Raw genomic sequence first — 288,358 nt, 5'->3', positions numbered from 1 at the left:
GGCTGAAAGTTCTCCCAAGAAAAAGAGCTAAAGAATCTCAGTATGTGTTACAATAAGAGATAGGATACTATTAAACAGCTGTACCTCATTCACTCTGCTTGCAGTTTTCCCTCATTTAGAGTCACTGCAGAAGAGATGGTGCCTCATTTGCAGGGGGAAATGTGGTTAGCTTATTTGACATTATATTCAGAAAAAAGATGAGTGAATCAATCATATAAATTATTTTCATTTGCTTCTTTGATCTCTTCCCAACCTTCGTCTCCCTTGGGAACAGGATTCCTACAAATACTTAAAATCTTATGGATGTCTTTTTAATGGCAGCATAGTATGGACTTTGCCATTTGCTGATCCGTGCATTATAGCAGAGCATCACTTGCAGAGAGTTACAACAGCAGTAATGAAAAGCCAGTTTAACTGTCTTCACTCTTTCTGTTTATTAGGTTTCTTTTTTCTCTTCCTCTGTTTCATTCCTTCTTTATTTATTTTTATGCCAATGTAGTGTGCTGATAAAGAAGCCCTTCACAGCCAAAATTAATCCAAAGATGGATGGATCTTCATCACCAAAGATGGGATTTTCTACAGTCCTTCAGTTTTTCATCCTGAAGAGGTTAGGAGTGCCTGGCTCTTTTTCCCTGGTACATCTCCAAAAGCACACAACATCTTGAAACTAAATTTTTACCTTTCCTTTGTGATACTTCTTTCTCCCTCTGTCACACTTCAGGTATCTTTCTAGCTCCCTATACTCTTGGTAGGCTTTTTCCTGAAAGCACATTCTGGAGCTTTTATTAGATGGAAGTTTCGTGAGATGACTGCATACCATAAAAAGGTGCTGGGCCTGTATTCAGTGCCTCAGATGGACCAAGAAGTGACCAAGGGAGACTTACAGAAAGAGATGGTCATTATCTGCCACACTGACCCTTACAGAAAATGCAGGAAACATATTTTCTAGATCTTGAAATTTATTGTCTCTGGTAAGAGAACTATCCAAGGTGATATATGGAGCAGACTGGTGAATATCCTGCAGGAGACCCAGGAGTTCTGTAATGACCTCATATACCGTGGAGAGACTAGGCTGTGTCCATACTTGTTTTGCCAATCAGGATGGTTGTTATTCAAGAAACCCATCCTCCTGTCACTGGTGATGCATGGAGATGATTCCCTCTTCCTCAAATGCTCTGCTATTTTCACAATTTTTATTTCTTATGAAGAAATATGTTGTAGAAATGCACTCACCAGTGTACAGGAAAATTCACATGAAAAAGAGACTTCTACATTGCTGGGATGTAGAAATAGTGTCAGGGATCTGTTTCAGATTTTTACCTTGCACTGGAGTCTGAATGCTGCCACTGCACTTTTGAGTTTCTGCATTAATCAGGACTATAAAACCTAAAGAGAATGATGAGTGTCTATGAGAAAATTTCATTTCTGCTGCCACTTGTTAGCACCTATGGCACAGCAGCGTTGCTACATCGTCAAGAGGTGAATTTATACAGACACTCTACTGGGTACTGGTGGGCTTATTTTCTAAGCTCAGTAAAGCAAAGCAGAGGCTGCATATCAACAAATTTACCTTCCTTCACCTCACTACCTCTCTGAACTCATATTCCCACTTTTGGGGAAAGCACAGGAGAGTCTACTTCTTTCCAACCATAGCAAAGCTGGTGGCAATATCTGGGTCTTGCTCAGAGGCAGATGGCAGCTAATGCCTGGCTGGAGGGGACCCAGGGAGTGGAGGCTTGTTGGGGGTTGAATTTTTCCCTTTTCTTTCTGTGGAATTTTTCCCATTGTTGTGCTAAGTATTTTTTGGCTCCACCCTACTGAGAGGAATGTTGAATTTGTCTTTACAAATGAGTTGTGGATCAGCCTGTAGATAAGGCTAGCACTGAGAGATAAAAGAAACAATGGGATGGATTCCACTGATTGATGAATGGAAAGAGATATTTGCCTTTACAAACAAACTGTAGGGCTGCTGATAAATGAAATTGGATATCGAAAGATGAAAGAAGCAACGGGGGGAAAACTATGAATTCTATAAGAATTAAAAATTAAAAGGGAGGGTTATACATTAGAGGGGAATTTCAGGTATCAGGCGTTCCGGGAAGTCTGTGCCTCTCAAGTACCTCAGCCAATGGGGAAAGAGAGAGGGAAATGCGGCCGGGAAAATAGGATTAAAAGGAGGCTGCGTCCTCCAAAAATTTGAGAGATCCCAGGGGAATGTCCCATGGCCTCTCCCTTTATTCGAATAAAGCAAAAAGGACTCCTCTGTCTCCTTTTTGGACATAAACCTCTGGTGTTTGTGGATTAATTTTCCTGACACTACCTAGTAACAGTTTCTCTCAAAGTGGATGGGGGAAAAGGGAGAACATCGGAAAAGGAAGGGTGGGACAGGGCCTGCTCTCTGGGGCTCTGTCTCGCTCATCTGGCTGGGAGAAGGACGGTCGCTACAAACTCCGCTCTGCCATCCCGACGTGGAGGAGCTGCCTTCCTTGGCTGTGGGATCCCACAGCCTCCCTGCTCGGACGCTCTCTCTCTCTCCTGCATCTCCTGCTGACCTCAGACATCCTTTTAGAGCATCAGGATCCTTGAGCAGCGTCTCCCCTCTGCTCTTCCCATGTGGGACACAGACGCCATTCACCGCAGCGTCCCTCCAGCCCCGTGGGATCACCGCATCTCCTCCTTGCTCATCCAGAGCTGGCAGGCAGCGCCAGAACAGTAACTGCAACACAGAGGAAAGGTGTCCACAACCGGGAGAACTGCTCACTGGGTTTTCTGCTCTGTTGCTGTTGATCTCGCAGATGTTGTTGTTGTGTTTTGTTTACCTTGTTATATATATATGTATATATATATATGTCAGTAAAGAACTGTTATTCCTACCCCCATATCTTCGCCTGAGAGCACTTTAATTTCAAAATCATAGTAAAGTGAAGAGCGGGGGGGGGGGGGGGGGGGGGGTATACTCTCCCGTTCAAAAAAGAGGCCCCTGTCTCTTTTAGCAAATATGTGTCTTTCAAATCAAGACAAGGCTGCCCCTGTCTCTTTTAGCAAATACCTGTCTTTCAAACCAAGACAAAGCTGCTGGGGCATGACCAGAACCATGTTCGTGCTGGCAGCAGTCATGGTGTCATTTACTGGTCCCTAGAGTTTCTGGGCGATTCCCAACACAAATATGGCAGCACTTGTACCCCTTGTGTCATCTGAGCCTATTTGAATGGGGCTTTCCTGCTCTCACCTACCTTCATCTGCTGTAGATTTACTTTGAAGAACCCATGTGAGAGCTGTGATCAAAACAGCACATTTCAAAAGGCTTCCTTAAAAGCATGTGGCCTGTAGTGGCCATAGTTATTGCCCTGGAGACATTTTAGTTACATATCAAGGGCAAATTGTTTCGGTCAGTTGAAGTAGGCACAGCCATTCCCTTCTTTCTTTACCCTGTCTCTGACACTGTTGCTGTTTGGTTCTTCCCCAAAATGTTGCTGAAGTCTCTCTGTGCCACATAGGTCTATAAATTCTCCTTTCATTGTGACTTGTAAACATACAGCAATAGTGGGGAATTTTGATCATGTAGTTCAAATTTTGTATCTTGTATTACCATGATTTCACCATCTGGCTCATACAGTTGAAATGGCCATAGGCTGCACCTGAATGTCTGAGTGTCCCAGTGCCAGAGCATTTCTGCTTCTTGCTGCAGAATTTGGAGAATTTCATTCTTTCTGCTCATGGTGGGGACTGAGACCTATGGCACCTGAAGTATGATGCCAAGGGTTTCCCCTTATTAACCAGACCACAAACCATCTGTCAGACCTTTTCAGTCATTAATTTAAGGAACAGATGGATCACCCTGAAAATAGTTCCAGCTAATTGAACTTGTCAAATACAACTGGTCTAAACCTATCAGACCTTGCTGGAAAATATGCTGTAAACAATTCCTGAAAAAATAGTCTTTGGAATAGCTAGGATGTTTAAAAACAAATTAAAGCTATTCCATGTGAGAACACAGAATGCAAGATTGCTCCTTAAATTATCAGGTAGAACTAATTTGTTGGTCTTGGAGCCTTAAAAAACTGTTGAAAAGGACTTTTTTGAATCTTTGCTGATGATGCCTTGCTCATGTCCTGGCATCTAGGAAGTAATGGTTATCTTGTATTCAAATGAGATATTTCCTGCAGTTAAAGCACACCGTGAAGGAAATGGCAATTAGGTATTGAATCCCACAGCAGCAATAGCTGCGTGTAAAAGTTAGTCATGCTGTCACTGTGAAAATTGTTTACTTATTAATTTTTAAAATATGAGTCTTTCCACAATAGTGTAAATATTTAGCAAGACTTAATTTCCTGTAAATTGCTTGATGTAGGACAACAGTGATTTATACATGTGTATAATTTGTATATGCATATATAATTTTTTATGTGTGACTTCATGGCTACTGAATCAAAAGTCTTATGGGAATAAATTATTCATGAGAGTATATCTTCTTCAAATGCTGCACTCTTAAATAGATCACTTCCTACTTTTTAATCTTTGACCACTAATTGCAGAGGGCAGTTCTGAGTTAAATAACCTGCAGGGCAAGAATTATTTATAACAGATTACACACATAGGACTTTGATACATTTTTTAACACTGTGGATGAGAGCATTAAACCCTAAAGGAGACAGTTGCCTCTGTAATCCCAGTTTGAAATGCACTTGCTGTAACAGGTGACACCATGTACCACCGATATCAAGTGTGTAATATTCTTTTTGTACTTGGCTGAGAGCAATGAAATCTTTGGAAATGCCGTGAGGCACATCCGTTAAGAAATACATTTTCCCTGGAACTGCAAGTCTGCAGAGCTTCCCTGCACGCGTCTCGTGTGAGTGAGGTCCTTCTGTTACGAAAAGCGACTCCCGGGGTCTGTGCATAAGCTCAAGCGTGTGTCTGCGTGCATGTACTGGAGGAAAACGTCAGCTCAGACTTTTTATTACCTTTTGCATTGACTGAGATAAACTCTTGTGGTCTCCCGCTGTTTCCTGTTAGTAGACTGTCAGAAGAAAGATATTTTTTCAACGCCAAATATAATTTCATTTTTAAGTCTTAATGATGTGTTTGTTGTTAAATTTAAGGAGTGGTTTTATCATGTAAGAGTGCTAGAATTTTAACTAGTGTAAATTAGCCTAGAGCTGTGCAATATTTTCTCATCTTTTTTTCTCCATTTTGTGTGGATGCAATGAGGGAAAGCTTATATTACACCATATAAAAAGAGAAAGGGCAACAGAGGGGAAGAGAGAAGTGAGAAAGGGGAAGTTTTTTTCCTAAGAGGCAAAATCTAATTTCTCCAGTGTTAAAGATTTGGGGGAATAAGGAAATATTTGCATAATACTGACTACCTGATGGAAGAAAATATAGTTGAGGGAGCTCATCCTCACTAGGTAACTGGCTGAGAAGAACAGAGGCACAGCATTTGGAGCTGAAGGGAAGTTTCCCTTCAGATTAGTCAGAGCAGAAACAAAGTTCATTCTCCAGGTATGTCATCAGTTGCATAGCTTGTTAGAATCCCTCTCAATAGTGAATAACCTGTCACTCAGAAACCAGAAACAGTCAAGTTTTGTTACAGGGTGCAGCAGTAGGCACCACCAGTAGGCACCACCAGTATGCTTCTCTGGAGTTCAGTATTCCCATCACTTACCTGAAATCAAATTTTCAGGTATTATCCAAACAAATATAGGTGTTTTAGAAGAATTATAGAAAACTCAGTTTAATGTTGCTTCCTCCTAAAACTGGGAATTTTGTTTTGATATTTTATGTAGAGATGAGAAAAGTTTTTATGATATTTTATTTGGAAGGGCCAATCTGTAGTAACCAAAACCTACTATAAGGAGGCATCAACTGAAATAAATTTCCTATTAAAACTTTAAAACCCAATGAAATTAAACACCCTTGTATGTCCCACTACCTCATTGCTAAAATGTAAAAAATGCTGTTTTCCAAAGCAAAAAGTTTTCATCTTGAAAAGTAGGGTGCCACAAAAAGTGTCTAGAACTTGAAATCTGAAAAATTAAAAATTTTATCTGTTTCCCTATACTGTAATTTTTTGGGTTCTAAGTTCATTAGAGACTTAAGAGTTTCACTTGATTTTTGTTAAGAACATTTTTGTTCACTTAGACACTTGTGTAGAATGGGGTTACTTCTTCCCACTTGCTGTAATGATTACAGAAAATGAACTCATCTGTTTAAGTGAAGCTCAGGACTTGCTTCATCAATTGGAAATTTGTGAGGAAGCTCTCCAAATACTTTTTATGTATCCATCTTCTCTTGCAGGGGATTACAGAAAAGTAAAAGGTTCCATTATAACTACAAACAACGTATACCCTAGAACATTAAAGAAAAGGAGAAAGATTTAGAGTTGTTGGGCTGGTTTCACTCTTAGCTTACCCCTTTAGCTCTGTCAATTGTCAGGTCCTCTGAGTAGCAGGTGGCATTGGTAATACGTACTCTACATATGCTTTCCTGTAAACTGGACCCAGCAGAGCAATAGCTACATTTCTTTTGCCTTGATGTCCCACATCTGTTTCCAGGTAGTAATTTCATAAGTAATTATAAGGGGATGGTATTTAGCCTTGAGTTCCTTTTAGAGGAAGCAGCCTCGCTGTTCCTGTGGTGATGTGGCCAGTATTTGTACCCTTGGTTTGAAGCAATTATATTTTTACATTCTATTGCCCTGATGAGCCTTTCCTGTTGCCACTGTAGCCTTGGAAGCTGGAAATTCCAAGTACTGCAGGTGGTGAGCAGCAGGGTTTGATTAATCCAGATTCCCTTTTCACATTGTTGAAAAAGGATGGGGGAAAAGAGATGCTCTGCAGCTGAGTGTCAAACCTAGCTGGAAATACTGCTGCTATTGGGGGTGATGATGTGGGTCACACATTATTATTTTGAGCCAGGAATATACAGTGAAACCATATCAGAAAATCGGCAGAGAGCATTGCTTTAATTTGTAGTTATGTAACTGCTCAGTGAGAAGGCCAGACTGCAGGACAAGTACCTTTTCTTCTATTGTTACATTAAAAATGTGATTTTCACCAAAGCTAGGCTGAGCTACAGGCTGATAACATGAGGCATAGAAATGGTATGAATTTGGCACACAGATCTGTATCAGAGATCATGTGGTCTTCATTCAATCAGGAAAACCCTCAACTACTGTCCATGAAGTACAGCCTTGTAGCAAAAATAATAATAAAAATACCCAGAAAGGATGATGATTTTCATAAACAACAGTGGCAGCTTCATTACTTTCCTAATTCCCATTTACTACAGATTCACTGGTGTTTGAGGTTTTTGTTTGTGCTTTTTTGTTACATCATTTTATTAATGTTCTTCTAGATCATTCTCTGTTGCCAATAGTGTAGCATCACACTTCTTTCCCATGGTCATGAAAAATGAGGAGGCTTTTTGATGCCTGGTGGTATCATGCTAATCATAAAAAGTGGGGGGAGAAGAAAGAAAGGGTCACATTTGAAGTGATGACTTTTGTCTTCCCAAGTAACCTTTACTTGTGATGGAGCCCTGCTTTCTTGGAGCTGGCTGAACACCTGCTTGCCATGGGAAGTGGTGAATGAATTTCTTGTTCTACTTTGTTTGCATGTGCAGCTATTATTTGACCCATTAAACTGACCTAAATTAAATTCAACCTTAAATTCAACCTAAAAGTTTTCTCACTTTTAGTCTTCTGATTCTCACCCCAGCAGGGGTGTGATATTTAGCAGCAAGCTGGGGTTAAACCACAGCAGCCCTTCTTGGTGTCAAGTGTGGGGCTCAAAGGGTTCAAGACAACGACAGATTGGATTGGCATGTGCTAGATTGAATTTATAGCTGTTGTTACTCTGCGGCTATTAATCTGCAGGCTCTGTGCTTGCCATAGCCCTTGCTTGTCTTACTGCTACCATCTGCATTGACTGGGGCATGGAATGGCATTGGCTGAGTGCAGTTTCCTGTAGGGATTGTGTTCAGTTGCAGCTGCCCATCAGCTAAGTCAGGCATCATCTTGTGTGCTTGTGTGCAATCACAGCACAGAGCTGCACCCAGCTTGTGTCTCTTTAATAGCAGGATTTTTAAGCAGCTTATTTTCATGCTGTTGGTAGCTCCTTCTACTGTTAATTGGTTTTAGAGGCACATACTTTGCTTGAATGCGTACTGCAAGAAGGGGAATGAAGAAGTTTTTTAATAGGCACTACTATGCTTACTGAACAGTGTATTTTATGCACCTGTAATCCCTTCCTCTTGTTCTTCAGCCTGGGTCTAGTATTAAAGCCGCTGCTTATGTAAGACTGGAATGCTGAAGAGAGATCGCTGGCAAACAGAACATTCAAGCTCACATTGCTGTGCATGTGCTCAGAAGGATCCTGCCACACTTCTGCAGAGTAATAATGCATAATGTCTGTCTTTCTAGATATTTTCATGTAGACCTCTCAGCGACCCTAACAGGATTCACTTGCTGTCTTTTTTTCCTCCTCAGATACAGCACTTCATCAAGTCCTTAAAATCAAAACCAGTGTCAGCTCTGTGGGGACAGCAAGCACACACCTGCATCCATGAGTGTTCTCAACCTCCCTGTGGCTGGGCCAGTAGGACATGGTGCCTATCCATCCTGACTGATACCTGCTCTGCATCTCCATTGCTGCCAGAGTGCATCCCTTCCTTGGTCATTTGCTAAGTCTGAGCTGCTCCCTTTCCATCCAAACAGCTAATTTTTATCTCTCAGTGCTTGGTGGCCTGCAATGACTTGCAGCGACTCCTGGGTGAGATCATATGAATTGTTACTGGCAGGAAGGAAAAGATAAGTAGGCTAAGGAGGGCAGGGAGTAATCTCTTAGAGTTGTAACTGAGAGAGGAAGGTAAATCCTACCTTGGACAGTGGGTGTCAGGGAGCAAACCAGGGCTCCTAATTCCTACACATGAGCATGCATCAAATAGGAGTCCTGCCCATCTTCACTTGTAGCTTTCCCACAGAATATGGAAGGAGGGCAGGAATCAGTGAATGATGAATGCTTTTGGCAAGCTGCTGCACTAAAAGTGAACACCTCCACTCCCCTGTCTTACAGAAACTGGTATAAGCCGGGAAGAGTACTATGAAATTTCTTATTCAGTGGAATTTTCCACTTGGCTAATATACATATGCATGCTGTGTGCTGCTGGGATGCTGGCAGAGTGGATGCAGAAACTACAGAATGAGTGGCTTCTTTAGTGCTTCAAGTACAGGAAAAATATAAGTGGATAATGATAAGAAATGGCTTTTAAAAGCCAGCTCTTGAAAGTGCTGTAAAATAGCAGTTATTCAGGAAGTGAATGGCAGGGTTTCAAAAAAGGCTACTTATCAGAGACCCCACACATCAAGCTGAAATTGTGATTTTTGTATTTCTATTTATTTCAAGGTTTGCATTCATTAGGATTGATATAAGGTTAATAAAAAGCTTATTACATTTCATTACAATTATTACAACATTTCTGACAGTGCCAGCAAAGAGTGCCACTTACACCTTTCAATTTTCTCTGTGCTGAATCTCTGCAGATCTGTAACCGAGGGTAAGAAAAGGCACCTGTAGCTATCTGAATATACTGGAACACAACGTGCACTGTGGAAGGGGCTGATCCCAGGTCCCCCACTAACCAAGCTGAACTGTGTCACTTGAAATGCTAAGCTCCTAGAGAAAAAAAAAAAAGGCCAGTGCAGCTTCTTCTTACTGTTTTGGTTGTGTTCTATGAATCAGAACTGGCTGTGTTCCTGCCACCATGGTGGTGTAAAGAGCTGTGAAACCCAGGTAGCCAAGCATCTCCTTGATGCAGATGCACACCAGATGGGGTAAGACAGTACAACCCCTGTCCTTGATTTTTGCCTGAATAAAATTGCTTCCTGATTACATGCTGGCTCTGATAATCACCATTTACATTTTTTCTTAGGCATTGTATGGCAAATCTGGAACATAAATTTCAATGACAAAATAGGCATATATTGGAATACTGCAGAAGCTATGCTGTTTCTCCAGGCCCAGGACTTTCAGAATCAATTTGAATGAACAAATTAAGAAATTATTTTTATGAACTTATGGTGCATGTACATCTTTGTACTTTTTTTCCCAGATCCATGCAAAATTCTCATATATTTGTTGTATCATTAGGGCCCCACATACAGGCCCTCACTTGTGAAATTATGCATCTGCTTTTTTGAATCTAATATTTGGCACAGGAAGGCAATTTAAAACTTGAGTTTCTTAAGAGGAACCTGTAAAGCTACCTTGCACACAGGAAAGAAAGATGACGAAAGGGAGCTCATTCCTTCTATCCCCTACTGAAAGTTTCACCTTCCTTCCAAAGGTCAGATTACCTAGGAAAAGTGAAGTTTTAGTTTCTTAAAGGAAGTTTCTGGGCAGGACACTTCAAATAGTGTATTTTTCTGTTGTAGCCTGCGTCTCTGAGCACCAGCACCCCTTCCACTTTGCTCTAGATAAAAAAGCATGTTGTGCTTCTTCCTGTTACAGTTATCAGCATTATAATGCTTACTTTGAGTTTATCCCTCACTAAAAGCTGATGAGATGACACATTGTGAACAACAACATCTCTGCTGTGGAGACCAGTTTTGCATGCTGAGTTTTGTGTTTACAAAGACTTAAAAAGAAAGTGAGATCAATTTACAGATTATGAAATATGAAAAGGAAAATAAAGAAATTGTATTCTTTTATTTGTATTCTACTTTCCTTGGGGTTTTTTTTTTTAGGAAAAATAAAAAGTAAGAAGCAAAAACGAAAGAGGAAGAGCATGTCATTTTCCTGATATCAGGGGCCATTAATATATTTGATATGAAAACTGAGACGTTCATTCAAATCTCAGATGCCAAAGTAAGGCTTTAGGTAACATGTGCAACTACTATCTACACATATTTTTGTGAAATTTCTATGCAACCTACATAGGAATCTAAAAAAAAAAAAAATAATTTTATTATGCATCTATCTATCTGTCTGTCTATCTGTCTGTCTGTCTCATAAGACAGACTGTGAAAATGTTATTAATTGGCAATGCATGTTATTTATGCAGTGCTTAGAAATGTTAAAAAACCCAAGCCCAAAACTCCACAGATATTATTCTGGTCTACCAGAATCAGTCTGTTGCTAATACAGGACTACCTACATTTAATTACTTTGAAGAGGCTCTTAAACCATTTATTTCAGCAGTTCTTTAATTAATCTCTTTATATAATGAATGACAATAGACCCTTCATACCCCCTACAAAGGGTCTGTAATTCTAATGCCTCTTGCAAGGTTTATAGCTTATATAGATAATGTATGTTAGACAAGTATAATACATAACAATACAGAAAAGCAAGTAATACTGTAGGTGTTTTAGAAGCATAGATGAACCAAAGGAAGATTAATGGGATTTGACAACATGACAAAAATGCCACTGCATAAGGACATCCATCTCTAGGTCTTTGTTCTGTATTACTGCGAGGGGAACAATCAGTGAAGTAAAATACCCCTTTGATGAGTGTAATTTGGCAACAATTTGCAAACATTATAATGTGCCTTGTTAATTCAAGGGCATTCGACATAGCTATCTTGACATTTTCATTGCAGGAGCTGTCAAGACTAATCTGGAAGAGTAAAAGAGTTTTATTGGACAGTGCCTCCTCATCTTTACTAATATAATAATCTATAGTGGTAAGGACAAGTAATTTTTTTATGATATAACCTTTAATCCTCTATCAATTACTACTTTTAATTACAGCTGAGCTGCTGAAATGTTTAGAGATCTTCCTGGAGTTAAAATTAACAACTATAACTCTGCTCTGAATAGTCCGCTATTGCCAAAGAGACAGCAATTCCCTTTCTCCATCACCACCTCCCTGGAAATCAACTGGCTGCAAAAAAAAAAGGTGCTGAGCCCATTGCATATCATGCCAAAGATCTGATTGGGTCATAATTCATATCCATGACAAACTGAGCCAAGATTACTGAGGAAGTTTTTTGTGGCTTTTTCTAATCTACACCTACTTGACTTTGCTTTTCCATGCTTTTAACTAGCTAGCTACACTAACAGATAATTATGAGCATCTCTATGGGCCATGACTTTTTAAAATACCAATCAGTCCGACACTAAGTCCCTTCCCCAGGGAGAAAGTAACACCTTGCCTGGGAGCCATGAAGGCCTGCTCAGAGCAGGGCAATCCCAGTACTGAGCAACACAGTCCAGGCTGTAACATGCATACTGATCACTTGAAGTGTTTTGGGTAGATTAATAAAACTACACAACATTATTAAAGCCAAGGTACAAATTTCATAGCCCACCAGTCACCCTGAAAAGTTGCAGTTGTCCTTTGATGTGGTGGTTTGTGGTAGATTTCATATAACAAATTTGCTGAGTTACCTGAAGACCTCATAACTCCACTTTCCCATGATGGTGTAGCTTCAGAGGGGTTTTTTTGTAATGGCACAGTGATAGCTTTACTGATTCTGCAGGGCTGGACTGCAAGAGTCCAGCTGTTTACAAAAAACCAAGTAAATCCAAACCCAGTGTACTTCACATCAAATGAAGACTATATTTTACTCATTTCTCTATGTGTAGGACTCTCCAGAAGTCTAAAACTAAGATGCATATAATGACGTTGCAAATAAGGTCAGTGTAATTCAGAGAATGAAATTAATTCTTCAAGCCCTGGCTTTGTTTGTCACTTACCATCACTGTAGTTTCTTTTTATCCTTAATTTTTGCTCCTCTCCAGTACTTCCTATAAAGAGTTTTATTTAGAAGAAGAAATAAAAAGAGGGTTTTATGCATCCATTATTTAATGATGGACTTCTATCCTGGGGGAAAATAGGCAAGAAGGATTCTGATGGCAGAGTGAAGTGAATTAAAGATCAAAAAATTTCCTAAATTTAGCTGAAAGTTTAGGACTTAATTTGCATAACTCTGGTTTTAATGTCAGTGACTTCTTTCCTGATTCATTGTTGGGATTTTTTTTTGTTTTTAAATTTAATTGTTTGTGTATTAATTTTCACAATTCTGGAGCCAGCATCCCTGTGAGATCTAATTTAAGGACTGTATTTCCTCTTTGGAAAATAAGAGACAATTTCACAAAGAGAAGGAAAAATCAAGAACAATGCCATTTTTTATATAACATACTTTTATTTCTTTTCAGAATAGTGTTTCTTTTCTAGGACTTCTTAGGAGGGGTTGTTGTCTTTACATACTTGCCTGCATGCAGTTTTTGAACTCTGACCATCACAAAAGACAAGAAGAGGCACCACAGGCTCCTCAAACTTGCCTAAGTAGACCTGATGCACAAGGGATATACTTGGGCTGGGCAGAGGGAATTCTAGTTTGCTCCATCGCCTCGCTGGCTGATGTTTCCTGGAAAGAGCAAAGTAGCCTGCACATCAGGCTGCTGTAGGAGCAACAAAATTATACCTCATCAGAGGTGTCTTAACACAAGGTAATTCAAGGTATATGCAGAACTTTATTTTCCAAACAAGAATCATCATAGGGATAAGAATCGGGTGTCAAAAGTTGTCTAACCTGCTCTCTGTGATTTACTTTGTGCTCTGCTTCTCAGTGCTGATAGTGTGGTCCCACAAAATCTGCGCAGTCGGCAAAGCTGTTGAGCTCCGCGTGAAAGTGAGCCCGAGGGGACACAGGATCACGTCCCACAGGAGGGAGCTGCTTTAATTTCCCTCTGAAGCAACGTGGGCGTGCACAACTGGTGAGCAGCAGGGCAAACCACAGGACTGGGGTACGTGCTGCCAAGCCTTTGCCTCCTCAGTGCAGGAGGGCAAGTGGGATGAGCAAGCTGGGGGGCTCAGCTGAAGGATAAACATCCTCTTGCTTTCACCACAGTACAAGACAACAGTTTTTACACCACAGTTAACACCACATCCAAAATACATCTCTACAATGCCTTCCCTAACTTCCTCCTTATTTCTCACCATTTTAACTGATCAGGTTATGACATGCATTCCTGCTAAATGGCTCATATAAATCTCTGCCTTTATTTGCTCATGGTCCTTCCCTCTTCCGGAAGAAAAAAAAAAGGCAACAAAAAACTTCCAAAATAGACTATTTTAAAAGCTTTATTACTATAAAATGAAGCACAGAGTAGGATAAAATTGTAGAAAGTGCACATTGAAGATGAATGATTAATGAAATTATAAAAAGCTCATGGATGCTTAAGTGCTGGAGCTTTGTGGTTGCCTAGGACATCCCAGAAAACAAACAGAGGTGTCTGAAAAGGCAATAGGAGTTTTGTGTGATGAAGATCCTCCCCAAGGAGTAGCAAACACTCTGTAGATCTGATATAATAGAATTTGAAGTCTTATGATTTCCAGTTAAGCTGGTAAGAGCGGTGTGCCCCCACACAAACAGAGGTCTAAACCTGACTGTGTTACTGGTGAAACAGGAGTGATTACCTCCCATATGTCTTCTCCAAAGGCTGCTTTGTCCTTGGTTCCTAATTCCTTTACTGGTGTAAAACAGCCTGGTTCCATCACAGGTAACAAAGTGAGGCCCATTTTTACTGCATCTGGAAATTTCCTTTAGCCCAAAACTAGAATTTTTTTGAGGGCACATTTGTTCCTCCCATGGCACTGATGGGTAGCCATGAAGTGCTGCCCACCCTAAGCATGAGGTGTTCACACCATGGGAAAGCCTGCAAGTACAGAAAGAGCAGTACAGGCCATAGGAGCTGGAAGCCTAAAATATATTGTACCTGAGTCAGAGGAGCAAAAAATCACGATTCACAGTCCTAACTTTGATTAGTGATGCCTCTTCTGCTCTGCAGAGAAGAAGCCTCAAATAAATCACTTCTCTGTGCTATTTGGAATTAAATTAAAGAACTAATGTATGCTTCTGAAAAGTAAAAACACTACATCTCTGGAAAGAGAATGAAAGCAAATAAACTTTCAATCATGGTCTCTGTCACAGCCTCCTGTTACAGGAGCTTCTGTTCTACACTGTAAAAACCTGTGTAATTCTGCATTAAGGCTCCTCCTTAATCAAGACAGGAAACCATTCTGTCAAAATACTCAAAAAACTCACTGCAGAGTCATATTCTTACAAGGTCCTTTCTGACAAGGGAGAAAGCCACTGACAAAGACTTTCCTGACCTTCATGGGCATATTAGACTTTGGATGCTCCTGCTTCCATTTCTACTTCTATCTGTCCTGCTGATTGGACTAAAAGCCCTGAGGGTTTTGGCTCTGCTCTGTCACAGCTCTCGTTTTAGCATTGTAAACCCCAGCAAGATGTAGGAGACTGGAGACCATATGTGTGCGTGGGGATAGGTTGAGAGATGATTTATTTTAAGGCCAATATGCATTATTTCCTGACAGTAATTAACAGGAAAGTTACACTCAAAAGATATTCTGGAAAGACTGACTTTTTGCAGAGTTGGGAACACTGACTCACTCCTACCATTCTCTTAATTTCCAGTGCATGATGCAGAGGTGAAGGAGGAGAAGGATGGGAGTGATGTCTTCTTTTTCTGTGATAGAAATAAGGGCTGGTTTCTGACTTGGCTCCCTTCCTGAAAATTGCCAGCATGAAATTGGAGACTGCAAATAACAAGTCACAGATAGGTGGCTTCTGGTGCATAGAACAGATAGACAAATTTTTCAGTTGTCTCACTTTCAGACAATTGCCTAAAATACACCAAGACCATTCATTCCCCAAGAAAGAGAAAGAAAGACAAGATTAACTGGCTTTCATATGATCGTCTCATACTAAATCTAGAATAGGTAGAATTACAAATGTCACCAGAGAAAAGTTTACTTAAGAAACACATACAAAGATGCACCTTCTCCAAAGAAGAGGTCTGTTTAAATTTCTGTAAATTCCACATTTCACATCTGCTGCTAAATTAGTGCATTTGCTGATGGAAACGCTCCCATTTTCTCCTCATGTCTTGCAGTGCAAGTGCTGTCCTGTCATTGGGTTGCACCACATCAGAGTAATGCAGCTGAAATTAATGCAGTGACATTGGAATGCAGTGACACTGGAATGCAGCTTTATTTACAGTAATGAAAATCTGAGGAATTGCATTATTTGGGCAATGGAAGAAGGAAAATCGATTTAAAAGAGCTATTTGGAATGGCTGGTGCTTTACTCTTGCTTAGATAAATTATTATTTTTGTATCTGCATAAACAAGTTTTAACATAAACATAACATAACATAACATAAACAGAGCAGTTTTGCTCGCTCTGACTACAGGAAGATAATTTCATGGCAATATTTGGAAATACTTTTGATAACATTGGACGCAAAGAAAAAGCATTCTAACACAAATGAATAAGGTGCCAAATCTGTAAACGGTAGTGAATTCCTCACAAATACCTTCACTGATGCCTTATAAACGAAAACTAGTCTCCTGGAAAAACTTCCTTGAAAAAGTTGTGTAAAGTACAATCCAATTATTCACAAAGGTTGTTATGTAGTGCAAAATTTTCATAAGGTGTATTCTGTGAAAAGTATGATCTCCTCTTGAATAACAAAATCTAGCTGCGACATACTTTTGTGTATTTGTCTGAAAACTAAGACAATGCATTTGGAAGCATCATCCCAGATAGATGTACATTTAAGGGTGAAAATTCCAATTTGGCATTTTAAGTTGGGTCACATCACTGGACTAATTCTCACATTTAGAGCCCCCCCAAGACATAAGCTGGGAATGCAGGGAAGCTTAGCCAACCTGCCCCAGAAAACAAGTAAGTCAGTGTTGTCAGGATGTTTTTCTTTTCCTTAGAAATTAAATGAGTTGCACGCATGCAAATAGTTAAGTAAATGCAGAATAAGACCAACACAAGATATGATGCATGAAGACAAGTGATTGTATCTTCCAGCACTTCACATTATAAACTCAAGAAAAGGCAATGTCAGCCTTTACTACAAAGTCACCAGCCTAGGCAGGATTCTCCTCAGGTTCAAAAGGCAACTTCAAAGAGAATTTGGATACAACTCCAGATGGGAACCTTAGCATAAACAAGTAGTTGTATCTCTGATGATTGGAGCAAAGGCAACACAGAGGGGGGCTGTTATAGCAGTGTTACATCTAGGCACTAAAATATTGCTCAGTGTAGAAAAACATGTTAATCCAATTTCAGGGGAAAAATGTCAACTATATACCACTGGAAGAGAAAAACACTAACAGCAAGTCTTATTAGAAATAAATCAGGTGTAAACTGTCTGGCTGAAGACTTCAGGAGAAGAAAATAATACACATTATGAGTTTAGGTTTTCTACTGCTGCAAGGCCCTAGTAAGACAACCCCTAGGGTTTTATTTTAGGACATTTTATTAGTTACAGCTGTTAAACCCAAGGTTGGAGTGGCTGACAGATTTCAAAGGATTGATGACAATGATGAGTAAAAAGTCAGAAAAAATGAAGGTTGACTTCTATTTGAGAAATTGTAAATAGCTAACAAAAAAAAGAAAGCCTCCAGAATTAGTGGCAGACATATGCAGAAATTATTATATTCCCAGGATATTCCCTTTCACTAGCAAATACCTGCAAAAAGGCAAATGTCTCCATCTTCTTATGCTATTAGTAAACCATCTCAGCCCTACAGCTGCAGGCATCCTGGACAGCTGGTTCAAGGGTCACTCTGGCTTTAGCAGCCAGGCTGTTTCACTGGGCTGTGGAACAGACCTTTGCTGCCTCTGTCACCTCCTGAAAAAATACTTTTTCTAGTGGTAATACAACACCTTTGTCTATACATTATACTTCTTGAGCTAAACTCAGCAATGGTCTGACTATGTCGCATTTGTCCAAAGAGTGTTTAAAGAGAGGTTTCAAAATGCAAACAGAATCTAATAAAATCTAATAATCACTATTTGGTGGTGTGACTCAAAAATGTTGAACGAGAGAGAGACCCCATGGTCAGCAGAGAAATACTGTGAAAAATACAATCTGCATTATGCATTTAAAGTCAGATGCTGATGATGTACTGTATGACATGGTCCTAGGTGGGAAAAGAAATAAAAGCCTTCAGTCTCACAGTGCCAAGCTGCCTACTCACAAAAATAAGAAACTATGTGGAAAAAAAATGGAGAAAGTGGAGAAACATTCAGTCTCTTTTCCTATTGACAATACACACTCTTTCAAAAAAATCTGGCCAAGTGGCCTGAATGAAATTAATAACCACTTTCTATCAGAGGACTTTGCTGTATTATCTATTTATTTATGTGCATACTCACAACCAGCAATCAGGTAAGAGCCAATGTCTCTAATCCTTATGTGGCGTATTTTTTCCAGGTCATGAAATGCAGGTTAATATTTGATCTCCTATCAATAAATCTCCCTATACTAAGCATATAAAGGTTATTCCTGGAAAACACAACCTGGCACAGCCATAAAAACTTACTGTGATAGTTTGTAGGAGGAAAAGCTCACTGATTATTTGGAGAATTTCACTGCAATCATGTGAATATGCCAATCCCTGTTGCAGTTATTGTCCCAGGTGATGTTACAGATCAGTATTTGAAATATTTGACTTAGGAATTTAATATGATCTCCTATGGACTCTCTTTCACCATCATAGTAGCCGAATGGCATTGATTTCTTCTATATCCCCCGCTTATCTCAAGCTATTTCATTTTGCTTGTCTTATTGATTTTCATGTTCACTTCATACATTATCTTACTGGAAGCTGGTAATGAATCAATGTGGCCACCTAAATTCATGTTCTGTTGTAACCCCTGGGAAAGGGCCACTTACAACTATCTATATCAAAATGTACCAAATAGTTACTGTGCACATCCAAACAAGGGAAGACATATTTGTCTCAATGCAACTCACAGAGGGAAGGCCTCTGCAGTCTTTCTGTTGTGTGCATGTATTTTTAAATGCCTGCCATGCTAATATGGACTTTGAAGGAAAATACTGGAGCAAGTGAAAGAGACCTCAGTGCGAGCCCTTCATCCTAAGTAGTTCAGTTATTTGAGACTCATTGCATAACCTTCTGCCTGTAAGTTGTGTGCCTTTTTCTGAACCCCCTCTTTTCCTACCTTCAGACCAGGAACTAGCTCTTATTCTCTGCTTACATTGCCCCCAATGTGCAGCTGTTATCAGAAGAGTCTCATTAGCAGGAAAGGGACACCCAAAGTATTGATAAAAGTAATACTAATTGTGCAAAACAATACCAGGACAGCTGTGATAACACATTGTCATGTGTTATTTTGGTTCCTGCTGTTTTTACATCTTTTGGCAACATTAAAATTTAATGGTTACTTCATTCCCATAGATGCACTAATTTATCCAGCTGGCCTGCTGCAATACATAAGGATATTGATGCAGCTTTCTGCTGTACAGGGATAGGTGTGGATGAGAAAAGCAGATATGTAGTTAGAACTGCTGCTTGAAACTATTAACACAAAAAACTAATTTCTACTTAAATATGGTTTAAATGCATACTTGAGGGGAAAAAATAGAACATCACAAACACCTTAAGTTGACCATCAGCTGAATGACAGAAAACAGTATGTTAAATTTAAGGATTTCTCCTAAGAGATTTCATGTGAGCTAAAAGACTGCTAGGCTGCATAAAATTAGCAGACACATACGCTCATTTTAAAGCTCTCCAACATGAGAGCCAACACTTTATGTCTGTATAAATAATGTTGAGTGATTACTGACAGCGATTGAGTGCCTCATAAATATATAGACTCACACAAATCTCATCATGACCCTCACTGAAATAAGGTTCAAGCAGACAATTTTCACAGAGGCTTCTAGGACTTCACAGCACAGGGCAGTAGAACCTGCAGGTCCCTGTTTCCTGTCACCCACCCGTGTTTTCCATGGGCTATTGCACCAACTGTGTCACATCTGGTTGCTCTGGCTACCCACTACAGGACTCCTCAGATGGAATAAAAGTGAGTTTCCCTGAGTGCATTGTCTCAACAGTCTCCTGTGAAATGCCAGGCTCAGAGTGTTTGAAAAGACTTCAAGGTTTGAATTGCAGAGATTGAGAGTTCTCTCATTTCCATCTAATTCACTAAGGGGCAGAAAGCTAAGGGCTTTTCTCAGCCCTGAAGAATTATGAACAGATTATGAACGCATTGGTAACAAACTTCCAGGGATTACTTTGCTAGAAAATATCAGCACCACAGTGTTCCACTGCCTCTTCCACTTGTGCTGCTTACCAGCAAATGCTCTCCTAAACATGGGCAGACAGGTTGAAACTCATGCTGAAGAATTACAGAAAGCAAACTGCCAGAGATGGACGAATGAACAAAACCAGTGTGCAACCCCTTTGTATACAAAGAGCAGTGTAATCCATCTGCCAGGGGATGCTTGTAAGAGTGAAAAGGGTTCAGTCATATGAGGTACCTTTAAACATTCCATCCCCAAAAACAATCCTTAAATTAGCCTGCCCTGAGATTCTTATCAGGCACTTGGGAGAGTAGATTACATTGGCTGGGCAGCATAAAACTTTGTCCATTGTGGAGGCCCATGGGCCTGCCACTGCTCCACCTGCAACCTTGCCCTGGAGGGATGTCCCTTGAATGGGATGTCCTTTGAATGGGCTGTGATTAGCTTATCTCAACCCTCCTGGAAGGATGCTCCTTAGGTTTTCTTATCATGGTGAGCTATCCCAAAGCCTTCAGTGATCCCACCATGCCCTAGTACCCATGTCAATCCTTTGTAACCCATTGGTCTTTCTCCCTTGGTACCACCCTTGCTTTCCCCCATAAAAACCCCAGTTTTTCCCCCAGTTCTTAGGGGAGCTGTCATTCCTGGCTCCCTTCACAATGCTGCTGGATAATAAAGGAATCTCTGTGGCATTTGCCATACAACACTTCTGTCTCTCTGTCTCTGAGTCAGCCCAGGATAGCCTCACAAGCAGAGCTGGAATCACAGAGACCTGATATCACTGAGAGCTGATCACTTGTGGCCACAGGCCACAGCTTGCTGAGGTTTATCCAGTGGCTAGGAGACCTGCCAGAACACCCTCTAGAAGGCTGTCCCCTGTGGGACCCTCTCTCTGGGAAGGTTGGCAGCTTCCTGGGTCTGGAGCATCGGATCTCCATGGACCCCATAGCAGTCAACAATCCAACTCTACCTTTCAAATGCACTCTGTCAGGTTCTTGGGCAAAGAATTTACATTCATTCAAGAATTCATTCATTTAAGCAGAAGGAGTAAACCATTACTTAAAAGCAAAACCAGGTGAACAAAAGAATCAAAAGCCCTCATAACTGATTACCTTTATAAGCTGTTTTCACTTTAAAATACACCAAACAAACGAAACCCTAAGAGCTACCATGAAACTTACCAGCATTGCAATTAAAATGTGAGTTGACAACATTTGGTTTTGTTAGCTCTGATGTGGCTAAGTGAACAAACGCCTTATATGATATTAAAAGATTTGTTTTACCTACTCAGAAGGCCTTCCCCATTTACAAGGCAAAATGTACAATGAATACACCTTCCTCTTGGTTGGGTATTTCTATTTTAAAACTCTCAGTTAAGCTTTATCAGTGGGCCCTACAATAATGTCTCTGAACCAGCTACAATCATGATTCACAACCATGAGAGCAATTCAATAAGCATGTCTTTTATCCAGTGCCACAGGGACATTTCAAATCCCCTACAGTTCCAGAGCTGCCTTGCCATGTAAACTCTGAGGACATTCACAAGCTACACCACAAATCTGCAACAATTTACCACCAGTGGTCAGTGACCACTTGAACATACATTTACAGTTCTTCCAGATAGTTTTAACAGAGGCTTAACAAAAATGAACTTGTTTGAGCAAATAGTCTGTGAAGGTGTCTTAGGTAATTGGTTTTTAGGCTGTACTTATAATTTTCAGTTGTACAGGGTGCTTTCCCGGTGACATGCAGGAAGTGGCAGGTCTTAATCCTATTTCTGCTTGAATGAGCCCCTGAAAAAGGCAGGTTTTAGTGCCATCTAATGTCTGCCCAAGCTGCATAACCTCCTGCTGGTACAATGTATTAGATTAATTTCACTTGAGTATGGATTTTCCTGAACCTGCTTGCCTACAGCAGGAGTCCTTGTTCATTGCCTGTTGTCTGTCCCATTGCAGGAACTTCCCAGCTAAGTCCTTCCTAGCTCACCTTATGTCCTAGGGTGATGTTATGGTGTTTCTATCTCCAATCGTGTGTCCTGATTATGTTTGGTATTATGTCCTGTGCTTCCAGGACTGAGTCTGAGAGTGAAGCTTTGTTTTGTCTTGTTATCAGCCGGCTCACCTCCCCCATGGTCTATGTTTAGGAGAGGTTTTAGCTCGGCTTGCTTGCTTGCTTGCTTGCTTGCTTGCTTGCCTGCTTGCTTGCCTGCTTGCTTGCTTCTGCCTTTTTCTTTCCTTCGCTTTGCCCTTGCTTTCTGCTTATTAGTTAGTTCAGCTAGGCAGTCCAACTTTTTCCCTGGACTGTTTTCTCTTCCACCCCGTCCCCTCCCTCTCCTGGATACCATCTGAACGGACGGGGACCTGGGAACCCCAAGAAACACCGGGAGGCTACACTTTGTCACCTGCAGCAGTCATCCCCAGCGCCAGAGACTGATAACTGAGCGACCACTCGCCAGAGAGACTGAGTTTGTCATCCCTTCAGAACGGTGAAAGAGTTTTTTTTGTCAGCTGGTGTTGTCTTTTTTCCCTGTGCTGGGGAGTGTCTTGCTTGTTAAATAAACAGGTTTTTTCTCCCACTCTTCTCCGAGGAAATTCTTCCCGAACCCGGTGGGGTGGGGGGGGGGGGAGGAGTCGTGGGGTTTGCTGTCTGGGGGCTCCTTCTGGAGGTTTTCCCCCAAATTTGCCCAAAACCAGGACACCTTATCTCAGCATCACCCTGCAGCCCAAGGGTCCCACAAGTGCCAGTGTCCCCTGTGACTACTGGCTAGTGCTGCAGAGGTAAAAGGGCAGAAGTACTGACTGTGTTTGCTCAGACACTGGGGCCAGCACTCAGTTCTAATACTTTCTGGATCCAGCAGATGACACTGGCCATGGCACTTAGGAGAGGCTCAGCTCTAGGTTGAGTGGGTGTGAATAACTGTTTTGGGGGTCCAGCTGGTAGCAGCAAATTAACTCTGCTGCACTGTCCCAGGCCCTGGGGGAGGTCTCATACCAAAGGTCCTGCAGGAGAAGTTTGAGGAGTATTGCCATGGCTGTGTGGTATCTATTCCTTGATGGCTTGTGGACTACACAATCCACGGGGCAACATTAAGGAGTGATCCTGGCCTCCTCTCACCAGCCAGATTTGGAGTGACAGGAGAAAAGTCCATGTGGTACAAAGACAGTGGACCACAAATCCTTGGTCTTTAGCAAAAAGGAGAAATGGACTCAGGCACCCACATCCTGGCACACAGCAGGGAAGGCTTATGTCTATATCTTATATATGCTGAATTCAAACTGCCTGGAGGGGACTGCACAGGCACAGGAGTGTCCTTTCATTTGAGATTCCAATTTCTTATTTCAGCATTGCTTTCTACTGTAATGGATTTGCACAGCACTTAACTGCATTCTAATTGACCAGAACTGCTAATTGTATTATAAGTAAATTGCAATCTAATTTTACTTAGCTATAACTAATAGAACACAAAACTACAGAAATTACACTACATCAAAAGGAAACAGCACTAAACATTGGTATGAATATTAGACAGAACAAATGTGGCAACAGACCACTACCACTGCCAACATTGTTTACAGAAATTAGTATTTAGGGCCCAAGTGAATCTAAAATAGTTTTTTAATGTGTGTTTTTGCCACAGCCATCACTCTAAAATAGAATTTGGATTTCAGTTAAAAGCTGAGGTTTTCAGATGACACTCCTTGCAAGCACATTGACTGGATATTTACTGTTGGGTTTACTGGTGGAGCTGAAGCCCACACTTCTAATGGCCATATTTCTACCATATTTCTTCCTTTTTGCCAGACCAACTATTTTATTTAGTGTGTTGTAGAAAAGTCCGCCTGTTGTGCAGATAAAAGACCAAGGGTGTTCATTGTGAAGGCCTAGAACTAGGTCATTCAGTTCCCCTTCCAGATTTAATCTTCTCTCTCTTTTGTACTAATGAACCTGCAATGGAGGTGGCTTTTTACATTCTTTGGGCATTGAAATGAAAGCTGCCAGCATTTCAGCCCAAGCCAAAGTATGAGAAAAAGCTCTGTTTAATGCTGGAGAGAAAACATATGGAGATCCCCGTTGTCATGCCAGGTTCTTTGTAGGGATTCTGCTTTTCTAAAGCAATTGTTCACTCACATTTTTCCAAGAGCTACATTTCAGGAGGGGAGCTGAAAATTATATCAACCTCTCCCAATATATAACCGGGACCACATACTGCACCAGCAGCATTAATATCAGGGAATACTCCCTTTGGGTCCATCCCTTCTGCAATCTCCCCCATTAGCCAGTAAACCAAATATCATCTGGGGGTGTAAACTTTTACACTCACCAATGCCTGATCTTATTCTCTTTGGCACAGCAGTGGTGACAAGGAACTATGGCTTTTACCTGGAAATAACCTCATAATGGTAACTTCATCAGCTTCAGCCATGCTAGTTTACCCTGTGGTAAAATGCCTCTGGTCTCCTCCAGGATTTTGCTTTTAAGGGGAGGGTAACTTCAAAAGCACTTGTTTTCCCTGGGATTAAACATACAATTTTCAATAATGAAGCTAAAATCCCAGGTATGCAGTAACTTCCATGGCTAGGCATTCTCAGGAGAGCTAAAAAGTACAGTAATGCTTTAATACTCAGACAGAGAACCCACTGAGAAGGAACTTGGTTTTGTTATTAGCCTGACAGACACAGGCAATATTTCTTTGAAAGCCTGGCTTGGCTATGGTAGGAGTGACTTCATCCCAGGAGCTGAAGACTGAAAGCTGCAGGTCCATGCCATAGTATATTTTCTTTTCTCACTAACCAGTTTACGAGGTTAATATGCAGAGAGTTACTACTCCTGATACAAGCAGATAATTTCTCAGTTCATTAAACATTATTGCTAAACTACCAGTAGCTCTTCAATTACTCACCTCTGGGAAAAGTAGCTTACAACTAAGTAAGAGCAGAAATAGATATTAAACACTTTATTCCAAGGAAATTTCATGCTCTGCAAGATGATTTCAGTTATTTGGTTTCTTTGGTGAGGGTGGACAGAGACACTGGATTTGTTTAGAATGAAGTACTTTGTTAATGCTGAAGAGGGGTGCATTTATTCATTCAGCAAGCATTCCTTTTGCTTCCAGAATTTTTATAATGGACAGAACTGACCAGCCTCTTCTCTCCCACCTCTTCCATCACCTTGCTTGATTGCTGGAGGGATTCCAGCAATATGAAAACATCAACTCTGCACCTTTTTTCCTAACTCCATGGCTCCTTAGGAGAGGTCTGCAGACATGTGGGGCCATCCTGTTCCTGAATCCATAAGTCTGAATTTCAAATCTTGGCACAGCACCAAGGAACTATCAGGAAGTCACTTCTGCACTCTGCCTTACCTGCTGAAAAGGGGCTGGAGGCACAGGATCAAGGTTTGAAGAAGACAGCAAGCAGTCAGAGGAGCTGAAAAAGGTGACCAAATGAACACTGCATTTCAGCAGGAAAAATCCCCAACAACATTGCTGGTTTTGGTAAGAAGACATTGACAACATGCTGGGGAGGGTACCTCCTGCTGGTAAAGAAAGGAATGAAATCTTGGAAATTCAATAAAATGCAAAGGTGCTTTTAAAATCACTCCAGCCCCTGCCTATCTGGGTTATTAAACGTATCCAGTTTTACTTGTTAAAGGTATTTTCTCAAAAATATGAACAATTTATGACTTTCAGATCTAACCTCCAGCAGAACTCCATTCCATGTCTCCAGAACAGTTACCAGTCCCATGAAACCTCCATTTTTCATCCAAACAACAGCCAGACCTAATTTATTTTCTTACAAAAGAGCTGATCAAGGAATTAATTTCCAGCTGGGTCTCAATCATCAACATTTAATTAAAAGCAATGCCAGAAGTCCTCAGAACACCCCCTCTATTATGCAATACAAATCAATCCAGTTCTTCAGTTGCAAGCAAACAGCTTTAGTGCTACCTTTTCCCCACTTGTCAAAATTATTGTATGACTGCCAATTTGGAGACAGAAATAACATTGATTTAAATCTGTGTTCCCAGATGTGAATCCAAACCTGAAACCTTTACTCTATTTTGCATTCAAAAGAAATAACTGTAAAATGACTTATGGATGGCATCTTCAAGAATTCAATGAATAGACTCCAAAAGATCAATTGAGCCTGATATCTACGATTTTCAGCATTATAGCTTCTCCTAAAAATAGACTTCTTTTCAAGATACGTGTTCACCAGGTCTACTGGTCTCAAAGTCAGCCCTGGGCTGGGTTTCATCATGCAGCTCCTGACCTCAGGAGAGCTGCAGAGCCCAGGTTACAGCTGCTCTCTTTGGTGGGAGTCGCTGTTAACAAAGTTGAAACCAGACAGATCTTACCTAGCAGGTAAGAGATCCACACTTTCAGTGCATGACTAATCTCACCTCTTATAGGAAGCATTAAAATATCTTTCTGTCTTTAGCAAGGAGAGAGGAAGCTTACACAAAATGTTTATACTGATAAAGTAACTGACACTGAGCCCACACAACATTTAAAAGCGCAGTACTTCAATTAACCTGACGCAAGACAATCTGTTCGAATGTAATTCCAAATGGTTTTCTGATATCTAGACTGATGGGCTTGGTCTCTAAGTTTTATGAGGAGTTGTCTCTAGCAGTAGTTGCAACGCTCAAGTTATATTTACAGTTTCCATCTAGACCAGAAATGAAGTTGTTAAGGATTATACTCTAATCTAGCTGACCTGCAAACTATTTGGCTTGGGATTCTGTATCTTGTAACGAATATGTTCCAGAATTGAGTAACACTTCTGCATGTCCTTTCTTCCTAGGGAACATCTCTTCTTCCCAAAGAAGTTCTGAAATTCTGTTCCTCCACCACAAACAATGCTGACTGTTCAATCATTCAGAGGGGAGCAGGCACTATCTTGTAATGTCACACAGTGTCTCCTACCGTGGGCTTCTGTTCTGAGGGCAACTCCTAGTATTGTAACTAGCATGTTTATGCTTAGTAGAAGCAACTCATAGTTTAATTTCAGTGGTATGAGCATTAGGAGATCTTCCTCAGTCACAAAATCATAGCCTGTTTCCTGGCATCGTTGATAGACTACCTTTTTCTCTCTGATGTAGCTCAGCCAGACTCTTCCTCACATGTACATCTTTGTAAGGAGCAGCTAAACCTAAAGCTTTCTCTTCATGTGTTTTCATACAGAAAGTTAGAAAAGCCCTTTAGGCTTCATCTGAGCTCTGCAAAGTGAGAGGAGCCTTGGCTGCAGATGGCTTTGTAGACTTGGTTACACGTACGTGTCTGAGTTAGCCTGCCGTGCCTATACAGTAAGGTATGTGGACTGGATCACCATGGATTATATAAGACCATCTGACTCTTAAAGCTCTATCATATGTGACATACTTCAATTAATTTATATGCAGGTTAAATACTACTGTGAAGCCACTCACCTGAAATGACCACTGTTCCTCAAGACCCAGCTGAATGCAGCTGGTATCAGTATCTCTCTCAGAGGTGTCAGCTCAGTGCCAGTTTTCTGCTGTTGGCTGCTTTGTTCTCCTTTTTCTCCTTTCAAGTCATGGGATTTAGCACTTAGTGCTAGAGAGATCACTCTTCCTGCCCCAGGAACAATGAGGTGTTGCCTGCTGGCTTCGGCAGCTGTCATTATTCCACAGAACTAAGTGTCCATGGGATCACAGCATACGGTAGGCTACAGCCAAATCTGAGAGTGACAATGCAGAATGACCTGGCCCACTCTACAAGCTTCAAAAGAAAGAGGCAATAAGGCATCTCAAAAAGTCCCCTTACTTCAGGGCTAATATTTTCAGCAGCAGCTAGAACTTTCCACACAGCTGTCCTTAACAGAAACAGTATACCACAATACCAGGGAAAGAAAAAAAAAATCATTCAATACCTTCTTATATTGCTAGAAATACTATATATGTTTATTTATTTATTAATTTATAAGATTCCCCACAGAGTATCAGCAAGTCTCTCCACATGTGATTTGAACATATTAGGCTCCATTTTGGATTAGAGCTTGTTCTGTAATACAGCTGCAAGGATGGCAGCAGGGAGGCTGCTGGACCCAAGATATTTATGTGTGCTACTTGTGGTTTGAGGATCTCAGCAATGAGATCAGGCAGGGCCTTGGGCAGGAACGAGCCCTTGCAGCTGCATGGTAGGTACTCTTACAGAATGTACCCTCAGTTCTGTGGGGATGAAGCAACCAAGTTACTCTGGCAGGAGCTGATGAAAGGCCAATTTGTTTCCTTCCATCACTGAGCCTGGCTTATGCTCCTGTATATCCCTGCAAAGACAGGGAACACATCCCTGCTTTAATCAGAAATACATATATTATTTTAGGAAAATAGGTTCTAATTACCAACACATTTCTCTGGAGCTGTGTCTTGGCATTGACTGCAATCACATGCCCATGAACCAGATTCTCACTCGATGCAAGTAACTCAAATCATATATAACTGGCTCCAGAGTTTCAGAAACTCTGGCCTCATGGGCACTGCATACTTTCCAGTCACATAATCTTGTAAGTCATTGTACTGTAGCTGATTCTTTGCTCCTAATAATGATAAGAATAATAAAAAAGGTTAAAGTACAAAAGGAAGATTCCATTTTACAAAGCTCCCTTTATCTACCTGAATCCTGCTAAGGTCAAGAGAAAGTGCTTCTGACTCATAACAACATTTGAATCAAGTGCTGAATACACTTCACACTTTGTACAATTTCAGCTCAGGAAGGAATTGACTTCCTTAAAGATCATGTGGTTTTAGCAAAAGTCCTAGGAGTAGTCACCAAATCAGAGCATTTTCCCCTTCTATAAGAATTTTAATAAAAGTCAGTTATAGTTTTGATCCTATTAAAACTAGTTTCAGTCTCCTTTCAAGAAAAAATTTCCACTGAAATTCAAATGGCTGAAAGCATTTGAGGAGCCCATCTCTAATGGGCTGCTTCAAACTCTTACAGCTGTGGGAAGGGAGCAGATCCATACCCAGATCCACTCAAACACCCTTATGGGACCAGCCAGATTGGATTGGCACTGGAGAGGATAATTGTGTACATTCTGATTCCTAAAGGTTCTTTGAATTCTGCCATGTTTTTGAATGGCTTTGAATGGCTGGATTGTCACAACTCTTTCCTGTAGACAGCTGGGTCTGGCACGCAGTCACTCTCATTGCCTCCATGCACATGAGCACTGAGCTCTTCTCCACCTCATTCCACCAGACCCAAGACCATCTCTTCTCTCAGCCTTCAGAGAACTAAATGGAGAAGGAGTGACTGTTTAAGCCCCAGGAGAAGATAATTTACTGATGATTCACCCCCCAGCACTGGCTTGCTGTCTGAGGAGAGGCAGCACTAGTTGGTGGAAACTGGAGATGCACTAAGGCAGGTCTGCCTCTTTCTGTGACACTTTGCTATGAACTGACTTTCACCTGTTACAAAACCACAGCTGTTATTTCCTGCCTCTCCCAGCAGATTCCTTTCTTCTCTCTGAAGAGAGAAGACTCTGGGACTCTTCCTTACACCTCTTGCACAGGACTCTGTGGTACTCCTGCACTGAGCTAGGAGTCATCCATGATGTGCACCCATTGTATGGAAGGGATAGATCGAAGAACAAATTTTTGGATTCTCTACCTCTCGGGCAGAGGTAATTTGGGGAACAGTTGCACATAAGTCATGCCTGCAACCACCTAGGAATTTTACCAAATCTTGACTTCCACATTCTCCTATCTAGGCCCTTCAGTCATTTCTCCTGGCTTCAGTGTTACGATTTTCAGCATATGCTGTCTTCCAGTGACATCTAGGGATAGAGACTGGAAATCGCAAGCTGGATGCTTATGTAGGCATTGTTTAAAACATATTTCAAACTGATAAAACTTGCTTCTTTGGTAAACCAAAAGGTTTAAGGAACAATTGCAATTAAGATCAGGTGAAAAGAATATTGCATGTTTTGCAGGATTGAATTGATGCCCCAAGGCCCATTCCTAGACTCATGTGCATTAGCATTAATTTCATAAAGTGCCTACAGAGACATGGCACTAATTGCCATAACATTTTGCTCTGGTACAAAGAATACAAGCAAGATAAAAGTACATCAGTACTAACGAAAAAACACATGAAAGGGAAAATGTCATCAGGAGGACAAAAACACTTTGAGGTCAAAAGATCAAATAACTTGCTTTAGTAGCTGGATCCATTATTTACTCATTGCTACCACTACTAAATTACTCATTACATTTATGTATCAGTCCCTTGATCACAGAGAGTCATGGTGATTCACCTACACAGGACTAAGATATGGGCCCTGATCTGGAGATCATACCTGCAGGACAAGGCAGAACCAAAGGATGGAGGCAGTAGAGCAGAGGGAACAGTGTCTCGATCTACACTTTGCATCCTGGCTTCGTGTTAGGCTTCACTTCACAGTGTTCAACAGCTTATCCCTGCAGGATCAAAGCAGAAGCAACAGCAAGTCTTCCCACCGTGCTTTCATTTCTTCATGGAGCACAGGCAGGCTTCCTCCAGAGCATATCCAGGGACAACCAAGCAGGATTAGACAGAAACCCACTATGTGCTTGCATAACATAACACATGAAAGATGCAGAAATGTATAAGCTGACTCTTTCAAAACAGGCTTTGTACAATCTACATCTGCTCTGGGTTTTCCTCATAAATCTAGACTTCCTAAGTATTCACAGCCCAACAACAAAAAGAATTCTGTTGTAATTCATTGATTCAAAGGTCCTCCTTGGACCTTTGCAGGACCTAAAAAAATACATCTCTTTGATGGCAGAAGGAAATGTAGAACATAATATCATAAGAAGACATCAAGAGAAGTGCTTATACATGTATCAGAGGCCTGCATGTCCAAAACCAAAGTATTTAAATATGCTCACATAGACAAAAATGTGTGGAGAGAGGGGACAGAGGCAAGCTATTGGTTTTCCAAGAACATCTGGTCTGAGCAAATGAAGCTGTGCCACCTATGGCCCAAATACAGTGACCAAAAATATTCAGCTCAAAAGTAGAGGTTGAGAAAAATTTTGAAAAATAAAAGTCAGTGGATGCTTTGCCAGTATCAGCACAAGACACAATCCTGAGAATATGGTCTATTGAATGCTATTAAATCCAGGGCAATTTTGCTTGATAAGTGTACGCGAAATAACTGGAAAAAAAATCCATCCCTTTGCTCCCAGCAGCCACTTTGTCAGCTCACTAAACCACTAGAGAAAGCACTAACTCTTATTTCTGTTTTTGCCATGGCTGCTGTTTCTATCCGACAGCAGTGCTGCTCAGCAGCCAGAGCTGGTGGCCTGTCCTGGGGCAGTCACTGGCAACTTGCACTTTCCTAATGCCTGTCAGAGCACCACCAGTTGCAGTAGGTGCTCCAAAAGCTTCCACATTGGGAGAAAGCACTTCAGGGCTTCAGGGCTGATTTAGGGAACTGAAATAAATGCAGCAGGAACTCCTCTGGACCGGAAATACCTCTTAGAGGAATATAAGACAGGCATCAGTTTTAAAAGCCTCATTGCAGAAATGTAATAATTCACTAATTAACTTGGAAGATCCTTACATTGTCTCTTTATACTCAGTTTTTTAAGCTAAGCTTTCCTTTAAAACACTCCTAAGGCCTTCCTCCTAAAAACATACAATGTGAGTATTAGTAGCTGGAAATCAAGGTGAGACAGCTAAGAAAGTACTAGAAACTAATAGGAGACTAAAGATCTCCTATGATTTAGGTGAACGGTGGCCTTGATGATTTGTGGTTTTATTCCTGTAATCTCCACAGCCAACAAATGACAGCTTTCCCTCTTCAGAGGGTACTGCCCTGAAGTCAGAATGCTACTTGTATCAGACAGACAAAAAGTAATTAAATTACTAGAGAGACACAGCAATGTCCATTTCTGTAGCCAGGCCATATCCTTTGACCAAAATGCTCTGGTACTTTGAATTTACAGCTAGAGATTCAGCTGTGTATGTCTGAACCACTAGGAGAAGCAGCCAAGACTTGGAAATAGCACAGGTGCTTTTGCACAGTGTAAACACAAGGCAGCAAATGCTGCCACGTTCAAGCTTGGTTTCAGGTGGCAGCAGCCTGAAGGGCTCCGAGTTGCTCTGCATGGAAGCAGGATGCAAACCTTCTTCCCTCAACCTCTCCGTAACGGATTTTTATCTTCCACAGTTACCAAAGGATGAACTAGTTGCAGAGTGATTTAAATCAGTATTGGACCTGACTTCTACTACCAGGACAATGAAACAATTTGACGACTCCAAGAGATGTCCCTCCCCTCAGTGTCCCTATGAACAGCTTATCACAAATGGCAGTGACAGGTAAGACTCCAAGTACAGCTACTTTCAAGCAGAACAAAATCCACAATATTTTTAATGAAGACCACTACTTAATTTTTAATGAAGTACCGCTACCACTTGAAGACAATCAGAAAGTTTGTCCATGTCACTGCAACAACCTTAGTGAAAGGAAAGGCATTTAAGCATTAAGGAATTCATACTGAATTCTCACATAATTTATTTTAAATAATGTGTGGATTAATTTATGGGTTAGTACTTACTAAAGTGTCCTAGGGTGATGTTACGGTGTTTGTATCTCCAATCGTGTGTTCTGATTATGTTTGGTATTATGTCCTGTGCTTCCAGGACTGACTCTGAAAGTGAAGCTTTGTTTTGTCTTGTTATCAGCCGGCTCACCTCCCCCATGGTCTATGTTTAGGAGAGGTTTTAGCTCTGCTTGCCTGCTTGCTCGCTTCTGCCTCTTTTTCTTTCCTTCGCTTTGCCCTTGCTTTTGCTTATTAGTTAGTTCAGCTAGGCAGTCCAACTTTTTCCCTGGACTGTTTCCTTTTCCACCCCGTCCCCTCCCTCTCCTGGATACCATCTGAACCTGTTCTGGATGGGGACCTGGGAAACCCCAAGAAACACCGGGAGTCTACATTCTGTCACCTGCAGCAGTCATTCCCCAGTGCCAGAGACTGACAACTGGGCGACCACTCGCCAGAGGGACTGAGTTTGTCATCCCTTCAGAACGGTGAAAGAGTTTTTTTGTCAGCTGGTGTTGTTTTTTTCCCTGTGCTGGGAAGTGTCTTGCTTGTTAAATAAACAGTGTTTTTTTCCCACTCTTCTCTGAGGAAATTCTTCCCGAATCCGGTGGGGGGGGGGGGGGGGGGGGGGAAAGAGTCGTGGGGTTTGCTGTCAGGGGGCTCCTTCTGGAGGTTTTCCCCCAAATTTGCCCAAAACCAGGACATAAAGGAATCTGGACAGTATTTTTGTTCTATACCTTGAAATTCATCTCCAGATGCACACTCTGAGTTGCAGGTGAAGGTCACAGACACAGTGTCAGATAGTGACAGGTATCAGTTTGCAAGGCCATCTTTCTCCACTGTTACCGAGTACAGGTGTGCTCATGTCCATGTCACTCTGTTCAGTGGGGTGTAGCCAGGAGCCATCCCATCACAGAAATTTCTCTGGTAGAGAGTAGTTAGAGGCTGCTTCCTCTGTGACAGGGGTTACCCTTAAATAGATCTTTTCAACCCTTCTTACCCCAAAATTATTGTTCAATTACACATCAATGCATTTATGTAATTTGCTGGGTCCACCCAAAAGGGCAACCTTCTATTTGTGAGAGAACCATTGACACAGCCCTAGTACCACCCCTTCCCTGGGGTCAGCTGTCCTGTGACAGCCAAGGCCTGTCTGAGTGTACTGTAGGAACAGAGCTGTGCCCCTGTGATGGTGAGAGGGACTGCAAACACTGCTGAGAGCTAAATCCTCTCAGTGAGGAGCAGGACCATCCCACTTGGAACCACATTTGCTGAATTCAGCTACTCAGAACTTGGAGAACTGAGCCTGGATCATATATTGTGTGGATTTTCTGATTTGGGAGGTTTTGATTTTTTTTTAATCACAGCAAAAATGGGCTGTTAATAAAAATAAAGGGAATTTTAAAAAAGAAAAACACATGTATTGTATACACAAGTCCTTTTAATCAGGCCCCAAATTAATTTCAGAAATGTTCTGTCACATTTCACTGATACAAGATATTCTAAAAGAGCTGAAACCAAACTAGAGCACATTTCTGGCTTTATCCTAAAATACTGTGCATTTTATTTATCCAAGAAATTAGATGATCCTCTTCTACCCAAAGTTTTAGACTTCAAGCTAATACAAGCTAATCGTCTTGTTTTAGAGCCACAGTATTCCAGGGCAAGTCACAGTATTTTAAAGTTGGTTAATACAGATTATGTTAGAAATTTAAGGGAGGAAATAAAACATTTCTGTATGAAATCAAAGATAATTTTACAAGAGGATCACACACATCTCTATTATGTTACTTTTATCTTCCACCAAAAAAAAAACCCTCCTTAACAACAGCATAAAATTTGTTTTAGAAAAGCATTCATCAAATAACACTGGCACACTGTATTTGAAAAGACTTTGTTGTCTCAGTTCTGTAGCAATACTCCAATACAGGTTAAGACTTGTTCACTAAGAGATCAATGACAGGCATGTAGCAAACTTAAAAAAAAGGCAAGCCAAGTACAAATCTTCTTTTGAGATTATTTTTGTATTTTTAATCTAAATGGCAAACAGTAGGCATGAAACATCTATACAGAAAACATAAAACAACTACACCATTTTCCCCTTAATGATCTCAAGAGCTTTTGATCTGGCAACTGGAAAACAAACTTCATGCTGGTATGCTCAAGGGACAGTTTCCTGACTGAGTATGGATGTGCACAGTCATGGTACTTAACCACACACAACCCTCTAAGCCCACTTCCATCTCCCAGTGGCTGCAGCACATTAGTTAGAGGAATGCTCAGTGACACCAATCAACACTGCACAGATACAAAGGACAGTAACTCCTACTGTGTCTCAGAGTGAGCTGTAAAATAAACATTTCCCCCCTACTTTAACAGGCTAAATATTGATCTTGTATATATTTACACACAGTGTGAGGAACTACTGAGCCACTTAAAGATGTAACACATGGATCTTGTACACTAGAGCCTTGCAGAATTAATTGCTGTCTGGAACTCAAGGTACAACTGTCCTATACTGCAAAATTAGAGCAGTACAGCCTGCAAGACTGCAGCACATCAGATAAAATTTTAAAAACCTACAAACAGGGTATGGCATTACAGCAGGAATATCTGATTACTGCCCGACTGTAAATAACATGTGCATCTTCAGGGCAACTACATACCAACTATAAGCAGGATGGCAGTATAGGAAAAAATGAGGAGTTCTGCCTAATTGTTATTTCAAATATTTGAAACTTAAGCTTCAATGACTTTGCATTTTAGAGTTTTATAATGGCTTTAGATGTATTTAGAGCCTTAAATATCAAACTTTCAAGGACCTTTAACTAAGATTTTTAAAGAACAGAGAGAGAAAAAAACGTTACAGAGGTCTTGCAGTCCAGGAATCTAAGTTGATGAAAACAAACTTCAGATATAAACATATTTCCTAAGACAGTTTTTTTTTTTCACTAGTTCCCTCCTCCCCTCTCCAAAACAAAATGTTAATCATTTAGGCTGTGCAAAAATGGAGTTCAGGAATAAAGGTTCAAGCAAAGCCACCGAAGCAATGAATAGCATGCACACAGCCCAGGCATTCCTCTTTTCAGAGGTTACTCCACTCAAGAATTATCTGCCCAGCTGTGCTCCTCATGCTCATCTCTGAGACACAGTCAGATTTAGCAGACCATAGGTGACAGTCAAGGGCCTGAGAGTTTGCACAGTAAGAGGAAATGGGCATCTTACAGACTTAAATTACTAAACCTCATATTCTACAAACAAGAACTGCCAGCAGCAATGGCAAGCAAGGTTTGTGTTGCTCATAACTGCTCAGAACAGACAATTTAGTGAATTTATTTATGCAACACCTTACTCCAAGGTATCAGCTCAGAGTCAGCTAGAATAGCCTAATAAAACTATGCACAAGGCTGTGAATTCAAAACAAATTTCTACGTCCAATAACACCTTGAGATTAAGCCCAAGTATCACTAAGGTGGCAATCTTGATTGGTAGGTCTGAAGGACACAGACTTCACAACATTCCAACAAAAAGCCAGCATTCTTTGCAGTCTGAGCTTGGCCAGCCTCAGGTCCTACTAGTGGACTTCAAAAGAGTTTTCTATTGTAAGCTCCTTTTTAGTGCCCTGACAATTATGGGCCACATCCTTCAACATTTTTAACCTATTTCAGAATAGATAAAAAGATTGAAACCTGCCTTCATTCTGAAAACAGATTTATGTGGCAGCACTTTAAACAGTTCTTTTCCAAAGCCTTCATTTTCAGCATTTTTAGAACATAGATATGTATTCCAATTAAGTTTACCTTTGACAAAGAAGTTTCAGAATGACAAAACATGATATTGTTGAAGCTTTCGTCTAGAACATACAAAGAGTTTTGGGCTTTTAACAAGGCTAATTACAATCTTAGAAACACTGTCTTAGTTTAAAACACTCATGGACAAAAATTTCTGCTTTCCTTCTAGAAAGATCAAATGGTTTGTTGCCACAACAAATCTCACCTCTTTAAAAAACTTCAAATGTCTTATGTCTTATTCCATCTCCTTATAATTTTTCCCTTCAAAGGTCAAAACACAAGCATCTCCACCCAAGTCACCTATCAACTGCAAGGTTCCTGCTCTTAGAAAGGATTTTTAAATGAGGAGGAAGAAAATCAAAGATTTGTCTAATTTATTCCAAGTGGAATGACTACAGAGAAATGACTCAAGCTTAGGTAGTAAAAGTTAATGGAATGCCATCTGAAATGAAGACTGACTCAGTAACACGAGACCTTCTAGTCATTTGTTAATCTTCAATTCAAAGCCCACTAGAAGTACTTGTATAATACCAGCAAAAGAGAGGATACTGCTTAGTTTTCCTCTTGGGCAGGAGAACAAACTTTAAAAGAGAACATCAGTTTTTCTAGCATGTGATAAAATGAAAACCACTAATTGCTATGTACCCCCAAAAGACTGATTTCTTCAGCAGTTAAGAATCAGGACTACGTAAACTTGCAGTAGAATGACTTTATTCTGCTCATCTGCAAGACTTGCATAAGATTTATTTTTGGATTTCCATTTGGTATGTGGGTATTTTGCGCTTTGCATGAGGCATTTCCTCCTCCTGAACGTATTGCACCTTAACAGTATACAATCTTCTGGAGCATCCTTTCTCTGGAACAGTTAAGATCTGTAACACCAGACAGAATTTGTGGAGATTGAGAGACTGGATTTTTACAAGTGGAATTGTCTAGACCAGATGAAGAAAGAAATCGTCATATAAGGCTCCCCTAATTGTTGCTAGTGCCTTAAGGATTCATTTCTGAACTCAAAAATCTAAAAAAAGAAAAAAAAACAGTTCAAATGAGTTAAAATTTAAACATTTCTGTCTAGAAAGGCAAATATGAATAGCAAATAAAGTACAGGTACAGGTGATAGCAAATAATACAGTTTTGCCTCATTCTTTACTACTTAGGTAGTAAACAATTATATTTTTTTCTTGTCTAAGTTATTAGTAAGTCTTAGCAGTAAAGAAATGCCTCTTTCTTTCTTTCCAGGGAATACATGATATCACATGAAGTTTTTTAAACATTTCCCACTATTGTCACAGTTTTGCAGCTCAACATGTTCTGAATTGTTTCAGAAAAAAATTTCCACGTCTACCTCAAAAGGAAGACAACATCTGCTTGTTTCACTAAATGAATTAATTTCATTCATCACAAGACATATCCTACAAGCAGAATAGCAAATGCCTACAGCTAACTAAAACTAGTTTAAAAGCATGGTGGAACAAACCTATTGTAACCTTCAGTAATGCCGAAAGAATTGCCTTCTAGAAAAGTAAACCAAATCGGCTTTTTGTAGTAACACCCAAACACGATTACAAAACCCTCCGTGTGAACCATCAATCCCAGGAAAACTTTTCATAACAGGGAAAAGGTTAGTGTAGATCCTGTTCCCTTCTCTGCTTCTGCAGCTAACACTACCAGCTCAGTCGAGCACCCTGCTTGCCAACTTTCAATGCACACTCATGGCAGAAGCCAACACAATGTCTTTTCCCCTTACTCAGTGACAGAGGAGATACAATCTCATCAACTTCCTTCAAATTTGGGACTTTTGCCCAAATGTTCTGCCTTGGGGAGCTGAGCTTGCTTTACCCCTACTTTGCTTCATACTAATACCTCACAGTCACTGCAATACATTTTAGAGAAGATTTGGAGTTACTTACACAGCAAACAATTGATGTCTTATTATGCTGCTGCTAAGATACACCCACACTACAGGCTTTAAAGCTCTAGTCTTACAGCTACAGAGTAAGATCACATCAAGCTAATCTACTGATTAATCAGCTAGTACTTAATCATGTAGATTTTCCAATTTCTTCAATCAGCAGTGAGCTACACTTGCCACAAAACAGTTCAGCCATTCTTCAGCAAGGCTGCAGTGCTAGTTTAAAAGTTAAGCTAAAGCATTTCAAATATCCCAGAAATTATAGGAACAAACTTTTATTTTTAAGCAACAACACACACTATTTGAATAAAACTCACACATTTAACTCAGGTGGAGAGTACTAAACTGAACAATCATCACTAATACATTTCCATTGGAAATGTGTTAAAGTTCACAAGGGTCTTCATTACCATCTTACTGAAGTTTTCTTATGTGTTTCTAGTCTACACAACACCTGTTTCATGCAGTCATGCAAATCAAATTGTAAATGTTCAGGTAACAGGGAAGTCCATTCACTGCAAAGATTCATTTTTCACAGAAAAGCCAGGATAGGTAAGACCAATACTGCAGGGTTCTTCATAAGAGTACAAGTATGTTAGAAACCATGAACTTTCAGTTGTTCTTCCTTGACAATGCCAATCTAAAGGAGAGAAACAACATATTTTAGTAAAACTTACATATTCAGCCTATTGCAGTGATATCAAGTTACCACAATCTTACACTTTCATTAAAGAAACTGCTATGCAGTGTATACACTCAATGAAACATTTTTCTAGTTTACATAATGTTTCTGGGCCAAGCAGAAGAACTGACTGAACAAAAAGAAAATCTTATCAGACATCTGATTTATTCTGTAGCCCTAGGACTTATTCTTTCACAGTGTAACAACTCTGCATCACCATTTGCATCAGAATAAACCTCTTTCCTCTACAGTGTTTTCAGTCTCACGATTATGGTTTGCATTGAACACTTGATTTTACAAGCCCAGAGCTCAAGTTGCACTGCCAGAGAACAAGTGATATGTTGTAACAGTGCAAAGGCATTCTACAGTGCTTTGATTCTTACCAGAGGCTTACTCTCACTCTGCAAGTGTCATTTTACTTTCTGGCTGAAAATACAAAAGAACTACAGTGGCCATCTTCAGGTGGTTAATTAGCATCAGTACCACCACCTGTCACCCTACTGCTTCCAGAGAGGTTTAGATATTTATCTGCAGTTTCCTCACCTCCAAGAGGAATTGGCAAATGTTCTTCCTCTGGTCACCTTGCAGCTGGATAACTTCACCGTATTCAGGATGCTCAATCACAGTACCATTACAAGCAAATTTCTAAGAGAGAAACATCCATATTATAAGACATCTGATGTGCATCATGATTTTGCTTAGTCAGTCTTTTCAGAAGAACTTCGTCTCAGAAGCTGCTTACTATTTTGATGCCAAGCCAGGCAAAGGTTAATCAATTTTACTGGCTCTGAGAGCAAATGGAATATATCTGCCAATACGTACATACAAACTAAACTGCTGATGGTAAATTCAGACAGGATTAGCTACTGTGCAGAAGGAAATGGTCAACAGTCATTGCAAGAATGAAAAACAAAGTCATAAGATACAGCCTGTCAACTCCACACTATTTTAAAATAAGTGTTTTTATCCTGGCAAAACTAAAAGCCTCTATTTTGAGCAACAACCCAGCTGTAACAGAGGCAGGAATAAAAACCAGCTCTACTTTAAACTGATTTTATTCTTCACATCAAAAAAGTCATATATCTGTAAAATTTTGAAGAAACATTCTGAATATATTTTATTTACTTCTTTTTAAGATAGAAATGTTGACGTTTTTAGCAAAATCAGTGTCACTGGACACTGATAGGTGTTTTGAGAAAGGGAAAGGACTCAAATATGAAAGTGGTGTGCACTGGAAGTGAAGTGACATAAATATTTTGTTACTTAGCATTAAAAGCTATCTTACTCCTTTATATATAATCATTATCAAATCAAATCAGCAACTTTACCTTTTTGAAAGCTTTCACAAGTTTCTTCTTGTCATAATCATCTGCAATGCCCTGAACAGTTGTTAGTGTCTTTCTTCCGTTCCGTTGCTGGATCCTTATATGAATGTAATCCTCAGTCCCCGCCGGGAGTAAGTCGTCGCCCTTTGTTGCATCAGCAAAGGGGTCTGCAGGAGGAAAAAGATTCATGTAATTACCACAAAGGAAAACACCCATGTTCAAAATTAAGGAGGAAGATTCTCACTTCTCAAAAAATTACTATATTCAGGGTATTATCTTGATGTTTGATCCCTGTTTAAAAACTCACTGTTGAAACCAAAGTGCTCTTTCTACAGCTGCATTAAGTCATTACACTACACACTCAGAACAGCCTTCTCAACCACCATGCACTGCGCTGTTTCTTCCATGCCTTCCCAGGTACGAATGATTTCCTGCTACAGTATCAGTTTACTTCACTGTTTCTTGCAAACTGTAAATCCTGAACCTGAAAACACGGTTCTGACTGAACATCAAATGCACACAAGTTTTAGACAGCTGCATACATTTAAAGTGAACTAAAGCAACTGTATCTCTTATCAGATCAGCTGATAAGAACAGATAAACAGAAAAGCTCTAGAACAGACACTTCCTTACAGGTCCAGAACAGAAGTCTTAGACTGTGGTAACTACCACACTACCAGCGTGTTAAGGCATGGATATAACTCTTGGCTACAAACAGAAATACAAGAGAGATACACTCAGAAGCCACTTGTAAACCGGAACTCCTCTACCAGCTTTAGTCAAGAAATGTAACAAAATGAATTTAGGCTTAGACTAAAGAAAGGCCAGTTCTCAAACTCTTCCAAGCTTAGCATTTATCTAGCACAGACAAAACAGAAAAGCATTTAGAAAGAAGGGGGCTGCTGGGTTAACACTTCTTATACTCTATACTTCTGCGTATAGAAAAACAAATTAAAAAACCAAGAACATATTAACACTCAAAACCAAAACATATTCACACTCAATCAATAAATTTTACAACTCTACAAATCTTCTGATCAGTAGCTCCAAATAAATCTTGAAGCATGAAGTAATTTATTACTTATTAAGAACAATCACAAGCAATTTTTATACTAATCAGAACGATATTGAAGAGCCCATGGAAGTTCAATAGCCATGCAAGCTACAAGTTCCCAAACTTACACTCAAAACTCAGACCTAAAAACATCGGTAAAGTTTTGCCATCCACTAGAAACAAATGCCTCAAATTAGTAAAAATTCAGCAGAAACATAAAAAGAAGTAGTTCAGCTGCAGACTGACAGATCCTTATAAAAATAAGAATGACATGAACATTAAAGGCGCTGAAAGCATAATGAAGATTCAAGCACCACAGGAAACAAGTACAGCATAGGGAATCTTGACTAGCTCAACTTCTACTATGAAATTTGTTAAACCATGTTGAATTTTACCGTCTCCAACAGCTTGTGGCTCAAACACTAATAGAAAATCTTAGTCAAAGAAAAAGTGAAAGAAAAAGAGGACCTGAGGATCACTTAGCAAAGTTTAGGATTCTAGGTTGCAGATAGGCCAAGACAGCTCGGCAGAGTTTAGGGCTCTAGGCTGGAAATAAGCCAGCACTGTAGGTGTCAACACTGCATCCCTTCAAACAAATCCTCTGGGCGGCACCTTCTTTAAGCACAGGGTGGGCTCCCAAATCATGACTGAACATAACCTTCTCACATGGCTTATATGTGCAGAAGATCAGAGTCAAAACTGTGACGAAAAGCCTGATACTATTGTATAAAGTGCTAACTCGCTCACTTCTGCTGCTTATAGATAAGGCAGGAGGAGAACGCTGGCCCGGCATGGTTAAACTTCCCTGCTGATAGAGAAATCATCTGCCACCTTCGCAGCTCACTCTATAGAAATAATAACCTTTGCAGGGCTTGTATAGTGTTTAGGGACATTGCTGAGCATAAGATGCGGCATCAAACCAACTGTAACTGACGAAATTATTTCCTCAGCAGCGGATACCAGCCCTTGATACGGGGTGTCAGAGCTGAGACCATGTCAGCACCTCCTACGGGAGCAGCGAGGGGCTGAGCCTCCCACCCGAGCTCTCCTCGCCGAGCACAATGAGCACGTCCCAAGGCCAGCGACGCGGCAGGACAAGGACGAGCGGCAGGTGCTGCCGCACGGAGCACCGCGGCGGCGACACCGTTCAATGTCACCGCGGGGGCGGGGGGTCCGCTGCCCTCGGGAAGGCGGAGGCAGGACGGCGGGGACAGGGGCAGGATGAGGGGGCCGGGGGCGACGCTGGGTTTGCCGAGAGGGTGACTGCGGGGGTGGCGGAGTGCCGGCGGCTCTTACCGAAGGATTGGAGGTTCTGGATCGAGGACATGCGACTCTGCGGCGAGAGGCTGGAGCTGCGGGAAGCGAGTCCGCTCGGGTCACGTCTCCGGCTCCGCAGTGCCAGGCGGGGGCGGGGAGCGAGGGGAGGGGTAACAAAGCAGAGGGACGCAGAGAGGGAACCTGAGACGGAAGGCAAGAGCGAAAAGAAGGAGTAAGAAGAGGAGGAAGCGCGAAGGGAAATATAACGTGGAGGGAGATAGGCAGGGACCCCCCGCCCCTTGCCCGCACCGCCCCACGGCACCGCCAACGGGCGCCGCCCGCCTCGTTCCGCACAAAATGGCGTCCCGCACGTGACGGCCCCTCAGCCGCCCGCTGCTCAGAGCCACGGAATCTGTGAGTTTGGAAAACAGCGCTGAGGTCACCGAGTCCAGCCCGTGACGGAGCATCAGCATGTCAACCAGACCACGTCCAGATGGTGACACCACCACCTCCCTGGGCAGCCTATTCCACACCATTTCTGTGAAGAAATTCCTCCTGATGTCTCCCCTGCTGCAGGCTGAGGCTACATCCTCTTGCCCTGTTGTTGGTTCCCTGGGAGAAGAGACTGACCCCCACCTGGCTACACCCTCCTTTCAGGCAGCTGTAGAGAGCGATAAGGTCACCCCTGAGCCTTCTCCTTCCGGGCTAAACATCCCCAGCTCCCTCAGCTGCTCCTCATATGACTTGTGTGCAAAACCTTTCACCAGCTTCATTGCCCTTCTCTGGACCTGCTCCAGCTCCCCAACGTCCTTTCCTGTAACAATGTTCTCAGTGGATCCAACAGCAGTGCTGGCGTATTGCTGGAGCCCCTTGTTCTGCCTGCTGCTGGCCCTCAGGGACCCCTATGCCCCAGAAAGGGTGACCCCCATGGAGGCACTTCCATATTCACATTCCTTTGGCTTGGGTACTTTTCCAGCTGATCTGAAATTGGGAGAATGCTTCCCAATTCCCCATTAAAATACGTTGGCCCCACTCCCTCAGGCCCCCCTCACTGGACAAAATGCTGCTTTCAATGCTGAATGTGGTGAGGGAGGAAGTCAGCACCCCACAAACTGCCCGTGTTTCCACTTTGGGCATGACTTGGAGACACAAGAAGTTCCACCTCAGCATGAGAAAGGACTTCTTTACATTGAGGGAGGCAGAGCACTGGAACAGGGTGCTGAGGGTGGTCATGGAGTTTCCACCTCTGGAGACATTCCAAACCCACATGGACATGTTCCTGTGTCACCTGCTTGAGGTCAGAATGCCTTGGCAGGGGTCTTGGACCAGGTGATCTTGAGAGTCCTGTACTTAACTATCCAGTATGATAACCTTAACTATTCTGTGATTCTGAGAACTTTGCACCCTTTCAGGTGGGTGCAGCTGCTGTTTCCCAGTCCCTAGGGGCCACCATGGATGGCTGGCATGTGGCCTTACAGGGCTTCTATGTGACAGCTGCTCACTGTCCATCCCTGTTTTGGGAGGATATCAGCAGTGTAGGGGCTGTAATGGGAAAAGTTTGCCTTTAAAATGGTGTGCAGGTGTTGCAAAGCTTGCTGGTTCTTATGAGGTGATAAATGGCTTTGCAGATGTACAATAAGCTAATTTCACTGGCAGAAGTGACAAAACCTATATTTCTCTTTTATTTTTTCCCTTTTGGGCTTTTATGCTAAACTTCAGTCCTCTTATGTCAATGGGATATTTCTTTTATGTGATCCAAGGTCTGGATCAGCACTACAGTAGTTTTATGAATGCCAGTGTGCAATGATCTAAGAAAGTTTCTAGCCCTGGCACTTTGCAAGGAAGCTTTTTTTTTTCTCCCATGTGGAAAGCAAGGCCATTGGCCATGGCACAAAACCTCTGCTTACCCTTTGCTACCATCATTCATTAAACCTTTCACTGCACTATGGGCTGGTCAGGGTAGTTGTTTAACTCACCCCCAAGCAGCTGCAAAAGACACTATTGAGGCAGTAATGTGGCAAGAGCTTGAGACCACAATTTGGACAATGTCTGTGGGTTAAGAATGCAGAGCTAAACACTGAGAAACCTTCTGGGAAGGCTGAGGAAGCTCAGGAACCCATCTTCTGGGACATGACCCCAGGATATCAATAGCACCTCTCTCAGAAAACTTATACTACTACTAATGTGAAGAATTTTTTGCTTTGATATATTTTTGCTAATCCTGTGTCTCTCTGCAAGATTTTGTTGTATCTTTCGCTCTCCCATCATCATCCCATGAAACTTTTCCCAATGGCAAAGCAGGTCCATCACCCTTTTTTCCTCGCAGCCACTGCTTTTTGTTACCTTGGCTGCGCCAGTACCAGTGTCAGTGGGGCACTGGGATGAGCCAGAGCAGCAAACTGATTTGAGTTAAAACATAAACTCAAAGGTTAAAGCCTCAGATCTACTCCACTTGCATAATCCTGCAACAGTTGTGCTGAGACAACCGAGGAGGACAAGGCTGGCCATGGATGAGAGGAACAGTGGATCTTCAGACACAAACTCCAAGTATGAGTCTGCAGGTTTAGCTGAGTATACCGGTCATTGTGTCAGTTCTTCTGCTTACTCTGAATCTTCCTGCATTTAAAATAGTTTTACGCTTCTAATTCTCACTGCATAGTTAATCCAGTGGGCATCAGTGGAATTTACCCTACAGTTTACAGACCGATGAGATTGGATGTCTGGGAAGCAACAAAGCTCCTTTTATAAACTAAGAAGATGTGACTTTATTTTCCTTAAATTGAAACAACAATGAATAGTTCTGGCAACTGCAGAGGGAATGGAAACAACCCCCAACTGCACAGCTTGGCATGCACTGTGCAGCAATTAAAAGAAAGGTGGTGGCTAGCACCCTCATTGTTCTCTTGGCAGCCTTCCACAATGTCCATGTGAATTCGCAGGGCCTCTGTGGGGCTGTGTCAATGAAAAGAGCTCTCCGTTTGCTGTCCTACTCAGAGAGAGCTGCAGGTCTCCATGTCACATCTGTCACTAAGGTCCGACACAAATGCTGTCTGTGCCAGCACATTGCACCAAACTTTGGTGTCTGTGCGCAGAGGCAGGCAGCATCCTGCCAGAGACGTGTGGATCGTGCTATTGCCCCTCAGGAGGACAGTTGTCCTGAGGTCCTTTGACCTGACTGAGTCCTTCCCGTTGCTCTTGAGCAGTCCCTTGTGGCAATAGACCTGTGAAAGTCTGGTTGTGAGGGGTTTACAGTCACACCAGACTGAAGAAAGGTGGGCAAAGCAGACATGGACCTGAAGCAACCAAAGAAGTAGGAGCAATTAAAATAGTTTAAAACCTAAGTGAAAGTAAGAGGTGTTGTTGCTTAACTGTTAAATTTCAGATTTCAAAACCTGTTCAATTTCAGATCATCCTAGAGCTGAGGCTGGAGTAAATCTCGTTCACTAATATTAGACGTCAGGGTTTAAGCAATATTTTGGGAATGAGACTCTTGTCTTTCCATGACTAATGTATAACTTGCCAACTACAGTGCCAGAAAAGAACATCATCTCTAACTTGATTGCAGCTTCAAGCTATTTAAATGTAATAGTTGCAAGACCTGGTTATGAATAGCAATTAGAGATCCCCTTGCTTGCCTTTTATTGTATTTCAGTTCATCTGTCAAGCTGTATGTGAATCATTACAGGTTATTTATGACTGGATAAGCCTCAGGGATTAAAACCAGGGGCTCACTGGCATATAGATGATAAATATGACATACTGAAGCCATAAAGCACAATTTTGTAAAAAATGTCACCCTAGTGCAGAACCTCACCTTCACTGGGTATTCTCAGAAGCATTTGAGATGTGCTTGAGCAGCAATGGGTAACCCAGACCAGTGAGAAACACTTTGTTCTTCCAGAGAATTGCTGCGTTGGAAAAATGGGCTGGATATGGTACAAGAAAGCCTTGCATTGGGCAAAAAAACCTGAGCCATGCAGTAGGGCTAAACTTGTGCTTTAGTTTAGGACTCTTGTATGACATGTGTCTTTGGTTGTGTGCATGTAAAAGGCCACCCTTGTCTGCACCTGCCCCTCTGTAATAACCAGAATGAACAACATTGTTTTTCACTTCCTATGGACAAAGTTATAATATATACTACTATTATTTTCAAGTGCAGCACACCAATATTTTTAGTTTTATATCTTAGGAGCTTTTACAAAGCCAAAGTTTAATTTAATTAGGGCTTTCTCCAATAGGCAGATCTCCCGTACCTGGCCCTGCAGCCTGCCTTACCAGAAAATCTCAGACTAGCATGCTGAACTGTCCTCTGCAACTGCCTGGAGACCCAACTACTGCTTGAAGCACATGGTGTTCAAAGAGCACTGTAATTTGCCTGACAAAGCGAATGTGCAAGAAACATGCAAACGGGATGTAGCAGCACTAATTTCCATCCTACATACCAGCAGTGCAACTACTCTATACACAAATACTGCTCCATTCCAGCACCAGAAGCTGACATATGCTGGCCTAATATTGGCATTCTGAAAATAATGTCAAAGTGCTGGATCCCTGAGAGATATGCAAAAACATTTCCAACCTTGGTTCTTTTTCTTGAACTTTGATCTTCCCTGCTCTCACTATGTTACTCTACCTACCATATCCAGCTCAATTTGGAATCTGCACGTCCCAAATCTCTGTGAAGAAGGCTGCCCAGTAGCTTTTTTTATCAGGGAAGAAGAATAACAAAAGTGCCAGAAGAAATTCTCCCTTTTCCATCAACAGAATAGTTTTGAAGGTGCTGTAACTATGCCAAGCCTGACTTGTATTTTTCCATCTAAGCTCCAACTCTGATGCAAAAGCCTCCACAGTGTGCTAAGGAAGGGCTTGTGGAGAGTGGCTGAAGTCCTGAGCTGTAGCCTATGCTTGAGTTGCCCAGCTGCTAACAAGTTGTCCCAATAAGCATGTGCTACCTGGGAGACTGGGCTAACTGGAAATTATGCTGATGATAAACACCTGGATATCCAGCCTAACTCGAGAAAGACAGGTTTATGTTTAGTTTGGCTGACCTTGTGTACATGGTCAGATTTCAAGATACACATGCTTTCATTTGAAACGTGAGGGGTTCATTCCCTGCTCAATAATGATTTTGCAAACAAGATAATAATTTCGGCATTAACCACTAGATGGTCCTCTTTCTCAAATTAAAAAAAACAAACAAAACAGTAGCTCCAAAAATAAAGCTTGTCCTGGCTTTTATCTAAACCTGAATGTTAGTAGAGAACAGTTTCTTTGTAAAGGTAAATGTTAGATGTTATTCATCTAGTTGAGTGAATTGACATGGTTTTCTGAATAGGTTTGAATAAAATTTTTCATAATCTCTCTAAACTCATTTAGTGCAACTGGACCTCTACCCCACTACAGAAGGCTGGACAGATTCGTAGATGAGGCAGTAGTTCAAAGCATTTGGAAACTTCCCAGACTGGTATGTGAAACAGTAAGAGTGGTGGGCTGGGGGAGAAAACAGTTTATGTTTCTCCATCCGACTGCATCAAATGTCTTTGCTTTTGTGGTTTTTAACCTTCTGTTTGTGGAAGGTGCTAACCAGCAAAAGAATTGGAGAAAAAAGATATGGATTAGTTCCTTGAGAAAACTATATGAGAGGATTTGTCATCAAAACTAGTTCACTGTTAGCCTCTGATCTGGTACTGTCTTGTCAAAGAATATTTCTCTGCATCAGGCTCACTGGACCTCGTTCTCTTGGGTCACTCCAGCCTCCAGACAATCCCTTCCTATCATCTCCATTCATCCTCCTCAGCATTTCCTGCCCAGAAGCCTGACCTCTCCTTACCTGGGGAAGTTGCTTTCCTCCTCACAGCCCTTCACACCTGTGTATCTACTGCTGCTTTTTGATTTAGTTGCATCGTGGTGCATCCCTGGTCAGCCTTCCCACTGAGACACTGAGACACTCCAGCTAGCAGCTAGCCCAGCCCTATTCCTGCTCATAATTTAGGCAGGAATTTTATGTGCAGGAGTCTTTAATTTGTGCGAGGCAGGACTTGATTTCTTCTCAAGGATCTTCTACAAAGAAGACAGCATGTGCCCAGCCCCTCCCACAGAAATAGGAAAAGAAAAGAAGTTTTAGCACACAAACCTCTGCACCTTCACTGCAGACCAAGCTGTTATCTAGATGATCATCCCAGTTTGGTCTTTTACAGCCCTGGTTCCTCCCAGGTCTGAGTGGCTTTCACATTGCTGTGCTGCATGAGCTGACTTGCCTTTTCTCAGCCAAAGCATAAGCCCTGCTATAGATGGGGTAACAAAATAAAATCACAGCTGCCTGAAAAGACCCTGAGAAGCCAGGATGATTTCTCTGGAAGCTTGTGGATACTGCTTGTGGATGTAGCACTGTGGTGGTTCATCTGTAGTCTGGTGGATAGAAATGATGATGTCCAGTGGATGAAAATGGAGTAAAATTTACTTCAGTATGAGAAATGCCTGATGAGGCTCATTTAAACAGACTCACATAATTTATTACTCTTCATTGATGAGAACATTTTACAGTAGCCTTTTGTGAAGTCAGAATGATTGAAATTGAAAATATTTGAATGAAGGAGAAAATGAAAGCTCTTGAAACTGGCAAGTAAGCGTGTCCAGAACAGATGTATAGCCGTGATCTTTCTTGTGGTAGAGAAGGAGCTGTGAAGTCCTTGGCACACAGTTTTGTGGATGCTGAGAATTTACATGGGTTCAGGGAACAACAGTGAAAGAGAAGAAACTCATCAAGGACTACCTACCGCAAAGAAACATTTGGTTTGGGAAGTCTCTGGACCTCAGGGCTTGAGGGTCTGTGAGAAGAATATAGTGGGGAATGTGAAAATATGCTACCCAGCTTTTAGAGTTTTCCATAAATGTCCTTTGTTGTCCACTGTCAAAGCCAAAATACTGCACAATAGATCAACTCTGGGCCAGAATTAAGATAGATCATCATATTGGAGCATTTTAAATGCTGTCTGTCCTAATAATTATTTTTTGTGTGTGTGGTTGGGGTTTCTTTTATTTTTGCATGGCATATTATTTTGCAAGCATCCTTTACCAATAAGCAAACATTCTTAACATGAAGATATTGCATAATTTTGTTTTATGTAGTAACTTCCATGTACGTGACAATTGGTGAAAATTATCTGTGCTATGAAAAGGCTCACATTGTGGTGTCAGCAAGACTAGAAAAAGTAAATGGGATGAAAAAAACTTTTGCTTCTATTTTAAGATGACAGGATCACTAGCAAAACAACAAAGCAAGAAGGGGTCTTGTATATCCTGGAGAAAAGAAACCTTTACTCCAGCGATTGCCCACTAGAGATCATGAAAGGATACTCACATTTTCTGATCAAAATATATGCGAAAAGCAGTAAGGGAAAAGCTCTACTGTGAGAAGCCATGAAGAGTTTTACTTACTAAGAAGATATCCTTTGCACACATGCACACAAAATTAGCAGAGCAGAAGCACAGCCACTGCCTGTTTCTTGGATGCCGATTGATTTTTAGGTAGGGAGTGTTTGCAAGGTTCAAAGGGAACATGCTAAAAGGAGGTTTCTGAGAAAAGCATGTAATATCTATTATTGATTGTGATAGCTGTAGGAAGACGTTTTGTGCTACCATGGACTTGAAGTGCACTTTATATTTTGCAGTTGTGATCCTGAGTAGTCTGAGTAAACTCTTGAAAACTTGGATGAGGAAGACACTTCTTTCAGCTGTTGTTTGGTGGAAATTGGAGAATGGAAGAGTATTTCTCAGGCTTCTTTACAATTTTCGTTCATACATGTACCCATAAATCAAACTATGGAAAATCCCTGCAATTAGTGACTATACTGTTCCAGTGGTACTTGATGCTTGAATGGTGAATAGGAGTAGGGCCAGGCAACATTTCACCATGCTTCCTCATAGAAATACCTTACAAATTGCCCATAGCAAATACAATAATTTCATTTCTTTTGAGAGGTGCCTACAGTGAAATAGCATTATTTGTGCTTTGAGGTTTTCCCAACTTGAAGTGTCTTTATAGAAAAACTGCTATTTGCTATTGAATTTCATCTTCATCTTAATAGGATTGCAGTATTTCCTATGCAGTCTCAGTTTATGGATGGGGTCATGCCTCAGAGCCCCCTTTCAAAGCACAGCCTTAAAATTGTTCCTTTGGGTACCTCACCAGGAGCAGAACATGAACATGGGTCTATGAAGAGAGGGCCTGTGGCTCCCAGCCAGCCCAGTAACCCTTCACATCTCAGCCTCTCTGCAGGATGGTGCCCAAGGAATTAAGCACTTGCCAGTTCAGCTGCTCTCCCCTGCAAACCTCCAGAGTAAACAAGGTCTTAGCTTCCAGAGCAGCAAGATCCCTAACAGCAAGGCCAGGGTGACACATTAGTCAAGAGACAGAGTTAAAAATAATCACTCTGAAGAGACACCTATTGTGGAAATACAATATTGTTTGAGATGTTGGCTTCACGCACATGAAATTTTCTCTGCCACAAAACTGGTAAGGACCTGCTTAAGCACTGAATCACTACTTATTTCATCAGCTACTTGTGTGCTGTGTTGTGGTGTGACTTATGCATGGGTGGGTTGATCCCAGCTGCGGGTTGGGGCTGAATGAAACAAGAGCTGCCATCAAGTAAGATTCTAAGTAAAAAGCAAAGATGGGACAACAAGAAGAGGAACAAGGGTTAGGGAAGGAGTGTGTGTACTGACTGTTCCACCTTGCTGGCTCTGATAGCTCCCTACTGCACATCTGCTCTTTCTCCCCACAACTCATCCTCAACCACGAGTGTTTCCCCCTGCAGACATGCACTTCAGACAGAGCATCTCGGCTGGGCAGCACAGAGAGCTTGGCTCTCCTTTGCAGAAGGTGTAGTTGCTCCCGCTGTCTGTGCCCCCCCACCCAAAGGGACATGGCAACAGCCCCCTTCCCTCTACTCTCTTCCTGGTGGACCTGGGGGCCTCAGTCATGTGTCCTGCCATGCCCCCCCTAAAATCCCCTGGCGCCGCCCTCAACTCCTGCTCCCTGCCCTGATGAATGGCTTTCTAATAGAGCCTCCGTTCTCCTACCCTACTCCTCCTTTTTTAAATCCTGCTCACCAGTACTGCTGACGTCCGTTGGCCCACCTCTTGACTCCCCCTCCCTGCTTCAAGTCTACTTCCCTCCAGTATAAAAGGCACATGGCCCCATCAGCTGCCCTGCTTCTGCTTGGAGCAGCGACTAGCTTGGAAGCAGCTTTGGTGCACACAGGTGAGTGCCTTCCCCTGTCGGCTTCAGTGCTTGTCCAGGCTCTTTCTTACTGAATATCCTTTTTTTCTTTTTGAGCTTTAACTTACCTAGGTTAACATACACAGCTGTGCCCTGTGCTCAGTGACTTTTGCCCAGTTTTTGTTAGCGAAGCAGCCTGTGCCGCGGCAGGGTGGCTGACCCCGCGGGCAGTGCTGTGCCCTGCAGGGAGAGCACGGGCAGGACTCTGCAGCACCGCCCTGCACCTCTCCGGCCGCTCGGCCCCGAAACCAGCCTGGTCCTGCGCCCAGCCGGATCCCATCCCTCGGGTGTGCTTCCAGCGCTGCTTTCGAACAGGAAAGCTTTTCACATTTGTGTCGGAGGGGGTGTACACATTCGCTGATCTCAAGAAAGATGCTGGTTTAGGGTGTAAAAACTTAATAGCCCCTTGTCTTCTGAGAACACCTGTGGTAGGGGTATATCTGATGGATCTGCAGCAGAGCTTGAGTTTGGTGTGATAAGAGCCCCTGCGTACCCAGAGGGAGAGTCAGCCTGGTCTACTCCTTGTGAAACAGACCCATGGCAAGCTGTGATACTGCTGCTTCACCATAACTTTGTTTGTGGCTTTAATTTTCCCCTTTCATGTCGATGAAAGTTGCCAGACTTCTGTCACAGATGTTGCTCAGAATTTAAAGACATTGCTTGGGCACCAAGCAGAAGTGGCAAGTTGATAAAATGACAGTGGTACTGAATTTTGCTGAGCTCCAGAAGCAAAATTATTCCGGAAACTTTTAATCGTGTCAAGTTTTGTTGCAACTAGTCAGTTTTAAAATTTTTATGATTATTTAATGGCTGAAAAGGGAGGCACACAGCTTGACTATGTGAGGTCTTGTTCTTTTTCAATTTTCTTTTGGGAAGAAAGCTGCAGCTGTGGACCTGAGGAGATCACAGACCATCTCATCCACATGACTCTTGAAAGGACTGTGCATAGGTAACCAGGCTTTTTGCTTAAGGACAAGATGGAGCTGGGTGTCAGAAATGCTCAGGGTCAAGTTTATGGCACTACCTCAGTCTCTGTTTCTTTCCATATCAACAGTGGTGGGACAATTAGGTGTAGGAAAAATTAGGGAGGATTAGAGATGCTGAGCGCCCTGATTATTTAGGGTGGCATATTACTTACTGAGGAGTGGTGGAAGTGATGTGCTTCACAGAAACCCTAGCTAAAAGGGTATGAACAAAAAGTTAAATACATATCAGTGCCGTAGAAAGTGGCTGCAGTGGCACAGGACCAGCTGGTGGGGACTGAAGCACAGCAGTGCTTAGGAAAAAGTGTGTGCTAAAAGCTTTCCCCTGCATTTTTGTCTTTCATCAACAATGAGCTCAAGGCAAGCTCTTGTTTCTGTAACTCGGTTCAAAAAAAAAAAAAAATCAAGACACAAAACCAGGGAGCAAGTAACCTGGAAAACCTGTCAGCAGCCCTGTAAACATACCACAGAGATGCCTTCAAAACACTTTCTTTTTGTCTCACTAAACCTAAGGTTTTGCTAAAAATGGAGCAAAAGGAGAGGTATACCAGCTGAAACTGAAGGCAGAATTCACCCCGTGTGGGTGAATTCTACATGCTAAGATAATTTAGTCCTAATTGTCGTGAGATTGTCATGAGATATTCAAGTTAGAAAAAGTTAATTTGCAGTTCTGAAATAATGAGTTAAAATCACTTTCCTCTATGCTGCCTGGTAAGCATCTGGTAAGCATCAGTGTGGGAAAAAGCCCTTGAGAAACCTTCACTGAATACTAGGGGTGAAGGAGCTTTAGACTGCATTTTAGTGAAAGACACAACCAACTTCATCATGTGTTTTTGCTCTGTTGCCTGTTTGGTGTGATTGGGAGCATCTTGCATCAAAGCTTTTCATTCCTGCTCTGCCTGTACTGAAAGCAGGCTAAGATTTTGGCAGCAACTTGGGAAAAATTGCACATTTACACAAAGAAAAACTGCTGTGTAGGCACAGCTGAAAGGTTTTCCTACAGCCTCTGCGCCTGTATATCTACATTGCTTACATGATACTTAAGCAAATAGGCTCCTGCTCTATAGGCAGAGGCTTCAGGATGTCAAATGTAGAGACAGACCTTGCATATCACAAGACAGACTGTCCTGGTGTGACAGCTGGGAGAGCTGTCATGAGGAAGCTTGTACAAAATGCCAGAGACAGTGGTAACTGGAGCCTGGCTCCCTCCCCTTCCTGGATGCAATTTTCCCAGCTCAGCACCTTCTGTTCTGCCCATCCTATCCTATGGAAGCTGGGAGAGGTTTCTCATTCTGTTGCATCTGGGTGCGTTTACAGGACAGGGACATCTACCAGTGGAAACTATAACTGGAAATTTTAATTTTGCACATTGGAAAAAAAAAAAGATATGATGGAACAAGAGGAACATTGCCATTTATACTGAAATGCATTTAGTTGTAAAAAGAGTATGTAAACCACAAATGTTGGACACATTTTTTGGCCAATGCCCCGGGTCATACAGAGAGCTATACAGAATCCGCAGTGAATTCAGGATCAGGACTCGAGCATCCTGTGAAAGCTTTCACTGCTGGAGAGAAAACCTCTCCAGTGTTTATCTCAGTATATGGCCCATTTCATAGCCTTTGCCTTCAAACAGAAATGCCCAGGACATCCCCAGCATGAGTGTTCCACAGAACTCAGAGCCATGAAATGGCTCTGATGGATGGGAACATACTGTTAAAGTTGACACATTCTTTCACCTTGAGAACTTTTAACTCATATGTGTTCCCCATGTTCGCTCTTCTCCTTACAGCCTTCCCACCACTGCTCCGTCATGTGGCATCCAATCTCCTGGACACCACGTGCCCAGTGGTCACCAAACCACTTAAAGCTAGTCACTGTGTATGTTCTGATGCTCTTGGTGTCGCTCAGCTTTGTGTCGGGACAGAGCAGGCCATTTAAACATCAGATAGACAACAGAAGTAAGTATGAGTCTCACTTGACATGGTGACCACAGTGTGTCTCTGCTGCACTGAGGGATCAGGTCTGGGCTGTTAGGCAAAATTCAAGAGGAGATCACACAGGTGTTTCTGTGGTGTCACCTTAGTGTGAGGCCCTATACTTCTATTTGCACTTGTCAGTGCATATACAGAACCTCATGTCCTTCTCACAGTCTTTAATTAGCCAAGGCAAATAGCATTATTTTTGATAAATATCAGAGAAGACACTAATGTGCAAAGGACAGACAAGAAAATGTAAAGAGGTATACATCAAATATTTAAGCAACAAATTTTCAGCTGTGTTCTGCAGACCTACACAACTACTTCTATATAATAAAAAGAAAGCCATGGCCCAGAAGCTTAAGTTAGGTTCACTTTACAGAGAACTTCAATTCTGGCTGGGACTGTGAGTTATCTGAAAGTCCAAATACAAGTGGCTAATCTCCATTCAGAGATGCTGTGAAGAGCTGAGAGTATCCAGGTCAGGGATGATACCATGTATCTGAACTTTAAACTAGTACACAATCCAAAAGACCTTTGAGAAAATCAACAAGAAGTCTCATTTTCTCCCAGGGATCATAGACTGATACTGGTAGGTGGAGTGGGAGAGAGGGGTTATAGAGAGTAAGGTGTGTAGGCTCAGTACCACACCTCTCCCCATTAAAGAGAATGAGATGTTAGGAACCTCAGGTTTTAGGTACACAGGTGAAAGTTTCTTGGGTTTTGTTGAGTAGGAAGGCTGCTAACACTGTGATGAAAGACTTAAGAGATATATTTATGGAGAAATTTAAAGGCAAGGTGAATTTTTTCCTCTGTTCAAGAATCAGAATGCACAGGAGAATATCCTCCTACCTTAACTGAGAATTTCATGGACAAAGATGATATATAATGCACTTAAATTGTAATTTATTCGTGTTCCTGACAGTTGTCTGTCTCTGGGATTTGAGATTTCCTTAGGGTGGCATCATCTCCAGTGTATTTTAGAATTTCCCCGCTGCTATATCTTTTAATATATTGTCTTTAATACTTTTAGAATAATCTTAATTTTATAGTCTTTTAATAGAACCATAACCCTCAGCAGACCTGCCCCAAAACTGCACTAGACCACAAAAATAAGTAGTGTGTCAGAGCTTTAAAAGAAAAAAAAAGTCATCCGTGAAAACAACTTCCTAAGTGAGCAAGAATTAACTTTTCATGTTTACCTCTCATGTAGGAACCCCCTCTGCAATCCATTGGATTTGTTAGCCTGTAGAAATAGTGTGCCTACTGCAGAAAATTTGGAGGGACCCTTTGGCTCATGTTAGAAATGCGGGTTGCAGCCCAGGTGATTGAAGAGGTTGAATCCTCTTCCTTTGGGCTCTACACATGGAAAGTAACCCTCAAAGGCACCACTAAGCTGTGTCTGGCTGTGGTCTTTCCCTTTTTTTTTCCTCCTGGGCTCCAAATAAGTTGTCTAACATCCTCAAGATGTTCAGGAAACACTGCCTCCTAGTGCAGTGGTACATCCTCACTGCATGCTTTGAATTCCAGGCCCTGAGATCGACCCTTTTTGGTATGTAGGCCGTGGTGTTCGCCCCATCGGTCGCTTTGGGAAGAGGCAGCTGAGAAGCAGCCGTGGCAGCCTGAGGCCTGTGAGCAGACACCTGGATTTCATCTTGAATGCTTTGTGGGAGCAAAAATCATTGGACACAGAGGATGGTGATTGGTGATCTCTGTGCCCCAAGGTGGTGACCCAACCTCTGTGCTTTGAATTGTGCCCTCCCCTGCACCTCAGACCTACAGTTCTGCTTTGCCTAGCAATCCCACACTGCTCTTCTTTCTGCTCCTTATGCAACTACCTTCAAAAAGAAACATGTTCAGGGTGCAGGTAAAAGACAATGGACACCAGCACTGTGTGCCACCATTGCTTATAAGAATGTTTCCTCATTGTGCATCCCCATCAATCTCCTGATCCTGTTCACTGGGTTCACTGTTAGGTTTATCTAAAACCCATACAGCTTCTGGGCTGGGTTTTAAACTCTGCAGTATTAAATGTATCATGAAACCTTCCTGTCACATTTCAAAGTCAATGGCTGTTGATATGTAAAAATAAAAAGCAATGGCTGGAAGAAAGAAAAAAGGCTCTTCCCAATTTTTCATGTACCTGCATTAATGGCACAAAATGCTGGTTCTCTGTGTGTAGCTTTTATAGAGGTTGTTAACATCCACTCTTAAGAATGTCTCCCTGAAGTACCCACTGGCCTTCAGAATTCTTCCTGTACTGCTGAAGCGATATATTAATTAACAAAGAGGAGCTCCTATTGAAGATAAGTATTTTCTCCCTGCTGAAGAAAAAAAAATTGGCTAATTGAACTCCTTGAAGTAGTTTTGTGCCTACTGCATATAATCACACACCATAGTCCAAAAGGAGCAAGGGCCTGAATGAGCTGATCCCTTTTAAAAAAATGCCATTATTTCCAAGTACATTGTTTGAGCAAGCTAAAGTCACTCTTTGAGGATCACAAGCCATGTATCATCTATTCCATTAGTCCACATCAATAAGCCTGGAGATGCAGCTCAATATCCCTATTTACTCATGTTAATATAGCTTTGTTATATTACTTTTATAAGAAGTGTTCCTTACAATGTATTTAATCTTGATTAATAACTACTACCAGGAATAATACAGTTTAATCTATGGCTTATATCCAAAAAAGACAGTTTACAATTTAGGTAATAACTGATGGTTAAATTCAGGCCATGAATCATTCTGCAAAGGCTAAACTTGAATAGACTTCCACTTCTAGTTGTGCTTTGTGAGAATTACTACTAAAATTGAATAATGGTTGAATTAACCATTGTAGACATTTTAACCCTTCTTTCTCATTTTGCAAATGGCCTGTGAGCAGGGATGGGTTTTTATTATAATAAGGAAGTTACTTCCATTTATAATACAACAAAGCTGCTGACCCAAAGTGCTACTTAAAACACACTAATTTTACTGAATGCTTTCATGGTGGAGAAGATATGCTGATAAATATTTTGATCCGCATTCATTGCAAGGAACTTTGGAAGTACGAGACCAAGATTATTGGCAGGGTTCTTGCTCATTTTTTATAGTGATCCCAGAGAGAAATGAAGAAATTCTGCCTGAGAAACTGTGCTTGAGATGGCATTTCACCCAACAGAATCGATGGTTTAGGGAAGACTCATCAGCAAGTGTTCCTGACAGGATTCCTCCCACCCCAGCCCTAGAGGAGGAGGAGGTGTGAACCAAGAATGTGCCCTTGCCCTTGGTGAACCCTGGCACCCCTGTGGAGATGCCCATGTCCTGTGTGTGACGGTGTCATGTGTGTGGCTGTGGGTTCTGCACGCTTCTGGGCCAAACTGCACATAAATCCAAACAACAGAGAAGAGCTTTTTTGTTTTCTTTATGAATCAAGTCGTTGAAAAGGCATTCTTTTCATAAATCGCTTTTACTCTTTTATAATTTCTCTTGACAATAATTCTTGGTGAGTATGCAGATAACAACAACAAGGCAAGCTTAATATTCACTCAGACTTAATCAAATAGGTCATATAGTCTTAATTTTACCCATTAAAATATTTTCATTTATAAAAATTAATCTAAATATAAATATTAACACTAAAGATTGGAATCACCTGATGACAAAATAATTCTTTGTGTGCTATAACATATGTTTTTATGATTTTTTTAAAACAGTAAATTATATCTTTGCACGTATTTGGCACGATAAACATTTGTAAAAATTCAAATGCCTTAGAGCAGGTGGGATTTTTTTTAAGCTTTTTTTTTTTTTTTTGCAATGCCTACACAGTACACATTTGTCTGTCAAAGAAGACTGAATATTTTGACATTGTAACACTATAATAGTTGCTTTTCATGCCTCTTAAGGAAAACAACCTACTCCAAACTTTGTTGGCTTGTTTAAATCACACTAACAGAACAAAAGCCAAAGAGTTATTCTATTAAAATTAGTAATTTATGTATTGATATTACATACACAATATTAGTTATTATTTATTGGACGAATATGCAGACCAACCACCATTAATGACATTTCATAACACGCATACCTGCATAAACCAGAACCTGGGAATGTATTGTATACATACACAAGAACAGTCAATGGAGGAGGAGATTGAATAATAAAAAAATTGCTAGGCATCCTACTCTTTTTAATCTCCTTTACTGGACTGCATATATAAATAAAATCTATTTGTTTAATATATATATTTATATATTAAACAGAGTGGGCCAAATTCTTCCTTCACATGTGTGCAAACCAATTTCAGAGAATTAGTATTGTGAGAGTAAAAGAAGGCCTAATTTCAACCAGAATGAACACATTGGGCCAGATCTTGGGCAGATGGAAATTCCTTGAAGGAATGGAGTGACACTCGTGTATTTTAAGTGGGAAGATGGTTGTATTCATTCCAAGGATTCCTCACATGCAGCTGGACATCAGAGTACTGACAAGCTAGATGTCAAATGTAGATGGCAGATTTGCAACTGGCACTATTCTTCCAATCAACCCATCCAGCCATTCCTTGTCTTTCCCACTCACCCCCTTAAATCCAGCCTAGTCAGGAAATTTGCCCAGTTTTGCTTGTATTTGCCCAACCACAGATATTTCACAGCCTGGTGTCCCAGGGAATTGCTTTCCTGCTGCATGGCAGGTAACATGTGAGACTCTGCTCATAGGTGCTCACTGGGAGCCCAGGAAAAGAAGGAACTGTCTTCCTTCCTGATGCCCACAGCTCTTGGGAGAGCTCACCACTCCTTAATGCTGAGGGGAACGTACCAGCCCATGCGTTCTTTCATAGCACATTTCACATCAACCCCATCTGAACTTGGTTACCTGCTCTGCAACTGATGTGGAAGGTAGGGGATTCACTGGCTTATCACCTCCTCTGACTACCTTCTTTGTATTCTTCAGAGCAAAAAAAATTGGCAATGTTCTCCCACAAAACGGTGAGAGGGACACCCTGTAAGCAGCATCCTTCCTCCTGGGCATCTGCCAAAGGGCCTTCTAGTTTGACTCACCTGTTAAGGGTCTCAGGAAGTGAAAGAAGGAATATCACTATTCACAATCCAATTCAGAGTTGTCCAGTAGTAGTAGGGTGCATGTGGTGCAGCAACAGGGCCCAGCTACTCTGGTGGCTCCAGACTAGTACAGGAACTGATGTCTGGGCTACATTTGCCTCCTTTTCAGAAACACCAGTGAACATCAGAAAGGAATCTCTTGCAAGCTGCAGCTACCCCACAACCAGCATCAGTCAGCAGAGATCTCATCTGCAATGCTTTCACCTCCTTTTTCCAATCTAAAAGGTTTGGACAATTTATTCTGAACTACAGCACGGTTGGCAACCACCAAGTGGAAATGCCGCCAAGAACAAGACATATGAAGGTGTTGGTTTCTATAACAGTGTTCAGATGTTTCCAGACACTGGGATCGTAACTCAGCAGACATCTGGTCCACATGTGTGGCCACCAGTTCCTGGTTCAGCATGACAGCCTTGCTGCCTGGAGCAATATCCCTAGCTCTGGAGCTGGAACATTCAATCTGCGAGATGCACTCTCAGAGAACAGAGAAGTCTTCCTCCTCTCACCAACCCTCCCAAGACTTCCACTGACTCCCTGGGAGCAGAGTGAGGTACACAGATTCTCCTCTCCCTCCACGCAGCTGAAAAGTAGCACACACTGCACAGAGTTGTTCTTATTGCTCAACAAGACAGATGCCCACCTGAATAGTAAGAGGCCAGCAAATATGGATCACAGGTCTGCTTTGGCAGATTAATTGCCCTATAATTATGACTGATTGAGTGTACAAAAACATACTGCAGTTTAAAGACAACATACTTTAGTACAATCAATAGGGAGAAAAAGTGCATCTTAAAATGTGGAGCCTTGCTTTTGAGACATAGCATCCTGTCTAGAGTCCTCTGAGAACTTTAAGGCAGAGTTTCCTGTAGCAGACCACAATGCTGAAGACTTGGACAGCTTTCTCAGTGAGGTATCCAAATGAAGCCCTATAACTGAGGCTCTGTGGGTTCTTGAGCGTCCATTTTCAGCTGGACATACACAATGGCTGTTAAGAAAAGGCACTCTAGTGTACAGCCTTAGGCAGTGTGTTATTGGCAGTAGGGAAGTGTAGGTTTAGTACATCACAGCAGATCCTATAGCAGGTTCCTAGAACAGAGAAGGACAGGAAAGAAAAAAACATGAGTGAAGGACTAAACAAACCTGCTGAAGAACACAGCTGGGTCCTTTCCCTTCTCACCTCCCCAAGTATTTCCCACATATCCTGTGGCAGACTGCTTTGGGACAGTCAGCTTTTTCCCTTATCCCCCTATGGCTGCTGTAGAAGAAATGACTGACAGCTGTCGTGAGTGAAGCCTCTTTGTTCAAACCCTGCAGAGCCAATGTGTGACCTGTCTAGCCCTTAAATTCCATTTAGACAAGCTTTGACCATTTCTCAAAAATTAGTGAAATTCAAGGTGACTCTCACCTGCCAAGTTATAATGTACAGCTGGTTCTGGGGGGTCTGGTTCAGAAGTCTGAAATGCAGGGGATGACTAATTTATTTATTCTTTAAAAAGTATGGGTACACATTCCTGGAGACCTGGCAGCCAGGCTACACTATGACAGGCTGACATTCAGGAGCTGCTATTCTATGGCATATAGTCAGACATCTTCCAGGACACTAGTCATATTTGCTCATAGTTGCCTCAGTAGTCTCTATTATTTTTTTCTCAAACTATAAATAGAAGATTTTTGAAGATGCTGAAATACAGCTGCCTACACAGATACTGCTATCTCTCTATTTGACTGCTTTTAACAGAGTTTTAAAAACATTTGTTTACCATTAAGTCCTTGGCAGTGCTTTTCCTTTCTTTAGCTCTTTGTGTTAGAGATCCTTGAAGCATGAAGTTTCTGTTAAACGTTCTGACAGTGGTAACTGGAGAACCATCTATTTTTTCACCTGGGAAAAATACAGAAAGGGAGATTTTTCACATAAGAGATTGAAGGAGATACAAAAATACTTCTGAAGAGTCAGAGCTTCTAGAGAGATAAAACTTTCCCTACAATGTATGAGGAAAGATGGATTTAATTTAAATTGAAAACAGCAGGGTATGGTGCTCCAAATAAATTAAAGTTTGATGCCATGTCAATCAGTAGAATTACAAAAGAATAGTCATGGGAACCAAGCCCTAGAATCTTCAGAGATAATGCACTACAGAGTTTAAAAAAAACCCCAAAAATCCACAAAAAATCATGAAAGAAAAAACCCACTTGATTTTATAAAGACATTTCACAGTCATTCTCTGGCATTCCAGGAGCATTGCTGAGCCATTTCATACAGACTGAAATCAGCAAATGTAGACTTTAAGGAAGTGTTGGGTTGTGGAGGGTGGCAGCCACCCTGTGTGGTGCCCAGCCACGCTGCAGCAGAAGCACCCTTATTGTAGGGTAAGTATTCAGCATTCTTCATTTGCTTTTTCCAGCCTTCTGCCTCTGCTCTTGTTTACTTGTCACTGTCACAACTTTCATTGAAGAGAAAGTGGTGATGCTTTTAAATGTGACAAAGGAGTATTTTATACAATGCAAGTACATGGAAAATAAGGAGGATGGGACAGTCTATTAGGCTTTCTCTGTTCATTTCATAACTTAAGCTTTTCCCTACTTTGCTGACCTGTACATTATATTGAATCTTACAAATAGAGTCTCTTTCTCTCTCATTGACATAATACTTTAGGCGCACCTTTTATTGGTGGAGCTGGAAGTTTTCTCCTCTGCTGTCTTGATGTGTCTATTGTATGTATCTGTAAACAACATACATGCATTACTTAACTCCATTATAGAGAAAAAGGCAAGATTTCCCCAATGTATTTTTGAATACTACATAATGTTCTGGCACCTGGTTTGTTTGCTTTTGATCCCGTTTCCTTGTCAGGCGAACACAGGGAGCCACGTTCAAGCCTGCAACAGTGAGAGCTGATATTCTGCTCTCAATATCTGAAATCTTCAAAGAAAATAAAAGAGAGAGACAGACAGATGGGGAGGGGGGAAAAGAAGTTTTAAAATTACTGTGGATGCCACTACTGAAATATAACCCTCCCCCAGTAAAATCCTCTTTAATAAGAAAATATAAACAGATGGCTAACTTCTTCAGCAATTGACACTTTCCTGCATTCTTTAATCCTGACATTAAAAGGGGCTTAATTTGTTAGTAAAGATGGAGTAAAAGAACAATCCAACCTACCTCATGACTCCAAAGAAGAAGCATTTTACTCCTTTTGAGGATAAAAAGAAAGGAGGAGAGAAAAACCTGCATCTGCTATCTCCCAATTGCCTCTAGCTGCATAATCCCAAATTCATTCAAGCTGTTTTAAAAGGCTACATTCAAAGAATGACTTTGTGGGACACATTTTCTAACTCAAAATTAATTTCATACACATGCAAAGTACATCCTCTGTCACAAAATCTAAATTGATCTTAAATATATATAGTTCAAATGTATATATATATTAAACACAAGCATGCATAAATGCAGGCACACACTATATAAAAATACTGAATGGAAAACAAATTGCCAGGTGAAAGTTGTTTGTCTGATATTGAGAGTAGTGGAGACAAGTGTTGACAAAAGAGAAAGAAGAGTCAGAGAAGTCAGACATATAATCCAACAGCTGATTCACAATGACACTGGAAGTTGGCTTCACTCTGCAGATCTTCCATTGGCCTCCTTGCATAGCTTAGGCCTCTCTCCTCCTCCCTCTCACCCCCATTAACAGATTTACCCTAAAATAATGACCAAAGCCAAGAAAACACCACTGCCAGTTTGCCAAGTAGTGCACTTCTGACATCAGAAACATGTCAGCCTCTCAGATCTTTGCTCAGTCCTGAGTTGAGCATGCTTCCATTGAGTAAAATCATCAGGTACTTCCCATTAAACCCTGACACAGTCAGGTCAGGGCATCTTGCTGGGTACAGACTAGCAGTGAGCTGCAAGCAGTGTCAGCCCCTTGAGGTCAGGCAGCATTATCTTGTTCAGCTTTTAGCACCAGATCACAACGTGTTCTGAGCCCCGGACTTTCTGGAGCCTGCTAGAGTGGTGCTAGATCACAGTGTACAAGAGTTCTTGCCTTTGGCTGGGATGTGTGCTGCTTAGCACCTAAATCCCACAGCAAGCATGCAAGCCCTAGGCTCTGTCCTTGGCTCAGCCTCTGGCTGCCATTGGCCTTTGCTGGTAGAAAGCTGCTAAGAGTAGCATCTTTTGAAAAGTGCTTGACAAGCTGCTGATTAGATAAACTGCCTCAGACTCCATTTGCTGTTTCACTGGGGCCACGCACATGACACAGAGTGCAGCATGGGAGCTGCCTGGCAGCTAGGAGCAGTCCAGCATTAGTACTGCAATAAGAGGCTGCTGCAGTGCTATGTCCAAAACCAAGCTGAGGAAATAAACAAAGGGATACAGTACATCTGGCTGGGCTGAGTTATATAGCCCTGTTATGCTCTGCTCAGCTTGTGTAATGCAGTCAGCATCCTTAGATCATCAGACTACGGCAGTACAGAAGAATATTCAAGGTGTGTACGGTGAGGTGGATGTTAGGCAAGGCAGTGTGAAACCTGCAGATGGGAAGGAGCTGCTGTCCTCACCTGAAGCTCTGCATGATGAACCTGGGCAGCTGCTGTGGCCACCTGATCCTCCAGATCGGCCAGCTCGGATTCCTCTGTAACACTGTTGATCTTGCGTGCAGCATCTTCCAGGTTGGTCAGCTGCCCCTCCAGCCCATACACTGTGCTGGCTGTCAGGTACACCTGCAGGGCCAAGGCAGGGACAGGTGTCAGTGATTCATGGCTTGTGGGCATGCAGGTTTGAGCAGACTGCCTTTTCCATCGTACCTGCAAGCTTCCCTGCTTGCTAGCCCACCACAGGGAGATTTACCTGGCAGAGGAAATTCAGGGGGAAATTAGTCTGAAAAACACACATCCACAAAGAGAAGGGATGAACGAGGTGGCTGGATTACAGATTTCATAGGTGCTACAATGGTATTCCAAATCAGATTTGTTCCAGATTAATCAGCAAAGGAAAAAGTTGAAAAGTTTGCTTTTTTATTATTGATATTCAATTGCATAACAGGCTAAGTCTACAAAGGCAAGTCAACAGATCACTCCTCATATAAAGCTGTGTTTCTTTAAACCCAATTGATGCCTTCAGGCAGTAAAAACTGCATGAATAACTGTTCAGCAGCAAGTAGTTATTAACTTCCTATGGAGTAAAAGTACTTATATGTATAACGATTGTCAATCCCATCCTGCTCTCACCCTTTCAGCTCCTCAGAGCAGTAATTATTGATAGACTGTATTTTATTGTTTCTTTTATTCCACAAACCTCCTAAGGTACATGGAGGTCACTGGTTCATAGAAAAGAGTAATTTTCAAGATTAGTTTTTGACATCTGTGCTTAAAATTGTGCAGAACTACATGAAAATACTGCACTTTTTGCCCATTTACTCGTTAGCTAGGAGACTTGTTTCCACGAGGCTGGTAACAGCACAGTGGAAATGAAATATATATTTTGATATAACTGCAATAGCAGTAAATACCATGTTGTTACAAACCCAGCATAAATTAAACATGGCTGTGGCTGACTTCAGGGTACAAGGGGAAAGCAAATAGGATCTGAAGCAGATCCTTGAGCAATACCTTCATTTCATACATCTTCCATTCCGGTCATTGTATCTGCCCAAAATTCCTGGATTATTCAGTCCTTTGACATAAGAGATATTAAAATAATTTATGGCAATGCTGTGATTTCATGAATCAAAGTGGTGGAGAATGACCGGATTGAAATGTGTTTATTTTTTATTATTTTTCTATTTCGTTATTGTTTCTTAATTGCTTTAAATAGTTTTCTTTTTACTTTGTATCAGTTGTAGATAGGATTTTTTCATGCACGTGACTTTGCTAAGAAACAAAATCACTACATCTGTACAAACTGCATCTTGTAAGCACACTTTCTAACTGCAGGCATGAAATCTTTGAAAAACATACCCCAAAAAAATATGTGATCTGATATAACATTTTTACTGAAGTTCCTGGGGAGACAGGTAGTCCATAAAGTTAACATGATGATTTAAATAGAAATGCTACTGGTTTTGTGAGGTTTAGTTATTCTTACCATTCATTTAAATGATACATCTTTTAAGTATGACATACCACAGCCGGTTCAGATTAAAAGGTGATTTTTTAAAATTACCCTGTCATATCTAAAAGCTGAGAGAAAGAAGAAATAGAACATTTTGAACAGAAGCATCTTTAGAAAAAGAAAAGATGCATTTAAGTGCTGTGGCAATAATCTCTGGACAGTAAGATGCCCTTTTCAAGAGGGGGAAAAATCTAAAGAAAATGGGGCTGATATAAAAATGTGGGAAAGAAAGGTCATCAGTGTTTCTGTAACTCAATCAGCCCCTACATTTGTGAAATGTTAATGAACACTTTCCAGCTGAAAAGAAAATATTTTTCTGAAGAATGTTCTCTTTATATGGACAATTGTTACACTTTCAAACAGCAGTGGTGTCCTTGCAGGTCTCCCCTAGATGATGCCCTTATTCATACATTCATATTAAGACTGTGGAGACTTATTTTACCATCATTTAGGTATGTACAGTTTCCACAAAACCCCAACCTTTTGCTGGTACAGATGGCCCTACATTCTCCACACTAATGTGTGGACAATCCTCAAAAGGCTAGACAGAACAAAAATGAACAAAGTGTTTATAAAACATCCAGATCCTCTTGCAGAAGTTGCTGCAAAGAGGATGTGGTTCATGTAGATATGGCCTCAGCTGTAATGAGAAAAGTTATGGTTCCTGGATTTCTAAAGGCTGTTTACCATGGAGTGTAATGGTAAAATCCTCAAAATGAAGCTTTTGTCACCTACTTCATGTGCTGTGGGGCAACCCAGCAAGGCTGAGCCGGATACCTTGTGAATTCTGCAGGGAACTGGGAGAAGCTAAACCAGAGATGAAACCAGAGATGTGCAGCGAGGGCAAAGTCAAAGCAAGAAATGCTCTGCTTCTGTGTCCAGCATCTGCTCAGTGAGAAATACTTGGCCCAAATTAATTATTAGAGACCACAGCACCACAGGTGCCAAAGCTCCACATCGCTGGGAGGGATTATCCATGCACCTTAGATAGTTTACAACACAGTTCTCCACAGGAAAAAAACATGTGCAAGCAGATTTCCTCAAATTGCTCTCTATCCTACAGAATTTCTTAGTTCCTCGTTATGGTCCAGCCTGAACTTGGATTTTTATTCTATATTCACTCTCCTACCAGATGAATTGTGTGGTGTTTGAACCCTTAGGATACTTTACTATTTCATGAGAGACAGTCAAGTGCCAGGACTGGCTTTTAGTGCCATAGAATATCTTCTACTCAGTTTTTAGCCTGGGTCTGCTGTGGAAATGTGTTTCTGTGGAAGAAACTGATTTTACCCTCCAAGAGAAGATTCTGCCTGAAAATTTTCTTTGGCTAAAGAAAACCAGAATTTTTTTTCTTAAATTGATCAGGATGATAAAATGGGACTGCAGACTCCTATGAGATCTTTAAGAGTTCCTAATGAAGGGAAAGAGCACTGAAATGTAATCACTTAAATGCGGGAAGAAGAGAAAATCGAAAGTTAAAAGTGTACCAACTCCATTAAGTGGATTCACAAAAATTTCCAATGAGTAGTGACTTCCTTCTATGATTTGTCATTGTACTTTCTCCTGCACATGACAGGTATTCATGAAAAAGGATGGATGATTTGGACGTGGCCAAACAAATGTTTGTTTAATTCTGATTCTCCAGCCTGCTTTTTCTAATGGTGCAGGAGGCAGCTCCAGCCCCCTGGGTGCTCAGCATGGTGTGCTGGGGATGTAGAGCTTCTCCACTTCTTTGTGTAACTGGGGACATGCTTTCCCCACCTGTCCTTGGAGTGATGAGGTTGTGCTGAGACTGGGAGATGTGTGGTTTTCGCCAGGCGTGGCATAGCCACACTTCCATAGAGGAGTGGAGGGCATAAGTAAGCTTTTGAGATAGAATTCCTAAATTTATTTGTAAACCCCAAAGCATCCAACTCCCCCCCCCTCAATATTTAAAAGTATATATTAAAAAAACCTCATTGATACAGTTAAGCACTGTTGAAATAATTTTTTTCCCCTATTTATGTATTTGTTTAAGAATCCCAAATTAATTTTGAACATCCTCTGATGCTGCCCATGTGCTTTCCCTTTCGAGCTGGTGCACACAAACAGCACTCACTCACTCACTCACTCAATGTGATTCTTTCACATACTGATTCATCTTCTTACATTTTCCTCCAGTGTGGTGAGCTGCTCATCGAGTCTGACAGGATCTGTGCCCAGTGGGAGGGTTCCTCTTCCTCTGTCCTGAATGTCATCTGGGAAATCGCAGGGATCGGTGGATTCTGCTATTAGTTCTTCAGTGGCATTGATGACTTTCAGGACTTCTGTAGATATGTTGCAGAGAGAGACAGCAGAGTACTTCTATTTTGTTACAAGAACAGACAGAGAAAACAACAGCATTAAATTAGCACAGAGGGGTAAGATATAAATCACCTTCCACTAACCACAGCTTTAGCCGTGTTAAAACCATATCCATGGATCGCTGCTGCAGACACAAGAACCATGTAATGGAATTGGAATTTATTTACCTTCTCCTCCTTCCCTTTCTCACATACCCACACTACTACAGCATGCAAAATAACATACACATGCAATTCTTCTACAACACAATTCTACTGGAGGGATGGTCCAAATTTTATCCCAAAGGAGCAAACAAATATCCAGCTTTAAACTCTAAGTGAGCTACATAAAGCTGGTTTTGCAAAAGTGTTTTAAACAACTTTTAAAACACTATTTTCCTTTTTAGATACTGGCAAAGTAGATGTGCAATCATCTATGTCTGTATCCACAGGAACCATTTCAATGTGGATACAAACATGGAAAAGGAATCTTCAGCAGCCCTGTAAGGATAGCATTTTACTAAAATGCTTACTATGAATTCAATTATCCCCCCAAACAAATAAAGCTTGAGCTCTAAGTGTGCACTTAGACTTGTAACACACTTGTATACTTTTACTTTTTTTAAATTTCAATTTACCTATTTTTTTTATATGGAATAAATTATATCCGATACCAAGGCAAAGCACACAGTTTTATCGATTTTTAAATAACAATTGAAAACCTTTTTAACAGTATTTTTAACAGTATTCCTTACTTGTAATTTGTAACTAACTGTCCTGATTCTTATGATTCTCACATAGCTTTAAGCTTCAGGACAACTTCTCTGATGAAGGAATAAAATTTCACCTGATGTACCTTCAAGCACCAAGCTCAACATCCGAACTATACAGCTTGGAGATGGAGCCAAAGCTTGTTGAAGCCAATAAAAATACTATAACTGAATATATGTGCAAGACCTTTAGTGTTGCTTTGCCTAAAAGAAAGTGTGGAAAAATTTAACCCAAAATTTAATTCATTCCTCAAATACTTATGCATGTGAACTAGGGGCTCACCTGTCTCACAAAGTATTTGATGATCAGTACTGAGAAAATGGATAGTCTTGGGATTCTATACAGTAAATTTTATGGTACAGGAGAGTATAACTGATTAAAAATGTCTATGGGCAGAATACAGGAGAAATAATGTTCTTTTGATCCCACAATTTATGATGGGTTAAATTGGAACTTTCTTTATCTCTTTCATTATCTCTTTTCTTTAATCAGCTGTCTATTCTTATGTAAGATAAGACTTTTACTGAAAAGCTACATTTTTAGCAGTACATACTCAATGGTTGTTTATCAATACATTAAGGCATCTTTAGCACTATTACTCATCTGAATTACAAGAAATAATTAGAATGAGAGATTAAAGAGAAGAAGAACAAAGCAAATACAGTATGCTACAGCACTCAATCTTTAGCTTGTTAGGACAGCCAACACAGCCCCAAACAAGCAGCCCTGGGACTGTATTACTGAGAACAAATACTTGAACCCCATGAACAGCCTACTGGTTTTTTCCATTTATTTTCATAAGTGCCAATTAGGTTAAAAAAAGATCAATAATTTTATAGGAAAGAACAGAGAAATCAATGCTACTTTCTTTTATTATTTACTTCCACAAGTACCTAGTTCTTATATTCTGCGAGTAGTGAACAAAAAAGGATGAAGGCCAGACACTACATATTCTTCATCATATTCACTGATGTGTGTTCTCCATTTCAAGAACTCACTGTAGTGTTCATGATTTCTTAAATTTTTTTTCCTTTGTAGTTAATGATGAATTTAAAAAAAAATTAAATTAAATTAGAAAAAGCTATTTTTATACTACAATATGACGATCCATATTGGCATTTTTTGCAGACCAATTACTATAAAATAAGTTTTCTGTTTTCCAGGTAAAGTGGTCTGTGATAGAAATCTATGCAAAATCAAGATTTTGAGTGAAAAATACCCTGGCTTCTCAAGAGGTAATGGACAGGGGCAAAGAAGTTCAACAGGAAAGAATAGAATAGGATAGGATAGGATAGGATAGAATAGAATAGAATAGAATAGAATAGAATAGAATAGAATAGAATAGAATAGAATAGAATAGAATAGAATATTCTTTTCATTTGATGAAAGATGATGAATGATCACCCAGTCCAGCTACCTGACTACTTCAGGGCTGACCAAAAGTTAAAAGCATGTTGTTAAGGATATTTGCCAAATGCCTCTTAAACACTGACAGGGTTGGGCATTGACCACCTCTCTAGGAATCCAGTGTTTGAGCCCCTCAAAATGAAGGAATGCTTCCTAATGTCCAGTCTAAACCACCACAGGTACAGAAATGTGGTTTGCAAAAAACTGGATACTCAGTTAATGATTTCTGTATGTTTTACCCTCCTTTTCAGCATGTGTCAAATGCTGTTAAAGCAGGTCATGATCCAAAATGGTCAGTTTTCACATATTTTGAGGTACTTGTAATTATTCAATATTTGTAATGGGAAAAACCCAAAAGAAATTTAAAAAATAATAATAAAAAAAAAGAAAATGTGTCACAGGGTTTTAGTGCTTCACAAACATCTCCCTTCCCTGACCAGCCATGTCAAACTTAGGATTTACAAGATCATATAAAAATCACCTGAAATTCATAGACATACACACATCAAGATCATCCTGATAGGTAGATTTCAAATTGCTCCAAACACCTCTTTGTCATCTAATTTATCTTGCCCTTGCAGGAAAGGTAATTGTTTACACCTCTAAGTGACTCAGAGACAACTGTCATGCCATAACCCAAGCTCTGTCTTGTCAAGCAAGTCAGAGAACTAATATGGATGTGATAGATGTAGAAAGCAATCTCTGGTACAAATATCCAGCACAGGAAAGCTAAGTGAAACCATTCTTCTTGAAACTCTGGGATGCATTTGAATTTCAACTGTTAATTCAGAAGTATGGTGGCGCACCACCACTACCAAATCAAATCCATGCAGCAGACCAAGTATGAATGTTTCACTAGTTAAGAATTGGGGTTTTAAAAGTGAATTTGAGACTAAGCATCAAATGGAATGAGGAAAACATGCATTTATTCTTTTTATGATAATTAATGTCCAGCATGTTAAGGACACAGTCAAAAGAACATGCTTGATTTCTCTGAGTTCTTTGTGGCTGAGTCGTAAAACCAATGAAATGCTAAAAATGTGTATGTATGCAAACATACATACATACATACATGTTTGCCCTGAATATAAAAAATATCTTGTAAAACTTCTTTACTGTTATTTCTGTTTGTCAGATGGAAAGTATTCCTGTTTTGAGAAGATTATGTTTCAGTGGTCTAAAGATAAACTGTTAGCCACTTCCCTTTCTTTCTGCTGTCTCTTTCCTTTCCCTGTTGATGTTGACAATATTTTCTGTGTTGTTTAACTCAAACATGCTACATTGGAAGGTGCTTTATAGACCATTATTTGCATTATTGCACAAGTAACAAAAGGAAAACAGGATGATAAAACTGAAGCAATATTAAGTACCCAAATTGCTAAGAGAAGGTGAGCTTTAAGTGTTTGCATGCAACTCAGCAGCCTGTGACATTTTCACATCCTTTCCTTTGCATGAACAGTTTGGCTTTTATTTTGGATGCTCTTAAAATAGTTAAGTTCTCTATCACTAGCACTATGTTTTTCTGCCCATTGTATTCCGCCATTAGCGTTTTCTTTTTTCTGCCACTACAATGTCATCATCAGGCTCTTTCAAAGAGCATGGGAGGGGGTGACATGCAATTAAACAGAGAACAGTGACATGAACAGTTAGATCAAGAAGTAGAGCAAGAACACCTTTCCATCACTATCAGTCCTGGCAGTATTGACCACATCCTTGATGACTTGTGGCGCAATCATTTTTAGCTCCAGTGTCAAGGTGTTATATCATGCACTGAGTCACAGTCGATATCCCTCCTTTTATGTAGGGAGTTGAGGGGAGCTGGGGAGAAGATAAGTTTTGCTTTGCATGGATTAACTCATCCTTTCAGAGTAACCTGACTGAATCCAAGCTGGGTGAAAACAAAAGCAAACCCCAAACCTGTCTCACTCATTGCCCCACCCTATGGGAGTTCATTGCAGAGTTCTGAGAAGGCCCTGAAAAGCCCAATAAAATCCTTCACAGGCCTGAAAAATCTGGGACACAAGTCACAGTGTGGGAAGAAAAGAGCCATCGATGCCCAACTATCTGTGGCAGTCATCAGCCCTGACTTTCAAAAGATCTTTGGCACAAAAGTGAGCCCTAACTGCTCATTACCACAGAAACTGTGTGGGAAAAAAAAAAAAAGGCTAAATTTTTCCTGGCTGTTTGATGGCAGACAAGTATACCATGATAATCTGTGCTATCAAGGAATTACTCTTCCGTTCAAGTTTAAGACTTCCTGTCTTGACATTTAACATCAATATCTTCATTTATGGGCATTCCTTTAGAAAAAAAAGTGAAATTATCTTACAGGCTGAGAACTATTATTCTACTGATACTCTCCAAAGTATAACACAGAGAAATAAAGTTGCTCTTTTTGACTGTGCTAGGTAATTCTGAATATTACATTTTACTAATTCAATCCCCTGTCCTAGTATAGTTACATATGTTATGCCTATTAACTTTTAATGCCTTATTTCTAGAGACAAATTGCCTATAATCATGAGAAAGGAAGTTATTTTCCAGGAGGTGAAATATTATAGGCTAAGTTGGAAATTAAAATATTTACATCTTAAAATCCACACAGGGTTCTGATATACAGTGGACACAGACCGATGACATTACACAAATGGAAAAACACTTTTTCTCTAAGTTCACCACTGATGTTTTTACTAAATAAAGTCAAGATAATTGAAAGATGATTAACACTCATAGGGCAAAATTAAGAGCAAGGAAAAAAGAAAAAAACTGAGAGGAGAAATGTCTTGCTAAATTAAGCATCAACTTCTAACACAAAAAAAGTGATTCTTATTTTATGACTGAGAGAATGATGTATAACATACTAAAAATAGGAGGTATTTTAAAATATAAGATAAGCATATATTTGCTCAGGGAATATAATGAAAGTATTTTTTAATATGTGATCCTTGTAAGCTGAGATTCAAATAGCACAGAATATGAAGCCTCTTTCCACCTAGAAGAATGATAAGCAACAGTCACTAGCAGCAAAGTGAGAAAATATATACTTACTGTACAAAATCTACAATGAATTAAGGGTTTTGATTATTTTTTAAATTGAGAAGTTAGAAAGATTTTCGAAGACCACTATGGTCAGGTAACTTCCTTCCAAATTTCTTTATATAAGTGAGTACATGAGAATAGAAAGTTCATACACCTTATCTTTGTCTTCTGTTCTTCTTTACTGATAAAACCAAATTTTCATCACAAGACCAAACAAGGGAGCCAGTCTGCTCCACATGTTACCTGTGATTTTAAAATAATTTTCTGCAGTGATTATTGATTGTAGCCAAAAAGTATGGTTTTTCAGGCCTGATATTTCCAGGAAAACATTTTGAGTTTGAGAATGTTGATTGGGAAATGTGGAAACCCTCAATATCACGTTAAGGCATCTCTTACTACATCAGAAATGTAAGAAGACACAAACAAAACAAAGCTTTCTCACCTGCTGCAATACAGTGGATAAAAACTGCAGCTTTAAATGAAGATCAAAAGCCTTTTGTTTTTCCTAGATAGTGGGAAAGCAGTTAAATAAAAAGGCAGAAAAGTTATATTAACAGCTACAGAGGTTAACAACTATATAGGTTTAGACTTACAGGGAAGCTTAGGAGAAACAGAAAGGATAAAGAAACTACCACAATTTAAATAGCTTAAACTTTAGATTTTACATTTATTACTAAAATATTTAAAATAAAGCAATGCCTAATTTAATTTTATTTGTGAGACTTAGACTAACAGACCTCATTGAGACAGATATTGCAAATCACACACAATTGTTTATAAAATGAAACAGAGGGAAAAGACTATTTTTCCACCATCACAAGAACTATCACTAGGAATGGCAGAATCCTTTTGCAGCAGTGTTAAGAAGAAGAATAGCCAGCTATCTTCGCTTTTGGAATATACATGACAGCAATTTGGACAGTAGTTACCAAAGAGTCTGTACCTCACTTACGCCACACTCAGATGCCCATGTGGGAAACACCTTGGCTAAGTTAAGTAAGATGTCTTGTCCCAAATCACTTCCTACTGTTTGCTGCTGTCTCTCTCCTGGCCTCACTGTCCTAAAACAAACAAGTAAAACCCTTCATAGTACAAGTCTCCAGTGACGAGCCAGTAGGCTTACAGTAATCTCTCTAATTTCCTTAGGCCTGTTTTAACTGAACTGACTGGTTTTGCTTTGAAGTAATGACAAAACCACAGTTGCCCTGATGATTGTGCTGTGACAGAAGTATCTTCCAGCTGAGGAGCAGCATTTCCTTGCAACTCTTCCAGCTAGATCTGAAAGACCTCAGTTTTCACTGCCAAGTCTCAGGGCAGCTTACAAAAGAAGACAAAATATAGTAAAAAATAGCCTATTTTCCCACTATTTTGTTCCAGCAGCTTACACTCATGTTCACTGTTTTTCTGCAACTGTATCTGTAGAATGGCTTGGACATTTTCTCCCTAAGTAAATAAATCTTTGGCAAGGAGAGAACTGAAGGAGATTCCCCTCGCATGCACACTGGACAGAGCTGGCTTGGGTGTGCATCTACGCTAGTGTCAAAACTGAGACTATGAGAAAAAAGCTGCTTACAAAGACACTGCATTCCCATGTGAAGGCAGCTGAATTGTCACCTCTTCTGCCCTTCATCAGTAGATCCAACAGGGCTTTGATTCAGTTGCTTAAACACAGGTAGACAAAGCGCAATTTGAAAGAGCTTGACGTGTGTGAGGATTTTTTAACAACGCTGTCAGAAATGACATGGACCTGGGAAATTCGTGTTTCTTCTGAACTATCAGCTTAAGGCCCTGTGGGGCAGTCTAGGATATCTCAGATGTTCTATCTACATCCATATTTACGTGACTGTATTGAGCCCAGAAAGTGTCAAAATTGGAGGTACACAAACATCACTGCTCACTTTGAAAACTTTAAAAAATAAATGTTTATGGTCTCAATACATGAAAAGGAAGACTCAGATTTTGACAAAATAATCAGCTTGAAATTTCATACTGAAGACTGATTAATAGCAAATACATAGGAGAAACACCTTCAGTGGGAATTCTGTCCAGCAAACCACTTAAACCTCAGTTTAAAGCTGAACATATAATTGATTGCTTTATTTAATTGAGAACTTAAAACTTTGCATCCATTAGCCCAATGTGAAGATTATTGTCTCATACCTTTTTTCACCTTCTCTAACCAAAATCTTTTTTTCTCTGCTGTCATTTAAAATCCTGTGCATAGATTATTTGCAGCTCATAAACCTTAAAGATCACTTTTTACAATGCTGCCCACATTCAGTTTTCAATCCTGGACTTTGGGAGACTGCCCAGATAATTAACAAAATCTTAAAAGCAATGATCCATGAAAACACAAGAATTAGTCTGAGCATCTTGCACACAAAAATGTGAAACAACAGACACACAAATACCTTCCAAGCTGTTTACCCAGGAAGATAGCATTGCACTACACTGTACAGCATTGGTACTATAATAGCAGCAATGTAGTAAAGCTACTGTACTTACACTGTTGTGTTTTCTGGCCAAAGTGATCCACGTGGTTCTCATTTAGAAACTTTTACTCAGAGACTTCTAAAGCTTTTAGGCATATGAAGCTGGATACCAGTTTCCTATAAACCCCTGGCTGAACCAAGCCAGCCAAACATACCCAGGACAAAACACCAGCCAAAATACCCAGGAATTCAGGCAGTTGCAAGATAATGATCACAAAAACTATGACATCATGTTCTGTGAGGACAGTGCCTGCACCAGCACAAATGCCTAAAGAAACCCAGCCACCAGGAGACACACTCTCACTCTCAGAAACACAGCACTGATGTTTCAGCATCCCAACATCCCTGCTGTGATGCTTCCACAGGTGTGTGGTACACAGGAGGGATTCACTGGCATGTGCATGTCCAGTGCCATTCTCCAGCTCCGTCAAAGCTGTGAGCAGATGTCTCTCCACTGACAGAGTACAGTGAGCCCCATCCTAGCCCTGGCCACCCTCTCCAAAGCCAGCCCTGGGCACAGCCACCAGCATACACACCAGGGAGTTGGCTCTCTCTTCTGCAGTAACATGCATCCACATGCACAGCTACTGGATATTCTTCTTGCTAAAAAGAGAGAGGCAGGCAGATTTTCTAAGAAGTGCTCATCTCATTATACCAGTAGTTGAACAGTGCTAATTTACCTGGTGAAAAAAGTAAGATATCCTCTCCTGAAACAAAAGAAATAGGCCTCTGGCAAAAACCAACATGAAAATATTATTCATAGTTCATAACTTCCCCAAAATACAGCTTTTTAAAACCTAAGAAGAATAAAATGTTTCCAGAGAATGGAAGCATAAATATTTAATGAAAATATTATTTATGCTGTTATTCATACTGTCAAGACTTGGGAGCTTTCACTTAGGGAACAGGATCCCGCTGTGCTACTTAACAAACTCACTTAGAGGCTGTCATTCAGAAAAAAGAGCTGTTGTGTCATGTAGTAATGTCAACAGACAACAGCAGGATTTAAACAAAGTTACTGAGCCTTGGTTGTAAGATTCTCTGAGCAGAAGTAAATGCATAAAGGGACTTAAAGAAATACCTTAAGCACACAGAATGTTGCATCAAGCTAATGCAAAGAGGAGAGAAACTCCACGTTACTGTGGAAGTTTAACTCCCTTGCTCATTGGTATATCTTAAACAAGTTATAGTATTAAGTAGAAGGAGAAAAAAAGAAAAAAAACCATAAGCAAGGTTTTAACAACTATTTCAATGTTTATTCTATGTGGGCAATTTGAAAAAAATGGCAGGGCCTAATCTGTTGTTTAACATAATCTTTATAGTTTCTGATAAAGTGGTCACAGGGATGGACTGCATTCAAAATGCAGCCTGCCAAAATCGCCTGCTAGAATGTAATTCTGGCATATACCATGAAATAAAGACCCAGTCAATTTATGTTCATGAAAGCATTAAAAGAGAAGGAGAATGGATGGAGGAGAGTACAAACTGAATACATCCCATTTATCATGCTTGCCACTCTCAGGATCAGTACCATTAAAATACTTCAAAGGGAATTTACATTTTGCTTTTTTCTTCAGGCTTTCATTTAGGGTTTGGGGAAATAAAGCAAAAACTAACCAACCAATCAAAAAAAAAAAAGAAAGAAAAAAAAAGAGCAAGACAAAAAGAATTGTGCAAATCATTGTGTTAGTACAAGATGTTTCACTAAGACAAGAATTGCACAATTTGAATTTTGGTTTGTTCACACCTGAAGTTTAGAGTGGCTGAAGGCCAACTCTGCCCTAAGCATGGCTTTTGGTGAAAACCACAGCCTTTCACTGCAAAACTGAGACAAATAGACTTTTCAGGGCTCTGCATACCCCAGAAAGATCATGAACTACTTCTGTAGTCTAAGAAGCACAAAATATTTTCCATAAAAACAAGCGCTGCAGGATTATGTTTGTTTTAAAATGAGAGCGGTGAATCTCCAGAAGACCATTTTAGGTAATCACAACCTGGGGGATAATGAAAATGAGGGTGCTGAAAATCTAAGAAGATTTAAGTGTAAGTCCCAAAATTAACTTGTGTTAATTAATACCAACCTAAATCCTCAGGTATCCAGATGAACTAAATAATTAACTCAAAGGTCATCATATTCAAATTTGCATCTTAAAGGCAGACATACAACTCAAAAGCTCAATTTGAAGTGAGAACTGAGAATCCATAAATGCCAAACAACTTCAACTAACTTTCCATTAAAGAGAATTTTTACCACCACTTCAGATCACACTTTACTAAATACTCTTTTTAAAGCATCAGCTCAATGTGTGATTACATGAGATTCCCAGTTTCCATTAAAACAGAAGTCCAGGTTTTTAAAGGTGCAGACAAGTGAAGGTCAGATAATGCACCAGGTACTTAATTTCCAGTGATTCAAAAACAATACATGTTTTAAAGTCTTATCCTATGGTCAGAACTAAGAATTCCTGGTGATTTAAAGTTGCTGAAGTGTTCCAGAATAAGCTTATGAGAACAGAAGATTAACAAAGACAAGCAGCATGGCTAAAATATAAGCAAGATGGCTAAAGTACAGTATTTATGTTCAGGAACAAAAAGCCGAATCTAGGTACTCCAGCTCTCATTTTAATGGTGCAAAAATAATATTTCTGTACATTTAATTTGAAACCAGATGCCCAGGTCAGGAGGCTGTCTCTGACCAATAATGGTGAGTGCAAGCCTGAAAGATCTGTAAATCCCTACAAGTGCATTCTCCAACAATCAGGCTTTTTAAAGAGACAGCATATTGGGACTTCTGGCTTTGAAGGCATCTAAAATTACTGGTTGCCTGAAAATAGGTTTTCTATGCTTGTCTTTCAAATGACATCTACTCATCCTAAAGTTATTGCATCTTTTATGAGTTTAGTTATGTCTGTATTTTAGACTGCCACAGCCCCAACTGGTATTATACACTGCCATCTTCAGCATTTCCTTGTAAGATTTTGGCCAGCCAACTTTCCAGAGAGAAGGCACATCAGATTTTGAAGTACCTTTAAGGACAACTGCCAGCAATAAGAATGAAAGCAGTCTGCTTGTTTTCCTACACCTGGAGAAGTTTCTCCTGCCAATTCTGCTGAATTCCAGACCATGAAGAGTACTGGAGTATTCTGGTTTCTTTATTATAGACAAAAAGAACATATACTATGACCATTAATGAAGAGAACTTTTCAACTTTTTTATCCAAATCAAATAAAGGATTAGGAACTCCAAGCATTCCTTTTTTGCTGAACATGGTAAGCCTTTCTTTTTTAAAACTTAAGAAAATTTTATTGAGAAAAAAAATATTTGCTTTATTTTAAATAACTGACATACAAATTTTAAAGAAATAACAAAATTAGGAGAGAAAAAAAACCAACCAATGTTACTATGTAGATGCATGCAGATGAATAAATATACCAAAAATATACATTCACGATGTTCTGTGCTCAGTTCTCTCTACAGAAGCATTTCAGAAAGTCCTCTTTACCGCCTTTAATTCTGGAATTGATTTGCATCATGTTATAACCCAGCTAGCCCATATATGCTATTGAATAATGTGATATTGCAATTTTGTCTTTGCAAACCAAATAAAACCAAATTAAATGCTGCTAATAAGCTCTGACAATAAAGCCTTTATGTGATTTCTTTGGAAAGGTTGTGTGTATGTCATGGAGGTATTTTCACGCATGACAACAAAGGTACTTACACTCCTGTGTAGTCCATGGCTAAATAACTCAGAATCAGAGAGTTACACACTCCTTACATTTGGAATGTACAGGGATCACCAAGTCCAACTCTTCTACTCAAAACACATGCCCAGGGCCATGTCCAGTCAGGTTTTGATTATATCCAAGGACACAGACTCTACAATCTTTCTGGGAAATCTATTACAGTATTTAAACACCATTACAGTGAAAAAGTTTTTTATTTGGATGGCATTTTTTTGTGTTTCAGTCTGTACCCACTGGTTCCATTCCTGTCAGTGGAAAGAGTTCCATTTCCACTTTATCCCTGCAACAAACACTCCCCACTCTCCCCATCAGGTATTTAAACACACTGAAGAGATTCTTCCAAGCCTTCTCTTCTTTTCTTGGATAGACAATGGCAGCTCTCTCAGCCTCTCCTCATATGGGAGATGCCCCTGTTTTTAATCAATTCAGTGCCCTTCACAGGACACATTTCAGTGTGTCCATGTGTACCTTGTACCGGGAAGCCCAAAAGAGGACATGGCACTCCAGAAATGGACTCACCAATATTGCATAGAGCTAATCACTTCCCAGGTGCAAGACTTGCATTTCCCTTTGCATTTGATTACTAAAAGATTTGTTAAAGCCAAAATAAACCATATTCATAGCTCTGAATGTCTCAGATTGTCATGATCTTTCAAAGATGAAGCTCACAATGACGTGGACCAGTTCCCTCAGGTCTTAGAAGGGCATCCCTATCAGATACCACGCACATGTGCACATCCCTGGTTTTGAAATACTTGCTAACCCGATCCTCCTCTACCAAGGATAAGTCTTCAGTGCTCCAGGCCTTCCCATAGGTCTCAGGAGCCTGGGATTCTTGAGGGAAAATCTTACCTGTAAACTGAGGTGAACATAATGTTGTGTAACAGCTTTTTCCATGTTCTGTGTCACAGGATCACTGCAGTAGTGAGCCCAGCTTTACCTCATCTGCATTCTGCTGCTGATTGACCTGTAGAAGTCTTTTTTTCCCCTTTGACAGATTCAACTCCAGATGGGCACTGGCTTTTGTGACACCATTCCTGGATACTTGGACAGAATTTCTATCATCTGCCTGGATGACTCGATCTTGTTTTCACCTCCCAGTGTATTAGTTCTTTATATATTTTGAACAAAACACCTTTCAAATTATGATAAATAGATTTCCTTTAGAGAATTGTCCACATTCCTTGTCAAAGCTGAGCTGCTGTGCACACAATACCCCAAAAGGCAAGTCAAGATATGCAGCAGACTAGAATAAACCTAAGTGGGTCTAAGGAACAAGAATTCTTGACTGGCAAGGGGCAGCACTGGGCTCCTATAGCACCAAATTCAAGCATAGCACATGATCTGAAGAGAAATTTAGAGGTAGAAAGGGAAGAGAGGATGTGGTAAATCCTGTGAGTTAGATTGAAATCTGTTATCTCATTTTAAGGGTGAAATGGCACAAATGAAGGATCTCAGGCACCATCAGAACTAACACTGAACTTCAGTTTCATTAGAAAATGTTACTACTCTCAAAAGCATATTAGCTGACAGTGTAACAGAGTTAAAGAAACATTAAATATTTTGATAGAGATGCAAAAGAAGAATCTATGCCATCAGTGTGAACTAGATGATACTACAAAGAGAGGAGCAACTAAGGGATGGAAAAAACCACTTAAACGGTCTGGTTAGCAAGAACAAAAAAAGAAAATTGGATAGGTTTTTAAGTCAAAAAGTGTAAGTCGATTTTCAGTCACTATAAACTGACATAATTCCATTAATATTACCCAGTTAACAGTTTTGTTGCCTAAGCTAAGTTCCTTGGTTGTAACTGATGCTGTAGGCTGTCTGTTCCTCACAGAGAGGAAAACACACCTTAACTGAACTTTTAGCTGCACAAGGGGTTCAGGCTCAGAGCAGTATAAAGGACCTCAGAGTTGTTTTTAAGCAACTGGGTTGTTTTCTAGCCATAATTTTCTCTTTTTGGAATCTAACTCTTACAGTACTACTCCCAGTCCTTTGCCACTTACCTTCTTTAACTCTTCCTGAATACTTCTGCCATTTTCCTCTGAGGACAAGATCTCCTTCTGGTTTTCCAGGTCTACTCCAGGTTCTGACTCTTGTTCTTCACCAGATGATGTTTCCTTGTCACTCATTTTAGCAGCAAGCTGAAATAACCTGGATTTAAGCTCATTCTCCATAAGTTCAGGCTTGACATGATGCTGATCCTCATTGCTTATATCTGTTTCTGATAAATCATCAAAATCCTACAAAGACATTAGAAAAAAAACCCATATAATTCTTGTGTAGGCAGAGAAAATTTTCTAGAAAACGATTGGTATAATCACTCTGCAGGGAAGCTAGAAAAAAGCACACTAAGTGTTCTGTTAAAAAATGAATACCAGTAAACCAACACTTGCTGGATTGTATTCATCATTCCTTCTTACTCCTGTGTTATCTAAAAAGGAGCTATCAGTGTCCCAATGTATCTGTGTGCAACTAATAAAACATGCCTATATTTCCCATTCCCCAGCACTGCCAACCCTGCAGGCACAGTGCAGATAAACGTGCAGTCTGGGAATGAAAGAACCTTGCAGTTGTGTTCAGCTTTCAGTTGAAAGCTGTGCGTGCATTCCCTCACTGCTTGGTCTTGAGCACTATCCATGCTCTTAAAGACTGCTGGAAACAAGTTTTGAAAAACTTCTCTTTTGTTACATGATGTTGCTTAAGACTGTCAGCTTTCACAGGGATTATTTGCATAGATAGATCCTCTGAGATTATTTTTTTCCAAATGCCAACCTCCTTGGAAAAAGTTCAGTCTTCAGGAGCACCTTCTTTTCTGAGTCTTGTATCCTTAAAGCTGGGAAACACTTAAAGGGTCAGTTAAATACAGTGGGTGCTACAGACTCAGCCACAAGTTCCTTTGGAAGCTGAAGAGAAGCAAAGCAAAATCTTTTTGCAAATGTTTATCAGGGTGCCTGCCCAGCATTTAATAAAGTGGAAAAGGGGATAGTTTTGTCAGCCCTTGCTGAAAAAATATCTCACAGTTGTTCTAAAAACTAATCCCCAGGTATGTATCAATTCATTTTCTGGATCTGTGCTATCTGATTAGGACCCAATTTGTCCTGATTTCCACTACAGTCCCTGGAGAGAGAGAGGCACCTCCCAGAGCAACCTGTTCCACCTGCCTTCTGGAAATGTTCTCTCCCTGCTGATGGCAGAAAGTTTTGAATCACTAGCTTGTTTGGTGCCAAGTCCACGAAATAAGATGGTATTAGGTGAGTTTAAAAGTGACAAATATTTTGAAATTGAGCATAATTGTGCAAGACCACCCAGAAGGAGGCTATAAAGAATTCAGCCTGGGACCAGAGTGGTAGGCACATCTCAGCAGGTCTAGGAGGATGATTTCGAGAAATTCTCAGAGGAAATTATTCCTATCTGCCTCAGGTTCTCATACTGCGACAAGATCAGACACTGCTGGAAAGACTAAAATCCGTGTTCTCTCTTCCATTAATTTGGAAATACATAAACAGGAGCTGCTGTAGCAGCACTGTTCAGGGATGAACCAATTACCTCCAGTTCTCACAGGAAATGTTAACTCTGCCCACTCCTTCACAAACCCTACCCACCAAACTGCTTTTAATGGACTGACACACCGTGTTCATAATGTCAGTTCTCATCTTATAGTAAACTCTGCTGGAATGTTCAGCACTTTCACAGTGTTCTGGACAATTTTTGTCTGCAGTTATTTGCAATTCAATCAATTGCATAACTAAATTATTGCTTTATAGTTCACCTTCAGGATGCAGAAGGCCCTTTCAGAAAATCAGGATTTGAAGGAACAATAGACATTTGAGAGATACAATAAAAGGGGAATCATGGGTTTCTGCTGAAACTCTTTTCCCAAACAATCGGCTTCTGCACAATAAAAAGCTTTTTCTGCTAAAAAGCTGTTCAATGATCAAAAACAAGATTTCAAACCAGTTTTCAGTGTTTTCACTTCCGTTTTATAATATGACATGCACTTATATAAAGGCAAAAGACTGGTGTATTTCACCTCAAAAATTAAAAATATCATAATGATGCTTTCTGAAATTGCAAGAGAAGTTTTCTTCAGACATTTCTTGCACGTCACTCCACGACTCATTACAGGTATCAGTATTACACCCCCACCAACAATCTGCCAATGCCCAATACTCACAAATCACTAAATTACCATTAAAAAACCCCTGAAACCTGTTGCTGAATCAATCAGTCCATCAATTTGTACCTGGAAAAGAAACAATCATAATTTATATGATATATAGGATAGAAAGCACAGCTAAACTGTGCACTTGTATTTTATGAGAATACAGTTTAGTGAAGATATAGCTCATTAAACCTGAGCTATTTACAGCTAGATATCTAGTCTAAGCTTATTATGGGAACCCCTCTTCACTTGAATTACCTCCATTTATTTATTTGGTACCTCCAAAAACCTGTTCTCATCTACCAAAACATCTGGTTTAGGATTACAGCTCTGCACTAGGGGTGTGGGCTTACTCTAGCAGTGTTGATGAAGATTGGGCACAGTTTACCTTGAGGTCAAGTCTGCAAGGAAAAGAAAAAAAATCTCATTCTATGCAGACATTTGGGCAGATCAAGGTTGTAAAGACAAGAATTTGCTATTCTTGTTTAAATGAGATTACAGATATGTATATAAAATCTAGTGGAGCAGTGATGGAGGCTGACAGTCCAGAGTGGTGGATTTTCCCACACTTCCTCCTCACTGCCCCAGTGACAGACTTCACTGTGCAGCAGGACATGCATGAGTCCTCTGGGGGCTTCTTAAATAGATCTGCTTAGCTTTAACTGCTTAGCAGCTTTATTGGAGTAGAAATGCACATATACACCCATGGAAAGCACCACTAGCTAATCTAAAGAATCTGTATTGACAACAGCAATATGACAACTCCTCCCAGTCCTGAAGAAATACCAGTCTTCACATGGCAGCAACTTAAGACATCTTTTTGCTAAGTCCACCAGCACACATGAAAGCCATGAGATGCCTTGGCAACCCCAGGGTCTCACTCTGCATGCGCCAAATCTGTGTTTTGAATACACATTGTTTATTGGGGGAGGACTCCTCCTGAGAGTATTGACTGTATTACAGCTGAGCTCAGGTACTTCTATTATCCTTTTTTTAGCTTTCCAACCTCCTTTAAATGAGCGGTGGATTATCTATATTGGCTAGAGCTGTTACTTCCTGTGCACATGCAGAGATAATGGTACCTTACACTGCTGCACTTTGTGGTTTCTGTTAATAGCAGGCTGCTTGACTTGTGTGTTGGGCCTTTCTAGTGGCAGCAAACTATTTCTGAAGAGATTATACCTCTTTCATGGATTGACAAGTTAAAAAATGCATTAGCAGCCAAGAAAACTGTAAAATAAATAAATTGAAAGGTACTACTATTATTATTAAATAGATGCAGCATTAAATTTTGTTATTCTTTACTGTTCATGTTTTCACTCTTTCTGGTAAGTTTAATGACATTTTTGCGTCATTACACAAATCATTGTGTAAATTCCCATTTGCATCTATCAGCAATATATAATGCTAATAACTGCAAACAAGAATATCTGAAAACTGAGCTTCTGTCAGGGCCTGGCAGACTGACACAGCCACAAACTCAATTTCACTAAAAGAAAATCAAGCATTTCTATGCAAGCATAAGTCTTTTAGGAGACAATGAAAACAAGAAATACACCTTTGCTCATAAATAGTGTCCAAATCCTTGCACACAAATTGCTGATAACTCAATGTAATCAGTGGACAGAAACAAAATACAAAAAAGAGATGCTCCAGAACAAAATCCATGTTAAACTATAAATTCCTGAGAGAAAGTTCCCTTCATATAGGAAACCAAAAATTGAAAACTAGAATTTTTAGGAGAACATACAAATTGTGAGGTTTGCAGACAGTTTCTCAACAAGAGCCAGAGTGATTTCAGGGAGCTGTTTTCAAAGAATACATCCCAAGCGCCATCCCGTGGGATCAGGAAGTCTGACAGTGCTTACCCCTTACCTGGCTGCAGGGCAGCAGGGCTGTAATTAACAGGTGGGGTCTCCTGATCAAAGAAGCAAACTCAAAATGAGGGCATTTCTTTCACTTGAAGCAATTAAGCCCCTCCACTTTGCATCAGAAACATAAGAACTTCAGCTACATTAAGCAACAATCATATCCTTCTATCTTCTCTATGAGAGCCACCAATGTATCAATATTATTATTACTAGCAGTATCAACTATCATTATAATTATTAATCATAAAAGCAGATAATGATTGGTGGCTTGAATGTCCATTTTTTGTAAAAAGTTGCCATTTGAAAAATAATCATTAAAAGCCAGTTTCACTTTCCAGTTCAGTTCCCACAGAAATATAAGTCTTTCGTGGTACATAAGCAATCAGATGTTATTTATAGCAGGACTTTGGTTTTATCAGGACAATTTTCATATCTTGCTTCATCACTGTGTTTATGGTATCTCTACAGACAGCTCAGTGAAGGAGCTTGTTCTTTTACTTATCATTAAGCAAAAATTCCACAGATACAGCACATCTTGGTACCTGTTCTCAGGTTTCCTCTTCTAAGTCATCGAAGACTTTAAACAAAAAAAAAATTCACAAAGTCAGCATTCCACTGTTGTGTCTAAAATATATTTTAAAAAAAATGCCCCAGCATTACCCTAATCAAGGAACTCGATCCTGATTGAAAAAATACCTGATTTTAAATTGAAATTCAGTTGTGAGTTATGGACTGCAGTTTTTCCAAAACATAACTGCTTACAACTCTCTAGACTCAGAGTAAAGAAGAGCAAAGAAAAAGGGCTTGTTTTCATTTCACTGAGAAACTTGGAGAGTAGAACACAAGAAAGCAACCTTCACTATTTGAAAACTAAAAATGAAACCCCAGCTTTCAGACTGATAAACTGACATCCTGTTCTACAATGCTGATGAAACATAATGGTTAACAAATTATCATCTTATTATTACAATGCAGTAAAATAAGATTATATTCCAATGCAGTAAAGTACTGAAAAAGTGTATTTCTTTACTGCAATTAATATAATCGGTTATTCAGTATCTAGCACCTTGGTTCAACAAGAGTTTGGAAGAGTTTGTATGGTCTCTGCAAACTCTGTGCAATCTCATCATGTGAAAAGCTACGCCTGGTTTAAAACCCTGCAGTCAGTCTTTCTTAAGTCTATGCTGTCTGCAGTTCTTCACACACCTACACTGTAATTCTGTAGAACTGTTTATATGTGGGGCTCTCCCTGCTGCAGCCTCAATCATTTTACCAAGATCAAGACATTATTCCAGGGAATATATGAAACTCTGACATCCCCTTTATCTCATTTTCCTGAGCAATGTAAACGATGTCTGGCTAATTCACTTTCATACATTAAATCAGGTTCTTTAAATATATGACAATTCTACTTGCTTCCTAGAATTTTTCAACCATGCAACATCATTGCTCTAAACTGTTGTAGTCAGTGCATTCCTGCTGCCAGCACTTGTTTGCCAGAGGCTGGAGTAAAAGTTCTACAGATGTGAGCAGCAGCTGTCAAATCTGCCACCTCTGTGTGTGTCCAAATGCAAACTAAACACACGCAAACCCACCCATAATAAACTTCTTAGTGAGAATTTCATTGCTTTGAAAACAGTGACATGATCTGGAGGCAGTGTGCCTCTGCTTGCTCCACTGAGGCTGAGGGAGCAGGGGAGCAGGAACAGCCTTTTTTAGCCTTGAGGGCAAAATGAAGGGGAGAGTGGGTTAGAATCCCGAATCTTGCACTTTCAGCACAATAGACAGGTTACAAGAGACAAAGCAACTCACAAAAGACTTGGAAAGAAGAATAATTTTCCACACCAGCTTGCACTTTGTAGCATACACTAAGTTGTTAAAGGATGTCATCATGGATGTTTGGGAAGCACCCTGCCTTTTTGACCTCACCTGGATGAGCATGGGGGAGGTTTAGATTGGATATTATGAAAAATTTCTTCACAGAAAGGATTATCCAGCACTGGAACAGGCTGCCCTGTTGTTGATTCACCACCCATGGAGGTATTTAAATATGTGTGTAGTCATGGCACTTAGAGACAATATTTAGTGGTAGACCCTGCAGTGCTGGGTTAACAGCTGGACTTGATGATCTGAAAAGTGTTTCCAATCTAAATTATTATAGGATTTTATAATGTCTCCAGAACCTTCTCTGTGAGCTCTGATCTTCCATGCTCTGCATATTGTCTTTTGAGACGAGGAAGCCACAATATGAATACAGACACACAGAGATCATGCACAAATACACAAAGCCAGAAAGCTAAATGCAAAAGTCTGTGTACAAGATGTGGTCTTTGTGCAGTCCCTGTAAAGCCTTGTAATTCTGCCTGATGTTCTAAGAAGTCAATAATGTCCACCGATGTGTCATCACATCACATTACATCATACTCCCCTTCAACAGCTGATGATTTTAAATATATGAGGACACAAGTATAAACGCATCAGTACAGAACACCCCAAACACCCATACTCTGTCCTAAAAGCAGATGGAATAGGTCCAGAATTAATGACATCCAGCATGAAAGCCCTGCTGAAATCCTAGAATCCTAATATTGACTTACAATCAGCTGCACTGATGTTTTTCTATAAGAAATGGAGGCTAGTAGCACAAGGAAATAAAAAGTGTTCCAGTCATCCTAAATTCGGTCAGTTAGCTTTAAGACTGAATCAGGCTGCTCATAATCAGAAGCACAGGGAGAAGACATAGACAAGGAACCCTCAGCTCCTTGCTTCAGGCTTATTATTAGTCTGCTGCAGCAATGATGCAGCTTCAGGATTTAAGAGGAGTAGGATGTGTGAAATGGAGCTGGACAAAGGATCAGTATTCTCCTGGGGGACAAATGGATCCCTTAATGTCAGTCCCAGGTCTGGACAAACTCCAAATAGAGGAGTCTTCTTGGCTTTCTGGTTATCCAACACCTGTAATTTAAAATAAATATTTGCTGTTTTCAAGCTGCATGAACAGTTTTTCCAAGTCTGAGGTAGTACAGTTTGGGGTTTTTGCTTGCTTGTTTGGGTTTTGTTGGTTTTCTTAATGAATTGACAAATTACTTAAATGGAAGTAGTTTGCAAACACTCACCCTAACACATCAGAACTCATCTTAAGGTGACCAATTAAAAGCGGACATCACTTGGACTGGATTTCACAAAAAGCCCTTTTTGAATTTCTGCTGCTCATTAGCTTTATCCCTTACCAGAATATTTGTAGATACTGCAGAGCAGATTCCCAGGCATATGAGTTATTTCTTATACCAAGAAAACAGAAGTTAAAAAAAACCAACCAGCACAACAAAACAAGTGATTAATTAACATTTCTTAGCTGTTGACAAATCTTGAGGGTTTCTTTCTTAAGAGCACTGTATTTTACAACATTAACAAATGTCTTTGATTGGATAAAAGTGGCCTGTCTGAGAAAAAGGTAAAATCTGTCTAATACCCTACTTTTTCTTCTTCTTATTTAGGAGACATGGGGAACATAAAGCTTTCAAGAACACTCCACCTCCTACTCATGATTCACATGACATTGCCAGCATAGCTTAATTAGGTTTACCCAGCCCTTCTTGAAAATGCATTTGGTAAGTTCAAACACAATTACCTGACTTAAATTCATCTTGTTGGTTTTTGCCTGATTCTTTTCTTCACATAAGTCTTCAGAGATGGCTTTGTTCTTCTTCCACCTTCTTGATCTCTTTTCTAAATCATAATGGACTTCTTCAGTCTCACTGCTGTCTGAATACTCCAAGCTAGTTGCCTGTGGATTGAAATTTACGTCTAGTTCTCCATGGAAGTGCTTCTTTTCCATTCTGGGCATATCACTTTGAGTTCTGCTTTGCAACCAGAGAAGTTTGCTAGGTCCTTTAGCTTCCTGGGAAGAGTTTACTGAAGATGTTTCCGAATCGGAGAACAGTGTCTCAGTGTTGGTGTATAACCCAGAGGAGGGGGAGGTCACTGCCTGGTACTGATTGTTGCCATAAACCCACTCGGTGCCATATTGGGAATTGGAGTAATAGAAGTCGTCTGGCAATTGTCGAGGTCTCTGCCGCAGCTTGTTCAAGGCCACGTTCCAGTCATAGTCATCCTCGCTGTCCGAGCCCATCTCATCATAGGCAGACACAATGCTGGACTCGTTCTCCAAAGCTTTGAACACCTGACTCTTTGGTTTGGCGAGCATCCGAGGACGAGGCAGAGCGATATTCTGCAAAGCCACCCAGTTTCCATCGGTGCTTTGGAAAACAGAAGGCGGACCTATGAAAAGGAAACAAGAACAACTGTGGTCACACACTCTGAAAGGCTGCTTTTACTTGCCACAGATTGAAAGTTTCAATAAAACTAACAAACAAGTGCAAGTGCTGCTGCCGCATGAACTCTCCCATGTTCAGAGCCAAGCTGCCCTACTACTCAGAAGCCACCACTTTAAGTCATGGTGATGACTAAAATGGGAGAGTATTTGAACCAAAGATTTTTTCTAAAAGAATTATTAGGAAAGACTGATGGAACATAAGCACACAGGCATGTATAAATCCTGAGTTTTGCAAATGACTTTGATTCTGTGTGCAATTCTGGTTCCTCACATTGAAAAGAAAAGAAGTAACAACAAAGGATGTACCAGGTTCTGAAATGGCGTCCATTCAAGGAATGATTACGTGAGCCAGATTTCTGCTATGTGGAGGACAGAAGACTGAGAGAATACATGCTAAAAGAGATAGGGGAATCTCTTCCAACCTAACTACTAAAGGGTATGAAGTAAAGCTAGAGAAATCAAGTTTCTAAACAAACAAAAGAAAGAAGTGGGATGCAATGGATACAAGACCTATGGAGCTTCTTGTCTAAGGTTGTTCTGGATGCTTGAAATTATCTGTGATAAAACAGAGATGGCTATGAACATGGAGAAGAAATCCACTAAAATTTATTAAATACAAAAAACCACTTCTAGCTGAGATAGTCATTAAATTGAAAGTTCTAGAGGTTCAAAGCCCAGTTAGAGGCAGTGTGGAAAATACTTGCTTTGTCCTAATCTCTCCTAGACTTTTGCTTATGGCTGCTCTTGTTTTACCCCAAACTAAATATCAAATGAGTCTTTTGTCTGACACAAGCACTGCTGCTCTTGTATCCTTCCACATTTTCAGAGTATGTTTTACAACTCCAAAATAAAAACCAAAAAAAGTCACAAATATGGTCAGAAAGTGCTCTTTAACTCTCATGACTCTGAGAATTGCCTTCCTTCTAAATTTAGATTTAATTTCCAATCAAAATTGAAAATTCCCCTCATGGGAAATATGGATGTGTGACAACTCTGCCTTCTTCAGCACTTAAAAAATACATGATGCCATGGATTTACACATTAATTCAGCCTACTTCTCAGACTTAAGGATTCCTCCCATGGATTCAAATTTGCTATTTTCAGAAACCTATAAAAATACTTAATATAAACCATTAGTTTTCTCAAAATGTAAGCAGAACATCACTATTTTCAAAAGGACACAGTAATATCTGGGTCTGTTGTAGAATATAATTAGGCATTTTGTATTAGTTACAAATACCAGGATGAAAAGATTACTTTTTCCCTGCAACTGTTCATAAAGAACATTAGTATGCTGTAAGGTGTGCTTAGTTTAAAAAAACAGAAAGTCTGAGGTGCACTACTACCACCAAAACATCCCTACAAAAAACAAAACAAAAATTAAATGGTAATTAAACTTACGAGCATTGAGAATTTAATGACAAATTTTACATTTCTTCCTCATTTGAATCCTTTTGGCTTGTTTTCACTTCCTAAGTTTTAAGTCAATTCAGAGAACTTGAGAAAATACAATTCTTGCTCCTACTTAAAAGGAAATCAAAACAATACTAGTTCTCTTGTAGCAGTGACCAACCAAGGATATAATTGAAGTCAGGCGTATAAGGGGAACTAATAATTTTTTATTGTAACCCCGGATTTTGGAGGAAAAAAACCCAACCAAGCTATCAAGCACAAACTTCTGCTCGTTCACGTTTCTCAACTATACTCACTAATCTAAGTATAGGGGTCTCTTGAGAGAAAGAACCTTCCTTAAAACATCATTCCTTCAAACAAAGCCAACAGCTCTGCAGGATATAAATCTCCAACAGGAACTGAATTCATCTGCACCACATTACACAAATGTAATGGGGAGCCACAAACCCTTTTTTTCTCCCCCAAACCGTATCCCCTTATTCTATTTAACAACACCACATGAGAATCAGTCAACCAACCTCAGTGAACTGAAGAAAGGACAGGACAGTAGCTGATTACATCTTAGAGGGCAAACAGAATAGAAAGCCACTAAGAATGCAATATTCAGAAAGCTGACTCAGTTTTATCCCAGTTTTATTCTACAATGTCAAGTGCTCCCTTCCTGCTTTTTCAAAACAAAGTCACTTACTTGGAAGGATGTTTTTTTCACACAAATCTTTGGGCATAAGCTATAATTCATCCATGTGAATAGGGAAAAAAGATTTAAGAAGTTTCATTGTAAGACTATTGATAAAGGGGGGAAAAAAGGACAGTATCATAATTTGGCTCTTTAGTCATCATTTAAACCAATATGATCTTTAACCAAAACGAATTGTGAACTACTTTTGGCTACATGCCTAAAAAGCCCATTGATGTTACCACATCAGACTCTTGGTTGAGATTTCTCTTGTTTTCTGTATCATAATACAAAGCTGCTTATTACTACATAGGTGAGACCATATTTACAGATATTAGCACAATCAGCTGCTTACTATTAGCTCAATAGGCACCACAATTTCATCAGAAATGTGGTTTTTAGTTGAAAGAAACAGAACAAATCCTCTGCATAGAGCACCCGAAAAGAAACTGGGTTAATTTGTCGTTCTGCTATGGTTAAGCAATTGTTAAATACTAAATTGCTCAATGGTTGAATGCAATGGGATTCAAGTGGGTTCTTAAATTTAAGCACCAAATTAACTGCTTTACTGAAAATAGGCCTTCCACTAAAATGCCTAGGAGAAAAACACTTCTGACAGTGGGTTGATTAAGAAATTCACAGAGTAATGCATACTTGGTTAAGTCAGATTTTAGTACTACTTTAATATTAATTTCTTTCATGGGGAGAAGTATTGAAATAGTTTAAATTTTAGTCTCCCCAGTTGTCAAACTGGTATTACAGATTAAAAAACTGAATAGATCGGCAGCCCCGGTCCCTGCTCCCCACCAAACCCAAACACACATTTTAACAACTACTGCTTGTCAGTGCCTAGTGAGGCAGCTGTGGGAGTTACAGCACCAGAGAACTCACCCCACAAAAGAGAAGCTTTCTGCTTCTACAGCTTCATGAACCAATGTGCTACAGGGGTCAGATGGGTTCTACCACTGCTACAAGAGAAGAAGCAAGAACAAGCAGATTCTGCCATGGGATGACAACACTTGGAGCCAGGGAATGCTGCTGCAATGAGTTCAGCTCTTCCCCTTGTGCAGCTGTAGGGGTACAAACTAACCAACTCATGGTGAGGGAGTTGCCAGTGCTACCTCTTGTGGGCTCACAAATGCTTCCGCCAGAACAAGAGAGACAATGGAAACAGGACCACCCCAAGAGCAGGAGCCACAACAGCAGAAGCACAGAAAGGGTTAGGTTGGAAGGGACCACAGTGGGTCAGCTGGTCCAACCAACCTGCACGTGGCACAGGATTGCATCTGGGTTCTTGAACATCTTCAGTGAAGGTGACTCCACAGCATCTCTGGGCAACCTGTTCCAGCGCTTGGTCACCTGCATAGTGAAGAAGTTCTTTCTCATATTCAGGTGGAACTTCCTGTCAATCAGTTTCTGCCTGTTGTCTCTTATCCTATTGCTTGGTGCCACTGAGCAGAGCCTGGCTCCATCCTCTGACACCATCCCTTCAGATAGTTATATACATTGATATCTTCTTCAGTTACAACCTGTCTTTATGTCACTAGAAGTAAGCAGGGAATTGCATTCTATCCCAGGGTGCTGATTTAGGAATGAAACTGACTTGAAAAGCTGCTCACCTAAAGCATGATGACAGAAGCCAGATCCAGGGAAGCTGCTGGTCTGTGAAGTTCCTACTCCTACAGCTTCCTCATACTAGTCTGGAAGCACCAGTGAGTAGGGCTGCACAGAACACTGCGTTTGTGAATTCATCAAGGTTGAAAATAAAGTTGCAAGGAGGAATTCTAAATGTGAATTATTTTAATGACTGGCTCACCATGTAGCCTCGTGAACAGTTACCCTGTGCCATGGAAGGGATACAATGGGCTGCAAACTCCTTCAGATGGAGGACAGATTACCAATGACTAAGAAGGGCCCTTGAGCTCTTGTGTCTTAGAAGCCCTGAAACGTATCTAAACTAGTTGTCTAAATTTTGTAACAGTCCAAAACCAATTTCACAAAAACCCAAATTTTGAATTATTTTTTTTAAAAAGGGTAAGATAAGGAATGACATAGCCCAATGCAATTATGACATAGCAACATCAAATATGCATTTTACATGTAACCTCTGAAAGCACAGAGGTCAGCAGAAATGCCCTTGAGAAGGTCCTTGCTTTAAGTTGTATAAATTCCACATGTGAGTGAGAACCAAAAAAATAATCTTATTCGTACTAGAAATATTTACTTGTTTCATTTAGCCTGTCTACACTCTTCCAGCTGGGTAAAGCAGAGAGCTTGCGTTCCTTCTGCTTCCTGGACTGTTCCTTTTGCTGCCTCTGAAGAGCCTCGGTCACAGATGATGCAAGGTCTTGTCCTTTACTGGCCATATCTTCACTAGCCAGGGAGAATGCAGACTGAGACCTCTGTGGGATTAAAAATCAAAGATTGCAATTTAAAAATAGAAGTAGTTAATTATCCAACTCTTTACCATAATTAGTATTCAGTTACCCATGGAAGTGTGGGATGTGCTAACATCACAAAAGGGATTTAATATATTCAAAAGAATTCAGCATTAGATTACTTATTTATGTGCATTTCTGATGCTATGCAAAGTGGCAGGAAATAGTTTATCCTACCATGGACCAGATGGAGAGAAATAATTAAGGTGAAGTTGCTGGGAATGTGCTTGGTGAGGACTGATCCTGAACTGCTTTGACTCAAGTTAGCCAGAAAGGATCCCATTGTGGTGAGACATGATGATCTATTGTTGGCTCAACAGGCCATCTGGTGTAACAATTTGCAGAAGTTAAAAACTAAAGAAAAAGCAAACAAACAGCCTGTTCCCCAGAAACAGATATGCAAGTCAACTGATTTTAATGCAGAATTCTGTTAGCTAGGACATACATACATAACACCCAATATGCTGAGTAGTTTTATGCCATCTTACTAATGAACTCAACTTAGCCTACAATTGCACATCTATTCAGTTCTAGGAGGGTCACATTTCAAGGCTTAATAAGGCAAAATACTGTTTTGATTGTTAATCAACCTGACTGCTACTGAGGGGAAGGGACTTGCCTTTGGTTTCACACAAGCAGATCAGACATTTTAGTTTTGACCTAGACACAGAGAAGTCAGTCAGTTACAGAAGACATCTTTAAATTTGGCCTGTTTTAAAAAGCTTTGAGTGCTGTCAGTGTCCTGCTGATTTCAGTAGAACTTACGCTTGAATATCAAATCACATATGCAGTTCTAGAAACAAGGCTTTCAGAGTTTGAGTAAAGTTGCCTTTCCAGCAGAGTCAGTAGAAAACTGTATATGCCAGGTATATGGCTCAGCTGCTTTGCACAGGCCAAGCCAGTACTCTCAAATCTTTGTACATTTTTAATGATGTTCAAATTACAGATAATCAAATAAATCTGTTACTCTCACAAGGGCCTTTGCCTGTATCAGAGTCTGTTTTGCACTGGTGCAGGTGAAGTAAAGGAGACTTGACTTCCAGCTATTTTCAAGTCCCTTCAATTCCCAGTACAGCATAAGCATTGCTGGAAGTCCTGCTGGCTCGAAAGCCATAATTATACCACTTTCTGGCTGCACCTCCTCTCATCTGAAATGCTACTCTGTGGGACCCATGTACCATGCCAGAAGATTTAATTAACTGCAAATCTTCCTGTATCCTTGACTCAGCAGTAAAAGGAAACACAATTAAGCACAAGGGTTTAGTTTGGCTTCTGAATTCATGAAGCAAAGCCAGAATTAATGCACTAGAATCGAGTATTTTCTATAACTACAATGACTGCACAACTTTGTTAATCTTGTCCATACAAGGACACAGGTCCTAATATAATGCATTAGAGTGTTTCCTTTTAAATTTAGTGATATAACCTCTTCACAACAAGCTTGAAGTAATTTCACTATAGGGAATCTTTCAGGTACATCACTTTCACAAGTCAGCCATATTCAATGTGTGTTTAGTCTGATCCAAACCCTGAACTTGATCTTTCACTGATCAAGATCATCTGAATCCTTCCTAACCCTGAAAAAGTAATAAAATAAAATAATTTAATGTATTGCATACAGGTACATAAATTATTTCACTAGAGGAAATTTGCTCATGAACTTTGCTTTCATCTTGGCAGGATACAGGGACAATATAAACAATTCTGCCACAAATTTGCCCCCTGAACTTTGCTGAGTTTTACCTGTGCTGTAGTTCACCTCACTTCATTGTAAAGCTAGAACTACCAAACTTGCCATGCTTTCAATAAATTAGGTCCAGTGTCTGCCGTATCTTTGAAATCTTTGTGTTAAAGTTGTTATATACTGGAAGCAGCATGTTGTTGTGGTTGTCCATGAATATTCTCTCAGGGCACATTCTTCTTCCACGTACAAAGAGCAGACACAAGAGACAAGAGATGCTGAAGACCCAGAAGAAGGAATACCTTACAGTTCAATCAGTAGTATCTATTTTCCCTTATTACTCAAAGAACTGGATCTCTAAGAAGAAGAATACCAGGAAGAACCTAATTGGTCTGTAAAACAATAACTGGGACTCCGATAATGTTTGACAGCTTTCCTGTTTTGTTTAAATGGCAGCTTCTTGTGTGCCTACTCACTATTTCATAAACATCACAGTAAAGTGATGCCACCACAATGATGTCCTTTGCTGTCCTTTGCTCTGAACTCACCTAAGACGTGCCAGCAGCTTAACCCTGACGAGGCAGAACTTGGCATGGGCTGTGAAATCTCCTGAAGGAACTGGGCACTCCTGCCCCCAGGCTGATGCTTTGGCAGCAAAGCTGCGGCCAGCAGCGTCTGAACAATTTAAATCAAGCTCAGGTGCATCCAAACTATAGGGCAGATAAAATTTTCAGGAGGACTGGGAGAGACACAACAGCTTGAAGGATTTAAAAAGGAGAAGATGAAGCCTGAAGGATGAAAGGAGCTGAAAAACAAGGAAGCACAGAAAAGAAAGTGGACACAGTGCCATGTGGTATGGTAGCCTAGGATCAGAAATAAGCTCAACCAAAGCTTATCTAGGAAAAAGCTGTTTTTTAAAAAATTGTGTGCTAAAGCTTTTGGGTCAGATCAGATGGAAACTGCTCTTCACAGTTTCTGCAATGTCTCTGTGGAATCGGAAATTGGTATTAGGCAGACACTGCAGCTAAGAAATTTTCCCAGGAAATCCAGCTGAAATACAGAAAGGGGTAAAGCTTTTGGTGCCTCCAAAGCTTGGCTTGAGGCCATCCTCATTATTTTTCTACACTTTATGTGAATTTTAAATCAAATCTGTCTTGGACTGCTCTGCTAGAAGTACCACCTTTTCTCACTAAGGATGGTTCAATGTCACAGAAGGCTCAAGGAGAGAAAAGTAATGCCATGACAAAATAGCTTGGTGGCACCCCTACACTTAGATCCTGAAAAAGGAAGACACTATTGAACTTGCACTCTTCACTACTACATTTTCAGTTCTCTGTAGTTCTGGAGAGATTGAAATGATCAAGAAGTACCAATGTTCTGATAAGATCCAATTCAGAAGAATACATAAAAGTAAAGGATTAGGTTATTTCTTATTCTGAAAGTTAGTTTTAGGTAGAGATAGAGAGATAGTAGAATTATGTTTTACTCAGATAAGCAGGGAAAGAAAGCATAAACATTCATCCCTGAGCAGTTCAAATCACTGGTAGCACTGAAAATGACACAAAAAAGGAGTGTCAATAGCAAAGCCCCGTGTAGGAACAGGACAGAAGCACATCCTGGCATGAGAACAAACCAATATAAATTGACTGTATTTTTCAGAGCACAAAAGCAAATGTTTGTCTACAAGTTTATCTCAAATCAATTAGCAGCCCGACTCATGACTCTACCTGAAATGCAAATTGCTTCAAGACTTCCTCTTGTTGTTTTTTGCAAATAAAGAGCAAACGACAAAGTTAGTTATTTGGTGCGAGGCAACACAGCCAAATCTCTAATCTTGGATGGCACATTTGCATCAACTTAAACTCAGCCAGCACCACTAACTCCACAGGCTGCAGTATGGGCTACATCGTATTTCCCTGTGGGCTGATTTTATTGCTGCACTGACCTGTGCAGGCAGCAGAAGCACACATCACTGTGCTGCATCAGTGCCTCTCTTCTTCACAGAGGAAACAGCCCATATGTAGATCCACAGGGGACATCTTTCTCCTGGGGACATTTGTATGGGAACAGGCTTGAGAAGCCTGCCTGGGGGCTGATGCTCCAAGTGGTTTCCCTGTGAGTGGATGCATGGAAGTACTGGAGGTAAGGCTGGCTACCCTGGTAGGCTCCAGGATTGGTTTGCTTCGAAACAAGGTATTTCTACCAAATGATGGAACCATGTCCCTCAAGCTTTACCAATTGCCTACATGCTTGGAATGCAACAAGACCTCGGGGCAGAAGAACCAAAAGTATCCCCCCCCCCAAAAAAAATATAGGAGCCTTGATACAATTTTCAAAAGAAGGCAGGAATGCCAGAACTTTGGTTTTGATTTACAAAGATGTGAGATGTCAGGAAAGGAGCTAAAGAGTCTTGGCATATTTCTAAGCCAGAAATTTGGCTTCCTTAGCAAACAAAAACTCCAACCTATTTGCCAAGTGCTATTTTAGGTGTAATTATGTGTTATAAATGACAAGGCTGCCCTGTAAGTTGGCAGTCGGACACTGCTGATTTCTGCAGCAAATTGGTGCATCAGCAGATGGCACTGCTGCCCCGCGGAGCCTTTGCTGAGCTCTGCTCAAACTTCACACAGGCAGGAGCTGCGTGCTGGAGTGCTGGGCAGTGCAGCACAGCTCACAAAATACAGCTGGAGTACTGACAGGCATTTCCAGACACTTGAATTAGATGAGGTCCCCACCAAATCTTGCCTAGAGATGGACGTGTTTGTTTCAATTACAGACACATTATTTATCCCTTTTTAAAAAATTCTGTTGCATAGTTTACAATGTCTGGATGGAGAGAACTCAGCCTTCATTTTTCACTGAATAGAACTAAATATCTAATTCATCGATGGCCTTCAATAAAACAAAGTAAAAAAGAAGACAAAAGTGGTTTCTGAAGATTAAAGAAGGAAGGAGTGAATAAAAACTAATCCCATCTTCTATTACTTAATAAATATAAATATTCCATTTTCTATGAGTAACAATTTATGAGCTCAATCTTCTAAACACTGAATAAATAAAAGCAAAACAAGTATCCAAAGGTAAGAACAACTTTATAAACCACTATAAAGAATATTGAGTCTGATGTTGATAATCTATAGATTCTTTACCTTGAATAACTGCCTTACATGTATGCATACTGTTTAGAGAAACAGCATGAATATTTTGCAATAAAATATGGAAAAGGATGTGTTTTCACCAAAAGATGAAAAAGAATTCCTCTTTCTCCTAAAGAAAAGCCAAAATGGTAATTCAAATTAGGTCCCAAAAGCATCTGATGGGACTTTACAACTGGATCGCGCTTTTTTTTTTCCCCCCACTTCCATCGTATTTCACCTTCTTCCCACCCTTACATTATGCTTCAGTCTGGTATAAGTAGTAAAATAGTAATAAATTCTGCAAATACTTGGAATAGATCAAGGACTCTCCCAGGTTCAGGAGGGACTGGGAACCCTGGGTGCCACAGGGGAGCTGCAGGGTCACCACAGTAAGAGCTCTTGCAGGCACAGAGACCTCAACACCCATGCTGAGGGCAGGTACCTCTGCATTTGGGCAGCAGAATCCTGTGCTGGGCAAGCTCTGACCTGAGTGCTAAGTTGGGCTTTGAGGACTACCTTGTTTATTCAGGGAATCAACCTAGAACTGACACATAAACTCAGATGACTTGAATGCAACCTTATCAATTCCCTCTCCTCCCTTGCAAATTCTGCAGCTATGCCTGCCAGCGGTGCAGCAAATCCCCTTCTCAGTTGTGCTCTGTGAATATAATGGATGCACAGACAGAACCAGAGGGTCTGGTAGCAAATACAGTAGCAATCTCTAGGCATTAACAGCTTATGCATCCTTTGGTAAGAAAACTCCCACACCAGGAAGGAGACAGTATGAGATTGCAAATGGTGCCACTCTGCCACAGCCTATTTATCCTGGAAGTGATTTTTTGCTCTGCTCAAATGTATGCAGTCCAGACATCTAGCAGTGGGAGTGAAATACCAAGGGTTTTGAGCATCTGTTCTTTAGTTAATCTTGTGTGTGGCAAAGGATCTGTTAACAACCTTCTGAAAAAGGGCAGGAACAGGCAGATTTTCATGCTCAAATGAAAGAAAATTCCCTCCTAACCACCCCTTGTGGATATTCCAGTCATAGGGCAAACCCTTGAACAGCAGGCTGGGAGAAAGCAAAGATGACTGGTCCCTCTCCTACAAAAGCCTTAGAACATATGTCTTTCTAGGGTCTGCCCAAGCCAGTTTTTTGTTCACTAGTGACAGATATATCCTGTCTGCAATGGATTTTTTCAATCCTTCTACTGACCTCTTAGACATCTGATTCCCTTAAAAGCACTGTTTCTTTAAAAATATTACAAAAATAAGGATTAGCTAATCAGGAATGGGTCTGTCAGCAGGGTGAATTGCACAGCTGCGTAGTTATACGTAGAGCCACATTGGGTGCACATTTGTTTTGGTTCAGTTTGAATTAGCTGACCTTGATTAACCAGACGGAGAGGAAGGTTGTAAGGGAGAGAGACAAGAGGTTATTCCTCAACAAACCTATTGCTGATGGGCATGCCAGTAGCTCTACACCATCACCTATAGCATAAAAAAAAGAAAAAAAATAGCTGGCCCCACATGTGAAAGTGCTACTGCTTCGTTTGCAAGGAATTTGTAAGCTGGTAATAATGGATATTTCATACTGATCCCAGAATACAAGTATAAACATCCTTTTATTGTACTTACAGGGTTAACAATTTAGGAAAGTGCTAGAAGCATAAAATATAGTTTGATCAATGTAATGGATTTATGTGAACAAGTCTATTGAAGTTTGGAACAGAGGCTAGATATACCAATTGAACTGTCATCCACACAGTGCCTTTACAAGGTACCCTTATGCATTTAGCCATTATGGCTCCTCACATGTGCACCCAGAACCCATTCTTTTTCCCTCCTCCCACACTTCGAATGTTGTATCACATGTCCTGAAAATCCTAAACAAATGAAACTAAGAACAAACAAGGAAGACATTTCCCAGTTTGAAGACACTGAGAGCTCAGTTAATATCCTGTGGTGACTGTATTACCATTTTACTTGCAGAAGAAAAGGAGAAACACCAAAAGCCAGATCCCCAGTTCTGGTGTAGGACAGGAGGATTTTGCTTTGCTACTAGCACACTTCTCTGGAAAAGTGCTTGTGTGTAAGAGGGTAGGGGGAGGAGGTGAGTTGGCACCCACATTTCAGGTCTACTTGCAGCCTTACACACCATTTTTTTCCAAGTGAAAACTCTCCACTAAACACAACTATTCCTTTTTTATCCATCTCTAGATGTCTCCGTTTCCTGAGCAACCTTTCATGTCCTGTTCTGACCCTCAGCTACAAACTGTGCCCAGCACAGCACACTCCCTTCAGAAAGAATCACTGTGTCTCCTACTCAAACACCAGAGGAAAAGCCTTACGTGTTCTGTGTTTATTTACTTCTTCCTCTGGCAATATACACCCTGATTTAATCTAAAAATAAAGTAAGGTTTGTCAGGCAGCCTAGCTCTGAGCATCATAGGTTTTAAGTTAGACCTGAAAATTCTGTGAAACCCTGGAATGTATCATCTTTGAAACAAAATAAAGCTGAAAGAACAACATATGAGCGTAATTATTTGGAAAATAACATTACATAATGACCACCCTTCTTTGTCCTTTCTCCTACTCCCTTTCGTGCCTTAAAACCTATCTTGGTTTGCTGTCAGTAAGCACAATGCAGCTGAATGTAGGCCTGCATGGACTCGATCATGTACCTAGCATCCAAAATTGTCTTGGAAGTTTGTCAAGGGCATGGATAGTACTGTGAAAGCAAAAATCAATAATCTTATGCTAGAGATACATATCAAGAAGAATTTCAAACTCAAGTTACACAAACAACTTTAAAAGGACAATGCTGTCATGTTTAGGGTTGCACTGATTATTTAATGACCTGAGCCTAAAAATCTGGCACTAATTGCAGAGTCAGAATCACAAACTAGTTGTATCCTATCCTTCTGCAGTAGTGGAAGGAGGGAAATCAACCAGATTACAATGGATAGAGCCTTCTTAATCTGAAATCCAGATAGTTTTTGCAGTGAGATGACAATGTTACAGTATCATCTCACCTGTGGAATCAGCAAATGACAGTATTATCTGTAACCTGGAAAGTATTTAGAGAAAGTTGGACCTTCAAATAGTAAACATTAATGAAAAAGACACATTATTCCTAGAGCACCAAGTGCTTTCCCATCTCAAAATGCACCGTTCTTTCCTATTCTGTGCGAAGAAGATGGTGCTGCAGTTGGCTACTTTCAAGTAAACAATACAGCAAATTATCCATTGGGATCCAGCTGATGGGCTTCTGGATGAATGCACACCTGCCTCACTGGAAATAGGTCCCAGCAATACATGCCATGCAACCATCTGATGCCAGTTCCTATATAAAAGTTAAAAGCTCCATCTTCCTTTTGACATGACACATTTATTTATTAGACATGAATATGATGTTTCTGATGCAGCCATTGACAAGTATGAACTGATGTCAGCTGGCACCTACAGTGCTATGCCCTCCTCATCTGAAATCACTCTTCCACTGTGCTACATGACTGCTGAACAGAATTCCTCCTCAAAAAGGTTTTCTTCAAGCACTTTTGTTTGAGACAAACCTAAAAAGGTACAGAGCACCTGCAAAATCTCCAGGGATTTCCAAAGCAGTGCTAGACCTCAAACTTGTGGAATCTTCCTTCTCTTTAAAAGAAATCAAATGGAGAAAAAGGGGGAAAAAAAGGAAGAAAAAGATAAACAACTGTCAGTACACTGTGGACCTTATAATTAACTTAACCAGTATATTTCTGCTTTCCCTGAGGTGCATCATAATGTGTATTTAATGAAATCCTCCTTTTCCCTATATCCCTATCTGTTTTATATACTATAAATTATGGATGAGCTTCTGTTTATATATGCATTCTTTATGCTGTAAAATAAAGACCACTAATAGAACACTTAAAGCACACCAGGGTACCTTCACTCCATCAATGTTTAAACGGGATACAATTTGCCAACTGGTTGTTTGCTCTCTGGTTGGCAGTGATGTATGGTAGGAGAACTGGACTGAGAGAGCAGAGAATCACCCACCCAATGCTCTGCACTCCTTCTATCCCAACACTGCACAGCTTTTGCTTATTGGTAATGAGAAACAGATGGTGCCATCCATCTCTTTTTATGAGATGAGGAAATAAAATATTCAGCCCTGTTTCGTTATTTTTAGCCTGGGGAGGGATCTCAAAGAAATCTAAGAGGGCAAAAGATGTAGAAGACAACGTCTATAGCTACTAGCACACCATGGTACTGCAGTTAAACAATCAGTACTATAGTTTGGAGGGGGGAAGTGAGGAACTTTCCTTATATAATTACTTTTTCAAAGCATGTGGTTTTGGATGAACAGGGAGACAACTGGAAGTTTCTGGCTGATATGGATGAGCTGCCCACAAATAGCTGTGATAAAAATTGCTTGGCAGGTGATACCACAAGGTGATATCTGAGATTATTACAGCACCCTCTGACTCTGTAAGAAGTGATTATAGTAATAAAAAGCAATGCAAGAATAAACATAGGTTTCTAAAGGCCAGTGTTACAGCATGCAATTGTCCTGTGTTATATATTATTAGTTTCACTGTGCTAGCAAAAACACATATTATCTTCTGCACAGAAGACAAAAAATATTTCTTCTAAGGTAAATTTTCAGTTTTAAATTATGAAATTCTGACTGTCTTAGGATTTGCCATCCTTATCTCCCTTTCCTCTACATGTCTGTCTTTCTGTTAATCATCTTTCTTCTTTCCTTTTATTTAATCTATCCTGCCTCTGCTAATTTGTTAGCCTAGTACCAAAGAAATACTTGAAGGGGGAAGTTCTAGGTAAGTAACCTTTACTGGGAAACAGGTTCACATATGTAACTCTGACACAGTAATAGTCTCCTTGGATAGCCTTGATAGAAAAAAACTTGCTTTTCTTCTTCATTCCCTTGAGATTGTTGTGGTCACTGTGTCTGTCTACAAAAACCCTGATTACACTAGGAATGTCTGTGCTAACAAATCTGTTGCAGCAGACCCCTTGTTAACTGTTGTGTGTACTAATATTAAAAGCTTTTTATCATTACACGCAGATCTCTGCCTAAACTAAGCCATCACACACAGATCAATGTTAGGATGTATATACACAAATCAAGAGTTTGCAGTTTTTTTGTCAACATAATGTTATCAGTTAGGAACTAAGAAAACTTCACTTATTGTAGTGAAATCCAAGAAGATTTACTGTTACAGACTTGGACTCGAGTTCCTGGGAGGCAGCAAGGAGCTTTGCCTGGAATGGGCATAAGGCCTCTCTGCCAGCTTCTGTAGCAGCTGGATTTTGTTTTGGAAAGGAAAAAATTCTTTTGGCAGAAAAGATAACTTTCTCACATGATATACAGAAGAGAAAGAGATGTGGTTTAGTCCTGCAAATCTACTCACAGATGCATGCTTTCCATTTGTCACTGGACAAAACCAAATTGGAATGAAAAGCAAGCTCAGGAAAAGGAATTTGAGTTGTTTCAGCACTTTTGATGAGAATCAAGCAGGCTGTAAGTGCTTTACATTTGCTCTGCAGAAATTGCCTTTCAGTAGACTTTCCAGCAGGCCCAGGTTCTGTGACTTTAATTGTGCTAACAGCCTAACATAAGTGCAACTATCTTAGCTATGGCAATGACTGGAGCTATACTTCCTTTAAAAGGGTGTCTGGTCATACTAATAAAATTCTCCTCTATTCAGAGAAAAGCAAAAATAAACATATACACACTTCAAAGGAGAAAAGAATATGATAACACAACCCTAGCAAGGCAAAAGGCAGAAACTAAATTTATGGAAGAGATGAAACAACTCACAGCAGATGGCCAAATTAATTTGTGTTCCTTAAAGCACCATAGGAAGACAATTGGAACAAATGGTGAAAAATGTAGCAAAAGACCCTGTACAGAGGTAGAGTGTCCTTATAAAATACTGTGCACATCTGGATCTCTAGTATTGACTGATGGCTACAGAGGTTTTGAAGTTGTTTTCACCTTAGTGTGACACTTCTGCTTCTCCAGTATTTTTCACAAAGTCTGCTATCATTCAAACCAATGAGCCTCCCTCTGGCAAAAAATTCAGGACTAAAAAGTTACTTCAGAAGAGAATTTAAAAATGTCTTGAGTTCAAGGTTAACTTTCCAAATGCAGAACAGGCTTCTAGTGAAGGATTGACTGAGGATTTGAACAGCATATTTCTCAGTCCTGTCCTTAAACTTCAGAAAGAAAACTCATTTAAATCAGACACAAAATTAACTCTCTCTCTCCTGGCTTTTATATTCCATAGACAACTTGCCTGGGAGTAACAGAGCAAAACAGTTAAATCATACTCACCCTAACTTCTAATCACTTATTAACATTACAGACAGTACCCCTTCATTTTGTAAATAAGTAGAAGACTAGGATGCAAGTCTGTATCTCAGCAACTCTTGACCACAGTCAATATTCTGGCATAGATCTGTTCTCACTGGGAGTGTAAGTGAGCAAACTTAGCTGGGAATTAGGACATAGCCCACATTCACTTTTGGTGGTCCTGCTTAGCAGGGGAGAGGTGGTTACTGGAACAGTAGCAGGACACTTGGGAGCAGCAGCTTAAACCAGTGTTAAAATGCACTGGAACTAACTAATCTCTCACTGTCTTCCCTCTCTGATTGTCAAAGTGCTTGTCCAAGCCTACAGCTTATTTCCACTTCTTTTTACTTGCTGCTCTTTTAAAACTATTACTAATGCAGCTTGTCAGATTTTCTTCAGCTTTATATCAGGAGATAAAGACATTGTGCTGAGAAACAAGTAGAAGGAGGAAAAGCTCTTTAGTGTAAGACATAAATGGTGCTCTCCAGCTGGTGCTGGTGGTGGCTGTTTTCTTAAGATGGCTAAGGAGAAAAAGAAACATTACAGAAACCTGACTTTATACAAAAGAAAACATAACACTCAGCAAAGACCAACAAAAAAGTTAAGTGAGCAGAAGAACTGTTCTGAGGAATAAACACTGAAGCATTGAGTCCTGTCAGCATTCAAATCAAGCAGTGAGACTGCTCATATCACAAACTTAGTCCTCCCCAACACAGTCACCAAAACAACATAACGTCTGTGATGTACCTCCATGGCCCATGGGATGTTAGGAAAGCATGCAGCTGAGTGACAGCTTGTCCAGAGATAGAATTAATCATTGTTCTCTGCTACTAATTATTGTACCATTCCAGGCAGCAAGTATACCTATCCATGACTGCAATCCTCTGGTGTTGTGCACCAGAAAGCACGGATAGCTGTGCTGTGCCACTCACCCACAAGGTGTAGGAGCCCCTGCAGCTCCCTGGGAATGTCAGCATGCTCTGGTCCAAGACAGCTCCGGACGCCAGCCCGCTGCTCCGCGACGGCGGCTGCCATTCCAAGCCAGCCTCGGCCTGCTCGGGCTTGCCCTTCTGCTTCTTTATAATCTGCAGGGTAGGGGAGAAACGGGGTGGGAGGGGAAAATGCTGCTTGGGAATGCTGTCTGAACCATATGGAGAAGATCTAGATGAACCCTGTCTCAAGGCAAGCGCCCCAGGAAAAACACTTGACTTTCCCTTTGCTCTAGCTCTAGCTCATGGAATTACTTCTCATCTCAAGTCCTACAGCTTGCAAGCATCCATGCAGTATATAACAGTGCCTGTAGGAATACCGGAGGTGAATTGCTTAAACATAGAAACCTGTTGCTACAGTAACACTTTAGCAGCATCTAAGTGTCAAGTATTTTCTCAGACAAGACTTTTTGCCAAGAAACATAAAATACTAGATATGAGGGGAATTTCAAAGGCTGCCATGTCATGCAGACACATTCTAGTGAGAACAATGAGGTCTAAGGTCTCTAGACACCATATTTATTTTTGAAAATCTACTCCATCTTAAGAGAGAGAGAGCTCATGTATCCCTACACTGACAGATTATATCCTGCTACATTTCATTTCCACAACTCAAATATAAAATATCTACAGAATATTATTCTATGGCATAAAAGGTCTTGTTAGGCAGCTCCTGACAAAAAACAGTAGCAATTCAAGCTCTGCTGAGAGAGGCTCTGGACAATGAAAGACCCGATAAACAGACTTACTTGATAGTCTAACATCTCCATCAAAAAAGAAGGCAGATTATTTTCCAGTGAGCTGTTGCTCTTCTGTCTTTTCTTTATAGCCTTATAAACAACACGTTCCTCTTCTGGTGTGTGATCCATACACTGTTAAATGCCACAGCCTACACAAAGATGTGGCACCTAGCTTATTTCACACGGAAAGAGACTTAATTTAGTAGAGTGGTTACTTTACTGACTGCAGGACTTAACAGTGCTCTGTTCACGCTCATCTTGCCTTACTCCAAACTATCCAGACAAACTCAAGGGCTATTTTTTCCCACTAGCCCTCCACTTTCATTCTGTCAACCATGAGCTTTACAGGGAGAAGAATGAGCTTTACGTAAAAAGCCACAGAATTCAGACACGCCAAGGGTTCTGCGATTTTTTGAGTGTCTCTCTCACAGCATCATTAAGATAATTCTGTGTTAATGACTAAGGTTGTTTTTGTAAAATATGTTTCAGCTGCAGGGTTCAGTAGAGGGTATGGTCAGGAGTCATACTTCTTTACACAGGGAAACTTTATCTTTTGGAAAGTGATGTGTATGGTTAAGAGCTATACCTCTTGACATTAGAAAACTTTGTGCCTGTGGAGAAGTGAAATACAGATGTAAAATTCCATCAAGCAAGGACCTTCCCTTCCAAGAAAGGACATCACAAACCTCAGGGAGTAGTACCTCTCAGCTCTGAACATGTAGGACATCAGGTTAGGCACTGGACTGATCTTACTTATAAACTGATTTCTCTCAGACATAGCTGATGAAGCCTACACTGTCATAGTTCATTTACTTTACTTTCTACATTGGTGTCATCCTTTTTGCTGTTAGCAGTGTTTGAACTCTAAAACATTGTGTTTTGGCTATCAAACATAGGGGGGAAAAGTGTGACATACCTTCTGCACAATGGTTGTGGCCAGCTCTTCTATGAGGTCCTCCTTGTGCTCCTGCAAGTAGCAAGCTTCATTCTGCTTGTCCTGCATGAAAACAGATATCTGTATTTGCTGAAATCACATAAAAACAGTCTTCCCACAGAAAATATACAGATTGGGAAATGGAAAATAGTATGTCCTACTGACACTGTGGGAAGAAATTACGGGCACTTAAAGTGCACGTCACCTTCTGAAATGCAATGTGCATCTTGGATACCAGTTCATAAAACCCATGCCCAACTTTCTCAGTATATCATGACATAGTCACTATTTCATCATGTTTTCATTTATATCTACTTGGTTTGTAGCATTACCCAAATTAAAAGAAACATGACTGTTCTATTTAATTTTTTTTGAAGTGTTACCAGGCTGTCACTGTAGGTCTCTGCCTTAGAAATAGCTTCTTCCACTGCTTCCTCTGCAACACGTAAGGCCACAGCAAGGGTATCCATCATGCTGTGTCCTAGATGAAAAATAAGACAAAACCACCATGTTCTTCATTTACACACATTTTGCATAATATGCTCTAAAATTCAGACTCGTATTCTGGACACATATCCAAATCTTAAATTGCTCATGAAAAAGTTATTTCCTCAATTCATAAATATGCACAGTAAAATAAAAAACTTAAGACAGAGAAATTCGTTGCAATCTCTAAGTTTCTGCTTAAATGTAGGTCTTAGATACAATAAAACATGGTATTTTTTATGTTGCTTATTTTAGACAGAAGCAAAACAGTTTGGAGGAAACAATTGAAAGAAAATTTGTGAAGTTCCTATAAGCAGGAACAACAAAATTCAAGAAAGAGAATGAAAAAAATATATGAACATAGGAAAGGAAGTAACAAAAACTAAACATTAAGAAAATCACACTAAGAATAGGCATGTAGTAGGTGTAATGCTGAAGCAAGATGTCCCAGTATGATATGCAAAGGCTTTTAGTGTCTTGCTGAATGGTTCATCCGAAATATTCTTGGGTCTGTGGACAAGACTTACCAGCACTCTAAGCTACCTGTCCAGTAATTCAAAGTGTAAGGACTGCTTTTTTAATCAAATGAGATTTTAGCAGCATACCTTCTGTCTGTTGGTAGAAGGTAGAGTCACTGCCACAAATGCTTCCTTCATTCTCAAAGCTTCCTTCATACAAACTTCCTTCTGCTAAAAAGGAAGACAGAATCATGTGTTACTGTAAGAAGTACCCATTAGCAACAGAGGCATTATTAGATTAGAATATTCACTCAAGATATAGTGGCACTGCACACAATGAGGGATAACTGGAAAATTCCTCCTAGCTGTTACTGTTGGATAAATCATGACTGCAGCAGCTTTTCTACAAAACATGACTACTTTTATATCAAAGACTTCTCATTCATTTTGAATGGAAAAAACTGTTACTATAGGAAAAAAGAGATGAAGAAGCTACTAGGCATAAAACTTACATGGCAGAAGCTAAGTACAGGGAATTTGACTTTACTACGAAATTTGGGGTAGAAATAGATTCTACATTTTAAAGGGCAATGCTGTGTAAATAAAGCAAAACCCAGACACTTATACTAGCATTTATCTTCAAAGTGAACAAAAGTTTTACCTAACAGTCACAGGGATAGCAGAAGAAAGTTAGCAATGACATTTAGCCTCAGATCCCTTCCTTAGGAAGGTCTCACACCGAGAATGCACATGCCACTGCAACTCATCATTACATCATTCACACTTTGATTCAAGCACCCATTCACTGAGACTACAGTTAAAAAAAGGCAACACATTATATAAAAGTTCGGAAGCATCCCTGGCCACAATTTTTACTTCCACTGTTCCACTTCTGCCTTAACTGAAACAAGATTTGCTTGTCCTCATACATATTTGTTCTCAGTTGTTAAGGAGTCTTCTAATGAAATATGAATTTGATACCCAAAAAGGAAAAAAACTAATAAATCACAATTTAGTAAATAGGTTGCTTCTCTCTAGAAACTTTGATGTCATTTTCATAAGAAACACCTAAAATTTCCACTCAGGACTAGAGAGTCTACTTACCATCCTATATATTTGCAGAAAAAGACAAAGTAAGGACTATAGAAAAATTACAGTCTGTGCAAATTTTGAAAGAATTACAAGAGTAAATTATCTGGTCCAATAAATCCAGTGAAATGTCAAATATTCAGCTAGTTCTGTTGTAAGTAATTTGCTAAAGCTACCAGTATGACACCAAGCTCCACTTCTTCAAACCCATTTCCTGACTCTAGTCACTCTTCTTATGGGGTGCAGCATTAGAACAGCATAGTTGGGGTGAATTGTGTCTTAGCTTAAAAGGTTGATGCCAATACTTTATCAGTTTCTTTTACCTATTTACAAACATTGATACAAAAATAAAATGTGGGCAGTTTCAGATCCTTAAGCATGTAAAAGTCTCAAGTAAGGAAATGTTAGCTTTGGTCAACTGGACACTGGATGTATCTCATGTTAATCAAATTTTGCTTCAAACACCACAGAAATATGCCTATGGTCAAATGTTGAATGCAAAATTAATTATCTTCTCGTTCTTTGACTACTCAGAACTGTGGGGACACAAGCTAGAACACAAACTGCAATTTACTTTATAGACAATTCTTCTGTATCAGTGACATAATTAAGATTAAACATTTTTTGAATTCGTAAATGGCTTTCTAGACACTTCACCCTTTTCTCTCTCCACAGAGGTATTTCTTTCGCAACAAGAAAATTGCTTTAAAACAACTCTCTTGAAATAATCTCAGAATTTCCATTGTCTCAGCTTCTGTGTTAAAGTAGATAAGAGTAAATATTATAAGAAATCAACACAGCTGTTCTTACCTATTGCATCAGGACAAAGTCCACTCTCCAGTCTATGTTTCCTGTACAAATTCTTCAGGACCTTGGCACTTCCAAAACACTTAAAGCGGCTTTTGACATTATTATAGTACCAATCCAGAGACTGGGTCCTTAGGAGCCTAAAGGAGAAAAATAAATTACATATTTGGAATTATTCTATAACAAATAAATGTGGGGAAAAAAATCTTTTAGGCCTCAGATCACAAACCTATTAATTTCTGAATACTTCTTTATTGTTTGTACTTTGCAAGTGTCTGGTATACTAAGGCAAGAAAAAATTTAACAGGTTAAGCCATAAGTAAATATCTTCTTCATATTACCCAAGGGTTTATTTGGTTTTGGTCCTATCAGATGACGTGGTCTACCCTTTTACATTATAATGCTCACCCTACAGCCTCTTAAAAATACAAGCAAGCCTTGGAACAGCTCAGAGGTTAAAAACAGCCTTTATTTACACAGATTTACAGATAATGTAAGAACACAAGCCCATTAATGTGCCACAAACCCCCTCTGTTGACATAAAAATAAATTACTGCTTTTATCTGGGGAAAACAATACAGGGTAGACAAAGCCTAATAGAGGACCTCAAAGCAGAATGAGCCGCAGTTTGCTTTCTCACCTTCCAAAGGAAGCATTCCTGACAACAGCAATTCATCTTAACTGACTTATCCCCAGAGCTCAGATACTTTATATAGCCACGAGATACTGGCAAGCTCTGTATTCTTCCCAGTGTGGCATGTGGCAACTTGCTTCACCCATTCCTTCAGCAGTGCATGCCATCTGCCCAGGCAAAAACAACCTCAGGGGAACACAGGGTAACCCACCACAGACCTGTACCTTTCCTACTGAGGATGTCACTGGGGGAGGACCCTAGTTTCCACCTGTAAATTAAAGCTGATTTATTCTTAACAGCAGGCTTAGGAGAACAAAAGGCTAATGTCAGTGCTCAGTATCAATATATGAACCCCTAAAGAAACAATGTCACCACCAGGAGGGCCGGACTCTCAGCATTTCCAGACTTCAACATATTTAGATGATTTAACTCAATTTTTTAAACCCAGGGACATGTGTGAAAAGCAAAATAAAATTACGGTCTCACTGTCACCTTTAAATTTTCCTTCAGGGACTCTGGACTTTTTTTGTAAAGTACAAGGCAAGTGACAGTGCACAATTTTTGTTTTGTCACCTACTGAAAGACTAGAAATGAAGCTCTTACTCAGCATCAAACCTCAGGAGATACTCAGTAATAAACAAACAAAGATGCTGAGCCTGGGGGTTCAACTACTTGTTTCCAGTCTGAAACCAGACTTCAAGTTTCAGTATACTGATAAAAAGGAACATCCACTTCATGAAAAGCAGAACATCATCACTTGTCTCTCATTACCAGAAAGTGCTTCGTAGCAAACACCAGCATTGGGAAATTAAAAATAAAAATCAATGAAGCCTATCGTATTCAAACTGTGAACCCTTGAAGTTATATTAGCTGCTCTACAGAGGACAACTGAAGAAAAAGCTCAGAATAGAACAGAAGTTTATTTTCTTCTGCATTCTGTCTCAGCAAGTAGATGCAGGAGAGACGTTTACAGATAATGTAAGAATATTAGCCCTTTAATATCTATTTGCACAGTAATATCCCAAGCCTAACTATGGTTTCCCAGGAGGCTGATTAGTTCCAATATTCACTATTCTACAAATATCACTAACATGTGACAAGTGCAAAAATCCTTTTTTGGTTTTTGTTTGTTTGTTTGGGGTTTTTTGTTTTTGGTTTTTTTTTGTTTGTTTGTTTTTTTGGAAAACACCCTTATGTGTGGTACATAGATGACTCTGATGAAACACAAGTGTCCAGAGCACAAACAATGGGAAGGATGCCTTGGTCTGTCTGTGAAGAACAGGGTTTCTGAATTCCCATAATGTTGCTACCAAGAGATCTGCTATGATGCTTGTCCAAGAGCTGATACACTGACCAGAGCTTTGCTGCTGGCACAGTGATGAATCTGGACAGAGGAAAATTCCTCTCCCGAATCAACAAATTTTTGGTATTTTGAGAACCTGCCTTCTTTGTGGGCAGGAAACACTTTATCTCATGTAAACTGCATCAGAATACTGTGTCTCCTGTTTGCTGAATTTCCTTCACTTTTGTCCACTGAGTTTCTACAGAATCTGACAGGGTAAGATTTCAGTCAATAGGACAGCCACAATCATTATTAAGGATAAAACTGCGTAACGGGGTTGGAACTGGAACTGGTTTAGCAAGAGATACTGACCAGAAAGGATGCTTTTCTGCCCAGTAAGTACAGTGTTCCAAGCTGTCCACAGAAAAGTATTGCAGCACCATCACCACTAGGGGACTCACGGCACTGGGTGTCCTCAAATATATTGTTTTAGGGCTTTGAAGATCCTTACTAACTCCCTCACCTAGTAACCTCAGCTGCACTAGCTCAAAATGCTAAACTTGTCATCTTGGAAGCCAAGTAAACCCAGTTCTTAATATTCAGACAGAGTAAAGAAAGAGAGAGTCACCTATCTTTGAATGCTCTGTGTGAGTTAAAATAGCCAGTTATGAATGCTGACCTGGCAGCTTGGGCAAACAAAAGATGTGATTCATTGCAAGCTTGCTTCCTCATCTTTTTCCCTGTGTCACCATGTTTTTCTGGGTTTGATAAATACTGTCTATATAAAAGCAGAAAGCTAACAACACTGGTTTCTTGATGAGGTGAGAATGCTTTGCAACTAAAACAGGTATTTTATTTGTAATGATAACATTTTCTGTATGTGAACTTTGGAAGAGTCAAAGGATAGAGATTATATATTTCAAAGCAACGGTGAAAGGAGATGCTTGCCCCTTTGTACTAGTTAATCTGGTGTAAACATAAGGCTTTTTTTATTTCTGGGTTTTTTTAGGTTTCCTCGTGTCTGCAGGATTAACACTTTGTGAGTAATCTAATCATCTCATGCTTCCCTCCTATAAGCCGGAGAGCTACCAACACTCCAAATCTATGCCTAGGTCCTGAACATGTTTTATAACAGATTACAATGCTCCTCTAACGCTTTTCAGCCTCTTAAACTTTCAAATAAGTCACAATGTCCCTGCTGATTCTTCCTACAGAGAAAGGATTTGGAGAAGAGAGAACTTCTCTTATAGATACTAAAATAAAGGCCTCACTCAAAAGAGAAATAAGAGCATTTTCACCTCATTTCAAAATCCTTTAATGCTGACCTATATTTTAAAGCTGTTTTCTGCAAAAGCGGTCCATGAGTCCAGGATAATGAAAGGCTATCACAGTGCTAGCATTAAATTGTTGGAATGAAACACTTCTCTTATTAGCTTTAACAGAAAGCATGCAAGTTCTCTCTGTGAAATAGAACTTCACATTTAAAGGATATTATTTGTCTGCATTTTAAAGAAGCGGGACTAGTTGAAGCCATTTCTTTCTTTTTCTGTGCAACAAAGACTGTTATGCCTTTATTGATAAATAGCTTTAAACACTAAGGATATTATTTATGTTATATAATATTGCCACGGATTTGAGTCACATTTTGGTATGATTTTGGCAGAGGACAATACTGTGATTTTAAAATTCTGTCTCACTAGAAAGTGTGAAAGCCAGGATGATGCTTTTGATTTAGCATTAAAACTTGAACAAGTATTATAAAGCCCCTATCCTTATTTTTTAGTGCCACAATGTGTTTGTCTTAATCAAGCAGCACCATGAGAAGGGATAAGTCCATTAAAATCATTACAATTTGTTTTCAGTACACTTCTCACCTGGAGCACCCAAATAGTCAAGCTGTAGCATTTCCTTCAGTAAAAAAAGTACACCAGCTCTGTTGGAAAGAGGGGACATGAATCACCTCCCTCATTATTAGTGATGACCAGAAGACAATCACATGAAAGACATCACTCACACAGTACTCAAAACATAGAAGATTCCTTAGTGATTGACTTACCACTTTAATTCTTTTTTCTTCTAAAAAGTTAAAAGGTTTTACTTGGTCTAAAGGAAAAATGAAGCTTCTGCAAGAACTTTTCTCTGAAAGGTAGTACCAATTTAATATGTATGACCTTAATCTCTATTCATAATACAAGATGGACTATGAAGAAGTGTTTTATAAAAACATTTTTCCATTTTTTTCATTTTTCCATGAACTTTGTGAGAAGTTTCTCCCCACAAGTCAAACCAGTCACTTACTAGTTTCTCTGAGTCAGGAGGTGCTTTCTGAAGTCTTACAAACACTTATATCATTTGTCAGGGTGAACACGTAACCGCTTGGATTTTCCTTGATACTTTCACTGGATAATGCAGCCTCATTTTTCAGCTTTTCATACCTGTTTTAAGAAATCTTCCATAGTTTTGTGCCGACATTCAGGCCAGTAAACTATTCTAGTCCCTCAAATGACATCCTGTGCTTCTCCTGCTGTGCCCATGACCTACTACAACATCCAGCCTCAGGTCACTCGAGATCTGCAAGTGATTAGTTTCACTTAGCAATGGAGCTGCTTTACAATTCTTGGACCTTTTTACTTTTGGGGATGTGACAATTTTTTACAATTAAGAGAATTTAAAAGGCCAGTCAAATGCATCTCTGAAATACAGGGCTATGCACAGATCAGAACTGCTCTCTGTGGGGACACTCCAAAGCACAGCACAACCACATCAAACTTAAGAAATATTAAAATGCAAATTGTCAGCAGAAAACCAACATCAATGTTTAGTTTTCACTCTTTGAAAGCATTCCCTGGGCTCATTGAACTGCCTGGAGGCTCAGCCAGGAGCAAAGTGATGGAGGGGGTGGGAGCCAGGAGAAAACTGTTGAGCTTCATTGAGCTCTGTCAGAGCCGGGACACCAGTGGACATGACTCCCCCAGCTGGGCTGGAGACAGCCACGCTGCAGTTAAACATTCCTGCCTTTAACCCTGCTGTTCCCCAACAGACGGGTGACTGCTGCTGTGGGACTGCCATCCCTGAAGCCTTGGTCCCTCCTGGCGAGCTGCACATCCATCTCCCTTTGGCTGCATTAGTGCACCAGTGGTTGGGAAACTGCAGCTAATGCATACTGAGCCATGACAGGCCTCCCACCTCTCTCCCCAGACTGAATCACATGCAATATGAAGCTCAAGGCCTTTGTTTCCATTTCCGTTCGTTTCCATTTTCCCAAAGTGGCCTCAACCTGGTGCCCAAAGAAACAATTAAGATTTAACTTGTCACTTCTTATTTACTAGTTTTGGAGCAAAATTGCTTCAAACTCAACATCCTGAACTATTGTTTCTCTGCCAATGGCAATATTTGCTTTTTCCTTTGGGGTGATGCTTTAGAACTTGTAATGTACTGCTCATTACAAATTATTGAATTAAAGGTTTTCAGTTCCTTTCAGTTTCAGTGAAATCAAACCTACTTCCAGGTTCACCTTCATTTCCCTCAGGATGAATCATTATAACACAAAACCACTACACACGTGAATATCCTACTAATGCTCAGTTCTCTAAAAGTCAGACTTAAAAAACTATATATATTGAGAAAGTTCAGCACCCTGAAGCCCTGAACAAGAACTTTGGCCAAGCTCATGTTATTTCAAGAGAGCACCTCTCTGATTATTTTGCATCTATCCCCTGCTTATGAAAGGCAGTTATTCACACAGGAAAAATAGCTCATAATCATTTACCCCAGCAGAGCATTCTTAACTCTTTGTAACACATCCTTCCCATGCCTTAAGTTGAAATCCAATTTATTTTCTTCTTGATGGCATTCTGCAGGTCATCTATCTCTCAAGAAGTGCTGTTCCAGAAAATTTCTTCCTCCAATTATCCGCAGCAGAGGGCTGCACACAGATTACACCGTGACAGGTCAAAGCACAGCACACTGAGCCATGCAGGTGTGTCACAGGAAAGGCCACAGCAGGGCACGATGAATTCACTGCTCTGCAGTCAGCAAAATCCATGTAAAAGCATTAACTGAGAAGTTCGCTGCTCCAGTTTGGGTTTTTAAACTTCAACATGGAGCAACACACAAGAAATAACACACAAGAAATTAAGGTTAGCAGAGAGGAAACAAATATTTGTTTGTTTTCAAAAGGCAGCAGTATGTGTAACCCTAAAATTTGGTTAATCTCCATTACCTTTGAAATCAGCAGTCAATAAGTTGGATGAGGGAAACAGAGTAGGTTTTACACAGAAAACCTACATATACTTCATAAACACATGAAAGACAAAAACTTGTAACAAGTTCACCTAATGCTGGTTATTGAGGGAAGTAAAACCTCTACCACCCTGGCCTTTTAAACCAAGTCTCAGTGCCTTTCTGAAGTGATATGACAAGGATTGCTCATAGCAGCATGTGCCAAAGTGCAGGAATCACTTGCTGTGTTACGAAGCAGGCCACAGTAAATGATTGCTGGTTCATAAAAATAAGATAATGAGTCATACTAGCTCAAATAAAAGGCTCACATAGCCTAGTACTCTGTGTTTGGCCATTGGAAATGACATGGAAGAGATGACAGGAAAGCTCCACGTAAGCAGAGAGTGCCTTCAGCACACTCAACACTGGTCAATTCAAGATTCTGTGCATAACATTATAACAAACAAAGCATCAAAAGACACATATGGATGGATGTGTATTCCATAAATCTGGCTATACTTCACCTGAATCTAGGCATACTTCTGGCCCACTCAAAGCTCTCTGACAGAGTATGCAGCTACTTGCCATTATAGGGATGCTTCACCTTTCTTCACTTTAACATCTAAATTCTAGTTATCTGGATGCCACATACATGCTTTGACATGAGATACTGCAGCAAAACTGTGTAACACCAGCATGCAAAACTGGAAAAAGACATTGTAGAATAGCTGAGGAAAACCAGCAAATGATGTGCTGGTTTCAAAATGAGTTAAAGTTTATGTAGAATCACATTTCCCTCTACTGGATAATATTTCAAAACTCACTAAAAAGGGATAAATATCTTAAATATGTGGTATGCAAAATCCACTAAAAACCTCTTTCTCCATTCACAGACATTTCTCTGTACCATAGGTTTTTTACTCATATGCCTAGTGGTAGACTGATCTGATCTAATCTAATCTATGTTAAAATAAATCATGAGATTGCTGATCCTTAAACACATCATTCAATTATTGGACACTAATCAGTATGTAAAAATCAGGAGTCAAGTATGTGCCTCTAACAGCCTTTTTGAAAACTATAATGGAGAAGATAGGGTGCCTCTCTTCTAAGAAAATCACAGACTTAGCCCCTGTTTTATTAAATAAAAGAAAATAGAGAAAGATTGATTGATATTTGTAATCTTTGTCTAGTGTAATCTAGTGTTTCCTCCCACAGGAAAACAGACACAAGGGTAGAACCTGTCAGCATTTAACTGAGCTATTTTGCCCTGTATTTTCCCTGTTAGCCTGTAGGTCAGGATTCCCTGGCTCACAAATAAATGTGTATTTGACATATTAACATGACCTGCTGCTCACAGAAAGCGTGTTTTGTTTTAGGGTAACCCAAGTGAAATACACATCTTGCAGCAGTTATTAGAGTCAATTCTTAAAAAGAAGAGCGTTTTCAAACCCAGTGCTTCACTGTAATTTAGCTTACTATAAACTCCAGGGGTGACAACATGATTGTGGAGAGTTAACAGCAGTTAAAGCAGTGACCTAAGAAGGGGCAGGACCTCTCTTCAGGCATCTACCAGCAGTAAAAAATGTAAGAGGCCACATCCAATACAGCTCCTGACATTATCTCAGCATGAGCTAATAAAATTTTGCCATGCTTATAAGGATGTTTGCCATGTCTTACAGTCATTAGTGAATGTTCTTTCCCCATTTTTGTCTTGTAAAGTGAGGCTCAGTTAACTGATATTTATTTATTCAGAACTGACTTATGAACTGTGAAGTTCAAAAGGCTGCATTGCAGGGGAGCTTGCAGAGAGCTTGCAGTACAAGTTACTGCTGCTTTCAAGCCACTTCCCTAGGCCATAAAAGAAATGGGATTACATTGGTGTTCCCCTTGCTCCCAAACATTATGAGCTATACCTCTATCACTCCCAGCAGATATACAGGCAGCCTATTCTTAATGACTGCTGATGCTGCAGAGCTCCCCAGCCATCCACCAATGTTTTCCTATCCTAATGCTGAAAGTTTTTCTTAACATTTAAGCTGAACCTTCCTTGTTTCTATTTAAACAAGATAGTTTAAGATGTTTGCTCTCTTTTCCTTTTTTTTTTTTTAAGGCTAACAAATTCTGTTTCATCCCAGATTGTGTTTCTAGTCATCTAATCATTCCCACTGTTTCTTTCCCTGGGATGGGTATGAAAATACCCAAGTGGTCTGTATGGTTCTTTAAATGGATAATCTGATGTGACTCTGCACAGCACAGTCCCAGTGGATGACATCTCACACTGAGAGCACCAGATACACCACACTGATCCTGAATCTGGGCCATGAGTGTACACACATCCCTTAAAGTCTTGCTGAGACTAGCACCACAGGAACTGCCAACTCTTTAAAGAGAAAGAGCTGGTCAAACTAACTGAAGGCTATTTTCAATCTACCTTTTCTTTAAACTGATAATTACATGGATGACATTTTCATAAATGAGGTTTAAAGTGTCTTTCTCTGGTGTTTAGCTGTTACACCTTGTTACTGATCAGCAAATAACTCTGTGGCAGAAGCCTTATGGTCATATCCATAACACTACCAACTCCACCTGCACAAAAAACCCAGTTCTCTTCATTTGACTCTTCCTTTCAGTCCTGATTTGGTGTGTAATAATCCCTAGATGTTACTGCAGCCACTGTAGATCATCCAGTAGCCACAACTAGTCTGTAGTCCTCATCACCACAGGTGTAAATGGAAAGAGAACTTGCCCCCTTCTTTTCTCAGCCCTTCTACATGTTTCATTCACCACACTGCCAAGCATTTCACTCTTAAGCCTTTCATTAAAACATGGATCTTTACATAGCCCATTAATACTGCCTGTCAACTCAGATGAAAATTAAGTAACCACTGAATATTTGAAACTGAATGGAAACAAGTCCAAATCCCTCTTTAAAAGCTGGAACACTCAGATAGTGCACAAATTAAACATTCCACATATTCATTTCAAAGTGCTTTTTTCAAGATACATTCTTGACATTTGTATATGAGCCATGGAATTTATTTCATGATGCAAAAATAATAAAAATAAAAAAATATTGCCTCGGGAAAAAATCTTCCCCCTTAAGTAATTTCACTCAGAAATTTCATTTAATGCAAAATTTTTGTTTCGTTTCTTTTTTATTTCCATCTTAATTTGCAATAAAATACATTTTAAATATCGCAGTATTTTTCAAAAGAAAGGAATTTTATATCCTGGCCATCTGGTACCATATACTTCTCTAGGAAAATCATAAGAATTAATCATTAGTAAATTAGTAAATCATCATCATTAGTAAATTCATGACACTCCCAGACACACAACATGCTAAAGCAAAAGCAAATAAACATGAATCAAAACAAGTTATTACAGCTAAACTGAACACATATATATTGGCTGTCCCTGTCGTATTTGTTTCTACTTGCTACAATGCATCAGCCTAATTTTTGTTTCAGATTTCTGAAAGAAGACACACAAAAAGAAAAAAAATCCACACAGATAGTACCTCAAAATGAATGCATCCTGCTGCGTTTCTTAAGAAATAACAACAGCAACAGATACTCATAAATTCTCAATTGGAGAGACATTCGTTTCCTGCTGTGCTATTTCTACAAATTTATCCTTTGCACCTACCCACTGAAGTGAAGGAAAATTCATACGGAAACCTTATGTAAATAAACTTCTGAATGCAGAGAGCAACATCAAAACACCCTCAGGAACATCTGCTCATTGAACTTTGCATTCATGTTACTGAAACAAAAGTTATTTATAGTCAAAATACAACGGAATATAAATGGCTATGAATAAATAAACCATTCACTCACATGAGAAATGTTTTCCATAATCACAGCAGATACCAAATGAAACTACAGAGCATAAAGGAAGTTTGATCAGCTACTCAAATTACCTAAATGAAGGCTTTTCTTTCCGTAAACTTCATTTTTAATCCACAGATTCTTGATAAACCGCTGAAGAACAACAAAAGTAAGGTCCATGAAGCATAAAAATTTTCACAAAAGAGATACAAACTCTGCTCCATCAGAAAAAAATACCAGAGGATAAACCATGCAAATTAATTCTGTAATCCTGATTAGAAAAGTACGTAGCGTCTTTAATATAGAGCTCAAGAACACCAAAAAGACAACAATCCTCTGCTTGAAGGTCTGTTTCTGTTCTTATATTTGGAGAAAGCTGTGAACAAACAGCTGTGAAATGCCAGCAAAAATTAGAAGATTCATCACCACGCAAAATCAAAAAGAAAGCTGGGCTCATTGCAAGATTATTTAGGAAAGAAAGAAGGAAAAAAAGTGAAAAATACTTAAAAAATACTTTGCTGGGAAGCGAAGAGATGCAATTTCAGTTCCTATCCTTTGTACTGGTTACCTCACCCAACAAGCCCAACTTCTGCTGGAGTAGGCTGCACTGCTTTTTTCCAGGAGCTGTGCACACAGGCCCTTTGTGAGACGACATACTTGTTGCTTTACAGCTCCACAAGCCACCGAATAGCTTACGGAACACACTGGAGGCACTGCTCCGTTATCCAGTAGGAGCATGACACCTCCAAATCCTCCCTTGCTGGCCCCTAGATGGGAGGTGTTAAGGAAGTATTTCCTCACTACCTTTCCTCACTACCCACCCACTCGTTGTGGTAGGAGAAAGAATTAGATGGAGTGATGCTGCACTCCCTGGAGAGCGAACTACCCAGACAAGGTTCAGGTGTTTATCCAGCAGTTCAAGCAAGGAGATGTCCTTGAATTACAGTGAAAAATGGGCTAGAAGTAGAATAGCTGGCCAGCCCCAGGAGATGGGCTCAGTCACTGCACTTCAGCAGCTCTTTCCAAATGGACCAAGGGCAACACATTAGAGACCATCTGATGCTGTGTGCACATGAGCATCCCAAATGTGCCTCCTAAGTAACTTACCACTCAATTCCTACTTTTCTATCTGTTGTGCTACTTATGCATAGAGCTCACTGATTAATCCTTTAAAACATGCAGGGTATCACTGTTGGGTTTTTTTTCTTTTCTAATAATTTGTTTTTTCAAACCAACTCCACAGTCACTGCATTTAAAATGGTGAGGTTTTCTGGGTTGCACAGAAAATATTTTTAGTTAGAAGCTTTATTGTGCAAGCTGCCTAGCAGTCTGACAAAAGCTAAATTCCAGCTTATGGCTGAAAACTGTAGGAAAAATTCCAAAGCCTTTATAAATTATACAAATGAGACTTTAATCCCAGCTGGCCTCACTAACAGGGGCTCTACATCTGGGCACACATACAGATGTACTTTTCATATGGATTTTCAGTTATTTGAATAATGAAAAATAAAAACAAAAAAAAACCAAAAAAACCCAACCAAACCCAAATCTCTGTTTTCATAAATGCTCCTATAAGAGTAATAAAAAACCAAGCACAGATTAGCCAGACTGTCAGAGAAATACAGATGTTTCTCAAAACTGTTCCTGCTTCTGGCTAAAATTCATCAGCTGTCCAGAGGATTCACTTCCCTAACAGCAGAAATCTTCAAAGCCATACAATCCTCCTGCCTTCTCCAAGGCAAGCTTATTCTCATCTGCACCAGGCAGGGGGTATCCTCATAGGGCCACCCAGTTGTGATAAGATGCATGTAGGTGTGATATTAACAAGTTTGATCAACCACGAAAAATGAGGGGAACTAGAAGAATCAGTGTATGAACAGGAGGGAAGGAAACAAGAGGAGCTGCAAAGCTACCCTGGTCATGCACATGTTGATGCCAATGCGCCTTTGAGTCCCTTGGTGCCAGCCTTCAGCTGCTGGCAGTGAATATAGCACAAACATCAAAACCCTCCTCAGCTACATCTACAGGGCTCAGCTGAGAAGAGCCTCTGCTTTACTCACAGAAGAAATGCACACTGAGAATTTCTGAATTCCCATCAAACTCCAATTCATATCTGGTAGATAAAGGATTTATGCTACTTGGTCTACACATCTCTTCCTGTTTTAACTGCAAAAGGTATCACTACCACGGTTTTCATGTCTGATTAAGGTAAGCCCACAGAGGTTATTTTGAAGAATAGGGGAATTCAAGTTCTTTCTAACATTTTTCCAAACACATTGCTTAAGCCCATAGTGGCTATAGGGATTTTAATGCAGAATTGCTGCATAGAGACACATGTAGTTTCACCTGGTGGTGGGCAGAGGAAGTCCCACTACAATAACAGGCGGTATTTTGGGCATTCCTCCTGTGTGTGGTGACCACAGGGAGAGATGGTGCCAACAGAAGCCATTTCTCATTTCTGAGACATCATTTACTCTCATCTCTCTTCAAAGGAGACAGAATTTAGGCCAATTCTAAAGCAGAACTCCTCTCATAGAGAAGATAAACTTTTTTGGGGAAGCAATCCTAGCTACTAGGATCACCCACTGAGAAAGGCTGGTTGTAGTCTGAACTACTAGCTGCTAGTATTGCTCAAGATACAGGCTGCCAAATGGCTGCTGAGCCCCAGTGAGCCAGATCCAGAGGGGGATGCATGTCTGTCCTCTACAGCTAAGGTAGATGCCTTAAAAACATTAAAACCTTCCTTCCCTCTGCACATACACGGTATTTTTGTGAGTTACCATGGGTAACTCATGCTGCTCCCGCCCCTTTTCCTCGTCATTCTTTTTTTTCCCATTCTTCTTCCTTTCCTTAGGACAATGTGGATAGGATTATCCACAAGGTAGGATAAATTATTTGCTTGCATAATTGAAGACAAATTTGCAGAGTACAAGGGCAGGCAGGAAGAAGGCATAACATTAAGAATGTTCCCAGTGTATGTGTTGGTTCATTAACACAGTGACCTTCTTTTAGGAAGTCAGACTACAAGAACTCACCAGGCCAGCAGAACCAGGGATATCAAATATCCAGTATACATAATGCTTAAATTTTATCTCACAGAGGGTGCACTTTTGCATTTGCCCTGTTACAAAGACAGTGCAGGTGCAAAAGTAATTTCCATTACACAAATACATGAGAAAATAATTAAATTACCATTTTTAAGGGATGTTTTTTATGAATTGGACACACATATTTTCAGGCAAAATAAGTTAAAATTATTTGGATACAGAAAAACATTTAAAAAATCATATAACTGAGACACAGAATAGGTTAGTTTTTAAGATAACAGATTAATCTATATGGAGTCTGATGGATGCATTAAATCTGGCAACTGTGTAAAGGAAAGTGAAAAGATAAAACTAATTATCTCTTCTATATACGAAACAAACAAATAAATACCGACTACTCAAGGGTGTTTACCCTCCACTTTTCCTTTAGTTACGGTGCACTTCCAATTAAAAAAAAGAAATTTCTAATTTCCTTCATAAGTTCATTTTTGAAAAGGAGTACAGGCCCCAGGAGTAGAAATACAAGGGAAGGAGGGAAAATACAAAAATCAGAAAAAAAATCACTTGACTTTGAGTTTCAAGATGGCAAAATAGAGTCATTCTTCTCCATCACTCCCCAAAAGTAAGAGGCTGTATTAATATAAAGTATCAAGAATATCTACTTACTTTCAGCATATTAAGGAAAATAATAAAAGGAACTACATGGACATTTGACTCCTAGAATGAATCATACCTTAAATAATGACAGGTTAGTAGTGCTGCTTTAAAATACTTGGGTATTATACATCTAATCCATCTCAATACTATTAAATAACACAATCTGAGATAATAATAACAAATATACTCTGCAAGCTGCAACCATGGGATTACTTGCTAAGTATACCAAGATTTTCCAGAAAATGTCAAGAAACAGAGTTAGAAACAAGAACTTCTTTTATAAATAGTAACCAAAGTATTTTTGCAGGTCAGAGACAGCTACTAATCCTGTGATACAACCTATGATCCAACTCCTAATTTTTTGAGAGATTAACTCTGTAAGGGAAAAAGTGCAACAATTCTGTGGTAGGTGAAGCAGTTAGTAAAACTATTTTACATACAGCCTATTTTTATGCGATATTTTGTATGCCTTTTTTACTACTCTTTACAATCAGTAAGTATATACAATATGCCACAGTTATTTGAAACTTACTATCTCATTGACAATAATGCCATTATTTTAAAGCAATTAAGATCTTCAAAAGGCAGCCAACTAAAATCTCAAGTGGTAAATGAAAAAAAGGGCCAAATACCTTCTAAACTCACTGAGGCACCAAACTGCTTCCAGTTACTTTGGAAATCAATGTTGAGAAAGGAATTCAGACATTTTGACTCTAAGACTTGTTTTTTCCACTTGAGTTGACCCCTCTCCAATTCTGAGCCAATAAACATTTGTCTTAAAGCTCCATTTTCATACCTGCAATTTGTTCAAATTAGATATTTTAGATTAGATGCTTGTGTTGAAGAGAAAAGGAAACCAATACTCTCAAAATCTTTATGCATGAAGAGCATCAAGCGAGATCAAAGGGTCAGATAAGGGAGTGTGACAGTGCATGCAATCCTCTTCCAAATCCACTAGACAAGCAGCATATGTGAACTTGGAAGGAACCTGCAGCCAAGAATTTTGCAGATTGGTTTGTTAAGATACAAGGCAAGAATTTTTAGTGGCTGAATATATGATGGCAGATGCAAATCTTGAAAAGTGATCATCTTCATTAAGCGTACTTAGCGCTGCTTCTGTCCCAACAGCTTCACTGCTGTGCTCCAAAACGTATCAGGGCAGTAAGGCATTCCTATTTTACAGCCAAGGAGCCACAAACACATACCATATGTCCCAGCAAACTCCTGCCATAAAATCTCTTCAGGCAAGCCTGTGTGCCCTGTGGCCAAAATATTGCCTTTATTCTCAGAGGATTTGGGATGACACAGAGAAAGCTTCATGCCCTCACAGGCTTCTGTCAGGCTTCTCATGTTGCCTCATTCAGAAAAATTATCAACGTTAAAAAACAATTATCAATGGGGAAACATATTCTAGAAATATTTTTTGTTAGTATTATCAAAAAGGTTCCATTTCCCAAGACACCACAGTAGCAGGATTCAGGTCAGCCTAGCTGAATGCTTTTAGTTATATTCCCTTTTTACAGACAAGACCAAGACACTCCAAGTTTGTTCTCATTGGAAATTACTGAATCCTAGGCTAATTGAAAACTCCATAAAGTAGGAGATTTAAGAAGAAAAAGGAATTGTCTTCCCTCCTGATATCATCCTTGGATCCAATGTCACCTCTCAATCCACTTGTAGCATGTTCCTTTGAGGGGAAGCTTTCATAATAGTCTTTGATCCTGTTGGAAAATAGTACTTGAAGAAATTTCTGTGTTCAATTGATATCCAAATGTGTCTGTCACTCTGCCAATAAATATATACTTGGAAAATTAACATCAGGACTCTGCTTTAACCTTTGTATTACCATGTGAATTCAGACCAAATCTGCCACTGTAAGTCATTGGCCAATACATGGGGATATGAGGATAGCAAATCACCACAAAAAAACCAAGCGAGGGTACCTGACACAGTCATTTCAGACCATTCAGTACAGAAAATAATTGGAATATCCAGCTCCACTCTAAACAGTCCTTTCCAGACACCCATATGTGAGCTGTGAGGCACAGGGAGGGCGTGCACAGACACACAGCACATCACACGTGGGTATGTTGTGCAGCACCACAGGACTGCAGCAGCTCTACACAAACTCTGCAGGCTCAGAAGACACATTCAAGGCTTGGCAAGCCAACCTACTGCAGCCATTATCACAACTCTTCAGCTGGACTATGTTCAAGTTGCCCATCACTCACGGCCTGCACTTAGTGGTTATTTAGCACAAGGAGGAAACTTAATTGGTAGAGGACCAAAGTTTTTCACGGGGGATCTAATTTCTGTTAACCAAACCTCTGACAACAAAGGAGCAATATGTGGCTGCCTTTGAAATTGAGTCACTTAAGTAGGAGGACAGGGAGGATGAAGAGAATATGGAAAGATTTTTCCAACATTAAGTCTTCAAACACATCATCACCCAATTTGTATGAATGCCAGCCACTGTTTTTGGCAGACTACACGGTGTCTTGTATTCTACAGCAAATTTGTTGACTCTAATTAGCAATTTGGGAATAGAGTAACAAGAAAAGAGAAATAAAAATTAGAGTGCACAGTGCCAGTTACTATAGTGCAATACACACTCTTTCATTATTATTTTTTTAATGTAGCTGTACACAGGTTGCATCCAGCTGTTTCTTTAAAACCAGACATAAGTAGTTCCACAGAAGAGAATAGCATTGTTTACATTGGGAAAGACCTCTAAGATCATCGAGCCAAACTGTTAACCTAACACTGCCAAGTCGATCACTAAACCATATCCTTAAATGCCCCATATTACATACCTTCAGGGATGGTGATTAATGCACCTCCCTGGGCAACCTCCTTTCAGGGAGTCCTAGAGAGTGAAAAAGCTTCCCCTCAGCCTTCTTTTCTCCAAGGTAAGCAACCCGAGCTCCCTCAGTCTCTCTTCATAAGACTTTTGCTCCAGACCCTTCCCCAGCTCTGTTTCCCTTCTTTGAAACACTCCAACAACCCAAACACTTAAGACTGTGATGATTAAACAAGAAAAGACAAGAGGCACATCTGTCTGCCTTTTTTTTTCCTCTGTTGTACCTAAGCTTCTTTCAGAGATATTCAGACACAAAGTTCTAGCAGATAGAATCTTTTCTGGAGTTTGCTATTCTTCATAATCCTTTCTTCCAAAACCAGGTCTTTTGTGGCCTTATGCCAAATTTCTCCTATTTGAGAGAAAATAATTTTTGTCACAGCCAGAAAACTAATAGTTCATCACCTCTCTTCATCCATGTAGCTGGGCATAGGGACTCGCTGCCTGCAAATGGGCTGTTTCGGCTGAAGGGGAAGAAGCAGTCGACCTCACATAATATCCTCAGCTGGTCATTATTTCAATGAATGAACTTCCAGCTGGCAGCTATGACTCTTCTGAAGCTTTCCCAAAGCCCTGCCTAAGCTCAGGCAGCATTTGACTAAGCAGGAGCAGCAGCCAGCTCCATGAGCTCTCATGGCTCCATGAGGCTCCTGTTTCCTCTGAGTCTCAGGTCCAAGACCTGGATACCACTTCTCTTTGTGGGCTGCGGCTAGAGAGCTATTGAAGAAAAGCAGGCTCCTCCTCCCTTTAGGTATCACAGGTAGAAGATGCCTCATGCAGGAGAACACAAAAGCAAGTCTTAGTCTTAGCCTTCCTTCAGGTATATTTGAAGAGCATTTTGCAACCTCTGTTCCCTTTACAGATGAAGGGGGTATAGGATGGCAATCAGAAGTATGAATCAATGCACCTAAAAAAGGATGGATGAAGCACTTTGGTATGAACATCCACCCCAAAAGAGTTTCTGACCAACTTAACCACAGTCAATACTGATATTTAGACCTTTTTCAATGTCCTGCAACATTTCCTCTTCGCTGTCTTCATTGCCTAATGCCAATATACTCTGACAGATGCAAAAATAGAAAAGGAACCCTCCCTGCTTCCAGCACTGCCTTTTCTCTACTCATAAAACTCACGCTTTTTGGTTTTGGTAAAGACAGCTGCTATCACAGCTTTGTTCCTGTCTGAGTGCAGAGAACCTGAAGTGGCACAGGTGGCTGTAAGACACCCGTCAGTGCTTGAAGCAATCTTTCATAATTTCTTTCTCAACAAAAGCAAATATATCTTAAACAGCTGAAAAGGAGAGTGAACCTTTGTTAAGAAGTGCCATTAAAATGTCATAGAGGCTAGAGTGCTTACACGGCATTGATGAGCACATTAAAAAACACAAAGAATGCACAAGTAGTAAGAAGTTCAATCATACTTTTAATAGGAATATTTCAAATTTGTATTTTGAAAATATTGTATCTCCCTAGCGAAAGATTATGTTTGATTTTGAAAGTAATTCAAGACAGTTAGCCCTGAATATTGGCTGCTAAGTATCTCTTTCCGGAAGAGAGTTTCCAAGGGGCATATTTCACAGAATCATAGAATTGTTGAGGTTGGAAAAGATGTCTAAGACCATTGAGTCCAACCATTACATCAAAACATTAAAATTTGCATGATCACAGTAGGATTACATACAGAACACTCACAAACTTTGTGCAATGAAAGAGGCCATATAATTACTGCGTGCAGAGCTTTTCTCTCTTCTCCTAAACTTTCTCTTCATCCTCTCCTCATAACTCTCTTGGCACAGCAGCCTTGCTGGCAAGCAACAGCACTTCAGCCAGGGGCAGGCGAGCACATCCACTGGTAGCTGCACACCTAGGGCGAGCTCATAGATTTTTGGCATGTCTGGCAGGCTGTCCAGCAGATGACTGGCACTGGCTGGTGAACAGCAAATAAGCAGAGATCAGATGGTCTTTCTGAACAGGTAGTCTGCTCATTTTACTGTCAAATCTACACTCCAGTCCAACATATGCAGCAGCCCTAGCTGAGGCTGCCAGCCTGCCAGGTTACCAACACAGCAGGAGCTGTGGTTTTGAGATGGGTAGAAGAGAGGGTGCACAAAGCAGTACTGGAGTATCAGTACAGGTAAGAGCAACAGATGCAACTCCAACAAGCATGTGCTTGTTGAACATCCCTATTCTAAAAGATTTAGGGGAAACCATAAAAGCTGTACATTTTCACTATTTGTCAGTGTCGCCACTATTGTAACGTATTAGAGCTATTGCATAAGATGGGAATATAACAAGCATCCATTCCCCCAAGGAGTAAAAAAAGTGAGTGCCACAAACAATCATCTGAATCTTAAGAAAGTTTTGCATGCCTCTATGTGCCTGTTCTAAATGTTCTGGTACTATGTAAAAGCCTTTGCTTTTTTGACAGATAAAATGGTTTCCTTGTGCAAACAAGATCTAGAAGTCTTATTCAAGGGGTGAAGAAACCTGTTTTGAAAGATCTGCATTACCTTCTACACATCTTGGGATTCCTTTTAACTCCTGAGTCACGCTGATGCTTCTGCCCCCACCTATTTTCAGCCCTCGCAGCAGGACTAGCATGGTCTAAGTAATGAGTAGTGTCGTGGTAAAAGTCTAATACAGATTCTGAAGGTGAAGTGTCAGAATGGTGAGAAAAGGGAGTTGGGTTCATCTGTGCTCGATTTCTTCCTCCATTCCCTCCCTCTCTTTGTTCTAATTCTTTTGCAGTCCAGCTCAGGAAGGGGTGCCCAAAAATCCCTAACCCTCCCTCAAAACAAAATGCCTGTTTGAAGTCCTACTTCTGTGCATTACATCCACTTTGCCAAATTCTCATCAACACTTTAGCCAACTAACACCCCAAGCCTAACAAACCCTACTATAATTAAATGCCGCCTCCCGTCTTGGCTTCAACAGCTTATTCATCTGTGTCTGCCAATTTTTCTGGCTCTTGCTTTGCATTTACTGATACTCTCCTTACCTATCAAAAATCAAAGAAAATTTAAAATTGCAGATTATCTAACTTTTCTACACTTTAGGATAACTTAAATCTGTTCACCTAAGACTTAAGCTCTTGGACAATCATCAGCAGCTTGCTGGTGACACTTGGTGTGCTGGCATGAGAGTTAACTGGGGGTGGCCAAGGAAACTGGCCACCCACTGCCCACATCAAACTGCCTAACTATCCTGCTGGAACAGAATGCCCCCCACTGCCAGTAGGTTGGTAGTGATCTTGAGAAATGCAGGACAAAAAAAATCTACTGCAAAAAATCTACTGCAAAGAACAAAAGAGATTTCATGTACATGTAGTCCAAGCTGAAAGGATAGAATGCCACCAAAAGTTTCCTCCTCACTCTTTCAAAAGAAAGGCAGATTGACTGCACTTGGTACAGCACACTAACTTGAATCTGCACACTAACACGTTCACAATATTATACAACCTGCAGTTTTATGTATTTCAGAAGGTTACAGGGAATTAATGTCTTTAACAAGCTTGTTACACATGCATTCACTATGAATACTTGCAGGAAGAGAACTACCATGGGAAACAACGTGTACATCTATTTGGTTAAACAAAAGGTCAGAGAGGAGTATCACAGAGACAGATAGGTTAATGATTGCCTCAGTTCATTAAATATCATTTCCATGCTTTCTGTCAAAGTTCATCCAGGCAGTTCAGAGTAGTATTGGGACCATTATTATTTCATTATATTTGATAGGAAGAGATTTGTAGCAGCAGCTTCTGAAATTAATTTCTAAATTGTCAGCTGACTCACTTCTATAGTTTGTCAGGCACTTGTGGTTTCAATAGTCATGAATAGATAAACCAAAGATTCAGTGGCTGGACTTCAAAGATAAAGACTGGGATTCTTGTTTATATATGCAGACCCAATGAAGGTTAATGAGTCATAAATATACAGTATGTAAAACAAGAAAAGTTCTGTGTTACAGACAGCCCTCTGCCCCAGACACCAAAAGACACGAAACAGATCATATTAAAGGAATTTATTCCTAACACATATTTTAGGATTAAGAAACACGGCCACAACATTGCACACAGCCTCATCTTGCATATTTGAGTTAGCCCTAGAATGTTTTGCAGACTAATTTGATATCAGATAAAGGGAAAGATGAAGGATTAACCTAAATTTTGCAAGAGGAGTATAATAGACAACATTAAGTAGTCTTTGTTTCTGTTCCGCTTACTGCATTTTCATTGCAATCAGAATTTAAGACTGTGCTAGTTTACAGAATTTATATGCAGGTAAAAAGGAAATATTGAATTTGGAGTAGAGATGATTGCTCTACTGAAGAAAAATTTCAAAGCATTTGTTCTGAAAATCCTTCTTACAACAAGTAAATCTGTTATGCAGAGAGGAGACATTTCGAAATAAATCTACAAGATTTCTGTAGAACAGAAATCAAATCTTTACAATCCTACAGACTAAAAGATATTTCCAGTACCAAAGTTGTTCATATCTTGTTATTCCCAAAGCTTAGCTGTTTGAAATAGAGCTTTATTTTTGGATATAGCTGGTTTCTAGAACACTCAGGATTATGTCCAAAATGTCCCTGTTAGCATCAACACTATTTAATATTTATCTTGGTGTCATTATGATCATTCCTGAAACTGCATATATTCCTCTGCCTCAGTGGCTGTGAGAAGACACTGCCATAGGTGTAAAATTCACTAAAAACTTTTACTGGAGCCTTTGATAAGTAATAATGCACAAAAAGCTCTTGCAGAAGAATGGAAAAGTGACCACCAAATCACAAATTCCTAGAGCTGCCAGTAATGCAAATCCCAGGGAGGGACATTCTCAAGAAAACATGTTGAAACCTATGTTAGGTGGCAGCAGCTATTCAGAAAGGCACTTAGACCTGCAATGGATTACAAGGCTACTAGCACTCTGCAGCAGCATCAGTAACCCAGAAATAAGAGTGGTGGCTATCCTTAGCTCTCAGTACAACAAGATCTAATAAATTTTTTATCACTTATCACAGCACACTCATTTACTAATCATCACTAGCAGTAACACTGTTTTTCATCTTAGGAATAAAATAGACAAAACGCATACTGGTGTTCAATGCCAACATTTCTGTTTCAAACCAAGTTGCTTTTGTACCAAAGTGATGTTGCTTGTCCTCCCTTGGTCTCAGGTGCACCACTTCTCCACTGTCATTTCAGACTTGCTCCTTTTCTTTTTACTGTCATTAGACCTGAGTTCCTTTGAGAATTGCACTTACCAACTCAGCCCAACACAGACAGAGGTGCTGCCTGTGTACCAGGGCTCTTTGCTGTGAGAAGCCAACTAGCTCAGGGCCTGCAAAATCAGTGACATCTATGACTTCAGGAAAACTCACCTATTATGCACCATTGATGCACAGCCCCTGGAAGCCCAGGATCATGGATGCTCAGGCACCCTCAGGGCTTCTGATGGATCAGCTGTGGCAAACCAGGGCAAAACACAAGCAGGTCCACCAGGAAAAAACCGAAGAACTTCAGCAGATATTTTCACTCTCCAGACCTGGAGTACAATGCAGCAAAAACAGATTCTTCCTTTTTACTTTGCTCCTGCTGTCCACTGAGTGGGCATAACTTAAGCATGTGTGTTATTTCAGATATAAAATCTGGTGGCTCACCTTGGCCAGCAAGCTTTCAGCTGTACTACTTTAACATTGATACTGTTGTTTCTGGCCTTTCTAGAGAAATAAAGAATATGAGTCCATACACAGAGCAGAGATAAATTTTGCACTACATGACTTCAAGCAGAAGCTGAATTCTTCAGGAACCTGAGTTCCCATAAAGTCATGAGAATGGAGAAATACTAGGTTACAAATGCTGCTGCACTGAGCACTGTGAAGTACAGAATAGGTACACTGCCTAATTTCTAGGTAAATCAACTGCATGCTTTTCTTCCAGCCCCCAAAACATACAGACTCCTTTAGCAACATCAACACAAGCAGTCCTAAACAGCCTGGTCATTTAGGACTTACATTTAAATCCTACAAAAATACTTAAGGGACAGAAATGTTAAAATGAAAGAAAATATTTGAGTTTAGATTAGCATCCTCAAACAATGATGCACAAAAAGGGAAATCCCATCTCAGATTCTTGACCTGTGTGTTAACAGCACAAGTACAATCTTCCTCATGGTGCTGATTTACAAGTGAAGTGTATGGTGATGGAGCTGAAAGGGGCACAGATCTGCACTAAAGAGAACAACACAGCACTGAAGTCATTATGACATAGGAAGAAGGAAATCCATGCTCCTTCTATCTATTACTCCTTCCTCTACCTATTACCCAGGTATCTGGCAATCGCCAAAAAAGATGTCCCAGCAGATGCTAACAAAGGGATTAATCAGAGAAGCTTGTACCAGCATGTGACCCTCTGGCTCATACACAATGTGTTGCCTCTACAGAAGACTGGTCAAATCATTCACCAGCTCTGCATTACTGCTGGTGGAACAGCGGAAGGGATGGGCAGACAAGAAAATCCACTACAAATGAGTTAGGCAGAGTTTTTATCAAATGACTCAGAGTGTCAAGTGAATAACAGGGATTACTAAAGTACAGACACTGTTGCATGAGGCCATTTATATGACTTGTGCCCACCAAGGATGCAAGAAGTAAATGAACCAAGGACTATTGACAATTCCTATTTTGCTGCCTGCAATACAAATTGGAGGAATATTCCAGAGACAGGCTGAGCCAGAGATAAAAAGTGACATGAGGCATCTGGTAAAGAAAGAGAAACAGACTCAATTAATTTTTTTTGCACTTCTTCACCCCCAGAGAAATTGAAACAAACTGATTGCTAAAGGCTTATCAAATGGGTCTTATTGTTCCAGTGGTACTGCTTATTCCCCTCTAGAATCAGAGTTTTCTGCATGACTTAGGCTGTCTGGAAGCCCAGCTCTTCATAGCCACACATGAATCACTTGACACTAAGGAGCATCTCTTTCCACTGGCCAGACGTGGGCTGGCATGAACGTCAACTGAAACCCTGGCAGGACTTTTCAGAGACCCCAAACTAACTACAGAAGCCTGAATTGTTGTTATTCCTCCTAATACTCCAGCAATTAAATGGGATGAAGTCCTAGGCTCCCTCACCAGGATTTAGGCACTAACATGCCAGAACATCATTCAGTTTGTGTACCAAGAGAACACCAACATTGACAAAACCCAAGGCTTTTGCAGCACTTTTGATCTGCAGATCCAGAAGCTTTCTGTGTGAATGTCCAAGTCTTACCTCCATTTCACAGATGGAATAAAAGTGCTAACACAAGGAGGAGTGGTTCAGTAGTATTTAAAATCTCTCTTGCATGGGGCACACAAGAGAAATGGGGACTCACCGATCATATCAGTGGAGTAAATCACCACAAACTCCCAGAATCTCAATACACGTCTACTGTCAAGTCCACTTGACTTGCATTTCTCATATCTGACAAAACCAAGCTCCTTCAGCTTCAAAATACTTTAGAGTCGAGTGATACATATGTTGAGTAACAAGAGACAGTGGACAAATGATAAATAGGTCAGATTAAAAGGTGATCCAGTGAGCAAAGGGGCAATGGTACCATCTTCCAGCATGGAATAGATCAAGCCCTGTGAAGCAGCAGCAACATGAGTCACTGGCATACATAAAACCTGTGGCCCGTACTTTGCTTCTGGATAAAAACCTCTTCAGGAATGGATAGTGCTACTTTCACTGACCTCTTTTCTCCATCAGAAGTCAGTAGGTAAGGGAGGATCTTAAGTGCACACATTCCCCTAGCTTTTTGCTAGCTTATTTTGCACAAACCTTATGGGACAACCCCAGGAAGAACCATGCCTTGAATGCAAGAATTCCGCTGAACTATATGTTACACTGGTAAAATACTGGTAAATCTAGCATTTTCTAGTATGAGCCAGCAATAAATGAATACCTTAATCTTTTCTCAAAAAGGTACCTTCTTTGATAAGGTTCATGAGCGCTTTCAGCCATTAGGGATCTTTTGGTCATTGCTAAAAGCCTACTTAATGAATTCTATTTTGTCTAGCCAAACACCTCCTGTAACTTAGACATTCTTAATCTCTTCATTGTACTCCAGGTAACTGAAAGGAAGCCCAAGATCCAACAGACTACTTACCAAAATGTTGTTCTCATCTGGCATCATGGTTTTTGGTTTTCATAAAATGTATGTGATTAACTTATTTAATAAGTCAAAAGAAAGGACACATCAGTTTTCTAAGCAACTCTTCCCAAAAAGGTGTTACTTCTCCTTTCATCAAGAAATGATGACAGTCAAAGTAGAGCCAATGTTATAGCAGCAGCTTGAATGAAAAAGCAGAAGTGTGAAAAAGCAACAAGTATGCCAAGCTCATTAGAAGCATTAGAGTAACAAAGTTAAAAATAACTTTCTCTGCCCTAATGACAGAATCATGTTCGTTTATATGTTGCAAATCTTAGTGTCCATCCCTGATGTGACATTAAAACTAGCAATACTCCTCCCTCCCAAAATAACCACCCACAGGCTTACAGACTGACTCAGCAGATGAAGTTTCTAGACCATGGCCTTTCTTTTAACTGGGGCTTATTAAAAAAATACAAAACCAACAACTACACCCCTTTCTTCTTACATTAATTATATAAAAAGTTATGAAATACTGTGCTACAGAGGCCACACAAATATTTGAAACAGAATCTTTGTTCGTTCCCACTTCTCTTTAAATCTTCTTACTGGGATTTCCTATTGTATCTAATATGATTAGTAGCTAGAAAATCTCAGCCTCGACTTTCTCCCTGAACCCACTTGTTTGCTACAGAATTTGCCTCAGCTCTGTCTTACTGCCATAACACTTCCAGTCTGGTTAAGTTAGTAAGCTACTGAAACTCTGTGGATCAAGTGGGATCATTATGGAAACAGGGCAGGAAAACACCACTTCCCAGGCATGTTTTAAAGCCAATGAATGTGTTACAGGCTTCTCACACTGGATGTGCTCGGGAGTTACAAACGTGCCTCCTGAACTCAGAAGTGTCACACAGCAGGTCAGGATTTCCCCTGAATTACCTGCACTCTGTGTAGCAGAGCTGCCAAACACCTCAAGGATCTGTTCAAAACTTCACATAATTTGAGGGAGTTTGAAGCAAGGTTCCTGATGCAAAAGGGCAGGACTAGCTTTAAGCTGTGTTTGCTCCACTTCACATTTCCTTCATTCCTCAATTGCCTTTGTATGTCTTTAGAAAGATTTATTCTTGGGCATATTTAAAGCATATTAACCTATGCTTCCAGAAAGCAAGTGTGCTCATAAATTGTTTCACAGAAGATAAATCACTTTTGTCAGTTACCAACTCTTCCCTCTCTGATTTTTGCTATAGAGTTTACCAGCCTCTGCAAGCATCCAGCAAAAAAAAAAATTGCAAACTTGCTAAAGGAATTTTTAAAATCACTTCCTTTAACCAAGTTAAAAAGAAAATCCCACCAAAACACCAAAGCCTCAGATTTCTGCTCTTGACCTATCATAAGGGAAGAGCACTGAAATCACACCACGCTGCCACAGCACTATAGAAAATCACTGAAGAATACCAACAAATGTAATAGACTATTTCCCTTATCAGAACTGTTTTATTGGCTCTTAAACTTAAGAAAAGACTGCAAATTCATAAACCACATCCTGGAGCCCTTCAGATCACACTTACTCATCTCTCTCCATATGAAGAGCTCATATTTGGAAGTGAAATGCCTATACAGGCACTAATAATGTGAAAATCTATAGAAAAGTATATGCTGACAAGGGGAAATGTAGAAATAACCTTCAAATAAGCTTTTCTTTGATCAAATTCTACTTTTCATTTGAAATTATTATTTCATTCCCAGACTTCTGAAGTGGTCATTTTATATTCCAATTCAACTAGTATAGGTTTTATAGGGAATATTTTTTAAGTGAAGAAAAAAAAAACGTCATTACTGTCCAGTGCTTTGGAGTTTCTCCATTTGTTCCAGATTTTTCATTCTGAACTTTTCCACTCCCTACCATTTCTTCTGATGCTCTACTGTTACCATGTTATTCCCATGCCATCAGAAAAGTGAGGAAGCAAAGATTTAAAATAAAATTGCTCATGAGGGGCAATGCCTTTCTAAATTTCCTTGCTGTTCTGACAGTTCTCTTTCTTGTCCAGTTTTCTGCAGTCAGGTTTAACTTTAAAAACGCAACTGTGATTTCTTCTTCATAACATGTATATAATTGTTCAGTTGTTTTCATAAATGTGTTTTGGAGGTAGATGAATAGCAACATCATTTCCTAGTATAGCCTGTCATGTCACTTTTAACTTTGCAGTTGAAGAAATGCATTTAGCCTTTCAAAATGTTATTTATTGATTTATTTTTAAGTTTTAGCAGAAGATAAATAAATTATATGTTACGATCAAATAGTGTCACAAAAATTTCCTTGTGTTCCTTTCAGGGAAACAAAGGCCTTCCCAGTAGTCACTGACTGTTCACACTTGTTGCATTTGGCTGTCAGAGACAAACCAGCCTGGCTTCATAGCAGGCTAGTAGGTGTTAATTGCTGTAACCTTCCCTTTGAAATCCAAATCCTACTTGTAAGTTCTATTTAAGACTTACTATTTTAACCTTTTTTTAGGACCAAGTAGAATCTCGTACTTTTTTCTTCTTTCTGTGTTTGGAGAAGTTTGGTGATTTTTCATTTCCCTGTACAGAATCTAAAATACAACTTTAGGAGGACTCAAACACAACTATTTCATAGAGTCAACTGTTTTCTAGTTTATTTTGCTTCCATTACGAGATGAGACCACTTTTCAAACAGCCCAATTAGGATCACTTTAAGCAAGTGACCTTATTATAAACTAGATGGGACCCTAAGGATGGACAGCAGCAGCAGCTCATGGATTAATCATTTGGGAGGCAACTGGAAACTTTTTGTCACCCCCAGGGTAACTCAGTGACAGCAGCACTGAGAAACACAAGTCTCTTGTCCTGCCATACAACCTGAGCAGCTCCTTTCAGCTGTTGGCCAGAGCAGACCATACTCTTCAGAATGACTGATCAGAAATAAATATATGGGGCAGTGTGATGGGTGCTGAGCTTTGTGGTTGCCAAAGGAAAGATGACACACTGAAAGAAATAATTTTAAATTGCCCATACAGATCACCAAGCTATGAATTAAATGTGTCTAAATTAATCCCCCCCTCCAAAAAAAGGAGAAATTATTATTTTTTTTAGTTTTATGAAGAGTTGGCACATTGACCAAATCTGTGCACTGTAATAATATCAGCTATCTATGTCTCAAGGGGAAACTTTGCATTTAGTCAAGTTGTAGACAATTAACTAATTACAGATTTCAAGGCTGTTTTACCTCTTCTGAGAGACTAACAATTTATCAGGAGCATATTTAATATTTTGTAGGCCAAAGAGGAGGTTGGAGAATTCAATAATTGTAATTAGATATATGTAGCTGCACTCATTAAAAGGATAAATCTAATAAAACTGCATTAGGGGTTTTGTGGGTTTGGTTTTTTTTTTTTTGTTCTTATTAAAACAATTCTTACAACTTTAAAGGCAAAATTTCTGTGTTAATAAACTGGGAGTTGGGGAAAGGGGGTAAAAAATCACAGTTTGCATTTAAAGCAGGATGAAGTAGTAACATTTGACACTTTGGATATTACCCACCAGAATCTCAGCTGGAATAAGCTAGGGTTAATAAAATGAGTTTGATGAAGCTTCTCTGATGAAAGCAGATTGAATTACATGTTCCAGCAACTGGCATAAAGAGGCAGCATTACCTCTAATTCTGAACAATGATATCTTCCAGGGAAGCCCAGCTTACATTACTATCACCCACTTTTATAAAAAGGAAAACCAGGACAAAGGGGGCCAAAGGGGATGTAAGCAAAATTTTACAGTCACAAAATTAACAGACTCTGTTTAGCAGCCAATTACCAGCTCAGTAAAGTTCCTTCTTAATACTTTTTAGGTCTTATTTTAACTGTGATAATAATCTATCTCAGTTCTTTAATTAAAATCTTAAACCAAGTATGCACAGATTTTTATAATTGGAAAGACAGATAATTTTTCCTTGGAAGAGAACTGCTACTGCTTTACATATATTTCATGGTAAAAAAACATTGGAAAAATTCAAGACTGATGATAATTAATACAGTAGTTTGTATTCCACATATTCTTTAACTCTGCCTTACTGAATCAATGCATTTTCCTTTTTTGCTGTAAGAGATCCTTATTTTTCTTAATACTTGAACACTGACGACATGCAATTATCTAGTACTTGTTTCCTTCTCAGGAGCCTTGTATAGCAACAGAGACTTCTGAGCTATGCTTGTGATAAAAATCATTAATTCTTACAGAATACATTATTTCAGAGTCCAAAGGAAATTAGCAGCTCATTGTTATTTCCTGCTCACCTCAAAAATGCCTGGAAAAAATGAACAAACAAAATCACTATCCCATAATTTACCAAAAGAAAGCTCTTCAGAGGGATTGGAGTGACTAGAAACACAGTGTCTAAAAATATTCAGCCTAGTTATTCTGTCAAAGTGAGGGAAATGTCAGCTGGGACACTGAGACTACAAAATGATTATCCATTATCATGTGACTATTTTGTGTGTTTTTACCTTTTCATCTACCTGTTTCCTCCATGGGTTGCAGCTGGAACACAGCCCTCAACAGGCACTTTATGGTGCAAGTAGCAAACACCTGCACTTCTGAATGTGCTGGTGGCTTTGCCATGGACTGTAAGGGTGCGAAATGAGGCCATTAATGTCTGATAAAATGGAACATTTCAGTCTGTCATCAGCCTCATCCTAAGAGCAACTAAAAAAATGACTTAAATGCTTTTGACTGTTTATGATTAGCTCCTCTAAGGGTGACACAGTCTAGCAATACATCAAGGCATATGGAAATAGGCTTGTGACTAATCAGTAAATTATAATACACCTCAGCTCTGTGCACAAGAGACCTTTGTGTTCTTCATCATTCATAAACTTAACTGGAGCAATGTAACAAAACTAATTATATTCTTGGCATCATTCTTCAGTGAAGGCTGGGAAAGTGCTTATTCTCTATTTCTTTAAATTTATTATCCAGCTCTTATAAATGAAATTAAGTAACAGGTTTTCTTCTTGTCAACTACTGGTAAATGGATATAATATTTGACATAAGATTTCATATCTAGCCAGCTGGACGACTTTTTCCCATATTTACACCATCAGAATACCTGCTTCTCCATGTCTTTGTCTCACTCATATTTTACATATATGTGTGTATATATACAAAGTCATAAAAGTAGGCATGATTGTATTTTTCTCTAAGACCATACATAAAATACTCTACTGTTTGTATGAATCGACAGGAAGTATCTTCTATGATACATACACATTCTTATAACTTTTAACTTCTTTGCATGTAATAAGTATATTTTATCAGTTGGAGACACTAGAGAATCCCACTAGAAGCAGAAAAGAAAATGTACCTTAAGTCTGCCATTGTATAAACATTATATAAACAGTTTACAAATGTATATGATGAGATGTGGCCCTCTATGACTGTAGCTGTTGAGACACTTGGTTATTCAGTGCTTTCCTGAATGGGTGGAGAGCATAAGAAAACCCCAAAATATTTCAGGTATTTCTTTCCAGTTGATGTGCAAACATCACTCTCAGATCAATATATTTCTAAAAAAGTACCTCTGTCACTTGCTATTTCACCAGTATTCAAAGATTCTGTATACCAGTAATTTTCTTTGAAATACAAGTTTAGGATGGGGTAACTTTGTGTCGATTTTATGATTCCCAAGCAGATCATCTTTCTTTAGATTCAAATGATTTTTTGCCTAAGTTCAGGCATAAACCACAAACCCACTTTTAGTTTTTTAATTGCCCAATAATTATGATGGTCACTGGATAGCGGAGACTGCTACTGGGGAACAAGTAACAAGTCACTTGTGAGAGCAACCAGTTACATAATCACAATTTTTACTTTCTTCCTATTGAAGCCAAGGCAAGAGCAGGGCCAGAAGTCTGGTTCCACTGCAAAGGGAAATGTCAGCACTTGGAATTGAAGACCCTGTAGTCCTCTCTCCTCACTGGCTTTCTTCAGAAGTTACAGTCAGAAGCCTGCCATGACCTTTAAGGCTTCCCAGGAGTGAAGGCTCAGCAAGGAAAGCTTTATATGGAAAACAGAGGCCAGGTCCAACCACCCGTCAAAAGATGGTGGAGAATGGCACAGCAGGAGAAACCTGACTGACCTGGCTACTGACCATGGGGCTGTTCCACTTCCCACATGACTGAATGCCAAGGACAGGCTACATAAAGTCACTCAGTGAGAGGGGAAGAGAGGAGCAGGTGGAAAGAAGCGCTTAGCATATGTACAAGCTCAGCTCCAAAGACACCTGCCAGCACCTTGCACCACTGCAGACATTTCCCAGGCATTTCCAGAGTGAATCCAGGCTCATAATACACCAGCAACTAAACCTGACCCCTTTGTTTTCCCTAATACACTGGTTCGTCTTTGCTTCCTCCCCACAGTACTGTGCAAACCCTTTTGTTCTGTCCTGCATCTAGCATTCCCCTGACAACTCAGACATTAAAAAAGTATGTCAATGCATGCAAAAAAAATCACCTCAAATCTGATGCATGTGTTGCCCTGCACCTGCACAACTGCTTGTAAAAGTTCAACAAAGACAATATTTTTAGTGGCACTTGCTGCCACATCCTTGTGTTTAGTTTCTCATTTGACAGAGCCTGAATATCCAACCACATACAGTGTGGAGCCATGGAAGTAGAGCAATACTCTGGTAGGTGTGCTAAGTATTATTTTACTAAAAACTTGGGGAGGAGGGCAAGGCAGGAGCTCTGACTGGCAGGTTGTTCCAAACTCCCATACCTTACCTGTGGCTCCCACCCAGCAGCAAAAAATTCATATGGACAAACACGTGGACCTCACATCCTTTCAAAGTAGTCCCCTACTGCTAACCTGGGCATATAAAGGCACAGCTGGTTTCTTGGTCTCTCCCTCAGCCTTCTCCTCCTACTGCGCACTCTAGCAACTCATATAAATTTTTCCATTACAAGGGCCTTCCTATTTAATTGCAGAAGCATTGGCAGGGATGGCAGAAATTTTTCATTAGCCTCTTGGCGAAGGACAGAGTCAGAACAGAGCTGTTTTCCCAGACTGGATATCAAGGGAGGAAACTCCATGGAAGTTTTTATTATTATAAAAACGGGGATCCCCAGGCTAGAGTCTCTTTAATATCTTTGCAGCTACTTTTCCTACTGACAGCCAAAGCTATGGTGTCTGTTGCTTCCAGAATTATGAATAACTATCAGTTATTCACAGTCCTATTTTCTATGATCAGTACAAAGATCATCTACATAGCACAGGCAGCAGAGATGGGAACAGCTCAGCAGCAACAAGCCCAAGGTACAGTCTCTAATGGCATGCCCTGTCTCTGTTTAAATTTATTATAATTGCAAGAGAGAGACATTACATCCTTTAAAGCTGTGTTTATAGAAGAATAGTAATGTCTCACAATGACCCAAAACAATCAGTTACTTGAATATGCCTAACTTGTTTTTTTTTTCTTTTTGCTGTCCATCCTATAATAAAAATAAACATCCAAGATTTTGAAGCTGCTGCAGCTGGCAAGACAGAACACAGAAGAGAGAATTATCCTCCCATTACCTATGCTTAAGTATATGCAGTGTAATAATGTTTCAGCTTCTGCTGACTTCAGAAGTGGTGGTTCCCGCTACATTAGTGGGATAACACACCACTTCTCCAGCGTCACAACACAGATGCTCTGACGCATCTGGCAAGACTTCACACTGATGTTTGTAAAACCTGTGTTATGACTGCCGCAGGAGAAAACAGTGTTTAATGTTAATGCTGCTTCCTAGAAAACAGTTAAAATTCAGTAAGAGAACATATGCAGGAATACTACAGAATGTTTGTCAAAACACTGTCGATACAAAAAAATAGATGCAATGCTGAAGGAAACACGTCCTACATCAGTTACAGAGAACACTGTGGATCATAAAAACATCATTAAATCAATAAGTAGTTTACTTTGCATCAGTGAGCTCTCAGCACATCTGTATGTTCCAGGAAACTCCTGCCATGTTTGTGTCCACTTCCTTAGGCAGCCACACAGCACTGCATTGCTTGGGAATTTAGCAGTGCCAATAAACATGGACTAAACATGTATACTTACTCACAAATTTAAGAAGCAAAATGAATTTTATTAATGCAAGTCTCTCTGTTGCCGGATTTGATTTTTAAAGTCTTCATTTGGGGATTAAGCTATTTCAAAACATTATTTAAGGTCATTATAAATGAAAAGACAAATCAAAGCATCTACAAGAAAATCAACGCTCCCCCTATGCAGTCCATATAAATATTTTGCTGAGATACTTTTGTCACAAGTTCAGAAAACCAAAACTAAAAATTTTTGTCATGTCCACAGCATCTCAGGATTCAATATTGTAAGGTGCTCCCCATCCTATGATTAAATCACACACTACTATTATGAACTGAAAGAACTGCATTGCAAGGACAGTGATGCACAACACCAGGAATGAAGTCATCTCACTATAGTATCATGCACGACAAAGATATGGGTATCATCATTAGAAAAGGTAAAAAATAAACCAATAAGCAGATTTACCTGAAGTAGTAACTGTGTTCTATTCCTGCTTTGTTTCATATTCCTTTCCGGATAAAAAGCCCTAAAGTATATTCCCCACTTTGCACTAATATTTTATTCATAGCATATGTACTCCTCATTATTAAGTGAAGAATTGTAAGGTTTTCAGAAGGAAGGCAGAGGGTGGGGGAAACAGAAATGCCCCCATTCCCAGCCGAACTCTTAGGCTGCAGGTGGGCAGGAGGATTGTGCTGGAGGGAAGGCGCAGTGTTTGCCGCTCCTCTCCCCAGCACACGCTGCTCGCGGGCAGAGAAACAGCCTGCAGTGGAATAACGGGAGAATTTCTCCAGTGCCCGTATAAGCGAAGGAGGGAGTGTCAGGGAAAGCAAGGGAAGAAAAGGCTCGGAAAGCTGTTTCTCTCTTCAGCTAAGGCATGCTGTATGTCCCTCATTGACGGGGGTCCCACACAAGGATAGGCACACCAAAGATTTTATGGCTCTGAGATACTGTGCAAGATCTAAAACAGAGAGCTGGCTAAAATAACTAACATTAGGGAATGCAAAAAACATTACATTTCCCATAGCAATATCAACACCTCCCTGTTACAGCTCCTGTAACGTGATGTACATTTTGAGACAAACAGCAATATGATGTGAGATAATATCTTTGGCCTGAAATCTAATTGCAAAATCAGTCTTGCTCCTACCCCTCCTCAAAATTCAAGACTTTAAATTTTGCTAGAATTCACAGATACCATTTCCCCCAATGTGTTCTTTACTATTTTCTCCCCTCTGATGATGAACAAACAACTAAGACATTAACCCTTGCAGGTTCTTAGACAGTCCTGTTTACAGCCCATTACTGAACAGTAATTTAAGTGACCGAAGAGATGAAAAATTACTCTGCGTACAAATAGCCAGGAAATCTACACAGCATATGTGCCAGACAATCAGATTTTTATCAGATATGTGCAGGGCTCATCCAGCCATCATGTAATTGGAGTGTAAAAGACCTGCTGAGCCTCAGGCTGAGCATGCGGGTTATTCGTCTGGCATCCCCTGCTGCAGCTCCCGGGCAGTTCCAGGGGCTGAGCTGACCTACAGTGTATGGCTCTGTCACTTTTCTCCAGCCCTGGGGCTGGATCCTAGACATCCCCCACATGTGATCTCACAGGCAGCCTGACTACAAATGCACCTTTTGCATTAAACAACAGGAGCCAAAATGTTTGCTTTCATATATATTATTGCTAATAGCAGACTTTCTAAGGGAACTCTAATTATTAAATTACTACAGTCTCTTGTCCATGCTGACTTTAATGACTAGCCCTAAGGGATATGACCCAAATTTTCCCTCACCCATAGCTTTAAAACAACAATATTAGTTACAACTCGTTGTTTTAAAAAAAGCAATGGTAATGATTATTGTATTAATAGTATTCACGATTATATAGTAATGACTGTATTTTGTACTCCAGTAATAATAACTCAGAGAAGTTTCAGGTAGAATTTTCATCCCCATGTGGTTTATATATGCTAATTCCTATGCAAATTAAAAACACACTGACACATCTTATTATAATGCTTCTCCGTTTCGAACATGTATTTGGTGAAATCATCACAGTCATATTATGCTTTGGAAGATGAATATATCCCAGCCTGTATTGTTGTCACGACAAGAGATGAGATATGGATCCATCATGGGAGCGTATCCTCCACTTTGGGAGGTGGGTGTTCAGTACCACTAAAATGGCATGGACAGTGGGTGGCAGCAGGTTATAATTTCTTCCCAACATTATGTAATTAGTTCTGTCAATCCTGACCTTTTAAAAACTCAGAGTATAAGAAATAGAACAAACTGATGTATTTTTACTTATTGCTTCAATATTCTAGAATTTTAGAATCATATTTTCTGCTCCAAAGAGCTGAGCATCACAACTATTTTTAAGAAAGAAGCTCGAGTTTCCATTACTGTAGAAACTGAAGCTTTAAGGGGAATCACAACAAGATCCATAATAAAATCATGACTGCAACTTCACAGAGCACGTGAAGAAGAAACCCCCTAATGACATCATGCTGTCACTAAACACAGACTTCTGACAGCTTACGAGGAAGGAACAGCAAGCAGTGTGAGTGTCACAGTAGTGTATGACAGATCCTGGCTGGGACACTTCTGGATGGGGAAGGGGCTTATGAGGGGACTGACACACAAATATCAGCCCAACAGGCAGTGCCTGCTCTGGTGACAACTGTGAGAAAAGGCAAACACAATTGCTGAAACATCTTTCAAAAGAAGAGCACTGCCTCTAGGCTGAACGGCTCTGACAAGTCAGGATTAAGGAAATCATGAGCTGCCTACCTTTATAGCAGCCAGTTAACAGAAGGTATCCTAGTTATCCTAGTCTGCTTCTACATGCAAGCACAGTACCGCACGGCTCCAACCAGCCCTGAATGAGGACAGTACTAACTATTCTCTCTCAGCTCCTGTAGATGTGGATCTCTAACTATGTGTAAGATTTTTGGCTATTCCAGACTCCAAACAGCAATACAGACAGATCACACAGGGAATCAAATATTCCAAAACTTGGTATGTGGCTCAAGGCCTGACCATGAGCATACCTTGCAGATATGGAGGACCAGCTGGTTGGCAGACCACGTGCTGACTGAGCACACCTCGCTCTTGGGCCACCTACACAAGCACAGGACATGTCACAGTCCTGTGTGAGTGACACCAGCATCAGCAGGAACAACACTTGCCAGAGTCCTGATCTAAGCCCTGGAGATGTGATAGCTCTGACACATCAAAAAGAGAAACTTTTTGTCATTATAGCTCCCTGCTGTACACTATTAACACAAGGGCCAGGAACATCCATCCCTTTGTGAAAATTAGGCTCCTCAGAACTGTATATGAGAGATAAGTGGTAATACTGATGTGAATCCCTATTGTTACAGGATTGGAGACCCCAAGGGCTCCAACAAACCACAGGGAACTGTACAAACAAGAGGCATTCCTTGCCTAGGGGAGCTAATCACCGAAATGAAAAAGACAGGCAGGGAGTCAGAGGGAAAGCAGAAGCACAGAGAGGTGAAAGCAATTTGCCCAAGGCCATGCAGCCAGTCAGCGAGCAAACCAAAAATAGAGGCTGACCCCTTGATTGTCAGGCCATTGTTCTCTCCACTAGACTGAATCTCCCATGGCGAATGTGACATTGAATTGGTATTTCTGTTTTGCTGCTGTCATTTTTAAAAATAAAGCATGACGACAATGTCACTGTACTGAACCGCTGTAATCGAGGCCACACAAGCACTTTAGAAGCAATACCGTGGAGAACTTTTGTTAAGAGAAGAAAGCAAGGCCCCTGGACACAGGGACTGGAAAGCACACCCTGACTACCAGCTACTCCTCTGCCAGGAGAGACGAGGGTTACTGCAGCACTGAAGGCTCTATAAACATCAGTGCCTTTACCTGAGCAAACCCTGGACAAGAAGTGCAGCTCAAGAATGCAGCTGAGAGCAGACACCATTAGCAACTGAGAGAGGATCTGATCCTGCAGAAGACTGTATGGGTGTCTGCAGCAGCTCTCAAACTGGCAGGGAAGATTTTGCACAGAATGTGGCACTGCACATGAACTTCTGCTGACAAATGATCAAGATCCTAGCTGCTCTGGACACCACTCCAACCTGCAGGGCGCTTGTCCTTTTAAAGCACGAGTTTTCATCCCCCATAAACGCCACTTTAAATGCGGTGAAGTCTTCCAAAAGACCTAAATCTACATGTTTAAAGGGCTGCACCAGTGCCACTTCAGACATCGCAAACACAAAACCAGACTTCCACCCATGTGTACCTGAAGCAGTTTTTCAGATAACCCCAACAAGCATATGCCATAGTACTTGGAGGATTCAGCAGGAAGAGCAGCCACACATGCTGTCCTCATGGAACAGAAATTCAATTACCTGCATTCCAACAACTTTTCGCAAGTGGATCAATATTTTATTACATTAATTCCAGAACAAAATCACACAGAATTCTTTCAGGTTTTAAATACATCTCCTTGGTACTACATACTCAGCCTTCATACCCCAAACTGGAAGGCAGTAAATGTTTTTCTGATCCTGAAGAAGTACAAGAAGGAGGATTCAGGGAACTACAGGCTGGTCAGCCTCACCTCAATCGCTGGAAAAGTGATGGAGAAAATTCTCCTGGAAAGTATTTAACACGTGAAACACAAAAAGGGAGTAATCAGCATGGAGCCACAAAGAGGAAATCATACCTGACCAACCTCATTGCCCTTCTCAATGAGATGACTGGCTTGATGGAAAAGCAGAAATCACCAGTAGAGTCTGAGAGTTGACTGGTTGGAAAAGCAGGTTTGCCTAGAAGGACCCTGGGGATCCTGCTGGAAAAGAAGCTGACTATGAGTCTGGAACATACTATAATGGCAAAAAAAAAAAAAAAAAAAAAAAAAAAAGAAGGTAAAGCAGCATGCTGGGTTGCATTAGGATAAGCATCCTCATCAGACTGAGGAAAGTGATCCTTCCTCTCTACTCAGCACTGATGTGGATGCATCTGGAGTGCTGTGTCCAGTTCTGAGTTCCCCAGTAGAAGAAATACAAGGATATACTGGAGAAGTCCAGGGTCAGACCACAAAGATGATTAAGGGACTGGACCATCTATGGAAGATGAAGAGAGGCTGGAAGACCAGAGACTCTTTATAAGGGAGAAAAGAAGACTAGTGGAAGGATCTTATCAATGTGTATAAACACTTGATAGGAGGAAAGTAAAAAGAGGGAACTAGGCTCTTCTCAGTAATGCCCAGTGATAGGACAGGAGACAATTCAGGCAAATGAAAACACAAATGTTATATCTAATCACAGGAAAACACTTCCATTTGAGGGTGGCGGAACAGGCTGCTCAGAGGGATTATGGATTCTCCATGAAGATATTAAAAACTTGGCTGGATATATTCAGGGAAAACCTACTCTAGCTTGAACAGTGGGGCTAGATAAGATGATCCCAAGAGGTTGCTTCCAAACTCAATGACTGTGATTTGCTGGTGCTTCAGTACATAAACAGCACAGTTTGCTTGCAATGACCCAACTAGGGCAGGTGAAAGTGTATGCAAGTCTGTCCCCATTGTTTCTTGGTGTGCTTTCTCTCCTGCCAACAACAGATTGCATCAAATTGAAGAATTCAATTCCAGTCTGAAGACTTACATGTGACAAGTAATTAATTCCTTAATAAGCTGTTGTAATTCACCTTTATATCTTGTGTCCTTGTGACAGCTGCTGTGCATATGCCACATCTTTCCATCTTTTGGCATGTGAACTGCACTCATTTACCTCATTCCCACTAAAAGTGAAAATGCAGGAATTAAATTGAAGGGAAGCACGTAATTGACTTCATAATAGAAATTAGAGGAAACTACCTTACAAAAGTAATCATGTCTGGTACAAAAGTCAGAGAAATTTGCAAAACATGAGTGAAACAATACAATTTATGAAGATACTGCAGTCTGCTCTTAATACAGGAAAGTACAGACTCACATTCAGACACTGATGTATCAGAATTCTTTAAGTGAAGGAAGAAAAGTATCTTAAATACTTACCAATGTTAAACCACTCTGACTTTCATAAAATATAAACTGTCAGATTTCGGTGTACTATTAAATGTATATTATATTTAGTGCTTGCTCCTCCTTTGGGGAAAAAAGAATAAGAAAACTGTATTTCTGAAGAGTAAAAATTTTACTATTCCTAGGCAGACTTGAAAGAGAAATCAGTATTTCTGGATTTATAATGCATCTTACAAGCTAAAATATTGACTTCTGTACCATGATGACAACGTTGGTATAGCAACTGGTCTTAAGATTCAGTAAGTCAGACACTAAAACCTTTGGCAATGACAATTCTGGCTTCCTCTTGTAATCTGCACAGCATGGAAACACTTCAAAACACAATATTGTCAAACTAGAGTGAAAAGAAAAGTAAGCTTGGGAAATTAATGTTGTGTAATTTCCTGGAGAAAAAAACCAAAAAAACCCCAAAAAACTCAAAACATTAAAAAACCTAGTAAGATGGCAAAGGTAAAAAAATGAGGTTTTCCAAAAGAGATGAATTTCATAACATAGATCAATAGTGAAGTAAGGAAACTGCAGTTGTGGTTTCACTTCTGTATACTCCAAGTCCACCATATTCTTAAGTCACACATGGATTTTACTTGAGTATAGTTTTTGCACTTTCAAGTCAACACTGTTGTGTAATCAAATAAAGCAAGTAAGAGCCTTATCACAAAAACCAAATGCAAACTAAATTTTATTTTCTCACACTCCAAAGCAGACTACTGTGGCTAGTTTATGAGAAGAATTAGTGCTGGAATAGGCATACTTGGTTATGACAAAACAAAGTTCCTCAGGACTTCTGGATGTGCAGCACTCTGTTGGAACACTAGTTTCTAGCAAAAGAAAAGCTCAGTTACTCTAGGCACAAACCCAATCTGCCAGCAAGAGAGGAGAAATATGAATTTAGATTTCACAGTAAAACTTCAATATGGTCTAGTTTCCAACACCACTTTTAAATTCAGAAAAGGCAAATCTCTCCCACTACTAAATTTTCCCTTTCGTGGTTAACACTTAATTGATCATCAGGAGCAGTAAAAGGATCTTGAGTTCAACCTGGCTTGCAAAGAAAAGAGAAGCCACATTCACATGACCAAATAATCCAAGATGGAATAACTCCAAGTTCTGTATTAATGAAGGTTATAACTTGATTTTCAGGCTTTAAAGGAAATTCCCACAGCAAGCTGTGAGGAGGAAAGCAAGCCACCTTCTTGAAGGAAAACGGTCCAAGAATTTGCTATTCAATATCACACATGATTTCTGCAGCAAGTCCATCCATATTAAGGCCCTACCATGCCTGACAAACAGAGAAAATAAGAACGAGGAGATAATTCCTGTCCAGAAAAGCCTGAAATCTGGCAATATGCAGAACAATCTATGAACAATATGCAAAACAATCGGATCTACCAAAGCCTCGATGGATGTTCTTAACCACAGCACAAGGATGGCTCCACTACAGCAATGTACTCCAAGATTTTAATTACGCTGCAGCCAAATGAGTGGATCAGGTTTTATTGTCTCACAGAGCCCATCTTATAACCCCAAATAAATCCCTGATCCCCACTATGAGAATGGAAATCAGGAAAAAACTGTGCTTGAAATGGAAAAAAGACTCTTGCTTTCTGCTGTATGCCAGCACCTGCTGGTATGTTAATGCTTTTCCAGTAAATGAAAATGCATTGCAAAAACAGGCAGAATTAGAACAGAAAGCGATACGGCTCCAAGGCAGTGTGACACCCTTATATGGTGGCTCCCTTGCTGAAATCATCTACTTAAGTGTAGAGAAAGATAAATATACCCTGTAATGCAATGAGCTTCTAAGCACAAAAGGGGTACAATGATCAGAAAAAGATTTATTGGCATCACCAATGAAAACACACAGTAAGAAAGGAAAATACTCATCAGTGGTAGGAAGTGTGTCCCTACCAAGTTAGTTAATTACAGGTTGTCAGGAGGTGGGCAGGTAAGGTCTGAAGTATATTGTAAACTGGCTTATAATTGACTGTTACTCTCTTAAGATTACCTAACATCTCCATCAGATATTAATTACTTTGATAAACTTCAACTCTTTGAATTGTGTTGTGCTGGGAATTTGCCTTACATTTAATATTTTGAAAAAAATATCAATGTTGTTCTGCAATTTCTAAGGATGAGGCTAAAACTACACTTTTCACATCTATGGAAACCTTAATCTTCTGATTTTTTTCCTTGAGATGCTTTGCTCTTGCATGTGTTGGAGGACAACTTCTGAAAGACAGCAGAAAGTTTGTGCATTTTCACTCCATAAAAACAAAAAAAGAAACCTTGGCAAAACTATATGATTTTGAGAAACCACAGCAAAGTTTAGAGAGACTTTGCAGCATGGTGTGACTTTGCCAACACACTCTATATAAAAATAAATGCTCACTAAAGCACATATCCTTGCAAAGGCAGGAGCAGAGCCTGAGTCATCTGCTGTTGACAGATCTCTAAGAAAAAACTTGACAAAGTATCTCGTTTTACTCTCAGGCTGCCTCTCAAAGGGTAACAACCACCTGCTGCACCTCTTGCCTCGAGTGCCAAAGACCTGGAAGGTTTGCAGAAACAGGCAGACATTGCTAAAGATGCATATAGGTCTCAGGCAAATAGTACATGAGGAAGACTTCTTTCAGTTTGTTCCTTTCTTTGCAAGAGGTCTACAGAAGCTGTGAAGACGTCTGTAAAGAAATGTAAGGTGTGCCTCCAGGGCAATTTTTGGCTTATTGACCACATTACTCTCAGCTTCTGAAACAAATAACGGCTTTAACCTCTAGATAGTCCTTTTTTCTTTTCTGCAGTGGGACCACAATAAGTCAGATGTCCTGTGGGAAAATCAGTGAGAAATCACAGACTGAAATGAATTTATAATGCATATGTTTGAGTTATCCTTTCACAGCCTTCTTTTTTAATCATTGCAAGACATATCTCTCATGTGCTCACCATTGCAGCTTAAAATGGTCTTTAAAACCTTTATGTCACCAAGATACTTAGAGCATTAGATTGTGTGATTTTCTTTTTGCAGCCCTCAAGATTCAACAAAATGTTAAAAATGTTTTTAAGAAACATTAAGAGCAAAGAAAGACAACTAGATCACCACCGATGCATAGAGTAAATCTACTCTATTAGCTGATAAAATACAAAGTTGGTAAAGTAACCAGGAGCACTAAGATTGACTTGAACTGTATCTTTTCTCAATAATAACCAGCTCTTCTATTTCAAGGAAAAGCTAGAGAACGGGAAAACAGAAAAGTGAAATATTACCAAGGAAATATAATCAAAGACCAATGACAAATAGAAGGTCTCTGGGAAAATGGCTCAAGTTTTAAATAGCAGGTATCCGATGTAAGCACAGAATCATTAAAAAAAGGAAATTCTCTGCAGAGTACATTATATTTTTCTTTTAATTCATTCACTTGTCTGCTCATTTGCTCTGAGTTTTCTCAGTACCTGACCTATTATTTACAAGATGGAATTCCTAGTATTTTTACTGGGAAATAAACTGCCAAAATTGTCTCAAAAAATCTAGACTTTGTTTACCCCTTCTATAATTTCAACATTTGGGTTTAAATTTTAAGCCTATTTCAATTTAGCATTGTAGTCAAGAGTTTGTAGAAGCAAACTTAAGTTAAAGAACCAATAAAAATCTGCAAGTGTGTGTCTGGTATTTCAAACCTACCAAACTAAAAGGTCAACTTACATCTCAAATAGATGCAGCTACATTAATGTATGTACCTGCAAGGCAAAATCACAGAAACAGCTAAAAGCAGTACCAAGCATAGCCTGCAGTCCTATAAGGCTCACAGTCCTAGATTTAAGATTTTTAAGAATATTTTTCATTCCCAGTCATACTGTACTGTGGCACAACGAAAGTTGTGGTTCATTTGAGAATGCAAGATGAGTATGTTGATATTGAACAGAGCAGGGACAGCTCAAAGCTGCTGTCTGCCTCAGAAAGTATTGAGATCTAGTCCCTTTAAGAGATCGTTTTAAAAGACTGTCCTGCTGAACAGAAGAGTATAGAGGAAGTTATTTTGAGGCAGCAAAGGTATTTTAAGAGTTTCTGTGAAACATTATGTCTTAATTCCCTGCTGAAAAAGAAACTTTCATTATAGAGAATGGCAGAAAAACCATGTTGTAAGAGGAAATTCCCCATCCATAACAAAAGGATTCAGTATTTCAGTGAAATGGAAAGCCTGAACAGCTTGTCCTGTGCTGTCATTATGCTATATTATGAAGAGAAATTATTTTTAAATTAGATTAAATTCAAATTAACCAAGATACTTATACAATGTTCAGAATATTTACTTCAACCCCCTAGATGTATTTGTTAATCTTAGCAGCAATATGAAGGATACCTCTTGTGAAGTACCCCTTTTGTGGAGCTCTGCTTCAAATATTTAATTCATTTTGACTTCAATTATGGAAACACAAACAGCATTGACATAATAACATCAAGTAAATTTCACAGATGATGTTAGTGAATATTTATTTATAGTTCATATTTATTTATATAAGCTAAACCAAGACCACATGATCCCAGTAGATATATGCACACTGACTCTGAAAGGCAAGTTTGGTTTCAGGGTGGTTTTTCCTCCCTCTGACAGCACCAATGTGGATTTTTAAATACCCTAAATTAACATTTGTCATGTCCTTCTTGTAATGAGGCCAAAGAGGTTGTAAATACACAGAAAAGCCGTTTAGACATAGTACTTTTACACAGAACTAAATCCTTGGCATCAAAGGAAACACAGAACCTCAAATGACATCTTGCAGAGGCTTTTTGTAAACCAGTTAAAAGGCACTAAGTATTCTGTGATCTTTCACTGTAAACTTATGAAAACAGGGGTAACTGGAGGAAAATAACCAAAAATTTCAATTCTCTTGAAAAAGTAGAAAACTATGCAACTCACCTCACGGAAGGAGCTTATTATCTCTTGGGGAAAAAAATTCTATTGCAAACCCAGACTAAGTTAGAAATTTGTTAAAGAAAAGAAAGTGAGATGGTACAGCTCTGTGTCATAAGAAAAAGCCAAGCTCATTTAAATCTTGATGTCAGCTTGAATTAATTTATTTCAGACCTGTAGCAATATCCCGTGACACTGCAGGTTTTTAATTATTAGGCATAAAAGCAGCTGTCTAATAAATCTCAACAGTAATGATAACAGTAGAAGCATTTTACTTTCTGCAGACTCTCAGAGGCTGTAAATGCTGCATTTATTCTGAGGGCAATATTCAGATCGAGATGAATCTGTAGAAGCACCTGGAGACAATTATTCAGCTAGAATTAAAAGCAGAACAGACCTGTGAGATCTGTGCCTGAAAGGAGTGAGCCTTTGTGTTCCAGAAACAGCACTGTGCCTTCAGGGGCTCTGAAGATTTGTATGTGGATTTTGGTACCAAGGAACATTTTACCTCCTCTAGGAAGATGGTGTACTAGTGACAGGAAGTGAGGAAAAAAAGATTTTCTGCTTGTATTACGTATATGTCAAATAGGGAAAAGAGCCAAACAACCAATATGTTGCTGTTCTGACAGAATTAGAAAAAGTCACATCACAGAGCAGCAATAAAGATACTTAGCACCTGGTTCCCCACCCCAGATCTCTTTAGATTTGCCAGAATCTTTTCTACCAAAGGCAAAAGACATTTTTAACACAAGAAAGCCATCACAAAAGCATGGTAATACAGTTATACTGTCTGGCTTGCCTTAACAGAAACTGCCCACTACTAAGGAAATTCTGGCTAATACACCGTCCCAGTTAAAAATATTCTCTGATTAAGCTAATTCTTCCCACCACATAATGTCTGGGGTATTTTTCTTGCAAAATGTAATTAACAGGATTTGGGAGGTTCCATCAGTAATGCTTAAGTAACACTCTCCTCGATACACAAAGCACATCTGCAGAATGATCCAGATTTACTAATGAAAGGCAAGAATCATGTTTTATTACATGCTGATTTTCTATTATACATGTTTATAACAATGGAAGTTAGTTGAAACACGCAGGATGAAACATGTAGGAAATAAGTTCGCTCACTCTGTATCTACAAGCCCTGCTAAAAGAAATAACGTACAGAATCCAAAGTCTCACTTTTATTAAGCTCTCATTCCTGGCCTGGCTTCCCAGGTGCATCTTTGTAAACTTCATCTGCTGGTCTTCCCAAAAATGATAGGAGGAGCTGCCATTTGTATAAGTATACCTATATCTGATTTCATGAACAGGATTTGCTGTGATTTAAGAAATCCCATCACAATGGACTGGGCTACTTGCGAATAATCTCAATATAGGATAATTTTTAGAGTTTATTGTATCAGCTGTCCAATTTCAACCAAATCAGCCAGCCCTGAACACAAGCCTGAAACAGTCTGCTAATTAGAATGTATGATAATTTCTATGTGATAACCAGAAGAAGCACAGTTTTTAGATTTTTGCTTCACTATTAAAAAAATTATTAAACCCATGAAATCTAATAGCTAAAGACAGCTACTATGGAGGAGGTGTTTCCCTTTGCTAAATGCAAGACTTTATTTTTATGTTTTTGTTTTTTGTTTTTTTTTCTGATCAAGATTTCCCATCTGCTATGTTCTCCACTAAGGAATTTTCCAGTGAGCTCTCTTCATATTCACTTGACAATCATTTGGACAGGAAGGGCTGCTTTTCCCACAGGTGTTTCTCAGGTTCAATTTCACTGCCTTGACCATTGAAAAAACACACCACTGCAGTGTGAACCAACTTGTAGAAGTCTACAGTATGGGGGTTTTTTTCATCTGAAGGCAGAAACCCCAGCTCTGTGTCCCCACCATTCCACTGTTTTCCCATGCTACAGCACACAGGGCAGCAAAATCTGCCCCATCTTGATGCCTTTCTGAACATGGACCTACCTTGTGGGTAAAACAAAATAACATGCTCTTCTTCCTTGGAAAGCCCTTCTTCAAACTCTGGCCAAAATAAGGCACAGCACACAGACACAATAAAGATGATAGAGAAAAGTAGACTGGAGATAATCTCCTTCTGAGATGAGATGAGACGAGGCTCTGGACTGATCCTTACAGAGGATGCAGATGAAGAAAAGTTTTAAAATATCTAACCTAGTTAAGTGGATGGTATATCTGTTGTTTATCATTCAAGACATAGCAAGTTTATCAGAGCCTGGAGCCTTCCAAAACCCTGATTTCCCATATGGAGCCTGTCACATTTATGGTTTTTATTTAAACACTCTAGGTCTATATGACAAGTAAAAAATTATATATGTGTGTGTGTGTGTGTGTGTGTGTATGAAGTTCACATGAGCTTTATCAAGGTAGGGATTGCATTTCTCTCATAATGGAGCAAAAACCAGAAAGCCAGAGTGACCTAGTCTATACCAGATGGTGAGCACCTTCTGAGCAGGAAGCAGAATCCAGGTCCGCCTTCTACTTCCTCACCTGAATTCTGTCACCTACAGAGTAATAAAAATACTTCCTCCCTTCATGTACTATAAAAAATCTGCGAGGCCTCATCTAGATCTGTAATATAATACACAGAGAGACATGGAGGAAGCACTCTTCCTCCACAGCAGAATCTGGATATCAATTTTCTACCTTTAAATATACATCCAAGTTATGTTTTGATTTGAAGTTCTTCTGCCCTACATAAACCATTCAAAGACATTTGAAATGCACAGAATCAACATCAGCAACCATCCAGGAAAATGGAAGTGTCCAAATAATTTTGAAAGCCACAATGATGCCTTCATAACCTAAATGAAAGTTGTGTAGATATCAGACAGCTCATGAGATTCAACACAATTCAGAAGTCATTGCCTAGCTTCAACAACAAGAAGGCATACATTCACTTTTTATTTTACTAAGTAATTCTGACAACATTTTTCAGCTTAAGCAATGCTGCAATGGCAACTTTTCAATGTGCCCTTTAATATCTAGAGTGGTGCATGTGAACTGAGTGAAGCAGAATCTTTGTATGACAGGAGCTAACAAAGCCCATGAAAAGGCTAAACCAGACACTGTTTTATAAAATAAGAGAGTTCAGAAGTGGTGCTGATCTGTATTTACATTCTGGTAGCACCCATCAGCTGTTCTGTGCCTGAGATTTGATCTGAATTTAAAGGAGGTGCTTTCCCAAGAAGCTCTACTCTTAAAGGAATTATCATCATCATCATCTATTATATTTCACCAAAAAGGACCCGGTGCATGCAAAGTTTAACATACTGCCCTAGACAGAGATCATCTGAAGGAAAGCCAACCTTCAGAATTTCGAGGCAGTAATTTCCTCACCTGATGCTCTAATATCAGTAATTGGTGCATCTGAGCAATGGCAGGTGTGGGAAAGGACACTGCCAAACTTGGAGTAAACCATCCAGAGGTGACATATATGCTAATTTAGCATAGTGCTCTGTATCCCTTCAAAAGTCAGACGATTTAAATAAAGCCTGCAAGGCTGAAGCCCTGGCTGCCTGAGATCAAAGAAGGTTTCTGTCCTGAAACTCCCTCCTCAATGTTTTTCACATCCAGATTACCCTATATGCTGTTTCCATAGCTAGCCCATGCTGATCACATGAGAAGCTTATTTGGCATCCATTAATCCTATCAAAAGTGAGCTGTCACTGAAAAAAAAAGGAATCACAAAAGTGATATCACTACAGAGAGCTCAACGTACATTGTTTTGAATTTACCTCTGTATTTTTCTCAGACTTTCACCTTCTGCCTTTGCAAGCCCTGCAGTGTCTGCTGTGAATCACTTGCTTTGTTTCACCTTGGACCTCTCTTATCACCAGAGAGGAGCTCACTGGAGCCCCAGCCTCTACAGCCCTAGCAGCTGGCACAAAACCCTGACACCTGAAGAGGAATAAACTGTAATTTTCCTGGCTAGCTGTCCCTTTTTCTTTGTTTTTTTTCTTAAGTCTATTAATGCAACATATTGCAAAGTCATAGCCAGCTACCTATAAAGCTCGAAGTCTGTGTGTGCTAATTATATTAAGCACCGGAATGTGGTAGCTTATGGAGGCAGGTATCCCTCAAACCATTTGCAAATTATATACTGGAAGTGCTGTTCAGGATCCTGAACATTACCCTCTTATATGTGCTGTTTAATTGCCAGTTGTGAATTACAATGACACATTACATGACTAATTTTTCAAACTACAATTGTACTATTTCCCTCACCCTCCTCCTTATATTTTTCCTGTCAATCTCCTTTCACTCTGTTGCTGTTTCTCCTGCCAGAACCACCTTCTTTGGTAGCAACCACAACATTCTAGGAGTAGAAAATACAGTATTTAAATGTACCGCACAGAATGGACTCAGCATAGTATGCTTTCACACGTCTCAAAATCAACCCTCTCTACACAAACCCTATGTAAGATTGCTTTGAAAGCTGGTGTCTCTCAAGAATATTCAACCTCTGATTATAATTTACATGATGAGAAAAATAACCACTATAGCCACACTATACTCAGGACTAACAGAGACACTAGTTAAGTGTTTTCTGTGTGAGTGGTCTATAGTCAGCAGAATTTCAGGGAGCAAAGTTGGTACAGATATGTTCTAAAATATTCGCCTTAAATTCCCTTACATCCAATAGCCCTTAGATCCTAGATGCAAAATGCAAGAAGGCATTTTGTGATAGGTCACAATGCCAGAGACTGAAAGGCACCAGTTATAATGCGGGGTTTTTTAGAACATAGAAGAGAGCTACTCCATCCCCCTAAAATGAATGGCTATGAATTTCTGAAGCACAGGAGGCAGGGTCATTCAAAATGTAGCTCACATTGGAGCTACATTCACTCCTCTCAGTACAACACTCTATAGTCTTTTCCCCTCTGGGACAATTTCCAAAAGCATGTTTGATTGAAAGTATGCTCTGCCACCACAGACAGGTCTGGCTAATGGTGAGTTTGTAGGACTGGGACAAGTCATCATAATTTTTCTCCTTGCTGCTAACAGATATTAATTCACTTTTTATCTTGCCAGAGTTTAAAAGTGCTTTTGAGAGTTGCAACTACCCGAGAGAGCTCAAGAAACCCCCTAGATTACAAAATCCTGCAAACACATCAGAGACAAGATTACAACTGTAACTCTTGATGCAATTTCTACCACTCTTTATATGGGTTTCCTCTATCTCACAAGCATTCATTCAGGTTTCCATACTCCAGGCACTATTCTACAAGCCCCTACATGGATGGCCAGGAAAAACCATGAAGACAAAGCAAATCTGCCATCAGCAAATTGAGAACAATGAGAACCATGATGTCTCCATTATGTTATTAATCTCACATACAGACTCAGAGTGTGACAGATGATGGGAAACAGTATTTCCTAATTAGATTAACAGACTTTCATTTAATACTAATTATCTCTTGGGGCCTTAATGAAAAGAGAAGGAAGGCTCTTTCAGTCTGGGGCCTGGAGAAGCACCTCTCCAGTCTTCACATCAATGGACAGAAACAGGGATGAAACAAAAATGAACCAGTATGGGCATCTGACTCCCACATATTGCCGAGACATCACTTGCTGAATTACAACAACAGGCTTTATGCATATTAAATTTCAAATCAAAAGAATCAGAACAGCCAGTATCCAGAACAGATCCAGCAGCTGCACCCACCTCATTACCTTACAAAGATTCCTTCCCAAAGCAAGTGCATTCATTCAGGAAGGCATTGGCCACTCTGTCATAGAACAGTCTTGAAAAAAGAGATTAACAAAACTTCAAAAGAGTGTTAGCAACTCCCTGTTGGCTTCTAACATCTAGAGACAAAAGTCAAACTGTAAAACCACATAATGCTGATTGCCAGAAATGTACAAAAGTTTCAAATATTTTGGTGGGGGATGGGAGTATGAGGAGAATGGAAGACATATTTGGTATGATTATTTTTATGTTGGCCCTCATTATTTTTCAATTTCTGTGAAGAATTTTCATTTTTACTACAGCACCTTTCTGATGAAAACAATTTATCAAAGTAAATCCCAAGCGCACTATAAATCCAATACTAATCTGAAAACTAAAGCTTTCTTTTGCTATGATCAAACGGAACTTCCAAAGAGTTCACAGCTTCTGCAAGCAAAAGTGTTTCAGGCAATTTTTATTTAAGCACTATGTCAAAATTCAATCTTCATTTTTTGGAACTGCTTCTGCAAAAATAAATTTTAAAAAAGAATAAAACAACTTGAGATGAATGGAGGTGGAAACTCAAAGACAGCTTTAGGTCAAAAATGGCTTTTCCACTATGTTAACATGATCCTGTTTGTGAAAACAAGATAAATAAAGGAGCTGAGTTAGCTCCTGAGCTAAAATGGACAAGATGTTTGCCTGGACAGCTCTAGCAAAAGATGGAGGTGTGATGTAAGAAAGGAAAGTGCATGAAAGACACTTCTAGAACAGGTAACAGGTAACCATTACCATTTATTTAATGATCCACAAATCTAGGGTCATATTTTGAAAGCTGAGCGTGGAAGATATAAGAAGAGTAATTAACTCTCTAGCCAGATTCATGCAGTGCTTATCTGAAAGAAGACTCCTCAAAAACCTAGATACAGAAAAGATATGCTACTACAAAAAAAGTACAAGAAACCCAAATACTCAATTCAGCACACAAGTTTGGAAAACCTTATCTGTGTCAGACACAGGGCAATTCCTTTTTCCACCTTCCTTTTCCCTCAAGTTGCAGAAGCAGGATGGAACATGTGAATGTAGGATCTCAGATTCTTATTGGACACACATAAGCAGTGAATGCTTCAGTATCTATTCCATGTGAAAGGTGGGCCTAAACAATAAGAACATGGAGTGACTGATTTATTGATGTGGTCAGTCTTTTATAAAATGACAAATTAAATTCACACTTGAACTTCTTTGGTAACACAAGAATGTTTTAAGAGGGTGATTCTGCAAACTGCACTAGCTAGAGAAAAGACATATTTGTTACTGCCATTCACTGCCAGTGGCTGCAAATACAGAGGATTTCCAATTTTCTCACCGAGAAAAACAACCCCTTTGCTAACCACAGCAAACTGTACTTTGTCAAATACTGGTGGTTGCACAGATACAACAGAAGAAAGTATGAAGACTCACCAAATGCTGAAACAGACACACATCAAACCATGTAGCAATCCTTCATTAGTGATAGTAAAAAAATGTTCTGTGGTAAATCTGTGTGAAAGGACATTGCTCTGCTTAGAGTTACTTCTAGAGTGTTGACCACAGCATGGCTTTTTGCTTTTTTACAGACATTTTATGATGAACAGCACATGAAGTTCCAGTTGCAGAACTGATGCAAGGGAAGTTCTTCCATAAATTGTGCTTGATGCTTAATATTTTCCATCTCAGCTTCTGTAAGGCATGATGTTCCCATGTGACATTAAGCGCCCATATTTAAAGAATCTTGTGCAATTTTAATTAGCTTTTAATTTGTCACCCTCACTGAGAGCCCCTCAGCTTTTGCAAAGCTGAAAGAATAAGTAAGTCCAACCTATAATTTGTATGCTGCTTATTATGTGGAAAAACTTTGTTACATCCTTTCATATCCAGATCCTCCCGGGTTAGCAGTCCCAATATTTTTGCTATTTATTTATTTATTACAAATTTATTAAATTTATTATTAAAATTATATATTAAATAGTTATTAAAATTATAATATTTATTAATAAGAGGGAAAATGTTTAATAACCTTTCTTACCATGACTTACTGAAGGTAGGTGAAACCAAACAAAGGCAAGCATTTATATATTAACATTGAACATAAAGCTGCGATATTCTACCCTCATTCATTCCCTAGAAGAATCCAAGCAGTTACATTTCTGTGCAACTGAAAACTACAAAGGTTTAGCCATGCTGACTGCAGCAAAACTCCTCTAATAACAGTACATTAACAATACTTAGCCCTTTACAACCAGAGCATTTAACTTTTTAACCACTAACCTCCAAGAGCTCAGGGTGATCAAATCCATTCTGCACAGGGGGAAACCTGACACATGGAAGTTTCCCCAAGGTCACTTGACAGCTAAAACTGGAATCCAGAGTTTCTAAAACACTGATTTCTAAAACACTCCAGGCACTCAAGCACACGTTCACTTCCAAGGCTACTAAAAGCTAGAAAAGATCGCCTAATCAGCACTTGTATTTAGCTGTTTTAATGGACCTATTTTTCCTACTCTCCTCTTCAATCCCATTTTCAGATACTTTTCTTAAAGCTAAGTGCAGCATTGCAGTCTGCTGTATGTTATGCAAGTTCAGTTTATTCTGTCTAGCAGAAATGAAATTCTTCACAGTGCATACTTCAAAATAATTAAGACAGATCAGTATAGCAAAAAACCCAGCAAAGATCAACCTGTCAAAGCAACCAGTTTGCACATTTCTCTCTCTCCTCCTCCAGTAAGGGAACAACTGAATAAACCAAAGACTGTTCTTGGCTCCTGTGCAAAATCAAAGCTCTTGTCCTTGCTCTTCATAGGTACAATGAGCAAAAGGATATGGTGTCTATGATCCACTGTGATGCTAAAGCATGGTAAGGACAAGGAGGTCAAGCTACAGGATACAAAACAGAGAGATAGTGGAAGAGCAAGGAGGAAGGAAAGAAATTTGAATACAGCAGCATGCATTTTTGGAAGGAATTGCATCAATTTCTACAAGTATATACAGCTGAGAAAAATAATTTTCACAGCAATTTATTTAAAATTAGTAAATGCCTTAAGTTCAATGTGAATGGGATCATTCAGAGGACTTTGAAAAAGCAGAACAAGACCTTATGGGTCAAACAAAGACAACAAGCACATAGTAAAAATAAGATTTTATCTTCTGGGCTATGCCACAGAGCAAGTGAACGTTCCTATACAATTCTATGATCTTGGAAGCAAAAACACATTTCTTGGCATTTACTTGACAATGTCACAGCTTCCAAGTTCTGTAGAAGTTCTCACTAAAGTCAGACAGGGACCTCAAAGAGCAGAAATAGAAACTGTCACAAAACTACACACAAAGCTCCAAGCTATGGCTGAGGCAGACTACCTAAAATACATTTCAGCTTCCTTTTACCAGATGGTTGAGCCTGCTTGAAAGAAAACAAAATTGCTAAGCAGCATTATATCTTCATTAGTTTTCCACAACTAAGTCCTGAAACTGTCTTTGTTACAGACAAACAAACACAAAGTTCAGTTTTAACCAGAAGTATTACTTTTCCTCAAGTACCATACCAAGGTTTTGCCAAATTTTGGTGCTTTCCCCCTCTTTTTCCCTGTAGAGATGTAAGGAGTTTTAAACCAAAACTTGCATCAGCCAAGCAGAAGAGATGTATCCTTTTGGCAGGCTAACTTCAACTTTATCATGTTCCCACAAATACATGCTTTGTTCTGCTGGCATTAAAACGCATTTCATTGTTTCACAGAGACCTCCAAACAAAACCATGTGAATTATAAAGGTTTTATTTAGGACTGTTCCTGAGGCTGGCAAAGCTCCTTCCTATTTGAAGAGCGTTCTGCCTGCCAAGTGGGTCTACTTTTATTTTCTGCTGCAATTTTCATTTTATCAGAAGCATTGCTCCATTTTTACATGAATGTTAATTCCAATACATGCCAGTTGCAGAAAAAATGTACTGGGTACTGCAGGTAGACGAGACCTTAATGCATTTTCTCAAATCTCTCTTTGATGTGCATTAAAAAACCCTAATGCATATCTAATTAGTCTAACTAATTTTCAAGTTCCAGTAAGACAATTACATTTGCTACTGATTTGTCACAGTCTAGTTATACTCAACAAGGCACCCCCAAAAATATAAAAATAAAATGTAAGGAACATTCAGCAATAACTCTGGACAGAAGAGTTTATGAAGCTAATTGATATACCTTTGCTTTCTTCTTTTTAAAAGCAGCAATTAAATTGTGTGTATGAAAACCAAAGTTTAAAAAGAAAAGAAAAGAACACTTCTCTTAAACATTCAACCAGTGTGACACTTTTTGAGACCCACTCTGAGCTACCCAAAACACTACGTTGACTGCTGGAAGCCTGAGTATGTGCAGCATGACTCTGCTTTTCACTAGTTAATGATATAAAGGAGAAAAGGACCAGTGACTGGGTCTCTGTCTCTTAATCACTGTTACTAGCAAAGGGCCACCACCAACAAAGCAGCTGTTATAAACTAGAATAATGACTTCCTGCAGACCCTCTCACCCATGGCCTGGCTCCATAAAGCAAAGCAGGAGTGAACTAAGTGATGGACTCTCACCACCTGAGCAAGGGTTTTGAGAACAAGTGGGAAAATCACAGGAGAGATGGATGTGAAGGCATGAAAAGATTAGGTGCCCATGCTCCCACTCACCACAGACAGAAATCTTTTAACATACAGATGGTGAGACCAGAAGGAATGAACCAAGAATGCAGGAGAATTCATGCATGATAGTCATGAAAAGCTGAGGTGGACAGCCAGATGTTTGTACACCTTTTTTTTGATTGGACTCTACTCACACTAATCAGTCCAGAAGTAAAATGTGATTAGTTTAGAAAATCTGCAAAAATATGAAATTTCATGGATTATGTTTTTTGGGGTTTTTTTGTTTGGTTGGGGTTTTTTTGTTGTTTTGTTTTTGTTTGGGTTTTGTTGGTGGTGGTTTTTTTTTCTCTTTAAATTACTTTTATTAGTACAAGTGTTAGACTGGAAAGCGGAGTATCACAAGCAGGGTGCTCTGGGATACAACTCCTTGGATAATGGAAAAGTGGTCTCAGACACATGGAAAGCATGCCTTATTTGTACTAAATGAGCAAAGAACCTCTGTCTCTGGCATCAAAAGCATTAATCCAGAGGGCAAAGAAACTGTGCCTGGAATCTACTTAGCCAAGAGGAGTTTAAAAGTACAGACCTCAGCAAGCTGTCTAAATACATTGTCTGGCAGATGTCTAATAAGGAGACATTGTACAAGGCTTTGGAAGAATAGGAACTGCACTACACAGGAATCAAAAACTTGAAATTAGTATTATGTAATTTTATCAAAGAATACTTACAGACTTAGAAGATACACCTGAGAGGTGAAATCCCCAAGAACATTATTAATAGTATTTAGAGACCAAGCTAAATCAAAAAGCATATGCAGAACGTGTGCTAAATCTGGGAAATTGGGAAATTGAAGGGAGGTTCCCCTGTTCTTTACAAGATTATTTCAGGCATTGCTGTAAAGACATTTATGAGCCTGAGATTCCATACCAAGCCCAATTTCTAACTTTTAAAAGATGCATGGCAACAGGAGATGTGCTTTAAAGGAACTCAAACACCAAAGTTTTCACAGGCTTATTGATGAGTTTTCTGGTTTTGGAAGAAGCAGAGCCTAACTTTTTTGACCATTTTTCTACAAATGTTCTACGTTTCAAATGCTGACTTGAATTTTTGCTCTCTGCTCAGTGCTAATGTAGATGTCTGCCTTGGAAGATGAAAATTAACAGAACAGATATCTCCACTGAAGTCAAGCCTTGAAAGACTAACGCAACACGTCAGCTTTTCTTGAGTGTAGAATACGGTCTTCAGATATTTCTAGCCCACTAGAACTCACTTTCTATTATGCAGTAAGATGTGCAGGCAAATAACAGCTGAACCAAGAACCACCTCCACTACCTGTGCTGTCTTATCAAACCTAAAAATAAAAGATAGAAGCAGAGGAGCTGGGGAGAGGCAGGAGAACACAATCCACCTGAGGAATAACTCACTGAGAAGGTGACAGGAACTCAAAACTGGCTGTTGTGCTTTTCCCTGGAAGAAAGCCTGACCAAGAGTTAAACCCCAAAAAGTTATACCACTCCCCCGCACCCACAAAAAAAAGCCCCACTCCCCCCCAAATCAAAATACATCAGCAGTCTCTGAGGAATACTAGTCCCTGATCTACCTACAGGGATTTGTAAGTAGCACAGTCCAATAAACTGAAATACAAAATGATTAGCAGTAGTACTAGTTAATTTAGTCACTGAAAAATAACTCTAACTGTGTCTCAGGTCTCATAAATAAAGAAAATGTTTGTAACTGAGTTACAGGTGGGTGACTCTGTGGGCTGCACAGGACTGTGGGCAAAGCCCTGACATCAAGGGTCAGAAATAGCATTTTTATAATATAGCTATAGATTTTTCTTCTGAAATTAAATTCTTCTGAGACATTTTCTGTGGAGTCAGCAAAATGTATTTTAAGTGCAGTTCATCATCATCCACAAACCTAGCTGCTGTGCTGCTGCCCATATGGGTGAACACAGGATAAATGGAAGAGAGAGGTGTAATATGAAATGGTTGAATGACTAAGGCAGAAACAAGCAGTGGCTCCACAGCTCTCTGCGTTCCTGTCATTCATCTGCTTGCTCACCAGGGAAAAGGGGGTTTCTGTAGGTTTTCCAGGATGAAAAACAAAGAAGGGTCAGATGCCCCAAAGAACACAACCATCTTTTGCCTTAAAAGACTGACGACTGGAAATTGGCATTGTCTATCTGGGATCCCTATGATTTTAAGGACCTGTGTCAAAGGGCACACACTTAATTCACAGATCCTGTAGGAAAGCTTATGGCATCCTGGCCTGTATCAGGAATAGTGTGGCCAGCAGAGAGGTCATTCTCCCCCAGTGCTTGGCATTGGTGAAGTCGCACCTTGAGTGCTGTGTCCAGTTCTGGGCCCCTCAGTTTAGGAAGGATCTTGGGACACTTGAGTGCATCCAGAGGAGGCAACGAGGCTGGTGAGGGGCTTGGAACACAAGCCCTGTGAGGAACGGCTGAGGGACCTGGGGGTGTTTAGCCTGGAGAAAAGGAGACTCAGAGGTGACTTTATCACTCCCTACAACTTCCTGAAAGGTGTTTGTAGTCAGGTGGGAGTTGGTCTCTTTCTCCAGGCAGCAACTGACAGAACAAGAGGACACAGTCTCAGGCTGCACCAATGGAGATATAGGCTGGATTTTAGAAAAAAGTTTTTACAGAAAGAATAATAAAGTACTGGAATTGTCTACCTGGGGAGGTGGTGGAGTCACCATCCCTGGATGTATTTAAAAAAAGACTGGATATTGCACTTGGTGTCATGGTCTAGTTGAGGTGTTAGGGCATGGGTTGGACTCGATGATCTTGAAGGTCTCTTCCAACCTAGTTATTCTGTGATTTCAAGTGTGTGTTAATGGGAAACAAGAGGGAAGGTATGGCTTTGGTGAGCACAGGAGTATCATAAAGCATTGCAAAAGGACTTGTCTCTTGTCCTCATCCTGCATTCTCCACTAAAGAGAAAGATGAAGAATAAACAGCCATCTTTGCCACATATGCTCAGCTGCTTTAGTCATCAGTGGTCAAAACTAAACCATAAGGAACTGAGTTACTTCATTCACCCTTCTTGTCTGAGTTACAGGGTGTCAGTCAGGACTATGTCACCATAGCTACAGCTGCTTTTGGAATTTGGAGACAAGGACTATCACAGTCACCATCTAAGGAATGGCCTCTCTGCTACTGTTAAGTGTCTTGCTTTGTTTTTCTGGTACTATCTTGAAATGTTGGGGCTCTGCTACCCTCAGAAGGATGAGATAGTAAATCCCTGATACCCTCTGCAAATAGAAGCCCAGCAGCATATTATTAGCAGATGATATGAATTATAACAGGTTGCACCACTATTTTCTTCGGGTACTTGCCAAGGTAAGCTCAAGGCATCCCCACCAATAAGCTGGCATTTAGAAAAGCACTGTAAAACAGTCACAGCTGGATGATCTATTCACAAATATTCTTCCTTCCATTCCTGACCTATCAGTGGGATTAGCTGCCATACTATTAACTGCCTTACCACCATCTGTGCTCAGGTTCCATTTGTAATCCAGGTGTTTCAGGACATCTCAGTCCTGCACAAGCTATGCCCAGTTACTGCTTGCTGATACATCAGTCCAGCTAAACAAGCCTGGAAAATGCAATAGGTAACTAAACACTCTCAGAACAAATTGACCTCTACTAAAACCAGGCGTGTCAGGAATAAATCAACCTCTACATAAACAGGTACTTCACGTCCTATCCCACCAGAGTTAACTCCTGAAAAATGCAAGGAAAAGCTCAGGTCAGGCCACAGCTATTTTGCATAAGTTGCTGAACAATAGGCCTTTACCTTGCTTGCTGACAGACACTGCAAATCCAAGCCTTCTCCTTCTTTTGGTAAGTGCTGCAGCTCTTGCAGATGTTGTACTTGCAGTCTTGGCACTGTCGCTTGCTGTTGATAAGAAATGTGAAAGGGGAGCAGCAGCGAATGCAGCAGTGCTCATTGAACTTCTGCTGCTTGGAAAGGATGCTGCACTTGTTACCCTCTTCATCCAACTTCTGCTTCATTTCACTGGAATGAAAAGGAAAAGAACAAAAAACAAACAAAATTTCAATCAGAAATATTTATCCTCTTTCCACATATTCATGTTATACTCTTCAAATAATTTTTGCAGATGTGAAATGAATATGAGAAATGCAAATTCTAAATTTAAAATTGGAAAGCAAAAATTCCTACGTTCCCTTACGCCACCCATGGCCAACCCACTTAAACTCTCCCTGAGTCACAAACCAGAGGAAAATTTACTCAGCTCAAGAGACAACCCTAAGGAAAGCCAGGTGGCTGCTCCAGGCACTCCAGCTGTGCCAAGCCATAGAAGCCATGTTAAACTTCAGGGCTGCTCTCAGAACCCTTTACAAATCAAAAATCAGTTCATGGAAGTCAAAAAGCTTGACAAACAGTAACAAAAAAATCCTTCTGACCAATAGTTTTGAAAAAAAAGTTTGTTTTGTTCTGACCCATAGAGTCATATATCATTCTTAATAGCTCCAATTAGTCAAGCAACATTAATGATATCCTTCATTTCAGAGAGATTTGGGTGCTCTACTAGTTAGGACCAATATTAAGACGACTGCTAACTGTGAAAGTGTTTGCAGGCACACTGCATAAAGTTTCCTGTATTCCAGAAGAAGAGCTCATTTATTTAAAAAAATCTGAAATAAACTGTGTGTGCATGGTATTAAGTAAATTGCTATCTCCCATTTTGCAGTGCTTTTGATGTTTATAAATTAGGCAATATATTCCATGGTAGGAGTAATAAAAAAGCATGCAGAAAGAAGAGTTGTGAAGGCAAACAAGTCTGCAAACTCATCACACATTTTCTGACATGTACAACTACATGGACATACGCTATGAGAAGAAAAAATAAGAATCAATGAAAAACAAGTAAAAGAAAAGCTTTTAACACAGCGTGCACATACTTATATTCATTCTCTCTATTTCTCAGAATTAGTAGTAAGTACCTTATTATTTCCAATTGCTGATAAAAACCACTTATAAGACCAGAGTAACACAAAAGTCTAAACAAAATTTAGAGGTACCACAAAATAGACTAAGCTGCAAGAATAGTTATTCATGACATGCTGACTTATTCTTAAATTAATGTTTAAACATGTTGCTACAGGAAAAAAAGAATACATTTATTGCATACTTATTCAGGAACTAAGCCAGGATCATCTATGAACATCATTGTGACCCAATCCTGGAATTTTAAAAAGAATCACATTACTGGGCTATATATCACCTTATTTGCCACTTCTGCCTCAGATTCGTAACTCAAAATAAAACCAGCCTGTTTTATTAAAATCTGACAGGTAAATTCTAAACACTAAATCTAAAAGACAAATGAGGCAGTGATCTAAACCATATAATTTTTGAACTTGTACGTACAATATATTTACTCCTAATCCCAATACATGCCTTTTAATAAATTTTAAATTTGAAAACAACGTGTGTTTCTGATACTCACACCCTGTACAAGGGTTTGACTAGGTGCTTAAACAGATTCTCTTTGCACTTTTAAGTAAATTATCTTTTTTTTTTCTGTCCAGGCGGCAAAACATGCTTATCCTCCCATATTTTTACAAAATGTGCAAGATGGAAAAGGTAAGTGATTACAATGTAAGAGAGGGAATGTCTGAATTGCACAAGTCAAACTGTCTTCCTCGGGTAAACTGATGGAACTATTCCAGAGATTCAATGGGATGGCTAGACTAGTTTGTGTTATTCTCCATTACTCCCTCCTACCACGGTACTACAGTCTTACAGTGGACAATCTTTCTAGTGGAACAAGAGAGGAAGTGAACTGTCTTCACATCACTCCTCCACCCACAGCAGGCATGCTGCTCTGCAGCAATGGGGAAAGACACAGCACTATTTCTGCACAGAAAGTCAGGCAGGAACCCCAAGTCCCAGGACAAAAGCTGGTGAAAGTGAGGGCTGTATGATTCAAGGAGGATTTCTGGCATGGAAAGTGTTTGGCAGCCCAGGATACTGCAGTCTTTGCTTCAGGATAGAGATCCCAGGAAGCAGATGCTGGCCTTCCCATAAAACAAACAGATAAGGAATCAGGGTCGGGGGAGTGATGAAAGAAGAGATTTTTGTCCTTATTGAGTTCGACTATCTCCCAGAATCAGTAATGCTGATGCTTGGTAGTATCAGCCCACACAGTTAACATTGTCATGCTCAGTGGCATTTTGAACCCTCATTAGGGCTCTGATGCATGATAGCAAGATAAACCACAGAGCCAAAGCCACCAATTAAAGTGCTACAATAATGCTTACAATATAAAACCAGGACGTTTTGTTCACAAGAGAGCTAATAAAGCCTCATACCTAGAAAAAGCTGAGCACACACTGAAATCTTTTCATCAGAACAGGCATTAATTACATCTCTCTCCTCTATCTGGCTGCCAGTATTCATTACAGTGGTAGAACTCAATATCATTAAGACATCTGTCTCAGTGCTAAATAGGACTAAAATTGGCCAATGGATTAAAAAGTAAATAGGATAGGGTTGGACAGCCTGTCAGAGAGGGAGCATGACAGAAAAAAAACTCATTTCCACAGGAAACCAGGCAGAACAGAAAAGAAAGCAATGCACATCTCTCTGACAGCTATAACAAATTAAGGTTCTCGCACACTGCCTGCCAAAGGCTATTCTATAAGGAGCCAAATGGCAAAAGGGATTGTCAACTGGACTTGTCATTTGAGGCCAAAAGGCTCCTCTCTCCACTCTTTCTTTGGAAGCAAAACGTGGTTTTCATATGAAAACAAAGTGCTGCATAACTGGTGGGCAATTCAACCTGCCTGGTTTGAAGAAAATTAGCTGAAGTGAAAAGTAGGCACTGGTTTGCTCTCAGCAATACCGAGAAAACCTACTTAGATGTAACTCTAGCTGGATGATCACCTTGAGTGGGATGATTAATGTGGTCATCAATATTGATACACTGAAATTCAAGAGGTACAAGCTGAACCTCAAGGCTTCCCAAATTTGAAAATCTCAGGCTTTACATTCAGGACGTTCAAATCACTTGGTGCAAGAAGATTGTAAGAATGTTCTAAGGAAAGGGCAGCAGCCAACAGCTGATTGTCTCATGAAGTGAAACTCACTTCCAGAAAGACAACAGCCACTGGTGCAGGAACTATTCCTAAAAAGAAGGTCGAACCACCCAATCATTGCAAACATTGCCCCTTCTTCCTCATGCAACACTATTTCCCACAAAAAAACCTGAGGGGAATGGGACAGAGAATAAAGGAGAATGCCTCTCCCTCTCTGAATGTGCACTCATGTGTGCTTACTTCCCCAAGGAGGGAATGTAATGTATTCAGAGATGTATACACAGAATATGTGTGTAAATAAAAAAAGCAATGAAATACAACCCCGTAAAAATGTGCTTGTTGGGGTAAGCACAGAACAGTGGGAGCAACAAATGACAGAATTTATTCAGAAGTCACAGCTGATGGGGCGCAGCTATTATGATTATGTGTAACATAGTAATAAGCACCTGTGGAGAAAAGAACTCCTGTTGTGTGAATGAATCTCAGACTGGGTTTCATTTTCTTTCTCGAGTGGTTGCATTTTACCGATTGCTTACAAGTACAAAAGAAGCAAAGAATACTCAATAGATATCCAACATGTCTATCGCCAAAACCAATTCTGTCAAAGAACATTTTATGAGTTCCAAGTTCCAAATAAGTTCAAAAATACGCAGATGCCTATAAGGGTTTTCTAGAAGCTTTTATCAATGAATTTACACAGTTTGCATAAGAAAATATGTAAATAAGTTCAGTCAATGTTTTGGGTGATAGACTCCTGGTATGTAATTCACACAAACAGAATAGGAACACTTTCCATCACACTGTTTTGGATGCAGGTTTTTCTATTATAGTCTGAGGGTGAAGAGATGTCTTCCCCTCACCACTCTCTATGTTTTTGGGACTTTTTATAACATAAATTAAATAGCTTCCATTGGTATGGTTTATTTCTTCTTAGTGTCTGGCAGGTTTAAACATAATTTTTCAATGCTTGCCTAAATAGTGCCTTCTCCTCTAATAAATTTCTTTAAAACAATGGGTATATTGCACCTCCTGAACACAGAAATACAAGCTTTTTTGAGCAAAGCATTTCTAAAAGTTACTCTTTTTTTTTGTATGCTTCCCACAAGAGGTATTACTGTGAATAAATACTCAAAGGGTGGGCCAGGTGGAGCTTACATCTCAAACTGCAAAGCCAACAGTAATGTACACGCTGACAACTTGTCAGAATAAGACAACACTGTGAAGTTTAAAAAAACCCTGGAAATAAGCCTATGATAAGTTTAAGAAACCGGTTAAAAAACTCATTACTAAATATGTGAGTTTGGAGTGATTGAACTCTAAACCTCTGGATGCAGCAATGGAAAAGAGTCCATAAAACAGGCAATTGTATTACAACACAAAGCCAAAAAAATCCCCTGTTTTTAATATAACAAAGAGAACAGTTCCTGGTGAACCTGACAGCTGGCCTGAGCTCCAAGACAGAGTCTGTATAAGTAAGTCTGTCAGGCTCCCCAAAACGCAGCTCTGTGCTCTTCTCTAAAGGCTTCTCTCTGCCCAGTTATTGGGCTGCACCATCTCACTCCTGTCTCACACCTCTTTCCATTTCAGGAGTTTAAACCTGGCAGTTTAAATGCGAAGTCCAGCTGGACTGGTTCCCATTTGCTCTGTTGGTGTCTTAAGTGATGGATAAATACAATTTTTCCTGCTGCTTCAGCACCTTTTATCCTCCACAGTAGAGTAGAGGCTAAATCTATTCCAGTTGCCTGCATAGGCAAAGAGGAAAAAGGAAGGACAATGTTCCCATATTCACCTCACTCCCTCCTGATGAACGGAGGAGTAGTGCTTTTACAAGTTATCAAAGATAGGTAGAAACTTTCTCCTTCAGTACTACAGACGAGGGTTTCTGTTTCTTCTGTTTCCTGTCCTGTTAATTCAAATTACACCTATTTCATAGAATAAGCCACATTTTATCCATTGGCATCAGAGCCTTTTTTACTTCAAAGGCTAATGAAGGCACAACATACCAGTGTGTGCTTTTCTTAGGAAAACAGTGTTTTGCTCTCTTCAGAGAGACCACTTTTACCACTGCACCTCATGTTTTTCCACTCCCACAGTCAATACAAACTTGGTGTATTGGACTAGGAGTTTCCTTTGGGCTACAAAGATCACCTAAAAATACAGGTTTTACCAAAACCCTCTAAGCTACAATGCTGAAGGACAAAGATCTTTTCATATAAAGTGTCTAAAGTCTCCACTCTCCTTAAATCTGCCAGATGTCCACCAGATGCCAGAGCTGGGGTAAAGATCTTTTAATCTGTGGAGAACATGACAGTTTTTACTGTCTGTAGAATCTAATCTTACTCCTTGATTACTAGTACAATGAGGAATTACAGGCTGAATATGACTGAAATTTCTCTCCCATTCACATGTTTTCAATTTGATGTTCAAGGTCCTAGATTGTGATAACTACAAATAGTTCCCACCTCAGTCCTTACTTCCTCTCTTCTTCACCCAACCTCCCAAACCTTCAGAAATGGACCAATCAGGTTAGTAAAGTGCTGCTAAATTTAGGGAAAACACCCACTGGAAGTTTTATAAGCCTGACTCCTGGGCAAGGATCTGAGAGAACAAGCCAAAATTGCTAAGGAGAGCTGCTAAGTGTTTTATCCCTTCCATGTTTCTTGTGTCTCAAACTGTGGCATGGTGCAAATAGGGGTGAAGCTCCATGCTGACGGGGTCATACACCTTTTCCACCTGCAGCACAAAGTAAGAACCAAATTCTCTCAGCAGGCATATGCCTCCATCACTATTTACTCTCTAAGGGTTCAGTGCTAGTTTCCCTTTGCTGACTCTTCTTCTAAAGTAGTTTATTCTTCTTTATCAAGACAGGCATCTACCACAACTTCCAGACAGTACTACACCACCACCCCTTTTCTTTTATGTCTTTGCTAAATTTCTCCTAGTGAAACCCTAATTTCTCTCTGAAAAAGTGGAGCACAGGATAGTACTATACCAAATGTCAAGTTAATTAATTATCTTACAATCAAGGCCTTTTTTCCTAAGTTCTTATCAACACTTTCACAATTCTGCCTTGTGCTATATTTAACACTTAGCACGTGAAATAGTGCTCTATGCGTTGCTGTTCCTATCAAAAACCCATGCATAGCACTAGCACACATGCAAACACACCACTTGTATTTGGGGAGCCTTGGAGAAACACACATAACTTTAATCTGTTCAGAAGCAGTACCTGACATTTTTCAGCCAGATTAGACAGCAGGGAGTGTACCATAAATGGAGGGAAGGAGAGGGGTGTGACAGAAGTAACATCAAAAACATCCTAAAGCAAAACACAAAGTGTTCGGGGGGAAATAGGCGGAGTCAAGTGCTAAGAAACTTACAAATAGTTATGAGTAAATCACTTGTACAAAAATCAGGAAGATTAATATTTCACAGTCCAATTACTCCAGATGTGGTTGTGTTCTTTCACTTAAGATCTTACCAGCATCTCTTGAGGTTTTTTTTTCCCCTCTTCAGCTTTTAATTTCTATAAAATAAAATTTCTATAATACTAATGTGCATTCCTGTCAAATCTCACTTTTTATATTTTTCTTTCCTTCTCTCTTCAGAAGTAGGAGCAAACAGGGATGATGCTGCATATATGCTGTGCTCTGATCTGGGGCCAATATCTTTCTAAAAATAAAGAAATCAATCACAGTGGAACATAGTTGATTGGTTTAAAGATTTTTTTGTTTGTTTAATTTCTTGTTTTGATTTGCAAACACTTATTAGATTGGGAAAAAATTTGCATTGATACCTTCATATTTCTTATTAAATACCACAACTAACCTGTGGAAGTTTTGTGCTAATCACAGTTGAACCAATTAAACTGCTAATAAAATCAGAAAAATGTCAACATATTCAACACTTACCCTTGCCAAAAAATCCAGATCAGGCACTGCATTTGCTAGAGAGAAAGCCAGTCAGCACCAAGACAAACTGTGGTGCATTTGCCCCAGACCAGTATCTAGTTTGTCATACCAGGTTCTATCCTAATCTGTTAACAATTTCGAGCTGAGGCGAAGCTGTTTCACAAAATGAGGAACTGCTGCTGTATTACTTTATAGGCACTGCTAATGGCTATTAGGGGAAGTTTCCTTTTCTTTTGCCAGCACAAGCACTGTCAGTCAGTGTCTATCACCAGCTGGAACTGACTGACATGTCAGAGTGTAGAAAAATGAAATAAATACTATGCTGGTATTATTTTAAATTCCTTCTCATTTCATAAACCCATAAATTGGCAAGGGACATTGCATTTAACCCCATTTTCTTTTGTCATGTTGGATATCACAGACTGTGCACCACACATTCAACTTATAAGCCTTGAAGTCTTCTGTGGGCAAATGGAGCAGCAAGGGTGAAGCAGGTTTTGAATTATAGAGAAGATATTCTAGGGAGCTCTGGGGACATTGGAAATCTCCACATGAAAGCTCAAATTATCTTTTTTAAGACAGTATCTAGAGTACAGACTGCTTTGCCCTCACATTCTTTTACTGCCACATGGGTCATATGAAAATCAAGCTGTGTTTTGATATACTTTTTCCCCTCACTCTTCTTTCTCATCTGCTCTCCTATCTCAGTTACAGCTCAGTCTGCAGTAAGGTAAGTAGTCTGAGGTGAAATAATGTCAGTATCAGGGACAAGCATTTTTGCTGTAGGTTAAATCCTACAGGACCTTCTGGTTAAATCTTGAGTTTGACTCAGAATGATCAAAAGATGTGTATCCATACTGGACATCAACTGCAAGTCATGATAAGCTGGAAAGTTTTCCACCTTTTTTTCCTTTATGTCCATATTGAACCACTAACCACTACAGTCTGAGTAATTTTCTTATCATTTCACCAGTATGTACCACAGCCCTACAATGTGACTACAAAATGGTAAGCTTAAATTATTATATACAACAGCATTTTGGGGCACTTTCCTCTTAGATTACAAACACGCAATACTTTATGTTGTACTGCCCTATCAAACTTTCTAACAACCTAGCAAAACATCATTTGCTTTACCACTTTTCTTGTATGGCTTCCCAGTTTTTTCCTTTCCCACATTTGACAGTGATTTTTAGTTACAGAAATATTTGCTACATTTCCTCTCAATAAGTGTAATTTTTCTCTCCCTAAAGTGTATTTTTCACTGCCCATCTGGTACCTCTCGCTGGAGACTTTTTTTCTATTAGGTTCTGACTTTCAGTACAGGTTCATCCCTAGAGAATGATAAATACAGACAAGCATTCTTTAGACTAAAGCATTTTTCAATTCAAAAACCCTCAAAATATTTAGTGAAAATATTTTTTTAAAATGTATATATACTTCCATCATAGCTACATGCAATACCTTCTTTGCATCACTGGTGGCATCTGTGAGTCTACCTTTCTTCAGAATCCAATTTTATGCCCATATTAACTTGAAAAACTTCCTTTAATAATAGAAACAGTCCTCCTACATTAAACAGTTCTCTCATTGCTCCTTGCACAGTGCCACCTGGCTTGAGCTCATAAAGCACAATTCATAGCCCAGCTAGTGTACAGCAGGAGAGTAACTGAGACATTGGCTCTCAAAATCCTTGAAGTATTCACTGTGAGTCATTCTTCCCTCTTCCTGGCTGGACTTCTAGCAATGCAGCCCTAGAAAGATTTGTTCTAGAATCACTGTTGTTACTTGACCCTTCCCCACAGATCAGGCAGCAGAGCAAACAGCAGAGCTCACTAAGGCGCTGGGTCTCACAGGCACAGTCAGCACCAGACAACTGTGTGTTGTTAGAAAGAACAGCCCAAAGATGTTCATCCTGGTTTGTGTGCAGACAGCACGAGGGATGCTGCGCCCTCAAGGGCTTCTGGCTTTGCCCATCCCAACTGCCATTCCAGAACCCAGGTGGGACAGGATCACTGGGAAAGTCCTCCACAATCCTCCATGGGGAATGCAACACAGACAAATTAGCACATAACCTCCCACACCAACATCAACTGAGTATTTTGTCACTTTCTGCAACAGCCACCAGAGCACTGATGTGGCACAAGAAGAGAGCAGAAGGCATTACCAGATGCTCTCGGCCATCCACAGACTTGTTTCAGGTGAGACTCCTGTGAAATCCTAAGATCACACCACGATGTTCCCATTAACTTGGTCTCAGAGTGAATTCCTTGCAACTGTAGCACTCAACGCTGTACTTTCAATAAGTCTGCATGTAAAGTCCATTTCCCTAGTCCAGCTCCTCTTCTTACTGCCCATGCTCCTAACACATGTTCTTTGATTATTTTGCACAGACTGCAATTCAAGTAGCTTTAAGACTGCAAGTCCTGCAACTCCAAACAGTCAGCATGTGTCAAAAAACAGCAGCTTGATAATTTTGCAGATTTAAGCATATAAACAATTATTTTCTTAACTATAGAAATGGTTTGAAATTTCCATGTAGGTTTTGTTTGTTTGTTTGTTTTAAAGACAAAGACTCAGAAGCTCAAAATTACCACACACCTGTACTGTATACAAGAAAAGTATTTTGGCAGACAAAATAATCTATTTTATATTTAGCATTGTGTGTTACCCAGGTCTGTTTCATATCAACAATATTAATGCCTTCTGAATGCAGTATCATATTGTTTCTCACAAACCAGACAATGTCTGCAGAGGGCCAAGAAATAAAGACAGCACCTGCACCTTCTCATTCAAACACACATATTTTGGGTAGTACTTTAAAAAAATACTGGTATATACTATTCCTATAGTAACACCCGTTTTTGACAAAGACACAATCTTCAATTAACATTTTTATAATACTTTGGCTATCTTACAGTTGATGTTCTTAACTTAATCCAGGAGCTTTTAATTATGGAAAGGTTTCTGCAAATTTAATAACATACTGATATTTTAACATATAAAAGAATATACAGTAGTGGATTGACTGTAAGAACAGTAAGCAGCCACAAAAAAACAAACAAAATCCCCTAATAATTCAGAATTTATTTAGAAAATAATCATCTTTATTCTGTAGCTTTAACTAGAAGTCCCGCTACTCAGTTTTATTCTGCATGTGCATATTCTGCATGCATACACTTATAGCTAAATTTCACTATTCAATATGCCTTGCAAGTGAAGACCAGGATTCTCACCCACCTATTACACTCCATACCCCATCCCCATGGAAACGCTGTAGTATGGATAGTCCTTCCCAAGACAATTTAGCTAGAGAAGAGGAAAGCCAGGTTACCAGATAAACAGCATATTAAGGAACTAGAGATAAATTAAAGTTCTCTTGTGCAGATGCTCCTACAGCTCTATGAATCCTAGTAAGTCTTCCTTAGCCCTTGATAATGTGCTTCACCCCAGACACAGAAAGCTAAGGTCAGTGAACTCTCCCAGAGGGAAATGGACAAAGGGGAACTTCATAAAGTTGCCATTTTCATTCCTCTTCTCGGCCTGTTCCTGCTGTTTGATCTTCCTATCAGCTGTCTATCAATCTGAAGTACTGCAAATATACTTTGGTGGGATGTTTTTGGTGAATGGCAAAACAACTGAAATAACACAAAAGCTTTTGAAAAATGGAAATTCACCTAATTCACAATTAGAATTCAGATTAGGTGGTGCACATTTGGAAAAGACAGAATGGTTTTTCATAATTTTTAAAATAATGCACTATTTTTAAAATAAAGTTCTATTATTCAGTTCTTCTGTGGATAGTACCGTTCAGATATCTGATTCCCCTCTTCTCTCCCTTGAGCATTTCCTCTCTTCAAAAGCAGCAGATGGAAGACACTTCCCCTGTGGGGAGTTTATGGCACAGTCAGACCCCAGACTTGGTTTGCATACTTGGTGCAGACCCTCTAGCGATGTCTGAATTTGTGAGATCTGCTTGCACCAAGAGCACACAGTAGCCTGAACTATGCTGAAGGACTGCACCTACACAGTATGCAGATCCACAGCTTTGCTCCAGGAAAGACAGCATGATTCCCTGGACCAAACATTCCCACACTGCACACACACAGTCTGACTGAACCTGTCTGACTGTGATTCACTGGTTCAGAAACATTGACTTCGTTATTTCCAGAAGGAGTCTAGCTGGTGCACACCAAAACCAGCCTGTAAACCATGCTGTAATAAGTGAGGAGGAGGAGTAGGCTTGCTCCAAAACCGCAGCTTCTGATCAGGAATTCTTTTTCTTTTAAAAGAAATCACTGGGCCAGAAGACTTGTGCATGGGTCTTTGAAAATTTCCCTTGATATAATATTAGAAGTTCAATGTATCATACACCCACTTAATTTCAAGACACACTCTGGATTGGTATACTTAAAATTTAGGTTTATAAAGCATTCCAAATAGGACTCTAATTTGCACCAGTTAGTTTGAAGTACCTTTGAACCTAACTGATTGAATTCTCCATAGCACTGCATTGGCTCACAGTGGTGTCACTGTAGGAATTTAATCAATGCTGTGATCCAAGAAGATAGAAAGGGTAATGGAACAAGGAGACAAAAGCTACACCTTTGTAGCTATGGCTTGAAATACTACCAGAGGATGGTCAGACTATCAGTTTTTATTCAGAAGCAGAAAATGGATACAGAATAACCTAGGGATTCTCTCAGGAAAACACAAACAGATTTTCTCAAGAGTTTTCTGCTGCCTAGCACATGTCTGTGCTTCAATTAATTCCTCCTTTCCTTACCATGCTTTCAAATGAAACCAAAGCTCTACCAAGTTGCCTTCCTTATAGGTATATGAAGCTTGGATTTACCCTCTGGATTGAGCAGCTGGAGTGATAGCCTGTGGGAAGAGAACCCCTCCTAAAGCCCTCTTCTGCACTGATGAACCATCACCTGAATTACAGATCAAATCTGCTTCTGATTTGTGACTGTGATTTAAAATTAAATACATCAAAAGGAGAATTACTGCTTTTAAAGTAACATTTTGTTAGCAAAATTCAACATTTATCCTTGAAGAAAAAAAGAAGAGTGACTATGAAACACTAATCTTTCAAAATAACTGGAATATAAAAGCATTGGCATGCCCATAAATTCAGGACTTCAAAACTTGCATGACTTGATTAAGTCATCACAAGGGACCATCTCTGTAACTAAAATATTGCTTGATTTTAACGAATATTAAAATGCATTTAATTAAATTGCAAATGGAAGAGTGGCTCCAGTAGGAGCCAGAACAATATAATTTAAAGTTACACAATTATACAATTATCAATTAAAAATTCTGGTGTTGGCAAAATAAATATTTCTTTTTAAGAAATTAAGTGCTCAGTTTAGTTTTATACATTTAGTTGTAAAACATGTGAAAAGACTAAGAAGTGATCAACTTGATGCTTAGAGGGTAAGAGAAATGCAAGTGGGGATCTCCTTCAAAACAGTTCAAAAATCCATATTTAACCAAGACTTTACTGCTTAGAAAAGGCATAACTGTGTTTTCTAGAAATATTTCCTAACCATGGAAGTGCTTTCCCATTCCTTTCCCTTCCACAGAAAGCAAAGCAATCACCAATAATTTTCTGTTTGTTCACTCACTTCTGTCCTATGCCACACTTTTTACAGATTTTACATTTTTATTATGTATTTTTCTGTTTAAAGTACAAACACCCTGGAAAAGGTGCGAATTAAATTCAGAAAATATGTCATAGAGGGTCAAAGGTGGACCACCAAAACCAAAAGGCAAGTAGTTTTCCCCACAAGCAGGGGCAGAAAAAACACGTAATTAAGAGTGTTGGCAGTTTAGCAGCCACTTATATTCAGCCAAGAGTAAGAAAAACATAGGCAAAGACTGAGACAGCAAGATGATGATTTTCTTCACACACAAGGCTATATGATTTTTCACACAGTTCTATACTTTGTTCCTAAATATTTCAAGGTGGTTTTAAACCACCATTGTAGGCTAAGGGTGCAAATTGCAGCTACTGTGGCAGTATGTGTAATTTACACATAAAATAGGGAGTATTTTAGAACTTGAAGCAAAACACAAAAATCTTCTAAAAAACTTGATTGACAGGTGCTTATTTTTACTGAGAAAATTAATTGCACAAATTAATTCCTAAAGCAAAAGGCTAATTATACACAACATTTTTGAGAGCTCTGAAACACAAGTCGGAACACACCAATACTTAAAATCAAGGACTCTCCCCTTCAGCAAAAAAAACCAAACCAAAACAAAAAAAAAAAGTTTTAGAGGAATTCAGTATGCTGGTTATATCCGTGTAACTACTAGAGCATATAAAAGAAAAGCTCTGAGTAAAATCAATAGTTTATAAATCAAAGCAAAGCCTTACTTCAAAAACCAGAAGCAGACTTGAGAAGAGCAGCTGATTTATAAAAAACATTTTTTGCAATTAGCAATGAATTAAAGCAAAGCATTTCTCTTTCTGCTATATAGGCAAAGTATGTACAGGCTCTAACACATATAATTAATTATGGAGAAAGCTGTAGCATTTGAAATATTTCCTCCTTGTAGGAAACACTAAGGTTACAAAGATTCCCTTGACTGCAGCTCAGTTCAGTTCCAAACAGTGCTACCACAATCTGTGTCCAAGAATACTTATACCACTCTACAATACATTTAAACTCCCCAGCACACTTAAAAAATGGAACCTCTAACTTGGCAAAAATACCAGTGAAGGTCTCACATGGGACAGATCAACATCAGTTACACTCAATAGCTAGAAAACGAACAGACTAAGCTCAAATAACACTCAATAAATAAATAAATATAGCGATGCATTAAAAGCTAGCAGCAGTTTCAGAGATTTTTGGCTGTACAGTGCCCAGCTAAACCCCAGAGCAGGAACCAGAGCAATGCAAAGCAATAAAAAGGCCCAATGTCATTAGATTTGGTCATCTGCACTCTGTGTTCAGGACATATTTTTCAAAGTTGCATTCTGAATGTTTTCAGCTTGTCTGTACAGATTTATGTGAATATTAGATCATACCATTCATGTACTGCAGATAACTCAAGTAGCATGTTAAAGATCAGATTTTTGGTTCCTCAGTTATGGGATGTAGAATGACAAGTGTTTTATTGGAGCTTGTTTTTCAGGGAAGGATTAGCCTCTCTCAAAAATCAAATCCCTTAAATTTCTTCCTCTCTTCTTTCTTTGCATATCTGAAAACTTAAAGACACAAAGACACTGATCAAATAGAGTTTTTACTCTCTATTGCTAATTAGTACAATATCAGCTCTTGCCAAACTCCATTCAAATGGGTTATATTCAACACACTGTACCAGGATATTAGCACATTTTTTAATCTTAAAGTTATACTACAAATATCCAAGTAAAATAAAATGCTATGCTAAAGTAAACTATATAAATTCACCCTACTCTGTGTAGCTGAGAAGTTTCTCCAATAATCTTCTCAAAAACTTGCAATGACACCAACTTCTTCAAAACCCTTAACAATAAACTGTTTACAAGAGGGTAGAAATTCCCAATTTATTGTTTAATCACAAGAACATAAAGGCAAGTTTGTAAAAGATCAAAGAAACAGAGATGCAGTAAGACAAAAGTAAGCTATATAAACTGGAGAAACATTTTAAAATATGTATTATATGCCCGTTACATTTGTGTTTATGCAATTACAACAACCAAAATCCCAAACAAACTCTTTGAGAGCATGAAATATTTCATCTAAGGAGGTCTAATGTTCTGTTCAATAAACCACAAGTGACTCATTTTGACTTCCTGGTTAACGCCACTAAAAATAGCCCCATATTCAAAACAACCTAATAGAAATATGGCATCTAAATTTAATTAGGACCTTATTCTCACATCTGAGATTGACAGGGGCTTTGCCCTTCAATAAAATAAGAGCATAATAAAAGCCATTTAGCACAATCCTCAACACTTTGTTATGTATGTTTGTGACCTAATATGAGTGACACAAAATTCACCTATTTCAATACCTTAATATTACATACTACATCAGATACAGCAAGCATAATATAATCAGTTACTTTAAAAGAAAAAAAAATGGTAAGAGCAATGACATTGATTTTAATTAGCAGGCTGGGTATGTCAAAGACGTCTCTGGCATCCCAGTGCCACTTATCCTGATCTGGACTATTTTACCAAGCCATTGAAAGTGGATCCATAAGGGCAATTATATAATCCAGTAACTCAAACTATCTAAGTTCCCTTCAAGTCAGTGAAAATATTCCTCTTCCACACAGGGAGATATCTTTCTCTAGCTTGGACATGTGCTCCTATTAAAACACATGGTTGAGGTTTCAATATTTTTCTTAGGATTACCTTCCTAGAGCACCAAAAATTTATTCTTAACATTTATTTTGTAGTTTCTTTTACTTCATCCCTTCAACAGTCCGTGTGTTTTCAGGTCACCAGCTAACAGTACCTGTGTTGTAACACTGCACACAGGAACAACTTCACCCTTCACCACTGCTCCTTCTGCTTTTCTACCTTCTGCTAATGCAGCAATCCATCCCATAATACTTACAAGCAGTAACTACACACACACACCTGTTCTCATGAGAGGCTTTGTGCTGGCACATCCAGAAAGGAAGTCGCTTTGGAGATGTGTGGCCAGCAACATTTACCTCATCTAACACTAGGCTTAACTGTGCAATTACAATTCCCACTGCATTTCACATTTCCAAATGTTGCCAAAAGAAAAGGAACTATGAAGGTGTCATTAAAGTACTCCCCTCTGGAAATTTCACCATTCATAAGCAAAATGCTTATTTACTCAAATATTGCTAAACATATACTACCTCTGTTACTTTTTTCACCAATACAAATTTTAAACCTTATTATGTCACACTTTGCTTAAGTTGAAGCAAAAATCTATCTCATGCTTTTTTAGAAAAAAAATCAGTTTCAGATTCTCCAATACTGTTAATTTAATCTTCTTTTTAGATTTTCAGTGATCTTTTCCAGCAAAATTCTTAACCTGAGTTAATTAAAAATCATCTGCTTCTCTTAAGGTTTTGATTCCGTCTACTAAGTATTAGAGCACTGAGTGCATTCCTTTATATTGACCCTAGAGCACCTGGTATTGTTCATTGTCTGCCAGAGACCAAAGAATTCATCGGCATATTGCAAAGATATCAGGTACCCTAGCACAGAAATTTACTGTGTAGATAAATATATATATACATCCACATATATATATATATGTATCAATATGTTCCTGCATAAACCATGCTTTTTCCATGCCAGCCCAAACCCATTTGCCTAAAGCAGGTGACATATAGAATACTTGCTGTACACTGTGCTCTTGCTGCTGTTATTCAGTAGCATTATCATTTTCTCCCTTCTGTTCTCAGAACTTGGATTTTTCATACACATCAAGCTTGGTAGACTGTAACTTCTTAAAATTGAATATTTAAAATTTATTTTCAATAAATTGTTTAAACAACAGCTAGTAATTTATCTCAACAGCTTCTTCATTCAGCCTTCACTTAAAAACTCAATCTCAGAATTAAATTTCATCCATTCTTTTTCTTTTGAAATGCACATAATCAAAGCCTGCAATCAGCATTACATAGTTTGTCAAGGCTGTGTCCTGGGCTGTCTGTAACAGACTTTGAAGCTTGCACATACCTCCCTCCCTTTGATCAGGGTACCTCCCCTGTCTGTTCTTTGTATTGTTCCTTCTTTTTCCTCTCCCCTCCATATTTCAGTTTAGTGACTAACATTTGTCCAGTGACTGACTTTAGGCTTGGGAAGTAAATTCCATGATGGACTATGGTCCACGTTGCATGGGCAGGAATTTTTGGAACAAAGAAAGTTTGGGTTAGAAGGTTTTTATCTTCCCTCCCTGCTTCTCTCTGTAGAAATAATCTTATTTTCAAAGAGTGAAAGTTGCTATTGTATTGAGGACTTGCAACACGAATTTTTTGTTGCTTGTCTGCTTGTTCAAAAATCCTGTTAAATCTGAACCTCAGTATTATTTGCAAAAATTAATTGCCTGGCCTGACCAAGCAAAAATAATTGGATTTATATAATATAAAGCTGATGATGGTACATGTGTTATCAAAATCAACTACAAGAACACTTATCTCTATACCATGTAGTATCTCCTGTACTTTCTGTGTGTTCTTTCTTGTCCCTTCTGTAAGGCAAAATCTCATGTTTCTTTTAAACAAGAAAGCTGCTAATGAAAGCTCTCATTATTATCTATTAGCTTCTATCTTGATCAGAAGGAATGACTATTTTAGGCAAGAAGGCACCTTCAGATTGCCAGTGGAATTACGAGCACATCAGCACCACATTAATTGTAATTTTTACATCCTCCAGTGCCTACCTTGCACAGGTACAGGTTTTGATGAGGCATCTTCCTACCTATTTCCCCTAAGTTTTTGAACTCAGTCCAGTACACCTGGCTAGGTTCATCTATCCAGGTGGCATTGCCCAACATTTGTCAAAAAGGCAAAAAAGAAAAAAAAGAAGAGGGAAAAAAATTAAAACAAAACCAAAAAAATCCCAATCCAGTCAGAGCTTGATACAAACCATTACCTACGTCCTTGTTGACACCTCTGACTTCACCTAATTGAAATCCTTTTGTTGCTTCTGAACACACTGTCATTTCTAAATCATTGTTTAATAAGTCAACAAACAAAAGCCCTTTAGTACGAAACCCCACATGCCTCTAACCAAAGCTGAAAATTCACAGTTTATTCCTAGTCCTTAATTTAGTTGCAGTTTCTAGTCTGTAACACTTATTTATTTCTAACCTTCTGATAACATCATTACCTTTTCTTCATTTTTGTTTTAATGCAATTTTTTTTTCCCCAAAGGTTTTCTGGAAATCAAAACAATTAATACTATGTTAGGTAGAGCAAATAGCAAAAAAGTTCAAGACTAAAATTTAACTCTGACACCTGAAGTTGATATAACTATAAATGTTACGGCTACTGTTCTATTAAATGTATAGACAATCACTAATGGATTAATTGAAATTGGACACAATTCCTTAATAACACAGTCCTCTTGCTTCATTTGCTAAAGGGAGGTGACAACATTTACCCAACTTCTCTGTAGGGCACCATCACACCTGCAAGTGAAAAGTGCTATAGGAGATATCCATAATGGATGCATCTTAATTTATTCTTTGTTGCTAGAGATAATGGCATTAAAAATTGAAAAGATACTTTATTTTAAATGTAAGGTAAGATGATTCAAAATCTATTATAATTTCTCATCCTATTAATTAAGGATAACATAACAAACAGCTAAATATATTTTTCATTATGTTGACAAAACAATGGCATTTAAATACTGTTCAGAATAACCAAAACTTCCATGAAACACTGCAGCCTGCAGAAAATTAGCTGAACTCCAAGCCACACCAAAATGTTTGGTTACAAATGGTGGCGAGGTTATCTTCTGAACCATTAACTACCTCATCACATATTCTTTTATTCAAATTATTCAGGCATGCCTAAGAAAATTTTATCTTTCTCAAACATAGGAGATATATTTTTCCCATGCACATTTAGCTTCTATAGAAGAAAATATTACAATTTAAACCATTTTCAGAACTTACTTTAAGCTACAGTAGCTTCATTTTCTGGCTCTGTGTAGGCCTAAATAAATAATTTTCTACACATCTATTTGTGACTCAGTCACAAATCTTTTCAACCTTCAGTAGGCAAAAATGGCTATCAACATTTGAATAAAGAAGCAGAATAAAAAATGCTTTTATAGTCTTCCCAAATGGCTGAAATTACCTCCCCAAATGTAACAACAACATGAATCACAAACTGGGTCCAAAATTTTCAAGCAGTGCACATTAATATCATCTTAAACTTTTTCTATGATGGATTGTGTTCTCCTTACCAAAACATTTAGATTACAAGAGAAGGCCTTAAGGTTGGCAGGTATGTTTGTTGCCTTTCTTAAAGGTAAGAAAACTTATTACATATGGAAACACCAGCATGTTTGTATAGATATGTGTATAAAAAAATTGAACATATCAACAGTCTCATATGCTGCTTTGCTGCCTGGTCACTAAGGATCAGAATCCTCTGTTCAACTTTTCTCAGCAAATTTGCTAATTTCATTATTTATTCTTACAGAGTTTTAAAAGAAAATCCAGTAATAATCTAAGAAAAGGGATCATTTTCTCCTATTTTTCAATGGGCCGATTTTTAAAAAGCAAAATACATTACATGAAATACATTCCCTCTTACTGCTCAACAGCTTCCTTTCCTCAAGAGCTTCCACTGAGTGAACTCACTGAAAACCTCTTAAATCCAAGTGCAGTACAGCAACTTGATCACCATAATTCATGTTTGTCAGACCCTTTAAGGCCCTCTGCTTGATTTGAAAGGAGTGACTTTACCTCCAAAATCAGGTGGATTCCCTCCCAGTATTCCTAGTTTGAGTATGACTATTTTCTTTACCAACTTCATTATTCTTTGTGTATAGAAGTCAGCTTTCCTGGTCTGCAGCTTGCCCATTCCTGCATCCCCTTTTAGAAACCAGCATCACATATCAAATCCATTAGTTTTCCTGGAATCAAGAACAATTCAGGAGACAATTTTCATACTACAATAATTTCATTTCATTTTGAGTTCCTGTAGAACCTGTGAGCAATTGCCATCTGGTTCTGGAGACTAATTTCTCTTTACTGATTTAGTCTAAAATTTACTCTTGACACTTCCAATTAAGGCAGCCCTCTCACAGTGAGAGACTGATATGAAAACTCTTCTAAACTCTTGAAGTTAAAAAAAAAAAAAAGCCAATGTAAAAAATTTCTTTTGCAGTCATTAACTGACTTTATCTTCCTGTAGTGCTCCTTTTTCATTCTCCTCTTCAGATAGCAGACTCACTCAGAAGGTCTGCAGAAAACTTCCTCTTGATATTGCTGCATAAAATTCTGTTTTTTTTTTTTTTTGTTGGGTTGTTTTGTTGTTGGTGGGGTTTTTTTAATTACTTCCCCATCTTTAAAAAGCACTTTAGCTGTACTAATTCACTGGCAAGTTCAGTCACCCATGGTACAGAAAACCAAAGGAAATAATCAAAACTGAGTTGCTAGTCATTCCACAAAGAAACTTCATTTTCCTTTCAAGTCCTAGTAACAAACTGCTACTTCTCTTTCCCTAAACCTTTTGATGGCCAGAAAAATAGTGAACACTAAGACCATCCTTATTGCCATCTGAACCAATAAACATGGGATAATTTACACCTCCGAAGCATCTTTTCTGCAAATTCAGCAAACATGACTTAATTGGTTTGGTTCTGACCACATTTTCCAAAGCTTTCTCCATAAAGCAGCTCAATTTGTTTTCCTAATAAAGTATAAACTGACACAACTGTAGCCAAATGTTTTGCTCAGATTTTCAAAATCAAAGTGATTATGCCTCCAGGAAATCCTTTTTTTTTTTTTAACGAAAATAATCACATTCCACGAAAATGCCAAAAGTATTTCAAAGATGAGTAATATACTATCACTGGCTTACAGAAAGACACCATCACCTACACAAGAGCTTTCAAATGACTGGAATAAGATACAATCCTGTATTCATGGAACATCCTGAAGTCTTCCAGAGCTGATGATAAGATGAATAATAGCAATAACGAATGATGCACTGCTATTTTTTCATTACTGAGTAATTCACTTTAGAAGTCATTAGGTAATTTGGGTTTAAAATGAGATGCTGAGCTGCTCTTGCTGCTATTTTTTTTTTTTAATTTCAGATTCCTGACTTCAGCTGGTAGTTATGCAATACTGTAAAAGCAGATCCCCCTGGTTTCCAAGAATAGTTTTACTGAGTATACAGTTAATGAAGCAAGAGAACCCAGGGGTTCTGCAAATTACATACTGCTGTTAATTTTTTATTATTTCTCCAGTAAACATGATTATTTCACCTATAAACCTTATTAACTGAAGTCCAGTGCAACACCACGAAAATAAAGACTGCAAGTAATACTTTGCTGGTGCTCTTGATTGTGTACCATAATGTTCTGCTACATTACCTGCTGCAGAAAGTTAAATTATATGCTTACTTTAATTTTCTCACCTGCCAACACAGGAAAGAAGGCTATTATATGAAAGAAGTTCATTTCTATCAAGGGTTATTATTAAGTACAGATTGGCAAAAGAAACTGCAATTACCATTTTATCGGCTTTCACTAACAAAAGAAAACAGAAGAGTATCTACTACTAGGAAGTATTCTATGGTTTAGTTCAGCAACTTTGCTCTTTAAACTTTGCAAACAGGCAACATAAATGTATCAATGTAAATTCAGTTGCAATAGCAATTTCCCTTAAGCCAAACATTTTGATTTCACCACCCGAAGGGACTGAGAAAGCTCTTGTAGAACACCTCCAACAGCTCAGCCGGGAGCACAGCAGCTCAACAAGGAGAGGAGTCAGGGACCTCTGCAAGTGATGTGAGCTCTCAAAGAAAACTCCTGGACCACTCTCAGTAACAGGATTATCTCTTGGGATCTACCTGATCCTCATTGAAAAAGCTGAGAAGCAAGGGAAAAATACAAACAGGCCCATCATTTCTGAGCCTAAGCTCTTCCATCTCATGTAAATCAAATTGAGCACTTATACACAAATGAAACTATTCAAAGGTCACTTTGCTGATACTTGTGCTGGATCTCTGTTCAGTGCAGGAAAAATCAACTTACATCACTTTTGCAAAATGGAGGTATGGAGAAGAATGTTGGTCCTCCAAAGGACTATGTTTAAAATATCTTTTATAATGGTAAAGCAAAGAAGAAGAAAAAAAAGTAAATTATCAACTCTACTACTGTAACATAACCAATGTAAAAAAAATCATATTAAAAATACAAGCATTTTGACCACAAACATCTGTGTAATCTTACAAAAGATAAAACTGGAAGAGCCAAGTGCAGCACAGCAGGACAGAACTGCTCCATTTGATCAGTATGGAAAATTGCATTAATAGCAGAAGAAAGACTCAACAGATAAAACAGCATTCAAGAAGCTGCATTATTTTTAAGCACCACTTTACTCTTCTTTCTAAATTAATAGATCATTATAGAACTAGCATCTTAGATCTCTAAGGTGATCAAACTAGTGCTAAGATACATCACTCCATCAGAACAAATGAAAACCGTTTCTTGACGACATTTCAGAGTTTCTAATTTTTTGAAGGAGCAGGTTTCAAGTGTGTAATAAACAGCTCCACCTACTGTTCCTGAAGCAGAGAAAGCATTTCCCAAATCTACATTTCCAGGCTGCGGCAAGTACAAGAGATTTCTTATGCGCTTCCACCCTGCCCCTTTGCAATGAAGCACTATGTCTGAAAAACATGAATATCAAAGTAAGAAGAAGAGAACCATCTGAAGTTCTTCAGATGTCCCTTAGGCAAGTGAAGGTCCCCATCCCAGTCAGAAAAAGCATAAGAAACCCACTGAGACACAGACCCTCCCACTCAGCTCCTGACACAGCACACTAGAATGGAAGGGAAAGATGCTCCCCAGCAGGTCTTGTTGTCCATAGCCAACTCTCACCACCATTGTCTGTCTCCCAGTGAGAACTGTCTGAAAAACACTAAAGCACTACACAGACCAAATCAAAGCCAGACACAACCTGTTGTGGATTTTTTTCTTATTTTGGAACATGCAGGATTCCTGTGTCTAAGTTGTAGTGTATCCAGCAACAGGAGATGACAGCCAGCTCGGGCTTGGATGTTCTGTATTGACATGAGGAGCAATGCTGTACCAAGCCCTACCAAATCAAGGGGCAAAATTTCCATGTTCATTTCCTACAGTCTCACAGTAGCTCAGCTGTTTTGATGCATTGGTCAGACTTTTTCTCAGCTTTCTTTGAGTAAGACTTTCCTTAGTAAACAAATCAATTATCAATGAAGAAAGACTGTATTTCCTTACCTCTCAAGTATCACAAAAACATTCAAATACTACAGCAATATGGTACTCAGAAAAGCACAGTTTGTGATCTTTGAGCTCCAAACTACAGTTTATAAGTCACATAACTCTTCAAAGATGAAAGTAAGTTTATTTAACTTAACATTTTAAAAGTTGCCTGTTTTAAATAACCAGTAACTTAACATACACAAAATTAACCAAGATATTACTTATATGCTCAATAGGACAGTCAGTTTTCTTATGCTCCAAATTAAACCAGTACAGTCCAACCACATCTCCTACCCTAATCAGCAGGCTTTAAGCACCTTTGAAAAAACTTCGTTATATCCTGCTTGTGAAAAAAGAAGAGCATAAGTTGTCTGTCAGCTCTTTGGGAAACATCATGAGACTGCCCAATTGCAGTGTCCTGGCAGGATTCATGATCCTCGGGTGGGATAATACCACTAGATCTGCAACCATAACTAGATGTTTGAAACTATTGTGACTTAAGATGGATAAAATATGTTTCATGCAGAAATGAAAAATATTTGTGAAGTTATTGTGGGTTTTTTGCTTGATTTTTTAATAACATAAAATTAGGATGATTCAAATGAATCACACTGAAGTTAACTTCTGCTCATGTGAACCAACTGGAATGAAAAGTTATGTCAACTGATTGTAATACATTTAGTAAAGGGAAAAGTTGTGTTGGGAATTTGAAAATAATCCTGTTTCATTTGCTCGTACAGGGTCACACTGGAGTAACAATGTTAGAGGAGAGAGTCGCACAGAGCAGAATTCAGAGTAGCAGCACATGGATTCTCTTTCACACAGTCTTGTCACCTTTTCCCAGAGCCCCAGGCTGGATTACGAGGCACACTTCTTCACCCTGATGTTAACTGGTCTTAAAAATGTCACCTGCCAAATGTGAAGCAATCAAATGCAAGGCTTACAGCCCAGAATGCAAACCAGCAATGAACACGCCAAGATCCTAAAACCAGCAATCTTTCTCTGTCTCATTCTGACTGGAGTCTGCTTTAGCTCCTAAATTTAGGATCTATCAGTGTATCAAGTAGATGGCACTACAAGCTTTGGCTGAGTAGCAGTGAGGTGCACGCTCAATAGGAGTATATTTCAGTAGCAGCACAGTTTAGAAGGATGCATATACTAACAAAACCTTACTCTTACGAAATAGCAGCAAAACCTTGCCCTTTTCATGGGATGCTGGCAAGATGAGTAAGATCAGTGTAACTGCAGCACACTGCTGCCAAAACTTTCAAAAACAGAAACTGCAAGTTTAAGACTGTCATTTTTCATAAACACAGATTTAGTCAATAAATATGAAAATTCCTCCTATGGGGAGGAATTTATATTAAATGCCTTGCATAACATCTTTGTCCTTAATTATTAGGATAGTAAGTGGAAATGCGTCCATTTCAAGGAAGCTACAATTCTTCCCATTTCCCAGCAGTGAAAACATGGCTGGCTGAAGCCAGGCTTCACGTCAGGCATCCACAAGGATTATTATGCCTTGAGTTATGCCTTGCCATGACAGCCTACCCTTACCCACTTTTATCTAATCCCTCTCAAGGACACTAAGACACTTGGGAACTATGTTGATAGGTGGAAGCTGCACACCTTGCTTCACGTTCATCAATAGTACTCTGAGGAGTTCAAGCTGACTTTAAGAGGGTGGCCAGTACCATCCATACATGCAGGGCAGCACAGACCCTCCCAAAACCAGTGCCCATAAATACATTGGTGAACTGGCACTAAATTCTATGCAATATTTTTGCAGAGATACCTGAGTTAGCTATACCATTAGGCAGCTGTACCTGAACTCATGTGACTGCAGTGAAGCTCCAGTTTTCCTGATTCCATCTTGTTTTGATTTCCACATCCAATAAAACAGAAAAGCTACAGTTATTCATTCACTTAAGCCACTTAATATTTACAGACCACTGCAAAATAAAAGCTCCGCAAATCCAGCAGCAAAAAAAGCCCAACATTTTAACAACTTGGCTCTAAGGAAACAGAACAGGTTTTGGGCATTTGCTTTTGGGACCAAGACTTTCACAGAAGACATCTCCAAGTCACTGCATGTGTGATCAAGTTTCCTTCATGTGTGCCCTGAACCATGAACTATCACCTTTTCTGTACCAGAGTAAACAAATGGATTGTCCTCCTTTCATAAAGTACATAAAGCACTCAAGATCCAGGGGTATGATGTATCACTGTCCAGCAAGAAAGTTCACACAACCTGCCTCTTATAGCCTTTTGAGCCCTGTAATTAATGCAATCCCAGGCAAAGCCTTAGCATCAGTGTAAGAAAAATACCTGTTGCAATCAAAACTCACGTTAGCAATCTTATATTTTACATGCATCTCAGTTTGAGGAAATTGCTCAATCCTCAATTTGTTCTTTCTTATGGATACACTAGGTAAATTCTGTATTTCTTTAGATGAATAAAGTGTGAAATACTATAAAATCTTGGCAAACACTGTGTCTAAAACTCAGTGAAACACACAGCCAGACTCACAAAACATATTTTAAAAATTCATGTTATTTTGTCTCTTTTTTGTAATGTCCTCTTTTGCTCAGTACAATAAAGCAACTCAGTAAAGGTTCCTGAATTAAGGTTGGTTTTATCAGAGAATTTATTAATCAGAAAGAACAAGCTATCACATTCTGATTTCATATTTACTTTCATTATAGACTTTTGTTGTCGTATATTGTAAGATGATTAACTGCATCATTCCAACATTCTCAAAACTATAGAAATATAAGACAAAGAATGTGACGGGAAAAGAAAACATACTCAGCACCAAGAACAATGTGCATAAAATAACTTAGTTTGTTATTGGCACTTTATTAAAAAGAATGAAAGCTTTGCTGTACTGAAGAAAGTAGCTGTTCAGATGCCAAGTCCTAATAGCTCCATATGTCTCATCAACTAAAAATCCTGAGTTTATTAAATTCCAGAGGGGAAAAAGAAGTTCATAGCAAAGTCATGCCTTTCTCTTGCCAAGAAAAAGACCACCGTGGCTGCCTCTAGACAGGCTGTCCTAAGAAGGGTCAGAGTACAGGCTAACCCAATATCTAGATAAGGTCCATTAGAACCTTTTCTAGGTTTCCTCAACAGAATTATCATTCCTAATTAAAAAAAAAAAAAGCTTTCCCCCGACTCCTTACATATGCAATGGGGACATATTAGAACATATGAAAGAAATTAAATCCGAACAAGTGGGCATGATGAGGATTTGGGCCATTATAGACTTATTTTTTTCCTTTCATATAAAGCAGCAATTTCAGAACAATACTGAAATTTCAAAGAAGTCTGTACTGTAATACAGGAGATACTCAGGGGATGCAGTGCTGTAAGTTCATGTAGACAGCCAGCTGTCAACAGCCATCATTTGCTCTTGGCCTGGACTAGAAGGACTAATTGCCTGGGAAAGAACAGTCCACAGATTACTAACAGACTCCATGCCTAGTGATCACAGATATTGTGAAGTTATATCGTGATATGACCACAGTTTACATCTTACCAGACTATTTCAGAACAGTGAAATACCAATTGTATTTCACAGGTTAAAGAAAAGACCAGGGCATGGTTCTGTTTCTCACAGTGGTTAGGTAAGAAAACATTGCCCCTCTTTTGATGCTGGATACCTTAAAACTTCATCCAGCTAATTTTCAGTATCAAGATATTTTACTACTGGGAGCTTTGGCTGTAATTACTTGCAACCTTGGTTGCTGCAGATGTATTAAGACTGAAAAGATAATGTGAAACAAAAGAGACTAAATTAAATGTTTCATTAAGTATTTGTAGATCTTACTATTTCATTAAGCCAAACTCTAAGTTTTGTGGCTGATGGACAAAAGGATATTAATTATAAAAAGCATGCGGGCCAAAATTTGACACTTTTCTCCCCAAGTAGTATGGCCATACAGTATCTGGGCACTTCGTACTCACCACTTTTCTCTCCTCTCTCTTTTTTTTTTTTAATTACAAGATCCTTTTTACCTAAATTCAAAACATGTAATTTCAAACAACCTTTGAATACTAATTTTCTCAGTTATCTTCAGTGTCCTACCTCCTGTCTAAAGGGCAGCTGACTAGAAGTGCTTTGAGCAAAGATCAAGGCAGCTGAGATGCCTGTCTTGGTGCTTCACCTGACACAGTGAGACAAAGAAATTTATGCTTTTTGAAGACATGTGTGTCAGGCAGCCAGTCACCCTAGGTAATGCAAGGTGAATTATGGCAAATTGGGCAGGGAAGTGTCTTCATGAGAATATTTAGTTCATACTTTCCCCCCCCCAAGGCTGATTCACTTACATGTATACAGCTCCTAGTGAATATTTCTTTATTCCTGAACACTCCTAGAAATTGTGATCTTGCAGTTTTTGCAGGTTTTTACAAGATCTCACTACTTTTAGTGTTCAACGGTGCTTCTAATGCTAGCCCTCGCTTCAATTTAAACACATTAATTCATATCCTAACACCAGCTGTTTATCTCCTCTCTTATTCCAAGAATTTTTTACTTATTTGTTTGTGCAGTACATGTCAGGCTGATTGTGCTAGGTTGCAGGACCTCTGAGGTATTTCAGACTCATTCTTCAGTGAACACTGCATTTATTTCACCTAACTGAGGTTTCTCTGCGTTGCAGAGCTGCTGTTCAATAAGCATTCAGGCTGACACTGTGGGACCTGTACACCTACTGAAAGAGCTCCTGCCACTTTCACCACACGTCAGAAATGGTCAAATGAGGACATTGGAAGAACACACATGCTCATGTTTTCTAATTCAATACACTTTGACCTTCCTTCTTCTCATGTGACAGTCTGGGATCATTCATCCTTTTCTCAGGAGTTCATGCCTTTCACACCTTACTAAGCATCTGCCAAAACAAGCTTTGTATCTAAGAAACTGTGTATGGTAGTAGTTTGCATGATATGCCATAGGAGATACAGTGAATTAAGTTAAAACACTGGGGAAAGGATCTGCTTTCTGTAAGTGTAACAATCAGGTCCACAATACACAAACTTTAGAATGCCATCTTCTCTTTCTCTCCTACCTCACATTCTAAAGGCCACAATGGAAAGGAAAATGCACAACAGATTTAATATATTTACTTATTGTCTGTCCAAGGGCTAGTACTACATTATAAACATTTAATAAGGTTGGAATTAGGACAATTTAACCCCTTTGACTCAAGTGTACACATTATGCGCATCCATCAGCTTAACAAGACTAATCTTTACAAAGGAAGACAGGCATGGATATGAGACTGTCTTTTAAAAATTAATGTCATACTTTTTACAAAATGAACTACAGAAAGTTTGTTGAAATCCAACAAATCTTTCTGTAACTAAAATTCATCACGTCTGCTACTCTACCATACCAACCACGAAATTAGCCTTTATCCTATTTTTATGTACTCTAAAGATATTGCTTTACATTTTGTACTATGCACCTCACTGACTCATTCATTCGGTCATCTTTTGAGCACCAGTGAAAATATTTCCCGAGTAAATCACACAAATAGGATTACTCTGAAGCAATTTCACCCAGGCTGAAACCACAAGACACAGAATTGTTCAAGAAGAGGTCAAAAAGTACTCTACTTAACATGCAAAAGCTTTCCTATAAATAGAAAGCAGTTTAGGGTTAAGAAAGTGAGTAAGATCACCCATCAGTCACTGAAATTTGCAGCAGAAATGAATGCTAGTTATAAATAAGATAACAGTGAAACACTACAATCTAAGTCAATGATGTGGTATCAGCCTTAAAGAGATGGAGTCCTTACAGATACTTTCAATCTTAAATAGTCAGGAATAATAACTCAAGATCTCTCCAAAGACTGGAGTTTCTACTTATCCAAATTGATCCAATTTTTCAAGAATGACTGTAGTATTCGAACTAATCAAAAGCAGCAATCAAGATGCATCCACCCTATGTTACTTCATTCATTCAACATCTCAATTAAGCAACTGAAAATTCTTATTTAAGATAATTAAAATACAGAATGGCATAGCATCAGAAGTAGAGGAAATCTACAACAGGAAGTCGCAGTCTTTTTACACTTTATTTTAGAAGATGTTTCCTCAGGTAGCAGACTGAGTTCAGGTTACTCTTACTTTTCTTGCACTGAAATTTCCCAAGAAGAATTCTTACTTTCACCCTGATCTGACACTGTACAAAAGAGCACAAGTCCCATGAAGTTTCTTGTATCACACCAAAATGGAATTAGGTTTCAACCTTTGGATGGATGAAGTATGCCTGTCTGTGATTCTTTAAAATTCATGCTCCTCACATTCTCTCATCTCCAGAGTTTTATTCAAACTTGCTTTAATAGTCTTAATGCTGCCTGAGTCTTGCCATACAGCAAACTACTACACAATGTCAATCAAACCCATGTATCTGTAATTTTTGATAGAGGTAAAACATTCAACAATAAAGTGGCAAAGATGAAAAGTTTTTCATTTGCTTCATACAAATCTACACCTATAATTACTCATGACAGCTTCGGTTAAATGAATTTCAATGAAAAAGGTCAAGCCATAAAGGCCTAATTAATTTTACAAATACTCAGCAGGATAAACTAAAATTTCTCTGGAGAGTTAGTGAACTTGAAAGGATTAATTAAGAATGAGAATATGACGTGGTAGCTCACAACTATGGGATTTTTTTTTCATGCATTTTCATTCTGATCTAAACTTGTTGGAACACACCTCAAATATTTCATTGAGTTGTAGCTACAAAGTAAGCCAAAAATTTTGAAAGGTTACAGAGAAATTATTATTTCCCTACTAAATATTTCAATTGTTTATATATATGTATATATATATATATATATATATATATATATATATATATATATATATATATGTAGGGCAGAGTAGGGTAACTAGCAGGTTTTACCAGCATTCAGTTTTTAGTTTTCCAGTACAGAGGAGTTTATTTGTATTGTATCGCTTCCAAAAAAAAATATCTACATGAAATTTAAACTATTTTAAGTGAACACCAGGAGAGGGCTACACCAGAAAACCACAGAACAATTTAAAATATATTTTGAAAAATCCCTCTTATTTTAAGATACTCTTCTTCTGCTTTTATCCAAACTGATGAAAGAAACAAAGAATCTGCAGCATACATTGGCATGATATGTTGAAAGTACGTACAAGTACCTATAAAATTCCAGCTATCCTGTGTAAAGAGAAAAATCTGGGGGAAAAAGAAATCTCATCAAAGACCTAAAGTGATAAAAAAACTTCAGTGCAAGTTATAAAAACACTCAAATTTGTGTTTTATTCCAGAATTCCATGGTACATGATGTTCACCATTTCAGGCCAGGTATATCAAGTGCATCTTTTGATACTGATTATTAAGAGAATGGAGTGAGATAAACCCACAAAATCCACTCAGCAGTCCCCTGTCTCACAATGAGAGTGAAAGGATTACACAATATATACAGTTCTACTTTGTATGGAGGGGACATGTGATACTCTGTGGACACAGACTGTTCTGCCAACAGAGGCAAACAGAACAGTAATTATAATTAACTGCATTTTTTTCCACTGCATGGATTTCTACACACATCAGCCCTCAACAAAAGGAAAATTGATTTTAATACAACAGAATAAATACCATGCCATATAATAGGGTAAAATATTGCTATTTAAATAACAAAAGAGATTGGAACTTATTGTGGAGATTTTTGTTGTTTGGTTGGGCTTTTTTAATTCACTTTGTAAGAACCTTATATTGTTTCCACATGCCAAAAGTACATATTTCACCTCAAGGTGGTAAATTTAGGCTCCACACCATCACTGACAATACAGTATCTATTAAGTAATCACAGTAAGACTGCCAGAAAGGAAAAAACACCCCCACACACAAGAAAAAAACAGCATGGCCTTATTTGATAAGCATTCAGACATTCTCATCATCTTTAAAATAGTGTGAGCTGTAGCCAATCACTCACAAGTGCAGAGATTACTCATAACATCCAGATACACAAATATACAAAATTACTTCTGAAATTACACATTACTTCAGCAACTCTTAAACTTGTAGTCATTTGCTGAATGACCTTGCAACCCTTTACATGATGAATTTGCTCTTCCCCTTATGAGACAAAAATACAGTTCCATGAACCCTGAATATGTGGATGTTGTTGTTGCCATACAGGAATAAACAATTTCTCAAATTTTATTATATAGAGCACTTCTGGTGAGCTTCAAACGTCTATCATTTCAAATTGCTTGGAGAGAAAAAATGAAGTCTCATTTTATTTTCAACAGCCACTTTGTGGATAGTCTCCTCAACATCACCAAGACAGAATAATAAATTTTCAGGAAATGCTGCTTTGCTTTTAACATATAGAAATAAGCCTTAGGGCTTGCATTAATCTCCCAGACACAGTTTCACAGTGTTCTTTCATTAAATATCTCACAAACATACACTGGCATCATTTTTTTCTGAGGGGGAAAAAAAGAGAAAAGGTACTTCTTAAAGGTATCCTCTTTTAATAAGAACAGGCTCAAACCCTTGTGGTCTGGCTATTTAGGGCTGAAAACCAGAGTTTTTCCACTTCCATGTAAATGACTAAGAATTGGCAACGTTTGGGCAAGAAATAGAAATCTCCTATGGAAATAAACTTCAGCTATTCCTTATTGAAAGGACCTTTAAAAATATTTTATTTATATAATCACACATTCAGTGAGTTCAAAAATCTTTAGCTACATTTATGAAGACATGGAAGCATGACAATTTATCTGACTTGATGACAAAATGTAAAGCTTTTGTGACAATCCCTTTAAATTTATACACTGGAATGTCTCTCAGAGAGGTAGAAGGCATTTAATCATCTCTTATGGGGGCAGGCATTTTTCTCCATTATCACTTAAGACAGCAACCAGTTTAGAGACCCAGAACCAAAAAAGGGGTCCAGCTGGGGCAGTGTTCAGGGCAATATCTACAAGGGTGGGAAGGCTGAGTTGCCTCAGTGCAGGATATTTAGCCCTGCTCCCACAGTGTCTCTAGATCAGCTTTTCTGCTCCTTCCACATGTGCACAAGAGACCCTCTCTTGCACAAGAGCTGTTCCTTTTTTCAGGGTTGAAGAGGTCACACATTTGTCTTCAGGAAGTCCTTCCTGAATGTATCTGGGCTTCAACTACACCACCTTATTAACCTCAGTCTCCAGCTTTGAAATGGGACTATTAAGGAAATAAAGATTTCTAAGGTTCTCCAATGCCACAGTGACACAGACTGTAACTTTCCTGAGTAAGGCACACCACACTCAGCCACATCTCTTGCAGATGAAAAACTACACCAGAGGCAAGACAGAACCTAAAACAACCTTGAAGCAAACATATACCCAGATGGAACTAATTGTAAAATACAAAACCTAATTAACCTATTTTTGATGAAATGCTGGAGAGCAAAATTCTCTAAAATATAAATAGTAAAGATAGCAACACTTTAAGTTTCCTGATCTTTTGTTGTGTTTAGTGAGGTTCTTATATCCTTTTTGCTCCACCACATTCTATCAATATGTAAAGGCTGATTCTGCATTGACTTGCTTAGCAGTAGAGCTTTGTGAAACCAAAATAAGATATTGTTGCTGTGTTTTGCTTCCTCACTGAACACTTGAGGGTCTTCAGCCTTTTGAGTGCATTATGTACAAACATGTAAACCAGGAGGAATGCTCAACACTTGAACATGGAATACTACTCACTGGCACCTACATATAAAGCAGCTTTGATTTTTCATGGAAATCTCTCATCCTTTGCATCATGAATAATAGAACTTGGCAGCTTGAACTATTAACTTCCTTTGCTAACCAATGAAGTGGAAAAAAGATCATGAAGTTAGCATACAAATTACTACATTACATACTCAGTACTTTATGCCCCACAATAACTGTGAAACCTTACCACTGTCATTAGTCCACTTAAAAACTACTGAAAGTGTGTTGAACTTCATACAAATGTCATCTTAATAAGGCAAATATGATCATCTGAATTTGGGATGTTGCATATTTTAAAATATTTACTTAGTAGACAAAATGAGACCTCCCATTTTGTTCAATAGTAAGTTATTATACAGTTTTGATTATGATTAGATCTCACCTTTTTTTGTTGTTTTTGGACAACATAGAATGGAATGAAAATCTAGCTCTGAGTTGTGATATTTTTCATAACTCTGGAGAGAGCGCTAATTAGGAGGATGCAACACTTCCACACAGTCAATGTAAACATTAAATATGGACTTTTGCATATGACTGAGTCAAAATTTCAGCATGTGATTTATTTTCAACTGTTTTCCTAAACAAATGTAAAATCTACTTATCTTGGGAGATACCCCTTTGCATATTTCCAAAACCTCCATCAATAGTGCCAGCTGTCCCACAAAAGGGAAAAACAGAGTCAGGGTAACATACACGTCCTAGATTACACAAGAATGAATTCAGCTGTAAAAAAAGCCTGTTCTAGGACTGCAGATTTATTTCCATATTTGCCATTAAGAAACCTTCTGCTTCTTTCAGTAGGAAACATCCAGAATACCTAACAATTCGGAAGTTATCAACGTTACAAATTCAGGAGAAAAAAAACCCTGTAGAAATGTAATTAAGTATATTCAACAGTGCTGGCCTATTAGGTACATAACATGTATTTTTAAATATTGCTTAGCTGAAATTCCATTCTCTTGGGTAATCAAAAAATACACATCTGAAAAATTTACCTGGGAGAACAGAATTAGAATCTTTAATCATGGAAAATATTGCACATTCTTTACATTTGTTTAGTCAACCAGCACGTTATCCCATTGCCTCCCTTCACTACAGCTATCCACCACAAACTTTTGTCATTTGGGGATCTAGTCAAAGGATCCAAGTTAAGAAATTGAATTTTAAAGTATTAAAAACATAAGAAAGTGTTGATTTTCTTATTCACAAAACTGTGTCACACTATGGTCTGTCCAGGATAGTCTGTTTGAAATTCTGTTTAGCACAGCTCACAACGTGTGCTCTCTCTGGCACTGAGGCCTTTTACACTGAGGAATATCCTGTACAAGGCACTCTACATATGTACAGTAAGAAACTTTTACCTGTGTTGATAACTGGCCTTGCCTGCCCTGCCTGCTTAGGCAAAGCACTGAGAAACAAAGAGAATTAACTTGCTAAGACTCACACCACCACTTGGTCACAGGGCTCACAATGTTCTCTCAGCTCTCCCAAGACCAGAGCTGCCTTGTTTCTGGGTCACATTGTCCCCTTCTCACAGAGATTATCTTATCCAAGGAAGGAGCATTATGAAGGAAATAGATGCACAGAACACAAGCCCCGCAAGCACTTTAAAGCCTGGCAGTATTAGGCAAACAGTTGGGATCCTCTGCAGGCATTAATTTGCTTCCCTAAAGAAAAAAGTTTATTTCAACTTCTGCCTGTGTCCTTATCTCTAAATTTAATGAGGAAACAGCCTATTTACTGCTGTTTTCCAAGTCTCTTTGATCTTATGATTACGTACATTGCTGGTTGCTTGCCATTATATTGAGTCTGAATAATGTATATCGATGCTAGATAGCTCTGAGTACACTATGTATCTGGGAATAATGACAAGCTACTTTTCTGAAACAGGAATCTTAGGAGTGGTTCAAAAATCTTAGGAAGGAGAGGAAGAACATATAAAGCTGTCCCACAGTAATTCCATGCTTGCTCCATGTCTGCACCACCCTAAATGACATGGGGGTGTGCACAGGGCAAAAATAAGAAGACAAGAAATAAGGTGAAAATAATGGCACGTGGACCTTACCAAAGACATACCTGGCTGACTCCCTCTTCCTCCTCCACAGCTCACAGGAAGGACGCTGAGGAAGGATGGAGGATCTCACCATTCACAGGTCTGAACCATCCTCCCACCCAGGGAACTCGCCACTGCACTTCAGTCTAAAACATTTTCAACTTTAAGGGACAAAACCACCTTTACAAAAGTCAAACTTCCTGATGCCTTTGTCTTTTAGGAAAGTCTGTCCATTTTGGCTTTACCATATTCATTTGCTTGCTCACTTTTTCTCCTGTGTGGCACATCTCTGAAGAGCTGAGGGATGCACCATATACACTCTCAATGAATACACCTATATACCAGGACATGTGGCAAAACAGTAAGAAATATTCACTCCTCTTTATTCCCATTGGATCCACCCTACCTTCACTTCAGACTTGCATTTCCTTGGTCCTCCTCTATATCAAACTGATGGCACACAACTCATCCAATGTGTTTCCAAGGCATGTCAGAGAAAGCTGCTGCACAGAGTGATAGCTAATCTCTTTATTACCACTGTAATAACTGATTTCAGTTAAATTAAATCCCTGATAACACTTCCCTTTTCTAATAACTTCAAAATTTTGACTCTTCTCCCACTCAAACAATATTACTGTGAATACTTTGGACAGTTATATGTGGGTTGACCCAGATAATGCTGACATTCCAGACTTACAGAAGTCTGAAAATAAGAACAGCTGCTCATCTTAGAGAAAGGAAAAGAAAAGAAAGAAAAGAAAGAAAAGAAAGAAAAGAAAGAAAAGAAAGGAAAGAAAGAAAAAAAAAGAAAGAAAAAAGAAAGAAATAAATCTGCAGCTAAACGTATGAAACAATTCTGAAATTCTTTCAGCTTTAATAATCTTTACTATGTTCCTTTTTATGTTTCACAGTTAACAAATAAATTCAGAACACAGAACAAATCGAAACATTAAATATTAATTTTCAAAATACCAATTACTCCACTATCATGAGAGCTAGGTTAAAAAATTTATACGATAATATAAAGGAAAAAAATATTATGTGTCAAAAATGCAAAGGAAAGTTAGCTTTTATGGTTTCTTTTTTTGGCATTAAAAGCATCGAGCACTACATCACAAATTTTTACATTCTAAGCTTGGCTTTATCTGCTTTTACATCCATAATGTGCCAGGTCTCTAAAGGATGCTTATTTATGACACTTTCATTAGGAGGGGACAAATTTAGATACACTAGAAATTTAAGATTCACAATATGCACAATTTCACAAAACAACCAGTGCTATTCAGGACCTTGAAACGAAAGCAGTACATAAAAATAGATCTGAAACAGAGACAGACAAAACAGGCTACTTCTGCAAATAATGTGCTGTGACTTCTCGCTGCACACATACACACAGTTAAAGAGGTAGAAAAAACCACACTTTCTGAACTGTTTCAACCAGTTACTGAAAGAATTTACTATTTATATTTCTGAAGTCAAGGACAGCACCATCACTATCATAACACATCTCTCAGCCACATATTTTGCATTCTGTTCTACAATGTGGAAAACAATACACCTTGGAAATGGTTGTTTCAGGATGATTATGCAGAGGAAAGGCAAACTGAGAGCTTGAACTAAGGCCTGGACACCAGAAGTAGTGACCTGCACTATGGAAAGCTCCTCTGCAACACCTGACAATCACTTTTTTTCTTCTACCCTCTACTTGTCTTCTGACCTGCACCCCCAATTTTACCTGGCTATCCTAAAGTCTCAGGGACATATAAAAGGCCGCACAGACTAAAGACTAGAGTATGCAGATGCTAATGCAATTGAAGATTAAGTACATACTAAAGTGAAAGAGATACATAGACAACTCTGGTGTTTATCAGACTACAAAGCTATAAAAGTAAACAGGAAAATGTAATGGAGACAGGGAAGCAGCTGCTTGCCATAGAAAGGGGCTAAGTCCCTGAACAAATAACTTGCAGCCAGCTCTTGACATTCGAAAACAGCATCACGTCATTTCCAGACTGGAGAATTACATTGATTCCAATAGTCTTCTTAAAACCCACAGTGGTATCCAGCCTGTCCTAGGGTGATGTTATGGTGTTTGTATCTCCAATCGTATGTTCTGATTATTTTTGGTATTATGTCCTGTGCTTCCAGGACTGACTCTGAAAGTGAAGCTTTGTTTTGTCTTGTTATCAGCCGGCTCACCTCCCTCATGGTCTATGTTTAGGAGAGGTTTTAGCTCTGCTTGCCTGCTTGCTTGCCTGCTTGCTCGCTTCTGCCTCTTTTTCTTTCCTTCACTTTGCCCTTGCTTTTGCTTATTAGTTAGTTCAGCTAGGCAGTCCAACTTTTTCCCTGGACTGTTTTCTTTTCCACCCCGTCCCCTCCCTCTCCTGGATACCATCTGAACCTGTTCTGGACGGGGACCTGGGAAACCCCAAGAAACACCGGGAGTCTACATTCTGTCACCTGCAGCAGTCATTCCCCAGTGCCAGAGACTGATTACTGGGCGACCACTCGCCGGAGAGACTGAGTTTGTCATCCCTTCAGAACGGTGAAAGAGTTTTTTTGTCAGCTGGTGTTGTTTTTTCCTGTGCTGGGGAGTGTTTTGCTTGTTAAATAAACAGTGTTTTTTTCCCACTCTTCGCTGAGGAAATTCTTCCCGAACCCGGGGGGGGGGGGGAGGAGTCGTGGGGTTTGCTGTCAGGGGGCTCCTTCCAGAGGTTTTCCCCCAAATTTGCCCTAAACCAGGACAAAGCCAAACACTATCACCTTCAGCAAGAGGGAGAAATAGGCTCCTGAGCCTAGTAAGAAGGCTGCTGAGAGTACAGAAAACTGCTCTTATTTCCTGAGGCTATCAGTGTTAAAATGTCAGCTGCAAAGAATGACTTACATACAAACGTGGTTGCATAATTTATAGAGACTCTGATATCATTAACTATTAATTAAATCATGCAGACAAGTGAATTTTGCTTGCAGGCAAGCTATCTTTCCCCGAATTATAATTAACTAAAATATTATCAAATAAAAGTTGCAGAAACAAAATGATCTGTGTTCACTGCTGCTGTGTTTTCCTACAGTCATAATCCCAGCATACTAATTAACAGGATGGTGATATAGAAAGAAATCACCTGTTTCAAAGGCAACTTCACTGGGTTGGAGTAAAGCCAATACTAACTATGGGATCCATTCAAGACACAAACATCTCAAAAAAAAGGAAGGCAAAACTATTTTCTAAATCTGAGTTCAAGGGACTACAAAAAATCATCCAGGTCTTCAACATTTTTCACAGTGGAATACATAGAGATCAAATTCACAGTAGAAGTCCAATGTAGTTTCAGAAGAAAGCTGTCTCTGTAGGATGTCCCAAAAAATCTGAAATAGTTTGCATCAAATGCACATTTCATAAAATATGCAAGGACACAGCCCACACACACTCATTCTTTACATGATGGAGGTCAACACAACGTAATGGGAAAAGGAATATGAACATAATTAAGAACGACAAAAGGAAAGAAGGTTTTCCAGGGTAGTATTGAAAGCAATCTCCTATTACACAGACTTGACTATCCCACTCAGGAAAAAAAACATTTTGAAGATTGAGACTCCTTCTCTAAAAATCCCTAAAGAGTTTATGAAAAGTAAAAAAAAACAAAAAACAAAAAACAAAAAACAAACCACAAAGAATTCTGTGGGAAGAAAGAACACTTCTGTGAACAAATCTGATCTTTAATAACGTGGAGAGAATATACAGGTACATTAGATATACCTCAGTATTTATCAAAAAACATACAAGTTAAAGAAAATCAGTGGCTAGAATTTGATGAGAATATTTAAGCACCGAAGTCTATAGTACAGTCAAACCCAGCTCTTTTAAAACTCTTTTAACTTTTACAAGTCAGAAGACCTTGGCACCTGACTGCCATTTAGTATCTTTGTCCTTATTTTGGTGTTAGGGTACTATATAGACCATATGATCCAGGGTCAGATTTCACTCAGATAAACAGGGTGATGTGGTTACTAATAATCACTGCCTGCAATAGGAGGGAGCCCCATGCCTGTATTGAGCACAGCCTTCAACTACTCAAAATACACAGTTAGGCTTGGCCTTTTGAAGGCACTTAGACATTTAATTCAAGGAAATCAATGGAAGGAACTCAAGTATCTCCAAAGGGTGTGGGACAAACTGATTTCCCCAAGGTCAGACATCAAGGTTTTCTGTCTGAACTCTACCTCATCTCTGGTCACGGGATTTTCCATCTTTTCTGTGAGACAACTGCTGCAAACCAGGCTGTGTAAGGCTAATGTAGGGACTGAGGAGTTCTCATGAGCATGGCAAACATGGAAGCAAAATTGCTTTAGTTCAGAGGGTCTCCCATATTACTTCACTAAATAATTCAGCATTGTACTCATTTTAGTGAATGGGGTGATGTAGATTAGCCAGTTAGTTTTATAAATAATACACTTTATTAGCAGGCAACCCAGCTTCTAACAGAACAAAGAAATCGTGGCAACAGTTTAATTCTTTTACTACGTCCTATTTAAGTACAATTAACCTGTAGCAAAATCTAACCTCATCAGCTTCCCTTATGCAATTTCCATTAACTGCATCTGAGAGTAAAAGCTGTTTTACAAGACTTTATTACAGCAAGAACTAACTCTGAGCTTTCCAGTGACCTTCAAAAACAGCTTCTCGTTTACCTCCTAATGAAAACTTTACAAACATTTAGATAACATTTATAAAAACCATTAAAAATAAAGCTGAACTAATCTGTGTTGCACAGTTTTGACAACAAGAAATATAGATCCTGAATGGATTGGCCAACTATAGACAAAGGGAAGCTTTCAATGCACCCCTCAAAATGGAAGGAGGTTAAGTGGCACTGCCAGCTGTTCACTTTTAATTAATGAGGTTGAAGAAAGAATGTTTGCAAATGACAAAGGCAGTCAGAAGAAACTCAGAATAATCGAGATTGTTGGTAAACTGGCTGAAGAGAAACCTCTGTGAAATTCAATGAGGGACAAATCCAAGGCTGGAGACTTACACAGAGAGAATCAATTGTGCAAACACAGGATGAAGACAGTGGTGGAGCAGTCCCAGAAGAATAGCAAAAGCTGAATACAAGGCAACAATATTTTCAATACTACAGTAAAACTGCAAAGCATTGACACACCAACAACCTGAAAAACACCTGAAATAGCCCTGCTTTACACAGGTAAGGTCCAGCTGAGCTTATTAAAGCAGGGTAAGGTTTAATTTTCAGCAATATAGGCACCAAGCAAATACAGTCAGCAGCAGCAACTGGAATGAGCGAAGATCTAGAAATAAATATATATATACATATAAAAGAATATCTACCTAATAAAAATTATTAAGCCTAGAAATAAATACTGATTTCCAAAGGTGCCTTCTATGTCTCTTCATCTTTCTTAAAATGAAACTCTCACAATATGTATTTGGCATGTTTTTAAAAGGCTGAAATGCATAGTCAGAGAAAGGAATAAAGAGGAAATAAGCAAATTGGGTGAGGGTGCAGAACATAATAAACAAACCCTATCAGGGAAATTAAGAATGAGCCTGATTCAAGGAGACTGTCACTTGGCAATAACATTTCCTCATTTAAAAGTGGGAATGTTTTCACATGAACTCCTTTCATAACTGCTGTGGTAGCCACAGCATACACACCCAGATAAGATCTTCCAGCCCCCAACTTTCAAATTGTTTCATGAAATAAGAATGGTTATTCCTTATTAACAGGTCCTTTGCTTTAAAATGCATCATTCTTCAGAATAAAACTGCACATCCAAGCGTATCTCATCAAAATTTCTTTTTTCCTCAGCTATTTCCTGAAACAATCATATTTAATTAGAACGATTCCACTGAGATACGGCAGCAGACTTGGAACAAGCACATTTTGGAAACTGTCTGGGCTCCGCTTTGACAAATCAAATAATAAAATTTCAGCAGACCACAACTGGCAATCTCAGCTATTTTATCTTTCTCACACTGTTCTTAAATGAGCATCACTGAAAAATCTCCCTTGAAAATAACACATACTAAAGCATATCCATTTGGAAATTACTGCTTTTGCGCCCAATAAGGAGTATTCTCATAGAAGAAACTATTTCCACTTAACTTTTTTATTTTAACATGCCTTTTCCTTAAAAGATTAAGCCCTTATACACTTAATTTCTAGTCATCACTTTCAGCATTTTGGAACACTGTTGTCAACAAGCAAAATCAATCTCCATGCCCTTAATTTCTGCCTAACTTTTTGCCCTTAACTCTTTTCTCCAATCCCAACACAACTTCCATGCACTTAATCAGCAAAAAAACCAGGCACATCCGTGTGTTCAGTGACTTTTATATTATCAATTTGGCCATAGGGGTTAATTTTTTTCATGCTGGAATAGATAAAAAGTTGGATGAGAATCTTTTTTTTCTCTCTGTGCATAGATAAAATCCAAAATAAATAAGGACCTGTCCTGGTTTAGAGCAAATTTGGGAGAAAACTTCCAAAGGGCCCCCCCCCACCCCAGGAAGCAAACCCAAGCTCCCCTCCCCCAGCTGGTTCAGGAAGAAATTTCCTCAGAGAGAAGTGGAAAAAACCTGTTTATTCAACAGGCAAAGCACTGCCCAGCACAAAAAATGAAAAATACCGAACAACAAAACCTCTCAGTGCTGTGAAGAGATGACAAATTCAGAAAGTCTCTCTCCTGTGGTGGTAGTTCGGCTCAGTCTGTTCTCAGTCCCTCCAGCGCTGGAAAATGCCGCTGCCCAGGCCAGGCCCCGGTGGCCACAGCTGCAAGCGCCTGGTGCTCCCCCGGGTCCCCAGTCCAGAACAGGTTCAGATAATTCCAGGACAAAAGGAAAAAAAAAAAAACTTTCCAGGGAACTTCTCTGCTTCAGTTAGTCAAAAACTGACTAAAAGCAAAGGAGAGCTCTCTCCGCTGTCCACCACGGTGACACAGTCCAGGAGGACGAGAGGATGGAACTCCTCTCTCTGTGTTTTGAAAACAATCACCTCAGACATTCCGCTGCTTCTCCTTCCCCCCACTTCACTCTCAGATCCTACCTTAAAGGTACAAAACTTATTTCTGGGCTGAATAGACAAATGGGGATACAATTGAACATCCCAAAGTCACCCCAGGGCAATCTGCTAACACCTCTGGAATCAGCAACAATATTTTAAAAACTGGTATCTGTTATTATTTTTGAAGCGTTAGAAATACACTACCCTCTCTAACATCCATGAATTCACATTTGCAATATAAGAGTATACTGGCAACTGCTGCTTATAGAAGAGAAAAAAGAAAAAACTAAGAAATAACACAGGGGGATTGTCCTCAAAACCAACCAGCACTTTTACATTTGCTTCTGTGAGAGGAACGCTAATTTTACAGTTTATAAGAAAGGATATAATCACTGAAAAAATATACTGACTTTTAAAATAAAGTAATAGTAAGATTTTAAAGGAATGTAAATCATATTGTGCTGACAGTTACTTCAAGGTGATAATAGTGTTTTATTGGCCTGTAAGTGCCATAATCACCAAACTGTAAGCAGACACAAAACAGACATTCGGTTCAAGTCAAAAACATACCCACAGCATGGATGGCAAGTTCCATGTATCAAAAGAACCAGCCCTCTAGACCTTTACCAGTAAGCACAGAAGATAGACAGAAGAGAGTACACAGAGAATACAGAAGCAATCAGCATCTTGACCTATGCTTATCACAGGAAGGCTGTGACAGGAAATTTCTATTTGATATCAGGAGCCAGACACCCAGTGGGCATGGAGTGAAGGGATAAATTCATAGTAGTCCAGTGAAGCCAAATGAAAGCATTCACTCCTGATAAGTCTGGCTATCAGCACAATCTTGAACTGGACAAGTCATAGCTGCCTCTCCTGGCCTTAAGAGGAAAGGTGATTCCTCAGCTGTCTCCCACGTGCTCTCCAGACATCTGACCAGACATTGGAAGGAAAAACAAGACAAGACAAGGCAAGGCAAACTTCATCTGGAGATGGCCAAAGTACGAGGGTTAACACTTTAGACATCAAATGCCATGAACAAACAAAAATTTTGCATATTTGAAGGCCTTTCAGAAACACAAGCAAATCAAAACACCCAGCACTTCTGATTCAAAGCAGTAGGCCAGGCTGCACTGGAAGGAAAGAAGAACATTTGCTACAGGATAATGAAATTTTAAGAAACAGATTCTGGAATAACTGGCAGAGTTATAAAAGGGATCAACCTTAAACTAATCATATAAGGTACTATTGCTGAAGATGTTGAAAATAAAGGACAAGGAATCTGACTTGGGCAACTAAAAAAAGCAAACTGCACAAGGAAGTGACAGGTCTAGAGAGCTGCTGAATGATTGAGGCATGTTATGCAATAGGCATGGAGATGAAATCATAATGTAAGTTATTATGGCATGGCCTACATTTCTGAAAGTAGACAGAAAAGAAAGATTAAGTTTGGCAACTCAACTAGCTGACACAATGTGCTCTTTTGGTACAACCCAGAGGCCAGGACCTACAAGTACCATCAGATTATAAATTCAAAGTGATGGGCTAGTTGACAAGTTCATCTGTGGCAATGAAGAAGGCAGCAGAAGGCAGTCCAAGCAAAGTTTAGGAACCCCATTTTAGCTGCAAATACGTAGCTGGAGTCCCACAAAAATTTTGGATTTTTTTCAGGTGGGGTGAAGGCTGAGTTTGATCCGAAAAAGAAAATAGGTCCAGCATCAACTCATTACCAGTAACAAGATAGCAGTCCTACAATTAGATATACAGTATCAAAGATCAAGAAACAAATCTTGTAGGATGCACAAGAAAAGATGAAATCAGCACTTGAAAAGGAGAAATCCTCCAAAGCGAGTGCTGAAACAGCCACTAGGAAAAGAAAATGAAGACAGATGTTCTCCACTTTGTCCAGATTTCAAGACAAAGATTTCTCTGGTTCTGAAGACTACTGTGAAGGCAAAGAGGTGTTTTAATTAGTTCAGGGAGGGGGGAAATCACTCAGAGTAGTAGCCCTGTAGTTCTATTTAATTTCTATTATTTATTTAATTTATTATTTAATTCTATTTAAATTCTATTATCCACATTTTACTGTATTCTTAAAATATAGACTTTTAGAGTAAACACCTTCACTACTATAACTGAAAGCTATTGGGGTAGGAGAAGAGTCCAAAAAGGATGCTTCCTTTGGTAACTAGACAGAGCTGAGGGATAGCTGAAGCTTTTAATAAAAATGAGATGTAGGAAGTATTAGGAAGCAAAAGAATGAACACAATTAATACCCCCAAATCTACCAAATGATGAAACAGTTAAAAGATTCCACAATAATTCTTTAATTTCTCAACTAAAGGCTTGAGAACCCTTGTACAGGTAATGCCCATATGACAACATTGTTAGCCAAAGATAAAGGGAGAAAAGCACAGAGCCCAAAACGTACTAGGAGCTTTACAACTGAATCTTTCTAGTTGATTTTTAAAAATTGACAAATAACCCCCAACACAACAGAATCACCAAACAAACAAATAAAAATAAACAAAAATAAGCAAAAAATAAACCCCAAAAATATTTGAAATACAAATGAGAGTAACAAAAAGTATAACATTAAAAAGCTTCAGCTCTTTTTGAAAAAAATTAATTGTAGCACTAGAAGCCAGTTTTAACCCCGAATTTTTCCAGTTTGGAAAAACTTTATTTGTCCATAAAATGGACATTTTTGTCAGATTAAAAAGTGTGCAAGAGACATTTACAAGAATACATTTTGGCCACAGAATTACAGTTATAAGAAAGGACTGGCAAAAGCAAAAATCTCTTCATTAATACTTAAAAGGAAAAAAAACCCCTCGTCTCATCCACATAACTGCTCTTTTTAAAAATTTATAAATAATAATGAAGAAGACGTTTTATTTATGAATAATAAGAGTCAGGACAGCTTTACAGTTGACATTACTGGAGAAACTTAGTTGAAGTAAAACACATGAAAAATTAATTCTCCCTAAACATATCTCACTTAATACATCCATTTATGCATTACATTAAGGAAGCATGCACATATCTCTCAGCTTGTGTTCATATCATGTCTCAGCTTCAGAAAGAGTAAAGGCAAAGAAAATGCTCAGAGGCAATATCTGAGTTCGACTGCTGTTCTGATCACATATTTTCAAAAATAAACATACTTTGTAGGAGTCAGAGAATAAATAAGTGTCCAGATGCCCGTTTAATTCTTACCCTCTGGCAAGCTTGATCATTCTTGTGCCATGTGTTACATGGGCAGGTTTCCACAGAGCTCGAGGCTAGGACCAACAACTTCTAAGAAAGACCGCTCAGCAGAGGGCAACTACTTTGTGATTGCCGCTTACATTTAAATTTGAACTTGAGATCTTCAGGCAAAAAGATTTATATCCTTGTCACCAATGTATTATAATTACTTACCTCTTTAAATATAGGAACACTAAATATAAATGGCAAAGTCTGTTGAAAACAGTTGTGGAGGAAGGGGTCTGTGAAGTCATTGCAATGAAATGTGATGCACATAGTGTGACTTTCAGTTTTTCTGTTCCTCTGCTCATGATATTCCTATGATATCTATTGCTCTCAGCAATACAGATGATGTATGCATCCTGTCTTTCTCAGCTGAAATTATTAAAGAACAAAAATTCCTCATCTTTTACTAATTATCACGAACTACAATCCTACCCGATTAGAGTGAGGGGTGTTTTTAACTGCTGTATGGCTTCATTACTGACAATTTAATTATTTGTCAGTAGTTTCATTCCTAAAGAGTGACAAATGTATATGGTTTTATAAACTTCTATATTTTGCAATTAGTTTTACTGAGGCAGTGTTCCTCATTATAAAATGTTTTGCATAATTAAACCCCCAGAGTGAGTGTATGTGACATTTGTATATATACCTTTGTGTTACCGTCCTTTTTATTACCACAGTACATGGTAGAGTACTTCAATAGAATGCTACTTAGTTATTTTGTTCTTTTCCATTATACTCATCTAGAGTATTACACCATTTAGCTATCTTCCATTTCTGATTTGCTTTTACTACAGTGGCTTGCAAATTTGAAACACATCTCTGGGCAACCTGTGCCAGTGTTTGGTCATCCTCAGAGTGAATTTTTCCTGATAATCACACACTGAAATTTAATAAAAGTTACTTTCAACACAAAATTTTAACAGTAGCCTTTCAGTCAAATGAGACTGAAGAATAAACAGATTGATTAAATACCATGCTTAATTAACTTATTTTTCTCTCCTTAATGGAACAGTAAAAAATGATCCATTACTTTGTAATACAAGATGATACACTTCTATATATAGATATAAAGAAAAATTATACTATTTCTGATGTGTCTAAGGAGCAACTATGGAAACAGAACGTCATTGCTTCTAGTTCAAAAAACATCATATACTAGACCTAGTAAATTATGCCCATACATATTAAACTTGTACTGTATGGATGAAATACAGAAATTAGTCTTTTTAACCAGTTTTACAATGTAGAAAACATCTTCATCTTAATAAAATTGGAGAACACTCAGAGACCAACAAATTTTTGCCAACAGAATCAATTGCAAGATATAGGGTATGAAGGACAAACTTATGAAACAGAAAGAAACTTGAAGAATCTCTGTGCTGAAGAAGAACTTCTTAACAGATGCAACATAATCCCAAGACTGGCTTTGTCTAAGAGCATCTGAATACTCTTATCTAGGACTAAAAAAATCTAAATCTGCCTGCATGTAGTAGATTACTGGAAGACGTTTCTATCAGAGCAGTATTTTTTACATGGGTTGAGATTGTTAGCAGGTTTCAAGATTTTTAAAGTAAGAGGTAAAGTCAAGATTACATAAGAGCTTATTAGCTGACCGGAAGGGTTAGACTGCAACAGAGAGGACAGCAGTTTTGTTTAGTCTAAAGTGACAGCTGAGCTATTCCCACTGGTTACTTGGCAATCACTGACAGCTCTGGCAGCAGGAACACCCCAGCACCCCAACTGCACCAGGAGAGCTCCCACCAGTACTGCTCCTTGCCTGAGAGCCATAGGAAAACACATGGGGGTGGAGAGGACACAGAGCAGGCTCTCACTGTTCAAAGAGAAGTTTCTCTGCACTTTTGTGTGATTTTAAAGGAGATGGTTTGGATGCTATTTTTAACTACTTACAATAGTATAGAATGAACTGAAGTACAATGAAAGCAAAATGATGGAATCTTTTAGGAATGAGACATTGTTGAATGAATGTTGCCTCGTTTGATCTCATTTGACCCTAAATGCAGTAGAAACTGCAAACTTGATAAAAAAAAAAGAGTTCATTGCAGTACACGCTGTAATGTGTAATAAAAAAAGCACCCACAAGAAACAAGCTGGAAAAAAATATATTGAGTCAACAGCAGTCCAAATTCACTGGCTCAACTAAGGAAGTAATAAGAAACAAAACAGAAGATTTTATTTTCACAAGGACCATGGAAAATATCAGGACATTGACAAAAGCAACTAATTTTTTCATAAAGTAAAAAGGCCTTAATGATTTAGCTACTGTAAACCTAGGAGAAATGTTTCCTGTTAACTTTAAAAAGAAACGGAACCCAGTCAAAAATTTCCCAAGCAAATTCTGACACGCATTCTTCCATTTCTGAATTTCCACAATTACTGTAGAAATAGCTTCCTTTTTTACTTTTTTTTGTAAACATTATTTTTCACGCTGCAGTACTAAAACAATTTCCAAGAAAGCACTCTCATTAAAAAGGACTTTTTATTGTTTGTTCTACCATTCATGTCTGCATTTTGTTATCACAGTACTCCTAGATATTTTGCAACCTGCAGAGCACACACCTAAAACATTCCCACTTTGTGCTTATCCCCTCTTTGCAATTATCTTTCATCCTCATCACTTCAACTCCTCTAACTTATGTCATCTTCTCAGAGCCAAAGATGATTTGCCATCAGGTATGAGAGCAACACCTCACCCTCCAAATACTGCCACCAGATGAAGATTGTGCATTAATTGCTGGGCCAATTCAACTGAGCCAGCAGGGTAATGGAACCAAACATATCAGACCTAGACCACCTGACCTGCCTGAGTTGTTTGGCTGGAAATATACATAAATTTTTAAGAGTTGCAAGAGAAGCCATGAGTATTTGGAGAATGCTTGTTAACAGAGATAAGTTCATTACCTGTATTTCAGTGACCTTGTGGACAATCTTGACCTCATGAGAGAGCATTTATGGGTGACATGTCAAAGGAAAGTCATAGGGCTTTTTTCTTCTCTCCATGAAAAGTAAGGAGAGGACTCATAACTACCAGCATCAGCTAAATCCTGAAAGAGATTTCTCATTCCTCACTCACCCCTACCCTCTCTATGCCTAAAAATTATCAGAAGTCACCAACCAGGTCTAGCTAAACTATCTTGATCCTGAGATAAAGGATAAAGAGTAAATATGTTCCCTCAGTACTGACAGTGTCTTTTCAAACTAAAATTTGAGTCAAGCATTAGTGCACTTTGTTTCTTCTCCTTTAGAAAAACGAAGGCAAAGTCGCTCCATTATTTATATTGAATGAATCATTTAAAGACATCAGTTTTGTCTATTTATAATTGCAATGTTTAAATATAGTACACTGATTGCTTCTTGTCTTTTTGAAGTACCACATGGCAACATCTGCGAGTTTATTTTGGAAAAAAAAAAATCAATAGAACCCATAAATTCAGAATCCAAGTGGCTCTTTATTGAGGATGCTGATGCTGACTGGTACTTAACAGGACTTCTAGTTTCAGTTTGGGTCCACTGAGGTCTGGCCTTTACAGTGGTTTCCTAGAAGAATATAGAACAGGAAACTAAACGAGGGGCCCCCAAAGATGGGGAAGAAAAGTATAACCAGGGAGAGATTGTAATATTGTGTGTGTAACCAGCTGATGCCAACTGCTTCTCTCTCCACTTACTCCTCTGTTATGACAACATTTCTACCCCAGCCTTTTTGGGGAGGGTTCTTTCCTGGCAGCTATACAGTCAGAATAGGGATATCTATCATCACACTTTGTGAGAACAGCAACACATATGGTTACCTATGTCCAGAAAGTTTTTTGAATCAAATGCTGCCTCTGGAGCTCCTAGTTAAGACTTACTACTGCCACAAAAGAGAAAAGCCAAGGAGAAGCAATACAGAACCAAGTCTTCTGCTGGACAAGACTGCTCCAAGGCTGCCTCTAGTTGCCAACAGATCAGCAGGCTTATGCTATGCTCACAGGAATGCTCTCTCCACACAGGTATCCAGTTTCCCCCTCTGTAACATTGCTAGCTGCGACCTCTCCCTTTCCATACCCTCATAAGAACAAGTTCTGCACTATTTAAAAGGCACAGAGCATTTCTTACTCTCACACTTCACACATTACAAACTCACTGCCTTTCCCATGGTCACAGTAAAATGTGAATCCAATCCAGTCCCTGGTGTCTGAGATGTAACACAGTACACACACATAACCCAGGCATCCTGAATGCACCAAATACTGAAAGAAACAAGCGCACCCGCAGTGGGAGCTGGGGAGAAAACCCCACTTTTGCAAACAACTTTAATCCTGTCCCTACTCTAAACATTTATTCAAAGCTGTAGCAACCACAGGCAATTTTCAAACAGTCTTACTGTACACTCAGCTCTCCAAGTAAGAACCAGATACAGTGAAATAAAAGTAAATACAAATTAAACTAAGCAAGACACTAAAAGTTCTATGTCTCAATTGAAAGTTTCAGTTGAAATAAGCCTGCCTTTTGTAAATGAGCCATTACTTTACAGTGACTGCTAGAATCCATATTGGCCTTAGTCAAGGCATTCTTCTGTCTATATGATCATGTCCACAAAACATCTCAGGTCATCTGCCCCCTGAGATCATGAAACAGGAGCTCATCTGGAGGTTGGGCACATAAAAGTATAACCTTCTCCCGACACTTAACAGGCTATAAAGGCTTCTATTAGATTAAGACATGCTTGTTACTAAATAGTGAGTGAGCTTGTAGATGGTGCACTAGGAAAATGAGGATGCTGAGTACACTTGGTACTTGTTCACATCCAGCATGATAGTGCCCATTTCACAGAAGTGTTTGTCCCACTTGAGGGAGAGAATGAGTTAAATCCTTAAATTTATTCTCTCAAACTAAAAGTTTGCTTCTTTGACTTAATGTTCTATGTATTTTTCCAAACAGAACAATACTATTGTCAACTCCATTTAACTTTGCAAGTATTTTGTGAATTAAGAATTAATGCTGTGCAACTTTCCAACCTGACAAGTATGGGTAACTATGATGATCAACAAGTGAGTGAAAGGGTCAAGCAATTTCCCAGTTGAGATTTTCTTTATTTCTCAGTGAGGTAAGCAACAATTGGAGGAAGGAAAGGCTTAAGCATGACATTTCAGAAGCCAGAAACTGTTCTTGTAAAGCAGAAGAACAGTACAATTCAATACCAGGAAAACCACATATGATTACAAGTCAGAAAGCTGAAAACAGTAACGGAGGAAGGAACCAAAACATCGAGAGTCTAAAATACTAACAAAATAGCAGAAACAACTAGAACAAACATGTATATAAGCAGAAAAAGTAGAAAATAATTAAGTGAAATCTGACAGGCCATCAGAACTCTAGAATGAGCAAGATGCACTGCTCATCTTTATATCTTGGTGAACAAGGGTATTAAAATGGTTCATATTTTGCCTCAGGAAATAAATACATCAGATTTTAACTGTCAGAAGGAAAAATAAAATACATTTGCGATTTTTTTTTTTAACTGTGCTCATGTTTAATAAAAATAATTTGACAAGCTGGGGGGCTATCTGTTCAAATCAGTGATTAATTAAACAAGATTACATTAATTATTCTTAAAATTCCACTGCTACATTTATACTTTTAAAAGATTTATCAGTGGAGAATGCTATCATTTCCAGACTTGTAAATCTGAAAGATTGCAGGCCATATATTGAAGGTTTTGAGAAGTGCAGAATGAAAATAAAAGTTAGTTCAGTCTTCAGGAGAAGAAAAAAATGATTAACTGCAAGATGTTCACGAACAGTAAAGAGTATAGATCCTTCTGCCATTTGACAAAGTAACAGTTTTTACATCTGGTATAAAAACTAGATGATTCACACACATCCCTGTTACTACTAGGTCTCCTTTAATTCCCTTTCTAAACGGACTCTATCTAATAGGCACGTCAACTAGACTGTCTTTCAGAATAGACTGACTTTTCTCAAGAAAAATATCTGACAAAAGACATCTGAGCTTTGCCACACCACAGCTAGCTGTAGATATGGATCTAATAATTTGGTATGCGCTGTACAAAGTTGTACAGCTTTTCAAAAGTGGGCATGTTAAGAACATACAGGCTTTATCAATAACTAGGCCACATATTTGGAAATGAGAATAATCAGTTTAAGTCTTTGTCAAATTTAAAAATAAGATTACAGTAAAACGCATTACTGGCACAACTGCTGCCAGAAGGATTAAAAATGAGTGAAACAATTGAGCCTTTGATACAAACACATCAATCTGCAATGCTCATACTGTCATGGATAGAGAGAAACAAGGAATCATTAGAAGAACCAGGTACAGATGCAAGAAAATCTATGTTCTAAAGAAACATTTTTCCTTTGTTTAAACTATGGAGTTTAAACATAATTTGCATGTTTATTTATTCCATTTAATCCACAACTTGGTTATTTGAGAAGCTAATGCAACAGGGGAGGTGAAGGACAGGTGTTTTGGACACACAAGACTTTTTTCAGACTAATCTGATTTTAGTGACTGTGAGTTTTGGTGTAATGAAGGATATTACCTCTTCCTACAGATCTAAACTTATTTTTTTTTTCTGTAGACAATCTCGGCTGCACAGTATGGAAAGGTTAAAGTCTTTGAAGGAAGAGTCATTGGCATTCATTTGCTCTTTTTAAAAAACTGTTTCCTCCTTATTCAACCATGTACTATAATTCCCATCACCAATGCAAAATGATGAAAACAAAATCTGTATACACACTCTTTGCTACATTCAAGGTTTTGAAAACCTATTTAAACTACCCCATACAGCTGGGTTTCTTTCTGAGAAGTTTTAGTCCTCAGACAGAAAATATCCCATACCTTTGATCAAGCATGACAATCTTTGCTATTCATTTACTACTGCTGTCATATTTTAAAAATAACTGTAACATTAGGGAAGTGCATAATATTGAAAAGTGGATGTGGTAGAAATTAATGCATTTGAACTAGTCTTCTGATTTGTTCTCTATGCCTCTACTAGTCTATTGTCAGCATCCTTTTAGATTCCTTCTAGATAGTCCAGTACACTGAGCTGAACCAATTCCTAAGACATAAGTCCATCTTTAATGGCAACAGCTGATTTATCAATTTAAAGGTTAACGTTTTTAAGTTTTTTTCCTTCTTCACCATGTGCGTGCTTGGTACCTACCAAAGTTTAATCCCATCTGCATTTAAATACCTGTGTTGGTTTGAAAGTAAAACCAGTGCGAGACTCCAAGTCAGTAATACAATTTAATAGGAGAAAAGAGAAAAAAATAAAATACATGCAATAATATGAAAGAAACAACCACCGACACAGTCAGAAATACAACCTGAGACCCTGTCAGTCAGGGCGTTGGTAGCAGTCCGTATAAATGGTGGCTGCAGTCCTCCTGGATGACAGATGTGGTTCCGTTGAAGCAGTGCTCCCGTAGAAGGTGCAGTTTTCCTCTGAAGATCCAGCGATGATGTGGAAAAGGTCCGACTTTCCTCTGGGATCCAGTAGAAAGGTCTGCCTTCGCGTCCCAAACCCCAGTTTTTTATCTAGGTAGGAAAGGCTTGGCTCCTGCCCCTGCCTGGGACATCTCCCAATGGGATGATGTAATCTTATCAGTCACACAATAGGACTTAATGGCCCATTAACAGAATATATCTTCTGGAGGAAGGATGGGTTGTGAATAGATAACGATGATCATCCCCCGATCTTATCAGATGGCACATCAGCAGAGGATATCTCCCACAGAGATAAGGATCACCACCCCTCCCACATTTTAACAGATGGTGATAGAATACACATTTTTGCATTGTACCCCAGGACAATACCGAAACCACAAAGTTCCCTGGAAGTTTTCATGGTTGCTTTTGATTCACAAGAATCTTTCTCCATAATGAAAAAATGCCAACATATTGCAACTTCCTGTCTAATATTTCAATGGGGCAAACACTCCTAAGTTTTTTAGACTCAAGTTATTTTTTCATTGAACTCCAATGAAAAAATATTTACATTAACTGTGTTGCAATCACATTGTCCATCTGTACTGTCTCCCTTCCGTTTTAATAATTATTAGCTTTTCTGACTTCTGGCAAACTTGTTTCTTGCTTATTCTGTATTAATAGCTGTCACACACTCACAAACTCATGGGTTTTTTTGTTATTTTGTCTTTAAAATCTCAGCGTTTACATATTTTCCATTTTCTTCAGTGACTATTGCCTTCACTTTTTGAAGGAAGCATTTTTATTTTCAACAGATCTTTCATTCAGCTGATGCTTTTTTTTTCCCCTTTTTGACTTTACCCTTAATTGGGACACATTTATTTGAGCCTCGACCTTTCAACATAATTCATCCTGACTCCAAGCACCCTCCCTTTTAGCTGTTTCTTTTATTTCTTTTTTTTTTAATTAAAATTCTTTTTGTAACTCAAAATACTAGACAAAAGTAAAACAAGTGTACAGCAGTACCACTACCTCCGCTGTAGAAATTGCTCTGCAAAGAATAAAAGGCTTCTATATTCACAGCCATCGTTCCTCAGGCTCAGGCAAGACACATAAGGTCTAGTCCAAAAAAATAAAAAGCTTTAAATACTGAAAATTTCAAGCCTTTCATCCTTTCTTTCCCCTCCCCTCCAAAGAATTTTATGCTGTGCACCTCTACAGCTAAGTCTGCTAAGTCATCCCTTCTAAATAATAGAATAAACTTCTTCAAGGTCAAGTTGAAGGTCCTGCATATGGTCTGGACAATCCCAAGGACAAATATAGGCTGGACAAATCATGAATTGAGACTTGGGGGTGCTGCTTGATGAGAATTGGACATGACCTGCCAATGTGCACTCACAGACCAGAAAGCCAAACACATCCTGGGCTGCATCAAACACAGCATGGGCAGCAGGACAAGGGAGGGGATTCTACCTGCTCTGCTCTGGTGAGATCCCATCTGGAATGCTGCATCCAGCTCTGGGGTCCCAGCACAGGAAGGACAGGTGTTGGAGTGAGTCCAGAGGAGCACCATGAAGATGATTAGAGGGCCAGAGCACCTCTGCTACAAAGACAGGCTGAGAGAGTTGGGGCTGTTCAGCCTGGAGGAGAGAAGGCTTCAGGGAGCCCTTAGAGAATTTCCCAGTACCTAAAGGGGCTTAAAGAAAAATGGAGGGGGACCTTTTTATACAGGCATGGAGTGACAGGATAAGGGGGGAATGGCTTTAAACTGGCAGAGATTTTAGGAAGTTCTTTACTGTGAGGGTGGTGAGGCACTGGAACAGGTTGCCCAGAGAAGCTATGGATACCTCATCTCTGGAGGGGTTCAAGACCAGGCTGGAAGGGTCTTTGAGCAACTCCATCTGGTGGAAGATGTCCCTACCCAAGGCAGGGACTTGGATCTAGATGATCTTTAAGGTCCTTTCCAACATAAACCATTCTATGACTCTTAAATTATTACAGAATTGGAGCCATTGAGTGGAAAAAACTCACACACACCCCAAACATACATAGGCTTGGTGTTGTTTAGCTAAATAGATAAAACATGTTAGATCATTTTCTTCACTCTAGTAGTTTACTTATTTATTAAAGGTTTGTAACCATATACATACTGCTATTAATTTTTCATTTTCTATGCAAATATAACATTTGAAAGCTGGCTTGTTCACCCTTCTTAATGCTACTTCTCCAGTGATCTCTGGGGCTCAGTCTTGCCTCATAAACTCTGATCTGACACTTGTCTGGCATAAATAGTTTTTTAGATCATAAAAGATTGAGCTCCTAAAAGACAGTTCTTTTGACACACAATGGAACATAAATTCTTTTCTGCCAAGAAAAGATAAATGATTGAGGTTCAAAGAACCAGTAACTGCAATACAGAAACACAGCTGGTTAGCAAGAAATAAGCAAACCAACAACAAACAAATCAACCCAATCAAAACCTGAGAAATGTGTTTTCATTTTCTTTCAGTAAGAAAGAAATGCTTTAGCATATTTTTCAGGCACCATGAATTAGTATTCCAGGGTGACTTGTTGTAAGTCAACCTCACATAAGTGACCATTTGTATTTTGAGAATATTGATTATAAGCAGTTGAAGAAAGCTTCTTGAGCTAAAAAGCTGGGGGTCAGTAAATGAAAAAAAAAGCCAGTAAAAACTGACTTGCCAATGTTAAAGTAACATATAAATGAACTTCTAATAATTAACAACAATTAATTATGCCTAAACCAAATATATTAATATTGTGAATTGTAAATATTTTTCACAACTGGCTGCTGTGAAAAGGATTCCGTGTCATATGCAGAGGATGTCACATTGGAAGTGATCAGGAGCAGACACATTTGTAAGAACCACTGATCCAGCTTTTATGGAAAAGACAGAGCACATCTTTTCCTACACTTTCCAGAATGCAGTAGCAGGAATCTTTTACAGTCATAATTTTATTATTGATCTTTTTAAAATAAAAATTGTTAAGAAGTAGAGAGCAAAACACAAATAGAAGGTAATAAGGATGTATCTCTACTGAAATGCTCAGAGTAGCACAGAAAGCCAAACCTACTGAGTCCTGCTTCTACAAACAGTTCACAGGAGGATGTGCTGTGCCCATGAGTTGCACCTTGATTTAATCCTTATGTAACCGTATATACCATACCAGAGCAAAATAAACCAGTACCTCTTGCACACCTATCCTTAGAAACAAAAGTCAAAAGTAACAAGCATTCATCTGGATAAAAAGAAACCACTCATTGCTCTCTACAACAGAATTAGCCCCAAGCAACTGTGCAGACAGGAAGGTTCTAGTTTAGAAGCACCAAGTAGCTTAAGTTGATAGGAGCTTTACTCTGACTTGTGTTATCAAAGCTATTAGCAAATTTTCCACTTGAGGCACTTCATGAAATGGATTGCCTTTTGTCTTTACAGTATATTTTTCTTTGAAATTAAGTCCTCAGTAAAAAGAAAAAGAGGCAAATTGAGGTCTGGTAGCTCTCCTTCTTCCTCAGCCATTTTCATATATAATGTGATAACTTACTCTGTAAGTAGCATCATTCCTCAAGGACCACCTCCCAGTACCATGGCTCCTGAAAAGTAAGCCTGCCTGCAGACCCAAACAAGAGCTGCATCTTGTCAGTGGGACTGACTTTCCAGAGATGCAAATTTTGAGACATCCCTCTGAAACCTAATGGGACTGGCTGCTATTCCCCTCTCTTGATGGAAAAAAAAAAAAAGTGGACATCAAACCTTGAAACAAATGGGGTGTTTACAATATCCATAAGAAACAGTCAGTTCTGGGCTTCCAGAACAAGTGAGAGATGGACATCCTGAGGAGTACAGCAAATGCACATTAAGACTATTTAGGGACTATGGCACCTCTCCTATAAGGAGAACTGGTTCTGTTCAGCCTGGAAAGGAGAAAGCTCAGTGGAGCATCTCATCAGTTTTTCATAAATATTTGAAAGGAGGACACACAGAAGACTGAGACAGGTTTTATTCAGTGGTTCCCAGTAACAAGATCAAAGATGATGGGTACAAACTGAAACACAGGAAGTTACCCCTGAACATCATGAAACAGCAATCACCTCCATGATAAAGAGAGCACTGGCAGAGGTTGTCTAGGGAAGTTGTGGAGTTTTCCTTGAAGAAATTTAGAAGTCACCTGAACATGGCCCTGGGAAACTGGCTCTTGGTGGTCCTGCCTCAGCAGGGGTTTTGGACAAGAGGACTTCCAGAGATCTCTTCCAACCATGCTATAATTTTTTTAACATCAACTAAGAAAGAAGCAAGAAGAAAGAAAGAAGCATGGCAATTAATCATTTTCAGAATAAACTGCACTCTATATTTCGCACAGATTTCGAACCTCAACAATCTTACTAAATGCTGAGCTGTAGGTCTCATCAATGAAGAACTCTTTAGAAGATGGCTCAATATGTATGGATTGGCAAAATTCTGAGTATTACTATTGGATCAATACTTTAATTAAGATGGGTGAAATTACATTTGATAATTACTTTTAGCAGTAATAAGGCAAAAAAAACCTGATTTTTTAATATGCTTTGATATTAAATATAAATCACAATGTTGAATAAGCCTCTGGCAAGGTTAATTAATAAAGCAATATCAATCAAGCATGAAATTCTCACAGGACAAATGCTATCCATGGCAGAAATAGAGAACAAGAAGAGACATCCATCAAAGATTAAAGGCCAGGCAAGGACCACGTTGTTTCCAAAATGAAACCCTAAGCTGGACAAGCACAGTACAAAGACAAAGCTTTAATAGACTAATGCATTACCTAATACAATAACTCCTCTACCACCAATATTCCTGTTAAAGTGTATCTGAATGGAAATCTTCAGCATGGCAGTTTAAATATCACTGGCTTTTCCCCATTGTAGATTTAAAGCTATCAATTATTAATCATTGATGGAATAAAAATCTGGAAACAAATATATGAATACATGTTGCCTGATGCCCCAAGGCATTAAATCAAAACTTTTGGAACAGCCCTACAGCAGTTCTAGGTACCACATGAAATAAATCATTAATTTGGTTTGACTACCCAAAACATCTTGCTTAGGCTCAAACTCATCAGCTCTATTATGCAACTCAGTGTAGGGGATATGCTATTCTACAAGTGCCTTCTGATTATAATGCCCAAGATTCTGACAGGAAAAAAAAAACCCAAAATATTTCTAAAACCACAGACTAGGGGCAACTCTTACAATTTTGCACCCTTCCTGAACAAGGCAACATTACATGAGCCATGTCCTCACTGAGGTGGGGTCATACACCTCATCTGCTGTGCAGGTACTGTGTGCTTTCAGCTCTCAGAGAAACAGAGCTAGGGACACTTAGTGCTTCTCTGAAACAGTCTCTTAATGAGACAGGACTAGGAAGCATCCCGGACTTCATTTACTGAGCCTAAGACATGGAAAAAACAATGATGAGAAAATTCTTCCAGACATTGAAATTTATTTTTACTTGCAATTAAAAATAAATGAGAACTCTACTGAAAATGTAGCTGTGGGAATTGCTGCGTGGGGACGGTCGGGACAAACTCAGGCACTTTCTTTATTCTGGTGTTGAAGTTTGCAGTTTATTTCGTAGGGCATGGGTATATATAAGGCCATAGGAACTCCAGCTGCAGCTCAGAGCAGGATGGAGAGAGAGGGATAGAGCAAGAGTAAGAAAAGAGAGCATAAGAGAGTAAGAGCATGAGAGAGAGATTTTCCCGTTTACAATACAATAAATCTTCTATGTTGAATATTCTAATTTCCACTAACCAATCTAATACAAGACACAAATTCTCTAACATTTGCATGCAACCTATAGGAATCACTATATTACCATGTTTTACTGCTTTTCTTATCTCTAAATTTTATCTGGGACCCTTCCTGCCATGCCTAGGAGAGGATGTCTGTTTGCTTTTTGGTATTCGCAGCATCTAACATTATCTAAACAAAGGGGCCTTCAGGCATTCAGTTGCTTTCAGCCACACAGTCGAAAATTGCTACCATTTCTATTTCGCTTATATTTTCCATATTCTCAAAGTCTTTTGCTAGGCACTCATATTTATAAGATTCCCCTAATTCATCCTTCCCAACATGTAGCACCATAGGATGTCATGCTTGCACAGTTAAACAAATGTCAGGAAATACACAAATTCACATAGAATGCATTGTGAATTAAATCTACATTAGGAGTCAGCTTTTAATTACGCTGTCTCATGCTAGAGATTCTAGATACTCCTGAAATCTCCTACTGATATGCAGTCTTGATGACTTTCAGGGTATTTTTGACTCTTCAATAAGGTACTTCCTGTATGAAGCTCTCCTTATTTCCCATGCTGTAGTCAGAAGGCATCACTATCAAAGGCTGAAAAAACTATTATAGGCCAGTGTAATATATATATATATATATTTATAATCACCAAGATACCAGCTTTGCTTACAAGAGAAGTGTTCCCAACACTTCTTAGTTTAAAAAGGTAGTTTGAGCCTGAACTAAATGTGTCCCAAAAGGGGCTGAGAAAGAAACTTGGCTCTCTCAAGCTTGCTAGCTACTTCATGCTGCCTGCATTTAACTTTCTGGATGTTTGCCAACATACAGAAGGGGAAGGACAAAAGACATTTTTAATTATGGAAGAGGTCTAGTTAAAAACATGGAATTAAAAAGAATTCCAGACCATTTAATTTAACACAAAGAAAAAACCTACAATATCAGAGCTACTGTTCATGACCAGTGCCCCAGGAACACAAAGAACCTGAACCAAATATATAAGTACTTTTTCTATGGTATCTGAAGAGAATTAGCTTTATAAAAACGAATCTAGCCTTTATGAATAATACACGCCAGCTTCAAAAAATAGTTGCTCACTATAAAATTACCTCTAGGAGGGAGAAAAAAGGACACAGTTTTACTCAACAGATCTGCTTCCTGATACTTTCAGTCAGGAAGATAGCCTTTAACTAACATGTATTTAAAAGAGGCCAAAAAAAGTGATTACATTCATCTACAGCCACCCTTGCTGAGAAGGATCCATGGTGTGCTTCTGCTGCCAGGGGCACTGTCCTGGGGTACAATGCAAAAATGTGTATTCTATCACCATCTGTTAAAATGTGGGAGAGGTGGTGATCCTTATCTCTGTGGGAGATATCCTCTGCTGATGTGCCATCTGATAAGATCGGGGGATGATCATCGTTATCTATTCACAACCCATCCTTCCTCCAGAAGATATATTCTGTTAATGGGCCATTAAGTCCTATTGTGTGACTGATAAGATTACATCATCCCATTGGGAGATGTCCCAGGCAGGGGCAGGAGCCAAGCCTTTCCTACCTAGATAAAAAACTGGGGTTTGGGACCCGAGGGCAGACCTTTCTACTGGATCCCAGAGGAAAGTCGGACCTTTTCCACATCATCGCTGGATCTTCAGAGGAAAACTGCACCTTCTACAGGAGCACTGCTTCAACGGAACCACATCTGTCATCCAGGAGGACTGCAGCCACCATTTATACGGACTGCTACCAACGCCCTGACTGACAGGGTCTCAGGTTGTATTTCTGACTGTGTCGGTGGTTGTTTCTTTTATATTATTGCATGTATTTTATTTTTTCTCTTTTCTCCTATTAAATTGTATTACTGACTTGGAGTCTCGCACTGGTTTTACTTTCAAACCAACACAGGCACCCTTCATGTACTGGGAGTATTGCCACAGCTAGTCCAGCACACAAGGGAAGAGGGATTATGGAGGACATTGCACTCAAATCACCTTCACCTGGGTATTCCTACCACTTAAGCAAGAGTTCAGGGATGCTGTAATTTAAAACAAATAGGAAATTAAGCCCACTCAGTGCACAGGCGGATGGCAGCTTCACTCAAAGCAGCTGCACTGGGATCATAGCACAAATTGGGCTGTTGTGGCATCTTCGTAAGGGGCTTCACAAGCTGACAACAAATTGTTGAGGAAACACAGATAAAAACCACATTCATTATTCCTGTGGCTTTCCTTTAATGAGGCTGAAATTTAAAAAAGGTCAGGTAATACTTCTACTCTATGAGTAGAAGGTTAAATGTCCATCAAATCAACTGCTTCAACTATGCCTGCTGTGAATTACTGCAGCACGCACTTCAGTTTACTAGAAAGATAATAAATTATTTTGACAGGTTTTGCCACACTTTAAAGCGTTTCCCAAACATTAAAAATTAAAGGTTTGGAATTTAGTGGAATACTATGAAGAAAATCAAAACCTCAAGTCCTCCATCTATATTTCAACAACAGCTGCTATTCCAACACTGTATTCTAAAATTAAGTTTTATAGATGTATTCATGCCAAGGTCAGCAGCTTTGCAGTGAACCTGTCCCAAGCAGACTTTAAAGGAACAACATATAGACAACCTGTCACTTGGAATATATCTCTTCTCAAAGCAGGATGTGGATGCTTGAGGTTCACAGGCATCAGTTAAGCATGACAGGCCTGGCCCAGAGAACACTGCAATTCAATACTATTAGCTGAGGATGGAGGTTGTCAAACATAGAAGATAAGGCACCTTTCAAAATGTTAATGTTTTATCAATACTTTGGAGCAAAAAATGCTGAAAACCAGTTGGGAATGAAGCTGTCGGTATGTGCCAGCAACTAACTTAAATTCTTAGTAACATGATGAAAAAACATAATAACATATTAAACAGAGCACAAATAACATGAAGCTCGAATATATTTTCTTTACAGGCACGTACCAGTCCATTTTTGAAATTAACATCACAATTAATAGATAACAAACTTGGTTCAAGTTACCAACTGCACTTGTGAAAAGTCTGATGAAAGTCTCGTTCAGATCAGAAGTATCTACGCATAAAATACTCCCCAAAAGAGACAGCCTCTTAGAATTTTAGACTTTTTCTATGACACAGGGTAGAGGACATGATTCTAAGCATCTTTTAGCATTTCTAACAGGTAGAAAACAAGACAGTATGTTGATGAAGGAAAGGCTAAAAGTGAAAAAAGTAGTTTTAAATACAAATTCTTGAATGAGATGAGTAAGAAGTCATCATAAGAGCAAAACAGAATGAAACTAAAGTGGGAAGCAAAACAGACATCATAAAATGATATTCAGGTCGAAGCTAGTCTTACAACTTTCCCACTCTCTGCCAAAACCCCACAAAAAATCTTCACACCTTTATATGAATACTACTTCAACTTTTTTGTCCCAACTGTTCTAGCTGTTAGCACTGATGTTAATGTGTCAAAGTTACACACACAGGGATAAATCTGTATGCAACACTAATCTGACTTGCTTTGCTTCCTCTACTGCAGTCTGACACAGGAAAACTTATTTGTCCTCCTTTGCCCATTCCCTCAAAGAAACTCCTCTGGCTTGGCAAACTCTCTCCTTCTGCCAAGTTATCCCCTGTTCCAACATTTCTTTATTTTACTAACTGAATATCCTTAACTTGGGGGGTAGCAATGCAAGCCAAAAATAGTTATTTATATATTACTTCACTAAAATAACAAGTTGATAGCTCATTGACAGAATTCTTTAATACATAAAGGAAAAAGCTCAAATTTAAATCACTGGACTCGTTGCTACAATGTGTAAAGAGGACAAGCCAAGACAGCAACAATAGTCCTCTTATGCTCTACTGAGAAGGTCACATACAGGATTTAAGCTGACAAATCTCCATGGGTGCATGGTTCCACGGAGCTTGTGTCTTCAAGATTAAACCTTTGGTTTTTATTAATACTACAAAGAGCAAGAACAAAACCTTGTTAAATCAGATACATAAGCTGATTTTAAGAAATGCCAAAGTCCTAACTCAAATTCAAGAAGATAAAGAAAACCCCAACATGCTCTCAGGATGACTGACGCAGGAGCCCAGGTCACTGAACCCAACTAATCCCTTGCTAAGTAAAGGTCTCTGCCCAGCTACAGTCTTTGTACCCACAGAACGCTATTGGTTTCCTCAGGACGAGTATGTGCTCAGCTAAGCTTGCAACTCCACTAGGTGATGATCAGGTTTATTTCCCAGGGTGCTTAAACCAGCTACCAGCTTCTCCTCTATCTACATCAATCCTGCCCGATTTCAAACTTCTGTATGAAGGGTCAGTAGCCAGACTGGAGACCTCCAAAAAGCAGCACAGTTCAGGACCAGACAGAGCTGCCAGTTTCAGAGCAGAATCAAAGATCCACTAAGCAAACTAGCTCCTTTGCCCTGCATTCTCCTGAGGCAGAGCAAAGTTGAGACCAATTCTAAATTGGTGTAATAAACATAGCAGCTAATAGCAGAGTTAATTTCAGATGAACTGCAACACTATTAACACTGTTCTAGAGCTGCCCTTCAGCTACAGTGAGAGAAGCCACTCCTCATTCCTTGGACAAGTTCAACCCTCTTCTCTTTCTTGACTCATGCCCAAATTCTAGCCTGCAAGGGAGAGAGGCTGGCAGTACACACAGATTAACCAGAAACAGGTGAGAATTAGACATACGGCATGAATGTGGCATTTTATAGAAGAACCTTCCAGTGAGATCAGCTGAAAGAGATGAGGTCAAAGCAGTGCTGCTGCAACAGCAATCAGAAACATTTCATGGAGATAGAGTGATTGCACTAACATGCCAGAGGTGTGAAGGTTGCATTTGTCTTGTGAAATACTTTATTCCACTAACTACAAAACTTTCCCAGAATACTTTTACTATAAAAGGCTCTATCTGATTTAAAAATCAATTGAACGGGATGAGGGAAAAACAAAGAGCACGCTCAACTCAGATTAAGCTTATTTTCCCAAAACAAAGAAACCTTTCTGAACTCCCTCTGACCCATGCCTCTGTCATCTACGGTCCCTCAAGTACTATCAAGTTGATTACAGGGGATTTTATAGAATTTAAATAACCCTCAAAGTTCCTGTATTTATCCCTGCCAGGGATGCGTGACTCACATTTCAAAAAAAGGCCACCCTAACACACTTGGCAGATAATATACTGGAACCAATTATCACTGCACAACTTCAGTTCTGGTGAGTTCACCAAACTGAAAGACTTTACTGATACACTGTTAAGATCCATTCTTCCAGATGAATGAACAATTTATAGTAGCCATCCAGCTAATTATGTGAAAGCAAGCAATATAAGTCTGCATATACTGCTTACAATAATAAACATTTTTAAAACATAGCCATGTTTTAATGTTTACATTCAGAAGAGCCAAGTTCACTTTTCTTAGGTCAGGAATAGATTATTTAACACTGCAACACATTTCAAGTTCTTGTTGAACAAGATGAGGCACATAAAAATGAGAAACTGACATTGTATTTTTTTATTCTCCCCAAGTGTTTTTGAAAGATGACAGAAAAACTCTTAAAAAGCAAAGGAACAGAAAATGTTTTATGTTTTGTTTTTCTACAGAGTAGGAAATGCTATCTTTTGCATGTAAAAAGAAAAAAAGAAAAAACAATAATTAGTAACTCTTGCCTTCTTTAACCAGAAGTCTTTGAAAAACTATTTACTGGAGGGCGGGTTGTATTTTTAATATCTGGGTTGACAATATTGAGGTGATTTATCTTCTCCCTTACACACAGTTACAGTGAAACACCATTTACACAAGAGCAGTTGGTTCTCTGTTGCAAGGCTCTTGCATGTAGGCACAGATTTTCTTCTAGGACTGCATCTATGCTGGAGCATAGTAAGGCACACAACAAATCTGTTTGATTCCAGAAACAATTTAGTCCTGTTTATACTGCTGGGAGCTAATAAGCCCGGCAGGGATTTATCAGGGAATGTGCCCCTTTTCAGCCCTGAGACCATAGTTGCACTTAGTAGGACCCAGTCCTGTTGCACTGATCTCTGCTTTACTGCCCAAAATAGGCATTCATTCCCTCAGCAAGAGGCATGAACAAAATGTGCTGATGGGCTTAACAATTATGAGTCAGACCTCCCAGGAAACGCTATGATTTCTAGGGGTTGTAGGGGAATGCACTGATCTGTAGGGAAAAAGAAAAGCTTTTGAAGGAGGGCAGAGAAAGTGGCAGTTAATGCAAAAAAGGCCCCTCTTCTGCAAGTGCTCTCAACCTCCTACCAGTGAGTAGAGACAGGGGACAGACAAGCACACTCTTCTACTTCTTTGTTATTGGGAATCATTTACCTAAATAGATCTTCCACTCTCTTCTTTTCAGAGTTAATGAAATGATACTAGACCAGCTGGAAAGAAGTACAAGGAAGAAGGAAGACGCAAGTGAGTGAACAGAGCTTTGATTTGTCCCTGGAAGTGTCTTGACCTAGAAGACTAGTCCCTCTCCTCTTTCTGTCAAGATGGAAAACTGGCCTATGGCAAGGCTTCAAGAACATTCAAGTGAATGCCTGTCCCGTTTCAAAGCAGTTACAATATTTTAGTCACTATCTACTGAGTTTGGAACCATTTATTTTATATGAGCAAATAAACTTCTTCAAACAGTCATTTGCTGGTGAAGATACAGGCTTCAGCTATCTAAAATTCCCTTCAGATGAGCAATAAAGTTTTTACAGTATTATTCCCTAGATAGGGGTAGCTACCCCTATAGACATATCTAATAGCAACAACAGCTACACTGATTGTTGAAAAACTGCCTCAGTGCTAGATTTCAATACAATGCCTACACTGCACTGCTGTGTTCAGTAAATAAATAACAAACAAATCTGTAATTCGTTAGCAAAAAGGTTCAGTAGACTGAAGGCACAAATGCTGCATTTGCCCAAAGCATGAGACAGGGGGAAATACAGTTTTATCACCTGGAAGAGTCTTACTAAATCCTTGTGAAGAGTTCAAAAATTAAAAAAAAAAATAAAAATCCATTTGAAGTATCTATACTTCAATTTGCAATGTTATATGGATTTAGTTTCTTGCACAAGACAAACATTAGTAGGCAAAGACCTTAAAAGCCTACTCCACTGTTAACCATTTTAATAACCAATTCACTTTTAGCTACAAAAGTTAATGACAGATTATCTGCCAATGCTAGTAGAAATCAGCTGAAGTAGGGCAAATATTAATATAATCCACAATATGCGTGTTTGCAATCAACTAAAATTGTCTTTTGTGTGACAATTTAGATCTTCATAATTAACATTGAAGTGATGTTGTAAATTTACAATTCACAATTGTAAATGGATAAACGAAAGAGACCCAATGGATAGAGAAAAAATCCCAGTTCTCTAACTATTGAAGATTCAAGTCTGTAATGAAAGTTAAAGCCTTTCAGATGATAGGTTAATTTTAGCTAATAGACACAGAAATGGTAGTTGATTTGCATCTAACCCGCAGAAACTAAAAATATTAGGAAAACTGTAAATAACAGGTCTTAAACAAAAGGCTCAATATGTGTAAAATTTTAACTCTTTAAGTATTACTATCTCAGGGGTGGATTTGTGAGATTATGGCTCCAGAAATCTTAACTTGAGTGGAAACACAACCCTCTTATTTTTTTATACTGCAGATTGTCTCCCAGCAAGTGTTCATACTTGTTTGATCAAAATCAGTATATAACTTCTTATTCCACAGAAGCCCTGAAGACATAACATTGCCAAATTGAAAACACAGATGGCTTTATTACTTCTTGTGCAATATTTTACAAAAAAACCTAATTACTCATAGTAACGCAACACTACTGGTGATGAAAAGGCTGCACAAGCAATACTTTAATCTCACCAGTGCTTCAGGGATCTTAAAAGGACAATAATCAGATTGAAACAACTCAGCTCAACTTTTGCAGCAGTGGTCAAGTTTGGAGTTAGAATCAAGGGGATAGAGAATGCATTTGATAAAAGAATACCAAGAAACAGTGAATATGGAACTCCAAATGAGAATTTTCACGTTCAAGTTGTTTGAACTAGGCGTACATTAAAGGTTTCATTAAGTCAAACATGATCACACCTTGCTGCACCTTGCTAAGTTGGAGTCAGCCCAACTCTGTGAAGCCTTCCCCTCTTCCCCAAGGTAGGACAGATTTGTGAGTCCATTCTGGCATCACACAGAGTTTCCAGACCACAACCCATATTCTCTGTTTACATACACACAGACACACACACACACACACACACACGCACTCACTTCAGTAAGAGGAGTGCAATTTTTTCCCTTACCACACACTTCATGAGCCAAGGAAGAGGCAGGATACTAAGGATAGAATTACAAAATTCTAGGCCATTTGAGACTTTCCCAACACAAGAAGAAAGTTCCTACACCCCCAGTGCTTTAAACCAACAGCCAGGATCACTGCAATGCCAATGGCATCTGGCTTCTGGTATATAGGAAATAGGCTTTTCTGCTTTTAATGGCAGTTGCTCATTGCAAAACTTCCTTCTCTTAGATGCTCCCCTTCCAGTCAGTTTCCTGGGTAATTTCACCAGATTTCACATAATGCGAAGAGAAAATGGATACCCTGTCAAATTATTCCTGCCAGGAAACAACATCCTCATTTAACCAACCCATCTTCAGGACTATACATGAGGTTCATTTAAATATAGTATTTTCATTGCCTTTTCTGACATTGATAACAGAGAGAGTAATTATATAACTCAAAGGTTCTGCAATAAATACCACTGTGTGGTTTATTATGGCCATAGAAATGTATTTTCTGTCTCAAACTCTAAAACTATGACAATATGTGCAATCTTGTCAACATTTGCTTATATATTGAAGCAAACCTAAACGGTTTTCTAGGAAGCACATCATGTGTGATCAACAGGAAGTAATAAATAGCAGCTCACAAGTCATGCAGGTAAAAATCAACACATAGCACAATTTAAAGTTTTGCAAAGCAGCAGAACACTTGGAAACCAATGAGGAGTTGAAAAAGAGAGATGACCCATATAATATGTATCAATAGATATATCTAATCAGCACTGATACATACCATGACTTTTTCTCACCACAGATAACTATGACGAATGTTTGTTTTTTTCAAGATGCACAGCATATAAAAAGGATACAGTGTTTTTTATTTCTGCCACCCAATTTCTGACTGCTTCGTGAAACCTAATATCCATTAGCATCTCTACAGTAAGCTGTTTTGGTCTCAAGTTTTGCTACATTAGGCAACTACAAAATGCAGCGACTTAGATACATATGTATCTTGAAGTTGTAGTTACCTCAGGGTTTGATTTTTATTATTCATAAAGAAAAAGGCTAGATGTTGACTTAACAGCAATTAGCATGGAGGATGTAATCTAAAACTAAAGTATTTGTTTGAGTGAAGAAATCCTTAGTGCTGAAGAGTAGTTTTATCCATGCAAAGCCAACTGAGCTGAACTCATAAACCACAACAGAGGCAGCCAAATCAAGAGAAAATAAGCAGAGAAAGGGAACATCTGATTTCATCAGATAACGGTGACTTCAAAGATATTTCTTCTTTTTCTTTCTCTTTCCTAATACCCTTATCTTAGAAAACCCAAATCACCATTGCTGAAGCAAACTAATCAAAGGAAAATGCCACCATATTAAGCAAGTTAAATGTGAAGACATCAAATACATGACTGAAATGCTCTGCAAATTTCTGAGATTACTATCCTGCAGCAAACATCAGTATTTGAAGACTTTTCCACTGAATGAAAAAAAGCATCTTAGCTTTTTAAATTTTTTTAAAAATTCTTACCTGTTCATATACACTACAATTATGTACTGCTGATTTACTCATTACATTAATTGTAATTAATGCCGATTTCAATAATTGATGCTAAAGCAGCAATGCTTGCAATACCAAGATAACATATATATTTAAGATCATAATTTCTGCTCAAAGTGATGACATCTCATTCTCCTCTTACATTATCATCTGCTGTAATTCATTCAAAGTAGATGTTGTATGACCAGGACTTTGCTTAAGAGAACATTTTAATGTAGAGTCCTGTTGTCAGCAATTTCCTGTTCAATAGCCTACAAGACCACTTAACTGCTGAATCTCAGCAGCCTCATTTGCTATTCCTAGCAGGAGTCATTACTGACATGCATCTGAAACCTACCTTACTTAACTCAGCTACTGTAAACATGAGACTGGGAAAAATTCTGAAAAACAGTCTATGTTATCATAAAAAGTGCCAAAGCTATCAACTTAGCCAGAGAGATGCAGATCAAAGCAGAGTACTCCTGAAAAGTGCACAAAGTAAACTTATGTGATGGTGGAGTTACTGTCCTTCCTTTTACGAAACAGAGTCCTAAGTTGATTAATGGAATGATGCACCTTTTTACATTACCCGAAGGCAGAAATGATTTGCATTAGAGTGCCTGGAACTGCTTTCCTTGATTGATTAGAGAAATGAAGTTTGAGAGAACTGTCGACCAGAAAAAACACTTTTTGGTGGTCACAGACTTTACTAAGGCCTAGAATAATATTTTGTTTGATTAGAAAGAAAAATTATTCCCTCTTGTGTTACTAACACTTGTGTTCTGTCCTCATTTTAATTCAGAATACAAAAAGATAAGAATACCAGCCTGGAACTAAAGTAAAATTTGGCAAATGTAAAGAATTTAAAGACTATTCTTCTGAGACCCACTATAAAACACTAAAAACACCTTCAAGCAGGTACTTACAGAGAGTTGATGTAATCTAAGTCAGGAAAGCCCTCATTTACAGTTTGCTGACAGAAGCACCATCCAAAAGAATCTGTGCTTAAGATTATTCCAAACACATAATTGTTAATTCAATCTCTGTCCAGCCTTTCTGAAACTGGGCTATTTCCTAAATTCTAAGGTAGTTTTTCAAATAGCAGCTTTGCATCTTTGGAGAGATGCAAGTCTAGCCTGTGTTAATGGCAAACATGAATGTACATGTTTGATTTATTATAAACGTCTTATTTCACAGGCTGTCTTCCTCTAATTTCTCACCTGCTCTGGCAATCTGAAAGCACACTTCGCTCGTGTGGTTGTACTGATCAGCATTCTATTACATACTATACTAGTAGAAAACTAGTATATAGTCAATATTATTATTATTTTATAATAATAATAGAACATTAAACTCACGAGGAAAAAAAATGAAAAGTCCAGGTGGCAGAAGGGAAAACAATGCTCAAGCTACTGTATACTTTGCCTGCTGAGACACAGAAAATTCACCAGTCCTGGACTGATGTATAAACTGTTTAGGAGCTCCTTTTTGAGCTTAAAGAAACTCAATTTTATACAGATTCACCACTTACCATAGAACAAATCTGTCAGTTCACAGATCACACTAGCTAAACTAGGTTTCATGTTAGCACTGAAGAATTGTTCTCAATAGCCATGGTGCCTAAACTATGAAAGCAAAATAAATGCACAGTAATTTTAATTAATTTACAATAAAATTACTTTTTATCTAGATAACCAATTAGCTATCCATGAAAGACCAATTCATATTCCCCTTTTATGCACTAAATTTGTCTACCTGTAATAATATAAAGTAAAATAATAACAGGCAATATTTATGAGGCATATGGAAACTGCAAACAATATTTTATGGCATGGCACATTTCTTTACTAGTGACATTATTTAGATTACAGTCCCTTATCTAACAAGAGATGTTCCATATGTGCCATACAAGTATGTGACTATTTTCATATTAGTCCACAATCCAATAAAATGAAGTTTTCAGAAGACAGAGTCACAGGTGACATCTTGCTATCAACTGAAGGAACACCAATTGAAAACACAGGTTCATTCTTTTGTGAGACCAATGTAGTGGAAGGATTACCACAGGATTATCTCCAGGCATAACTGACAGCCTACATGCAGTTCCAAAGAAGCCTTTAAAATTCATCATATGTTCAACATCCCTACTAGAAGAACACAAGTTTATTTTTATCCTTAAATAGGAAAGGAGAAAAAAAAACATAAAATCAAAACAGAAGCAAATAACTCACTACTTCCTGCAGTTCAAGAACTATAAAAACCACAGAATCACACTGGCAGCACTAATGAGTTTCCCCCTTTAATGAAAGATCTATCACAATAAAATGGTCCCCTCCCTCCTAGTGCAATGTTGAGAAAAGCCATTAAGTCCATGGTGAAAACTGAAGAGGGATAAAGGAGAGAGATGCCACCAGCACATTATCAGCCACCCTCACTGACAAATGCTACACAGTAGCCAAGAGAGATATTAAAGATTCCTTTGTTAAATCTCAAAGTGTTTCTGTACAGCAGAAAAAAAAATATTAAATCCCTGCCACCTCCATCAGGCATCTCTTTTAATTGCTTCCTGATTTAGACTTCTTTTGATTGAGATGCAAACACTGACTTCTGTGCTTCATTCCATTTCCAATGTGCTTCACAAAACCAAGATAAATTTAGAATATCCTTTCAAGCTGAGAGTGCTGCAGAAACACCATATCATTTACAGCCTATATCCTCCAATATTTACTAGCCAAATTGTAATCCAAACTGTACTGAGAACCACAAGTAATTTGCCATAAACCAGCATTAAGTTTGCATCTTCCCAATACACTGAAGAATAGCATTAATGAAGATTCACTGTGATGCTCTAAGATACTAACTCTGTTGTAAACCAGCTTTACAGAAATATTTATTATTTTCCTTTATGGAGTTAGGATAGCAGAATGGGTAAGGTAAGCACCATAGAGGAAGAAGCTTAAAAAAGTATGTTTGAGTTCAACTGCTTTCAGGAGAACTTTAAGTCATAACTAAGAGAATCAAATTATTACAGCAATAAAGGAAAAGATGTATAAGCAAATATATAGAGCAATTAAAATTCATTCCAATCAAAAACAGCTCTGGTGGGCAGTTCAAAGACTTGCTCTTGCCTCAGGTACAGAGCCAAATACATACCAACTGTAAATAAATGCAACAGTAGATTAACAATTTACTCCAAGTTAAATTACAGTAAAAAGTATGACTGCAGTAACTGCTTATATGTTTGTTCCTTCCCTTAGGCAAACATGAATCTCCTTACTGTACCCCTCAAGGGTAAATTGTAACTATCTTGCATTTATCATAGGGTAGGATTATATGCTTAGGCAACATCCATTGCAGCAAAACTTTGTGGTATATTAAGTTGTGTAATACCCTCAGCTGAGATACAGCTGACAATTTTCGGATGCCTAAAATATTATAAATGCAAAACTTGACTTATTAATTTCTACTACTACTCTTTTTTTTATTATTTTCCCCAGAAGTAACAAAAGCAAATCCATTTTATTTCAAATATGAACCAACAAGTGTTCTAAGTGTTACAATTAAAAAGCATCTCCAAAGATATTTCTGAAGCTACACGTTGGAAGTGTTGACAGTGTTTTGACATTTGGGGTATTCTCCCACACATGCCTATCCCCTCTTTCCTTTAGCTGAAAATGTTTACCAATTTCATTTAGAAAACTTTGTGCTGAAAATTTTGGCATTTTTGAAACAGAGATCAGTGATCTCTAATGTACACCTAAACTCAGCTCCATTCCTCACAGAAGTTGACTGCTAGTCCTTGGAACCCACTATAAACACAGAACATGATTATAAACACTAAAAATTGACCTCCCCTTAACCTACACACAGTGACATTTCTGGAAAGCAAGCAGATACCTTACTTTGGAATGATGTATAACAGTGAAGAATCTAACACAAGTGATTTATGAAGTAGCTGTCTTTCCATGGACCTCCTACTACAGGTTCCTAGACTCAGGACAAATTTCTAAGAACCGTATCCCCTTTGGCACAGCTTATTCCTCTTGCACAGCTTTGAGTAGGAAGCTGCACAAGACAAGAGCACTAGAGAACCTGCAGGATGAGGTGTTAGGTGAATACAAATTCACCAAAGCAATTTATTAATCTTCACTTCTGCTGATTCAACAGGCTGAGGCGGATCTCGTGACATACTCCCTTAAGCTTCAGCACGGTGAACAGAACACCCAATTTGCTCTAATACAGCAGCCTTACCTCCCCAAAGTGCTCCTTCCACACACAGAACACTTATTTGTTGTGAGGATTCCAAGATGCTTTTGGTTCTCCATAGGCTTCAGAAAGGAAGTATTAGGAAGTATTCAAAATGCACCTTTTTATAACAAAAAGCATGGACAGTGGGATACAGTTCCATAGTCAGTTGCTCAGTTGCAAGGGCAACTCAACTTCACAGCAGCCCTTTTTCACTCTGTCACCTTCCTGTGCTGTTTCTTACAGCTGTTCTTGGGTTTACTCCCAACTAGGGGCACAGGAACTGGCCAAGAAAAAAGGACCAGAGAAATTTCATTGTCTATGAAGAACACAGAGCATGGAAATGCTTGAAGTAATCAAAGCAAAGACTATTCCTTGATTCACTTGAAATAAAAACATCAGCAAATCTAAGTCAATATTAATTTCCTTAAATGTTCTGTTTCTGAAATATTATAATACTTCTTAAGAATGGTTACCACTTTGTTGGCAGAAACAGAAGTCTTCCTTTCACATACATAAGTGTTTTTTAAAAGTATACTTTAACAATTCCATAATGCATATTTCTGAACAAAAAAGGATTGCAAGTCAAATTTCACATCTAAATGAAAAGTCATTGCTCAGATTGATAATAAGGTAACTTTATCATGATGAGCAGTATTTTTTATTTTCCTGAGAACTAAAGGTGAGTTTAATGAAGATGGGAAGGCCTGCAGTTTCAGTCAGATCCATCCAGATTAGTGCAGACAAGGGCAGGCTTATAGCATATTGTGATAGAAACTTACAGTAAAACCATTCCCTTTTGTCATAAATAAACCCCAAAAACAAAACCCAGCCCACATTTTAAATACAACACCTTTTCCAAAACTGTAACACTTGGCACTACTTACAAGTTACTGAACATTATATGGAAACACACTCATGGTATCCCTGTTTTCTAAATTCTAAAATGAAGAATAAATCCTGAATAAAATATATTATACAGCCATTCTTCTCATTCTTGCCATGTTTATTTACATGTTCTTCCATAACTTGAAAGTACTACCAATTGTACTGCTATAACATGCAAACAGAGAAACCAACACTTAAGGCAGACCAAAGTGTAAAGACAGGAGTTCATACACAAGAGAACATCTCTTTCCTGCACTGCAGGGCCAGTCAGGTGAGAGAAGATTACTACTACAAGTCACGTTTAACAGCTCAGACTCTTCATACGCAAGACACGGGGATTAAACATTGATTTTACATTATAGCTATTCATTATCACTAGGAACACTCACTCCTTTTAGCTAAATTGTAGCCAATAATTTGATCAGTCATAACCCACAATGAAGACCAAATTACACCAAAAAAAAAAAAAGTTTTATAACATCTCTGCAACATCATGCTGCTTCCTTTAACTACTTAGCCACAGTTTATTCAAGCTTGGCACATTGAATGTAGGATGTACTTCAGCTACACCTCCTATGGCCTGTCCAATATTAAAAACGTGAGCTGGAGACATTTCTTTCTATACAAGTGTCTAATATTCCCTAAAATTAGACACTTTTTTTGCACCTTTTCATAAGTATGAAGAATCATGAGAGATGATGCTTGGTTCACCAAGCATTCCCTCTCAGTTGAAACTTCATTTGTAAGTACATTATGGAAAAGCTGAAACTCACATCTGGCATTGCCTATATTCATATACTTGGCAGAAAGAACTTGTTGAGAAGTTCCATCTGTGCTTCTCCTACAGCATCTATATGCCATTCAGATAGCAATAAACATCATGGTGAGTTCCCATGATAGTCACAAGCATGCACAAGCAAGATGCACAGAACTAGTTTTGGAGGCAACTAAGCATAAGCTGCTCTTTGGAAGTACCCTGGCATCTTATTCCTCCATTAGGCAGAAAAAAAGTTGGGCCCAAATCTGTAACTCGAAACAGATGAAAGTTCTTTGCTTCAAACCCAGATTCTTTCCAGTGCCCTGTTTTCTCTCCTGTAAAGAACAAACTAGATCCTACTGCCTTGTCAGCCGCAATCACTTTCTCCAGTTACAGGTGAGGCTGGGGATCAATGTCAGAGTCAGCAGAACCTACACACTCACCACCTGTGTACCCTATGGTGTCAAAGCAGGGAGTTTTGGGCAAACCACAGAAAGGACTCAAAATGCTGCAGCACTGCACAAGGTAAGACTTTGCATCATTGCTGAGATACCTCTTTCCTTGTCTAACCCCAAACACAGCATTATTCCATAGCAAGCAGCACACTTGGATCAATATTTCCTGAAATTAGCAGCAAGTAACAGTTTGTAAATGCATTTTAAAGTGCATCCTTACTGACTGCAGCAAAAACAACCATTAGTTATGACTTTCATGCAGAATTCATCCAAGTAACCGTTTTTTGATAAGCAACTTACCCTGACCTGAGAATGAAGCTATGGGATTAGCTGTAAAATATTAAACACAGATGCTGAGAGAGAGCAACACAGTAACAGTGTAAAGCATCTAGTACACAGATGCAGTTACTGACAACTCTTAATCCTGACAGGCTCTGTGAGCTAGAAAACAGGTTTGCATCTTGGAACATTATGTAACAAAATTGGTGATAAGCCATTAAAAAAAAAAAAAAAAAAGATGTCTTGCTCTCAATCTTATTAATAAATCTTTACTTCCAGGAAAGAGCTGTAGTGCCCTATATGTTTTAATCTTGTTTTGTAAGTCAAAGCACTAGCAAAATAATGTATTTAGATGCAGCTATGATTCTGATGAATCATTCCTTGCACCCAAAAATAATTTTAGACATATGAGTGCTAAACTCATGACAGCTCAGCAGAACTTTGCACTGGAGAAGCATGCAGCTGTTTTAACATGGGAATCACAAAGAGCAACACTCTCAAAGTAGTAAACTGTTCTAAGACCTTGTATCACAGGGAGAGAACATATCTGTCAGGACAACCCAGGAAGCAGAACAGTGACTACCTGTTCAAATAAAAAAAATTTAAAAGTCAGAGTAATGGGCTTTCCCCATACTGTTCATCAGAGTGAAGAGCAGGCAGGCTGACCTTATGAAATCACTTCAAGCAATTAAGGTATTGATCAACAAGTTCATCTGCTGGAACTCCGAAGCTTGAAAAAATGAGACCAATCTCCTGTCCTTCCTCACTAGGAAAACAGCCATAAAATGGCTTTGCTTGGAGGTGAGGAGAAGAGGGAAGACAGACATGAGGGTTTTTTTGCTTGGTTTTGTTTGGTTTATGGTATTTGGTACAAGCCTGCCACAGGAAGAAGGAACAAGAGCTGATAAGTAAAATCAACAGATAGCTACCCAAATGTCTGTCCTGGCAGTTTGCCAGCTTGATATGACTCACACTGACAATATTTTGATTAACAAGCTTTGGAAGGAGTTCAATATTTTATCCACTACAAGACCCATGACACATACTGTAAAAACACTGAAGTCTACTGTAGCTTGACAAGAAAGTGTAAAACTGGTTTCTGAGTTTTGTCAGGTATGAGAATTTGTTTCTTCAGAAGCTTCTTCACAGGCCTACTCATGCTACAATAGGATATACTGCAAAAGCAGCAAAAAGAAGAAAGTAGGCAAAAGCAATTTAAACCATTTCATAATCTTCTACACAAGGCTCTGTTCTACTATCTTACTCATTCTTTAGCTAAAAAAGTAATTAGAACAACCAGAGCAGAGAGGGCCCTCCTGTGAGCACAAACATCTCATTTTTTCTGCAAACAAAACACTTCTGGAAAATTGATCACAAATCATTGCCTTTGTCTTCACTACAACTGAAAATGTGAGTGTAGCAAAGCTGATATTCAGCAAGCCAGTTATGAAAGACACAACATCAAGCAAGCCATGGTGATGTTTCTGCCTGTGGGCAACAGTCAGTTCTCAACACTTCCCTTGTGATGCTCCAGCAAACCCTACAGAGGTATATTAAGCTGCTGAAGTGTTATGATCACATAACCATGTGGCACCAGATGGACAGTAGTCTTTCTTTGTAAGTACGTCTTTTCAGGTGATTTAACAACAGTGGTTTAAACAAATGAGAACCACACTGTCTGTAAAGAAGTATTTTTCATCCCTGCCCAGTTTTACCACTAAACTACCAACATGCAAAAGGTTGATCCAGCATTCACTATGGTGACAGAAACTCTTCATAGCCAATAATTATAGAAAGACAGCTTAAGTCACTCCAACCGTGGCCTCCTAAGGTAAAGCAGCTGCTGACAGGTAAAGCATCTGCTCTGTTTACATCTGCTCTGTTTACAGATGATCAGCACTGAGCCCTTTCTATGCCTGAACCCTTCTGCCTTTCTAATTTTCCTCCCTTTGCACTCACTCTGAATAGTAAGTTCAGAATCAGAACAGCTATTTTTCAATCTGTCCACATGACTAAAACATAACAGATCAGTAACGTCTACCACAATAAGATGATCCATCAATTATTTTCTGTGAAATTATAATTTCACTTATTTAAAACATGTTCTCAGCATTCCTGACCTAAAATAAATGGATATACATACACATGGATACACATGTTTAAAAATACAGCAGTAACTGTAAAAACAAAACCAAAGGGGGACTTGATTTTGCCCACAGTGGATGAGAATAAACAGTGGCATATTTAGACAGGCTTGAAAACTGAATAAGCAGGCAACAAATAAAAGACAACAAACACTTTTACACATCTGTTTACATATAAAGGCCTACCTCACAAACAAGCATTTAGGCTTGGAAGCTCTTACTAGCTCTCTTCTGTAATTTCTTAAAAAAAAAAAAAATTTAAAAAGAGGACAGTCTTTCCCAAACTGCAGATATGACAAAGATGTTATGCATAGCAAAATACTAGATGTTAACCCTCAACACAGTCCAGTCTTCTCCACTGCTGACATTCTGCAGCTGCATGCAGTCTGAAATTCAAGATTAAGAAATCTTTTAATGAGAAAACAAATCATTAGCATGTCCAGTCAACGTCCTCACAAAGCTATCTATGATTCTTAGTGTCCCAGGAGCCCAGAGGCAGACTGCAGAGCTTCAGTGGCAGAAGAGATGTACATGAGGTTGTCTGTCCTGAGCATACAAACCAAGAAAACTCAAACCAATCACCAGATCTGCCTTGTTTGTCTACTTCAACTGATTCACAGTAATCTCAACCCATCCATTTGCACGTGTGTGTTTTACTTTCAGCCACAGTGACTCTGAGTGACTACACTAACATTGGGGCAAATAAAAACACAACACTATTGCCAAAGACCAAAACGAACACATAATCAAAATAGAAGGATAATGGGTGAACAAGTGACAAAGAACAGTAAATATTATTAATCTCATATCAGGCTGAAAGCCATAGCAAAAAAAGAAACTAAAATTATATGAAGCAGTAAGGCATAACAAACCAATCACTCAACTCACTAAACATATACATATATTTATCTTATTGTTATCTTACCAGCTTTAGCCAACTATTTTTTTTAATGTACAAGATCAAACTGTCTGTTAATGTAGGAAATAAAGTTCTGAGAAAGACTTAAATTAGAAAACCACTGCAAAAAATCCTCACTGCAGAGAACTTCAAAACAGCTTTGCAGCAGAAAATGCAGATCACCAGTATGGCTTTTCTCCATACATTATGACATTTTGTTTAGAGAATATGGAAAAATAAATTAGAATGTAAAAACAGCAATATTATAAAAAACATTGGAATGTTAGGTCCAAAAAAATTGTCATTTTACTTTATCACCTTAGAAACATTTATTAGAAGTACAGATAAGCCTCACTTCTCGTAGTATGCTAGGTAACTGTTCAGCTGCCACTAGAAAAGCAAAAATGAAGTTATCAACCATTCACAGTTTTTTTAGCTTTCATTACTCTCCTGATACAGTGGAAATCTACCATATACTTGCTTAAGTATTTCTTGATCTTTAGAAATAATTGTTATCAATGAGAATAATACAGAGAGAGATATGTGAAAGAGCTACTTAAATCTTGGTGAGGAAAAGCACCCAAGAATAGAATTATCTATGATACGAAGAATTATACAGAAACTCTATTTTAAGAAAGAATCACATGAAAAAGCTTCAACAGTTCCATTTAAAGTCTAATGCTGCTACCTCAAATTAATTACAGGAATAAAAAATAAGAAATGCAAAACCATACCTCCAGATATAGCTTGGAATTAGTTAAAAGCTAAAAGTCTAACATATTATATATATATATATCTGCCAGCTTTTTTATCTCAGAAAAGATTACAAAGCCTTACAGAGTTTCACTTCTAAAGTGAAACTACATGGTAAACTTTGCCAGTTGATAACATTCTAAATACAAACACAATAGAGCCAAGAACATCAAAGTAGATCTAATCTTATTTCTTACAGCTTGAAAAATCTAATCTATAGCAAGAGCATATAATTTTCTTATATAATTTTCTTATATAATTTCAATCACATAGCAAGACAAAAAGATATGCTGCAAACCAAGCAACCAAAACCAAGCAGAGTTGCCTGATTTAAAAAAGAAAAAAAATCATATCTTTTAAGTCAGAATTAAGATTCAAACTGCACTGGCAATTTTTAGTGTCATTAAAATTACTTAAATTCATATCTTAAATATCAGCTGAATTTCAGAACTTTTCCTTTGTCAGTACAGCACTTTAACATACCTTAACATTTGCAAAAGGCATAACTTTGCAAGAATAGAAGTCTCATATAATTGAAATATACATATTCATATATAATGTGAGTTGCATCCATGTGTTTCTCCTACCTTTCCAGTGTTTTAGCTGTCTTCTCATACCAGTTTTTTACTTGTGAAATTAAGTGTCATGGAAATTAGGTGTCATGAAAAACTTCAGTAGCAAAGTGACAAAACACAAACACTGACAAAAATTTTATCTGTCCAGGCTTTCCTGTCAATTTTCTGTGTGCATGCCTTTCATGCTTCCTCCTCCTCCTCCCACTATGTATCTATTGTATAGAACAGGCAAGATGCCTCAGCACTTCCTAGCTGTGGTATCTCCAGTAAGCTACAACCAGTCACAGCATAAAAAGCCAGAGAGAGCTCCCACACTCACTCTCCTTAAGCTGTTTCTAGAACCTCTTGGCTGTGTTGTGAAAAATTATCAAAGTAATCACAACAACCCATGGTACAACAAACAGCAAAAAAAAAAAAAAAAATTGTGTGCCATCCTCATGCAGTTTTTCTTCCCTGCAGCAAGCTTGCAATACCAACCCAAGCAAGAACTTGCACAGCATGCTAAAATTGAAATAGGCCTATGCCACAAGACCCATTTCTTGCTCCTAATGTGCCAGGTGAGACAGGATTCCTCTCAGTTTCAACTGCACATAGTATATATGTCTAGTTTTCTGTTGATTTCAGTCGTCTTCCTGCTCTGTTGACTTCAGCTTGATACTAAATGAAAAAGAAATATGATAATGCCTGAGATACGAGTAGCACATTAAGAGAATGTGCTTTTTCCAGCTATAGAAAGAGATTTCAGAGCATTCTGGATAATAAATAATGATGTGTTCAAAGAAGGTAATAAAAAAGGCATAGTAATTCAAGGAAATATTGTTGAAACTAGAAAGAAAAATATTGGATCTACCAATTCAGGTCTCTGTCTGTAGTCCCCTTGTCACACACCAAATTTCCCCAGCTACCTTGCCAAAAAGTTCCATCTGTTTTCTTCTGGATTATTTCTGCTTGTGATCATTTTGTACACAGACTACTGAAATCAGAGTTATCTCAATACAATGGATAACATATTCCATTGACTGTTTTGGGGGAAAGAGATAGGCTGAACTTCTTCACTTTCAGATGTTTGCATATAGATAAAGTTTCTGAATGAAAAAAAGGAACTGACTGCAGCAGGAAAACAATTCTCTTAATATAAACTTCTGCTTTTGTTACGTCAAACACTACTTAGACTCTACCCAGGAAATATACACAGGTGATTTAGAGACCATTACTGTGGTTTAATCTAAGATAGACTAAATGCAAAAGTTAATTACTACTACTACTACTACTCAGTAATTGAATTCATGTAGAGGAGTTTGAGTATTTCTTGCTTCTGTGACAAGAATGATTATTATTGCATAGAACACCACAAAAACCTGTGTTCTCCGGTTTCCTCCAAAGTCAGTTTGTAATAATCAAAATAGACCAATATTTTAAATCCTGTTTTTATCCTTACCTCAGCCTTTCTTCTTCTTTCTTACGAAGGCTGAAATCTCGCTGAACCACTTGGAGCACATGCTCTGCTTCTTCATCAGTCAAGCCAGAAAGGTCCAGTTTTCTCCCCATTGTACACTGGGTCCTGGATATGAATAACTATAAGGAATATCTGAAATCAGAAACAGAAAATAAAATAGAAAAATAAATTGAAAGCACTCATTGTTTTCACAAGTGCATGGAAATCACAGGCACAAAAAGAAAGTTGCTACCATAAACATTAGAAAAGAAAATAGTTGAATCTTTTTGGCTGGAAAATACCTTTTACACTGGCTCCAACCATTAATCCAGCACTGCCAAGTCCATCACTAAACCATGTCCCTAAGCACCACACCTGCATATCTTCTAAATACTTCCAGGAACGGCAACTCAACCACTTCCCTGGGCAATCTGTTCCAATGTTTGACAACCCTTTCAGTGAAGGAATTGCTCCTAAAATCCAACAACTCATACAACTGGAAGGATTCATTTCTGAATCATTTTGCAAGTTCCATGCACTGAAAGCAATCACCCCCCACTTAAATATAAAGGAAAAAGATAAATTATTTGGGATAATAGATGTTGAGGACAGACCTCCATGTTACTTTCAAAAAGGAACATGCTTAATTAAGTCAGGTCAAATCAGGTTTAGACATTTCTTCAGATTTTGCAGTGCAAGCTCTGCCACTGTGTATGTACAGAGAACGTACTCTGCTGTAACACTCAAAAATATATATACTGTCAAAAATATATACAAAATTTTATACTGTCAACTAAGAAATCAGGAATTATTTTAAAGCACCATTTTAAAAAGTAAGCATATAAATTTTAAATGTGTTTCCCAAAGTGACTGGAAAGATTTAGATATCACTATCTATATTTAGATGTCATCACTATATCATTATTTCCCATATTTGGAGGAGAAAAAGCAGTAGTTAATATTATGTGTGAATTGAAGGTACTATAAAGTTTGAACTAGAGCTTGGTCCATTAAGTTTCACTAATGAAATTTGTTCTAATTTATTTTCTCACGACTTTTACTCATTTAATTGGATTCTAGTAAATTCAGCTCTCAGTATTAACTTTTGTCATTTGATTTATGCAATTACTTGGGCAATCATAGAGGTGTCCATCTCTACACTGTGTTACAGTTTCAGAAGCATGAGACAGTTTTTGCATCTCTGTTAACAGCTCCCAGCAATGTATATAATAACCATGAACACACTGTAGTTCCTACACTGTACAGAGGAGGCAACTGTTATGGCCTCTTCATCCATGGTGAGTGGCAACTGGAATGAGGCTTTGTAAAACATCTAAATTGGTTCAGGCTCAAAAAAAACCTCATCTCTAAGGAAAACTGCTACAGCATACAATTAAGTGCTCCAAGTACTACTGCAAGTAGAAGCATGGGGGAAAAAATCAGCTTTATTTTCTGAACATTTCATTTGCTAACCAGATAGTGATGCGGGATGTGGTTGGTTGGGTTTTGTTTGGGTTTTTTTGTTAGTTTGGTGGGGTTTTTTTAAATACAATATTTACTTCGCTACAATTATCCGATTACCATTCTTCAAACAAGAAAAACACACACACAGGAGGGCACTGCTTATTTTTTCTGTTTTGGTTCAGCTATCCATGAAGTCTAGAATAAACTCCTTGTTCAAGAAAACAACACTTCACCAGAACCAAGCAGATAGTATCCAAACTTAGGTGAAATCAAGACGACAAGATCCCTCTAACAAGACATATGCTTACCATACAGCTGAAAAAAAAGTCACAATATTCTGGCTTGACTCTGAATCTACTAAGGAAGATGACAATGAGTATTTAAATGTTATAAAAATGTACTTGTAAGAAAAATTACCCTGTTTTGTGTAGAAGCAAAGTGCTAAAGAAACAAAGGACTGTATATAGTCTTCATTAATCTCACTTGCAAGTGAGAATATATGTTAAAATTAAAGACCGGCTAAAACATAGCAAGGAACAACTGGCAAGATTTTTCTTCAACGCCACACAGGTGCATAAATCTTCTCTAAATTTTCAGCAAATATTAAGATTTTCTTCTGTCCTTTCACCTACAGTCCGTACACCAAAACCTCACTGAGCGCTGGCAAAGAAAAGAAAGGGTGAAGAAGGGTTTGCTGAGGTAACACTTAAGGTACAGATCAAAGATAGAGCATGAAGTGCCCTGGGACACATCTTTCCCTTCAGGCTTTGGGGTACCTGTGCAGCTCTTCCTGCACAAAGCACTCGAGTGCAAAGGTGCCTCTGACTTTCTAAAAGCATGGAGGGGTTTCACTACAGGAAGGCTACATCCATGGGGAAGTAAGCAGGACTTTTCCAAGTAACTTTTTTCATACATACAGGATACACAGTAAAAGAAAATAAAACTTTTTTAAGCAATTCCTGGAGCCAGTAGAGACACCTTCAGCTAGGGCTACAATCATCTGAGACACAAGATGATGAAGGTAACTGGAATTTCATCTTTGATCTCCTAGTATCTTGAGCATCAAGTTAACAACTGTAATTAACATTTTCTTAAGTTCTCCCTTCAGGTCTTCATCAAAATCCTTTTGGAAATGGTGTAAAAATCAGTAATGTTTTTTCACACATGCAAACTGGTCCATCAGTAAAAAAATTATCCCTTTGATTCAGCTGCCAGTGCTGATTGTGACCATGTATTAGAAGGAGGAAATTTACCCCTAAATCTGGGAATAAGTGGGCAGCCCCACTACCTCTGATTGTCTGGGGTTGCAAAGATTTCATTTTAAGTATATATGCTTCAAAATCACAAGCAACTTTAACTTTTGACTTTCATGTGGTTTAGTTCTCTATGGTATTCTTAGTCTTTGCATTCCAATATTACATTAACCTCTAAGGAACTCTGTGTGTTTTCCCAGAAAATAATTTTTCATCACATTACTAAATCACCTCTGATCCGGGAGTACCACAGCAGTTTATAAATATTTATAAACAATTCTCAAATGTCCTTTCTGTGGTAGATCCGGATTATGCATTTTGGAAATACACAATACATTTCTAGAGGAAATGTAACAAGTTACACTAAAAAATAACTTAAAACACACAAAATAGCTTCTCAGCCTAAAATAGCTTCTGGCCTCAATTAAAATAACTTGCATGAGGCTCTTCAGATGATTGCCTTTATGAGTACTTCTTTGATAAACCTCAAACTGAATACAAAATCTAAGATCTCAAAGACTTTACAAGGAGTAGTATCACTCCCTAGAAAACTTTTGTTTAACAAATTAAAATACTGTAACAAGAAAGCCTAGGCTTACAAGACACGATTGGGAATTGTTTGAGTAATACTCTAATCTTAACACTTCTTACAGTTTATTTTAAAATCTAATTAAAACTTCCACATTGAAAACATTTCTTGAGTTTAACCTTAAAAACAAAGCCGAACTCTAGCAAAAAGAAAAACAAGCAAATTAAATGTTTTTCAAGAACTGCAAGCAATGCACGATTTTAACATAGACAAGGGCATCAACACAAGAAACAAGGTCAAGTACTGCATTCCCTACTCACCCATATGACAGCTAAGCTGTTTGGACTTGGAGTCTCAGCAGATGATTAGCATTACTGGGAGGGTGGGGAGAAAAAAAAAGTGCTTTGGGCTAAGTGCCAATTAACATTTAAGACAGATTCTCTGCTTGACAAAGAACCACATTATAAAGATAATTATGCTAGTGGCCACACTGAATATTGTACAACATAGACTTCTTAGTTTTATGCAACCAGCACTAGTGAGGCTGCACCTGTAGTCCTGTGTCCAGTTTGGGCTTCCCCAGAATAAGAAAGGTACTTATGGCTACAATGATGGCTAAGGCACTGGAGCATCTTTCACAGGGAGTGATGCTGGGAGCACTAGGACTGCTCAGCCTGGAGAAGAGAAGACTTGAAGACTTGGGCGGGGGGGGGGTGTATACAGTGGGTATCTGGAAGAGAGCTCTCCAAACAAGAATATCCTATAATTCTGTTTTTCAGCATATTTTTAATCAAGATTTCACCAGTTTCCACAGCACAGTATATGTTTTGCTCTAAAATGCTGTTGATGTGCATTGATGACACGTAATACCTGAGGAACCAAGACCACAAACTCCTTCAACCCAATTATTTGCAATCGAAATATTTCATATACAATACCTTTCTCCCACATAGTCTCAGTTTTAGAGTCACCAAACTCTTCACCAGAGCTTTTCTACTCTGTTCTGCTACTCTATCACTTCTATAATTTCCAGGTAGAAAATCAAGAAGAAACCTACTAGTAATTATATCTTTGATTCTGTCACCAACAAGCTCATCTTTCCATCCTTCATTAGTCTGCCAGGACTTAAATAATACTGCTCAATGTTTCTCCTTGTCATTCTTTCCAGAATTCTTTTAGTACCACAAGAAATTCCTTGTATAATCTTACTGGTGAGCATCTTTCCCTTTTAAATCATACAAGATAGTCACCTTTCTAAGACAAAGAGGAAGACAAGCACTTTGTCATCAACAGAGCTCCTTAACCACCCCTTGTATTTTAAAAAGTTTTGTTTACTGAATTGTCAAAAAAAAAAATTGCCATATTGCCCACGAGGTCATTATGATAATTTTTAATGCAAATGTCACAGTATTTAACATATAAATTACATAATGTCATTCACTTCACTTGACAAATATTAAGTGACAAAAATAACATCTGAATAGTGATTTATGTCAACACACTTGAACAAAACAGACTTTAGCCATAACCCAACATGTAAAAAACATTACTGTCCAAAATAATTTCTATTCCAGCTAGCACATCATTAAGTCTGAAATGAGGCATAATTAATATCAGCCACAAATTTGTTCATCTTTTTTAAACTCCAAGAATGCCTAGAAGCTTGGGTAAAAAACACTGAGTATTCTTCTCTTTACCCTCAAAATGAACAAATGTCTCAAAATAAGAAAAGGGAAAATATCGGAAATAAAAGGCCACCTCTTTGATCGAAAAACTAAATACAACCCACCTGGCTTCAACATGAGACTTGTACCTGGTGTATCACGTTTTAAATGAGATGTAAGATAAAGATCTAAAAGACGATGTTATTCTTTGTACCCACACTGATTTTTAACCGAGTTTTACAGCCCATATTTCCCAGTCTATAACTAAAGCAAAAAAAAAAGTATCTTGCTTTCAGCCTTGGACTAATTTTATGAGAGATTCGCAAAGAGCAAAGCAAACAGCTGCCAAGCTCCTGGGAAAAGTTACATTTGTTTCACTGGGGAATGTAAGGGTTAAAGCAGCAGGTTTTAAAACATGAAGTTCATTCACTTCCTTCAGAGGGAAATGTTCCTTATTAATCAAGTTATTACAATCCTTGTATGTACATTTGTTTAAAAGATTGCTGATACCATAATGGGTGAAACAGTAAACCTTACAGGTCAAAGATTAGTACTGCACGCTTTTAAATTTGAAGCTATTTAGGAAATAAACAGGAGTTTCATACTCTTGCTTCTATATTTTATGTCATTTTAAGTACTGAATATGAAATAGCAGAATGTCCTGGTCACAGCTGGAAGATTATAGAGTTCATTTTCTTCTTAGTAGCTGGTACAGTGCTGTAGGGTTAAACCATGAAACAGAATTAAAAATCTTAGTGAAGTCTCATTCCATTCAAGAAAGAATGACATCTCTCCTCTAAGGATAGCACTCTCCTAAAGACAGAACACAGCATATAAAAGTGTTTCTAAAAAAATAGAACCTATTTTATTTAAAGAGAAAAAAACTTAGAAAAAACCTAAAGATTTCACTGAAGGACCTAATTTCTGTCATCTACCTCTGATGGTTCAAAAAAAGTCATATTAAAAAAGAGAATTTGTAAAATAACCGATGACCATTTTATAATTATGTATCAGGCCTACGACTTATACACAAGTACAAATTCCACTGGGAATTCAAAATGTGATACAAAAGCTAAATTGATGGACCAGAATAATCTTCTCACTGGTAAAACTGAACTAGAAAAGTCTTATCAAAAATTTGTTCCCACAGCTGCTAGAGATCATAGGTTATCTGGCATATACTGATTTCACATATTTCACATGCAAGTGGATTTCTAGTTAGTGTATATTCTCATTTTACTTCAGTCTCCTCTTCCATTGTTTATGCTGAATTTAGGCAAATCATGTTCAGCTCTATTTTCTCTATTTAGTAGCAACCGTCTTATGGAAGAGTGCATAAAGATGATGGGTCTGACAGTATTCTGACTGTGTGAGACTGACTATCACTCTTCCAGAAATGAAGAAGACAGTTTGGAGAAAAAGACAAAATTGGAGCAGTAATGTGCTGACACGCAATTGTATCTTGGATGATTTGCCTCTTCTCCGTGTGCCTTCAGTCTAAAGCATGAAATTCGGCTCATTACTGTAATGGATTGTCAACCAACTCCAGAGTGAATCATCAGAGGCCAGCAGAAAGCCAGCATGTGCACTTAGGGAATGCAACTGATCCCAAAGAGTCCAACACAATCAGATATTTGCACATCTGTAAGCAAGACTTCAGGGGCTTCCCTCTGAATGCCTAACCTGCAAAGTGAGGCTCAGAGCTTAATTCTAAATGCCCAGACTGCCTGAACAGAAAGAGCAGCAGCCACTGAACTGAGTTATGCCTCTTCCACCTTTGCATCAAAACATAGACCAGAACACATCTGGCAAATCAGGCTTCACACTGTACTCACTACGGTTGAGCCAGCATGAAGAGAATACTAAACAAAAAGCTCATTTGTACTCCTACCTCTCCCTTCAGCTTTAACTCAAGAGTGAGGACTGCAAAAATGCATTCACCCACCTGTGCTTCATTACACATGCCACAACCTTCTCCTCAGACACCTGTAGTCCCAGCATTTCATAATCAAAGGCCCTCAAATGAGCCACACAGTGAAGGAAGATGAAAGAAACAGTGAATACTTCCTGGTTCCTTCAAAGAATTGCTGGGTTTCTCCCTCATTCTAAGTGGCAGGCAGAGAAGTGAGCACTCACTTTACCACTGTAAATACACATAAATACCAGTCTAGTACTGGCACCCAGAAAAACTCAGGTTCAATGCCATATTAAGTCTGGGAAGGCTCAATTATTTATCTCCCTCCCTGTGGAGGACAACTGAGAAAAGCCCTCATCAATGCCTGTAAGTATATGAAGAGAGGGGGACGTCCAAGAGCATGTTTCAAGCTCCTCTCAACAGTGCCAAGCAATAGGACAACAGGCAGAAACTGATGCACAAGAAGTTCCACCTGAACATGAGGAAGAGCTTCTTCAAGCAGGTGACCACACACTAGAACAGGTTGCCCAGATAGGTTGCAGTGTCTCCGTCACCAGGAATACTCAAAAACAATCTGGATGCAATCTTGTGCCATGCGCTCTATGATGGCCCAGCTTGAGCAGATGACCAGATAGTCCCTTACAACTTGACCCACTCTGGATATTACTCTGCAGATCCCTATTTCAGATGCCAACATCCTGTTTTCCTGTATGACCTGAAGCAACCAAATGATACAGAAGGTCCCCTACCATACAAACTGTGGAGCAGCACATGGCAAGTATGCATGTCAAAGTTAAATGCCTTCCCCACTATCACAGCAGTCATTATTTGTTAGAAGTTATGCCTTGAGTTTTAGCTTTTATACTTTTTAACTAGAGAGGAGCCTCCTACAGATAACATTCAATAAACTAACCAAGAAAATAGGTCCACTAAAGTAAGTTTTCCAACTTCAAAATGCCAAAGCATCACTATTGAGTAAAGTGGTGATAAGGCTTCTCATCTGAGTTATTAACATCTTTAATATGGAAAAAAAAAAACCACTGAGAGAAAAGGTGAAGCTTTTGTGAAAAGTCAAACAGCTCTAGAAGCACTACACATTTTGCATCTGCATTTAATTGTGTATTTCAATAATACAGGCAAAGAAGTTATGATAAATTAAGAAACTCATCATAACTTGAAAACCATATTGTGATTAATCCATGCAAACTACAAAAGTAAACAACTAAGTGTGGATTGCTTGACTGCGACCAAAACATCTATAACATAAAATCTAACCAGTATGCAAACATACCACAGCCATACTTAAAATATCCTACACAGTAAAATGGATTTGTTTTCCTACAATATCTGTTGCACTAATTGATATCCCTCATCTCTCTTATGAAATACCACCCATGAACATATAATTAAGATTTATCCAAGAACTAAACTTTCACTGAGACAATCTTCCCACAGGACTAGAAGAAAGAAGTTCTATTTTTAGAGGTAAGAAAATGCTTCCAACAGCAGTTGCCACAATGAGGCAGTATTCTCCAGTGCTGCCAGATGTGAAAACAAATTTAATACAGTAAATCACTGTTAATTCAAACCACTGATAGGAAGTCCCACTGCGAATTACTGAATTTTACAGGTTAGCAAGTAAATTAACGAAATAAAAAGCTAAAATTCCTAAGACTGTGCCTTCCACATTCACCGTGACACCTGCAAAATGCTTCTAACCCTGATATATCCTCGAAGAAGCAAGAATCATAAGATATACAACAATGAAGTGACATGTATAAAGCCACATGTCCCATTTCACTGAGACTTTGTGACAAGCTGTAGTTGGCTGACACACAACGTATGCCCTGTGCACTGTAAAAAGGGTTTCAGTAGCAGGTTGTCTTTGGTTTGTTTAGATAACCATTTGTCAAGTGGCATAAAACAAGTGCAAAATAGAGCCAGTGCTGTAGAAAGCCTCTAAAAACCAAAGGAGCTGGGTTAATCTGCCAGGTGGGGGAGTTAATGGACTCGTTTGTTGACACTGGGACCTACTCCACACTGTGCTCAGAAGAGCCTCTGCTTTGGACCAGTGTTCAGATGATTTTTTTATATTGACACTGCACAACATGGAGATAACCTGAGCTTAGACCAATAAACACAAATCTGAAGTTCTGGATCATAAGTTCATACAAATAATGAATGTTTACATTCAAGCATAATACATGGTCAGTCACTTTCTGGAGTTCAAAGGCCAACTTTCAGTGTGAGGTTTTGACTGCTGCTGCTGGATATTTGGATCCAAACTGGACAGTGTCACAGCTCCTTTAGTTTAAACTACAGAACTAGTTCATCTTCTTACAGGTTCAGGAAATCATCCAGCTAGCACAGACACCAAACATATTATTTGAACAGCATAATCAAGTTAAGCCACTATTTTTATGAACTAACTACAGCTCCTCACTTAATCATGCGTGGAACCCAAGTCCACAGCATTTCCAACGATTTGCCTCTTTTTGACCTGTGATACTACCTTGGAGCAGGAATATGAAACCTTATCATTTAATATTAGAAAAGAAGTAGGAGATGGAATAATCAGACTTACCCTCTCTAGAGGTGAACTGCTGTCTTCTCATTTGGGACTCAATTCATAGTTTCTGTGCTTGCAGTGATCAACACATGGACAGTTTTTGTCACTGACTTTTATATCAAGATCAGCTGATATAGTGAAAAACAACACCACTTTTTTGAATCCTCCCCAAAGCTCTTTTTGAAACCTGATGGTGCTCCAAATCATGCACTGTGATTTAACTTAAATCCAAGTCACGGTCTGACAAACAAATATCAAAGCACTTATGACAGTTAGATGCAAGTGCTGAGATAACTTCCAGAAAGGTACACCAAGCACTCCTGGGGATGATCTCCGAGGGGCAAAAGGATCAGTTCTTGTAAGGGGGGAAAAAAACCAATCAATTTCTTGCAAGATTAACAATGGGTAGAAAAATAGGTACATCTCTGAAATTTGAGGTATTTCAGGTCAGTGCTAATTGCATCCCTGTCAACCACACTTAAATCATACACTCCACATCCACGCTGTAGCAATTAATCTTGATGGCAAACCAGCACTTTTCATTTTCGACTACTTTGGGACACAAACTCGTGTTTATACAGCTCAAAACGGCCAGAAGAAAACCCCATTAAAAACATCTTCTGTCCCACAGGTACTGCCTAGTAAGCAAAGAAGCTCTTGTAGTAGCTTCAGAAGAGGTAAAACTCATCACAAGAGCAGAACAGAAAGCTTATTCCACTAGTTATAAACCTATTTTGCTCTTGAGAAAGAAAACAACAGACTATGTACTGTCTTCCTCCAAGAGCAAAAAGCTAGTTTACAACAGCAGAACCACCTATTATTCTGCATGGAGACAAGTGGAGGGTGCTGGGGAAGGGATTGCTTTGTTATTAAAAAAACCCCAAAATTTGAGGCTGTTGCCTGGCTTCAAGACTCATTAAAGACAGTGGGAATGCCATGAACTTTAATAGCCTTTGAATGAGACTATGCTTCTTCAGATTGCTATCACAAGAAGATACTACATTTCACTTTCTACAGAAAATCACCTCAGCACACTTTAAACAGACTTAATCCAGAAACTATGGCTGCCCCCATTTATTCTTTTCCATCAGTAAGCAGCACATTTTGCAAGGAAGAGTCCAGAAGGAGTTTCTTGCTCCTTCTGCTACACAGCAGAACTTGAGGTTGGGTGTTCAGCAAGAGGACAGGATAGAGTTGCCTGCCTGCCAGTCAACACCAGCAAAACACAAGAAAACTAATTAATTGATTACCATGAGGCCATGGGGACAATGCCATTGAAAATGTTTCATCAAGATTAATCTTCACAGTAGTCAGCTCCACCCCAATGGGTGATGTTGAATTTGGAGGTATACTTTGCCTTGAAGAATGTGTATATTCACTTCTTGTGGTAATGTTTTATAACTTAAAACAACCAGTAGATAGTAATAACTCAAATAATCTTACATCAATACTAGTTTTTCCTTTTATGATCATCAATAGATTAAAAGGTAAATTAAGCACAAAGGTAATAAAAAGTAACAATTTTGTTCCTTTACCCAGTTCTGGGGCTAATTGATCAGTAAAAACTTGCTAGATGAGATGTTTTACTAGTAGAACACTCTTTAAAAAGTATTGTATTAGATAGACAGACAGATGGATGTGCTGTTGAAATTTAATGCATATTGGCCTGGAAATTTATTGTGTTCCTACTCCCTGAATAGTATGCACAAGATCTAAAAATATCTCATTATTGCAATATGCTGATATTAACTTTTGACCAGTCAAGCCACTGCAGTTTTTATACCTTCTTCATCTATGATAAAGCTTCTAAGGTGATTCATTAAACTGCTTTCCACTACAGTGTGCTTTATTTATTTATCTTCAGGACACAGAATGCCAAGCATAATGTTTATTTACAGAAAATGAAGTTTTAAAAAGATACAGTGTGTGATTTTTCTACAAGATTAAAAAAAAAAGAAAAGGTAGCATGTTTTAACTGAAAGTTAAATAGCAAGCACATCAAAATCACTAGCCTATCATATGAGTGACAGAACTTAGTGTTGTATCAGATACATATGGGAGGTTTTCCTCTTGGGTTTCTGTAAATTCACAATATTTCAGATACAGGCATCTTTGACCAATCTCACAAAGAGATGCTCAAAACTCAATCACTGCTTGAAATCTTATCAAATTACGCTGTATTCAGCCCATCTGTAAAATCGCCTGGTTTTATCATAAAGGTGAAGTTTCTTTGGTAAATTGAGAAATAGTGTGGTGTGCTTTTGTGCTTTACCAAAATATAGCAGTCATCTTCCTCATCCTTTAAGCCCTAAAAGCATCTTCTGAAAGTAAGCTGCTATAAACCTTGGAGTATAAGAAACTTGGAGCTGTTTTATTCTCTGGCTGTCAGTGGTTCACAGGTAAAACCAGAAGCCTTTATTATCTCTCAGAATCTATCTAAAAAAATAACCTACCTGAATCCAAAAAATAGGTGAATAAAGCATTCCACGGGAAGGCAGCATTAATCTGCTCAAACAATTCAATGGGTTTTCTCAATGAGAAAAGCTGTTCCTGTGGTTTTCATGGAATTATATTCAGCTAGTGTGCTTCAACTTGTCCAGCTTTCCAAGGGCAAGTTAAGGTGGTTTACACTGCCAAACCACGGTTTCCAGTCTTATAACAATAGGGCATGTTAATGTTGGCAGCAATACAAAGGAGCCGCATTTTCATACCAATGTACTGTTTATGAACAATACTGCACTTGATACAGCCTTTCTTCAACATCACCCATGCATACTTTGGGGATTTTTTTTTCTTTATTTAAATACAAGCCGTTCAAGTGTTCTGTTTACTTCAAGTATGAAGTGAAAAAGGTGAATTCCTGCTGTGTTGATACACTTGGGTACACTCCATGTAATGCACTCAGATGTATTCATCAGGTTAGAGTGGAAGCAAGAAACCAACTCAGGAAAATAAATGAAAGTTCTAACTCAGTTTTCTAGATCCAGACATCACTGGTTTAGATGAAGACAAAAAAGGATTACCCTGGCTGAAATGACAATATTGTGTCATTTGAACAGGCAGCAGGTCCAAGAGGCAAATCCTGTCACAGGGTGCAGTGTTCTAAGTATGTCTTACCCCTGTGACGTGTGTGCATTCTCACCACTGGCAATTAATGTATCACAGGTATTGAAAATGCTACTCCCCGGTTTCTAAATGCATTGTATTAAGTAAGTTACCCGACAAGCTCCCCAGGAAGGCTACACAAAAGCCAAGTACCTTTTTAGATGCTTGAGCATAAGGCGTCGGTAAATATGCTCTGATACAATCCCATACCTGAGTAAGGATGGGTAAGGCAGTAGCCTGAGGGGCTATGTAGAAGATACAGTATCATCTGCTTCTTACACAGCTCTCTTCACTTTCTAAAGGTGGAATTAAGCGGCAAACACTACTGTTTGACGTTTAACACTTAGTCAGTGGTCTCAATGCAGTTTATGGAGAGCAGTTATCACCATAAATAAGCAACAATAAAAACCTGTCCCGTTTGATGACAGGTCCATCAAAATCAGAAAGATGTCTGGCAATATGAGAACTAGACCAAATATCCTTCCAGAAAAGGCTTATAAGCGGAACGAGTAAAAGCCTTTATTGCTAAAATCTTTGCTGTGCCTATTCTAAAAAACTCCTGGCTCCATAGCAAGGCAGCTACCCGCATTTTCAAAAATGCAGGAAATAGTCAAATGGTAGGTACAAGGTAAAAAGCATAATTTGTCAAAATAGATTGCTAGTTACAGCTAATGTCTCCGCAAACACGCTTGAGGAGGGGCACACACGCTATAAGGCATTTTGCAATCTAATTCGGTTACGCTTGCCTGAAACATAACACAAATCCCAGCACAACACAGGCTCACACTTAATTAGATTCCCTAAGAAAAGTCAGTCTGAGCCATATGGTATTTTCCTCAGCAGTTACGATAAACTGACCTTGATACTAGGAAAACGCACGCTGCTTCTGTCTGAGGCATAAATTACAAGCGCAGCGTGGCGGGATGCTCCCATGAAACGGGGACAGAGGCAGCGCCACGCCGAAACCCTCCCCGGGCTCCCGGGGAAGTTGATCAAGAGTAAAACACTCCAGTGTTGATGATGATGCACTGCAGTGACAGCGCTCGCACAGCCACGCGGCCAGCAGAACACCACGAAGCTGCTCAGACATCTGTCCGCTAATTAAAGCGCAGCCTAATGCCGCGCTGCCGCGGAGGAGCGGCCCGCCTCGACCCGAACGCCGCGGAGGGCGGCGGCCCCTCGGCCACCAGCGCACCCCGATACCCGGCCCCGCCCGACCCCTCCCCAGCGGCGCGGGCCCCCCCGGCCCGAGCCCGGCCGGCCCCGACGGGCGCTGCGGCCCCGCTCTTCGGCCCTGCTCCTCGGCCCCGCCGCAGGCCGCCCCACGGCGCCGGCCGGCCCCGCGCTGCCGCGGCATGGGGGCCCCAAACCAGCCCGGCCCGGCCCCGGCCGTACTCACCCCCGGCCAAGTGCGAGGGCTGCACCACAATGGCAGGCGGGCGGGAAGTGCCTGGGGCTGGGGCACGGGCAGAGCCACCGCCGGCGGCTGCGCCCCGTCGCTCATGCACGGCGGGGTCTGCGGCCGCCCCGCGCCGGCCCCCGGCCACCACCTGCGCCGAGCCGCCGGGCACAGGTGCCCCAGTCCCGCTCCGCACCGGCCAGCGCAAGGCGAGAGCCGCTGTCTCCTCCTCCTTCTGCTGCTGCTGCTTCTGCCACCACCACCGCCGCCGCTGCTGCTGCTGTCGCTGTCGTCGTCGCCGCCTTCAGCCCTCCCCGCCCCGCCGGACGCGCCACCGAGTGCTGCCGCGGTGCCGGCGGCGGCAGCTCCCGCCGCGCACCGGCACCTGCCCGGGCGCTGCCGCCAATCGCCGGGAAGGGGCCGGGCGGGGGGCGGGGGCGGCGCGCCCGGCAGGGGCGGGAGTTGCGCGCACCTCCGCGCTCCCCCCGCATCCATCCCTAAAGCTGCGCCCCCGACAGGCAGGGACCGGGCTCCCGCTGCCCCGGCGCCGCCCGCCGCTGTCACACCCGCTGGCCAGGGCGGTCACCTGCGGCCCGTCCGCCACCTCAGCCCCAGCTGGCCAGGCGAGGCAGGGAGACGCACAGGTGCTGCTAGACAGCGCCTGTCTGGGCTCTGCGGGGTGCGGGCCACCCGTGGCGGGTATCCAGCAAAGGAAAAGAGAGGCCGGTTGTTGGGAACGGGCGAGAATTCCATCCGTATGGATGCGGCGCACCGGGCAGTCATAAGGAAGGTGCGGCCTGGTCAGTCGTTCAGCTCATCTGTGAGTCACCGCTGTAACGTGGAAGCGCTTTTTTATGTCCTGAATCATTGCAGATCATATTGTATCAGGCTAATTACTTTTCCCTTGGTATTATGTTTTGCTCCCGCTTTTTTTTCTCCCCATGCTTGCTTAACTTCATTTTTAAATAGCTGCAGCTGTTCACTGCAAGGTATGGATTTATTTGATCTCATCTGAAGTGCTCTGTCAAGACAGATGAATTCATTTTGGCAGGTTTTCAAAGAAAATATTTTCTGGGAGAGTATTTTTGTTTACATAGATTTCACAGTATTACAAATAAACTGGTTTAGCAAACGTTTACTTCTATGTTTACGTTTACACTTGCCTGTGTTAATAAAATGGGTGCCACTCTGTGAGGCAGATATCACATTCATTTTAAATGTGTATGCATAAAACAAACAAACAAAAACAACTTTAGGAACTACTCTGCATCAAACATAATTTTGTATTTCCCAAACGCATCTATAGGTAAATGCATGCCTCGGTGTTTCCCAAACAGAAGAAACTTCTTACTTCTTTAAATAAAAACAAGAAAAAGAAGCAGCAATTTTCAACAGTAACATTTTTTCAAGAGCAACATGACATGGCAACAAATCAGGGATTGACTTAAACAACAGGTCATACATTGCTTGTATTGGAAGAGTAATTGATAATACACTTCAGCACTTTTAATAATTTAAAAAAATCTGGATAGAAAACCCTCTCCAATCTTCCAGCTGAAACACTGAAAGAATAATGTTTTGAAGTCAGCCACCAATACCAATAATTCTATAATATTTATGATTATACAACCGTGAGGTCAAACAGATAAAACTGTTTGAGATCCTGCTCCTCACACTCAAGCTACTAAGCTAATATTGAGTTCAAGAGTAATGTCTCGCCCTTACCTCAACATTCTACAATTCGGTACACAGAGAGTTTTTTCTTTCAAGGTAATATTTCACATTCTTCTCCACTGGAGATAGAGCACTGGACTTGAGGCTCTTTCATTCCACATCAGTACAGTAATCAATATGATTTTACATGTTTACATTTACATATTTTTACTGCAACAGTACTCTACCGTGAAGGTATTAATCTGTGGCACAGCTAAGCCAACCATTAATAACTGACAGAGTGCCACTAAAAGAGAGGAAAAGGAACTATGCAAAAGCGAAGAAATACTGTAATTTTCTTGTGGATACTGTGCTAGACTTCTCTATTTGGCTATATCTCCACCCTACTTTTTGGGTGCCCTATTTGTCCTCATCTTCTACAGGTTTTGGTGTCTCACTTGGAGAGAAATCAACTTCTCTTTGCATCTGTAGCAAGCATTTTTGATGGACACCATTCAGAGTAAAAAAAATAAACAAGCAACAAAATAAAACAAAACAAAACCCCCAAACCTGCATAAAATCTCTTTTTCACCCCTATAGGCCAAATCATAAGGGATAAATAAACTGAGATATGCCATGGTCTCCCTGGAATCACATGAGACACAGCCATTGACTAATTAAAATAAGTATCTAAATAAGCATGTGGAATAAACAGCAATCTAGGGAAGAGAAAATATCCAGCCAAAGACAAGTCCCTAGTGGTGGCATGGGAATTTTTACCCCATGAGCAACACATGCCCAAGCACCCTCCCACCCAGTGCCTGACAGTTGCAGAGAGGAGCAGGGCACTGAGAGGTGCAAGGGATACTGGCAGGAGTGAGAAGTCATCAGGGGAAGAAAACTGCCCTGCATGCTTGTCTCACATCCTACAGCTCTGAAATTCACAGTTCTCCATATATTCACAACAGTTAGGATACTACAGACCATGCAATCTTTCAGTGATAATAACCTCAGTGTGGAGAGAAGCAAAAAAGAAGTCAGACCCAGGGAAGGCATCTGTAGTAACAGCAACCATGTTGCTATATGGTGCTGATTAGACAGCAGCATGGGAAAAATCTTGTAAAAAAAATGGGAGGCAGATCTGGTAATAATGGGGTGAAGGACAAGAAAATAATGTGTTTTCTTGGTGGTAAGTTTCTCTTGTCACAATACAGCCTTTTTCCATAAAGCAAAAATCTCATCTAAATGCAGACTGAAATAAGCAGCCTAGTATTGCTTGGAATGCTCCGCACTAAATCCAGTGACGCCATAACTTGTGGCTACAAGGCTGCATTGGCCAACAGGTTACTCTTCAGGCTGTCCCCATGCCTGTGTAACCAGCTGGCTGCACTGGTGTAAGGAGGTCAGGGCAGGCTGCTGCCACGACCTGTGGGACCCTGCCTTAGCCTGACAGCAGTACCTCTGGATAGGAGGCCCCACTCTACAAAGAACTTCCCTCTGCACTCAGCATCCATGGAATGGGGCTGCTAGCCATAAGAAGATTTTTGGAGCACAGCTCATATGATCAGGAATTTTGGCCATCTTTTGTACAGCATACAATTGTTGCAAAATCTTCAAATAGATTTGTTTTGGGGAAAATAGGATTTTTGCTGGTTTGGTATTCCCTCAGAGGACACACAAGGGGATGCAGAAATATGTTAGCCAATGTGCACAGTCATGCTGGATTATTCCTTGACAATCCCAGACCGCTCCAGGAGCGTTTTGTGAAGTTTGCTTTCTGAATGTCCCTACCTTCTTGATAAAAGTAGGGGTTTTATGAGGGAAATTGGAGATACAAATGTGGACAGTACCTGCTGAAAAGCCACCAGCTGCTGTGTTAGCCACAAAGACCAATTATTAATTTATTCCAGCCTACCGGTATCTCAAGGCAGCAAATGAAGACAATAATAAGTACTGAAGATAGTACTAAGTAAGTATAAGTAATAATTAATAAGTAATAAGTAAGTTTCTCTTGCTTTCAACTGACCTCTTAAGGCCTCAGAGTATTTTCACGAAGTGTAGTTAACAATAATTTGATGGTAATAACTTGAAAGTCATTGTAACCTTTTATCTTAGTGTCTTAAAGAACTTCATAAACATAAATAATTTTACAAAGTGTCTATGCAAAACATGGAATATCGTCATAAATAAGTCAAAATAGTTCAGTTATTCATGGCGATAAGAAAATGAGTAAGAAGAGAAAGAACCTAAAAGAACGGACACATTTTTAATAATACCTAGTATGTAGGGCATAACATTTGATATTACACTTTGCCATGACTTTCCTTTGGAGATTTCAGCAGCCATGCTCCCTGCCCCACAAGCCTCACAGTGTATGGAGAAGTTCTGACAAATGCTAAGTGTGAAAAAGAAAAAGGAAAGCTGAGAGAAGACAGTATTAGGGTTATATACCTAGCAAAGGAGACAGCTTGAGGAAATTTTGGTATTTACCTAGCAGCAGCAGAACTTAGGCGAGCTAACACTTTGAAAAGACACAAACTTACCAAACTCTCACAACTGGGATGAAAACAGTTGCAGACGAACTGTAACTAATGCAGGAAAACAATTTATTATAAGTGGGGGGACAGAAAGGAGGGGGTTTTTGGTTCTGTTGTGGTTTTGTGGTCAATGAAAAGGCAACAACAGGAATATGAATTAGTAAGAGAGATGGTAGAGAAAAAATAAATGATACGTAATTCTTTCCATGATTATTGGAAAGAATGGGAATAATCAGAATGGGAATAAGTTGCAGAAGAGAGCATGATGCTGCTGTATTGCTCTTACTGTAAATTTCCTCATTCTTCCAGGGTGTATAAATGCAAGCCTGAAGGTGTCTGCAGAAGAAGCTACATGCAAAGAAATGAAGACGCTTTCAGTGCTCTTCCCTCATGACTGCCACCAAACAAGTATGTGCGAGGACAGGATTAGGCTCCTACATTTCTGCAAGTAAAAAGAAAATTCTTAAAAACTGTGGTGACTTCTTCGATTTCCTTGAAGAATGGAATTTATTTTTTGGCAGTGGCTGAAACACATGGAACAAGTGTTCTTCATCCTCAGGGGATGTTTTTTTCTTTCTTTGTTTATTTTTTATATCGGTCTTTTTCTTTACTTAGCCTAACCTTTCATGTGATAACTCCTTCTTAGTCATCAATCCGAGGATGAGCAAGCAGCAGAAGGGATGTGGTCCACCAATGCATTTCTTCAGAGCTGCATTTATGTCCTGGGCAAAGTGGCATTGAGGATGTGGTAAAATCTTTAGTATGGCTCAGCTCCGCTCTCTTCTTCACAAATTAAAAAAATGAGAAGAAGTTCCGTGGTGCCCAGGGGAGGAATAAGAAAAACTGTGCAAGTCTCCGACTAAATAGGAAAATGCTCATATTAAGGCAGATTTGACTTCACGGATCCAAGCACTGAACAAACAGGAGTGAGTGTTGGCTTAGCTCTTGATCTCTTGTGTTTAGTGGTATTTTCATTCAGCTTCATTTGATTTCTTTGTAGCAGAATCAACAGACGGCTGTGAAATTTTGGGTTTAAAACAAACCCATCTAAAACTATTATGCCTGCAGCTCTTTTTCGGGTTCATTGCTTCAATTCTCTAGCAGCATCAGGAATTTTTTATTTTACTTAACACCTCTGATACCTAGGGCCAGACTACAAGAATACACTCTAGAAGGTTGTTTTTCATAAAAAGACCTATTAAATGCTTTCCTTATTCAAATAAATTGATGCTTTTCATTATTCGAAATTATTAAAATCTAAGTTGTCATCAACCCAACTGCCTTTGGCTAAAGCTGATAAATGAAGGTGATAGTTTTAAATGCTTTCCTGTTCCTTGTAATAACTCTATACAGAAAAACTATCCTCAGATGCATAGAGTATACATTATATAATTCTGTGCTTATATTTTACGAGCAAAACCACAGCAATAATGCAACAAACCCTCATGAATAGAGCCTTAAAAATCCTAGACAGTACAAAACTAGTGAATTCCTTTAAGGAAGATTAGTCAAAATTAAAATACTTTATATTAACTTCTTATATTTTAGTACATCCTGAATAAAGTCGTTTTCAGATTTTTTTTTAATGAAACCCTAATCCTGACAGTAATTTCTGCATAGAAATGAGGTCAACAGAACCAGATCAGCAGAATTTTCCAAACAATTGTTTGGAGGTATAGGATTTAACCATTTCTGAGTCAAAGAGAAAACTCATCTTTTCAAAGAGAAGAAGTTTGATCACTTTTTTCCCCTTCCCATTAGACCACTGGATGGAAATAGGTACAATTTCATCCACATTTACAAAACTTTTATGCAGCCGTCTTACACTGAATTCCCTTCTTCTGTGATATTTATCTGTTCAGGATCAGTAGCATGTGGCTGAGGAAAAATGGATGTTGTGACCAGCAAAAATGCCTGGTGACAGTGAGACGAGCTCTTTGCTAATGACACGGGCTGGTTAATTAATGCTTCTGAGCCATATTAGTTGGATACACTGATCTGCTAAGGTTTACCCAGAAGCAGTAGTAGCAGATATTCTGAGAATCTATTCTCCATTACACAAGTCACAGAGATGGACATTAAAATAAAAATTACCAAGCAAAAGCTATTTCCACAACGACTCTTTCAGAAAGGTAGTTTCTCTGTTCCCAGACCCAAAGCTTAGTGACAAATGCATAGCAGCAACAGTCAAAGCAATTAAAAGAAAGTTGCCTGCCAGCACCTCATTCCAGAAAAGGACTGAGTCAAAGTATTGTGAAAGTAGATGTGTCGGATGCTAGCACATCTAATCATGTTACTACTGTTTGACATATTCTTGCACAACCTCTCACATGCCTTGATTATGCTCAGTATCCTTTGAGCTTGTTCTGTACAAGCACATAGAAAATACATTGTGCTTGTTTCAAAGAGCTTACCCCACGAATGCTTTAATTCCTCTCCCTGGATTTTCTATAATCAGTTTGTTACTTGGTGTTTTCTCACACACAAAGTAAAATTCTTCTCATTTAATTTACCCCCAAAAGAGCACGGGATAAACTAGAGCAGGATTATATCTGTCACAAGCTGCAGAAATGACTGTATGGTTTTATTCAAATCAAATCCTCCAGGGATTGTCCCAAATACACACTAGTTGTTTTTTTTCTATATCTGCCTTGGGATCTCAGATCAGACGTTTTGCTTTTCCATCTTGTTTTAAAGGTATCGTTTCTGACCAGGACCATGTCACTTCACCTTTCATTGTCCTTGCAGAAGACTGCAGGCACTGCACAGATGCACTCTTCTTCTGCAAGACCAGCATCAACCCTGCAAGACTTATTCCTTAACTCATTCCACTCGGTCCAAATTAACAACAGCTAGACTTCAGGAATTTCTCATTTTTATCATTCCTATGAGAACCACCTTTCCAGTGTGCAAACTGGCGTACACCAGCCCTCCAGTACACCCAGGCCCAGATGACATATGTCCTCTTTCCCTGCTCAGCTCTGAAACTCTCAGCTCTCAGACCAATAGGGTGTGTCACTCCAGACAAATATTTATATACTGAGCTTCATTTCCTTATGCAAGTTCCCAGTGAATGTATAAAACTACAGTCACTAGAATTTTAAAACCTAGGACACCCACATCTATTAATTAAGTATTTAAGGGGAGAGACCAGTCTCTAATTGCAGAGCTCAAACTGTTCATTTTCCTATGGGAGCCAATTATTGTTGTTCTCCTCTGTGGCATCTCCACTTTAGGCCATGGGGTTATGAAGACAGATGAGTAAATAGTGCATATAAGATATCTGTGAATTATTAACAAAGTCATTAAAACAATTACAGATAATTTTTACTGAAATAGGATCTAGCACAAAGAACAGTTAGTCTTATTGGGCCCAGGCCATCTGTGATACCAGGAACAGGAAGCTCTGCAGCCAAATCTTAACCCAACAACCTTTTTGATTAAAAAACCCTTTGACATTCACTTTGAAAGCCCTCGGTTGTTTTCTTGTGGTCATACTTATGAGAAATTATTCTGGTGCACTGGCTCTTTGCTGACAAGCATCTCTGTATCAGGAAAGATGTCTGTGGCCCTCACAGCTGGACTTGGGAAACCTAACAGGATGGCTGCCCAGGTGGGTAAGCATTAGTCCCTAACTGTAAATATAAAGTTGCAGACCAATGTTTTTCTTTAAATACACCTAGGAAGAGCATGGCCATTAACAGCCTTCCCTGGCAGGTGAGTTTTCCAAGTGTTGGTTGGTACCAGTGTGCTGCACACATGCTGCCACATTCCCTGTGACAAGTTGACATTGTTTGAATCCTCCCTGTATGCAAACCCATTTAGAATAGGCCTCCATCAACGGGCAATTAAGCTGTTACAGCCATCACTGCTTGATGGCTTGATTTCTGGAAGAGCAGATGGCCCATACCTCTTACTGGAGATTTCAGCCCATTTTATTTCAAGCGCTCCTAGTTCTGTAGCTTTATTTCCTTGTGTCTGAATAGCAAAGCTGGAGTGGTCCTGAGGTGGCATGTGAAATGCAGCCTCACTCCTATTACCACACCTGTGACAGAAAAGTGAAAAATTTGCTCTCCTTTAAATGAAAGTACCTTTGGTGAAGGTAATGAATATTTCTTTTTCTCTGAAATGGTCTGGAATGTAATCCTTGAAAAAACAAACCTGCTACAATTATGTACTGCTGTGGTAGAAGAGATAATAAGGTTTCCACAGCAACTATTAGCAGTGACCCAGCATAACCAAGAGCATTATGTGACTTCATTACTTCTTAACTATTTGATGGTCTATATTAAATGACATTAACAGGAATAGTTTCAGTTACACTTTTAATACCCTGTTGATGCACTTGATGCAAATAGCTCTACCACAAGCTATAACTCTTTTAAAAAAAAATCCCAAACCAAGCCCTCAAACAGAATAGCAAATAAATTGCCAAGCTAGCATTGCTGTAAGACTATAGCTTTTATATCTGAGGTTCATTTGTTTCAATTGCAGCTATATTGCCCTTTCTTGCAACTTAATCTTACCTCTACTACATGCATAAACATTTTAAAACATCATCATATGAAATGATGAAAAAATAATTTAAAATTACTCTATTCTCAAAGGCATTGTCAAGGTTCTTTACTTGGTGGTAGGGAATATTTTGCCAGTGGAGAAGTGACGGGTAATGCAAAGGGATAAGCAGAGAAAATTCAGGATCCCTGTAGGCCCCAGACACAGCTTTATCTGTGAGGTGAGGTTCTCTGAACAGAAAATGGGGAGGATAAGTATGAATTCTTGATAAGAAGACAGAAATACATAGGGTTTTACCAGCCACATGAATAATAAAATTCCTTCAGTCTGTTGACCAAGTGCAGTTCAAGAGCAGGACACCAGCTTTGGCAGTCAGCTCTAGGACCTCAACATTCATTCCTACTTATTGAGAAAATTATAGGGAGCCAAAAGCACACACTCATGGAAGCTGATATCTCAAATCTCAGGAGCTCAGGGAAAGGCAAAACAGAAAGTATAAATGAAGTACAAAATAAGTACATTGGTGGACTGTGTTCAGTTGTTAATGGGGGAATCCACTCTCCTAATCTTCACTGGAGCATTAACTAACTTTAGACCAAAGATCCTGACATTCAGATAAAGAAAGGTCTGTAGATTTCAGGAATATGGCATATTAACCAAGAGAGTCCTCGTGTATGGATACACACACGAGTGGTCTTTCCAGACTCCTTCAGTGTCTGAAGTTACTAGATTAAGAGATAAAAATCACATAATCCCCAATTTTCCCATATCTGCTTACACTGTGCCTGTTATGTTATGAGAGATGGTACTGTAATAAGTAACAAGAGAGACTACAGTCAATGATTCCTGTAGGCAGAAAATAAACTCATGCCTTTCCAACTTCCCTTGTGTTATAACATAATTTGTGTCTTACTTTGCAGGAGTACTACTCATATATGGGACTGCTTAAATTTATTTCAAATAAAAGTTATGTGAAAGGTTGGTTTCAGCAATACAAGAAAAAAACAACAGTGAAACAGCCAAGGTTCTGGTTGAGATCAGTTCATCAATCAAAAGCTGAACTTAGGAAAGACAAAATTGTAAAGATGTATAGGAAGGAAAAAATCCCTAAAAGCATTTCCAAGAGCTCTCAGTAGTAACAAATTCTCATTTTGCAAGAGTCACACATCATTTTTGGAGAGGTCGTACCATTGTTTTGGACCAAAGTCTGATTCCACCCCAGCATTCCACTCAAGAATCACAGGATCTCCTTTTGTCTAAGAGGCTCCATCCCAAAGCAGTGAACCATATTCTGGCCTTGTTACAGAAATGTCAACAATTATCAGGACACTGCAATGCAGCTCTGAAGCCTGGTGTAGTCCTGGTATTACCATGTTGCACAACATCTCATTCTTTTCTTTCAGGTCTGTAATGACCTGGGGTAGGATATAAAACGTCCTCTGAGGCTCTGGGGTAGAAATCAAAGGTGATTTTTCCTCTGAAACTCCCTTGTTATAGCCTTGGCAGGGGACAGAGCTTCCCAAAGGTGTTGCTTACCAATGGAGCCAATCTTGAGAGAGTCACATAGTCACCTGCATAAAATCATGCTGCTTGCTTCAAAATTTTCTTAATGTTCGATATGATTTGCATTTTAAAGTAAATACAATCAGATTCAGACACTTTGCAGTACATATTATAGACACCAAGGGACAGAAAGAATATACTCAACATGGGAAATGACAGTCACATCTGCTTCTACAAGGAAATGAGAATAGACTGTGTGTGAGGAGAGTGATATCTCAATCTGTATCAGAGCAACTACATTTGAAACAGTGGCACCAGCAAGGTGAGTCTCAGACAACCTCATTACTCTCTGGGTATGATTACTTTGGTGGTTCTTCTCCTAAATGCTGTTCCTTGTTTTGTAGGGTCTGAATGTGCAAGTTATTCTACTCCTCTCCGCCTATGCTGTACCAAATCCATCACAAATGAGAGTGATAGCTTCAATCAATTTTCAAAATCTGTATGTGACTACATTTAGGATTTTACTTATTATTATGTTTTATTATTTCAAAGATTCTTTAATGGTCTTCTGGGGCATTACACCTTATGCACTTTTCAGAAGATTACTTTTTTTGAGTTGCAGCGTTTCATACGTGCAAATAGTTTATTTTTACCTTGCGAAAAGTTCCAGTGCATTTTTGAGCTACTGACTACTAAAACTTTGCTTCTCAAATTAAATTGTCTTTTTTTTTCCCAGTCAGGAAAATATAACATGTACTTACTATTTATTAGCTTTTTATTGAATGAAATAATAAAGGGCACCAGCAAAGAACCCAGCAGCAACTCAGACAACTGTTCTTGCACTCTAACTATAGAGATAAATTAGACTTTTTCCCCCCTCCATAAATCTTCATGAAAAACACTAATTCATATCTTTGGCCTGATTTCTCCCTCTACTGGTCTGAAAAAGAATCTTTCCTATAGGATATGTCAAGACCTTTTGTATTAAAATCTGACCTTTGTGTTTGCACTACAGCAAAGAAAGCATGATGGCCCTGGAGTTCATTCTCTGCAGTTCTCATGAATCGCATTAATCACCCCTGTAGTCCATGGACAAGGACAACACCTTCAACGGTCTGGCCACATTTATGCCATTTCTTCATAACATACCTCCTCTCTGTAGGGATTTGAGCTTGAATAGTCATGTGATAGCATGAGAACAAATGACAAATCCATGATTCATACATCACCTTGAACCTCCTTCAAGTGATGAGAGTGAATTGCTGTTTGAAGTTTGCTCCTCGTTGAGCAAAATGGAACACCTGAATAGGAAAAGGTGAGACAACTGCCATTTTAAACATTGTAGTGGTAAGAATAGCCAAAATTCTCTAAGGCTGGGTATTCCTTACTCAAGAGAAGCCAGTCTGCATAGAGGCTCTGCTCAAATGACATTGCCATTCTGTTTCCCCTCAGTCATGCTTTTCTCTCCTTGGGCAGTCACATAGAAAGCTAGCTCAAGGAATGTGTCTGGCCAAAAAGTACCTCCAAAAAGTTATTTTTTTAATCCAGCAACTTGAACTTCAGTCAGCTTAATGAATGAAGAGAATGAATAACAGCCTGATAACAGTTCTGGCACATTCAGGTTCCCCATTTTCCTTAATATAGCCTTCATTTTATCTACCACATATTCTCCTCCCAAAGGACCAATCACACTGTCCCTGGTTTATCTTTGGGCCCCAGAGGTGCCCTTTAACCTACAGTGCCAGCACAGAGGTGAATGTGCCAACACTGAAGTCCACTTATATACTCTCAGGATTAGGCTACCATGTATTCCTATGGAATACAGGGAGTGTATCAGCACAGATTATGCTCAGATCACCCTGGACATCCATCTTCCTTGTGATTTAAACTACAGAGGAAACATTGATTTTCAGCATGACTCATTGACAAGCTTTTACCTCACTGTTTGCCACTGATGAAGGCTTGTGTTACCGGGTTCCTTCAGCCACAGGATCACAGCCTGATCTCCATCAAGGCTGAGCTCTCCCGAGGCCAGCATAAGTGGCTGCTGCATCCCAGCAAGTAGCCACGTCACAGCATCAAGATGCTCAGGTTTTTATTCCTGAAGCAGGAATCCACTGCATTTGCACAATCAATTGGACCAGAGGCAGAAGAGACACAGGGAAAGTTTCCAAGTCGAGGTTCATCATACAGCTGTTTGGAGGGTGAGCCCAGATTAATTTCTGCACTGAAGGTTGTTTTGCTTTTACAGGAACAGCCTCAGCAAACCCAGTTATTCAGAGCCAGCCTATAAAATTAAGGGCATTTTTTTCCCCATCACAGCCTGGTAGCTTGCAGCTGTGAGTGGAGAAACAGGAGGAGATTACCAAAATTAAACTTAAAAAACTCAGCTTGTAAGCACCATTAGTCTCGATGGCAATAAGAAATGTTTGCTGAGAAGTTTAGAGGATCATATACTTGACACTGTGAGAAAGTATATAACCTTTCTGTCAGAGAAGAAAAGAGTGTTAAGATAGAAGAGAAAAGCCTTGCTCAGTGTCAAGGATGTCTAAACAACTGTTTAAAGCTAATCATGATCTGGAAAGGTAGCCATGAGATGCGAGGCAGGAAAAAATAAAGGAGTTAATGCTAAATCCATGTGGCCAAGGAAAGGAAAGAAATACTCTGGAAGCAACAAAAATAGATAGTTACAGAGCACATCTTAATGGAAATATTGCATATATTCTCATTTGTGGATCTTTCTGGTCTCTATGAAGACAAGAGCAAGCAAGGGTATGAATGATGCCTGTCTCTAGGTTAGATTCTTGTCTTGCAGCATTGATCCTGAGGCAGGTGTGAGACAGGTCAGCCCACACCAGGATACATAAGTCTGCATAACCCAGAGTCCTTCAGCCGCCCAGCCTCATCTGTCCTCCCCAGCCATCTTAGGCTGTTTCTGCTCAGGGGAAGCTACTCAGAACTATCACAACCTGCTAACCCTGGCACTTGGAGCTTAGCCCTCTGCAACCAGACTGGGGCATGCAGCCTTCCTCCAAGAGTGCAAAGGAGGCAGGCACAAGCTGAGGGTCCACTAAAGAGCTGGGGGATTTTATAGCCCAGGCTTTGCATGCCTAAATTGAAGGTTCTGTTATTGAATTAACGATAATTAATTTACCCTGGGGGTACAGGCACCACACCCTCCTGGCCCCAGCCCAGCAGAACCACACCTCCCAGATGTATGGTGAAATGTAGCCCGACTGGGTGGGTTGAGTAAAATTCAGATTTTCCCTGAAAAGCATTACAAACCCCTGTGTTCTTTCTCCCTCCTTGGTTTGATGAAGGCAGTGAGATATCCTAATAAAGTATCCAGGAGGTATACAGCTTCCTGTTCTTTGAATGCATTTGATCCCACCTTGTCCATCTCTGCATGCTAGGGTGAAATGAGTGGGCAAGAAAGCAGGAAGAACAAGGACTGCTTCCTCCCAGATCCCCCCAAATGAAGAAGTTTCTCAGAAGAGGAAATGGTCTGCAAGGAGCAGGTGTGGCATTGCCATGAGACAGGGTAAGAGAGACGAGAATTGCAAATTCTTCTTTACCTGCGCAAACAGGCAAGACAAGGTTTTGATTCCTCAGCACCAGCTGTGGTGAAGCTGGTGGCCGTGCCCTTATATTCCCCACAGTGCTTAAACAGAGCAACTGGGCACCATCTGCACAGCGATTATGAGCAAAAACACCCCCTTCCCTGGGTGCATGTACAGCAGTGGATCCGATCAGGAGCCAGCTGTGAGAAAAGAAATGCCACTGCAGCTGGCTGTGCTCAGGGAAGGGATGCTCTGCAACCAGGGCGAGATGTGCTCAGGATGTTTGTGGGGATGAGGAAACACATGCTGCTAAACCAGGGGAGCAGGAATTGTGTGCATGGCTCTAAGAAGTCCAGGGAAGCATCCCTGGTACACAATAAACTGTATCCAGAGCTTCCTGCTTGGCTGCTAGTTGTTCATTTCTCTCCATACAAATATAGACATTTAACCCCACCAGTTTCATACCATCTATGACTTCGATGGCTGAGAAGGACCCACGTCCTCTCTCCCAATTAACTTGTGGCCATCATTCAGTAGCTTACCCGAAATAAAACCCTGTTTGCACTGCACATCTCAGCCTGACAGCTCATTTGGGTGCTACTTCTATTCCACCGTGGGGTTCAATGGCATCTGCACAGGCATCAACCAATGGATCAACTCTGTTATTCCTCATCATGCACTGCAGAGCAGCTGCTGTCCCAAAGCCACCTTTTGTGGGCCAGACCTTTCACATCTCACTGGGCTAGACCAGACCTCATCTTTTCAGCTGTCTCAGTGTGCTTCTGCTTCTCCTCTCTTGGCTTTCTCCAGGACATCTTGATTTTGGAAATTTCCCTAACGAAACGCTGAGCAGAATTGCAAAGTCAAAAAAAAAAAATTGTGGGAGGAGGAAATAAAACTAATCCGATTTCCAAGCATGGCTTAAAGCTGTTTGCCATCACTGCCTGACAGCGCTCATGTCATGTCGGCTGTCTGCTTACTCCTTGAATTCCCTCTACAAATTACTCTAGTCAGAGGAAAACAAAAGTGACAAGCAATGCTGACGTGTATGTGCTCCGAAGAGGACAGGGGCAAAGTACTCTGTGAGGTTTTAAAAATAGATGTGCTGCAAAGGGTACAAAAAGATGGACTAAGAGCTTCCTTCCTCCTCATGCAGTTTCTATAGACACTCTGAATGCTGGTAGGGTCACCAAACTATTTACTGTATGTGTTTAAGTAGGATAGCAAGACACATTGCTAGGTAACTGTCAAAATACAAGTATTTCACGGTTTGAAATCATTACCTAATCAGCTAATCCAACATTGCAAAAAAAATCATATACTTTTTGCCTTTATCACTTCCACAGTTTCCTGACATAATTGCACTAGAAAAATTAATGCATCAGTTACTGCAAATCATTTTGATGTATGTATGACAGATTGAGAACTGGAAACACAGCAGGGATTTGTTAGTGTTTGGCTGGGCTTTTCCCCTTTCAAGTCATCCCTCTAAGCTTCCTGTATAAACACACAAGCATTGTGGTTTTTGTCTTCCTCTGTAAAATAATAGGAACTGTGCACAATATCCCAAACACTTTAATCAATCACGTACACAATTAACAACCAATTTATATGTTTTGTCTGCAATTTTCCTCAGCCGCAGTTTTAGTGGAGACTATCGCGAAGTCTTGGCTTGCCTAGAAAGATCAGATTTGCCAAGACAGTTGCAATTAATTGAAAGTTCTTCCTATTGCCTCTAAAAGTGGTTGAAAAGAAATTATATACCCAGCTCTGCCTACCAAGAAGAAGGCATTGGCAATTCTAAGGAGATGATATCCACTTTATTTAAATAAGTTTTTATCATGGTTAGTAGAAGGCTGTACAAAGCAAATTAAATTTCTTATCTGCATTAAGACAGAGACAACTATTGTGATAAGAATTCAATAGCATTATATTTAAATACTTATTTTACAGGGAAAATATATCATTGAAATATGAAAAATCCTCCAGTTATCAAATACCCAACTAATGAATACTAAAACTGTGAAATACGCCCAGGAATTTCACTTTAAAAATACACACTGGACTCAGTAATCCATCATGGTCAGTGGTGGAGCATGCTGTAAAAGGAATTTTTGTTTTCAGCACCTTAATCCTAGGCTACAAAACAAGAGCTGGTTTGCTGAGATACTCCAACCAGCACTGGGGAGACCAGCAGCAGTTTCCTCCTGGGGCTTTGATAGTCCTGCAGCAATTTACTGTTGATGTTCACTTACCTATGCACCACAGCCAGCCCCACATCTGAGGATTTTTAACAGATTGAGATATTTACATTACTTTTGTGAAGTATCACACATAGCAGACCTGATTCCTAACTATGGCTAAGTAAGTCCAGGGTATCAGTGGAGTTGACCTGTCTTAAGTGTGAAGAGATGTTTTGTACTTTTGCATATCACATAGTCCAAGAAGAAACAAAGGAAGTTCCTTCACCTGCTTCATTCCTAGACAGGAATATTGTCTTGAGATGCTGGAGAACAGCAGATGTCATCCAAAACAGGAAATTAATTATTCCCATTATTAGTGAGCAGAAAAACTATTATTTCTATAAATCTTTGCAGGGCATGCACAAATATACTCAATATCTGTTTGCACCAACTGTAGTAGAAAGCCTCCCCCGACTACAAAAAATTAAATGAACCAAAAAGCTCCAAATTGTGTTATAATAGGGCAGGGATTCCTTGAAACTCTGGAAACTTCAAACAACAGTTGGGAACAAAGCTCGGAGTCATTTAGTATGCAGAAAAAATAGTGGCATTGCACATTACAAGACAGTATTTAATGAATGTGGAAGAGAAAAAAAACCCCAATATCTGGCAGAAGCCAGTGTTATTTATCTATTTACATGAGCACTAAGAACAGAAACCCTTTCTAGCAACACCTTCTGGCTTAAATGCCTTCAACATCATGTTTTTCCCTAGCTACATTTGGCTCTTTGCATTATTCCTTGATAAACTTCTTGTCACTCACAGGCATTTTAATACTCAAACATTACTGATCAACCTTACCCTAAAATGTTGACAACAAATTCCCATTTTAATCTATTATGCAGGAATACGTTTCCCTTTTATCTCTCTCCCAAGTAACATTGTAATAAATTTTCTGTTCTTTCCTTCACTCCTTCAGAGGAGCTTAACCACCCACAGGTTATATTTTTCTTCCAAGAGCACCAGTCTGCTGCTTGCTCAGTTGTGACAGATTCAATCTAAGCAGAGACCTTTCTCTTAGCAGGAGATTTTCAGTCCCACAGTACAGGGTACAGTATCTCTCTGATCACACTGCTGACTGCACTGTTCCCTTCTGTTTCTCTTAAGGGAGGATGTCCTTTGTGAGTAGGCATTGACTGGGTGTGTTTGCATGGGTTTTCCCCCCCACTAACAACAACTTCTAGCTCCTCCACCAGGAATCTCTTTGTTTCCAAAGCAGGATCTGCTTCTCACCTACTCTCTCTGTCCCAGTAGGGAACCAAGTGTTTTCCAGCACTTAAATATTTTAGCCAAAAGGTCCTGAGGAGTGATCCCCATACAGGCAAACAGCTTTTCCTCTGAGACCCCCACATCTGCATTTATCCTGGAGCAATGTTTGTAATGATGCAGTGGCAAATTTCCTCATACAGATGTTATGCATGAGATGAGGCTAAGCATGTTCTTGGTAATGCAACCTGTCAGCCTTAAATCATCTAGATTAAATAGATATGTTTGCACTCTCTGGAATACGTATGCAAAAAAAGCTCTAGGGGGAAAAAAAAGAGCAGTCTTGTGCCAATACTTGAGGGGGCAGGGAGCATATTTATCACCTAGGGTTGCTCTGGGCACACAGAAACCCAGAGGAAGCTCATTTTAAATCCAAGATGTTACTGCTGCCATGAGTGGCAATCCTATATGGCCTAGGTTGCCCACGGAGCAGACTCATGGCTGGAGGGAATGTAGGCAGAGCTCATTGCCTGCCTAGTGGGAGATGCTGCACCAAACTGCATATTCCTACCACCCTCCCTGCCCCAGGCTGCTTAGGGATCAGGGGTGCCTGGAGAAAGGAAGATGTTTGGCCCCATATCCAGAGGTTTAGATTTAGGATGAGATTTGCTGGATCACGCAGCATCCTCAAATGTACCACGCTCTTCTGTGTGTGCATGTTCTGTGTGTGCACTTCCTTGGCATTGTCTCATATTTGGCTCTACCTGCACAGCCACCCTGTCCCCTCTGGAAGAGGAAGTGAGCTACCATGGTCAGAACTGGCCTTTGGGTGACCAAGGCTTCTATTTTGTATAATTTCAAACTCTGAAACAATCTGTGAAAAACCCGAAATTATATTCCTGTTGGGCAGAATGCTCCAAATTACATTTCTACCTAGGATCTTTAATGAAGAAATAATGAAATCACCGGTCACAGACAATCCCCCAAAATCTCACATCGATATAAACATTCACATAGTGGATGAGGATATTAAAACACACACTAGGAGATAGAAAAAGGAAAGCCCTACAGTCTGGGAAAGAGCAGCACAGAAAAGACTGACCCACACATGTAACTTCTCCTTTCTAGTTTATTCTAGCAAATCCTAAAACTTAAAAAGATGTGAGAAATCTTTATTAAAAGATGAGATAAAAAGGCAAAACCTTTTCTGAAGCTCTCTTTAGTCAGATGGGCAAATTAGAAGTTCTTAAATATTGAGTCCTTAAAGATGGATGTTTCCACTAATGTTTGTATCATGATATATATCATTAATTATGCCTCCTCAGATTTGATACAGTTCTTCAGTAATGAGTACTTATAAAATTCTGGAAAAAATCCTTGACAAAGTCTTTAAAATAAAAACTGCCCCCAGATAATTGCTATAATAGTCATGAGAAACAGCCAATTATTTTTTAGAAAAATAAATTTCAACTCATGGATTTATATAAAATATCACCATTTGTTCCAACCTGAATTTCCAAATTGCATAACAAAATATGTTCCTGGGACAGGCTGATAAGTATGAGTCAGCTTAGACAAAATTTTGATGTGGCAAAAGTAAACACTAGGCATATACTTAATTATCTATTTTATATTTAGAACTTGTATTTTACCTACATATGACTTTTTAGATTTTCCTGACCCTACTGACATCTGACCACCTTTGGTAATGTAAAACTTTAAGAAAATAATATTCTCAGTTCCTTTTAGTAGCAGTGCAGTCAGAGTGGGTGACTGACCCTATCAACTTTGGATTGTTTTTCACCTAGCATAAGAAGTGCAAAGTTGTGAGGCTTTCCTCATCCTGGAAGGGCTTTCTTGTCTCCAGATACTTCCCTAATGATCCATGAACAGAAATCAGCTGGGATTCACAGCAGTACTGTTGAAGAGCAGATCTTTCTCTTATGACTTGGCATGACTGGTTTAAACACCAGATGGATCCAAAATCATAATTGGAAGAAAAGCAGTATCTTCTTCCACTGGTCCCCCACAATCTTTTTCCTGTCTCACACACACCTACACTCTTACTGTCACATGCTGAATGCTGCTTTTGGTAGGATTCTGGAGCACCAAGTGCTTTCCATTAAAAATGCCCAGAGATTTGCTCTGCCGTGATGCTTCCTTCACCAGCTGTGTTTAAGAGAGATTGGTTTTCTTTAGCTGCATTACCTGGAGCCACTAAGCTCTCCAGTGAGTCTTCCAGGTGTTACTGGAACAACACATCAAATGGACTGCAAACCAGTGGTGTAAACCTTTATGGCACTGGGAAAGTGACCAGGTTCTACCATGCCTGGACTCACTGTCCCTACATCCATTTTCCAGTTCCTCTGTCAAAGTCACACTTGCTTGAGCCTGGAGGGGCAAAGCTACTCTAATTGTGTCTGTCTTAAAGAGCAAATCCTCTTCCAACCTGTCCATTTTTATAAATGTCTTGTCTTCTGTATGGATGACCTTTTCCTTTCCTGAATTTTCTGTCTGACTTGGCATGGGGAGAAATGAAGTCTGGGATTTGGCGGATGGCAACACAGTAGCTCTGGGATGGGATATGCTGTGGAAATGCAGTGCAGCCAGTCTTTTCAGGCTCCAGATGACAGGGCTGGATTGCAAGGATGTCTGGCAGAACAATATGAATGGATGGCACAATCAAAGGATGAGAGGAGCTGGTGCAAACTGGCATATTACGTTTTTAAGTATCCTTTACAAAAGCTCACAGATCAGCTTATTGCAGGACCGGCCTGCTGACTAACAGAAAATTATAAAACTAGTGATTAAATACCCACAAATAAAACAAGCTAGGTGACATTTTTTTCTTCTTTAATGGAAAATCTCTCCAATCTCAAGTGTCACTTGAGCATTTCCCACAAGAATATGTGGATCTGACAGAGCTGATGAAAGTGTGTGAGTAACCATATAGAGAGCTCACTGCAGCTACATCTCCTGAGATCCCTCCAGCATGTCCATGACCAAGAGAGAGCATCCTTGCATGGCACCAGTGTAAAGGGAGCACATCCAGTGTCAGAAAGGACCTACAGTGAACAGACCTACAGTGCAGACAACCGAAAGTCCCAACTGGACAGGCCCTACAGGGCCCTACATGTACCCAGCATGTGGGTACATGGCTGCTGTTCACTCCATGGACTAACCACATTGCTACCTGGCTGGTCTTTGTGCTGGCTGCCCCTCCAAGGCTACAAAGGAGGTAATTACAGGAAAACAGCAGCATTGCTGCCCTTTCAGTCCATTTTCAGATCATTTTCCTTATAGCTACAGAGCAGGAGTAGAGCAGACATTTTTATTGCTTGAGTCCAGAGACAATAAACATAGAGATTAGCCAATTCAATACTTTTAGGGCTTTGTGGGTTTTTTTAATTTAACAAAAATGACTCTTAAGTTCCAATTTTAACACAAATTACTCCTAATTTCCAATTCGTCCCCAACACAGCAACAATCAGCTCCCTGCATTGCATGAAATATGTATTTTCTCAAGCTGTGCTAACAGTTAAAAAATCATCACTGCTTAGGCGGTGATTTTGGAAAATACCATTCTGTTTTTTCCCTCGAGGATCAAGATAAACAAATTTTTAATGATTCCCCATCGAAACTTCAAATAGTGAAGCTAATCCTTTGTCAGGTTGTCGGCTTCTGTGGCTTTAGTGAAACAAATTAAGGTGCAGAAACTATGTTTTTAATTGTATCTGTGTAATAGAAGTCGTGATACTGGGAACTCCAGACATTCTTTCTGCGCTTTTAAGAATCCACCACTACACATGGAAAGGTGGTTCTTGTTTCTCTCCCTTCCTATTGTAATTTCCAAAGATATCACCTAATTTTGTTTTCTAAACCCTAAGGTACCACAAGAATAAAAGAGTAACAAATATATCCAAAGACTTTTTTTTTTCTGAAAAGCTTACTAAAGCTTACTAAATTCGGAGGTCTATTTTTCCTAAAGTGTTGATGGGAGTTAAATGTTGATTTCCAGAACTCCTGGATGCATGCACAAAGCCTTGGGCTGCTCATGAGTAGTTCTGCAAAATCAAGTCTTTTACTTCCTTTGTTTTGATATCAAGTGCCTAAAAGCAAACAGCTGCCTTCTGGGAAGACAGTGTGTTTTGCTGGACATAGAGTAACACTTTTTTTTCCTACTTCCATTTCAGGGAAATGCTCTTAGTTGCACCCAAATTTCAGAGATGAGCTTGACCTGGGTGGAATTCCTTATTGGTTTTGTCTTTTCTTTTAATATGGTGATCCCCCCACAGAGCCACCCTCTCCCTTGGTATCTGCATACCTTGTGGTCTCTTCTCTCTTTTCCTTTTCTTGGAGCTGCTCAGCTCTGCAACCAGCCACAAAGCTGCCAGAACAATGCTGCTTTTAGAAGCTAAAGAAGATAGAGGTATTCACCTTTTTCTTATACTGAAAGGTTGTAACACCAAAAAAAAGGGGGGGCTTTTCTAAAATATCCACTGCACTAAACAGTCACTTTGGACTAAAGGATTGAATTTTGCTGCTTGATAGGAACAGTGAAGGATAGGCTGATTAGTTTTCTTTGCATGTGCTGCACCTAAGAAAGAAGAGGGCTGCTTTGGGCAGTCTTTGGAGCCAGAGCAGTTGAGTGCAAGCCAGCATGGAGCAGCCAGAGACAGCCCAGATGCCCTCACAGTCCTGGGACTCCTCCCCAGTAAGTTGCTGGAACTGCCTCCATTGGGGGGTTGCAGGAGGCTCAGTTGTCACACAGCCTGCAAAAAAACCAGAGGAGTGTCCTAGAAACCTCCAAGACCAGCTCTCTTACCCTTGACATTACAGGAACAACAAATACTTCTTGCTGGAATATTTGCCAACACTCTCCTCTAGGCTACATTAGACATAAACAAGCACAGGAAGAACCTCTTGGTTTTGCATAAGGCTGAAGCCAGTCAGACATCAAAACGGCAACACACATTCCTATGAAGAGGTTTAAGATCACACCCTATTTAGGCTTCCAAAATCTAAATTCTATTTTTATAGTTTTAAAATAACCACACACAAATCATAGAATCATAGATTGGTCTGGGTTGAAAGGGGCCTTAAAGATCATCTAATTCCAATCCTTCTGCCATGGGCAGACATGGGACATCTTCCACTTGACCAGATTGCCCAAAACTCTATCTGACCTGACCTTGAACACATCCAGGGATAAGGCATCCACAGCTTCTCTGGCCAGCCTGTTCCTATGCCTCACTCCCCTCACAGTAAATAATTCATAGCTTGCCGAAAGAAGTTGTGAAAGGTAAACCACAATTTTCATTAGGAAGCTGCTATGAATGTGCCACCATTCCTCTTATACCCCAACCACCAACCTGACCACAGCCTGCACCAGCTTGCCTTGAAGTCTGGCTGTCAATTTCAGCCTAATATTTAGCACAGGCAAGTATGGCATTCAGGATGTAATGTCTGTTCCTTTAAAATATGTGTTTGAGGTTGGCTTGTTTGTTTGTTTGTTTGTTTGTTTTTTAAATTTAAATGTGTTAAATTTAAACCATTCTGGCTAAAACTGTGAAGACAACTCCCTTGCAGAAAAGTAGGGAAGGTTTCAGCTGTTCCATTCAGAACAGAAGGTTTTCTGTTCCATTCCCCTGAGTGATGGTAGGATGAAATATTTTGGTTTGTCTGTTACACTAAAACTTCTAGTGTTTCTTGCTTTACGATAATGAAATGTTAAGACAGAAAGTGTACTCCATTGTAAATGATTTGTGGTGTCATTCTCCAGTGAAAATGGACAGAAAATTTTGGTTACTTATTCTTTCTGGATATCATAACTTACTCACATTCACATTAAAAAGGGGATATATCAGAGAAAATGAGGGCCTCGCATGCCCAGAGGTAAAGCAGTGAAAAACATGTCCTTGCAGACAGTGCATTAGCAGGCCTGATGGGTGTCTTTTGTGATGCCCCCAGATTGTGCAATCCCACTTTATAATAAACTACTATTTTGTGCAGTTTATTAACAAATCTGAGCAGAAGAGGATATCCAGCTATTGCATTTCAGGCTCTGTGCATACATTACTTTCCTGACACTACAGATCTGTTCTCATTTTTTAATGCAAATGCTCTATGCTGCTGATCAGCAATACATTCTCTTACCCTGTTTTTCTACGAAAAGGAGGTATGGAATGGTCTTATCTGTGAGTGCGCACATGATTACTTTTAATCCAAAGGACAATTTCAACTACATCTCAGGGAGGACTATATGCCTCAAAGCCTGTGAAAACATGTGGAAGGGTGGAAAGCAGAGGGGCAGCAGAAGGATGGAGAACTTTCCTACAGGCAGCCAGCACAGGCCACTGCTCCATCCACACTTACATAATTCTGCTGAGACATGTAGGGAAAAATACAGGAGCCAAAAATCCAAATCTGTTGGAAAGCAGGCTTCCTTGGATCTGTTACCAACTGAACAGCTTAAATTGCTGCAGGGTAATAATCATGCTGCTGTAAAAGGAATTAATCAAAAGGGCATGCAAAGCTTTCTGAAGACTTTGATTCTTACAGCTGTAGAAATCTAAGTGAATCACTTCCGTTTTCCATAAGGTATGTATTTTGACATGTATGGTCTCGTCCCTGGGTTTCAGCAAAAGCTAGTGCTCTTTAGTGAGCAGCCACACACTATATATTTATTTTTTATTTTTTCTCAGGAGGTGAATATAATCTCAGGAAAAGTAAACATAGATCTTAGAAGACTGTAAACTGTTCAGCAGAAATAGAGACTTTGCAAAACTTGCTAGCTGAAGGAGGAAAAAAAAAGCCATAATAAGCTGATTTGCAAGTATTTCCAAGTACTTGCTTTTTCTGCAATTACCAGTAGTAAAAAAAAAAAAAATCCTTTCACAGAGAGGTGAAAGTTTGAAAATATTAACAAGAAGTAAGAGGTAGTGTAAGAGGCAGTAAAAATATTTCCCATTTACTCAAGAATTAATAAAAAACAAAGTGGAAAAATGATGTTAAGAGAACTAGAATGAAAAAAACCTGCTTATAAGTACCCACCAAAGACAGAACTACTCAGTGTTATCCCAGCAGGCACCCTGCTGG

The 288,358-nt window shown here is 39.3% G+C and overlaps 3 protein-coding genes and 1 long non-coding RNA gene across 13 annotated transcripts; 2 read left to right on the top strand and 2 right to left on the bottom strand.

Moving 5' to 3' along the window:
- Positions 1-37,141: 37,141 nt before the first annotated feature.
- On the bottom strand, positions 37,142-43,045 carry EIF1B (eukaryotic translation initiation factor 1B). 3 transcript variants are annotated; one of them, XR_015803906.1, is made up of 5 exons: positions 42,717-42,986; positions 40,370-40,533; positions 39,585-39,686; positions 38,814-38,999; positions 37,142-37,465 (listed from the first exon to the last, which is right to left on the bottom strand). XR_015803906.1 is itself a non-coding variant. In XM_014878443.2 (4 exons), exons 1-4 carry the CDS (start codon positions 42,745-42,747, stop codon positions 38,955-38,957), a joined length of 342 nt encoding a protein of 113 aa, XP_014733929.1. In that variant the 5' UTR covers positions 42,748-43,045; the 3' UTR covers positions 37,142-38,954. The 3 variants fall into 3 exon arrangements, 1 of the variants encoding a protein (XP_014733929.1); XR_015803905.1 differs by having other exon boundaries at positions 38,770-38,999; positions 42,717-42,985; XM_014878443.2 differs by having other exon boundaries at positions 37,142-38,999; positions 42,717-43,045.
- Positions 43,046-51,809: 8,764 nt separating this feature from the next.
- On the top strand, positions 51,810-57,041 carry LOC106854444 (prolactin-releasing peptide). Of its 2 annotated transcripts, XM_088165432.1 has the most exons (4): positions 51,920-51,942; positions 52,837-52,909; positions 54,736-54,904; positions 56,453-57,041. In XM_088165432.1, the coding sequence occupies exons 3-4, from the start codon at positions 54,757-54,759 to the stop codon at positions 56,629-56,631; spliced, it is 327 nt and encodes a 108-aa protein (XP_088021558.1). In that variant the 5' UTR covers positions 51,920-51,942; positions 52,837-52,909; positions 54,736-54,756; the 3' UTR covers positions 56,632-57,041. The 2 variants fall into 2 exon arrangements, with proteins under 2 accessions (XP_014733855.1, XP_088021558.1); XM_014878369.2 differs by lacking the exon at positions 52,837-52,909 and having other exon boundaries at positions 51,810-51,942.
- Positions 57,042-58,315: 1,274 nt separating this feature from the next.
- MYRIP (myosin VIIA and Rab interacting protein) lies at positions 58,316-264,256 on the bottom strand. 7 transcript variants are annotated; one of them, XM_088165401.1, is made up of 18 exons: positions 264,240-264,256; positions 250,149-250,298; positions 169,410-169,631; positions 111,498-111,634; positions 109,746-109,829; positions 109,038-109,135; positions 108,637-108,717; positions 106,924-107,076; positions 94,602-94,779; positions 93,641-93,736; positions 89,584-90,233; positions 81,923-82,159; positions 68,286-68,480; positions 64,586-64,747; positions 62,844-62,948; positions 62,688-62,748; positions 61,789-61,907; positions 58,316-61,114 (listed from the first exon to the last, which is right to left on the bottom strand). In XM_088165401.1, the coding sequence occupies exons 2-18, from the start codon at positions 250,256-250,258 to the stop codon at positions 61,082-61,084; spliced, it is 2,721 nt and encodes a 906-aa protein (XP_088021527.1). In that variant the 5' UTR covers positions 250,259-250,298; positions 264,240-264,256; the 3' UTR covers positions 58,316-61,081. The 7 variants fall into 7 exon arrangements, with proteins under 7 accessions (XP_088021527.1, XP_014733861.2, XP_088021535.1 ...); XM_014878375.2 differs by lacking the exon at positions 264,240-264,256 and adding an exon at positions 264,044-264,146; XM_088165409.1 differs by lacking the exon at positions 264,240-264,256 and adding an exon at positions 264,044-264,146 and having other exon boundaries at positions 109,746-109,826.
- A 374-nt stretch (positions 264,257-264,630) lies between these two features.
- On the top strand, positions 264,631-275,289 carry LOC148225181 (uncharacterized). The gene is made up of 3 exons (XR_015803871.1): positions 264,631-264,863; positions 268,543-274,573; positions 274,656-275,289. It is a non-coding gene; the product is annotated as an uncharacterized LOC148225181 (long non-coding RNA).
- Positions 275,290-288,358: the final 13,069 nt, after the last annotated feature.

Source organism: Sturnus vulgaris, chromosome 1 (assembly GCF_052056855.1).
Source record: "Sturnus vulgaris isolate bStuVul1 chromosome 1, bStuVul1.hap1, whole genome shotgun sequence".
Taxonomy (NCBI): Eukaryota; Metazoa; Chordata; class Aves; order Passeriformes; family Sturnidae; genus Sturnus; species Sturnus vulgaris.
Note: the sequence above shows the minus strand (reverse complement) of the source record. Positions and strands in the feature narration are given on the sequence as shown.

Coding starts and splice junctions, on each gene's coding strand:
- LOC106854444 (XM_014878369.2), top strand. CDS start 54,757: ATGTGGCATCCAATCTCCTGGACACCACGTGCCCAGTGGTCACCAAAC. Junction 54,905..56,452: donor ACATCAGATAGACAACAGAA/GTAAGTATGAGT, acceptor TTTGAATTCCAG/GCCCTGAGATCGACCCTTTT.
- EIF1B (XM_014878443.2), bottom strand. CDS start 42,747: ATGTCCTCGATCCAGAACCTCCAATCCTTCG. Junction 40,534..42,716: donor CCAGAACCTCCAATCCTTCG/GTAAGAGCCGCC, acceptor TTCCTCCTGCAG/ACCCCTTTGCTGATGCAACA. Junction 39,000..39,584: donor TTTGCCAATTCCTCTTGGAG/GTGAGGAAACTG, acceptor TCTCTCCTTTAG/ATTGGCATTGTCAAGGAAGA.
- MYRIP (XM_088165401.1), bottom strand. CDS start 250,258: ATGGGGAGAAAACTGGACCTTTCTGGCTTGACTGATGAAGAAGCAGAG. Junction 82,160..89,583: donor ACAAGATGAATTTAAGTCAG/GTAATTGTGTTT, acceptor ATGTCTTTGTAG/GATTTTGATGATTTATCAGA. Junction 61,115..61,788: donor GCACTGCCAAGGACTTAATG/GTAAACAAATGT, acceptor TCTCTGTTCTAG/GAACCTGCTATAGGATCTGC.